The sequence below is a fragment of the Artibeus jamaicensis genome, unplaced genomic scaffold (genome assembly GCF_021234435.1).
Source record: "Artibeus jamaicensis isolate MK-2021 breed Jamaican fruit bat unplaced genomic scaffold, CSHL_Jam_final contig_490, whole genome shotgun sequence".
NCBI lineage: Eukaryota > Metazoa > Chordata > Mammalia > Chiroptera > Phyllostomidae > Artibeus > Artibeus jamaicensis.
In genome coordinates, this window is record NW_026521861.1 from 14,699,664 (window position 1) to 14,981,436 (window position 281,773).

The window sequence follows — 281,773 nt, forward strand, 5'->3', positions numbered from 1 at the left end:
CAGCCAGACTCAGCCCCTCCCCCCCTTGTCAGTCCTAACTGAAACCAGTAGGGAGGTAACTGCAAAATGAGCACGGCTGGACAGGGAAGGATCCGGGGAGGAAGAAGCCAACTCTGTCAGAGCTGGATTTTACTTTGGTAAAGGAAGACAGCAATCTCCTTGGATTAAAAAAGGCCCATGCCCCACTGTGGCCCCCAGAGCTAAAACTCCAGGTATAACGCAAAAGGAAAGCAGGCCAAAGGTTAACTACCAGACAGGGCAGGTGAGCAGGCCCGAGCCAAACTGTGAGCCACAGTATGGGGTCCTCACCTGCTTCCTGGAGGTCAAGTTCCACCCAATCCCTCCTTCACTCAGCGGCCATCAAGGTGCCAGTTCTAAGGAAAGCTTTCGTCCCTCCCAGGAAGGCTGTGTTTGCATGTGGGGCTACTAAAGACAGAAAGCTTCCACGCTCACAAGAATGGAAATCTAACCACAGAATGAAAGAGGACAGTAATGACCTTCTACACAGGCGTCATAACAGGGGTCATAAGTGCTAACAGCCTTAGCCACCTCATCTTGCTTAGTCTTCACAACCAACCTGGGAGGTACATTCTCATTTTAGTTATGAAAAAGTTGGGACTCAAAGAAGTTAAATAACTTGTTCAAAGTTATACTGTTAAGCTATTAAGAAGCCGAGTTTAGCCCTGGCTAGTGTAGCTCAGTGGATTGAGCGCGGGCTATGAACCAAGGGGTCGCAGTTTGATTCCTGGTCAGGGCATATGCCTGGGTTGCGGGCCCAATCCCCAGTGGGGGCCATGTGAGAGGCAACCACACATTGATGTTTCTCTCCCTTTCTCCCTCCCTCCCCTCTCTCTAAAAATAAATAAATAAATAAATAAATAAATAGCTGAGTTTAAAAACACAAACATACTCGCCTGGTTTCATTCCAGGGCCTTATGAGAGCCCACACATTCCAGGGTGCCGACTACCGCCCTGCTGGTCCCCCTTCCCCGACATGCCGGGGATGTGCCCCCCCACCCCCCTGAAGGTGGCTCTCAGACAGGAGAGCACAGCAGCGTGAACACGATGTCCTGCTTCAGACAGAGCCACAGGGTGGTGCGGGGGCCAACGTGTCTAGGCCATTTCTGAGAGACTGCCAAGCCTCACAAGGGGGAATTCACTGGGGCTCACCTTTAAAAAGCTAAAGTTAAGAATTTTTGGTTTTCAGAATGCTTTGCCAAGGTCTCTATAAATTCCCTAAGAAGTGGGATGATGCTAAACACGAAGAGCAGTTTTAAGTTCCCGAGGAACAGGCTCTCACCTCAGTGCGAGGCCAGGGCCTTCCAGCAGTACGCCGTAGTCTCGGGAAATCTGCTTGGTCAAGTCCGACAGCAGCGCGATGTTCATGTGGCCCAGACCGCCGTTCTGATACAAACGCAAACGAGACGGGCTGTTACTCGGGTGCCCTCGCAACATTCGTGGCCAGGTAACACGACACCTGAGACCCACGATGATGGCAACGGGTAGCAGGAACTGGGCACCAACGATGGGCCAAGCACCGCTCTCGGCTCCATTAACTGACTTCCTCTTCCCGACGACCCTGGGGTGGATACTACTGTATTGTCACCACCTTTCCGAAGATCAGGAAACTGAGGCAGACAAGGTTAAGTAACTCGCTTTAGGTCCCAGCTAGAAAGGGACAGGAGCAGGATTTAAACCCAGCTAATACTGCAGAGCTTTCTTTTTCTACTTCTTAACGTATTTACAATCGTTGAAGATTAATTTCTGAAGCATAAAAATGAAAGAGTATTCAAAACAACCTGAATGATTTGTTACTGACAGTCCGGCATCTTAGCTGGAAATTTTGATTCTCCTGAGCATGTTTTTAGGCAAAAATACTGATCATGTGAAACACTGAAGTCAGAGAACCTACCCGCCACCCCACAAGCCCGTGCAGGGTGCAGGGGGTCCGACAGGGCACCAGTGACAGACCCAGCTGCCCACCCTCCCCACCCCCCCTGCTGAGCCAGCTCTCCGTCACTGTCTGTACCTTGGAAAGTGAAAGTGCAGGGGGGAGTAAACACACACACAATGGCAAGGGAGATGCGGGCACAGGCAACAGAACTTGCCAGGAGGTGAGGACCCACAACAGCCCATCTCAGAGGAGGCATGCTTTAAGGACTTCCGGGTGAGTCTTGGGCGGGGTCTTTTCTGTTTTAAGATCCTAAGAGCAAAGGCAAGACGAGCAATGTGCGGACCTTCCTTGGCGTGTTGATCCAGGCGAGGTGGCTGAAGTGGGAATCCACGGAAATGGCCACCACTTCACAGTTCACGTCGTGGAACTCGTTGGCTTTGTCGCTGAAAGCAATAATTTCTGTAGGACACACAAAGGTGCTGGAGAAAAGGGGCAGAAATTCTCATCAGAGAGTTTAAAAACAAGGATTTTAAATATGAACAATAGCGTAAAAACTACTTAAATCTGCCTAAAGGCAAAAGGCAAAGTGGCTGACCATCCCTGGACAAACCTTTCTATTTAAGAACCACGTCCAGAAATTCGGGAAGGGGTGAGGAGGCATATTCTAAGAATGTAGAGCAATTCTGTTTAAATTAAGTCGTTTCATGAGGAAACTCCTTTTATTATCTGTGCTTCCCTTATTTTCTTCCAGACCAGCGAACGCTTCCCGGCAGACTGGCCTGCAGGGGCTGCCGCTCCCGAGTGCGTACAGTGGCCTTGTGAACACCCTACCACGTTAAATCAAATGCCACGTCACCCTCTAAATCTGTCACTTGAAAACTGGCTACAGATGCAAGCTGTACCCACAAGGCCATCAGGCAAGAAAGGCTTGGAAAGGACCCTCCTCGACAAGGAGCCGACCCAGAGACACACAGGGTCACCGTGCAAGCAGGGATCTTGCCTGCGCTCAGAGTGACATTCAGGTATCACAGAAATGACACTCACAAATCCAGAGGATAGAAGAAAAGCACCAAATATTTCCCCTTGAAGTCATCCAGGCTTAGTTCTTTGAACTCGCCCTTGACAACGGCTGTGCCCTTAAAATAGGGTGCATGCTGGGTGACGGCTGGGGCATGGTATGCGGAACCTGAAAAAAACCACAGGTACGTAAGAGTTTATCATCTGCTAAAGCGAGCACCTATGATTTTACGTAAAGCTCTCACAATGATTCATTAGTTGTATAAATTAACTAGATTCAGTTCAACTGTACATCTTATGTAAATCATTTTTCCTCCCATGGTTCTACACTGTACACAAATTCAATTGAAAAGCGCCATGGAAAACTAACCAAAAAGATGACCGGAGATGGTGGGGATGGAATCAAGGAAGACATGAGACTGGATATGGATCCTAAATATGGTTCCGATTTTGCCAAGTCCAGATGGGACAGGGCCGATGGCGTGGAGGAAGGAAGAGGCCAAGTGTGGGGTCTGGCCGCAGAGCAGGGTGATCAGAACAGGGAGAGCAGGTGAGTGGGGGGAGGACACTGAGATGTCAGGGTGAGGAGTGTTCTTAAAATAAGAGATAAAGGAGTTACTGGGGGTTTTCTATAGGAGGTGGAAGCTGGCTGTTCTCAGGAAGATTAGTCTGTGGGGCAGGGCAAGAGGAGCCAAGGAGGGGCACTGAAGTTAGGAGATTTCCTTATCTGAGTGAGAGGTATGGAGGGGAAGAGTGTGTGGCGGGAAGACCAGGAAGAATGAAAAGAATTCAGGAGCTGTGTCAGAACTGGAGAGGACTTGCTTCTGTCTACAATAAGGGACAAAGGAGATCAAGAGACCAGAGAGATTGAGTGTCAAAATGCCTGTGCATTTCTGTGGAAACCGCAGGAGCTGCTGGAAGTGGGAATCTGGTTACAAAGTTAGTTTTAAACGTGTGGCAGCAAATCCCTACTCGGACATTTTTAATGTTCCACAGAGGTAAAACTTTTTAGAGCTGTGGTCCCCAATCTTTCTGGCACCAGGGAAGACAATTTTTCTATGGATGAGGTGAGGGGATGGTTGCGGGACGATTCAAGAACATTACATTCCAGCTCACCTCCTGCTCCGTGGCCTGGTTCCCAACAGGCCCAGCACCAGTCCACGGGCTGGAGGTCGGGGACCCGTTTTAGAACATTTCACCCGTAAACAAAGGCTTTGCTAAAGTATATCCCCCACACCATCACAGGCTTTTTCAAATGTGAGATAAATTTAAAGGAGGCATTTTCAAATACCACTCGTTATCTGAGGCTGATCTTAGCAAAGCCCACATTCTAGAAAATGAAGTGTAATTCTCAAGAAATACGCCCTGGCTGGTGTGGCTCAGTGGATTGGGCGCCAGGCTGCGAACCAAAGGGTCTCTGGTTGACTGCCGGTCAGGGCGCATGCCTGGGTTGTGGGGCAGGTCCCCAGCAGGGGGTGGGGGAGAGGCAACCGCACACTGATGTTTCCCTCTCTTCTTCCCGCCCTTCCCCTCTCTCCAAAAATAAAATCTTAAAAAAAAAAAAAAGCTATGCTTCACTCTGAGATCATAGATGAGTCCGGGGAGTGCACCACGGCCAACTGGAGCCTGCACACAGGTTCGAATCCAAAAGCCTTGTTCCCCACAGGCTGCCTGCCACCCCCGCTTACCGCACATCCCTCCCTGCCACAGAGGCATCTGAGTCATCCCCCCCCCCCCCCGACCCTTACCATGTTCCTGGACCAGGGTTCAAACCTGCAGGAACCAACAAGGAAAAGGACGCAAGTATAGTCAGCCTGCCTCAGTGATTCTCAACCCTGGCTGCACATTAGTATCACTTGGTGAGATTTTACTGATATATTATTCAAAGATTTTATTTATTTTTATTTCTAGAGAGAGAAAGAGGAGGGAGAAAGAGAGGGAGAGAAATATCAATTGGTTGCTTCTCACACACCCCCAACTGGAGACCTAGCCTGCAACCTAGTCCTGTGCCCTGACTGGGAATGGAACCAGTGATCTTTCAGTTCGTAGGCCAGCACTCAATCCACTGAGCTGCACCAGCCAGGTTCCCAACAGGCCCAGCACCAGTCCACGGGCTGGAGTGATTTGTGGAGTCCACCACAAATCACTTGGTGAGACTGAAAACGCACTGATATTCTGGCCTCACTTCAGAGTGACTTAATTTGCCCGGGTGGGCGCGGGGCCAGTGTGTTTCTGAAAGCTCCCCAGGTGAGCCAAATGTACGTACAGCCAGGGTTCAGAGCCCCTGTCCAGAGACGACTCGTGTTTCCACTGCCTGAGTCAACACAATGCATAACACTTACTTGTGCTAAAGGCAAATTTTGCTTGACTGGAAGCCGACCACAACACATTTGTCAAGCCCATTCTTCGAGAAGCAGCAGGCCTCAGGGCTGCAGAGGCAGAGATGGCGCTCACATGTCGGGCAGCCTGGTGAGAGAAACACTTAATATTAGGAAGTTGTCCCAGAAGGGTGGCTACAGGCTGGCCCTGCTGATGGAGCACAGGCCAATGGGGGCCTCAGCTGTCCTTGTTTCTATGAACCACACACCAGACCAAAACTCTAAGAGCACGGATTGGGTCTCCCGGTTCTTAACATTCCCTTCTACTTCCTTCTCCTTCAAGAATGCAAGAGATATTGGTCATGGGTACACACTGCAGTTAGGCAGGGTGAGTATGTCCAGAGAGCTAATGTACAGCATGATGACCATACTGAACACCAGGAATATGCCGGGAGAGCCGATTTCAGGGGCACTCATCACACACACAAACAGGTAACTACAAGAAGAGAGATATTCACTACATGAAGAGAGATATTCATTAGTTTGACTGTAGTAATCATTTAATTAATAAATCAGTTATAATGTACATCTTAAACATATATAATTTTTACTCAAATATATACATTAAAAGAAAAACACTGCATGGGAGGGCATAAAGAAAAACTCCATGCTCTTAAAAGCAACACGGAGGGTTCAAAAACCAAAAGGACTTGGCCAGGCCCCGTGTATTTAAGCCTTCCTGCCAGGACGAAAATGCTGAGACATTCTACCACGTCAAGGTTTTCCTTAGAAAAGACAAGGCCTTTCCAGCCCCACTGACTAGTAAACAAGTAGAACAAAGTTCAGCCTCTAGGAAAGTTTGGATGGGGCTCACGGGAAATGTTTGTTCAATTTTAATGCCTGGCATGGCTCAGGAAGAAGTGCCTGCGTTGAACCCCGTTATGAGAAAGGCGATGGATAGGTAGCACGAGGGTACTGGGGTTTGCCAGGAGAAAAGCGTGGAGGCACATCTGGGGGGGGGGGTGGGAGGAGAAAAGCGCCTTTTGAGTTTCAGCACTTTGGTTACAGTAGCACTCTGATTTCCATCCAGCAGTTAGTGGATGCCCCCAGCCACACCTTGATGCAGGCGTCATTCTTTCCATCTGAAGGTAAGGAAAGTGAACTGAGATTCGGACAGGAGAAGTCACTTTCCAAGGTCACAGAGTCTGTTACAGAACCAGGACCTGAGGCAGGCAGTCCTCCTCCAGGACCACGCCCGTGCGCTCAGGTGGAGAGAGGTCTGGGGGCCTGCAACTCCGAGCCAGAATGCATTAACGAAGGGGACCACAAGGAGAGGGCCGGGGAAGGGAGGTTCTGCGCAGACGCGAGGAGCTTGCCCCAGAGGAGGCTGCTGGGTCCGTTACCCGCTGACACCTTCCAAGAGCGAAATATCCCCCGGACCGCAAAGCAGTGGGACTCAGTCTGGAAGCCACGTTCTCGGAGCCACCACACTGCCTCCGCACTTGTTCCCAGCTGGCAGCCACTCACCGTAGCCCGCAGCAACCTTGCAATCGTGGCCGCCATCTTCAGTGCACACAGGAGCAGCGTGGAGAATCGGGGAGCAGAGGAGGCGGGGCCTGTGGAGAAGAGGGCCGGAAAGGGCGGGCTCTCGTCGTGAGGGGGCGGGGCCAGCGCTGGAGCCTGGGCGGGAAGAGCCACACAGCCTTGCCGCCTTTTGGTTGGGTTCCTCACCCCCCTACTGTGAGGGGACGATGACTGTTATGGCTTCGGAGTAGCTGAATACTTGGGAAACTAAGACTTTGTCTTTAATTTTTGTTCCAACCTAAAAAGGACTAATTCCAGGTGGGGGAGCTAGATACTTATTTCTACATTTGCTACTTGTTAACCTGTATGCTTTACGGCTTATAGTTGTTTCTTTAAAAGATCTCTTTCCTATTTCGGCTTCTGCATAAAATGGAAGTAATTTCAGTGCAATTTTAGTCCGTTATCAAACTAAGTGGGTCAGCCATATCAAGGTTTTGATGTCCCAAGTGTGGGCTTCCATTTTGTCCTCTGTCCCCAAAATTGGGAGAATTGGGACAAATTTAAGTTTTATTTTCTGTCGATTTAGTAAAACTAAGTCCTCTGGTGAGCATGGTACTTCAGAGCAAAGTCACTAAACAGATGTAAAAAACCTCACAGTGGACTTAAATGCGACAAGTTGCAGACTGTACGTGGGTATTTTCCAAACCCCAGTCATTGCGTTACCCACCCAGTTCATGGAGTCTGCACATCACCTGCATGTTATTCACTGTTTACGTCGCTCCCCTTCCACACATTCGTACCTTCTGCTCTTTTGCCTGAACAGTCCTAGCGGGTTCTGGCCCTGCAGTTGAGGTTCACCATCTTGGGGACTTGCCTGGCGTTGCCCACCCTGTTCTCTCTTTTCTTCCCTTCTCCCGTCTTCCTGCCAAGCTTGTGGGAAGAGGGCACCCACTTAGATGCGACAACCAGAAATGTCTCCAGACATCGCCAAATGTCCCCTGGGTGACAAAAATCACCCCTGGTTGGAAAACAAAACAAAACACTGCTCTAATGGTTAGTGGCATGTCTCTGGAGCCACCAGGACCTGGGACCAAATTGCTGGTCTGTCACTTACAGTTTTGGAGGGTAGGGTGAGTGTCTTGGGCATCATGAATCCCTCATGGCTAGACCAGTTGCTTTTCTATGCCTCAGTTTCCACATCTGTCAGTAAAATGAGACTAATCACAGCATCTGCCTCAAAGCATTAGCTGTGAGAAGGCAGAAGACATGTAGAAGACCTCCCGGGGTACTTGGCCCACGGTAGGATTAGATAGATATTCGTTACAATTTTGCACCTTAGCAAACATGCTACATTTTCAAACAACTGACACAGACTTTGAATACATTTGGGTTTTCTTCAAGGGATGAAGTTCTTCTTCCTCCTTCCATTCAGGAGTGAAGGATGAGGCTTTTGCACAGGCACTGATCTCCAACCAGGCTCAAATTATGCTCTTCTGGAAGCTAGAGGGATGTGGAGTCGAGGATGTGAAGCAGAGGGATGCAAAGATGCCAGGTACCTGCCCACCTGCTCTCTGCAGCTCAGTCTTCTCTGCCTTAAAGACCCTGTACTGGGCTCTTACTCGGGGAACCCTTTTTTTTTTTTCTTTTAAAGCTAACCTTGAGTAATAAAGGTGACCACAACAGGAAGACACTTATCAGACCCTCATCTACCTGAAATGAATTTTAGCTGTGATTGGAGAGAAATCTCAACCCTTTCTAAGGTGGGTGCAAATTTCAGTTTTTTAATCACTGGGTGTCCGATAGCTTGGTACAATTTTGAAAAAAAAGTTCTCATCTATTGTATTAACTTCTGTGTACATTCAACAATGTTTTCTTTTAATACATGGTTTAATTTTCATCTTAAGAACATACTGTCTTATAGGTATTGTTTTGCCTTTTCCCTCAATATAAATCACAGTAGGACATTTTGCAAGTTCTATCTCCATAAGTCTCGATCACTCTGCAGTCATTCTTCACCTCGGCAGTTTACGCGCATGCTCAACAAAGCATTGCTGTATCCCTCCCACCAGCCAGGGGCCCAACACAGCAGCCCAGTTCCCAGGTCTTTTGGACCCTGGAGAGGAAGTTTCAATGCTTATTGCTTCTTTTCAAAGTAAGACGGTTAAAGAGCTTTCCTCAAGGCGCGTAGGGATTCATTGGCTCAGGGACAGTGGAACCCAGAACTCTCCCGAGAGCTGACATGTTGGTCTCCTGATCTGCTGGTCTCTGTCTAAAGGTTGATCTCCCTTGCACTAACAGGAGTAAAATACCCTAGAATCTCAGGCCACGAGACCCCAAAGGATTTCATGTGTGAGCCTTCCTGTGGCCTGTTCAGAATTACAAAGAACATGTCCTTTAGCTAACCTCAGGCTATAGCCAGAACTTCTGAAGGACACGGAGAGCCCTCCATTTGTGCATTCCGAGACAGATAAACCATGAGTGGTATTTGATCACCAATACTAGTTCTGTTCTGCCAAGCTGTCCCTGACCACCTCCTCTCTCCGTCCAGGTTGGAGAACCCTCCCACGTGCCTAGAACACATTGCACACGTGCCTTTCACATTCTCATCGTTCTTGTCATGTCACGGTGGAATTTTCTTTTGCCTTGTCTATGCCTTAAGCACACGGTGGACTTCTTGAGGGTAGAGCTCATGTCTTATTCATCTCTGTGGCCCCAGTGGCTAGGCTAGTGCCTGGCTCATATCGACTTGCTCAGAAATAGTTTGGCAAAAGAATGAATAAACAGTGGTTGACATGATAGCCGATGTTCTTTGTGCACTCATTCTTGAAAAAATATCTCTCTATTCAGTTTTCTGTAGCTGTCACAGCAAGGACACAAATTGTTCCCCTAGAGAAAACAAAAAACAAAAAACCCTGACCTTGTCCTCATTACCAAAAGAGTAGAAAATAACTGAAATTCTGCCTTTTTGAGTTTGGGAGAATTTCTGGGCCTAGTTGAGGGAAAGGCAAATGAAAAGATATATGCTGCTTTTTATGATGATTAGGAAAATACCTCCCTGGAACCACAAGTTAACATTCTGGTAGCTGGGGCTGCAATTAGAGATGGCAGACATCACTCTGGGTTCTGCTGAGTCCTTCCACTTTCCAGGGCAGAAAACACGGGGACATGAGAAGCAGCTGCTTCTTGCACATGAACTGGGGCCCCTCACCGAGTTAGCCTTAATGGGACAGGGAAGTGGAGCCCATAAAACGCTTCGAAAATGGTAATGTGTCGGGGTGTCTAACATTGGGTGTCTCTGAGCCACACAGGAAGAAGAAGGGTTGGCTTAGGCCACACATTTAAAATACACAAACACTAATGAAAACTGATGAGCAAAAACAGGTTTTTTTTAAAAAAATTTATGGCTATATCCTTTTTTTAAAAAAAAAGATTTTATTTATTTTTAGTGAGGGGGAAAGGAGGGAGAAAGAGAGGGAGGGAAACATCAGTGTGTGGTTGCCTCTTGTTAGCCTCTGACCTGGGGCCTGGCCCTGCAACCCAGGCATGAGCCCTGACTGGGAATCAAACTGATGACCCCTTTGGTTTGCAGGCCAGCACTCAATCCACTGAGCCACACCAGCCATGGAAAAAAGAAAAAAAAAAAAGGTTTTAAGTAAATTTATGATTTTGTGTTGGGCCTCATTCATAGCCATCCTGGGCCACATTTGGCCAGTGGGCTCCCTGTTGGACACCCCAGGATATGCTCTGTGACCTGGCACCAATGTTTCTGAAATTTGGTGATGAAAAGGAGATGCAGACTATTTAGGCAAGCAGTATTTTCATTGTGGTGGTAGTAGGGATGGAGGAAAAAGTCATCTGAAGGGGAAGAGGCGCTTTTATTTTGGGAAAACACTTTGAGGAGCTTTTAGTTATTTGAAATCAAGCCAAATTCCTACTCTGGAATGGAGAGCTGAGAATAAAAAGGAATTAAACTGTGCTGAACAATACTTGAATGTCTTCATCAGGGAAGGCTGATTGCTGGGGATTAATCTCTCTCAGGGAAAAGCCAGGGGTGGAGGAGGTTGGTTGGAGGAGGAGGACTGGATGGGGATAAGAAAGGCAAGATCAAGGCTGGTCCATATGAGTGCTCTTTCAAGTCAGATGCTGGGGACCACAGAGAGAGATGCAGGGGCCAGAGGGAGAGATGTGGGGGGCCGAGGAAGGGAGGTTGAATAGAGATGGGGTGAGAGGTTGGACTGAAAATAAAGACATGGTTCAGTTTTTGTTTTGTCTTTGGTCCCTTCCAAGTGGGAAAAATGATATCAGAGCAGGGAGGAGGCTGAGGGGACTGTGGGAAGGGAGCCCGGGGAGCAGTCCCTCTGGTCACTGGGGTGACAAAGCTCCTGATTTAGAATTACCTATTGGGGGTGCTTATTGTGGCTCAAAGCCCCTTTCCTTGGGAGTCCCCCTCCATCCCCATACCTGTTTGCCTATTGTCCCCCACTGTCGAGATTTGCTTCATCAGACTAGTGCTGGGGTCCTCTGTCATTGATTTCTTCTTCCTCTTCTCCTCTGCCGTTCCTTCTGTCCATTCAACTTGTTCCTCTGGACTCTAGGCCTCCTGCTAATGTCCTCTCTTTCTGCAAGATCAGTACCATTTGGTGAAAACGCTATGTTTCTATCATGCTGGAAGGCCAGGCAGTAGAGTAGAGTCAGGAACTCATCTTAAAGTCCCAACTCAGCAACTTTCTGGTCATGCACGCTTTTATTTCTCTGACCTGTAATTTCCTTATCTATAATATTGAAATAACAATACCTTCCTATGAGCCCTGGCTGGGTAGCTAAGTCGGTTAGAGTGTTGTCCTGATATGCCATGTTTGGGGGTTTGATCTCCATTCAGGGCATATACAAGGAGCAACAGGTTAATGCGTTAAATGAGTGGAACAACAAATTGATGTTTCTTTCTCTCTCCCTGTTCCTCTCTCTCTGTCTCTAAAATCAGTAAATAAAAAGGGAGCAAAAAATAATAACTACCTACTGATTATGTAGGTGAGTGCAATTTGAAAATTGTACATTGTTAGCACATTAATAATTATTCATCCCTTGGTGTAATTGAAGTATTTCTCAACTGTTACTTGGATTAAAATTTTAATTTTTATTGAGGTAAAATTCACACAACATAAAATGAACCAGTTTAAAGTGAGCAGGTCAGTAACGTTTTGTACATTCACAGTGTTGGGGAATCACCCCATTTGTCTGGCTCCAAAACATTTTCATCACCCCAAATCAACCTACACCCATTGAGCAATTTTCCCCATTCATCCAACACCAGCCCCTGAACAATCACCAGTCTGTGTTTCTGTCTCAATGAATTTTCTGTATATTTCATGGAAGTGGAATCATACATTTGTCCTTTTGTCTCTGGCCTCTTTCACGTAGGAAAATGTTTCTGAGGTTCATCCACCTTATAGCATGAGTCAGCATTTCATTCCTTTTTATGGGTAAATAATATTCCACTGTGTGGATAGAGCACAATCTGCTTATCCATTAATCTACTGATGAACATTAGAATCGTTTCCACCTTCGATTCTTCTGAAAGTGCTGCAGTGAAAGCCTGTGTCTGTGTTTTTGTGTGGACACGTGCTTCTAATTCTTCTGGGTCTATACCCAAGAATGGAATTGCTGAGTTATATGTCAGTTCTGTTTAACGTTTTAGAAACTTACATTTTTTTAAGGAAAAGAAAAATATGAAGACAAAATCAGAAGTTGATGAAACTATTCTATATTTTGGTTGTGTTGGTGGTTACACAAGTATATGCATTTGTCTAAGTTCATACAACTAAACACTAAAAAGAGTAAATTGTATTTTACTCTGTGTAAATTTAAAAGGTAGAAGATGAACAGAAAAAAATGTGCTCATTAACTCTTTAAAAAAATCATTGTCTTGCCCTGGCCAGGTGCTTCAGTTGGTTAGAGCATCACCCTGATACACCAAGGTTGTCAATTCAGTCCCTGCTCAGGGCACATACAAGAAGCAATCAATGAATTCATAAATAAGTGGAACAACAAATCAATGTCTCTCTCTCTCTCAAATCAATAAAGAAAACTTAAGCTAAATTTAAAAATCATTGTCTTGTTGTTCTGGTAAAAGATCGATAATAATAGAAATGTTCATCTATGGATGACTAGTGTGAAATGAATTATGGCCCAGCTCTTCATGGAATGAATATCCTGTGTCCTTAATAAGAACATGCCAACCTGGGCCCCACCTTCCCCACAGCACAGAGAGGGCAAACTCAGCCGGGGGACAGGGAGATTCACTGGGATCCCATTGGGTCCTGGAGCGCAAGAGGGCTGTGGAGCTTGAGCTGTAAGTGATGGAAATGCTCAATAGCCCTGTTCATAACCACTTCATAAGCAGAAACGACTCTGTCACACGTGGGAACTTTTTGCACCGTAAATGAACTGGTCTAGCACACTCAGTGGGCTCATTTTAGACCACAAAATGCGGGGCCTGAGGTTTGCTTTTGTCATCTGGGGGCTGGCTGCCGCTCTCCAGAGCCCGTGCTCAATGGCATCCTCTCTCCATCCAGGAGACTTTGACAGCGTGTGGGTTCTTGCACAAAACTTATATCTAGAGCACAGTACCCCCACCTTTGCTTCTATAGGAGGAAACTAAGCCGCTCCAAATCAGTTGGGTAAATTGGATACCATATTCTATTGTATGTCATTGCCAAAGAGCAACCTGTGTAAAACATTACATTTCTAAAACTCGAAGCATTTGTTAGATTCTATTTAGCATATAAGTGGGTCGCTAGATGAGACTTCAAGAGGGAGCAAGTATGCCTTCCTTTTATGGGATCAGTGAAATTTTCAGATACCTGTAATGTGTCTTAGATGCCTGCATCCTATGGGCGTTATAGGACAGCAAAAGCTTTGTACCGTGGTCTGCAGGGTAATGAAACTTAGAGCCTCTGGAGCCAGAGAAAGTTTGCAGCAGCAGGGTCTAAAGTGCTGGAGCCCGTCTCACCTACGAGTTGAGTCTTCTGGTCTTGAGGGCTTTCCACATTGCATTCAGTTCATCTCCCCTCCTTCTCTTTAAGAAGCATTTCTTTTTTTTTTTTTTTAAGGACAGAGGAGGGGGGAGAGAGAGAGAGAGAGAGAGAAACCTCAATGTGTGGTTGCCTCTCATGCATCCCCTACTGGAGACCTGGCCTGCAACCCAAGCCTGTGCCCTGACTGGGAATCGAACTGGCAACCCTTTGCTTCACAGGCTGGCGCTCAACCCACTGAGCCACACCAGCCAGGTGCGGCTACCATGCTCAAACTAATGAACCTGGCATCAGTGGGGTGATCGCCTGACAGACGCTGGTCATGAAGAGACTGTAAGTGATGGTTTGAAGTCTCTGCTTATCCATAGTAACTGAAAAGCACTGGCTTCTAAGAAGATAATGTGAAAAGAGCCAATTTTTCCTCTTCGCACTCTGAATTAATTTTTCTATTATTGCTGTGTGGATTTCTTGACCACTTTGAACATTTTCCCTCCATCTCAATCTATCTGATTGCTCGGCACTGAACCAAACAAAAAAATGGTGCTTCCTGTGCACTATTTTAGGGGTAAATATTTTCTTTCACTCCGTCTGAAAAGTCACTTGAAATTGGTCTGCCCAGTAGCCTCTAAGATTGTCTGATCAGTTTAACTTCGGGGCTGATTGCAGGAGACAGCTGCATTTGAGGATGGAGGTACAGTCAGAAAGCTGGAAGTTCCAGGCTCTGAGTGATGTTGACCTATGATAACAGGAAGCCAATCTCCCCTACTTTTCCCTTTTCATTTCTGACCTAGCAGGGATGTGGGAATTTTGATAGTTAACTGATATGGAATAACCAGCATCCCAGAGATGTAGGTGGAGTTGAGTGAAGCCATATTTGCTCCGGGTCAGCAAACATGGCCAAATGCTCACTACATGTAAGGCACTGTGTATGTTCAGGCCTTTGAGTAGGACACTTACCTAAGTAAGTAGCCTCATCACCCACTTAGCAGTTGACCTTGGGAAATAGACCTCCTCTAAATATAATGGAGGCAACAACTTTTAAACAACTCAGTGCCCCAGTAAGTCTACTGTGGGGACTCTCCTAACTGAACATGACACCAGAGAAAGAGGTCTCATATTCTCACTGAAGCCCAGAAGCACAGAAACCACACATGGTTGCGACCGTCAGCAAACACGTGTGTTTCACCAGGAATCTCTTTCCTGAATCTGCATTTAGAACCCAGCAGAGCCCTGACTGGCATGGCTCAGTCGGTTGAGTGTTGTCCTGCAGAGTAAAGGGTGGCCGGTTCAACTCCCGGTCAGGGCACACACACGTCTGGGTTTCAGGCCAGTCCTTGGTTGGGGCACATGGGAGGCAACTGATTGATGTTTCTCTTTCACAATGATGTTTCTCTCCTCCTCTCTCTCCCTCCTTTCCACCCTCTCTAAAAGTAAATAAACAAAATACTTAAAAAAAGAAACCTAGCAGATGAGTCTGGAAAGTCTTGTAACCAAGATGGGTGTTCAGATGTCCGTAGGTCATAATCACCCAGCAACACCAGGGTGCGTGCAGCCTCCCAACAGGTTTGGGAAGGTCAGCTGGTTCATCCTGAACCACAGGCTGCTCAGACCCATTGCTCGGAAGAGTTTTTTTCCAGCGTGCTGCTTGGAGGTCAGTTTTCCCCAAAGCGTAGTATTTCTATTACCAGTTACTTCACCAATATGATTGGTTGGGATGAGTAAAAAGTTTAAAGCAACTTGACTTTAAAGAATGATAGGGGATCTACAGCATGGTAACATTTTTAACATTAAATTTGGTAACTACTGGGGCCATCGATGAAGGGACTTCTCAGACAGGAGGGCATGCCACTGGAAACCTTATGACTCCAATTCCACTTTCAGTTCTCATGCCTCCTCCTTAGAATCTTCCCAGGTGCCTGAAATCATTTATTTTTCTCTGTTTCTAAGTCCTTTGTGTACGTGTCCACAATGGCTTACTTCATTTTCGCTTGGTGGGTTGCCTCCCAGTTTGCCTTCCTTCCTAGTGCCAAGCTCTTCTGGAAAATCACCTTTGTATTCCCCACAGTGCTTGGCATATAAAGGTAAACTTTGAAGAATGAGGGACTACATGGGAGAATGAAAGCACTATCTCCAGCTGTTTCCTGATGATTAGAAAACTGTGAGGCAAGGCAAGCCATGAAAACTCCAGTTCCGGCACTATTCAAAGAGCCGGTTTGATTATTCAGGCCCAAGCAATCCATATTTTAGAATGGAGATAGATTTGTGACTATCCAAAAGAATCCATTCCTATTCACAAGAACTCTGACGGAGCAGCTTTATCCATGCAATACAGGAGCTGGCAGAGTAAGACTCTCTGTTTCTTTCGCCTGCCCAGCTCAGCCGATCCTAGTGGACTGGAAGTCTGTTTGTCTTTGGCTTATTTCCATCCCTTTCAAAGTTACCCAGTCCTCCATTTGGATTTCCATTCTTGCTCTCAGCCAGCAAGTTCCTTCCTTACTTATTAATATTTAATGGGCGATTCTCCCTTGAATCAACTCTATCTTTCAAGAGGACTGTGAGTAGTTAATGCAGTTAATTGAAAGGAGTGAAGCTATAATGGTGGAATTATGGAAGGGGGTGGAAAACCCCTTTAAAGACTTCATCATTTAGCCAACTGTCTCCTTTGCCTTGTTACAATACAACTTAAGTTCACTCTGGCAGCCAAACGGAACAATTGTAACCAAGTTCTGCCTGCCAGCCTGAGCTAGCCAGAAATGAAGTGCGCAGACTCTGAGTCAGACTGCTAGGTTCAAATCCCGGGTCGTTTACTTATTATTAGATATGTGACCTTTAAGCAAGTTATAAAACTCCACCTAATGAGGTGGCTTTATCTGTAAAACAGGGCTATGTTTTCTACTTTATCCAGATACTGTGGTCAGTGAAATAATCCACGTGAAGCACTTGGTGCAGGACCTGGCCCACAGCTGGTCTCCGGTAAATCTAGCCATTATTATTTCATTCTTGCCTCAGAATGTCCTAATTTCTTCATAGAGGCACAGATACTTGAAGTACAGCCATGTATTTTGTAGGCAGGACGTGTTACCCTGTGGCACAGAGAGAAACAAATAGGCTTTTGCTGGCTAAGTGATCATGCAGAACCTACTTGTTCCACCTGGTCTGTTTCACACCTGCAAAAGGGGGTTGGGCAGGCAGTGTTACAAACTCAAATGCCTATAGAGGTAAGATAGGTAAAAGCACTGGTGACCTGGGCTGGGTGTTATACATTAGGGGGTGGTGGGGAGTGTGGTTAGCTGTAGAGCTTTGCTGCTCAACATGCGGTGCCCTGACCAGCAGGACTGACAGAGCCTTGGAATTCGTTAGAAACAACAGAATCTCAGACCTAGTGAAATGAAATCAACATTTTAACAAGCTCCTTAAATGATTTGTATGCACATAAAAGTTTGAGAAGGCTGCCATGGAGCACAAGCCATCTGAAAGCATTCAAATGTAGCCCTGGCTAGTGTGGCTCAGGGCTGGGCGCCTGCCCTGGAACTGAAGGGTCAGCAGGTTGGATCCCGGTCACGGCACACGCCTGGGTGGCAGGCAGGCCAGGTCCCAGGCAGCAGTCCACATCGATGTTCCTCTCCTTCTCCCTGTCTTGCCCTTTTCCTAAAAAATACATTAAAAAAATTTTTTTTAGGGCATCTAAATTTAGTTTAGGGTTTTTTTTTGTTTTGTTTTATGTCAGCCAAAATAACAGACTTAGGGCTGCATCAGTTTAACCTCCCAGCAAATGATCATTGCAGTTCGTGGCTCTGAGATGCTGCCAGCCCTAGGCTTCTCTCTTTGAGATCTTTCCCTTGTAAGTTTCTCTCTCTGAGCATGTGGATAGGTAGCAGAGACCAAGCCTGGGTTGCTTAGGACAATAATTCCTGGAGTGGAAGATGCCTAAGAAGTTATCTATCTGCTCAACTCCTTGCCTACTTACTCCCTGCCTTCTAACAGGTAAACTGTTACTGCTCCTACTTTGTAGAGGAGACAAAGGAGGCTCAGGGAGACCCACTGACCCAAATCCAGGCACTAGGAAGTGGTGGTGTTGGTGGGTATACGCCATTAGGAAACAAACAGTCCTGTGTTGTTAGAATCAGCAACCATTAATAGACTTTCCAAGGCCTGGAAAGTCTATTAATTTCTTTATAATCTCCAATGCCTAATAATTGTTCTCAGTTTCTCTCGGCACCTCCCTGTCACTTCCTGGCAGCCCTGGGGACAGAAGGTTTCCTCCTTTTGCAGAGAGGGCCCTTAGCCGGCTTCTGAACGGATATCCGGCCCGCAGGATGCAGAGGAGGCAAAAGCCTCATTGTTCTTGGGGCCAGTCCACCCCACCCCCAGCCCAGTGGACACTCGTCGCAGACCCCCAGGGTGATCGAGGGCCCATTTCCCAGGAGTGGGGCCTTCAAAGGAAGCAAGACAGAATGTTCTGAGTCTGATGTTCTGAGCACACAGTAGAAAGGCTCTAGAGCCCCAACAGAAATGAGCCTGGAGTTTGAAAACGCATTTCCAACACCACCAGCTAGGCGTTGTTACTCATTAACATTCCCCACTGCCTACTCAAGTGATCGCATCTGCGTTTTTATTAATGTGAATGAGTTTGGTAGTAATGGGGTTCGTTGATTTGCGGGCTCCACGTGCTAGAAGGCAGTTTATTAGCCAAATGGGCCGCTTCCCACGCAGGGACCCCTAGAGTCCCGTTCTTGAGGGACCGGGCGGTCCCCAGCTCCGAGAAACGCCGTTCGCTCCGACTTGCTGCGGGACACCCCACTCCGCGTCCGCCGGGGGGCGCTCGGGCTGCGCGACAACCGATGTGGCCGCCAGTGGCGGGTCGCCACCGAGGCGCAGACCCCTTCGCGCCCTTGGAGGAAACAAAGTACACCTTTGTCGGCCTACGGGCCCGTGCGTGTGCGCGACGGCGCAGTTACTGGCCGCTGGGTGCGAGGCCCGCGGGCGCGCCTCGCTGCCTCTGGGCTGCAGTCCACGCGTGGGCCCGGCGTGGCCCAGAGGAAGGGGGTGCGGCTCGCGGCCCGGCCGACCTTCCTCCCATACCGAGTCTGTCCCAAGGTTAAGCCTGATCCGCACTGGCGCCTGCCGGGCCGCGACGCTTCTGGTGGCCTGTGGACTTCGCTTTCTCGGCTCTCGGCAAGGCGGGAAGCGTACGAGCCGGAGCGCGGGGTGTGGGCGTGCGAGTCCGAGCCCGGGATTGAGGGCTCCGGCTCAGCCGGGCTGCCTTCGATCCCCTCAGCGACCCTCGCAGCACCGCGCCCGCCCTCACACTCGGTGCGGGTCCTGGGGCGGGTCTTGGACTCCCGCAGCAGCGTACACCCAAGCCCAGGCGCGGAACGCAGCGAAGACTACAAGTCCCAGCAGGCCCCGCGCCGCGAGCGCCGAGACAGTAGGCGCGGCCCGGTGTGACGCTTGCGCAGTGCGGCCGCCCGAGCCTGCTAGTACCACACCCCCGGGAGGGACGGAGGGGAGGCAGAAGCATCCGAGGCATTAAAGCATCCGAGGGAGCCGGAGGGGAGGAGAATGGAGTGACAGAGAAACGCGGAGGGTGGGGGGTGGGGGGGAGACTGTTGAGGGAGGGGGGAGGGGGGACACAGAGGGAGGAAGACGCGGCGGCGGCGGCTCCTCTTTGCAGAGGGGGAAAACTCTGAAGGATAGGAGCAGGAATAATGCGGTAGGAAAGGCGGGATCCCGGCTCCCGGCTCCGGCAGCAGCGGCGTCAGTCCGAGCAGCGGCAGCAGCAGCGGCAGCACCCCCAGGCGCTGACAGCCCCGCCGGCCGGCTCCCTCGTTGACCGCCGACTGTCAATGGAGCTGGAAAACATCGTGGCCAACACGGTCTTGTTGAAAGCCAGGGAAGGTAAGAGGCAGGGCTGGTGCGTGCCTGGCTCCTTCGCCGCGAGCCAGGGTGCGGGTGTCGGGCGGCGTGTGGGCTGGGGCGTGTGTGTGCAGGATGCCCGCAGTGAGTTGGTCGCGTGCAGGACACCTCTGAGAGCTACTCTGCAAACCCTTCAGGGTTCCTGCCCTTGGGCTCACATAATCTGGACTTGGGTAGAGAAGGAGCAACATCGAGGTCGCAGGGGTTAGTAGGATGCTAAAATATTCCCTGATTTCCTACTTTAACCTCACAGACATCGCGGCAGCTGTTGAAAAGGGCAGTTGGAAAAGCATTCATTCAGGAAGAGAGGGGCAAACATGAAACATGCAAATAACGTAGCTTTTCGAGTCTGCCCGGGATGTTTCTATGAGTATGTGTGTGTGTGTGTGTGTGTGTGTGTGTGTGTGTTGCGGGGGGGGGGTGGAATTGGCAGAAGCCAAGTCTTTGCTTGCGCAGGCTGAGCTGATACAGGCTCTTGCTGGAAACCATCCGCTGGGAATGTTTCTTAGGGAAATCCCGTCGTGTGGAAGGAAGCCTTTTAAAGGCAAAGTAAGATGTTGAGGAATTAGTCTATTCATAGAATAACTAGAGGATGGCTGTACAAATCACCTAGAAAATAATTCAGGATTTCAGAGGTGGCTTTCTTTCTTTCTTTCTTTCTTTTTTTTTTTTGTGGGAGGGGGGCTGGGGGGCTGTAACTGAATTGTTTGATTTTTGGCTCAGTTAAGAAAAGAAATGTAAGTGTGCCGGTGCTTAAATGCGTTTTGGGTGCAAATCAGTACATTTCCTGCATTTAGCTGGCAGGAAGTGTCTAAATGGAGTGGGTAAGACCCTAAAGTCAAAGCTATAAACACATGTTTTGTAGCTTCCTAGAGATGGGTGGAAAAGTGGCCCAGAAACTCAGATGGTTCCTCAAATAATTGTGTGTCGGTAAACATACGTGTTTAAGGAACACCTGGAATTTATGTAACATCTCTTTTGCCAAGACTTGAGCTCTGGCGTGCAGCCTTTTTATTAAACGGGGAAGTGGTTTTTCCATGGGAGGAGGCTTCCTTTGACGCCCAAGGTAAGAAGGCAGCCTAAGCAAGGTCTTGACTTCAGAAGGATACTCGGGGAGCAGCCCACGAAAATGCCATACCTACTTCTTAATATTTTCATTCACCCACTTTGATGAATGGAGGAAGGATTTTTGGCCAGCAATAAAACGACTTATGTTTATCCAGCCGGTTCCATCACCCTGTGGCTCCATACACGCTGTGCGGGGTGGGTGATGCACAGCCCAGCAATTCTACCCGGCGTTCACGTCGTAATTTGGTCGTCACTTGTCTCTCTAAAGCAGCCTGCAGCAGCTGCCTGGAAGGTTTGCTTTGAAAACCCCAGAAGAGTTTAAAATATGCAGCTCTATTCCCCCCCCACCCCCCTCCCCATTGCTCAGCTTTGGTGTGAGAACAGATTTGGAGGAGAGGCTGCTACTTGGCAACTTCAGGTTCTAAGGCCTGATTTTTTTCTTTTTGCCTACTCGAAATTGTAGCGAGAGGGGCAAAGGTGGGGGCCAGTGGGCTCCCCTCTGTGATGGGCAGTTCATCCCGAAGGGGAAGAAGCCGGGCGGGGGGTGGGCTTGCGGGGACAGCCGGCCGGCTCCCCTTCGCGCCCCTGCTCTCGGTCTTTGCAGCCGCCACCTAGTGCTGGGATTTGGTTGTACATCTCAAGGCTCGGGGCTGGGAAAGTTTGTCTCCCTCCCTACATTCTGAAATTAATTCTTGGGAAATCACTGGATGGGATGACGCTGGAGGTTTTGTAAGTTTCCCTGGTTTCTCTCGTTGTCCGGGGACTTCTGCTCCCGCGATTCGCCGTTCCACACGCTCCTTTGCCTGGGGCGCGCTTTTTCCTTTCCTTCGCAATTGGTTGCTTCTTTTAAGATGTTTTGCTTGGAGTGGGCCAAGTGTTACCAATTTTTCTCCCTCAAATTGGTCTCCCTAGATTTTTTTTTTTCACTGAAATGAATTCACCGCCTGATATTTTGATTTGTTGGGTGAACCAAAACAGAAAAAAATCAGAACCTTAGGGAAGGAAGAGCCTGCCGGCTGGAGGTTTATGTGGAATGATGCAATTACAGTGATTAAAAGCACTCAGTAATGTGCCTTACACTTCCTTGTCGTTTTAGAGCCTTTCCAATTTCTCTTTGAGAGTTTGGCGGTCATCTCATGGTGAGAAAGTAGCTCTTGATGGTGCCTTTGACATGGAAAGTGTCTTTGCCTGGAAGGAAATGGAGAGACTGACACATGAATGAGAGAAATTAATCACTTACGCAGAAATTTCATTTTTTAATTTGCATTGCTCTCCTTCTTTCTCTCTTTTGTATAAGCAAAACCCATGATTTTAAGTGCTCCCATTCTCCTCTTGCTGTATCTGTATTTAAAATTTGAGCACATATTCTAATTAGTATGAAAGCTTATAGAAATAAAGGCAATTTATTTTTTCTTCTCAGTTCTCATATATTTAAAGTCATTCTTTTAAATTAAGTAATTCTGCAAATAATTCTACTATCCAGGAATGATAGTTCTAACTAGTTTAGTAAAATAGCCGGTGTATTTATAGTATCTTTTAAAAACCTGTGTTGTTTGAAATATGTAAAAACACTTCTTACTTGAAGATTCTTGTGAATGGTTACAGATAAGAAATATAGTTGGTGAATGTGAAATTTAATTTAGATCACTTAACAAAATATATTGTAAACAATCTGAAATGATGCTTTCAAGTAAAAGTCACATTTATTCCAAACAGTTGGGAAGCAGACCTTGAAGAAAGACAAACACACTTTGCAAATGCTGTGAAGGAATTTGTAGTGGTGTCCATGTTGGTGGATAATTTCGGGGCTTATCTTTTGTTTTTATTATGCATTCTGAAAGGCAGATGACTTTTAAATTCATTGTAAATTCAGATTCTTACCATAATAAAACATGTATAAAGTGGAAAACATGCATAGAGCAGTGAAATAGAAAAATATATAAGCATATTAGCGTAAAAATGATTCATTATTAGTAATGAGAAAACATAGCAAGCAAGTTGCACCTTTGTGATAGTTTTGAAATAAGAAAATGTTAAACCACCCAAATGTATTCTGTTTGTTTATCTTGGTCTCATGAGAAAACATCAATTTGTTCACTCTTAGGAACTTTAGATTACTCTCCTAAAAAGTAGTTAAAGAAAAAAAGAAAGAAGTTGGGGCTGAATTCATGCCAGCTTGTAGAGATGAGCTAAGTGATTAGGCTCAGACCAGCTCTGCCCACTTATTCACATTTCAGAGTCTCAGGAAACTGGCAAGCCAGCTGGTGTTGAAATAATAGTAGTGAGAGAGCATTTGCAGAGTGCCCTTGGTGTGTTTCTTTTGTTGTTGTTGCCGTGGAAGTTTTTGTGTTTTTCTCATAGTTTAGATTTGTGGCCTTGCTCTCGAGGGAACAGAGGTGGGGAGAAATTTTGCAGGGGCCCACCTTTCCTTTCCCCACAGGCCCGCAGTAGTCACAGCTGATCAATAAAGATGACTGAGGGAACATCGATCCCAGTTTCCTGAGCCTGATTCTAGCAGACACCGTGTACAGGGACGGAGCCCTCAGAAGCATAATGACTTTGCCATTGATCACAATTGCTGCAAACCAGAATATGCGAGAACCATTTCCTCAGATAACTGGATGACTTGTCGGCTTGGCTCTTCCTGGTGATTAAGATTGAGGACCTGAGCAGAGGTGGAGCTGAGGCTGGCAGAGGGTGGGGAGGGCTGGAGGAGAGAGGGAACCGCATCCAGCCTCTCTCCAGTGAGGGGCAGGCCTTACTTGGACAGAATTAGCATTCCACAGCAGGGCTGAAAGCCCAGGCCTCCCCCCTCCCTTTCCCTCACACCCCAAGTTCATGATGACGAACACAGCCCAATAACAGCGTTCCTCCCAGCACAGGCAGCTCAGGGTGGGTAGGGACTGCTTGGCCTGTGAAGTGCAGTGCCGTTAAATGCAACTGCCTTGTATTTGTTCTAAGTTTCTTTTCAATACTGACAAGTCAGAGGTAGAGAAAACAGTGTTTTCAGAAGGCCTTGCTCTCTTACAGAAAGATTTCAAGTGATGATTTTAATGAAGCTAGCTGCCTGTTATTACCAGCATCAGTTAAATGCCCACAAGACTCTCATCTTTCAAGAGCTTAACTGCCTCTTGTCAGATTTTTAACTCCAAAAAAGCTAGATTTTTGCAGTGCCAAAACTAATTCTTGTTTAAATTATGACTTCAGAAGCTGTCACTATTGTTGTGGCTTGCTAAATGATACCTTTAGGGTCTAGGCTGTGTACTTTCATAATGTCCAAGTGCATTTCAGGACAGAGTTCCACATGATACCAAATTCACCTTTACCAAGGGTGGCTCAACCCACCCCTGGGGACTTCCAGTGTCCTCAGGAAACCATCCAGGACTGCAGGCAGTATTTAAAGTGAATATTTGTTGCCAATACATTTGTGGCTTAAGGTAAAGTATTATAATATCTAAACATTTTTGAAATAAAAAAGTCCTGTGGTTACAGAAAGCTATCACTGCCATAGCTCATGCAACTCAGAGGTGAAAAGAACAGAAAGGTGACTAATAAGTAGGAGACACATAGAAAAGGAAACTAGGAATTACTTCAGTCTTACTGCTCTGAGCCCCACACCTGACATTGGATTAGAATAGTGGAGATGGGGGCTTTAAGATGTGATTTTTAAATGATTAACATGGGTTATATGGACTTAGATAATAGGAGTGACTTCTACTCTAAAACACATCCTGCTCTATTTCTGTGAAATATTTTAGTTAAGAACATCATAAATATTGAAGAGATTTTAATCAATAAATCAAGCTTGTTTACACTTTATCTTTTTTAGGGTAAAAACAGGTTGTTCCATGTAAAACACAGGGGGCAGGGGGAAGCCCTCCCTTTTGCTAAATCATTCTACTTTTCCAAGAGACTGCAGCTGCTGCCTAGACCCTGTGTCCCCACGCCCCCTCCATTTCTCATTTTGAGAAACCTGTTCTTACATTATCTTCCAAAATTCTTGCGAGGGTAAAATCATTCATTTATTCCACACTGATTATTGAAGTACCCTGTGGGAAGTGACATTTTGGATGTCAGCTTGGGAAGATGCAGCCAGAGGTGGGTCAAGAGCTGACACTGAGCATCGTTATGTGCTTGGGCTTTTAACTGGTAAATCTGATACGAGTAAAACCAGATGTTTTTCGCCCTGAATAGCTGAAGCTGCCTGTGGTTTGACCTGCTCAGCTGGGTACACACAGAGTGACTCTGCTACACCAAGAACTTGGACAGCTACCTGCAGGACCAAAATATGATTTAAGGATAATTCAAGGGTCATATTTGAGGGATAGGCCCAGATCTGGAAGACAACTGCTAATCTTCTGAGACATTGTGTTTTTACAAAAGTCATTGCCTACAAATGGAAACTGAAAAACAGTGGCAAGAAGACCCTTTGGTTGGAACACGATCCAAGAGGAGGCTGGGTTGCAGTGGTACCTGCTAGGCAGAGCTTTGGTGCTTTTTGTGGGGCAGCGTCCTGGATGGGGTCGATGGGCCACAGTGCTGGAGTAAAGGTGGTGGAGGCCACCTTTCTCTGTGGCTTTTTGTTGGGATGGGTTTGGGCATGTCCTCTGATGTAGCCAGTTACTGGCAGTGTCCTGAAAAGGTTAAAGGCCTTTACCTCTCTAAAGGCGTGCCATCTGTCCAACACGGTAGCTTGTAGCTGCATGTGGCTATTTACATGGAAGTTAATTAGAATTGCAAATTCATTCCTTAAGCACTCAAACCACATTTCAAGGGCTCAGTAGTCCCATGGGGCCAGTGGCCACCGTGTTGGATGGTCCAGGTACAGAACGTTCTCAGCACTCCAGAAAGGTCATTTGGACAGGGCTGCTCTGGACTTCGACACATTGAATTAAATAAGTGTGGTAACCCCATAACTTCTGACATGATAACTGGGGGAAGGTTAAGGAGAGGGAGTGAGGTAAATGTTGGGGGAGGGGGAGGGGGTAGGAGGGAGAGATAGCAAGGGCTTGGGCCATGGGGGGGTCAGGGATTAGGACTGGCTCCAGAGAGTAATTCAGCTCGGACAATAGTAGATATTGGTGGAGGTGGTGAGCCACCCTCGTTTCCTTTTCTTTTCTTCATATCTTGTTGAGAAATTTGCCTAGATTGAGCAACTGACTTTACTGATTCAAATTAAGCACATATTACAGATATACACACAGAGCCTCAAGTTCCTTCTTGAAACTCCTGGTATGAGGATATTCTAGATCAATCACTGCATTAAGAAAAAAAATTAAACTGTATGTACAGTAAATATACAGAAAAATGGAAAAAATACCTCTTTCCACGGACTTCAAAAAGGCACTCTAAAATGAGGGTGAAAATAGGTAAAACAATTATAAGGGGTTGCATTTTTTGAACAGGACAGACTGAAATAAGATCACGAGAAAGATGTCAAAAACACACGGTTCTGGTACTCACTTTAAAAACTGTTTCCTGTGAGATTTGCAACATTTTAACATAGCCCATTTAGAGCACTCTTAGAAAGCGACATTAGCATTTGAAACAATGAAACAGTTAGTTACTATTTCCTTGGGGTCTAAAGCAGGGACTCTTTTTGAAATTGTGCCAAAGAGTCAACTGGTAACATCTTTGTGACAGAAGTTAGTAACAAATTAGTCTAATTTCCATAGGGCCTGCCTTGTGTCTAGGAATTTGTAATCTGTGGATTAGCAATATATGTTTTTTGAAGGCCGCAATTAAATGAACCTCAAAGGACAATTTGGGGGGGTCTCTGCGGAAAGCAGAAGAAATTGAGATAAACTGAGGAGAGCACTCCTGCGTCATGAAGAAGCAGGGGCCCAAAGGCCTGCCAGCGTTCCGCGCTCCGAGCCTTCTCAGCCAATCTACCCATCCGTCCTCCACTTTCCAAGTAAGAGGTTTCCCTGATGTAGCAGACAGGGACACTGAGATGAAAGAGAGTCATTTGTTTAAGGTCATGTGAATTGTGGGCTTCTAGGGAGTGCCCTCCAAAGTCCTTTAAATGATCAAAAATAAGTCTTTCCTCTCCCTTGTAATATTGTAAGCCAAAAACCAAGCCCCTATCTCGGGGTGGTATAGTTTCTAAATGTAACCCCCCCTGCGATAGCATCCGTCTAAGATAAAGGTGGTCTCTGCCAGATTTCCTGGAGAAAGGGGCCAGGCAGGAGTATAATTTTCCTTCCAGACCCTGCTTTCAGCTGAGTGCCAATCTGAGAGCAGTCGGATGAAGTGTTCCTGGCAGGTTGTGACTGATTGATGGGCGAGTCCTCCTAGTCTGTGTTTCCACTGTAAAAGCAGCACTGCTAATCAGCTCAAAGGAGTCCGTGACCGAGGGGCGGGGGTGTAGGTGTGTGATACATCCATGCCGGCATGTGCGTGCTCACGTACAGGGCTGTGGTCCTCCCTGGAGCTCCATTTACTTTCTACCCACGTGACCCTGCCCCTCCCAGCACACGCCACAGGAGCAAGGTCAGCCTCTTGGCATTCTTCCCAACAGCATGGCCCACAGGGACTCTTGAGAAGCCAAAGAATGGCCCCTGAGGGACCAGTGTTAAACCAGAGGCTGGTGGTGGGGACAGGTCCTGGCTGTGACCTAACTGCCTATCCTTGTCAGAGCCAACACGTGGGCACTGGGCAGGCCAGATCCTGCTGGCATGGGTTTACCTGTGCAGGTCACCTCTGCCCCAAGGCCTGCTTCCCTGGGGGCTTGCTACCCCTTGGGAAATTCTTGTCCTCAAGCACCTCTTCCTAAGGGTGACACCCTAGGTGTATGCTAATGTCTCTGCAGCTTTCTTTACCTAAAAATGTAGGGGGCCGGGGTGGGAAGGGAGGGGAGAGACCCACCAGAGCGAAGGCTCTGCCAGGTTGTGGGGTGTCCCCTTCGTCTCCTAAAGAGAATGTGTGGATGTGTGGCCTTTCCCCCAGAAAACTGCTCCCTGGGTTAACCCCCTTCTCTTTTTCAGTGATAACCTTATGGATGTTTGCATTTAGAAACCATAGCAGTGTGTGTGTGTGTGTGTGTGTGTGAGAGAGAGAGAGAGAGAGAGGGGAGGCCAGAGAGCCTTAAGGACCATGGATTTCCTTGGGGGTCTCAGTCAAACTTGAGATGCTGGAGAGGAGGCTGTATGATGTCACTGCCTGGTAATGAGGGGACAGGAAGTCACATCTTTGGTCTCCTGCAGAGAAGGCAAAGCTCTGAACCTAACCACTTCTGGAAGGAAGAGGGGCGAAGTGTAGAACTAACCCAACGACAGGCTAGAGAAGCCAGCCAGCGAAATTGGTCTGCATACCCGATAAAAGGTCTTGTGAAACCTCGTTGAGAAATGAAATGCCAACGTGGCGTGGGTCTCCGCCCTTGTGAATGGAAACAGGCTGGAGGAGGGTCAGCAAACGGCGAGGGAAAGACAGCGTTATAATGGCTGATACAGACACGTGCTCTGCTCATGCACTCAGGAGCTCGCCGGGATGCCCAGACAACTCCCCATGAGAAGGAGCTCCGGCTCCAGGAGAAATAGCACGTGGGCCTGTGGACAAAGAGTGGGGGTGCTGACTGGAGTGGCAGAGGGCGTCGCAAGTCCCATTGAGTCACAGATGAGGAAGGGTATCTGTCAGATGAATGGAACATAGTAGGTGTTCAACAAACATTTCCAGAAATGATTGACTAATGCTACCTCTAAGTTACATGGGGGGCAGAGAAAGTATGATTCTCAAGAAATGGTCCTGATGTCACAGAAGATGGTAAATTAGGAGATGATTCAACATGGCTAAGAATGATTAACTAAGGCTATAGGGCGAATTGGAAAATGTTCTCCAAATGTTTATCTTAACTGCGAAAAATGTCTGGCAAACTCTCCCACCTCCACCCCCAATTTGGAAGTGGTTTGTTTTACTTGTTTTGGAAGAAGTAAATATTTGCATTAGACCAAACATTTGGGGCAAACAGTTCTCCCCAACTCTGAGGCTCTGTACGGGTCAGAGGAGATGTTGGATGCTGTAACACTCACCTTCCTTGGCTAAACCGAAGGTAGCTTAGGCCACAGCTTCACGTGCTGTTCGCAGCAATACTAGGACAAGGCTGAGAAAATGGAAAGAAAATAGGAAGCCAAACCAGTGATCCCTCCAGACCTAGGAAGGCCTGATGACCTGGCCTTTGAAGGATGAGATCGTTACAGAAAAATTGCCCTTCTGTTCATGGGCAAAAAGGCTGGATCCAATTAAGACAAAGAAAACGTACGTTAACTCGGAGAAGAAATTTCTAAACAGTCAATTCTGTAATCCTCTCTGAAGAGGAAGAGGCCGACATGACTGGGCTTTATGGATGCTGCCAAGTCCTGTGATATATAATAATTAGTAACCACTGGTTATTTCACCGCACACTCATTTTCCAAACCACTAACCATTGCTTGGGATGGAATGCACCGGGCCTAGATATTTGCCCCAGATGTCTTCCCATCAGTAGTATCCAATTAGAGGGACTTTAAAAATTAAAGCTTAATTCTCTATAACATATAGCAGAATAAAAATTTAAAAAGGACCAACCTGATTTCCTCAATGGTTCATGGGTTACCAAGGTGAGGGTTAGTCTTTGGGTACACACTTCAAGTGCGCTTACTTCTCAGTTTACATTTTTGTAACTATTGGGTGACTAATTGTTTTATATCATGGTGCCTGGTACTCTCGCTAGTCTCTTGGGCAGCTTACAAACATTTCAGGAACGACTGTGAGGGGGTTGAGGATTTGAGAGGCCTATTCAGAGTCAAGTTCTTCCTGGGCAAGCATTAGAAGTGGACTTGTGTCTGCCTATAATTTTACTCACCCAGGGTGGGCCTTTACGCTCTAAATATCTGCCTTAAATATGAGAACTCGGGGGTTTTGTGGAAGCAAAATTCTAGTGGGAATAGCCCCGCACTGGCTCTGTGTCTTCCCCAGCGTCATAAACGTAGCATTTAGTTAGTGCTTACTGTATATTTGGCACCATGCTGGCTTCTGAAAGGAGAATTGAGTAGGCAGTGGAGTCTCCCATCTTTCTTCTAAAAGGATCATTTAAAAAGCATATGTCCTTTGTGTCCATTGTTTTATTTGATCTTGACATTCCTGTGAGGCAAGTTTGACGCTCCCCTATTCTTAGAGATGAAGAATCGGACAGTCGGAGGTTAATGGCGAACCCTAAAGCACCCCGCTGGTTCCAGAGCCTGGGCCCAGGGCCAGGCTTCTGCATGGGACACGGTTTTCTCCTTCATCACAGCAACTTCCCTCGGTCATCTCACCTGCTATCGGGAGTGTCAACACTAGCACAGACGAGACATTTGAAAAAGAATTGAGAGTGCAGCTGTGACTCACAATTAAATAGGAGTCATTCCAATGTCTAAGACTTAAACAAATCTGCACAGACAATGATGTACAACCTCAAGAAGAAAGTCAAAACCCTCTCTCTCCTCCCGTGGACTCTGTAACCAGCTTCGGAGCTCCGAGATCATCGGCGGCGTTTAGGTGGGCGTTCCCCCGATTTCTACGCGTATGTGTGTGTGAGTGTGCAGAGCCCTTTGCACACGTGGGATTGTAGCCTCCGCACTGTCCCGAGGCTGTTTTCAGTCAGCAGTATGTTCTAGAGCCTTCCTGTATCTGTGTTTATAGTTTCCCATGGAACGGATGGATGTCAGGGAAAATTGTGAAAGACTTTGGAAACGCAGCGTCGGTTCAGTGGAATGCTGGGTGCTTTCCAGCAGACCCCGCGGGGTTGTTCTGAAGGGGTCTGTGTTTTCGATGGTCTTACACTAGTTTAACGATACCCTTAACCAAACCCTGTAGAGTGAGCCACTTAGGGTTTCCAGTTTTTAAAGTAAACGGTGTAGGAACATGCTGCCCATTGTGTAACATCTTTATACATTTACTTAGAGACTTTTTGTTTGTTTGTTCTTTTTCCCAGTGGTGGTATCTGTTTAATAGCATTCTCCCCTTTCCCCCGTCTCCTCCCTTTGGGAAAATTAGTGATAATTTCTGCAATGGAGTTGTGACCCTAGAGATGTATAAAGTATATTATCTTATGAGAAAGGCACATGAGCCCTGGCTCGTGTGGCTCAGTGAACTGAGCGCTGGCCTGTAAACCAAAGGGTCGCTGGTTTGATTCCCAGTCAGGGCACATGCCTGGGTTGCGGGCCAGGTCCTCGGTAGGGGGCGAGTGAGAGGCAACCACACATTGATGTTTCTCTTCCTCTCCTTCCTTCCCCTCTCTCTAAAAACAAACAAATATTAATAAAATCTTTTTAAAAAGAGAGAAAGGCACATGATACCCATGAGGACATGTGATGTGACATTTTTGAAACCTTTGGGATTTGACACCCTCCCTCCCTCCTCCTCTGAGTATTCGGCCATCGTTTGTATGATATTCAAAGCTTAGGTTAAGAAAATCAAGTTCAGTCAAAGACTGCATTTGGCAACGACATTGGGATTGCTCCTGGGTTTTGCATGTGTAAGTAGGCAGTGAACACAGCCCAGATCGCAAGCCCACAGCTTTGTAAGGGTGGTCCCATATCCTCCCTTTGGTCGCCACCGCAGCCTAGACTTGGCAGCTGTGTTCATTATTATTTCAGCTTCAGAAAGAAGGAAATCAAGCTCGGAGAGGTGGAGTGCTTCTCCAAGGCCACGCCGCAGGAAACTGCTCCCCACCCTCCCCGAGCGCTGGCCCGTGGTGTCTTTTCTCACGTGGGAGGACTTCTGCGTTCGGTGGAACCGTGCACAGCTGAGGCCCTGTTCGCCTCACGGAAATGGTAGATTTGTACATATGTCTTGGGGGAGGGACCCCCTTTCCTAAATCCCTGGGAGGTGCCGCCTACGCTGCTGGTGGTTTTGTGTCATGTCTTTTGTCCTGTCATTTAAAAAAAAATGTTGACTTAAAATTTTTAAAATTGATTAGAGAGAGAGAGAGAGAAACATGGATGAGAAAGAGAAACACCAGTCGGTTGCCTCCTGTACACGCCCTGACCAGGGCTCAAACCTGGAACGTAGGTATGTGTCCTGACCGGGAATCAGACCTGAATCCTTTTGGTTTATGGACTGATACTCCAACCATCCGAGTCGCCTGGCCAGAGCTTGCTCCCATCTTCTCTCTGGCACATTTTCCTCTGCAATTCTGTGGATTCTTCCTTTGGTGACTGCTTCAAAAAAAAATTATTGATTATAGGGAGAGGAATAGGTGTGGAGGGAGAGAGAGAGAGAGAGAGTTGTTTCATTTATTGATGCATTCATTGGTTGATTCTTGCATGTGCCTTGACTGGGAATTGAGCTCACAACCTTGGTGTATCAGGACGACACTCTAACTTGAGTCACCCGGCCAGGGTGGTAACAGCTTTGACTGAAGGTTTGCACTTGATTTACCTACGTGAGGGTTCTCTGAGTCCCACCTTGAGAATCAACAGTGCAAATAAAAACAGCACAGCACAAAACAAGCCCTGCGGGCCCACTCCGGCTCCCCCTGAGAGAGGCTGGGCAGGAGGACACAGTTCAGAGGCCGGGGTCTTCAGTACTTTTGTAAGCCCTGAAGGAGGGTGTGGCATTTTCTTCCTGGAAGCATTCGTAGCTTGTTGGCTTACGCTCCCGTGGCTCACAGCTGCCTGGAAGCAGCAGAGAATCCAGGCAGAGAAAGGCTGCCCATTAATTGGATGATTAGTCTAAACAGGGCTGTGGGCTCTCTGTCATCTCAGCACGCAGGAAGGAGCTCCACCACCCCAAAGCCAGCTCCTTCCTTCTCCAGAGAAGGACCACAGGAAGCCCACGTGGGCGGCAGAGTTCAGGGCTGGGGCAGAAGCTGCCCTGAAAGCAGGACCTGTCTGTCACAGGCCTGGATTTTCCTCCGGGCACTTCAGCAGCTCTCTCACTGGTCCCCAGGCTGCGTTTGTTTCTAGGGTATGGAGGGCTGCAAAGTGCCACCAGATGGGCAGCTCAGCACCACAGAATTGATCGTCTCCTAGTTCTGGGGGCCAGAACTCCAAAATCAAGTGTGGGCAGGCCACGCTCCCTCCATAGGTGCCGGGAAGTATGTGTCCCAGGCCCCTCTCCTGGCTTCTGGTGGCATCGGGTGTTCTTGGCTCACAGATGACTCTCAACTGTGACGTCTCTTCTCGCAGCCTTCCCCTCTATGTGTCTGTCTCCATGGCCAAACTTTCCCCTTTTAGGACACAGTCGTATTGGATTAGAACACACCCTAATGACCTCATTTTAACTGAATCACCTCTGTAAAGACCCTACTTCCAAATAATGTCCCATTCCTAGGTGCTGGGGGTTAGGGCTTCAATGTAATTGTATTTTGGGGGACACAGTTTAACTCATAACGCAAAGCCCTGGCCATGATGTTCTGAATCGGAAGCTCATGGGTAGCATCCGGAACTCTATTTTATTGTAAACATGCCTCAGGATCGGCCAAGCACGGGAACCCCGCTCTGAAGGGTTTCTGACTCTCTCCCGAGGGTCTTGGAGACGTGGCTCCAGCCTGGCCCCCCAAACAGGACCCTCTGCAGCCTCCCCGGTGGCGGGTTTCTGCCGTCTGCTCAAAGCTTGCTCGTGTAGGGGACTCACGCCCCGTCTCAAGCAGCCCATCTCATTTTGAGCTGCTGGATTGAAAAAAGGAATTATTAGGCTTCCTCCCTCACCCATGAAACCACTCACTGCCCAAGGACTGGGACTGGGACTTTTTTCTTCCCTCGTGTCCCCCAGGGTCTCACCAAATGGCACTGCAGGTCGGGCCCGGATGTGCCTGCTGTTGCCCGTCGATCAGGTGCTGGCTCTGTTCTTTGGAGGCCCCGAGAATGCATGTACCACCCTTTGCTGGGGGGGGGTCCCCCTAATATTAGAATCCCGACAATGGGGACACCCGCTGTAGAATCGAAGCCAGAACCCTGGCCTCTAGATTCCCAGGTCAGGTCAGTGCTTTCACTGCCCATGACATTCGAGTGACAGACACGTTCAGCCTGGGCTTAGCATCTGCCAGCAGGTGAGACCGTGGTGTTGCTAACATCTGGCAAAGCTCAGGGACATAGTTGTTTAATAACTTCACAGAGGTGGAGTCAAAAGACACCCATTTTTCTTTCTTTTCAAGGTAGTACATCTTATCTAGCTGTTCAATGCACCAAGCCAAGATGTTTTGATTCCAGTGAACGCTCTATTAATACCTCTAGGGGAGAGGTTGCAGGGGAAGGGAGAATGTGCCACCAGCATGCTGTGTAAGCTTAGGCACATTGCTTGACCTCTCTGAGCCAAAAATTTTCCTAGCTCTATAAATGTGTACCTTGGCCCAGGTGATTTCTTGAGCTCTTTTCACCTTTTAGATCTTGAGAATTTGCTGGTGCATTTTCCACAGATAGTAAGCAATTCAACTGTGGCTACTTCATAATAAGATCCAATATTAATTTGAAGAGCAGGCATTACATATTAAAATGAAAATTACCCCAAGGAAAGAATTAGAGCGGGAGGGGTTACAAGTGTAACAGAGACAAACAGGAAAAAACCTCACTGCTGCTAATGTAACTGATGTCTGCAATCTAAGAAAGGCAAATGCATGATTCTAGTATTTTCTTTAGTGGATTATAGAACGGAAAATTAAATCAAAAGTCAAAAATAAACAGTTTGATTGTTCTGTACTGTATTATCCTAATAAACAGCCTTCCTGGAAAGTTTAAAAATACACAGTGCTCTGTCTGGCCAAAGAAAACAATGTCAATCTTGTTGAGAAAATGTAAGAATTTTCCATCTAGACATGGGTGAGGGGAAACGTTGTCACGTGGACCCAGAGGCATCCCTCGAGGAGTTAGAGACTGACGAGCATCCCCTACTTTTTCAGGCTTGTGGCTGGGGACGGTGCTACCCACAGGGAAGAGGGTGGAGGCGGGATGGGCAGTGCCAGCCTTCTTGTGGGTTCCTGGCAAATCCCAACCCACTTCTTCATTTGCCTGCAACTTCATTTGTTTGGTCTGCACGTCTGCCTTATCTTGACTGGTGACACGGACTTCACAGTCAAGGATGATGCTAAGAAGACTGGTGATTCTCCCCTGCCTAAGTTTTCTACATCTGGAAGTGGTGACGGACGGGTGGGGACTGGCGATTTGGATTCTGCCCTTGTTTCACTGCTAACTTGTCTGAGATCCCAAAACCAGTAACTTGGTCTCTCTGTATCTTTATCATCACATAGGGATAATGCCCTAATGATTATAGAGACCACATGAAGAATATGAATGAAACAGAATGTCTAGATACAGATACCCACGTGTGTGTGAAAAATTAGTATGTAATAAAGGAAGCATTTCACATCAATGGGAATAGATTTGAATGGTGTTGAGGTAACTGGCTAACTAATCCTTGAGAAAGATATAGTGTTAGATTTATTGCACTAACAAAATTATAGAGTCATTGAAGATTTAGAGTTTTAAAAATTAAACTATAAGCATTCTAGAGGAAAATGCAGGTGGCTATTAACGTTTGGGGATGCAGTCATAAGAAAAAGATTGATGTGTTTGACAGTGCAAAATAAAAAAATTTCTCTGAGCAAAGAGATGGTGAAAAGTCAGTGACAAGAAGGGAAAACAGCCTCAATCTGTAAGATACTCTCATAAAAATCAGTCAGAAAGAAGAAACACCCAGTAGAGAAGGGAGCAAAGAATGTGAAGCGGTGGTTCCCCAAAGAAGAAAGACCAGTAAAGAGGATTTGTTAATTAGGCAGGAGTCTCAGTGGCAAGTGAAAGAAATTCAGTCTGGACAGTGAGAACTTGTCTAGGAAGAGACCAGGGCACCTCGCAAGTTCAAGGGAAGGAGGGGAGTGCAGGGACCAGGATGACCTCGGAAGCCCTGTAACTTGGAACTTGAACCTACCAGCATTCTTCCTCACCCTCATCTGCTTCTCTCCATCTACCAGCTTCCTATTTTCTCACTACTTTCTCCATCTGATGGGGAACTATTCATAGTTTCACATCTTACAGCTTCCACCAGCAAAGAGAAGAGTGCTTTTTCTCTCCCCAGTTCTGATTTGGAAAATCCTAGGTAGTGACCTGCTTTGGTCTGTCTGGTGTCAGCGGATCGCTCTGGATCGATCACCGAAGATTGTAGGCGTGGACTCTTAGATTCTCAGATTGCAGGTCATAGGGGTGAAGTTAGAAGAACACAGTGGCTCCAGTTACAGCCGGGAGGGCTGTGGGTAGTAAGTGGAGAGGTTGTTTCTAGGGGGAAAAAGAGGTTACTGATCAGATAGGCAGTAAACGGGTCACTGCTAGTGAAAAGATGCTCAATCTCACCAGCAAGCATAATCTTACATGCAAAATCTTAGGCTGGCAAAAATTTAAACACTGATAATCCTTGGTTAAGGAAGTGTGGGCAACTAAGTTCTTTCATGCATTCACATTGCTGATAGGAGTGTAAATTGGTAAGTCTTCCTCAACGACAGTTTGACAATAGATATATCAAAAGGCTTAAAATTGTGTAACCCTTGGCCTTAGGAATATGATATCTAAGATTTTACTTTGAGGAAAAATCAGCATCCTAATGATTTGCAGGAGGTTGTTTAGGGCATGTTTATAAGAGAAATTGGAAATAATTCCAGTGGCCACAAGTAGAGGACTGATAAAATGAATTTTGGCGTATTCAAACAATGCATTCATTTATAGCCATTAAGAATTATGACAATCTATTCTTTGACACAGAAATGACCATAACACAGTGAACGGTCGTTAGGAAAGCTTCGGTTTTGTATGGTGAGCATGTGTTGCACTTTGAATTAGTGAAACACAGATACTTTTATTGGGGGCGGGGGGTGCAGATGACAGTCTGCACCGTGTAACTGTAAGGCCACTTGATGGGACCATAAAGAAATAAGACCCTTTAAATAAATAAACATGCCCAGCTCTCTGGATCTTACCAAGCATTATCCCTCTTCAGGTTTCACGGCGGGAAGTCACAAGATTGGCTCAGCCACCTCGCCTAAGTGATTCTTGAAATTTCTCCTTGGACCCTTGATTGACTGACTAGCTCGATCAAGCCTGTGTAATAAATACCTGGATGAGTCTAGCACATTTTCTGGACTCTGCTAGATGGTGACCTACCTTTGTCTTTTGAGTATGGATTTGAGTTTGGGGGAAAGCCTCAATTTCTTTCCGATCAGGTTCGGTGCATAAAGCAGGCAACCCCTCTGGGAGATGGGGAGTGGGGGCCCAGGGCCAAGGATGAGAACGCACCTGGTGCAGTGGGTGTGCAGAGGGTGTGCAGGCGCTGTGTGCAGGAGCCATGTGCGTTGGCTGGAACAGTGACCACCGTCATTCACTTACTTCATCTTTGTCTTCACGTGACGATTGGTGGGAGGTGAGCTGTTTGAAGCTCGTTGGACAAGCAGGGACTTGAGGAGGACAGAGATGCTGACTGTCTGGACTCCCGGAGCCAGGGATGTGCCCAGTGAGGGCTGCATGCCTGTCAGCTCTGTCTGGGGATCCAACGACCAGCTAATCGAGGGAATGCTGTGGGATGCACACAGTCGGAGTCCATTTCCCTGTTAGGGTTTGAGCACTCTGGGAGCAGAAGGCCAGCAGAGGTGTTTCAGGGCTGCAAAGATGAAAGAGACCATTCCTCCCTGTCCAGGAGTGCCATTCTCGTTGTGGGAAGGACAGGTACAGGGCCGACTACATTACAGTGTAGGATATGAGCACATAGTCAGTCTTGATGGGGGCGGTCAGTAAAGGCTTCACAGAGAGGTGTCCTTTGAGCTGGGCCTTGAGGGCTGATGGGTGATAGTGTGAAGCCACTATTAACAGAGCCCTTACCAGCTCCAGGCTCTGTGAAGGGAGCTTTCTGGAGATGTGTTTTTTGTTACCATCTGATGAGTTATGTATTGTCATTTGCACAGGACAAATCTGACAGAGAGGCTAATGCACTTGTCCAAGGTTGTGCAGGGGGTAAGCTTGGAGCTTGGATTTGATCGGAAAGCCAGTGTCATGGGGAAGAATTCCACCGCATGCAGCTCCAGGGCAGAGTGCTGTGGAGACAGAGTCCCCGGCCGTGGGGAGGGCAGAGCCGTGGAGATGGGGTGGACAGAGTGCGAGGCGGTGTTTGCCTGGGGCCTGGGGTGGGAAACAGGGAGCAGGGAGGCTGGAGAAGGGGACTGTCATATGGCGAGGTCTCTGAGCGTCAGGCTGAGAAGTCAGAAGCTAAACTTTTAGGCAAAATCAGGCCACTGAGCATTTTTGAGCAGAGGAGGCTGATACTGGCTGAGTGAGAAGACACTGGATCTGTCAGCAGAGGCCGTGAGGCTGAATGAGCAGCCTTCCTGAGATGTGGGGGGCAGGCCAGTGTCCTGCCAAAACAGGGGGGCTGGGGTGGGTAGTAGCAGCCTGGGGAGGCTGTATCTATAGTTCCTGGTACCTGATGGGACACAGGTGTGTGGAAGGACAAACGTATTGAGTTTGAACCCAGGTGACATGCAGGGCAGCTGGGAGGTGCTGCTGGCTCTGGAAAAAGATGTAGCCGTGGTTTGGGCCTCACTGAGTGGAGGAAGGGCTGGCATTGAGCCTCAGAGGCTGCAGAGAGCCTCCAGGTTGGAGGTGAGGAGCTGGGAGGTGCCGCACAGCAGCAGCTGTGAAGAATGTGAGGGCAGATGGCTTGTTGTTTTTCCCTGCCAGGACCCATTTCTCTTACTCTGGCAGCAGCACCCCTACTTTCTTGGAGGACCACTCTTCCCTCATATTCCATCTATAAGGTTGCCTGGGGATGACTTCTTATTGGCTCCATCAGTGAGCATGTGACCTCACCCTGGCCAATCAGAGCACTGCTTCTCTCTTTGACCTCACAGACCTGGTCAGGGATGGGGATGTGATTTATGGTCCAGAACTGACTGTTCTGCTGCTGGCGTTGCTGGGGAAGGGAAGCCTGAAAATGCTGGTTGCCACTGCCACGATCTGTCTGAGAATAATGGCAACATGGGGGAAAGAGAGAGTCCTCACCACATTATGTGGTTGTGGCCTCCAGCCACCCTGGGAACCAGATGTAGATCCTCCACCTCTTCCTGTTTAGGTAAAGCACAGACTTGACCTTCACAGTCAAAGGGTGCTGACTCACTCGGGGTTACCAGCCATGTCTTTAGGGGACACCTGCCTTAAAGGGCCCAGGAAGGCAGGCCTGGAGGGGTGGGTCATGGATGGAGAGAAGGTGCCCCGAGTCAAGAAAGGCTGAGTAAGCATTTAGCCGAGACTTTGCCTGAACACAGAGGCAGGTGCATTTGATGTTTGGCACAAACAATACAATCCCCAACCTGGCAGCCCTCATGGGACTCCAGTTAGAGCAAGAAAAACATAAAATCAGGAAACAAGTAAACAAACATGCTGGTCACCATGGATATGTGAACCCAAGGTGCTGGAACAATAGCTGTGTGTGAGTCAGGAAGTGGATGCTGCCTGTCTACACAGACCTTAGTTGTAGACTGAATCTATTTCCTTGTGGAAGCCTGGGCATGTCTGTAAGTTCATTATACAGCTCCTCCCGGAGAGGGTAACACCTCCGATAAGCCTTGGTTTCCTCACCATTAAAATAGTTGTGAACTTAGCACGTTGCTTATGCATCATAGGGTTCTCTGTAGACCCTCTTGGAGGTCGGTACTGGGGCATGTTTGTCCCAGTTCTACAGATGAGAGAGTAGGGGCTCAGAGAAATTCCTTAACTTCCTGGAAAATCCTGAATTTGAACCCAGGCCCCGGCACTGGTGCCCTTTCAATCACCATGTTTCACTGTGTCACTTCGGTGTTGAAAAAAATGTCAGAAACATAGCTAGAATTTGCTTTCCATGTCTTATTTCATTGAGTCCCTACTACAAATCAGTGACGTTGGTATACCTGGTTAACCTCATTTTATAAATGAGGAAACTGAGGCACAGAGGAGTTAGGAATTCTGCCCAAGTTCTACAACCAGTAGGAGGCAGAAATATATATGTTGAGGTCATTTTTTCAGATGGATCTGAAATGCTAATGTGCCTAAAATTTCATTGGGGAGCCCAGGATGGGTGATAACTGCAATTTCTAAGTCTGGTTTTCATAGATTATGACATTCTTCATGTGTAGATTTCTATTAAAGAAACAAATGAGGAGAGTGAGCAATGTGGACAGAGAATAATAGCAACTTGATTTGTTTGTTATCATCGGAAAACCAGATCCTGGATTTCACTAAAATGTAAGTAATTGGAAAATGTTAAAGCAAGAGAGTAAGGCCCCCAAACAAAGTCACAGCGTTAGGGTAAATTAGCTCCTCGGTGAAGAAGAACCCCAGGGTGCTGCTGTTTGTGGGCTGGCTGGGCGGTCACAAGTGCTGTGGGGGGGGGGTGCATGACAGTTTTTTTTTAAGATTTTATTTATCTTTTTTAGAGAGAGGAGAAGGGAGGGAGAAAGAGAGGGAGAGAAACATCAATGTGTGGTTGTCTCTCATGTGCCCCCAACTTAGGACCCAGGCATGTGCCCTGAGTGGGCACCAGCCATCCTTTGGTTTGCAGGCCCGTACTCAGTCCACTGAGCCACACCGGCCAGGGTGTGGCAATTTTATTTTAATTGAGAGCCCCTTACAATACACATTTGGGCTGCTCACCCTCCTCCAAATTCATGAATTGGTTCAATAACAAAAAGGATCATTATAACGTGAAGGTGTGGGGACATCTGCTTGAGTAATTTCTGACTTCTTTTTTCTTTTTGAAAATGTGTTATCCTTAGGTTTATTGTTAGGAACAAAAAGTGGATCTGGGGACTGGTAGCCTAGAAACTTCGAGAGGACAGGACATGTGTCTGATGCTTTTTGTTGTGTGACTGTATACATTAGGTGTTCAATAAATACTTAATTGAATGAATGATAAATCCAATATCTAGATTCTGGCCCATGCCAGGCCTACTCCTTTCCAGGAGGTTCCTTGAGGCTGGCAGATGACCAAAGGCTAATGGAAGCCAAGTTCCAGCTCACTGGAGGCCAAAAGTGCGGCTCTGGAGAGCGGAGTAGGTGGCCCAGGCTGGGATCCCAAGGGCCCCCTTCCTCCTCGGGCTCAGCCCCAGTATCACCAGCATCACCTTGCCTGAAAGGCAGAGAGTCCCTCTCTGCTAGGACAGGGGAAGATGGAGCGAGGCAAATGCAGGCAGAAGATCCAGAAGCCTCGGGGCCTGGCTGGAAGTTGGCATGAGCCTTGGCCGGTAGTGGCTCTGGGCCTGGCTGCTCCCAGAGGCTGTGGCGTTGGGCACTGCAGTGACCTGCCTGGGGACAACCCTGCTTCCACCCTCTGGGACCGGTAGATCACTTCTGGCCTCAACCCTGGGGGGCTGTCATAATTAAGAGCTGACTTCTGTGGGTTATTTAAGGTGTGCTGTATACTGTACTAAATACTAAATATGTTCTCACTGGTTTTTTCCGTTAGGACTTTGATTTCCCTTTCTGTTACCAAAAGTGTTAATATCTCCAACCCCATTCCGCAGCTTGGAATGCTTTATGTCTTAGTCCTTACAGGGATCCTAGTAGGAATTAGGTGCCATTATACCCATTTTGCAGTTGAGGAAACTGAGGCTTAAGGAGAATAAGTAACTTGCCCAGCATCATGTCTTTTCTCAGTTATTTACCCTGACTCATAGCTGGGCCCACTCCCCTGCTGTGGGTTTAGGAAATAAGGTACGGGCCTTTGTTTTTTAGGATTATTTATTTGAGTTACTGGGTTTTGCCCCATCACAGGGACCTGTGAGGTAGTTAAGGGCTTTACTGGGAAAAGGCCACCGCCCATCATGTCTTTCATAGATCTGTTTCAGCCAAGCTGGCTGTGAAGTGAATTTCTGTAACATGAACTTGAGTAAAGTGAATTACAGTAAAGTGAATTTTATTTCCTAATGTTTCCTTCCTAAAAAATAAGGTCATTCCCAGAAAGTGTCCCAGAAGGCTACAGCCTGCAGAGAAGCTGTCCTTGGAGTAGTGGGGTCTGGGATCTGCCTCTGGCCACATGTCCATCCCCAGGCCTGGCTCCTCCCCATCCCCTAGGTGACGGTGCTGCTGTGCCCAATAGCGCTGGGGCCCTGGTGGCACCAGGGCCTGTTTATCATCTGGCCCAAGGGTTGCAAACAGTTTGACACACATACTGTTTTAAAAATCAGAAAATTCACATGGCCCTGGCCGGGTAGCCCAGTTGGTTGGAGTGTTGTCACATAGGCCAAGGTTAAGGGCTTGATCCCCAGGTGGGGCACAGACAAGAATCAGTCAATAAATGCATAAATAAGTGGAGCAACAAATCAATGTTTCTCTCTCCCCCCTCCCCTTCCTAGCTCTCTAAAAATCAATAAAAAAATCACACAACACGCCTGACTTAAGACTTCTCTTCGGAAGTTGGAAGTTCTGGCTGTGACAGGTAAGGCTCTTCTCAGGACAGCATTTGTCTGTCACTGGCCGTTGGTTGTCTGTTGGGGGCAAGGTGCTGGGTGCTCCAGGTCGCTGCGGAGCACTCTCTCTTCTCGCCTCACACCTTGGCCCCCTTTACCTGACCAACCTCTGGCTGGGACTCCTGGCCTCTTCCATAGTGTGTTTGCCTTATAAACTTTAAGTTACGCAATTCACAAGTTCTTCTTTAAAAAAAAAAACAAACAACAATTTTGCAGGCACAGAGTTTACTTAAAACGTAGTTTTAGCAGGCACTGATTTGGCTCATGTAATGCCATGAACTGGCAGGGACCTATATGAATTCTTAGCAGTAGGAATATGTTGGAACCAGGGAGACAGCAGGCATTGCCTGGGTCTCCAGCATACTGCATGGAAGGGCTTCCTTCAAAGAAATGAAAAGTTACATGCAGAGCTAAGTGATAGAAGCAACATTAAAGGGGAAGACCCTTGAACTTCAGGGATACTGGAGGAGAGGGGAGGTGGGGAGAGTGCGTGGGGTGGAGGGCGGACACACCCCATATGAACATTCCACAACAAAGGAAAGAGGGGCAAGTGAGCTGGGAAATACCTGCGTTTGAGCGTGAGTGATGCTGTTTACATGTTCGTACAAGAAAGACTGTTACGGGCGAGCCCTTAATGGGCTGTCTGTCAAGGGGGGAGAGGCTGGGAAGGGGGAGGGGCTCGAGTCGGCCTGGTAATGGCTGGAAATGACTATAAGCTTCACTTCTTGCATTTCATGTCTTTCCAGTTACAGTCTGCTTGGGGATTAAAAATTTGTGGGGAGGGCGCAGAGCTAGGGAGGCAGGAGATCTGAGTGTGTGTGCATGTGTATTTCATGTTCTGAGTATTTCTGGGCCCAGAGAGGGTTTTCGGGTCTGCGGGGGAGAAGATACCCCTCACAGCATATGGGGGCTGCCTGGGTGCCTGGCAGGAGGATCTGACAGGACTGGTGTGCTGGGTGGGGGGTGGACTGGAGGAGGGGTGCCTGGCCCTGAAGATTGCAGTTAAACCTTGGACTGGCTCACCCAGGGAGGTGGCAGGATCTCCTGGGGAGGTTTAAAAGAAAGGGCAGAGAGTCGATTCCATTTGGAACGATGGGTGTGGCCCCCCCCTTGCCTGGTGGCTGGGATGGACCCCAGAGATCTCCCCAGCCTTCTTTGTTCTGAGCTAGACACCCCACCCTTCACCCTCCTGGGAAACTTCTGGCTCTAGAAAGCTTTAGTCTCAGCCTTTAGAATTATAGCTAGAAAATAAAGCTCCTTAAAGCTGGACCCTTGGCTTTGGGGAAAGCAAGCAGGAAAATGCCCGCCGTCTGTGGGACACCTGGAACCTGCTCCAGGGACTTGAGCTGCCTCGAGCAGCTGTGTCAGAGCGGAGCCGAGAGACTCTTCCCTCTGCAAAAGGGGACGGGCGGCTCTGGACTCGTCAAGGCTCGACATCAATGTGCCCTGATTCAGTTTGCTGTCTGGAGGTGTTTGCCACATTCTCCTGGGCTTCTGACCTCCACCTCCCCCCAAAGAGGAGTGATTGTATGGCTGGTGTCAGGGTTAATAGTGTCCCCTTTCATTCTCAAAAGGGTCCCTGTTTGGACAATAAATTATTGTCATTCTGCCATGAAAGGGCAGAAAAAGCTCAGTAGAAAACTTTGTTTGGGGAGGGGGTGTTGAGATCAAGCCATTCGAAAAATGTGTTTTTTTTCCCATTTTTTTATATATGTATATACACACACACATATATGTATACACAGACATATATATATATATATATATATATATATATATATATATATATATATATTTGTAATCTCAATGACATTGCAACTTTCAGAGCCTGATTTCCTGCTACAAAGAGAGGAAGTTTTGTTATTGAGAAAGCATATAAAAAAGATAAAAACAAGTAGAACAGAAATGCAAGAACTGGGGAGCTTCCCCTAACCCTGCTGGGGACCAAAGCAGCTGCAAGAGGGCTTGGAGCTGCCTCTGCTGGCCTGGGGCAGGCCCACGAGGAGCATGGTTTTGAAAGGAGAGGGATGCACAGAGGTCTTCAACTTCATGCCATAGGGCTGGAACATGGGGGAATGCAGACGCCTGGGCCAGAGGGCCCCGCGGTCAGAAGAAGCAGGGGGGACCCCGCTGGGGCTCTCCATGCTTTGTGGGGGCTACTTGGTTTGTCCTTGATCATGGCTGATTTCGAGAGTGGGGACTGAGGACTGAAAAAAATCTAGGTTCTAGTCGTTTCTGTTAAAAGATAAACAGTCATATTAAAAATCTTAGGGGTTGCCCTGAGCAGCGTGGCTCAGTGGGTTGGGCATCATCCCACAAAGTGAAAAGGTCATAGGTTCGATTCCCTGTCAGGGCACATGCCTGAGGTGTGGGCCAGGTCCTGGTTGGGGAGTGTGTGAGAGGCAGCCGATTGATGTTTCTCTCTCACATCGATGTTTCTCTCCCTCTCTCTAAAAATAAATAAATAAAATGTTTTCAAAAACATCTTAAGGGTTTATTTCTGCAAAAACATCCATTCAAATCAGGCCTTGCCAAACCAGAAGCGGTTAGGAGGGCTCCCCCAGAAGGAGCTGGGGGGAGCCGTATACAGGGAGAGTGTGGAAGCAAAGGAAGGACGTCACTGGACTGGCCATAGCTTATCGCCTAGTCAGCTGGTTGTGATAGATCATCCTTAGTGTTTTGTTTTCATAACCTTGAGGCCTTTACAGACTTAGGTTTTGGTTTGCTTATGTTGGCTGCCAGGGCATTAGAGCCACCTCAGTCTAGTGGCCTCCTTGTTTAATTAATTTAACACTTCCTAGCTAGAGTGACGCATAGCAAATAGTTTTCTTGAAGCCTCAGTTTCCCTATCTGTAAAATGGGAATGGTACCATCACCTATTTCCAAGGCTTATGGTGAGAACCAACCAGAGGGCAAAGGGCATCCATGAGCTGGGGTGGTCCATGTCAACGTGAGGGGGTGGCCTATGGCCCCTTGTGGTCATGAGGACCGCTGTCTCCTTTGGGAAAAAAGGAGTGGTAACTCTTGAGCTCCTTCATGTTGGAGACACATGCCAGATGGCCTTTCGTAGCCTCTTTTCCCAGCCTTGCCAGCAATGAACAGGTGCAAGAGGCTTTGCCAAAACGCAAGTAGCTTTTCCTAACGTAGGTTTTTCTTCACATTTCATCCCATACTGCTAACCACAAACTTCTCTGGGAGCATCTTTTGCCAAAATGAAGCTGGCGTGGCTGTAGAGAGAGGCTGTGTTATACGTGATTGTGAAAAGTAGCATGCTGGCGGGCACACAGGATACATTCACTTTTTCATTCAGTCGTTCGCTCAGCAAACAGGTACTGAGACCAGCTCTGGTCCCAGGCACTGGGGTGATTGGGGTGGCCAGGCAGATGGTGATATCAGCCTTGACCTGGAAATTGACTCTTTGAGGGGATAACCTGCAAATAACTCAAGTAACTTACAATCTGTTAAAGAAAAAGTAAAAACCAAGAGACCAAAGGTGGAGCACGAAGGAGAAAAGTTGGGGTGCCTCTGGGGAACCTGACGGCCGGGAATCTTGGCTGTGAGGGACCAGGTGCAGGCAGGGGGGAAGTGGAGTGGGTCCTCTGTAGCTGAATGTACACATGCTGCGCCTCATCGAGACCGGGAAGGTACCTGGCTGGCGCTATCTGGGCTTGTGAGTTGGGTGGGCATGTGGCTAACTGGAGGTGGTCTTCTATGTAACCTGGGCTGCCTGTGACATCATGGTGCCCAGGAGTGTCCTCTACACAAAAGGTTTGCTGCGCCAGGATTACGGCACCCAGTGAGGCCTGCACTGATGTCAGTGGGCTGAGTGGCCAGGTGGGGGTTTGCCCCATCTGATGGGTTAGGTACCCATTAAAGATGAAAATCATCAAGATAATGTAGAAAATGTGAACTCTTACATGCAAGGAGTAGAATATGGGAAGACCACAAGCATGGCACTCAGACATCCTTGGCAGTAAATGACAGAAACGTAAATCTAACTGCATTAAACAAAAGTGAGGACTTACGGCCTCATGTGCCCAGGGAGGCAAACGATGTTCCTGGGGTCCTTTCTGTCCCCATCTCTCAGCTCCACTGGTCTCCCCCATTTCATTCTTGGCCGAGTGGGGGTCCCACAGCAGTTCTCTTAGCAATCTCAGTGCAGAGAGAGCATCTCTTCCAAAAAGTCCTGGAAGGGACTCCTTTTGGCATCGCAGGGTCACTTGCCTTTGCTTGCCTCTTCCAGGGCCAGATTTGGAGGGAGGAAAGGGTGGCGGGGGTCAGGTGGACTGGCTCTTAGAGAAGAAGGGGAGGAACAAGTGCCAGGCAAGCATATACCATGACTACCCACCCCAACCACATCAAGAGTAAGGCATCTCCTGGTTGGACCAGAGGCTCATCAGTAACCGATTTGCCTGGGTGGTGGAAGCGTGGATTTTACCGCTGTGTCCAGTGACAATAATCACAGTGTTTAAAAGAGAATGACCTGACCCAGCATTGTTCTTTCTGCCATATTATGATTGCGGCCAAAATAGACATACACTTTTAAGACTTAACCCTATATATCAGGTTTAGCAAACATCTTCTGTAAAGGGCAGATGGTAAATATTTTAGGCTTGTGGGCCATGTGACCTCTGTTGTAGCTATTGAACTCTACCATTGTAGACTGAAAGCAGCTGTAGCCTATACCAAAGTAAATGACAAGGCTGTGTGTCAATAAAAGTTTTTTTTGAATGGGTGTTGGGCCAGATTTGGCCACAGGCATTATCTTGCCAACCCTTGATATAGATATCTGAAAATTTTATATTCAAATAGGCCATAAGGCACTGTTCTAAACTAATCTGTATATTTTAAAACCAGATACCTAATTAATATCTAAAATACATAAGGAATGCCTATGACTCAACAGCAAAAAACCAAATAACCCAATTAAAAGTGGACAATCGACTTGAATAGACATGTTTCCTAAGAAGACTTATAGATGGCCAATAGCTTGGAACCTGAAAAGATGCTTAATATCACTAAGCATCAGGGAAATGCAAATCAAATATCAATTAATATCTGTTCAGATGGCCATTATCAAAAAACAAAAAAATACTAAGTGTTGGTGAGGTTGTGGAGAAATTGAAATCTCTTGTACTGTTGGTGGAAATGTAAAATGTTGTAGTTATAACAGAAAATAGTATGGTGCTTCCTGAAAAAATTAAAAATAGAACTATAGTAAGATCCAGCAATTCCCCTTCTGGGTATGTATTCAAAAGGATTGAAGTCACGTTCTCAGAGAGATACTTGTACTTTCAAGTTCACTACCGCATTATTCACAATGGTCAAGAGATGGAAACGACCTCAATGATCTTCAGTGGATGAATGGATTAAGAAAATGTGTTATACCCAGACAATGGAATATTACTCAGCCTTTAAAAAGAGGGAAATCCTGCCATATGCAAGGACACGGATGAACCTTGAGAACACTATGCTACGTCGAATTAGCCAACTCAAAGGGACAAGTATTGCGTGATTCTTCTTATATGAATTGTCTGGAGTAGTCAAACTCAGAGACAGAATGGAGAACGGTGGTTGTGAGGGCGGTGGTGGGAGGAGGGGGGACATGGGGAGTGTAAAGGTTCATCTGGTGTAAAGGTTCAGTTTGTCACCCTGACCAGGTAGCTCAGTTGCCTGGAGCATCGTCCCTGTTCGACCCCCAGTCAGGGCACATACAACAATCAACCAGTGGACGCATAAATCGGTGGAGCAGCAAATCGATGTTTCTCTGTTTCTCTCTGTCTCTTCCTTTCTCTCAAATTAATAAGTAAAATAAAAATCTTTTTAAAAAGTCTCAGTTATGCAAGATGAGTAAGTTCTAGAGCTCTGCCCTGTAACACTGCACCGATAGTTAACAATACAGTGTTGAATACTTAAAAATTTGTTAAGGGGGCAGATCTCATGGTACATTTTTTTAAAACACACACTCTCTGTCTGTCTGCTAAATTGTGTAACAGTTTATTTTTTGTTCCTCATGTGATGGGAGCATAAAACTGATTGCATCACAAAAGCAAAGCATTAAAATGGACCTGTCCAAAGGGGTAGTAATGCTCCATCACAGATCAATCAGCTGAGGGTGTCAGACGTGGCACGGGGAAGGGATGACATCCCGAGGCCACAATTAGGTGGTTGGGTTCGAACACGGGCCGGGATAGCTTCGCCTTGCTGGTTTGGGCAATGCACACACTTACGTCATGAATTTGAGAGTAGCATAGCATGCCTAGTTAAGAGGCTTAAAGCTCCCTCCTGTACCCTCCAATCCAGATGTTGCCTGGGATTGAAACCATGCATGGCCCAGCCCACAGAGGGCCCTCATGGCCCTGATGGGAATGTCACCAGGAAGGTCCATCTCCTCCCACATGTGCATTGCAGCACCTCCAGACTGCTTCAGCCAGCTGCTGTTTTAGTGGGCACTGAGGAGCTGGCCGAGGACCTTCCCCAGGTCTGAGGATGAGTCTGGGGTCCCGGGGCTGGAGATAGGATCTTGGGCCCTTGTATTTTCTGCAGATGTGATTATGCAGCACAGAGGCAGCCAGGCCAGGGAAAGGCGGAAACTCTGAGAACATTCCATTTCAATAAGATGTGTTTAATAAGAGCCATGGAAAATGGTAAACCTGGCTTGGGGAAAGCGAATGTGCTCTTTCATGTAAAACAAACAAACAAAAAATGTGACTGTGGGAAGCATCCAAAAAAAACGAGATGACCTGGAGGCTGCATGTAAAACTTGGCACGGAGGGAGACCTCACTCCCTGGTCAGCGACTCCCCCTTCAGCGGGGCTCCTGGCAGAGGAGCAAACCAAAATAAATTCATCGATTAAAGTCTGCACAGGCCAATAAGCTATGCCTGGGCCATCACCCTGGACGAAACCCTTGAACGCTTTGCTCCCAGCAGACAACCTTGGTTGGGAGGGTGACGGTGGCAGCGGGAGAAGGTCAGGCTGCACACGAAGGCGATTAAAAGTCCCTGTTGCTGGTCCAAGCCAACCAGCAGTGCTGACTTACTGTAGTTGATGCCGCCTTTGTTTGCTTGTTTGTTTTTCCCTCTGGAAAGAATTTCTTTGTCCTGCCGGAATGAATTGTAACCAGCTTTTGTTTAGATCAGGGTACATGGAAATTGCTCAGAGCTCAAAGTATGTTAGCAAGTGGTGCCTTGTAACTAGGACCTCAAAGCCTCTTTTTCTTTTATTACACGCGTAATAGAAGGACGCATTTGGGATGTAAAAGGTTCAAATTACAGAGCGACATACATGCCTGGGAAAGCTCAGACTTCCCCCCATGGCCACCCACCCCCCTGTCCTCCCTGGCTGCTAATGCTTCCTGTTCTCCTTTCTGGGTATTTTTCTTATGTCCACTGTCCATGTGCCCATGAACAGTGTGCGTGTACATGTGTACACACATGTATGTAATTAGTTTTCTTTTTCATACATAAGTAGTCATGAGGTATGTATTGATGCACAAATTGCTTTTTTTAATTTACTGATTTTGGGGGGAGAGAGAAACATCGATTTGTTGTTCCACTTATTTATGCATTTATTGGTTGATTCTTTTTTTTAAAGAGGGACTATATTTATTTATTTTTAGAGAGAGGGAAAGAGAGGGAGAGAAACATCAACATGTGAAAGAAACATCCATCGGTTGCCTCTCACGGGTGCCCCAGCCAGGGACCGGGCCCACACCCCAAGCATGTGCCCTGACCAGGAATTGAACTGGTGACTTTTCCCTTCGCAGGACCCTGGCCAACCCACTGAGCCACGCCGGTCATTACTCATCAGTTGATTCTTGTGTGTGCCCTGACTAGGGACGGCACTCTAACCAACCGAGGGACCCAGTCAGGGTACAACCTGCTGTTTTTCACTCAGCATGTCCAGGGCTGCCCCTTGTCGGCACACACGTGTATGAGTTTTTATGCTGCAGAGCATGCCGTATATGGATGCAAAATCGCCCTACTCACTCTTTTTGCTGTTAAATGAAGTAATGATCACGGGAGGTTATGAATGTGCCAAATGCACCCTCCTCGGGATTGTGTGTGGTCCGTGAGCCAAGAGCGATTTTCTTGTTTTTAAATGCTTGGAAAAAAGTCAAAATAGAATATTTCCTGATAAATGAAAACTACATGGCGATGAAAATTCAGTGACTATAAAAAATAAGGTTTGTTGGAACGCGGCCACGCACGTTTGTTTACCTGTCGTTGGGTCTGCTTTTTTGCCACAGCAGCGGAACTGGGTGGCTGTGATGCAGGCCGTCTGCCCACCTGGAATATTTACCATCTGGCCTTTTGTAGGAAACATTTGCTGACCCCTGACCTATCGCAAGTTACTAACCACTCCGTGTCTCAGCTTCCTTTTCTGTAAAATGGAGATAATCATAACAATACCTGCCTTGTAGGGTCAAGTTGCTTGCTACATGTATGAGTTAAATATCCCATGTAGAATATACCAGGTATCAAATGTACATGTATACATTACTTGTAAAACACTTCGAACTATAAAAATGCTCAACAAAGCTTAGCTACTATTGTTGCATCAGTATTATTATTAATTACTGTTATTCTTTGTGCACATGTGTGAGGACTTCACGGGCACTCGACAGTGGACTTGATGGTGTTAAGTCCTATCAAACTGCCTTTAGAACAGCTTCCCCGAGTTCACCCCCAGAAGCGGAGTCTCTGCTTTCCCATACTCTTGGCAACACTGGATGGGGACTCATGGAGTAGATAAGAAAACCGAGTCTGAGAAGAGCTGGCTCCCCACGGGCTCCATCCAGGCTCTGCAGAGGAGGCAGAATTGCCCTCTGAGCGCTGTGCCCAGACCTCTGGGTGGACGCTCCCCGGAATGATGTCTCCTTGAGTCAGCGTATGTACACCGTCTGTTGAATGAGGGCCTCTTCTGGGCTGAGCCCTCGACCTGCCCATTCTCATTTTTAGTTTTCACAACCACCTCTATTTACAGATGAGGAAACTGAGGGGCTCCGAGAAGTTGACCTGTGCAAAGTCCCGAGACCAACAGTGCAGAGTGGGATTTGAATCCATTGTGGGGACTCCACCCAACTTTCTACTCCACCTTCCTACTTCCCAGAAGGGATAAGGAGAGCTCAGACACTCTGCATCTTCTGCCCTTGCTTTGCCACATCAGCATCTCGAAACCAGGGGAGGAACCCCTTGAAAAATTTGAAGTGGATTTTGCAGGGAGTGGCTTGGTCCTGGCTGAGTTTGCCTCCCCCTCGTCTAGGAGTGTGTAAGAGTGTAGTTACTCTGTTTTTCCTGCTCCTGTGTCATAGTCTGTGCTGCCCAGTCATGCTGAGAATGATGCGGTTCCAGCAGATAACCCTCCTGTGGGTGAAACGTCTGTTTTTAGGCAGCTCCCCATGCTGCTGTCAAGGGCCTTTGCAGTCACATTTCTCACGTTCCATCAACGCATCTGCAAAACTCGAAGCAAATTTGCCCAGATAGCCTTCAGCCTGTGAGCGAGGGGAAGAATGTTTCTGGGTTCGTGTGTGTTTTCGATGATGAACACTGGCATTCTTCCCTGCCCTCACCTTTTATTCCTCTCACATTAATAAACGACAGCAAATGATAATGGAAAAAATGCAGTAAAAAAAGAAAGAACAGCATAATGCGGCTCGCTCCCTCCCACCCCCCCGCTGCCCCAGTCTAACAGTTGGGATCTCACAGAGACACCAGTTCTCTGTGAGGGATGGGAAGTTTTGGACAGAATTTTCTGCCAGAACCAAGAGCTGTGGTCCCTGACTGAAACCGTGGTCAGACATAAAGTTGGCTTTCTTCAAAAGACTCCGTAAGAGTGCTTCTTACTCAACCAAATTAAAAAGCCAGCTCAAGTCGGATGTTTATGCCATCATCAGGCCTTTCTTTGATGCTTTCACTTCTTAAGATCATGCTCAGAATTTCTTCTTAGGCCTCTTTACTACGAGTTATTTTCCCAAAGGTTAGCTTTCCTTTCTGCAGTCCAGTTACTAATAGTCACTGTAATGGATAAAAAGCCAAAGCTTCTATCTTTTTCCCCATTGGTTTTTAGAGAGAGAGGAAGGGGGAGAGAGAGAGAAACATTGCTGTGAGGGAGAAACATCCATCAGCTGCCTCCCATCCACGCCCCAACTGGGGATCATATGTACCTGGACTGGGGATTGAACCCACAGCCCAGGCACATACCCTGACTGGGAGTGCAACTCACAACCTTTCAGTTAGTTACAGGATGATGCACCAACCAACTGAGCCACACGGGCCAGGGCCAAAGCTTCTATTCTAATAAGCTGTGACATTTATTTGAAGTTGTAGTTGTCATACTCCCATCTTATTTTCTTGGTATCTCATAGAGTGATGATGAAAGGGATCTGAGGAAAAAAAATAAAAGGAAAAAACCTTCCTCCAGAAGGTATGCACCAGCATTGACACTACTGACATTTGGGGCTGGATCATCCTTTGTCATGGGGAGAGTCCTGTGCATTGCAGGATGTTGAACAGCATCTCTGGCCTCTACTCTCTAGATGCCACTAATATTTCTGCAGTCATGACAACCACAGATATCTGCAGACACGGATGGGTGGCCTCTGGGGGCAGCCTCACTGCCCTAGATCTTGGTGATCTTGAACTTGCACTCTGCTCCTTTGCCCTCTCATCTCTCACGAACAGCTCTCCCACGCATAGGAGCTTTGTTTTCTTTTTCACCCCACCCTCATTGCCTTGAGATACTGCTACTTCTGGGCAGGCGTGCCAAGCTCAGCCCAGGCCCAGGTAACTGAAATAAGGCATGTTACTTAGAGTGCCACAGACACTCTTCCTGGTGGTCCCTGTCGCCTCTGGTCTGCACAGGTGTGCTGGTGCTGCTGGGAGCAGGTGTGTGAATAGAGAGACCCTCCATGGGTCCGTGTGGGGTGGAGCCTGGCAGCCCCGGCCTGCGGTGTCCTGGTGTTGTGGTCAGCTAATTGTCACTGTGCTCTGACCCTCCAGCAGCCCACACCTGTGATGGGCAGAGAGCTGCCCTTCTGTTTCTCCTTTTGAACTTGAAGGGCAGAGATGGTGAATTTCCTTGGAGAGTCCCAGTGAGTGGATCACAGTGAGCAGATCACAGTGAGCGGATCACAGTGAGCAGATCACAGTGAGTGGTGTCACAGTGAGCCAGGAGCGCAGCCCTTTCCCAGGGCCAGGGAGCGGGAGGCTGTGGAAGTGCTTCTGGGACTCAGCTCCACTACCCCCGGAACCCAGGGCCCAGTGCAGTGGGCTACACTGGGGAGGTGGGGGAAGGGTGCTGGCCCCGGAGTCTGGAGGCCCATGTCTGGTTTCAGGTCTACCCCAGGTAGAGTGTGACCTTGGTTAAATAGGGCCCTTCTTGTTCTTATGTTTCCCATAAAGCCTCCTTCCAACTAGAACTTTGTACGTTTTCCTGACTTACAGGCAAAGCTGGTATTGCTAAGATTGGAACTGTGGCCTTCTGGAATTTGCTTTTAGTGGTGCGTTTCTGATTGGGGTTGGAGGTTTCAGTGAGGGGCTTAGGGTCATTCAGTGGTTTTTGCCTTATGTGTATGGGGTCTTAGAAGACACCCTAATAAAGCACATTCTTCTCCCTTGAACAAATTTAGAGATGAGGCTATAGTTGAAGGTTTGAACTTGGGAATTTGCCCACATTTATTTATCAAATAAGTCATTCTCCTCCCCTGGGGCCAGTAAATCGAGTATCTGAAAGGCCACAAGTTTTTAGGGAAAGTGACAGACACTGCAGGGCAAGGGTCATGGTCAGCGTGGACTGCCAAGCCCTGTCCCACACTGGGTAGGGGCTGTTGGCCTGGCTGTCCTTGACACCCTCTCTCAGTGCTTCGGGCTTGTTTCAGACCCGGGCTGGCCTAACCTGCTGGTGAGGGGCTGTGACCGCCACGTCCTTCTGAGCCTAGAGACGGCTCAGCAGCGATGGCCCAGGGTGACACAGGGGTGTCCACCCCACCTGGTGCCTCTCTGCACTCAGGTCTCGGGGACTATTGAGAGGACAGTGGCCCTTGCAGTGGCCCTTGATGGAGCCCCCAAATTCCAAGGAAAAGCTCAAGGGATCGGAGCTGCCATGAACTGTCTCAGGCTCAGCTTGGCATCAGAAGACAAGTCACACCAGTGCTGGTGTTTATTTCTCCCGGCCCAGGGGATTCCACAGCCCCTGCACCTGCCTATGGAAGAGACACAAGCTTTGTGCAAATCCCCTTTTAACCCGCAGCTGAACCCCTAGGTGCAGCTGCTCTACTTGAGGTGCCCAGTTAAAGATGTCCAACCCCTGCTGGGACTGTTCCCTGATGAGGCATTTGCATGGAGAGCTCGGCCTCTCCAAGGCTGGACTCGTGGCTGGACTCGCGGCCGGGCCCCACCTCTGCGCACACCCTGCCCGTCTGGAGGTCACAGCGCACCGTGGAAGCGGTGTGAGTAGCCAGCTCTTTCTTCACTGTGGCTCTGGGCAGCCCAAGCCAGCTCTCGGGTGAATGTGAGGCCTGAGAGCAAGCTTCTTTGTGAATAATGACATAATTCTGGAAAAATGCGGCATCTCCCGGATACAGCATCTGGAGCTTTGCTGGCGGGGAGGGGGGCCCAGAGCGTGTTTAGTGTTTGGGCTCTTGGCGATTCTTCGTCCCACTGGTGTGTGTGCATCTCCGTGTGTGCACACCTTTTCCTGGGCACGCTTGTTTGCAGATGCTCACGCAGAACGTTTCTTGAGAGGCCCGTGGGGAAGAGGAGGAAGCGAGGAATGCCGTGACACCTGATGGAAAATATTATGCCTCAGCCCGCAAGGCTGATGTGTCTCCTCTGACTCTTGCCTTTAGATCAAACAAAACCCCGACTGGTGAGCATGAGCCACATGCACATGGGGCCTGCGGGTTGGGGCTCACCCCCCGAAACGGCACTGTGCTGATTCTAATGTCTTCCAAAAGGCTTCCAGAATCATACAGTGTTTGGGATCCTCCAACTCAAGGCCTGAAAGGTCATCCTGGCCAAATGGCCAATTGTAAAGAAAGGAAGTGAAAGGCCAGAGAAGACCCGTGACCAGCCCAGGGCTGCATAGTTAGAACTTGAATTCTGTCTCTTGATTCTCAGAAAAGGGTTTTGTCTCTTCTGTCCTACTTTGGTTGTCAGGCAGTCAGTATATTGTGACAAGTGTCAGGCAGCACTTTCTCCCCCACTCTGGTCTTACTCATTCAGCAACGTCGGGTGTCACGCGCTGTTCCAGGTGCCGCGGATGCAGTGGTGAGTGGGAGACCTGTACCTGCTGCTCGGGGGCCCATGGTGCTGGGGCGAACAGCTGTGAGCAGGAAACTGTGTGGGGTGCGAGCAGAAGTGGAGTTCTGGCTCTGGGGGTCCCCGGTCACTCTCCCCACCACCCCCTCGTCCTCCATCCTCCTGGTCATCATCCCCGCTCTTTGTGGAAAGCTGCCTTGAAGGGTCAGAGAGTTCGGGAAACTCGCCTGGGGTTGCCATGGCCAGGTTGAGGCCTGTGGGGTGGGGGGAGCCACACTGGGCTCAGCACCCCCGACCTTCACCCCTCCCCTCACTTCCGACCTGTTTTCCTTCCACTCTGAGGTAGAGGCTGTGTCTCTGGTAATGAGTGTTTCGCCCTGGAGCACTCCTCTTTCTCTCTTTTTGATTGAGCTATAATTTACATACTATAAAATTTTAAAGTGTACGTTTCAGTGATTTTTAGCCCATTCACAATATTGTGCAAGCATCGCCACTGCCTGGTTCCAGAACACTTGTGTCACCCCGAAAAGAAGCCCTGCGCCTATGAGCAGTCCCCCCCCACTTGTCCCTGCCGCAACACCTGCAGGGCATTCACATCGATGGGTCGTGCGGTATGGGGCCTCTTGAGTCTGGCTTCTTCACCTCACATGGCATTTTCGAGGTTCATCCATGTGCTAGCTATGCCGGTCAGCACTGTGTTCCGTTGCGTGGCCCGGTAAGATCCCATGGCGTGGGTGGAGGTACGGTATTTTCTGTGTCCATTCATCTGTGGATGCCCTTTCATTTTAACCCCAATCACAGCCCCCCACTGTCTCCTCGAGTTCTCCAGGGAGTGTTTGGGAGTTATTTCTGACTTCTCCAGTGCAAACTTTGTTCGGCATTCTCCCCCTGGCAGGCTGGCCCTATTGCACATAATTTCCAGGGGGCCCAAGGAGAAGGTTACGCAGTGGTTCTGAAATGGGAAGGAGAATGTCCTCTGCCCCAGCTCCCCAGATCTGACATGGGGGTACGTCCCCAGTGAGGGCGGCGCTGTTAGTGGTGGGAGGAGGCCCTATCTTGCGGGAACGGCTGAGCCCATCAGTGAAAGGTGGGTGGGTGCACTGCCTGACCAGCGTGCGTGTGAGTCTATCTGCAGCCACATGTGGGACGCAATGAAGACAGGCTATGGCACAGCTTGTCTGAGAGCAGGTTTGAGGCCCGGGCTTTATTGTTTTTCGCTTTTGTTGTCTTTTCATTTTCCCCACTTATTTCAGTAAGTTGTAATTCACATGCGGTAAAATTCACATTTGTAAAATGCATGCTTCTGCACATTTTAACAAATGTGTAGTCAGGTAACTACTACCACCATCAACATTCTGATTGTCACCCCCTGAAAAATCCCCCCAGACTCCATCAGAGTCCCCACCCCTCCTGCCCCAGACCCTGGCAGCCGCTGGCGTGTTTCTGTCCCGATGTCTCGTCTGTGCAAGAATATCATAGAGATGGAAGCACACAGAATGGAGCCCTCTGACTCTCCTTCCACGTAGCACGGTGCGTTCGGATTCATTGTGCTGACGTGTGTATCAGTCCCCTTTCATTTCTGAGTAGTAGTCCATTGTTTATCTGTTCCCCGGTTGAAGGACATTTGGGTTGTTTCCAACTTTGGGTGATTATGAATAAAGCTACTATAAACATTCATGAACGGCTTTTTGTGTGACCATAGGTTTTCATTTCCCTTGGGTAAACATCCAGGAGTGGGGTTGCTGGGTCATATGGTCAGTTTGTGTTTAACTTTATAAGAAACTTCCATGCTGCTTCCCAAAGAACAGGGACACTCTGCATTCCCACCAGCGCTGGACAAGCATTCCTTATCTTTTACTGTGTTCTAGTCCCTAAAATGGGTCGGAGCCTCTCTGCTCTGCACTTAGCCTTCCCCCCCACCAAGGAACAAAGATGCATGCACTGTGTTTACCAGTTTTAGTTTGGGTCCCCCCGAAGTAGACTCTGAGGCAGCGATTTGAGTGTAAGTGGTTTATGGGGAAGGTGATCCTGGGAAACACCAGCAGGGCAGAGGAGAAGTGAGGAAGATGAAGGAAGCCAGTAAGAGACATGCTGTCAAGCAAGGTACCATTTGGGGCAACTCACCTGTGCCCCCCTGGGAACTCTGCAGTGCAGTATGGAGCACGTGCCCGAGTCCTTTCCCGTCCCAGGGCCCAGGGGCTGGTTCTGTGAACCATCTCCCGTCAGTCATTGGCTGAGGGCTGCTGCCCGGGTCTCATTCATTTCCGGGCACTTCCGGCTGTTCTGTGTGCAAGGAGAGCTGGCTTTGGCCAACAGAGTCATAGGTGAAGGGCATTTGGAAGTCAGGCTAATCTGTGACTCGCTCCTCAGGTGACAGATGATTCCTTCCAGCTGCTCCCACGCTCCCTCTTTCAACATGGCCATGATTCATGATTCGGGTCAGTCTGTCTTTTATTTCCCACTACCAACTGACTGACTGTCGAGTCCAGTCAGTTGACAGAGAACTTGGTTGGTGAGTGAATCACTGCCATTCTATTGAGCAAAGCCCTTGATTTAGGTCATTCTACACACACACTGGCCAGCCATTGGCTGCCCTTGAGTCAGGTGGCCAGGGCCAGCCAGCTGTGAGCAGAGAGGTGAGTCCGAGTTTAGAGCAGCGCTTGCTGGCAGGACCTTCTGTGACGGAGGACATGTGCCATGTCCGTGCCGTCCACTGCGATGGCCGCCAGCCACACGTGGCTGTTGAGCACTCGAAACGTGGCTAATGCTACGGAGGAACTGAATTTTTATTTTAGTTTAATGTTAACCAATTCCAATTTAAACTTGTATAGTGGCTAGTGACTACCGTGCTGGACAGCACACGTCTCAAACAGGGGCCTAGAGGGGTCTTGGCCTCCTCTCTCCAGTATAAATACGATAAAACATTCTCTTGAGATCAGTTTTTTAAAAAGCCAGTCATTACCTGGTTTAAAGTCTTTGTGATTCTGAATCTTTGAAACTCTCCAAAACCAACCTGCTTCAAACATTGGAAACACCATCATTTTAGGCAATGAAGTCAAAACTGACCCTGCGACGTGTTGTTACAACTGTTACGAAGCTGCCTCTGACACAGTGACAACTCATTCTCAGAAGCTTTAATTCTGTGACTCCCACTGACATCTGCGGACACTGGTTCGGGGTTGTGAAACGCGTACATGTGAGTTATTGATCACTCAGTAGCCACGTGGGCCCAGCAGGCGGTAGGGCAGAAGTGGTCTCTGGGAATGTGGAGGTGCAGTTGTGTGCTTCACGGGCAGCTCGGGTGCGAATTTCTGAAGTCGGAGACAAGTTAGGCTCTGCACCGCCTGAAGACGACATACGAATGTCTTAAACTTTTGTTTTAAAATTACTTCACCTTGGCTTCAGGAATGGACTAAGAGGCACCTAATCAGAATTCCTTTATAGTCGTAATAATGAGAGGGAGCTTCAAGGAACATCGGACAGGGAGTCAAAGGACTGTGACTCTTGTTCACGCTCTGCCCTGATCTGCTTGCTTTGTGACCTTTAGCAAGTGGCTGTACTTTTCTGAGCGTTGCTTTCTTTATCTGTAAGTGTGGCGTTTTGATTCGATCTGCATTTCACAAGTGTTCTGTAAAATGTCATGGCAGGAAATGTTAATAGATATATCTGAAAAAAGGACTCTATGGTCAAATGTGTTGGAAAGTATTGCTTACCATATTTCCTTTTTGGGTATTCCAGCTCCCACGCATATACCAAAGGTTCTGAGAAGCCCTGCAGAGGAATAAAATAGATATTTTTCACTTTATAAATTCGGTTTCCCCAAGTGATTTGAGCATGGCATCCCGCTTGTGTGTGTATGTGCATGTGTGCGCGCACGCGCACCATCTCTTGGCACTGGGAGAAGACACGCTCCATCGGCACGCACTGGTGTAGGCCAGCTCTAGGACAACACAGTGTGTGGGACCCACCAGGAAGGTTGCCAGGAGACTGGGAGCTGTTATCAGGCCCGTAGCTGGGGTCGTGGAGGGGAAAGATAGAGCAGGACCACGGAGATCACAACAGAAAAACCACATGCATTCAGCAGACAGTCGAACAGTGGAAGCTGGCATCCTCTTTGGATTCAGGTGACCTGGGTTTGAATTTCCAGCCACAGCTTAATAGCAGTCCGAGTAATTCCCTCAGCTACTCTGCTCAGTTTGCTCAACTGCAAAGTGGGGAGAATATTGAGGCCCCATTGAGGATGCATTTGACACAGAGCCTAGCCCCTACCAGGCCTTTAAATACTAACTGTTGCTATTACTAACCGCAAACAATACTTTGTACAGGGTCTTGGGGTGCAAAGAGGAAGGCACACACCATTTGCAGGGAGCTCAGCATCCAGCTGGCAAGAGACTCCGAGATACTGTCCCTCCTTCCATGCCACTCCATGCTGGCTGCCGGGGGCTTGCAGAGGCCTCGCTGGGCAAGCCGCAGCCTCCACCCATCTTGCTGTCCCAGGAGCCTGCCCCTGAGAGTCAAGTGCAGGTGTCTGGTCTCAAAGGGCTCCCCTCGTACCCATAATTTTGGGGGCCCTGCTCATGTGCCAGACTCTGTCCTCTGCTTTCTGTTCCTTAGTGTTTGTTTTTTAAAAAGTCTTGTTAACTCCTCTGAGTTAAGCATCACTAGCCTTGTTTTATAGATGGGGACACTGGGACCCAGGTTCCAGCATGCCTCTGCTGAGGCTCCCAGAAGGGTGAAGAGCGGAGCGAGGATTTTGATTCAGAGTTGGCGCTATGGACTGAATCTTGTGTCCTTCGAAACCCTTATGTGGAGGCCCTGACTTCGGACGGGACGGTGTTAGGAGCTGAGCCTTTGGGAAGTAATTTGTGTTGCATGAGGTCATGGGAGTGGGGCCCCATGACGAAATTGGTGTCCTTACAAGAAGAGGAAGGGAGACCAGGGCTTTCTCATTTTGCCATATGAAGACAACAAGAGGGCCGCCATCTATAAGCCAGGAAGAGAACCCTCCCCAGGGAACCTAATCAGCTGGCACCTTGACCTTGGACTCCCCAGCTTCCAGAACTGTGAGAAATAAATGTCTGTTGTTTAAACCACCCGGTCTGGTACTTTTTATGGTATCCCCAGCTGACCAAGACGGTTGGGGTTCTTCACCCCCACTGAGTGCCACGTTCCACCCAGTGTGAACACACAACAGGCCCTAGTGTGCAGTCGAACCCCAGGCCGCCGAGGCCAGGGCCCTGCTCACTGCAGTCTGAGCCTGGGATCTGCTCTAAACAGTCCTGGCGCCATGGTCTCAGCCACCTTGGTTCCCTCTCCAGGGCTCACAAAGGGAGGAGTTCTATGAGGACCCTCTCCCCCAGCCCCAGCTGAGCCTGGGACCACCTGGAGACAGAGGGCACCCCTGGCTTCTGCCAGGGGGATGTCGTGAGGTGACGCAGTTGTGCCTATTGTCTCGGGGAAGTTTATCTGAGGCTGCTGTGGGCCTGAGCGGCTGTATTCTTAACCTACTTTTAGAAACAATGCTGGTTGTTTACCAAGGAGAGCCCTTCCCAAATGCTGAGCCACCATCCAACGAGCTTTTCCTTCCCTTTCATAACTTGTATGTTTTAAAGGTAAGGAAGTTTAAATGGTAAAGCCATAAGGTGGGCCAAGGGAACACTGTCGGCCCATGCAGCTGGGATAGGACGTGGGGAAGGCAGCTGCACGTGGAGGCTGGGCCGCTGCTCTCACTGGGCGGCTGGTTGAGAAACCCAGGGGCCTTTCCTGCTGCTTTCCTGCAAGGCCTGGATCTGGCCAGTTTGGGGTGTTGGGGTGGGGGGTGGGCTGATGTGTTTTTTTATCTGGCCCTGGTGTAAATGGCCCCTCCTGCCAGTTTACCATCGGGGGGCTGGATTCGTAATCACTGGGTGAGCAGGTACCGGGCTGCAGGCTTTCTCACCTTGACCAGACTAGGGATACCCACCAGGAGCTGGACAACCCTCGCCACTGGAGGCTGAGCTCACTGGGCCCCGAGTTAGGAATTGAGGATGGTGGTTACATTGACCGTCACCTAGGTCAGGGGCCAGGGTCTAGGTGACGGTCTGAGGCCAGGTCACCTAGGGGTGGCTGTTGTGCCCTCTCTCTGTAGTTGTGATATAAAAGAGCAAGGCTTTGCAGGGAACTTCAGGCTGCTGATGGGGAGGGTGGTGCGAGAGGGTGCCCGGTGGGAAAGGAGGGGGCAGGGGGCTGCAGACCAGAGCCAGGGTCTGGGTGCCTCAGCGAAGAGGTAGGGCTTTAGCACTAGGGAGCCACAGAAGGTTTTAATGCAGGAGCAGCTAGCTGCTTAGAAAGCTAACCCTAGGGCCCCAGGTAATCCCATGGATGGCAAGTGGTTGGACCCACACCCTGCAAACTCATGTGAGACACTCTTTTTTCATCCTTTCTGTGGCACCTCCCGCATTTCAGCATTTCTCAGACTTTTCACTCCTCTGTACTCCAGGTCTAGGTCAAGGAAAGTGCCTCTTAGGTCCAAAGTCTGGGTCTGGGCCCTCTTGTTGGCCATTACTCCGGAAGGGCTGCCCTTGGACATGACTCTGGCCCACAGGGATCATGTGTGCTCTTTTTAGCTTGCCCCTCCATTCTGCTCGGCACGGGGAACTCAGCCCAGGGTCTTATGCGCCAATGTGGAATAAGCGAGTTCCACTTAGGCTGGTTTGGTCTTAAGAAGGGAAACTCTGTAAGAGTCAACTCAGTAAGGGGGGTTTATTGCATAGATACAACAGACAGACCCCGTGAGGATGCAAAATGGTCGTGAAACGTAAGGAACAAAGGTCTGCTTTTTTTTGCATATTTCAGGCACCTCTTGCTGACCGAGCCCCAGACCCAATGGCAGCCTTCTCTCCCCAAGCTGTATGATGGATCCTGTGGCTCTCATGTCCCCACAGTGGGTGCCTCGAGCTCTCATCGTCCCCTGGACAAAGAGCTCATCTGTGCCCTCCAGGCTACAGGGTCCAGCCAGCCAAGAGGTGGGAGTCTCTTGGGTCACGTGCCCATCCGTGTCCAAGCAGGCCTGTGGTTGGCCCTTCTCACCAACAGATGCAGAAGGGCAGGAGCTGGGGTGAGGTGAGGGAGGGTGGCTCCGGCCCTGCCCTGCCTGGGAGAGGCTGGCTGCTCATGGTCTGTCAGCTGTTTGGCAGAACCAACCCAAATTCATCCTTGTGCTTAGAAGGGGCCATGGTGGTGTAGGGGAAACAGCCCTTGACCAGTCCTGGGTTCTGGCAAGTAGGTCCGGCATCTACTTGTAGGGGCCTGAGTTTTGTCCTCCACAAAACGAAGGGGTCAGATAAGAACACCACCGGGGATGTTTTTAAAGCTGTGGCTTTGATTGGGACCTTTGCCTTGGCACAGCCACACACAGGGTGACATGGGGCCAGGAAGGCTGCTCGAGTGTCGGAAAAGGTGTCCTCCCCACCCTCTCTGCCCAGCCAGGTCCAAAACCCTGGATGCGGCCTCACGGGAAATGGTGTCCCTTGAGGATATGACATGAACTAAAACCGACTGAGTTTCTGCAGACACAGGGAGAGGAGGACAGGGTGCCCTTGTCTGTGCTGATCCCCAAATGAGCGTCCTCTGTGAAGCCTGCCTGGGTGTGGGACCTGCGGGCTGTGCGTTATTACCAGGTGACAAAGGACATGGTGGAGACAGCCGATGCTGTCTCTGCGTGTCCTGTGCGCTGGCCTCGTGCACACCGCCGATGCGCTCCGAGACAGAGAACTTCTGTGTGTTGGTCATTTATCCTCACCTGCTTCGGAAGCAGCAGATGGGAAGAAAACAGAATTAGCGAAGTCAACTTTCAAACAAGCTTTGTGTTCATCAGGGCGATATAATTAGATTATTTAAAAACAAAACCCAAAAACGCAATTCCGTGTTTTTCTGTGCCAATAAGGGACTCCACTGCCGGGGAGTCCCAACCCGGCTTTCCTCTGCCTCCGGGCGGACCTCGCGTGTGGGTTTTAGCTACGGTCCTGATATCTGAGGACCCTCCTCGGGTAGTGCTGCCCCGTCATGAGCTGGACCCCCTTGGCCACATTCACCGCACAAGGTGGGGTGTGATTCTGTGGTGGGAAGGTCAGTTAGCCTGGGCTTGGATCCGGACTCTCCTGCCAAGTGGAGTGTGACCTCTGGCAATTAATTTGGGTTCTTTATGCCTCTGTGTTTCCATTTGTGAAGAAGGATGATAACAGAGTTGTTGAGATTAAAACATTAACCCGTGACACGTGATAAGTGCCGACTAAGTGTGTGCCTTTGCCATAGGAGCCCTGTGGCAGTGGTTTTCACTGTCCCCATGGACCCCATCCCATCTCGGGACACGGAGGAGTGATGAGGTATGGTTGGGTTGTTCTGCGTCTTTAGTTATTATAGAATCACAGGGCTGGACCCGAGGGCGGGGCTCACGAACAGCCTGCAGAGGCCTGAGCTCCAGCAGATCTCAATCCTGGGGCAATTAGACACTGAGTACCAGAGAAGGTACCTTCACCTGGCCTCTCGGTCCCCATCAGCCTAGGGCCACCCTCCAGAGTGGGGCAGGGGGTGGTATTCTGGCTCCTTCTCAGGGTAGAAGTGGGGCCTCGGTCACAGGCAAATCATAACTTACCTCACTCCGCTCGCTTCCGGGCCAAGTGTCTGTTTTGCTCTGTAATGGAAACATAGAAACAAGCTGGCATGGTTTCTAAACAAAGAGGGACTTTTCCCAGGAAGTTTGTAGACCCGACACCTTCTCCTTGCTTTCTGTGGCATGTGGCTTCTTCTCTGACAATTGGTGTGACTAGCTTGGGAACAATAGACAATGGTCACAGCCTGCTTCCTGTAAGAAGGAAGAATGGGCACAGGTGGGTGTCCTGAGGCCCCAGTCCCCAAGGGGTTTCCTGAGAGCATCCCATAGTCCCTGACCATGTGCTCAGGGTTCCTCCCAGTCCAGACAGCTGCATGTTTGGCCCTGTAATGAGAGCAGTAAGGATTCACATTATCGAGGGTCCCTGTGGGCAGACCCTCTTCTGAGACCTTACACACTTCAATGAAATGATGCTGAGGACGTGTCGGGACTGATAGGAGCTGCTGAATTCTGCTCTCCAGACCTTGTCCTTGGAACCCTCTCGGAAGAGGCTTGCATGCCCCAGGCCTGGACCACTCTGCAGTTGTGAAACTGAGGCCCTAGGTAATGCAGGGACAGGCCAAGGTGATTCAAGGACAGAATCAGACGTTAACCTATCAAAGGGGTGGGAGGCCTTGCTGCCCCCTCCTGCCCTGCCAGCTGCACCTCCTCCACTTTCTCTGCCTTGTCTACTGTGGCCCCCTGGCCTCCTGCAGGTCCTTGAACATGCCTTCCTGCACTGTCCCCGCTGCCCGCCCCTCTGCCCTCTGCCCTGCCTTTCACCCATTCCATTGCTGGCTGATCTTCAGGGTTTGGCATAAACCTCACCTTCTCAGGGGGCCTTCATGTGCTGTCCTGAGTAGCTGGGCTCCTTTGCCGGCCACTGCCAGCCCCTTTATTCCTAATCACAGCCCCCTCCCTGCTCATTTCTTTCCCAGCCCTCACCAGAGTTTGTAACTCCATTTGTTGGTTAACTGGCGTGTTGTCCTCCTTCCTGACTTGCTGGGGGCCCAGTCTGAGCTGCCCACTGCCCACTGCCCACTCCACAATGCAGACTCCACAACAGGGGCCTGGCTCCCAGACCTTCACATGGTTGGGGAATGTGTGAATTGGCTTGGGGGGAGGGGGGAGGAGGTCTCTAGATTTCCAGAGATTTTTTTCTGAGGTGCACTGTTGAGAGTTAAGTATGGTTTTGTTAAATCAAACAACAAGTGTTTTCCTTCCAGCAGCTCAAAACTGCAGTGTGCCTGGCATGTCTAAAAAGATCATTTACTTCTTAAGAAGGCTCTGGAAATTGTATTTGCATTCAGGCTAATTGGGCTGGTAGGTGTTGGGGCTAATACACACGTGGAATTTGAACTCTACCCTACCTCAGAGAGCAAGGCCGCACCGATAGGACAGAATGCGTTTAAATGCCAGGAGTGTTACTATTAGTCGCAATCTTATCTTTGTTAATAATAATAACAGGCCCGCCTAGAAGTTGTTGAACAGAGGAGAGACGCTTTCCAAAGTGAAGTTCTGGTTGTCAGACAGGATGGCGGGCCCTGGGGAGGCGCCCACTGACTCCATCGATACCACCGTGAGGGACAAGAGGATCAGCCGGAGGTCCCACCCTGGTCACACGCGTTCAGTCACATCCTCCACACCCTTTGGGGTGCTGGTCGTTCAGAGAGGCGCCACGGCCTCTCCGACGCTGCCCGCCCAGGCAGAGGCCCGCGGGGCAGCTGCTCCGCACGGAGATCTCTGCGTGGCCTTTCCCTTCCATTGTTTCCTGCACCAGCGACTTGCTGAAACAATGTGTTTCCTACAGATTTTGTTTGCCTGCGTGGATTTCTTTGTTCTGCTCTAGTTAAACAGACAGTTAGCATATACAGATCTGCGTGCCTGACAAAGAGAAATCGGGAGGCTGGGATCCGTGGCTGCACTGAGTCACCGGCTCCGAGAGCCTGCAGACCTCGGATGGTCCAGGACTCCCGGATGACTCATACCGTCCCTGCCACCCACGTGTGCCGAGCTTCAGTTGCTGGAGGGGATGCTGGGCCTCCTACTAGTCCAGGGAGACCCATGTTTGAGAACCAGGTTAGTCCAGGTGGACTCCCTGCCCCAAATCTTTCCTTAGCTGTGGGACTTTGAGGAAGTTGCTTACCCGATTGAGTGTGTTTTCTCTTTGATGAACAGTACTGATGAGGCTGCAGGGCTGAAGGGGTTAATATTTGGCAGTCGTCGAGCACGAGCCTGGTGCTGCTGTGTGGCTGCCCTTGTTGTTCGGCTGTCGGGCTCTGTTGTGTGGACCCCTCTCAGAGACTCTTCCCATTGGGAAAGGCTTCCCTGCAGACCCGCTTGACCCGGAAGTGCAATGGAGGCCATCACTGGAGGCTCATGTGACCCTCCTGGACGCAGTGGTGGCTGCTATTCATCAGAAATGGCTCAGAATGCCCTGAGCTTCTCTGCCTGTGTGGGGTACACAGCCGAACAGGATGGCAGCTGAGAACTCAGATACCAAATGGGACAGATGTGGGCTTGCATCCCCGCTCCTGCTCGCTCCAGCCACCTGCTGCAATACTTACGTCTCTGAGGGCTTCTCTTCCCTGATTCATGGCGGGGGGGAGGCACAAGCATTAACTGCACCTGTGCTTCCTTCCACTCAGGGGGGCCTGGCTCTGAGCCAGCACACAGGATGGGGGGGGGGCTGACTGAGGAGCTGCACCTGCAAAGGAAGGGGGCGGGCACAGAGAAATGATCACCGGTTTTCAACTTCTCAAGTCCTGCCCCTATTCGATGTTCAGGATTGTCCATGTCATGTGTGGTCCTGCTGGTAGAACTGGAGTGGCAGGAGGGGGACTTTGGTGCGGTCCCTTGGAGCTCCATTGTGGGATTGTGCTGCCTGCCTTGGTACAGCAGGTTGGGCATATCAGGAGTGGGTGTCCTCAAGAGAGGGCAGACCCCATGTGTCCCTTTAAAAAGAGTGTTAAATAAATTTGCTCGTGTGAAGTCCATGGTGAGCATTAACGGTGTGGGGGGAGGGGCACCAGACCCAGTGCCCTGGCCCCAGGCTTCCTCCAGCCCGCCCAGGGTGCCCGCGAGGCGTTGGCACTTCAGACCACAGGTGCAGGTGGGCCCCTGCTCTTATTTCCCCAGGCGTGGTCCCCATTGGCCACCTACTTTTTGGCTGTGGTTTAGGGTTTATTTGATGGTGGGGAAGTGGCTGAGCCACACCAATATATTTAGTTTTCTTTTTAAGACCTTATCTCTTTAGAGCAGCTTTAAGTTCACAACAAATTGAGGAGCTGTAGAGAGTTCCCATATACCCCCTACCCTCAAATGTGCACAGCCTCTCCCACTTTCAACCCCCCCCCCCCAGAGTGGTGCACTTCTTACCATTGAAAAGCCCAGGTTAACACACCATCTAGGCGCCACAGTTTACCTTACGGTTCTCTCTTGATGTTGTAAATGCTACTGGTTTGAACACATGTATAAGGAATGACATGTGTCAGTCATTATAGTATCATACATCATCATCTAGTGTCAACATGGAGCAGTTTCACTGCCCCAAACTCCTTTGTGCTCTGCCTGTTTGTCCCTCCCTGTCCCAGAACCCCTGGCATCCACTGATCTTGTTATTGTCCCCATAGCCGAGCCTTTTCCAGAAGGTCATAGGGCTGGACCCATAGAGCACGCGGCCTTTTCAGATTGGCTGTGTTCACTTATGAAGATGCACGAAGTTTCCTCCATGTCTTTCGATGGTTTGACAGCTCATTTCTTTTTAGTGCTAGTATTCCATTGTCTGAATGTGCTATAGTTGATCCATTTGCCACGGAAAGACATCTTGGCTGCTTCCAAGCTTTGGCAATTATGAATAATGCTTCTATAAACATAGAAGGGTGTGCAGGTTTTTGTGTGGACATAAGATTTTAACTTCTTTGAGTAAATACCAGGGAGTGCAATTGCTGAATTGTATGGTTAAGGGTACTCTTAGTTTTGTAAGAAGCCACTAAACCGTCTTGCAAAGTGTTCATACCATTTTGCCTTCCCAGTGCCAATGAACGAGAGTTCCTATTGCTCCACACCCTTGCCAGCATTTGTGTTGTCAGTGTTCTTGACGGTGGCTATTCTCATGGTTGTGTAGTGGTATCTTGTTATAAATTACATATCCCTGATGCTTTATGATATGGGGCATCTTTTCTTGTTATTCTTTACCATCTCTGTCTTCTTTGATAAGGTATATCTTAACATCTTTGGCCCATTTTCTAATCAAATTGTTTTATTGAGCTTTTATTTAAATTTAATTTTTATTTTTTATTTATTTTTAGAGAGAGGGGAAGGGGTAGAGAAAGACAGGGGCCCTGACTAGGATCCACACCCGCCACCCAGGCAGGTACCCTGACTGGGAATCAAACTGGTGACCTTTGGCTTTGTGGGACGCGACGCCCAACCCCCTGAGCCACACCAGTCAGGGCTTTTTAGGGAGTTTCAAGAGTTCTTTGTCTATTTTGAATAATAGTTTCTTATCAGATGTGTCTGTTACAAATATTTTCTCCCCGTCTGTGGGTTGTCTTCCCATCTCTTGCACTGTCTTCTGCAGAGCACAAGTTGTTCACTTTAATCAAGTCCAGCCTGGCGATTATTTCTTTCAGGGATCGTGCCTTTGGTGTGGTATCTAACCTGTCGTCACCAAACCTAGGGTCACCTAGACTTTCTCCTATGTTATCTCATCCCTTGGGTTTTCATGGGCGTCACCGTCATCCTTTGTTGACATAATTGGCCGGCCTTCCTTTGATTACGTGTGCTCTCTCTTTCTTCCGCTTGGTAGAGCTGGCTTTGTGTCAGAAGGGAGAGAGCCCCGAGGAGCCTGGTTTGGAAAGGCACGTGGTCAAGCCGTTGGTGTCCCACCGGGAGCTGGTCCGACCCAGCCGCGCCGCTGAGGAGTGGGATCCAGGTCCTGGCCGACACACAGATCACAACACCTCCTGGCCACCCAGGCGGCCAGCACTTTCCTCCCCGGGCACAGCAACACAGACCACGCTTATCTTTGAGATGTCTGACCCTGACAAGGCTGGGGCCTGTGAGCCAGCGAGCCACACACGGTCCAGGTGGGACCACACACCGGTGTCGGCAGGAAAGCACATTAGCAGGAGCTGTGTAGAGACATCCCAGTGTAATGTTGATTTCAGGGCTTCATCAGGCGCTTGCCCGCTGTGCTTCCTCCCAAAGGTGCTCGGTGCACTGATGCCGAGTGTCCCCCGGCACTGGAAAGAGGCGTCGTGTTGTCGGAAGCCCAGGAAACTCAGGACAGGCGGTTCCTTCCATGGCTCTGCCATGCCTCCCACAGCACAGCGGAGTATTTTTCTCTCCAGACTGTTGCCCACAGCTGGAAGCAGCAGGTGTGCTTTTGCCTGTTGAAGGAGGTTGCAGTTTTAGGTTTCTCTGTCCTCTTGGTAGAGGACACACAGCTAGTGTGTGCCCTCTGGGTGGGCTGAGGTTGCACTACAGCCCAAGAACACTGTCAAGGGTTGTCAGCACTGAGGGATCCCCTTTCGGTTCCAGCTCCCACTAGGTCACCTTGGGCAGATCTCCTGGCTTCTGTGGGCTGCAGGTCTACCTGTTTTTACAAGGAAGTTGCTGTGGAAATGCAAAGACCCTTTAATGTACTTTTTTGGGGAAGGACAGTATTACAAAGTGGTTAAGAACCTGGGATTACGATTTGGCCACATGGTAGCTTCCTAAGGCTCTCAGTTTCCTGACCTGTAAAATGGGCTAATAATGGTCCCTGCTGCTGGATTTGGGGATGCTGGAAGCAAATAGGCACCAATGCACAGTTCCTACCTAGCACATGGGTCAGACTCAGTAGGTGGCATCTCTGCCCATTATCATCTCTCAGTGTGACCGCCACCCAGGGTGCAGGGCGAGGTTCCCGGGGCCAAGGTTGCAGCCAAGATAAGCACCCAGAGTGAAGTTACAGGGCACATAGTTGATCTGTACCTTTGCTTTCTCTTCCCCAAGCGGTGACCTGGACGTTTGTGGCTGTGACCTGTGCCTGACCTGCTGGAACGGATCAGGGCGGCCAGGGCGAGGCTCCTTTCCCGGGGCAGGGAGGGCTCTGTGACGGCCTCTCGTGTTACCACTTCCTGGAGACAGCCAGTCCTTTCAGTTTTGTGTTTCATTTATTTCAACTTTCCTGTGAAGGAGACTTGATACAGAGGAAGAAAAACATATGGTGAACCCTTTATTTCCTGTGATAAACGATGATCTTTGGAACTGGGGTCAAGTCTGAATTCTTCAAGGCAGAATTTATTTTATTTTATTTTTTGCTGCCATGGTTTTAAAGTCACGACATGCTGTGCTTTTGGCTGCTGCTCTGTCTGGCTGATGGTTCCAACGAGATGCCAAGAAATTAGATGGGTGCCTTTGGAAGGCATTCAGAAATTACTCACTGGAGTAAAAATGCTACATTTGTTGGGGGCGAGAGCTGAGCATGTGTAAAATGGGTATTAAGCACTTAGCGCCAACATCAGACAGGAAAAGAAGGCTGCGGGGGTGTGGGGACCGCTTGCTGGCCAGTGCTCCAGATGCAGACAAGCAGCCCAAAATTCCGTGTGTTTCCTCCTTGTCCGCCCACACCTTTAGCTCCAGTGATGGGGTGTGCTGGGCTTGTGCTGGAAGGGAGTGCAGCTCAGATCCTGCAGGAAAGGGTGAGATGTTAAAGTGAAATCAGAGGTGGTTTGGGGATTCCTTGAAGTTGACTTTGACAGTTTATCAATAGAGCTAGCAGGCAAGATAGAAGACTCCAGCAGGAGGTGAGGTGAGGTGAGGTGAGTCCTGGACGGTCAGAGTCAAAGTGAGGAGGGATTTGGGGAGGCGGAAGTTCTCCTTTTACATATGAGAAAACCAAGGCTCAGAGAGGGCGAGTGGAAGGCCTAACGGCACACAGCTTGTTAGGGCCAAGCTGAGACCTAACCCCAGGGCTTAAACTTCTAATCCATGGCTCTTCCCTAAAAGCCTGTGGCTTGTTGCAGTTCACAAAATTTGTCAATGACAGATTATTACTATGCTGTTCAGCACGTCTGTACCAATTTACATTGGCCAAAAAAAGGTTCTACGATGTGATTTTTTGGTGACACATTACAGAGAATTTTTCTCTGAGGAGTGAAGTTCAGCAGCCTTTGGCGTTCAGGCAATGTTTCTTCCCAGTCTTTGCGCCCGGGCATATGAATGATAAGAGAAAGAAAAAGACCCACAAAGTCAATATCTAAGCAGATATAACTGTAATAATGTCAGACTTAGCATTTAGCCTGACTTTGAACTTTATTAGAAATTGAGTTGGAGTTCCCTGATGGCCATATTCCCATCCCTTGTCCTCGTGACCCGGTTTTAGCCTCATCTGGTGAACAATTTTTAACCTAAGTGTCCTCAAGTGAAGAATTAGGCGGTGATGTGTCCAGAGGTGGCTCTGTTGGAATCCCCTCATGGACACTGTCCCTGGGTTGCCGACACCTGGGTCCGTTGAGCCAGACTCTCGAGGGGGCTCATGGACCACCACGCTGTGGCGTAGAGACCCATCGACTGGCCGACTCCGTCGCGTGCCTTCCCAGGAGCGAGGAATGACCGTGTGGGGACGTGAGGACGTGAGGCCCGTGTACGTTCTGTCAGTGACCAGCAGGGACAGCTGGGCTCCCGTGGCTGTCCCTCATCACTCTGCTTTGGGGTGCTGGGGAGGGCCTGCACCCCCACCCTGCTTCTCTTCTCTGTAACACCCCCACCGTGACCGGCCTCCACTCTCTAGGTCTGTACCCAGGAATCTGTATTCTTTTAAAACCACTTTGTTGCACTATAATCAAACAGGCAGTAAACTAGACATATTTATAACAGGCGGTTTGAGAAGTTGGGGGCATCCAGGCTGCTCATGCTGGAAACCACCACCACCAACCAGTTAGTGAACGTGTCGCCCGTAAAAGTTCCCCAACGCTCCTTTATCGTCCTCTCCTCATCCCTGCTTTTTGTCATTATGGGTGAGTTGATGCTTTCTGGAAATTCTATACTTGGAATCATGTAGTACTTAATCTTTTTGTCTGGCTTCTTTCACTCAGCAAAAGCATGTAGAGATTCGTCCATGTTGCTATGTGTTCACGCACCTGTTTGGACATTTAGGTTGTTTCTGGTTTTTTGCTGTAACAAAGCTGCTGAGAACTTCGTTGGGTATGTTTCCTGTTCTCTTGGGAAAACACCAGGATGGCACGTCTGGATCATATGATAGGCATAGGTTTTGTAACTTTTGGGAAATTGACAAACTTTTGCAAAATGATCATGCCACTGTACAAGGAATCTGTGTTTTTAAATAAGCTTCCCCAGGGGCTCTCCTGTAGCTTTTCCTTCCCGAGATCGTGTCCTGGCCCTGTGGTTGGCCCTGAGTGACACATGTGTGAGCCCGCCTCCTCCACCTGTTCTCTCGGAGCCAGCCTGGCCCTGGCCTCTCCCTACAGGCTGCCCCTCTCGTAGGGGTGCTGGAGGAGCGGAGGTGGCAGCTCAGACTCTTGTTTTGCTGTGTGTACCCCCCTTCAATCACCCAAGCCTCTGCACATGCATGGGCCTTCTATAGGGTTGACATGCCATGTGTCAGGGAAGGGCCTTATCTAATGCCACAGCGTCCCACACAGAGGCCTTAAGGAGGCGGACACTCCTGTGGCCCCCTCGTCTAGGCTGCCGGCTGGAATCTGACATTCCTGAAGAGGTGGATCAGACACTCCCTTTCCCCTCCTCCACCCTGCCTCTCCCAGCACTTCTACCCAGCACCCAGCATTTATTGGCCCCTTTAGGTGCCAAGCCCTGAGCTAGGTGCTCATTGTAGGTGCTCACCGCGGTTCTGTCTCTGGTGGAGCTCAGCATCCTGGGGGGGGAGAGCAGGAGGGGCATATTTTCTGATGGAAGGAGGTGCTGAAGGGGGCAGGCTCAGTGCTGCTGGGGTGGAGGGGAGAAGGGCGGGGGGACGGGTAGGCCGGGCTTCTCTTCTCCTGGCGCGCACACTCTATACAACTCTAGAAAAGGAGGCAGTGGGGCCTCGGTCCCCTGACAGTCTGTGGCTCAGGCCAGCCTGAGCCCAGCAGGATCAGGGTCATGTTCCAGGGCCCGTGCCAGCACTGGCACACACATCAATCGCCCCTTGGTGTTTCAGCAAGTGCTCTCCCTGGGGACACTCACACCATTTTCTGGGGGGCAGTGAAGTGGAAGGGAAGCGTGTGAAAAACAGAGCAGCCTCGGGAGAGTGCGAAGTCTCTGTTCTGTTACTAGAGAGGCTGTCGGCTGGTTCGCACACACCTCGGGCTGGCAGTGGTGGAGGGGCTGAGCATCCCATGGCCTGACCGCACCCGCGGTTTTGACCCTGTGGCCTGGCCTCTCTGTTCTCTTGGGTTCCTGCTGTCTCAGACCCATGGCTCCGGTGCCCGAGTGTTGTTCCAGGGCCGGAACGGGAGAAGCCCTGAGTGTGCGAGCCAGCTGCGTTGGGCCTTTACCTGTGGGTCACGGAAGGCCCACGCACTGTCTCCGGGCGTTGGAGGCCTTCGAGCCTTCGGCTCCAGAGGCTTTTCCTGTCTGTGCAGAACAGCTGTAACCGAGGTAAAAAGTGACTTAAAATACTGGTGCAGGGACAGATTACGTTTGGTCAGGAGCTGTCCCCAGCGCGCTTAGTCCGAGTGTTCGCAGGCGATGATCACAGCAGGCGGTGCTGTAACACACGGAGTCAGCTCTCCCAGTCTGCGGGCCGGCGCATCACAGGTGGGCTCTTTCTGGTCGGCTGTGCCCCCTGCAGGATGTGAATGCCAGTTTGGGTGCCCTTCCCCCCCCCCCCCCCACCCCCCCGTCATCGCCCAACAGTGGTTCTCACAGCTCTGGGCTTCCTGATGTGTCTCTGTGGTAAAGTACATATGACATAGCGTTCACTGTCTTAACCATTTTCAGGGGTGCAATTCAGTGGCATTAATTATATTCACACTGCCTGGCTTATTGTACTTAGCATAATCTTTACAAGGCGCATCCATGTTGCAGCATTTTTAGTATCTTATTTTTTTAATGACCGAGTAACGTTCCGTGATGCACAGGCAGCCCGTCTTGTCTACATTCCGCTCGCCCTTTCGCCTGGTGAGGGACATGTGCTGTTTCCGCCCCTTGGCTGTTGTGCGTGGAGCCGCCCTGAGCATCGGTGCAAGGTCTGTGTTCGGGTCCCTGTTCTCGGTTCTTCGGCGTCGACACCTGGAGGGGGAACTGTCGGATGATATTTTGGTTTCTGGAGGAACTGCTAAACTGGCTTCCTCACAGGATGCTTTGGAGGCAGGGCTTCCCCGCTGCCTGTGGGACAGACCCCCAAGGCCTGACTCTTCGGGCCCCTGCTCCAGGCAGGCTAACTTGCCAGCATGGCTGCCTTCACGCTTGGGCTAGCTCCATTTTCTCCCTTGCAACACCCCTTCACCTGCCCAGGACCTAGTGCAAATCGTGTCTTCAGAGAGAACTGCCCCTCCCCTCTGCTCCCAAGGCAGTTCTCGTGGGTCCGACTCCGTGACCCCCGACCCTCACTAACTACATGTGTTAGTAGTAACCTCTGCCCTGAGATGGCTCTTCTGCCCCTTCCTGTTGCTCTTTAGTTCTCATTAGGGTTCAAGCGCACCAGAGGCCCCCGTGGACCCCTCATGGTGGCGGTGCCTCTGTCTGGCTTGCCTCATGCTTGTCTGCCCAGCCCTCGGCTGCCAGCCTGTGTGGGAGCCACGGCCCTGGGATTAGCTTCCCCCTCACCGCATCCTCTGCACAGGGAGGGACCCGGCCGGCCCCCCGCGTGAGCATGCTGAGCCATCCGTGCCGGCAGGCTGCCTCGGGTTCTCAGGGTGGGGAGTGGCTGCCTCCCCTCTTGGGCTTCTGCCAATTTGGAAGTGTGCCCTCGATCACAGCCTGAGATTCAGGCCTGGTTCAGTGCTGCCATCCCTGAACCAGGCCTTCGGGTCATCTGATCCCCACGGTAGCTGAGATGCCTGGCTGAGATGCTTGGCCGAACACTTTTACTGTGGGTCAGTGACAACGAAGCCAGCAGCCCTGACTGGGCCTAGTGGGCAGGTTCAGTGGACACCAAGCCTCTTATTTCTTAGGGGTTGTCTCATGGTACAGAAAACAGCCCGAGTGGCCTGTCATGCAAGCCAGAAACCCAGCGTCATGTCCCAAGCCCGTCCTACATATTGTTAACACTGGTGATTCTCCCTCCGAAATACCTGTCCATGTCTCTGGCTTAGATGACCACCGTGGCTTCCCGTGAGGCGCCTCGACTTGGGTTCCCCCTCCATTCTGCCTATTTACTCAGCACGGTCTTTCTGGAGCTCAGATCCAAGCTGCACCCTCCAAAACAGCGATTCACTGCTTCTCTTCCCCTGCCAATCTCAGGCCGTGAACTACTTCATCCTTTAGCTCTTCACATGCACAGGGCTTTCCCTCTCACTGTCCCATGAGGCAGGTGCCGTTCCCTGGGCCTGGGACATCCTCCCGGATCTTTCCCACTCGGGCTTCAGCTTCAGCTCAGACCTTGCTCCCCAGGAGAACCTCTCTGACCCCAAGCCTGCTGTCCCCACAACTCGTGCACCCATTTTCCTTGGCAGCCCTCACCTGTGGAGACGTGTCTTGTACCACCGTGTCCCAACAGCCAGGCCAGGGCCTGGGTACCACAGGGGCTGGAGCTGTGGGGGTGGGCGGGCAGATGAGTGGGTGAATGGAGGCCTTCTGTGGGTCCCGGCTTCTCGCTGGGGCATGAAGGGTGGGCCCAGATGACCTGTGACAACCTCCTGCTCTCACGTTCAGCGGCTGGGCACGGAGCTAATGGAGTTGTCGGTAGGGGTCAGGGTTGGTAGAGGCCCTGGAGACTTTTAGGAGGCTTTCTAGAAGCATTTGAACCACTTTCTTTTTTACATTATTTATTAATTGATTGATTTTAGAGAGAGAGGAAGGGGGAGAGAGACAAAGAGACAGACATACAACTGATTTGTTCTACCCCTCATTGATGCATTCATTGGTGGGTTCTGGTACGCACCCTGATGAGGATTGACGCCACACCCTCGGCGTATCAGGACGATGCTCCAGCCAACTGAGCTGCCCGGCCAGGGCCTGAGCCACTTTCTCTTGAGCGAACAAGGCTGCGTGTCTAATCTTAAAGACACGTTCTTGTGAGGAGGCAGGTTGATGGGAGGCCAGGAAGAGCAGGCATTTGTTCCAGTTACGGTCTGGTGAGCCAGGCCGCTGACCTGGGTCCAGTCCCTTCTCCAGGGCTGGATGGTCACAAGTGTCCCCTGGAGCCCAGTCCTTCTGTAAAAGGTGGGTGCATCTTGGGGCCTCTCCAAGGTGGCAAGAGGCCTGGCCTGCTTCCAAGTTTTTATTTTGTTCTGAGGCTCCGAGTTCACTGAAAAAATTTAAAATTCCACAAGAAGGTTACAAAAATTCTGGTTTTTAAAATTATTTACTTGTGTTAGGATGGTGTTTTCTGAACAAAAGCTGCATGGCAATTATATTCACAGGGTAGTGAGACAAGCTGTAAGAAATACTGACTGGTCATGTGCTCTGGGCAGAGGGGAGCCGTGATGAGACAGGAGCGTCCCCTGCCGCTGCGCCTGAGCATACTCACATTTGGAGACGCTATACAATATGTGACGTTGGGGTTTCTGTGAAAGTGAGTTCAAGCTCCCCCTTCCATCCCCAGACTCAGGCGGGGAGATGAGGACACAGGGACAGGCCTGGGGAGGGAGCAAGTCACACACATCCTCAGGGCTGGGAGTTGCCACTTCCAGGAATGCCCCAAGCCTGCTCTCCCTGGCCGAGGGCTGATGGAGCCTGAGGCGCAGATGCTTGTCACCCAGGATGGCTTGTCCTCGGGGTGGAGCAAGCGCTGACGCCTGCCCTCTGGAACGTGGCCTGACTGTCACGAGATCTCAGAGTGTCAAGCATCTGTCTGAGCTGGGCATCCCATCCCTCACCCTGCAGATGGGGCCACGAGCCTCGCCCCTCACAATGTGACCTTCTCAAGGTCGTGCAGTTAGTCAAGCTGAGAGGTGACTCTGGTTCCCTGAGGCCTGAGCCGGAGGCCATGTGAGGCTCCTCTTAGTGTCTCCAGGGCTTAGCGTGGAGGCTGGCACGTCAGCGGGAGATCAGTAAGTCTTTGCTGAGTGAATAACAACAGCCAACATTTATCGAGTGCCAGGAACTGTGGTGACTGTGAGTTGAATCCGCACCCCACTCTGGGCAGTAGGGACTCTTACTGCCCTGTGTGCGGGCAGGAAGCTAGAAAACAGCAAAGGAAACCTGCTCAAGGTCAAATGACTAGCAAACGGAGCCGAGGCTGGGCCCAGTGAGTGGACAAGAGCTGTGTGTGGTCCAGCCGCTGTCCGTCCAGTAGAAAGTCACGGGAGCTTCCTGTGAAGCTGCAAAATTTCTAGTCATCACATCAATCTCAGGCAGTAAGAGAAACAGCGGAAACTACTCTAATGATATATTTTACTTCATTCATTATAGGCAAATATTTTAAACATGGAACCAGTATCAAATTATTACAATATTTTACCTTTTATTTCTTGCCAAGGGTTCAAAATACAGTCAGTGTGTATTTGAACTTGAAGCACATCTCAGTTTAGATGAGTCACACATCGAGTGCTCACTAGCTACCTGTGTCCAGGGGCTTCTGCGTGGGGTGGGCAGCTCTGGGCCCCTCTGCCAGTCGGTGAGTGCAGATCAGGAGTTGTCCCATGGAGTGGAGGGAAGCTGGAGGCAGCTGGAGGCAGCCGTGAAAGGGACAAACAGAGGTGAGGCGGCGGGCCTGAGCGGGTGGGGGGTTCCTGGGTCTTTCTCCCCAGGGGTGAGGGCCGGGTGAAAGCTGCCCCTTTGGCAAAGGGTGTCCCACTAGGGGCTGCCCTGAAAATCCAGCATCCTGCCCTCTCTCTGGGAGGGCCCTGGCAGGGACGGGCGGAACACAAACGCCCTAAGCTTCCCCCAGCCCCTGAGCTGCGGGGAGGCCTTGCTAGTCTGCGTGGGGACCTGGCTTTGAGCCGTGTTGCTTTTGGCCAAAGGCAGTTGCAAAATTCCCGGAGCACAGAACAGGTACGATGTGTTCCTGGGGAAAGGTTATGAGGTTTCAGACATAACAGAAGTTCTGAGTATACAAATAGAGGATGTCTCCGGGCTGGTGTCACGAGTGAAGTCATTAGACCTATCCATCATAGGGTCAACGTGGCTGACGCATTTAGGGCACCTCAGGCTTGGAGGTGGCCTGGAGCAGCGGGGACCAGAAATTACAGAGTGGGGGAGGGCAATGACAAACTAGTGTTTTCTCAGATGGGTATCGAATGAAAGGGGGTGAGACTATTGCTTAAAACATGTCCTGGATTGCTTCTGAGATGCCATGGGAGACGGGTGGGTAGTGAGTTTTCCTGGGTGGCCCCTACCCACCATTTCCCACCCCCCCATGTCCCCCCAAGTCCTGGCTTGGGGGCAGAGATCAGAGGACTCTGTGGCCAGACTCTATACACACAAGTTCTCTGAAAAGGCGAGTTGGAGTTGGACCAGACAAGACTGGGCAGGGGAAGTGTTCTGTTATGACTTGATTTATGCCACTGGAAACATTTATAGCGAGGACCGTCCACCAGCCAAACAAGTGTTTGGTAGAAAGATCCCTCAGAGAAGATAAATGTTGGGCCAAGAGTCCTGGGAGTGACCGACGGTCAGGCCAGCATGGCTTGGGTGGCCATGGTGCAGTTCTTAAAACCTGCACAGTGATTTGGGAACTGGGGTGGTGGTAGGCAAGGTAGTTGAGCATTTAAATAAACCCAAGTGTTTGATAACAGCCACTTTCCCCGAGGCGGGAGTGGTGGAGCTGGGGCTCTGGGTGCCGAGGCTGGAGCTGAGCCTGGAGGGATAACATCCGAGGAAGCTTCTGGGATAACCAGGAAGCTTCCTGGTGGAGGGATAACCACCGCACAGCTTCCTGGTGGGAAGTCTTCATGCAAGCCTGAGTCTCCTCGGCCCCATCTGCACAATGGGGCTAGTAACCCCTACTTTCCTTGGAAGTTCAAATTAGGTGCTGTACCTGCGGAAGCACTCTGTAGGGCAAAGCACCACACAATCCAGGGGTTATTTTAACGCAGCCTTCTGCAAATGTTTACCCATTCACTCTATAGCATCAGGGCATCGAGTTGTTGTTTACCCCGGATTTTGAAAACTCTGCATTATGGAAAATCTCCTGCACTCAGAAACGGAGGGTACAGTCTCCTGAGCCCGCTGTGCCCTTCTGCCAGCTTCACTGATTCTTGATATTTCCTTGGGACAGTTTTGAGCTCACGAAATAATAATCCCTGTCATTAATTGAGTTCCTAAAGTGCTTTAAGCCCTTTGAAATAAAATCTGACTAAATAAATTGCTGAAAAATATACTCTCTTGCTTGGGAAAGAAAATGTTGTTTGTACATTAGGTTTTTAGACTCACTTGCTTGTCAAAACTCATGATTGACGTTTTGACAGCATCTGAGTGGTCGGTGGACAGATGGGCCTCTGGGACCCCAGAGCCTTCCTGACCTTCCTTAAGCCATGAGGGCAAGTTACGTTCTCTTAGGAGTGTTCTCTTCAGATTCTGCTTTTCAACTTGCTGTAATTTGCAGGGAAAAGGTTGTTTGTTCTGGAGTTTAAATGATTATTTACGTGGAAACTTGGGACTGGCCGGCTGGGTTAGCGAGGGAGCTGGGAGGTCTGTTGTCCCCGTAGCCTCTCTCAGCTCACTTCAGCCCACCATGCCGGCTCGCCCCCCCAAGTGGACACTTTGGGGGGTGGCCACCCATTCCCTTGCCTGCGTGTCAAGGTTCTGGCAGGAAAGGTGGGCAGGTGCTAACGCTTTTCTTGCTAATGCAAGGGATCTGTGTTCGATTAAACCTTCTTAACTTGTTCATTTTCTCCTCTGTGAACCAGGGTGGATGATGACAGTTGGCCAAACTTACTCTGAGTGGCTGTGAGGGTGAAATATAAGTTTCTTTAGTTCACTAATCTGTCGCCTGTGCCTGGAGCAGCATCTGGCCCATAGTAAATGCTCAATCAATTTACGTTGGATAAGAGGGAGGAAGGGGAGACCTGCGTCCATCTAACTGGTGTTAATAATGCATCACAAACCTTTCATTTTAGGATGTGGAAGTATTAGAAAGTTCCCAAGGGTGGTGGGGAAGATGCCTGTTTATCCCGGGCTTAGAACGCCTTCTCTACTTTCTCTTGTAGAGTTTGTATTCCTATCTCAGGCTCAGTTCAGACGATATTTCATCTTTTAAAATGTTTTGGAATTGCCCTGGCCGGCGTAGCTCATTTGGTTGGGGTGTGGTCCCATGGACCAAAGGGTTGTGGGTTCGATCCCCAGTTGGGGTGCATACATGAAGGTGGCCGGTCAATGTTTCTCTTGCACATCAATGTTTCTCTTTCTCCCCCCCCCCAAAAGCAGTGGAGCAATATCCTTGGGGTGAGGATAAAAAAAAATGTTTTGGACTTCCTTTGGCCAACTGCATGGCCCCCACCCCTGTGCTCAGACCTTGCTGTCCACACCTCTGTAAAGTCCAGATAGGCAGCTGGTCATCGTTCTGCTTTGTCAAATGCCAGTGTTAAGCTGGCCACCCCGTGCCACCCATGAGGTTGGCACTGTCATCTCCACATGACTGTAGGGGACACAGAGGTTCAGAGAGGCGAAGCGAGCCTTAGATCCAAACTGAGCCCCACCTGGCTGCAGAGCCCTGCCCCGCCCTCTGCTCCCAGCTACGTCTTCATCCTTGGCTTTTGGTCCCCCCCTGTCCGGGCCAAGGGGTCCTCCCAAGTGTCCTCTACTCCCAGGGTTAACTCAGAGGGGACACGGGAAGTGTGCTGTAATCAAAGGGGGGTACACCCTGTGTTAGGGGGAGTGGTATGGGGTCTGCTCCCCTCCCCACCCCAACTGCCTGAAAAGCCCCCTGGGAGTTTCTGATCCCTGGGGGGCGGGGACATGGCTTGCTCCAAGCCTCACGACAGCTCAGCATCAATGCCCAGCGGGATTGGCAGAAGGTCTGCTGGGGGTGGGGCAAAGAATACAGGGGCTCTGAGCACCCAAAGGTGAACTGCACGCAGACTGAGGCCTTGTCTGTCTTGCTAGTTGTATCGCAGGGCCTGTTCAGGGTCTAGCACATAGTAGTTGTTTAATAAAATGTACCAGCCTGCTTTCCTGACCTTCCCTAGAGCTGGCTGTGTTGTGGCTCTGTAGCTCCTGTTGAGAGAGAGGCTAGCTAGGCTGAGAAATGACCCACTGTGACCCTGTCTCCTGGGTGGACAGCAGCTCTCCTGCCCCTCACTGACGTCATACTCCTGCCTGGAGTGAGTCCCCATAGCCTTGCTCACTTGGACGTAAGCCTTGTTTAGCACAGACCTGGCCCCTGGGGCCTTCACTGCCCCCTGGGGCTGTTTTCCAGGGCGGTCGAGCTGCCTGCTCTGTGTTCTTGCCCTTCCCGTCTCCTGGACACTCCAGTCATGAGTCGTCAGCAGGCTGGTCATCTGGAGAGGGGGACACAGTGTTCAAACAACTAGTCCTCAGCCTCAAGCGTGCCCTTGAACTTTCCTTTAAACTGCTCTCCAGCCCCCAGCAGCACTCAGGTCACATTCCCAGAGAGCCTGCAGATCAGGGCTGAGTCTGTTTATTTTCTAAGATTTCAAAAAACATGCCTTTCCCCCCCTCTGACCTTAAACAAAACTGTTTTCCCTCCGACACTTATATTTTTAACTCCATGAGAAAATATGGTAAGGGAGCATATTTTCCTTCTTAACTGTCATTTGAAAAAGAATTTTTTCATTAAAAAAAAAGATTTGGTGGATGGGGAGAGTAAGGTGGTTGGGTTTTTTTCTGTCTTTTTTGTTTGTTTTGGGGTGGTTTTTTTTTTTTTTGGTGCTGTGGGGCCACTTGGATCTACTTCCGCCTGGAGCCGTGAGTAGGAGGCTCTTGCTTTGTGAATCCGAGAGGCTCCTTCTGGTTGAGCCCTCAGCTGTTTTGGTCATTACTGTGACCCCTCTTCCTCTCCTTCTGATGACCTAGGACTGAGCTGCTGAGGGCTGTGAACCAGCCTTTCCCTCCCATGTGGGACGTTCTGCTTGTCTTGGCTTCGGGGACTGTATCTGGGCAGGCTAGGGGCAGCGGCCACTCTGCTCTTGCTCTCTTCCTATCGTGGGGTCAAGGATGGTGGGAACATATTTGCGGCCCCTAAATTCTCATCTGGGGAATGTAGGGTCTGAGGCCCAGAGAGGGACGGTGACTTGGCCCCCAGCCACGAGATAGCAATTAGCGGAGGCCAGGAAGAGGCAGCTTCCCTGCTTCTCTAGTCCTTGTGCCAGATGCCACCCCCCATCCTGTTCCTGAGTGTCTTTGAAGCCCAACAGCAGTTTGTTGATCGACTCCTGTGCCTTACAGGCACCCCCTACACCAGCCATTCCTAAGGACACTGACCCCTGAATTCTCTCTATGTGGAATACCCCTGCACCCTCCCCTGCTTGCTGGATGCCTGCCTGCTCTTCCAGGCCGGGATGAGACAGCCCTCTTCCGGGGAGCCTTCTAGTTGCCTTGGGCTCAGCTGTCCCTTCTAGAAGTGTTCCTGCAGGATGTTCACACGGGCGCTGTAGCCCCCAGTGTTGGGCACAGTCATCCGCTTTCTTGTCTGGCTTGTCTTCAGGGCCGGACCCCACCAAAGCGCGGGTTCTCATCCCTGTGTTCCGGCAGCCAGCCGGTGCAGGGCATGGTTACGCAGGAAGTGCACCTGGAAGCGTGGGGCGGGTCATGCAGAAGCGTGTGGGGCAGGTGCCAGTGGCAGGAGCAGCTTTGTGGAGGGTGAGACTTGAATGGGCTCTGAGGGGTGAGTAGGCATTAGGTTGGTACGGGGGTTTGGGGCAGGGGTCTCGGGCAGTGTGAGCAACCTGAAGGAGGCCCCTGAAGCCGGCTCTGGGCAGGTGATAGCCGGCGAGCAGTGCTGGGTGATCCGACGCGGGTGTTCTCTGTGATCTTTATGTTGCCTGTGGATTGATCTCGTCCACTCTCTGCAGGTTGGCCTCAGAGGCAAAGGAGAGCTAGCTCTTCTGGGTTTCCAGAGTGTCACCAAATCAGCAGGAAACTTACTGAATTTGGTGCTGCCCTTTTAGCCACACCCCCAGGTTGGGGGTTCAGCCTGGTGCCCTTGGAAAAACAGGCATCTGGGCGCAGGTTCCCTTTGGGATCCTGTGCTCAGGTGGAGCCTGGGAGAGTGGGTGTGACCAGGCTGCACTGGGTGCTGGTGGGTGCAGCGCTGCTTCCTGGAGCCAGGAAGGAACCGCCGCCTCGGGCCTGGTCCTCAGCCTTCGCAGGCGCTGGTGCCTTCGCTCTGCCTCTCATCCGCTCATTGTTTTGGGGCTGCTGCCTTGGGCGGGTAGCTATTTTGAGGGTCTTTCAGAGAATTCTGAAAAAAATAAATAAGCCCCAAACTTAGTTTTTACCCGCAGGGAATAAGTACACTTGGAGTTCTACCCAAACTTAGGGATGCCATTCGCGAGCCAGCACAGGGTGGGGCCCTCCAATCACACCATGGTTCTGTCCACAGAGCGCCTTTAATAACTTAGCCCCGGGCAACACCCAGCACCGTTGCTGCTGCTGGGCACTGCCCTGAGTGCCTCGGGCATCATCTGTGTGATCTTTCTGGCAGTGTTGTGGGCAAGAATTGTCTCACTTTACAGATGCAGAAACTGAGGCCCAGAGCAGTCCTGCATCGCTTGTTTGAGGTCATGCCGCCAGGAAGTGAGCAAGCAAGGGACTTGCTTTACTCGCCTTTGAATCTTACCTCGATCTTGTGAACACGGCGGGGGCAGTGTTTTTGCCTTTCATTTAACAGAGGAGAATATTGAGGTTGGGAGAGTCATACAGAGGTGCCTGCTGGCTGAACCGGGCTCCCGACTTGTGATCCAGGGCGCTTTCCTCTGGCCGTGCTGCTTGTGGTGTTAGCTGACATACGCTGCTCTCCCGGGACCGTTGCAAAACCTAGAACGCAGGGTTTGCACTTGGCGGAGCAGCAGCGGCCGGTAGACACCCAGCCAGCACCCTCTGACTGGCAGCCCACAGGCTCTCCTCTAGGGACCCTTGACGACGGGCAGCAACGGGTCTGTTCGTGTCACCCTTCCTAGTGCCAGGCACAAGGCGGCAGCCAATGGGCTTCTTCCTGGTCATAGCTGTCACTGCATCTGTCTTCGCACTTCCCGGAGACGCAGACCTGTGCTTCTCCACACGGCCCTGGTGGGGGGGCCCATCCCTCATTTCAGGGCCTGGGCCGAGCGGCTCACAGGTGAGGAGTGGGAACAATACTCTGTTGTTGGGTTAAACCTGAAGCAGACGCCTTCGTCTGGAGGGCGTGATAGGTGTCCATCGTGGTCTCGTAGTGACAGGAGCACTCTGTCTTCAGATGTTCGACAGTCACCTGCTAATCCTCTGGGGTCTGGGAGCAGCAGTATTTTCCCTCCCCTCCAGGCTCCCATTCCCTGAGCCCTGCTTCCTTTGTACAGCTGGGAGAATGCTGAGACCCAGGAGCAGCAGAACCCAGGGGGTGGGGGGCGGGGGCGCTCAGGCTTCAGGGTTGGAGGAGGTGCATTTGTACTTGCTCCTGACCCTCCCTGGAGCCAGGGAAGGGTCCTGGCTCTGGGTGAGATGGCTGTGTGGTGGTGAGAGAAGGTTACCCAGACCCAAGTTCGAATCCCAGCTAACATTATTGAGCTCTCCCTGCGTGCGGACACGCTGCACCGTAGGGCTGACATCTTGGTTGCTCATCCTCGCGGTGCAGCCCTGTGAGCCCAGTAAGGTTTGCTCATCTGTTTGCTCACTCGTTCGTCAAGAGCATCGAGCTCCTCTGTGCACCTGGCCTGATTCCAGGTGCTGCATGAGGCAGACACGCTCCTGCCTTACACCCTAGTGGGACTTGTCCTGGGGGAGCAGGAAGCAGCAGAGCTGGGGTTTCTGAAGCGGGCCACAGCCCTGGTGAGTGGAGGAGCCAGCTGCAGGCCTGTGCTCCCCACGCTCTGTCCCTTGTCCCGCCCTGACCACATCTCTCTCCGCTGCTGCCCAGACCTCCGTCTGCATGTCCCAGGCAGCACGGATGTAAGTGTTCCCGGCAGGCCTCTGGTGTTTTCGCTCCTTCCAAACGTGCTCTTCCTCTGCTCCCTGCTGCCACAAGTGGCCTGTCCAGGCTCCCCTCTGCCTTCGTCCCCAAGGCCTGTTACCAAGAACAGTGAGATGGGCTTCTGCACTGCGCCTCCGCGACCCCCTGCCCCTGCCCCTGCCGTGGGTCAGCCCCACGCCTCCTCCGGCTTCGGGGTGTTCAGCTCTCTCATCACTGTGCCTCTGCACGTGCCGTTCCAGGAACACTGTTTCCCCACAGCCATACGCCCCACTCCTGGCAAACTCCGGTCCTCCCCGCCACGGGGCCTCCCCCGACCCTCCCTGTGCTCCTGGTGGTATAACCTTCTACAGGCCGGCCTGGCTGCCTCCCTCCACCCTGGGAGCTCCTGGGGTACAGGAGCCAGGCCGAGCCTCCTTTTCCATCTCTGGTGCCCGGAGTGGGAGGCGTTTCTCGACCAGCAGGGCGAATGGGTGTGTAAGGAGCAGGTTTCTGACAGAGGTCGGGATGCTGGTCCCAGAGGGAGCTTTCCCAGTGCAGCGGACAGATTGCCTGCTCTTCTTCAGGGAGCCCTAGGCCCCCCTGACTCAGTAGTTTCCACATTTGTTCGCATGTCTTAAAAACCTGCTTGTTAAACAAAATTGTCCCACCTTAATGATTCCTCAGGGGGTCCCTGGGGCACCCAGTGGGGTCCTGGTGAAGTAGTTTGAAAACCTCAGGTCTAGCCAAGCTCGAGTTTTATCAGTGAGGGTGGGAAAGAGAAGGGGTGGGTTGAACGTGCCTCCGCTCTCGTGGTGACACCGTGACAGAGCCCTTTCCAGCAGGCCACCGTGTGCCCTGTGAAGGCAGACCTTGTAAAGTGGCCCTTTGTCCTCACAGTGCGCTCAGCCCCGGTGGCAAGGGCAGCCCGCCACAGGCGCTCCTGGGCCAGAGGGCAGGCACGTTCTCCCAGTTCCCAGCTGCGTTTTCTTTCAGGGACAACGACACTTGACATGTAAAGGTAGCGCTTGCGTTTCAGAGCACTCTCCCTTATAGTCCTGTCTTGACCTGAGGGCTTACAGAAGACTTCCAGCCAATTTGGGGTGAGCTTTTTATTGAGGTGCACCATTCGTGGAAAGGTTCGGAAACCACAGCATCCTGCTGGGTGAGTTTTCAAAGCGCACACATCCTGGCCCCAGCCCCCAGAAGCCCCTAGAGCCCCTCCAGTACCGTCTGCCCCGAGCTGGTTCTGACACCGTGGGTTAACTTTGAACTCTGGATGAGGGGACCCTACAACACTGCTCTTTCGTGTCTGGCTTTTTCACTTGCTCCTGGGTTTGGAAGCCAGCCATGCGGTTGTACGGAGTGGTTGTTGGTTTGTTCTCGCTGCTGCATAGTGCCCCCGTCTCCACACACCGTGATGTCCATGGCAACCCCTTGAGGTTCATGGGGTGGGGGTTGCTCCTCCTGTCACACGGCTCAGCGGAGGTGGGCGGGGGCTCCCCCAGACAGGTCTCCCCCAGAGACCTCCACGCCCCACACTCTGGACGCGGCCCCAAAAGCCGCCTCCTCCAATTTAGCGTGACGCAGTCGGAACTTTCTCCTCCGGTCTCCTGTTAATCCTCTGTGATGCAACAGAAGCGAATTTCTCCATATCCTTTTGTTGGGTGGAAATAGGAGACTCTCCTTCGCTCCTCTGGGAAGCAGCCCGCATTCCCTGGAAGTCACCCTGGGCCCGTGGCTGGCGGATGCCTTGAACTCGCCGTCCTTCCAACCCTGTAATTATCTGGGTTGCTCACCTCTGGGCCCCTCCTTAGTCGGCTGTGAACCCAGCTAGAAAGCCTCCAGGGGACTGGCTCTCCCGGGAAGGCTGCCTCGGGCAGTCGTGCCGGGAGCCTTGTCCTCAGGCTTTGCCTGAGGTGCAGGCACAGAGGCAGAAGGGCCTACTCTGTCCCCAGAAAGTGCTGGTGGCGCTCTGCTGGGCAGGCTTGTTCTTTCCTCCTACACAGCCCTGACTAATGGACGCCTTCTGGTGGAATATTCTGTGTGCCAGCCGCTCCTTTCTTTCTTGCCTTTAAATGGGATGTCTGTCATCAGGGAGACCCCGCAGTGCCACCACCTCCCCCGTGCGGCAGGAAAAGGCGTTCATAACCCTGGGTGTTCATTTCTGGGCCCTAAAGATCAAGGTCCTTTCCCTCTCCTGCAGGATCCGGGACTGTGTCTCTCTGAGGAGCTGAAAGTGGTTCGTGGGTTGAATGACAGCCCAGATGGGGCCTGACTCTGGGACATGTCCCATCTGACAGCTGCTGAGGAAGTGACTTGGTCCTTCTGGGAGTGATTTGACCCTTTGCTCTAGAAATTGCCGATAGCTCTCTCTTTGGTTCTCCAAGGCCCCTGGCTCTCTTTTTGAGTTACTTAGACCATGTTTCCTCACCAGTCGAATCCTGGGCTTTCTGGATTCCCACTGCTGGTTTTGCTTTTTAGCTAAGCCTTAGACAGCAAACATGTGGCACACACAGTCCTGTTTCCCCTGCCTGTGCCAGTAGCAGACATTGCTAATCAATCACAGCACTCATGACCCCCAAGCCTGAACCCTGTCTCAAGTCCCATAACTCCAGCAGCCACTGCCATCTGTTTGGGGCTTACAAGCTTAATGAGATCTTTTTGCCATTGCAGCTCCAGCTTAACCCTATGTGCACTGTGTCTTCTCCTCTTCATTCCTACACGTGATAACATGTACAGCTTCTCCTTGCCATGTCTGAGCTGCCAGGATCACTATTCTTGCACTTTGGAGCCATTATTAAGTAAAATACAGGTGCCTTGAACACAAGCCCTGTGATCCTGGGACAGTTGAGCTGGTAACTGAGAAGGCCACTCAGTGATTGACAGGCCGGCAGGTGTACAGAGTGGACACACTGGGGACAACTTACATCTTAGGTGGGACAAAGTGGGACGTGGTGAGACTTTATCATGCTGCTTAGAATGGGGCACAAGTTATAAATTCTGGAATTTCCCATTTAATATTTTCTTTTTTTTTTAATATATATTTTTTCCTTTAAATTTGAGGGGAAGGGAAGGAGAGAGGGAGAGAAATATCAATGTATGGTTGCCTTTCATGCATCCCCTGCTGGGAACTGGCCTGCAACCCAGGCATGTACCCTGACTGGGAACTGAACCCCAATCATCTGGTTCACAGGCCTGCGCTCAGTCCACTGAGCTACACCAGCCAGGGCCCATTTAATATTTTCAAACTATGGTTGACCAAGGGCGACTGAAACCGTGGACCAAGGGGTCTGCTGTATTTTGAGTTCAGGAGTCCAGTCTTTTAGGGCGTGTTTTGCTGCCTCCAAAATCATGTTGTCAAGGAAACTTGAAGGTGGTAAAATAGCCCCTGGGCTCCCTCCAGGCCTCCTGGGGCCTCCCAGTCATGGGTTGTGAGTAGAGTCCTCGGAATTCGTCCAACAGGAGGAAACTGGGACTGAATGTAAGCTCCCAGGTTGGAAGACGCACGTCTTGCTTCCTGGGTGAGACGCTGCCCGGCAGGAGGGCGCAGCCCAAGGGCCGAGGTCACCCTGCTGGCAGCAGGTTTGGTCGGGTGCTGCGTGTTCCTTGCCCTGCGAAATTATTTCCAAGGCTGAACTCCAGGCTCACTGAGAAGCTTTACCCTCTGTTCATGGGAGCTGACTGCTCTTCTCTAGCAGGTGGCTTAAGGCAGAGGATGGGGTCGGGGGGCACTGGAAATGTGGTTAATTCCTCCCTGGGTCCCAGGGTTGTTACCTGCCCTGCCCCCCCGCCCCCCCTTAACCAGGGCACTTTGTTATTACAGCTGGACTGGCTGGGGTGCATCGGCCTCAGGCCAGACTGCCTGGTGGTTTAAAACCAGACTTAATCAAAATGTAAATACTCCGTGGGGCCAGAAGGCAGCAGTGTCCAGGTGTGTGAGCAGGGGCTGCGTAGCCCGGGAGCCTGCGGAGAGAGTGGGGCCTTTCAGGCTCTTTCCACTCAGAGGTCTGGGGTTCCCCGGCGGCTCTGCCAGGGGCCTTTGCAAGAACCACCTGTCGCCAGGGTGACCAACGCCCTAATGCTGCTTGTGGACCCTGTCCCTGGGGCAAAGGTTGCTCTGGTGGTGACAGCATCTGCTCCTTTCCCCTTCCTTGGTCCCCCCTCCCCCTCCACCCGTACCCCGTCAGGATCAGTGACCAGCGGTCCCATCTCACAGCAGGAGAGCTCAAGGCTCAGCGGGGTTTGTGACCCTTCCAGGATTGCTCAGTGAGCAGGATGGTCTCATGCATTTATGGAGGACCGTGCGCCCGGGCAGACGCTGTCCCTGCCCTCAGGTGGGGCTGACGGGCTGGTAGTGAGCAAGGAATCGACAGAGATTGTGTCACGTAGAAGTAAACAGCCTACAGCTACACACATAGTAATGATTCCTGACGGTGAGGAATACAGTGGCGTTCATGAGATCAGGCAGACTCCGCAGGTGACAGTGCCACTTTAGAGGGGGGCCCAGGAAGCCTCGGGGGGCAGGCATGTGGCTGGAGGCAGAGGTGTCAGAAAGGGGCCAGCATGGGACTAATCTGGATGGGGCACAGCTGGAGCAAAGGCCTGGAGGTGGGATGGGAACAGGAGGAGGACGGGATGTCCAGAGCGGAGTGTGGGCCTGGCGAGCGCGAGCCTCTGGACATTACCCTCAGCTTGTTGGGAAGTCACTGGGGGAGGGAATTCCTGTATTCGATTTGGGTTTGGGTAACTCTGGATGCTGGTGGAGATGGTTTGGAGGGGGGTGAGAACACAGGTGGGAGAGCGAGGAGAAGGCTGGCCAGTCGAGGGGAAGCGCGGGATGGCAGCCAGGGAGACAGAAGGAGGAGACAGGTCTGCTGCGTTCTGCTCTGGGCCCTGCAGACATGGGGGTGGACCCAGTGTGGAATGTAAGGCAGGGGAGAGCAAAGGAAGCATCTAGAATGTCTCCTGCATTCGGGGCTCAGTAGGGCTCCTCTGGTTGATTCACTTCCCAGTGGCTGTGTTCAGGGTGTCCTCCTTGCAGACTCAGGGTCCTTGCTTACCCGACAGTGCCTGTGGGGTGCCTGGCTGCTGCCAGTGCCCAGCGTCCCCCCTGGAGTCAGAGGAGCGATTCACCTGGACTGAGGTGGCCGTGGGCAGCCCTGGCTGATGGGCCCAAGAAGTGGGATGTTGCCGGGTACAGAGGAATGAACATTGAGAGGAAAAGCATGGAGCTCACCGATTGGTCCTCAGTGACGGCAATGACGGAACAGCAGCCACGGTGCTAGTGACCAAGCACTTGCCCCGTTCTGGCCTAAGAGCCATGTGGGAGCTTCTCCGGTATTGACAACCCCGAGCGGCAAAGTACGTGATTGCCGCTCATAGATGTGGAGACGTGCTCAGAGTGTTTGGCTCAAGGTCACCCAGCTACTCAGCAGCTGAGCTCACCAACAGGCCCTTGTCGCCAGGGATTACATCTTAACCAGTGCTCAGCACTGTCCCTGGTGCACCATGCTGTCCCCTCACCAGCCATGTGTCCAAGTGAGGGCCTGCTCCATGCCATCCACGACTAGGCCTGGAGCCTGAGGACCGACCTCACCGCCTGAGGTGCTGCCTCTGTGCACAGGGAAGAGGACTATGGGGAATTTTCCGAAAGATCTTCCCAAAGGCCCCTCCCTCCCTCCCTCTCCCTTCAGCCCCCTTTCTCTCCTTACTTTCCAGGAGGGCTCGCTTGCTCCTGGGGCTCAGGCCCGGTGGGAGCTGCAGGGAGAGGAGGCCTTCGGGCCCTGCCTTTTTGGGCGGCCACCAAAGGTGTCTCAGCCCTGCCCGCCTCCTGCTCTGGCAGCGGCAGGTTACACTGACCGAATTCCACCTTTTCTGCCAATAGCCGGTTCCTGCCAAGGGGGAGTGGTGGGGAGGGGCAGTGAAGCGGCTTCATCCAGTTCGGACGAACCCAAAGGACTCCCTTGGGGTCTGAGGATGAAAATCACACCAAGAGGTTATTGTGCCGACTTTCCTTGAGTGGGGAGTGGGGGCGATCCCTGTTATGATGTCCAGGAGAAGAAGGTGTGACGTGCCCACATTTTCCAGACCTCCGTTCAGGTGTCCTGGCCTGACTGGTGACCGGCTATGTCCTTGCGGCGACAGGACCTGGGAGTCTGGGGCTGAGCCAGTGTGGTGTGGTTTTCTCACTGCTGCCTGCTCCGTGTCTCTGCTCCCCCACCCCCAAGGAGGCTGCTTCTGCCTCATTCCAATTGCATGTCCACCCCTAGCACCCCGCCTGGCCGGCTGTAGACTCACAGAAGGTGTCGGTTGGCAGGCTGAGTGATGGACTGAATGAAGGAGTGAGTGAATGAACGGGGGATGAGTGAATGGATGAATTGCCCCTGGTCTTCAATGCTTTTCTGTTGCTCTAGACGGGTGCTGTCCAAGCCGGCAGCCACTCACCGCCTGTGGTCATGGAGCCCTTGAGACGCAGCCAGTCTGCACTGAGATGCGCCACGGTGTATAATACACACTGGATTTCAAAGACTCAGTGTGAAAAAAGAAAGTAAAACATCTCATTAACAATTTTTTATACTGATTACATGTTCCAATGATAATATTTTCGATGTCTTGAGTTCATTATGTTATTAAAATTAATTTCACGCATTTTTTTCCTCTTTTTACTGCGATTACCAGCTAGTTTTAAATGGCCTGTGTGGTTGCATCAGGTCCCTGTCAGATGGTACTGGCTTTGTCCTCCAGGTTTGTCTTCGAAAGGCTGAGCGCCCCGGCTGGGAGTCCTGAGTCTCCCCTCTCTGTGTTACCAAAGGCAGGGCTCTGAGCCTTATTTTCTTCACCTGTGAAATGGGCAGGACGAGTCCAACCTCACAGGCTAGTGACTGAGCTCACAGGCCGACTAGCCTCACAAGCCAGTGTCAGAATTACACAGGAGATGACCGAAGTGCCCGTGTGTGTGTGTGTGTGTGTGTGTGTGTGTGTGTGTGTGTGTGTGCATGGGCACGGGCACACACCCAGGATGCCCCCTCTTGTCTCTCAGCGAGGCTGTTGGCCAGGCTATGACTGAGCCCTGCTCCTGGCACTTTGAATGTAGGCTATTTAGAGTTGGAGGAGAGTAAGTAAAAGTAAAAGGTCGCTGTGCCCAAGGAAGCACGTATGTCAGAAGGACAGCTTCCTCTCCGATGAGGAGCCAGCCTCAGGGCGGGGAGTGCAGGAAGCAGGGGTAGGCGGGGTGGCTAGGCCATGCCCCACCCTGATCCCCAGGGTGCTCCCCTCCCCAAGGCGGTCACGGCCCGTGACCTCTGTGGTACCGGGGTGCGTGCTGGGTGCCCTTCCACAGCCCCTGTGTTCAGAAAGAGGCCAATTGTGTGTAGGTGGGAGGGGCTGAGTGCCCACTTCCATCTCTGGGCTTCAGTGTCCCGGCCCTTAAAGGGGCCGCTTCAGGAGGAAGGTGGCGTTTTGGAGCCTCTTCTCCTTTGGCGGCTTGGGAAGCTACCAGGATTCTCATAGTGCTTCCCACCCATTTCCTCGGTGGTTCTCCCAGTCCAGCAAGCATTAGCCCATTTCACAGGAAGAAAACAGGCCAGGAAGGGAAGCAGCCTACTAAAGCCACACAGCTAAGAAGCGCTGATAACCAGGGCTTGAACCTGGGTCTGCACTGGGTGCCTGGACTTCTGATGAGTTCCATAATAGGCTGGGCCAAGATGGACCAGAAGGGAGGCTTGTTGCTGCTTGTCTTTTTAGAATACCTTAGTTTACTGCGTCATGGTGTGTGCACATGTCCGTCTGTCCCTCTGTCTCTAGTCTGCATCATGGCCTGGTCCCTGCGCCTGCTTGGCTAAGCCCTGGCACCTCCTTAGCAAGGAGCGAATGGCCCACCATTCCTCGGTGTCCTCATCTGTCAGAGCAGAGCCTCCCTCGCCAAGTTGAGGGGAGGGTGGAGTTGGTCAGAACAGCAGCTAACATGTCTTCTTATTATCAGTTGCTTGGCAGCCCCCCAGTTTTCCACCCAGTGCATTCTCTTGAAGCATTGGAAACAGACCCTAAGTGATTGAGAGCAAGTGAAGACACATTACTGGACCTGCACCTTGGCCTGAGCTCAAGGTCAGTGTGGCCAGCAGGTGGGGGCTGGTGCACTCCAGACACTCAAGGATGTGCCGGATAAGGGGCAGCCCTGGGCTCGGATCTCCAGCTTCCTGGGTCAGCTGTTTCTTAGGGCTGGGCGTGGTGGTGGGAAGTGCGCTTGCTCAACCTGCTGTGTGGAGCAGGGTGTCTGTCTGCGGGGAGGCCCACAGAAGCCAGGATGATGGTCCAAACCACACTTTGTGCTCGGCACTGAGGGCCTGACCTCGAGCCTCTGCCCCTTCAGCTCCCGGGGCTCCGCTGGGCCAGGTTCTGAGTCCTGGGTGGACGGGACCGCAGACCGTCAGCTTCTGGAGCAGCACCTACTCGTTCACTTATAGACACTTGCCAAGGTCTGCTGTGTGTGCCAGGCAGTATCCTAGGCACTGGCCACAAGGCATTGGTGAGCAAAAGGGACACGGTTCCTGTCCTCTTGGAGGGGAACCCAATAAAGACACAGTATGAAATATGCTCTAAAGGAGAGGCTGGGCAGTGGTGGAGACACGTGGGGACCTGACTCCCGGATCGATGAGGAGGGTCCGGAAATGATGTGATACCAACCGATGCCTAAAGGCTCGGCCAGGCAGAGAGGGGGCCGGGAGCGTCAGAGCGCTCAGCGCAGCTTACACATGATGGTAAAAATTGGGAAATAATGACCTACATGTCTCTTCAATAGGAAGTGGATGAATGAAATATTTTCACAAAACCTGCAAGTATACATGTTTTTTTTCCAAATTTTTGTTCTCCTTAAGCTTGAAATATTTTATTTCTTAAAAAGATGATGCTGGAGGTGTGCATCAGGCAGCAAGAGGCGCCCGTGCAAGGGCCCTGCGGCGGGAAGCAAGTGAAGCAAGCAAAGGCCTGGCTTTTGCTCTGGAGGCCACCCCACTTTGGGCTCCTCGCTGTTTGAAAGTCTGCTGTCAGCCGCCTCTGAGACTATGGGAAAGGCCCTTTACTGAGTCTTGGGAAGGCCTTCTAGGCGTCCTGGGTGTCAGCTGGAAGACGGTGTGATTGATGACTGGGGAAGTTGAACCACTGGGGTAGTGCCTGCCTTGGCCAGATCTGTGGGAGGGGAAAGCCTTGTGAGTCAGGCCTCTTTGGCCCGATGCAGCAGAGCCTGGTTGAGCTTCTGCCAGAGACCCGTGGTGATTCCTCTCCTCTTTTGTGGAGGAATTTGCCTGCTAAACAGGCCGTCTTTGGGTGGTGAGTCACTGTTTCCCCCATTTCGTTAATCACGGACACCTCCGAGTGGGTCTGCTGAGCCTCAGCGGCACACTCGACGAGCTTCGATGCCCAGACCCGCCAGCCAGCGCATGTTCCAGCTTTGGGTGGTGTGCAGCTCCTTCAGGGCGCTCTGAGACTCGATCAGGGGTTCCCCACGGGGCCCATAGAGGGGCAGTGTCCAATTTGAGGTCACCAAGAGAGGGAAGGAAGCGAGGGGCCTGGCTCCCATTTGCGGTCTGCAACACTTGCTCTTGGCCCTGAACCTGGGTCTTGGTGTTTCTAGCCAAGCTGAGTCCTGCTGATCTCTCCTGAGGAAGGGTGCTTAATGTCTGACCCTGGCCCCTGAGCCAGTGGGTGGGGTGGGAACACGGGCGTGAGATTCTGGCCGGGGCGGCTGCCCCTGCAGGTGCGTCCTGCAGGCGCTCTGCTAGGGAGTACTTCCTGCCCCCTCTGTGTGACCCGCTGGCCACAGTGTCCCCTGACATGTGGATGCCGAGCAGCGTGTGGGGCCCACTGGACCCTTTTTTGTGCAGGTCTGTGACCGGTCGTGTGACTAGGTACTGGGGATTGCGTGAGAAAGTGCTGCGTGACTCACTTGCCTCTGTGCCCCCAGCTGAGGACACAGTTCAGTGAGGGACAGGCCTGGGTGATCACCAGGGTCCCTCCCAGCTCTGACAGCTGTTAGTTCTGAGCCTGATGGAAGAGAGGATAATTACATCCCCCTCTCACTGTGCTTTCTGCACCGTGCTCAATGCTTTCCATGCCTTAGCTCAGGGCCCCTGTGTCACACAGCTAGTCGGTGACAGCTGGGATTTGAACCCGGGCAGACTGTCCCTGGAACATGTGGTCTTAATCACCACTGTGGTCGGCTGAACAATGCCCCCCGCCGCACCCCAAAGATGCCGACATCCCAATCCCTACAACTGGGGAATGTGTTCCCTACATGGTAAAGGGGCTTTGCAGATAATGGTTCAGTTGAGGATCTGGAGCCGGGGAGGTTATGCTGGAGCATCCAGGTGGACCTAGTGTAACCACCGGGTCCTTACAAGGGGAAGGCGGAGGGAGCTCGGGCTCCAGACAAGGAGGTCGGAGTGAGGTAGCTGGAGGAAGACTCGCTCAGTCGTTGCTGGCTTTGAAGACGGAGGGAAGGGATCACTAGCAGAGAAATGCCGCAGCCTCCAGGAGCTAGAAAGGGTGCGGATTCTTCCCTGGAGGCCCCAGAAGGAACCAGCCCTGCCCACACCTTGATTGTAACACAGTGAGTGAGTCTGATTCCAGACTTCTTACTTCCAGGACGTTAACATAACAAATTCATGTTAGTTTAAGCCATTAAATTTGTGGCTATTTGTTACAGCGTCAGTAGGAAGCCAACACAACTGTGTCCTAGTCACTCATTTCCTTGCAGCCAGCTTTCCTATCAGAATTCAGATTCAATTCTGAATTCCCAGCAGTGGAGATCTAATCTGCCAGACTGAGCCATCCTCAGCCATTCTATGATTAAGGAAGTGTCTCAGAGGCAGATTTTGTCACCCCGACCGCCTTGCTCCTGTTTACTCTGCTGTGTAATAGGAATTAGGAGGGGGAGTACAGAAGGGGGAAAGGTTATGGTGGGGGGAACCCCAGCATAGACCCTGCATCTGTAAGTCCCCAGCTGGACACTCCACCTCTCCAGTGACCATCTCTGGTCCCCTGTGGATGATCACCCAGGGTGGGGTCTGCACTATATTCCCAGCATATCACTGTGGGCCAAACAAGCACAGTCAGGGTCAAGGGTAAGGTAGCAGGTGGTGGGCTGCCCTCTGGGGCCTTGTAGGGAGGTACCTTGGTTCATGCTCAGGTAGCAGGGCTGTGCTCAGTGGTGGAAGTGGCCCAAGGGCTTGACTGGGTCAGGAATTTAAACAGCCCAAAGGAAAACATTTCTTCCCATGGAGATGTGAGAACGAGCTGGCCCTTAAGGACAAAGTGCCAGCTCTGTGGGACCCAAGGCGAGGCCCTCTGGTGCCATCCAGGGACACAAAACACGGGGTTCTTTTAGCTTCCCCAGAATATGGCCTAACTGCTTGTGGGTCCATCACAAGGACCCTTGGGACCTGAGACCTCATCAGCCCAGCTTCTCACCTGGGGAAACTGAGGCCCAGAGAGGAGAAGGGACTCCCAGAGTCACACAGGAAGTTAGTTAATGGGTTCCTTACTAGAGAATCTAAGCTCTGAAATGATTGGGTTCTTTTCTAGGGTCACATTAAGACAGGGGATTCATTCATTCATTCATTCAACAGCCCTTTATTGCACACCTGCTTGGTGCCAGTGTCTGGCACCATCATGATTCCAGCTTTCAAGGAGTAACCTTCTAAGGGGTGGAGAGAGGTGGGATGATAGGTAGTACAGAAGCTAAAAGATTAATGGATAAAATAATTTCAGTCATCACAGTTTGCACAGGGAGTAAGCACAATGTGGTGACCGGGCATGACCCCTAGACGGGGTAGTCGGTGAGGCCTCGCTGCAGAGGTGACTTCTCCACTGGAAACCAGAGGAGTCGTGGGAAGAATGTTTCAGGCAAAAGAAACAGCCAATTCACAGGCTCAGGGCTGGGGAGGCCTGGTGTATTTGAGGTCAGGGAGGGAGGCAGGTGGGCTGCAGCCTGCAGGGCCTTGTAGGTCATGGCAAAGAGCTGAGGTTTTATCCCGAGGGCTCTGGGGAGCCATCGGAGAGACTGGAAGTGGTTTGCCTTGATAGAATGCTGCAAGCAGCAATGGCTAGTGTGTTGCATGGAACCAGAGGAGGCAGGGAGGCCTGTCAGAAGGCTGCTGTGGCCATCCTGTGACAAGCAATGGTGGCCCGAACTGGGACAGTGGCTGTGGAGGGGGAGATGGCAGAGCCCATATGTCATTTGGAAGTAGAACCCACAAGACCCAATGGATGGTTGTAGGTGGAAGACTGTACTAGTTAGCTGTTGCTGCATAACAAGTTACTCAAAACCTAGCAGCTTAGAACAAAAAGAAGCATTTGTTATCTCATGGTTTGTGTGGGCCAGGAATTCGGGAGTGGCCCAGATGGATGGTTCTAGCTCGGGGTCTCTCATGAGGTTGCTGTCAAGGTGTTGGCTGCGGCTGCCATTACCTGAAGTCCCGCGTGGGGCTGAAGGATCCCTGTCTGAAGTGGCTTCCTCCCGTGAGAGACAAGTTAACAAGGGCCGATTGTGGCAGGTCAGCCCCTCCCCACTGGGCTTCTCCGCAGGGCTGCTTGTGTGTCTGCACCAGGTGGCACCAGGCTTCCTTCAGGGCCAGGGACCCACGAGAGAGCAGGGCAGAAGGCACCATGACGTTTGCAACCTGGCCCGGTGGTCGTATGTCCTCATTTCCACACACCCCGGTGGGTACTCAGGGCCAGCGTGGGAGGGGACTACACAGGCTGTGACAGCCAGGAGGCTAGAGTCCCCGGGGCCACCTTGCAGGCTGTTTACCCCAGAGGCTCCGGGGAGGGTGGAATCAGGGTGACACCCCAGTTTTTGGCCCGAGTGGTGCCATTTACTGAGAGGGGAGGAGCATGTTTTGGCTGAAAGTAGGTGGGAGACTTCACCTACTTTCTCTTGCACCCCAGCTTGGGAGACTTCACCTCTGGTTGGAAACTCTTCTCTGTAGGTGCCTGTGTTGTGCTGGTTTGGGGTTTTCGTGGCTTCAGACTCTGGGGGAACTTTGTTAGGGCGCAGTTCTCATCAGTCCCTTGAGCCAACTCCATGTCAGGCTCATGGACTGAGAGATAAGAACCAGATATCCTGCCCTGACCAGTGTGGCTTGGTTGGTTGGGCATTGTCCCACAAAGCAAAAGGTCACCGGTTGATCAGCAGTCAGGGCACATGCCTGGGTTGCAGGTTTGGTCCCTGGTTGGGGCTCATACGAGAAGGAAACAATGGATGTTTCTCTCCTTTTCTTTCTCCCCTCTCCCTTACACCAAAAAAGAACCAGGTATTCTTAGGTTCAAATCCCAACTCAGCCACTTAGTGGCTGTGTGACCCTGGGCCAGACAATCGGCCTCTCTGGCCTCATTTCCTCATCTGCAAAATAAACCAGCTGTGCTGTTGTATCATGAGACTCAAAGAGGAAGGCGCTGAAGCACTTGGGCCAGGGCCTGGTTCTCCCTGACCTGTCCAAGCCTCAGCCCTCCTCGTTTTTCTGTGAGCGGTCATGTCGCCATCAGAACATTCCAGGTCACTGGGTGGGTTCAACTGGGAAGGGTTTCAAAAGAGTCTGTTCAGCTTCTTTTAAGTAGGTGATGCAAAAATTCTAGGGACAGCAGAAGTAATTATTACTCACAGGGCAATGCAAATATTTTTATGAATATCCTATGAAAAATTGGGGCATTTTTTTCATGAGCAAATAACCCTGTTTATTTCTCCAACAAAATAGCCACAGTTGTGCTGTGAGGCCAAGTTACAGCTGCCAGTGGCTTTTCTCAGGGGTCGGCTCACGGCCCCCTCCCCCTCCCCACTTTCTCTTCTTTTTTAACCCAGAGAAAATATTGCAGAGACAAAAGTGGCCAAATTTGGGCTTCGCTTAAAGGAGGGGGTTACTTTGCAGTGAAAAGTTAATTTTTGTGGCCAGACTTTCTCAACTGTGAAAACCGGTATGGGCAAAACGTAAGAAGCCCAAAAATACATTTGAAAAATGGTTTTCCTTGGAAAGGACGTTTTTAAGAAGGTCATTAGTGTTTGCAAGAGGAGAACAGGGGTCTGCTTTCTTATGAAGGAAATGTTCTCTGGACTCCCGAAGAGACACAGGGGAATAGAGGTGAGGAGGAGCCACGGGACAAGGGCCAGGGGAGGCTGGGGGGCCCGGCTGGGCGCGAGAGGGCTCACAGGAGCGTTAGCGTAGTTCCTGCCCAGCGCCTGGCACAGCACTAGGACTCAGGTGCCCTCTGTGTGTGACCTTAATTACAAAGCTAGGTTGTTATGGCTCAGAGAGGCTGGGGAGGTGGCCGGTGGTCACTCAGCTGGTGGACAGAGGAGTCAGAAGTCCAACCTGCCCGTCTCCCTGATGAGAGCTCTTTCTGCGCTGCCCTAGGAGAAGGGGCCCTTGGTGCAGGGTCTGATAACCGCCACGGTGAGGTGGGAGACATCCGAGGGGAAGCAGTGGGAGGTGCTGTGCTGTCCGGGAAGGCGACTCTGTTCCTGTTTTCAGGAAGGAACACAGGGGCTCAGAAAAGACTATGGGGTGTGATGTGGGTGTTTTTGCTTTAAATTTTTGCTCTGGAAACCACCTTCCCCTCTGGTCCTGCCTCTCCATCCACTTATCCGTCTATTTATCAACCCCATATTGACCATTTGCTATGAGCCAAGTGCTGTTCTGAGTCCTCAGGAGACAGCTGGGAAGAAAAAACAAAGAGCCCTGCCCTGAGGAAGCCTGCCCTCTGATGGGGGGGGGGGACAGGGGCAGGCAGTGAGCAACAAACAGCATCCACAGGCCATGTGGAATGTGACAAGGTGATAGGAGCAACAGAAGCTAGACATGAAAGCAGAAGAAAGGCAGAGGGTTGGAGAGGCGGGGCAGCAGGCGGATGCCTATTGCAGGGCTAAGAACTGTAGTCAGCAGGTGTGACTCTGGAGGGACAGAAGTGTTTGGAACCAGGCAGAGGTGGTGGTAGCACATTGGGACTGTACTAAGTGCCACTGAATTGTTCACCTTAAAGTGGTTGATTTTGTGTTCTATGAATTTTACTTCAACAAATGACTTACTAAACTAAAAAGGGTGGTCGGGTCACTTCATAGAGACAGTGGTAAAACCTGATGGTGTTAGCCCCAAGGAGGTGTTCTCCAAACCAGAAAGAAGAGAGTTCCAGGCAGTGAGAAGAGATAAACTCAAGCAAGCTGTGACCTCCTCAGGGAAATCCCTGGAGCCAGCAGCCTGCCGCTTGTTTTGTGATAAAGTTTTATTTGAATACAGCCACCTTCGTTTGTTTACATATTGTCTGTGATCCAGGGACTTCATCTGGCCCTTCACAGAAAAGGTTGCCAACTCGTGAGCTGGAGCAAAGGTCCTCAGGGGGAAGGTGACCAGGGTGTTTGGGGGACGTGGGAGGAGAGTGCTCAGTGGAGGCTGTGGTGGGGGGAGCAAAGGCAGGAGGGGTAGCAGGTGAGGTCAGAGCTGTAATGGGGCACAAATCATGGAGCCCTGGCATGACAGCCCCATGGTTCCCTCTGGTGCATGGTGGGACAGATGCTGATGTCACGCTGATGGGGAAGTAACGCATGTGCACGTGTGTTTGCATACGTGGGCATGCATTTGGGGGGAGTAAAGCTGAACTCTCAGTTCTCTCATCTACAAAGTTGTGATGCCAGTGGTCGTGATGGGGGTGGTGGTGATGGTGATGTTGACAATGAGGGTGGTGGTGGATATGGTTGATGATAGTGATAGTGGTGGGGGGATGATGATGTTGAAGATGATGGTGATGATGATGGTGGTGGTGGTAGTGGGGATGGTGGTGGTGATGTTGATGATGGTGATGATGATGGTGGTGGTGGGGTTGGCAATGTTGATGGTGATAGTGTTGATGATAGTGGTGGGGATTGTGATGCATGGTGATGATGACGCTGGTGACGGTGACAATAGTAATAGTGGTCGTAGTGTCGAGGATGGTGGTAAGTGGGGGTGGTGGTGATAATGGCTACATTTTGTGAGCATTGTACTCAGTGATAGGTACTTGCACACTTGGCTCTAACTCTTAACACAGCAATGTGAGTTGGGTAGCGGCATCTTTGCAGGACAAACCACCGCGTGATTAAGCAAGACCACACAAGCAGTGAGTGGCAGGGCTTGGATAAGTGCAGTGACACCCACTTGCATTGCGGCACAGAGGCTTCCAGGCCATGGACATTAGAACCCTGGTAAACTGAAGCTGTCATTCACAGGCAGCAGCCTCCAGTTGAGGTGGCTCAGTCTTACTGCTGCCCGTAGCAGCAAGGGTTTCCTGGGAAGGATTGTCCCCCAGCCTCCCCCCGTCCCCCCCACAAGCCACATCAGAGGCCCACTCTCTCTCTCAGGCTCTGTGTGTTGGGGAGGGGCTGTGTCTTCCCATCCCCATGGCGACCAACCACCAGGCCTGGTGTTGGTTTGGGTTTCCCTAATTGAGGTGTGGGATCCTTCTGGTGTGGCTGAGGTTTTTCTGCTCTGGAAATCCGACTGTGGTGTGGCCGTGAGGTGGGGCCCGGAGGTGCTGGGACCTGCCCACAGGCCACAGGCTCCCCGCGCCCCGTGCCACCTCCCATGCCTCATACCACTTCAGCACTGCACTTCCTTTGAAGGACATTCTGGAGGTTTCAGGTTCTTGAAGCCGACAGCTACAACACCATGAAATGTTCTGGGGTCAGGGTAGCTGCGAATCTTTGCCTCCCCATGTCTGGTCCCCAGGGTGGAGCCGGCCTCAAGACCTGGAGTGTGTTAATGCCTGTTTCCATGTGCCCACCGTAGTTTTTGCCCCCCAGCGTGGTGGGGTCCCCTGGAACAACAGAAGCCCCTGACTAGCAGCTGAGTGCAGCTCCCAGGCCAGTTAGCAGGTCCTGGAAAGGCCCTAGGCCTCCCGCTGCTCCCCTTCCCCCTGTGGTTCACCGAGACAACATAGGCTGCTCCCTGGCCTGGTCGTGGTAGTGCAGGGTCATCAGCCTTCTGACGGGGCCTGGGGCTTAACCCAGAGTTCTGGGCCCATCCCTAGGTCTCCGAAGTGGTCAGAAGGGCCAGTGCCCACCCTGTGGCCAACTTAGTGGTGCTGTCAGGCTATGGAAAGCACTTCCGGGTCAAGAAGGGGCTCTGTACCCCCCAGACCTGTCTGCTTCCCTCTTCTGCCCACCCCTGTGGCCCTGTGCCCAGCCAGGAACAGGCTGGACACACTCAGACACCAGGGCTACCTGATGCCTCCTGCCCCGAGCAATCATGGGCTCAGGCCACCCTGCATCAATGGCATGACCTCCATCTCAGGAGATCTGGGCCCGAGGAGCCTTTGGCTGCCCCTCATGTTCCGTTTTCTCTAAACATTCAATCGTTGGGTGGCTGTGGGGGTGTCTCTCCACCCAGTGCCGCCAGGGCCTGACCTCTCGCCTCGAGCACTTTGGGACAGTGCAGTGACTGAGGAACCAGGAACAGGGGTAGGGGACAACTGAGGAGGAGTCACCTTGATTCAGGGGGGCGTCCAGGAAACTTCCCAGACGGGGATGCCCAGAGGCAGAGAACCTGCAAGTGCTAGGCATTTCCACAAAGTGAGACCCGTAACAACAGGATGAGGACCCTGGCCCTGTGTCTACAAACTCCACCCCACCCCACCCCTGTCTCCCACCCGCCAATCGGCTCTCTTATTGTCTATTTTACCTGCCAGGGCCTCCAAGGAAAATTCTTTCGAAAAGGTTTCGTTGCCCTGCCCTGGCACACCTGCCTGGATCCCCGATGAGAAAACTGAGGACACAGGGTGCTGCTTTCTCCAGCTCCCCAAGTGGCCTATCTCCCTTTCACAGTGGTTGCCAAGTGCGTTGGGTTGGGCAAAGTCTCCTGCAGGTGGAGGTCACCTCAAGTGCACTTGGCTGGAGTCATGTCCCTTCTGAAAAGGCTTGACTCATTCAGTGACGCAGCCCCCGATCGGCCCTATAATTGGGATCTTGCCTTGTTTTGAGGCTGAATGAAAAGAGACTTGGAACCAGTGAAGTGCCACATACCTCCCTCATCAGCTTCCGCTGGGGGTGCCACTCTGGTGGTGGGAAAGGTGGCAGAGTCCAGGGGGGCTGTGACGGAGGTATCAGTGGTGGGGAGGGCAGGGATGGAGGCAGCAGACACACAGGGGGACCCTCCCTCATCAGGAAAACCGGCCTCCACTGCTGTGCCTGCGGCCTCTGAGAACACCCACGGCCTCCCCACGGTGTTATATTCTGGAAAACCAACCCGGCTGGCAGCGCTCTCGAAACCGAGTCTTGAAAGCTCACCTGGGCAGAAAGGGATTGAACAGATTCTGTAGCTGCACAGACGTCACAGGCAGAATTGTGACACTGTGCTGCCTTGCATCTGACCGCGGAGAGCAGGTGAGTCATCGGCATCTCAAGGCTGGGAGCACAGAGTGATCCTTCCCACCTACATACGGTCACTAGGGCACTTGAGCACCACCCACGTGACTGGGAGGTCGTGGCTCTATCACAACGTGCTGAGAGCAGCTTTGTGGGCCCCCCCCACCTTTCCATGCATATGTACTCTAAAGACCCACCTAGCAACATCATTTGGGTTTCTAACGAAGTTGCTCCCTCACGTTAGCATAAGGCTGACCTTTCCAAGACCCCTGGCCCCTCCACGGACCATTCCATGAGATGACAGAGGGTGGCCCTCCTTGGAATCCTGGGGCCGCTGTAGTCTGTGCCTCGCCCACCCTGTGTCCTTGTGCCTTTAACAGAGGCCGCCCCCTCAACTGTTTTGGAAGGGAGGGTGGCTGTTTCTGGGGTCTCATCTGTGCTGCCTCTGGTTACGCCTGGCTCCATCCAGGGCCGTCGGTCTGAACGTGCGAGCTTGAGGAGGCCCGCTGTCAAGTTCCTGTTGGAGGGAATGGCAAGTTCAACGGCCCTGAGAGCAACTACTGGGAAGGGAATGAAGCCTGGGGAGATGATGAGGGTCAAGGGCTTCCAGCCTGGCCGAGGAGAATGGGCTGGCCTGTGGGTGATGGGCAGGCCTGGAAACTGCTGGGGCCTGGATGTGCCCCGAGTGACTGGGAGGTCATGGCTCTAGCCCTCTGGAGGCCTGACAGCCCTCCCAAGTTGGGAGGTAGGCCTGGGGCAGCTGGGGCCACAGGGCCAGGACGGGAAGGGAATGTCTGCAGATGTGTGGTGGGCTGGCCGCCTCAGGATGCAGAGAAACAATCTAGTCCAACTGAAATAATAAACAGTATCGACACCTCGGTCACGAAATGTGCCACTTACTAACCCGCCAGCATACTCAAGAGCCAAGTATTTGTCTGGAAGTGGCGACCTCCCCGAGGCAGGTTTTGTGTGTTGTTCAGGTGATCCTTGTCCCAGCCCGTCCCAGTTACAGGGAGCTGGGTTTCTTCCTCGGGGCTTGTAGAGGAACTGGGGGCCACTCCGGGCCCCTGTGGCCTTTTAGGGGCACGCCCTTCTGGGAGTGGTTGAGAACCACCGAAAGAAGCTTTTTGTGGCTGTTGTTCCTGCTAGATCGGGTGCCTCAAGAGGGGGGAGTTCCAAGTGGGTGCCGCCCCACCCATCTTGCCATCCCTGCGTCCCCAGCACCTGCGTGGTGCTCAGCGTTTAGGAGATGCTCAGCACGTATTGGCTGCTTGAATTAATGGATCTGTGTTAATTTTCTTAAGTCAATGGGTAGGTTAATTCATTAAAAAATGTGCACACGTGTGCCTGGAGAAAATAGACTCCTGGTTTCCGTAGACTGGCTTCCCGAGAGCTGCCTGGGGAGCCTGGTATGATGTTGCATTCTGGGGTTTGAAGATCACAGAGTTGGGGTGCAGCTCAATGGGGTGTGACCTGGGAGACTGTTGTTGAAAGTACTTCGTTGGTTCCTCAAAAGGGTAAATATAGAATGACCTTATGATCCAGTGTCGGGGTTCAGAGTGAGTCACCCCGACATGTACCTCTGTGATATGTGATTATTTTGAGCTAAAATCAGTCAAGAATGGGCTCACAAGAAACTTCTACCTTTTTCTTAAAGAATTTAGATGAGGGTCTCTGCCCATAATAAGAGTTATTACCAGAACTAACTTTTTGTGCCCTCTCGAGAAGGCAGGGCAAACTTGTAATTACTGTGCACCTGCCCTTCTCGCTACCCTGCTGTGAGCTTCCCCCACTCTGCCCCCCCACGGGCTTTGCCTCACCTGTAGCTCGGGGGGTTGTATAACACCCCGTTTGACCTCTCTGCCTCTGAACCTCGCATGTGTGTGGGGTTCCCACGTGTACCCATTTAATTAAACTTGGTTATTTTGTTCATCTGTCTCGCGTAGATTTAATTGCTAGAATTAAAGAAGAATGAACCAACCTTGACAGGCAGAGGAGAGTTTCTCCCCACCGCCCCACACCAGCAATCCCTCTCCTAGGACACATCCCAAAGAACCGAGAGCAGGGCTCGTGTCCATAGCAACACTATTCCCAACAGCCGAAAGGTGGAAGCAACCAAGTGTCCTTCAGCAGATGAATGGATAAACACAACGTGGTCTCTACACACGGCTGAATGTTGTTGATTGTTCAGTTTTAAAAATGGAATGAAATCTGACACATGCTTGCGACAGAGACGAATCTGGAGGACTTGGTGCAGTAACAGAAGGCCGCGCATTGTATGATTTTACGTCTGTGTGGCGCTGAGAAAGGACTCAAATTTGTGCAGGCAGGAAGCAGAAGGGTGGTCGCCAGGGGCCGGGGTGGAAGGAACGTGGAGTTGCCTGATGGATACAGAGTTCCGTTTCCCTGAGAATGGTCACGGGTCGACTTTATGTTGTGTGCATTTTACCACACACACAAAAGGTGCTTCATCCCAGCCAGGTCTGGGAGCAATGAGTGTGGGATTGGGGGAGTGGAAAGGGACACAGACGAGATGATTCTAATGGCCCTTTGAGGCCTCACAGCTGTGAGTGGCTGAGATGGCAATGCTGGCTTTGTGGCCTCCTGCAGGGGCAGGGGGCATGCAACCTGACCTCTGCTCTCAGGAAGCCAGGCAGGCCCCAGAACGTGGCCTGGGTGCAGGGGCAGCTCCCTGCCTCCAGCCGAATCTTGCCACGTGGGCTGCTTGGGTATGGGAGTGAGGTTGGAAACAGATTTGTGTGCGAAATCTCCTGATGTTTAGATCTTACTGTTGGTTCGTTAAACAGACAAACAACCTACCTGTGGGTCAGACAGAGCAAGTCTGCAATCTCAGGTCTGGGTGTGTCTTTTCTTGGAGAGACATACCATTCCAGGTCCTCTTTCTTTTTGATCCCTGAGGATTCCGCTCGCTTTCAGTGCACCCGGAAGGGGGTCTGGATTCCACTCAGGCTGGGGTCTTGGCTCTGCCTACGTTGAGTCGTGAGGCTTAGGCCACTTGCTTCTTTCTTCCCCCCTGTACTTGTTTCCTTATCTGTCACATGGGAGCAGTAAGAGTTTTGCACCATAGAGTTAGAATGAGGACTCCAGGGCGGTGCTGGTGAGGGGCGTGGCCCAGGGCAGGGCCGGGGGAGGGCTCTGCGGTGTGTGCGCATGTGTGCACACACAGATGCGTATGTGCATGTGTGTGTGCCCCGGCTGAGGGAAGAGCTGGTGTGGGGTCAGACAGGCCATCAGCTGGTGAGTTAGGCGACCTCAGACTCTGTTTCTTCAGTCTGTGAGACTGGCCCAGGGATTTCGTCCCAAAGAGTTGTTTTAATGAAGCTTAAACAAGCGAATGTTAAACATGTGCCACAGCACATGCCCAGTACACCTGCTTTCTGCCTTTCCGAGTCTGAGGCCTTTGCCCTCTACGGAGACTTGGGACCAGGGAGCTGGGGCTGGTTGTCCATGTTGAAGACCAGAAGACCAGACTGCAGAGAAACAGACCGGTGTCCTGTCCTCCCTGTTAGCTCCTTCTCCTACTCCTTAGCTCCAAGGATGGAGGTCCTGGTCCCATCCCCAGAAGCTGACCCACCTGCTGATTGGAGACACGGCCTCAGCTTTCCAGGGCAGTTTGGATGAGCGAGCAGCCCCAGTCACTGAGAGTGGCTCTGCCAGCCTGGGGATGCACACTGGGCAGGGGTAGGCGCTGGGGCCCACTGGGGTCCCTGGGTGTGCTGGCTGGAGAGAGTGGTCCTCGCCCTGCACAGACCCACTCCGGGAGGGTTAGGGACTGTATACCCACCCAGAGCAGGGAGCGGGCCCAGGGCGCTAAGGTCCTGCCCCAGGATCTTACATCCCTTTAACTGGGCCCTAGACCCCATTGGTTCTTTGGGTGCTGATCACACGGAGGATCACATGAAGAAGGGTGATATTCTGAGACTCTGAAGGGCCCTCTGAAGGGCCTACAGGGCTATGTGACCTTTGGAGAGTCACTGACAGATGACAGCTAAGGGCCACTCAGATTGTGGGGGCAGGTGATAGCATCTCAGTCGTTGAAGGGCTGGCCACGGGACGCAGAGGTGCCTCCAGGGCCCAGGCCCCAAGTGCTGCTGGGCTGGGACACATAGGCCAGAGCAGGTCCCCTTGCTGCTTGCACACCTGAGTGCTCTGACAGCCACCTACTGTCACTGGGATACAGAGTGGTGGGGAGGTCAGGAGCACCCCACGTGTGTGCAGCTCACTCAGTCCCACATGTTCAGTGCATGTTTGCATTACGTGTGCCTATTATTGTGTTTTCATCACACGTGTGTTTATTACACACACATCTTTATTAAGTGGGTTCATCATGTATTCATGTGTGCCTAGCCATTGTACATGTGTTCATGTCATACCCATTCATTATGTGTGCATCTTCACTGTGTGTTTATTACATGCCCATTCGTTGAGTGTGTGTTCATCATGTGTGTGCTCTTTGTGTGCATGCCCATTGTGTACACATCCCTAAAGTGTGCATGTCTGTCACGTGTACACACTGCAGAGGACGTGAGTTGTGATAGGGCCCTTTGGGAGTCCTGCCAGCCTTGAGAAATGTCCTCTGAGACCCTGGGGTTTGTGAGGATGGAGGGGAAGGGAATACCTAAGACAAGTGGAAATTGAAGTTCTTGTCTCCAGCTCTGGCCTCCAGTTGGGGAAGGTGACTCTCCAGTAAAACAAGAGGACAAAATGAGGCAACGAGGAGACTCAACACACAGGGTCGAGTCCAGTGGGGGAGGGAGCGTGTGTGCCTGGTGCCTGGAGTGTGTCACTGACGGACCTTGAGCCACCCTCTCCCTGCAGCTGTCTCCCAGTTGGGGTGCGAGGGATAGGCTTACTGGGACAAGGACAACATCACCTGACACCTTCCTCCATCTCTGCAGGAGGCGGAGGAAAACGCAAAGGGAAAAGCAAGAAGTGGAAGGAAATCCTGAAGTTCCCTCACATCAGCCAGTGTGAAGACCTCCGGAGGACCCTAGGTGAGCACCGTGCCCCAGGGAGCTTGGGGGGGCCTGGAAGGGGAGCAGGGAGCCTGTAACTCTGAACCATGAGTCAAATGCGAACCCATGAGCACCAGGGTTCCAGGTAGGGCTCCGGCCTGACATCCTCGCTGATTGACGGAACAATGCGATCAACATTTATTACTTGGTGTGTACTGGGTAGAATGATCTGTTACCCTTTGAGGCAGGTACTGTTATTTTACTCCACCTTTCAGATGGGGAAACCGAGGTACAGAGGGGTTCTGTAACTGGCCCAAAGTCACAGAGCTTTTGGGAGGGTGGCCGAGGGGGCCAGGCCCAGTCCTGAGCCCCTACTCATAGCCTTGCACCTTTCCTTTGGGGCTCATGGGTCCTGCCCTAGGGAAGCTGCCCAGGCTTTGGGACCGAGGGTGGGGTGAGCATCTGGGCTCCCCTTTCCTCTTGTGGGGGATGTCAGTGCTCATCAAGGGGCCCCCCGCTCAGTGGCCCAGCCCAGTCCTCTTGATCCAGCATCCACGTGGCCAAGCGCCTCCTACAGCAGAGGGGGCTTGTCTGCCACGGGGCCAGCATAGCCAAACACCCCTAATGAGGTCCATCCCAGCGGGGCACGCGTGTGGTGAGGAGGCTGAGTGACTGGCGAGGACTCCCGAGGGGTGGGTCGGACCAGGCTCCTCCGCACTGGTGGCCGCGCTGGCCCTCCTCCCTTGTGTGTTCTGGGGAACCCTCCTACCCTACTGCATGAAGGCCTGTTGGCTAAGGGACAGCCCTGAGCTCTGCAGGCCCAGCTGCTCCTGGGACTTCTGCCCGAGGCTTTGGGTGAGCTCCCCTGACTGCCGGGGAATTCGAGGCTGCTCACGGCCAGTTAGCTGTCCATTGATGAATGGCTTCTCCCTGCGGCCTGGCATCCAGCAGTTTCCCAGGCTGGGTGGGACCTTGCCTGGCATCCTAGGCCCACTCGGTTCTGGCCCCAGGGCCCACCATCCAGATTCTTCAGTGGCACTGTGACAGCAGGTGACAACTGTTTCCTCTGTCCGCCCCATGTGCCGGCATGGAGAAGGAGCTTGCTTAATTGGTGTTCATGAAATGAAAGGCCACCACCTGCTGCCCACAAGGCAGATGGGAGCAGGTGACGAAGCTTGGGTGCTAAAGGTGGGGAACGTCCTCAGGACCCACCTCCAGCCCTGAAATCCCAGGTCGGAATCCCTGTGGCGTCCTCAGGGCTTCAAGTGGGGCTGGCCAAGGGGTCAGGGTGTCTGGGTCCAGGCACTTGGATTCAGACGCCAGCCTTTTTGAGAGTCACCTGGCAAACAACAGTCTTGCTGAGCCTCAGTTTCCTCAGCCGAACACAGGACCCCAGGTGCAATCAAACAAGACCATGTGTGAAAAGGGCCTTGCTGGAGCCCCTGAGGGACCTGGCTCTTCCTGGGACGCGTGGCTGCCCCCCACCCCACTGCTCTGCTGGGGCTTGGGCGCCTGCGTTCGCTCTGATGCTGGAGGCGCATGGGCATGTGGGAGGGAAGGCAGTCCATGTCCTGGGGCTGGGACAGGAGGGGAGGGTCTTGCTACTTCAGCTGTGAGTGGCCTTCAGGGAGGCGTGTGGGGAGGGCCCTCTGGAGTCTGGCCATGACCTCCCAGGGGCATTTTGTTCTTCATGCTAATTTAGGCTTAGAGAGAGCGTAGGGGTGGGGATAGACCTCAGTTGCCATGGTCACCGCACACTTCTGGGGCACCAAGCCCTCTTCTCACCCTCCGGGTTCGGAACCACAGGTCCACCAGCTGTCAGTGCATTTCCTGGATGCTGAGCCCAGCCTTTCCTCCAGGGGCCCCAGGGCGTGGCTCCTGCTCACCAGCAGAGCCAGAGGCCTGCTACGAAGCAGTCATCTGGAGAGAGGGCTCGCAATGGGAGGAGAGGGCCCTGCAAAGCGGGGAGCTGCGCTGAGAGGCACGGCCGGCCCCCCAGAGCGGTCCACTTCCGTTACAACATGGAGGCCTCCCGTTCTGCCTTTCCAGATTCAAAGACCAGGCCCCTCTTCCTTTCACGTCTTTCCCCTCTGACGTGTAGATTCTGGTATCTGGAGGTTCCTGAGCCCTGTTGAGGCTTGGGTCCCCCGCCCCCTGAGTGCCAGCACCCTTTCCTCTAGCTCTGCCCCCACGGGGCTCTGGGCATTGCCCCAGAAGCACCACAAATGTCCCTCACCTGCCAGTCAGACTGGCCCTGCCTTCATCACTGCTGGTTTGGGGGACTCGGGAGCATGGAACTCACCTCAGCCTTTCCCTGTCCACGGACCCCACCCCACGGGCCCCAACCCGTGGGTCCTTCTAGGTCCACAGATGGGCCTCCCGGCAGGGCCCACTCCCCTGGGAGGGTGTGAGACATGCGTGTGCTGGCTCGGGAACATGGATTCTTCTGTTCTGGAGGACACTGCAGAGGCTGTGTGTGAGCGAGGCAGGAGGGGAGGCCGGGGAGACAGGAAGGCCGCCATAAACCCGGGGCCGAGCCGTGGCCGCGGGCCCCGGCTCTCGGGCCTTCCCGCCTGGGCCTGTTTACTGTCCGTCGCCCCGGTGTTTGCCCAGCCTCTGCAGGGGTCCCGCTGGAAGGCTTTCTTACATAAAAATCTCCCTGCCTCTCTAGACCAAGACACAAACCAAACAGTGGCAGATGCCGCATTTATTTTTCTTGTGGACTCATGAGCTCACTTTCTGAAGCTCTTTGGGAGGATGCCCCGGGATGGGCCACCAGCCAGGGTGATGGGGCCCCTTGGGCCCCGACGACAGCATGGGGTGATGTGGTGGGAAGGGCAGAGCCCACCAGGACCCAGGGACACTGCCCCCTCTGGATTGGTCAGAACCAGGGTCCGTTAAAGCCACGCCCCCTTTGGCCCTCAGTACAGCCCAGAGCAGCCATGGGACTGCCCCTCCTGGCAGCCTGGTTGACTCTGAAAAGTGACAGCCGAATCTCCTGCTGAAACCGCTGCCCCAGCTCTCTGTCCTACCCAGGATAGAGCCCAAAGCCCTTTCCTTGGCTTCCAGGCACCTTGGCCATTGGGTAAAGCCTCGAGATCCCTTCTCAGAAGAATGCTTCTATGTGTATAAAATGAAATACACGGGGTTACTAAATACAGTTATTAGATACTTTTTAAATGCATGGCATTGAAGTAAGTATATGTGTTCATATTTTCAGTGATAAGGTCAGCAGCTGGTCAAATCACTGCTGCAATTTTGGACTTGTGGTGAGCAGGAAATCTCCAGGTGTCTGTGCTGGCAGTGATGTGAGCGGGCCTGTGTCCCTCGCGCTGGTGAGTCCCTGGCGCTGCTCACATCACTGAGGGTCATTGGCATCGGCGACTGTGGGGGGTGCTCATTCTCAGGTAGAGGTTGGTGGAAAGAAAGATGACATTTTTCTCCACCCAGGTCCAGGGCCCCCCTAATGCCCTTCCTCCTTTGGCTGTCCCCTGTGTCTTGGGTCACTCCCTCCTCCCCAGTCACCAGCTGCATTGGCCCCCTTTTTGTTCTTCGAATACCCAAGTTCGTCCGCAGCCTGGAGCCTTTGCAACTGCTGTTCCTGCTGCCTGGGGTGCTCTCCCCACCAGTTCTGCAGGGCTCTTCAGGTCTCAGCTCGGGCACCACCTCCACGGAGAGGCCTTCCCAGCCAGCCTCTCGGGAGGAGCCGTGTTCTCCCTCTTGCTGCTCTCTCTCACGTGGTGCTGCTTATTGATGTTCTCTGCCCATCACTCCCCCTGAAGTCACCTTATGTCTAGTGGTGGACGTGCGCGTTTCCTGTCTCCCCACTGGACGAGAGGTCCCCTGACAGTAGCGGCTGTTATCTTGTCTGGTTGACCACTAGACCAGTGCCTGGCATGTAAGAGGAGCCCATTAAGTACTGGGTGAATGAAGGAATGAATGAGGCGAAGTGGTGGAAATTGGGGCTCTTTAAAAAAATAATTTGTGACATGCGCTTGTCATGCCCAAATTTAATCTCAGCCAGGGGTTTAAACCTAAAGTCACAAAAGTTCAGACCTAGAAGGCACCTTAGAAAGCATCCACTTGAACCCCCTCACTAGATAAGGGTACTCGGCGCACTCACGAGGCTGGGGCCGCGGTCTCTCCTCCACCAAGTGGGGAAGACACCCTCCGCTCCTGGCCCAGGCCCAGGCCTGTTTCCCCCGGGGCTGCATTGGTCTGATCCCCACAGTGATGTGGGGTTTCCACAGAGCCCTCGGCTCCAGGAACTGGGGAACGGACCACACGGGGAGGAAGGGGTTCTCTAATGTCTGCTGGATGGAACATCAAATAAGGACATTATTGGTTAATAAGCTAATTGTTCACATAAGAAATTTAATTAGGGGACTCAAATCAAAGGAGTTCTCAGAACGGCCAGAACTCCGAAGGCCAGAACGTCATTGTGAAGATAGAAGATTGTTGAGGTCGGTAAATATTCCTCAGTGACGCAGAAAGTTCCGTCGGGGAGAAGTGTGGCCTTTTTATTTATTTAGCTCAGTCTCGTTGCGTGCTTTATTCTTTCATTAAAAAAAAAAAAAAGTAGGAGGCGACTGGAGTGAAAGAGTTGATTATTCCACTGTCTGGCAGTGTTTCTGTAGGAAGTGTCCAAAAGCTATATAATAAATCAAGGCCCCCCCTGGACCCCCTGGCAAGACCGACATTTATGAGGAGGTTGCTCACTGAAACTAGCTGCTGTGGTGCACTGTGCCCTCGCGGGACGACAGGGGCCGGGGAGACGTCCCTCGCCTGGTGGTGGTGCCTCTTACCAAAGCCTTAACTCTTTCCAGGAGCGGCAGCTCTGAGTGGTGGGGGCTTCCTAGAAGAAAGCGTAGAACCTCAGCATTAAAGAAAAACACCGGGATAACGTGAAGCCAGCCTCTCGAGCCAGCCTAGGACCTGACCGTTCATTCCCTCAGCTTTGCGAGCGTTCATTTACGAGAAATGAGCCCACAAATATTTGTCAAGCTCCTACTATGTGCTCAGCATTGTTGCAGGCACAAGAGCTGTACCATTAGCCACAGAAGCTGCACAGTCTCACAGAAGGACCGCGGTCATTGTCATGAAGGTCAGACGGTGGCTCTGCTGCTCCGAGCTGAGTGATGTTGAGCAAGTTGTTTAATTTCTCTGGGCGGCAGTTTCTCTGTCTGTGAAACGGAGACTCTGGTGCGAAGCTGGCAGAGCCGGTGGGAGGGCCGGCGGAGTACCTAGCATATGCCATCTCCATTGTCGTCATTGTCTTCACCATAGTGGTTCTGGTGGCTTGAGGGCAGAGGTAGAAGACCCTTCGGGGGAGCTTTGGAGGGTCCAGAAGCAGCCGAATTGGCTACAAGTGATGACTGGAGCTAGTTGTTTCTCTGCTGACATCACCAGGGTCATTACCTTAGGGCCTTCGGGGCCCCACCCCTTCTTCAGCCCCTGCCTCCCGCCTCCTCTTCCTGGAGGCCCACTCAGCTTGATCACCGTAGCCCTCCCTCCACCTTCCTCCCCTTTGTCCCAAAGCCTGGGGAAGCTGGTAGTGTCGTTCCTGTCCAGACCCCTGGCGTGGCGCACTTCTTCTCGAGGACACGTGGTTGTTTTGGAGGTTGCACCCAGTGTCCTAACGGGGAAAGCATGGAGGTTTGCTTTTTCTGTAGGGTGGTTTTTAAAAAGGGAATGAACTTGGCGTGTTCCTTGTGCAATTAAAAGTTGAATGACTAATGGCTGGGTCTGTTGTCTGACTCTGCAGCGGGGCAGTGGGGACAGCGATCTTATTCCCTTCTTTTCTTGCTGACTTTCTGTCCCCTGATTAGTCTGTGGACTCTGAGGGATGGTCAGAGCCTCACCATCTTTGCGGCCTCCACAGGTCCACGGCTGAGGGGACCCTGCTTGTTTCCTCTGGGACGCTGGCTGGCAGGAATCACCCCGTAGCCTGCAGCAGCTGGGATCCCTGGGCCTCTGCCCCCCAAGGGTTTGGAGGGAAGCCCAGGCCTGGGTCAGCTCAGTCTGGCCCTGGACCCTACCCCTGGGGTCTGCAGCCTCTCTTGGGGCCGCTCCACTCTGTCTGATCAGCAGTGGCCTGTTTATTCAGCCCATGGTGGTCTCTGCCGCCACAGCGTTGGTGTCACTGAGTGGAATGGGGGGGCTTGGGTCCCCCCTGGAGATGTGGCAGGGGCTGGTCTGTGCCTCAGACACCCTCCCTTGCTGCTCACTCCTGCTCACTGGCTACTGTGCCGGGCACACGTCGGGGTCTGGAAAGGATTCCAGGCTCTTGGGACAGGTCCTGCCCCGTCGGGGGCCGGAATGACCCCGGCCTCCTCAGGTTTAGCCAGCTGGCGCGGGAGCTCTTGATTTCATCGTCAGGGAAACGTCATTCTTGTCCTTGGGGTGATAAGGGCTCGCCACGTCTGTCGTTCTGCCACTTGCCGTGCCCTGATAAGGCACAGCATCTGCTTGTCCTTGAAGGGCAAGATAAATTTAGATGTGGCGGATTTAGAACATCAGGTGACCTGTTTGTAGCTGCAGCTCTCAGGAGGGAGAGGGCAGCCTGGCCTGTCTGCCCGCGGTTTTGGGGGTGTTAGTCTCCCCACCGCACCAAGATCAGCAGCCGCCTGAAGTCAAGGGGCCGGGGCCTCAGCGCCTGGCACGAGCTTGGGTGCCCAGGAATTGCTCAGCGATCCTAGTCAGTGGGTCCCACTTTCGAAGATGCGCAGAATGGCACACTGGCAGGGGTTTTACAGATGACCTGGAATTGTGATTTTCAAAGGCTGTAGGGAGGAGGTGGGGGGCATGATCTGGAGAAAGCTTCTACCTCATTAGGGTCGCTTTCTACCTTTCATGTTTGGTCCTCAGCGTAAGATTTTATTCCAGAGTTAGAACCAAGTTTGAAACCCACTGCTCTAGGCCAGGTCTCCCATTTTCCAGACAAGTAAACTGAGTCCCAGAGAGACCAGTGACTCGCTGAGGTCTCCCCATGACCTGACTCCAGACAGGCTTCCCCCTGCTGTCTCCGTTTGTCACAACAAAGTGCCACAATCTGGGGGCTCTAATGTCGGAATTTACTGTCTCACACTCGGGAGGCTTAGAAGTGCGAGATAAAGAGGTTGGAAGGAGGTTCCCTCTGAGGCCAGGAGGAGCAGTCCGCCCCAGGCCTGTCTCCCAGCTTTGTTCTGGGGGCTCGCTGGGGTCTTGGGGTTCCTGTGCTTGTGGAAGCACTGCTGCGGCCCCGCCCTCGTTTTCCTGGGGCGGTCTCCCTGGTGTCTGGGTGCATGGGTCTTTGTCCAACTTTTCTCCTGTTACGAAGACAGGGTCATTTTGGGTTACAGCCCACCCTAATGACCTCATGTTAACTTGATGACCTCTGTAAAGACCCAATTTCCAAATAAGGTCACATTCTGGAGCACTAGGGGTTAGGACTCCAGGGTATCTTTTATTGGGGGGACACAGTTGCACCCCTGCTACCCACCTTCTCCCATGGTCTGTGGGGGTCAGGTTCCAGGAGCCGGGGGATTCTGGTCCCCACCAGCTCTGAGGGCAGACCCTTCCCTCCCTCCCGCCCCCGGCTTGGGGTTCCCCGCTGCGGCCCAGGCTGCTGCTTCCCCACAGGCCACAGGAACGGCTGCGGGAGGGTGAGCTGCTTTCCAAACCCCGTGGCCCGGTGCTTTTCATTCCCCCTTGTCCTCGTCATGGTTGTCGTTGTCATTGTCGTCGCCGTTGTTGTTGCTCTATTGGTAGCAACACCCATTGTCTCCATCGGTAAGCTACTTTGCTAAAAACATGCAGAAAATTTTAAGGAAAGGCCACCCATAACACCTTATCCCTTCTAGCTTCCCCTGTGCCTATACCTACAGTTTCGTTTCTTACTTTTTTTAATCAATAAAATTTCAAAAACCTTCCCTTGTCATTAAAATTCTCGATGAACATGATTAGTGGGTTTCTGTTTGACATGTAATTATGGAGTGTCAGTCACTGAGGCTGCGTCTGTGACTAAAACACAGAATTCCGCTTCTCACACGCTGCCGTCCTCCAGGTACGTGGTTACACCTGTGGGCGGGGGGAACGAGCTGGTTGCCCTCCACCCTGCGTCAGGCCAGGCCCCACCCTGGCCTGACTGCTTATTTATTTTCTGTGGTGCTTCTTCCTTGAAGCAATCTTGAGTATAAGCCCTTGCCCAAGAGTCCAGTGTAAATAAACCGGATTTTTAAAAGCTTCGTATCTATTCTGTGTATATATTGTTCTAGTTGGTGTGTTTCCCCCGCCAGCATTTGTCATTACAATTACCATTCAGATGAGCATCCTTGTACTTCACTGTGGCATTTCCAGGTCTGTCTCTGAGGGTAAGAAAGCCCACACGGTCCTTGTGAAGGCCAGACGCACTTAGCTAAACCCAGGCAGTGTGCACAGCGACCTCTGCCTCCTTCGCTTCCTCTGGAATGTTCCATCTCTAGCTCTGCATCTGCAGACACCATTAACCTGAACTATGCTGCTGATGGACAGAGCAGGCGAGGTTTGGTGAGACCCTGCCAGTCCCAATCCACTGCAGCCGCAGGTGTGAGAAGGGCTCTTCTGTCCGGTTGAAGGCCTGTTGCTGAAGAAAGGGGAAAAACAAGCTGGTTTGTGCAGCAATGGGGACCTCAAACCAGGCCCCAGCACAAGAGGCCCGCCGACCCTCAGCAGCCTGAGCATGACAGCATTGTGCCCCATAAAGAGACGCTGGGACAACACTTTTAACGGCCTCTGCCCAGACTCTGTTTACGGAATTCAGTTCCCAGGCTCCGTCTGTTCAGCCACACCTTGGCAGCATCTCCCCCGCCACCCCCCCTACCAGCGTCTGTCCCAGAGTGTTAAATACTCCTTGTTCCGAGTGCCCGGAGCCAGCACCCAAGACGGGTGAGAAGAAAAAGTGTGGATGGAAGGAGATTTAGGGCCAATGTAAACTTTTCAAATTAAAAAACAAAAAACAACCAAAGAACAACAACACAAATGTATCCCCTCCAAAGCTCCTGTTGAAATGAAGACAGACGCAAAATGAAGCAATGCGTCAATGCTGCTTTTTGCTGGTCTGCTTTTCCTGCTTCACCTGTGTGCCGTCCTTGTGTCGTCTTTTAAAATTATTTTTCAAATGATCTTTCAGCTCTTTTTCTCTTTGCAAAAATAATATACATCCGTCGATAAAATTTCTAAGATATAATCTAAAAAGACAAAAATTAGGAATTGCCAACGAGACAACTGCGGTTGCCATTTTGGTTTCTGGCTCTTTCGTAGTTTCTTCTGCTCATGGAGCGAGAGTCTCACCTGTCATCTGTTTCCCTGCCCGGAAGGCAGACGGCACTTGAAACCGAATCGAGTCGTGGTGGGGTTCCCTCTGGACTGGGAGGCGGAGGGCTGGGGAAAGTCACTGAACCTCGATTTGTTCTTCTTTACAATGGGACCCTGTCATCGCCACCTTAGCGGATGATCAAGCGGCCAGAGGAGTTTCTGGCACAGTGATTCGTAATGCGCTCTGCAAACTGTTGTGCCCATTTCAATGCGGTCATGGGACCCTTGGGTTAGACAAATGGCTGAAGTCATTTTCCTGTCTTCCTGGTGCACTGTGACCCTTTTTTTCTGAAGCTGCCTGTGTCTGATCTTAGTGGAAATCACCACCTCCCTCCAGCTGCCCAGAGACCCGGAGCCTCCCTTCCCCTGTCCCTGCCCAGTGCGCATGGCCAGTCCCTCTCCCTGTCCAGGCAGCTCTGCCTCCACAGCATCTTGAAGGTTGGCCCCTCTCTTCCCAGCCGCCCCGTTCCGCTCGTGCAGGCCACCCTCCTCTCCTGCCTGAACTCCTGTGTCGCTCCCGACTCCCTCCAGGCTCCCCCTTTCCAGTCAAGCTGGAGGTCCTCTCTTAAGTTGCCATCTGATCGCACCACCACCTGCCTCAACAGCTTGCCGTTGTGGTCAGGATGGAGCCACAGGTCCTGCTAAAGCCCACGGGCCTGCTTTACCTGCCCTTGCTTACTGCTCCATCTCCACCCCTCCTACCTCCCCCGACTCAGCCTTTCCTTCACGTTCCTCCTCCGTCATCAGGCTTGGGTGTCACTAACCCAGGAGTGCCCAGCAGCTGTGGACACCGAGCCTCTGCCCCAGGCAGGTCAGCTGGGACAAAACGAGTGAGGGGCTAGCCCAGCTCAGTCACCTTGGGATGGCGACAGTGAAGAGTGTGAGCTCAGGCGCCAGAGGGACCTGGGTGTGAGCCGGGCTGTGCTTCTGACTGACTAGGACTCTGGACAAGCCATCTAACACCTCTAATCCTCAGTCTCCCTGTCTGCAAAATGGGAATGGGAGCGTTGCCGGGAGCAAATGAAGGCGTGCTCGGGGCGGCTCCCCACAGGGCCTGGCACGTGGCGAGGGCTCATGGGCAGCAGCTGCTGCGCCGTCGCCTTCCTCTGCACCGTCACCGTCACTCCCCACCATCGCTGTCGTCACATTCCTGTTTAGATCAGAGCGCTGTTTCTTGGCTCCCCCACAGCGGCGGTTGCCAGGTCCCGCTGGTGCTAAGTTTATCTGCTCATTCATTCGTTCATTCATCTGTTAAGCCCTCACTCTGTGCCAGGGGTCGGGGAGCTGCCAGGTGGTGCGGAGCTGCTTTCACAAGTGGCTCTCGGCGGCGTGGGCCGGGCACATTTACTGCCTTTATGTAACCTGAGTATAACTCTCGGCCCTCAAATCACTATTTACTCACTCTCAGCAGGCTGTAGAGGGTCTGATGGCCCACCCTTCCCCTTCCTCAAAGGCCGTCTCAGCCAGCCATCCACTCCTCTTCCAGCAGGAGGGGCCTCTGAGACACGTGGGGTGATAGACAGTCCCATCCACGGATCCCTGTTCAGTTTTCACTCTGGGCAAGGCCTGCGGAGGGTCTCAAGGGGAGAGGTGAGGCCTGCTCCGTCCCTTACGGACCTGTCCCTGGCCGGGAAGACAGGGCAGAAAGCACACAGATGATGCTGGGAAACAGCCGTGTGAGTGTGGGCAGCTGTCGAATGTCTGTCCTCAGTACCAAGTGCCTGGAGGTTGGTGGGGACCTGGGTGTGAGCCAGGCTCTGCTCCTGACTGACTAGGACTCTGGACAAGCCATCTAACATCTCTAATCCTGTCTCCCTATATCTGCAAGATGGGGACGGGAGTGTCCCAGGGAATAAATGAAGATGTGCGTGCGTGTGGGGCAGGAAGGCTCCAGTCAGCTAGTGGGGGGGAGGGGAGACTTTGGGGTCAACAGGTTCTGCATCATCCGCATCACACAACCAGCAAGCACTTCCCGGGCACTTAGTGTGGCCCAGCATCAGGCCGCTTGCTTTACAGACAGGCTCAGTGAATCATTACAAAACCCTGTGGGCCAGGTGCATTTCCCCCACCCCTGTTTTATGGGTGAAGATGCAGAGATTCAGAGAGATGAGTGAAACTGCTCACTTACAAAGCTCTGGAAGAAGCAGAAACCCAGGTCTGAGTCAAGGCCACGCTGGCCATGGATTTCCACTGCGCAGGCATGCTCTCTCCATGGAGGGGGGCAACATGGGACCTGTTCGAGAGGTGAAGTGTACACCGCTTTCCTGGGCTGGGTGAGGAGAAGCCATGAGGGAGGAGGCCCAAGAGAGGCAGGTCAGGCCAGAGACGGCACCCACACCTCCAGCTGAAGGTTAGGTGTCTGTCCCGTAGGTGGTAGGGAGCCAGTGCACGTTTGTCTGGTAGCCCCGGCAGCCATCCTCAGGGTGAGAGCAGAGAGCAAAGAGAGGCTGGGGACAGGATAGGCTGGGCTCCCAGGGCGGAATGAGATTCCCTCACTGCTCCAGATACTCATTCTTGACCTATGAGATCAGGGAGAAATGAGACCACAGTTCTCAAGTGCCCAGCCCGGGACCTGGAATGAGCCGTAAACGGCCCCCGCTTCTGAAGACAGCACACCGAGGCTCGGGGGTGGGGGGCGGACTGGCTGGGGCTACTGTCACCTGCAGCAGCGTCAGGCTGGGAGCGGGCTTCTCTTTGTGACTGGGTCGTGGGGTGCCTTTCATATCACCTGTGAGGTTTTTGAGCCAGCAGCTGTTCCCGCGGCCCACCTGTCTCTCCCCTCCTCTTTTGGGGGGTGATTTCTCACTCCCCTGCTGTCTGTTTTCTCTCCCTCCTCCCCCTGCAGGGCCTTTTGGAAGGTGGCAGATGGGCATGAATGTCACACAGGCCACTTCTTTGCCCATGCTGTGCCCGGGCCCAGTGGAGAGATCCTCTTGGTCACATTCTGTGTGGGGCTTGCAGACCCGAGCTGACGGGGGGGGTCAGAGCGTGGGCGTGGGGTGCAGAGGGGCCTCTCCGCCCCTGACGCTGCCCTGGCCTCCTCCTCTGGCCAGCCAGCAGTGAGACTCATTCACTCCCTTGGACTTTTGCCACCCTCTGTCCCCACGTGGCTTTAATATGAAAAAAATTGTTTGGAGCTTGTCGACAACGTGTCCACCCCCCCCTGCCCGCAGCCCGCACGCCTCCTGGGTTCCCGTCCTCATCGGCGCCCTTCCCAGCTGCACCGGCAGAAACCTCGGGTTCCTGCCCCATGGGCTGGATCTGCCCCTCTTCTCCGCCCATTGCCTTGTCCCCTGTCACCCTGCTTGGAGTAGGGCAGTGGCCTCTTCATGGTCCTGTTTCTGCACACTTTCTTCTTCTTTTCTGCCCATCCAGTCAGACCTCCTTGTTCCCTGTTCTTAGCCTCAGGAACGCATTGACATTTCTGAAGACGTTGAGGCTCCTCACAGATGTAAATGGCCTCTCTGCTGCCTCTGGGACAAAGTCCAAACCACACAGCCCAGAGGCAGGGCCTCTTACCTGGCCTGTTCTCTGCCTTTCTGAACTTGACCTCTGACTGGCTAACCTAAAGTCACCCAGAGTGGTCCTGTCACCCTAACCCCCCATCCCTGGAAGCCTTCAGGCTTGTCACGCTCTCAGGCAGCCCTCTCCCAACACGGCGGTCGACAGCGTGGCCTTTCAGGTCCCGGTGCCAATTCCTGCCCTCCTGTCAGGGGCTGTGTGACTTGGAGCAGCTTGCTTGACTTCTCTGAGCTGAGGGACAGAACGAAAGTGATAGTGATCCTGGCAGATACCACTGACCAGGGTTTTACTACGTGCCAGACACTGTGCCCAGCACTCAGCATCACCCCCCTACGCCTGTCCAATGCCCTGAAGAGGGGGGCGCTATTCCTAGGCTCACTGGCAAGTGAGGAAATTGGGGTCCGTAGCAGTGAAGCCCCTTGTCCAGAGTCACACACCACACAGAGGCAGAGCCAGACTGGGGTCCCGCCTGAGCCCGGTCTGCGTTCACAGTCACCGGGGCCACACCTTGCACTTTTCCGGGTTGCTGACGGGTGTGAGTGTGGCGGGGCATTGGAAGTCCCTGCCCGGTGCTGGGCACCCAGGGGAGCTCGGTGAAAGGGTGGCTCAGCCGTACCCTCTTTCACTCCACTCGGCAGTGTCCGCCCACCTCCAGCGTCTGGAGCCCCCGCCCTAAATAACTGCTGTCCCGCCGCCCCCGCCACGGGAAGCACGACGTGGCCTCCAGAGTCTGACTGTCTCCTTGGAGGTGGGCGACATGGCTGCCACCTCTGTGCCAGCTTCTGCCCAGTGCCTGGGCCTCTCTTGGAGCTGATGAGGTGTCCACAAAACTCTCGAGGGAGTCCCCAAATGGGGGCTGGAGGGATGGACCAGAGAGGGCCTGGCTGGTGTGATGGGGGGCCACGAGGGGTCCGCTGGAGCGGGCCTCGCCCGGGCAGAGCCACACCTAGCCTGGCAACTCCCCCCCACACACACACACACCTCCACAGTCCACAGGGTCTGGGCACTTATTTCAGTTATTTCCTGGCTGTGACCTCCTGGGTCAGATGCATCATTTCCTGGGCAGGAAGAAAGAAGCCCACGGGGCTGGGTGTATGGCGGGTGAACACGGTCCCACTGGCGCTGGCTTCCTGCGAGTGTGACACTGCAGTCAGCCCTCCGGCCCCCCATGGAGCCTGATGGCTCCCGACAGACCCGAGGCCCCTCTGGGACATGTGGGCTGTGGTGGCCAGGCCACCTGTTAACCTTCCAAGTGCCATCAAAGAAGGGTGGCCCCGGGGCCCTGCCGGGAAAAGCTCCCAGGGGTGGGGGTCCTCCATGCTCACCTGAGCCCCAGGTCCTGGCTGAGGCACTGGGGGAGCTGGTTCACCCCAGAGCTCGCCAGAATGAGCCTGTCTTCCTTGTTGCTCTCTGCCGACAGTGGGCCCTCCTAGGGCGCAGCTGGTGGGGCCCCTCCCCACCTCAGCAAGGGGCGTCCGGTGGTCTATCTCGCCGGAGCGGAGGGGAGGCCGTCCTGGGGAGATCACACTGCTTTGCTGTCTGTTGGGTCATCCACCCACCTCAGCATCAGGGGGCGGTCACCACTCCTGGGCACCGTTGTGTTTCAGCTGACTGCTCAGTCCCCGGGCCTGAGGCACAGCCGGCACCTGGCCGTCCGAGGGGAGACCAGCCGCGTGCTGTCTTGTTGCCCTTGGCTTTCCAGAACAGTATGCAAGGACTCCCTCTTGCCCACGGGACCCAGACCCTCCTCCTCAGCCTGGCTCCCGGGACCCCCTGCTCCACCATGTGGGTGCACATGAGCACGTGCGAGTCCGTCACCTACAGGCGTGCCCGGCTGCGGGCTGTTCTGTGTGCCACCGGGGTCAGGGCAGGTGACTCCACCCTGGGGACAGAATCCACAGGCAAGGCAGCGGAGCCTGTTCTGGGCCAGGGGCCAGGTGTCCCCAGTTCTGCGGGCTCCCTCTTACTCCAGTTCTCTGCCTCAATAAGCCACGCACTCCAGCTCTCCGAGCTTCGGTTTTTGTACTGTTTTGTTTTCAGTGAACGGACTTTCTCTTCTGAGCAGTTTTAGGCTCGTGGAAGCCTTGAGCAGAAGTACAGAGAGCTCCCACATAACCCCGTCCAAGCCTCAGCTCTCTCCCCTCAAATGGGGACAGACACTCACTTTCTTCTTCCTGTGCTGGGGAGCTCACCCTCACCCCCACTTTATGGACGACATAGCTGAGGGACTTGTTCAAGGCCACTGGCCGGTGACTCCAAAGGTCCAAGGAGGCAGGAAATGGGGCAGGGGGCCGGATGAGGTGCCCCTGCTTCTGTCTGCCTCCTGCTGAGAGGGATCTTGGTTGTGAGGCCTTTTCAGGGGTGTGGAGAGTATCCCCAGGAGGGGAGTGAGCTCAGCCCCTCCCAGTGGCCACCAAGCTCCCAGGTCTGTCCTGGCGACTCCTTCCTTCATTTGTGCAGTGAGGCTGACCAGGGGCCACGCCAGTGCCCAGGCTGCAGATCTGAGGTCTGGGCCAGCTTTCTGAGTGACAAGTTTAGATCCTTCCTGGCATGTCAGAGCAGGAAGGCCTCATTCTGGGAGCCCAGTGCCCTCACTTTGCAGGGGGGGAAACTGAGGCACCACAGAGGATGAATGGGGCAGGCTGGAGGCTGAGGACAGCCAGAGACCAAGTGGGACCCCGGGGCTTCTGGCTGAGTGGCCAGGCCCTGCAGTGCCCTCACGGAGGAGCCTGGAAGGCCAGGCAGTGGCATCTTGTGCCGGGGTGGGGGTGGGGAGGAGCAGCTCTGGGCCTGTGCAGCCAAGGGCCTGTTCTTGGTTCTTGGCCTCCTCACATCCTGCCTTAGAGCTAAGTAACCACTCGCTCTAAGTGGTTGCTGTCTGCCAGGCTGAATTAGAGAAGGGCTGTCCTTAACATCCTGAACCTTACCTAGAAGATAGGGGCAGCCTCACCTGTGCCTGTGGGCATGGCCAGGCAGTGCCAGGGGCACTTGTTCTGCTCTGTCCCGGTGTCCCCCCTCCCCTGAGAGGGAGGGCAGTGTAGTGCCTGTGAGCGAGCTGGTCCCACCCAACCCAGCCTGCATGCCCTCCAGGACAGAGGCTGTGTCTCAGTTCCCTGTGCCCCCAGCATGTGCCACCGCCTTGCACACAGTAGGTGTGGTTGTGTGTGTGTTTAACAGGGAGTCCCAAGGCCCGGCTTTAGTTTGTGCCCTGCCAACAACCACCCACCAGCATCTCTCCTTATTCAAACTGCTGGGTAGCCCGCAGCCAAGTTTCGTGCCAAAAGCTTAGTCGGGCTCTCCTTAGTTACATGTCCTGCAGGGAGCTCACTTTATCCTCCCTCCCTCTTGGCTGCTTACTTCCTGTTCTTTGTCTTTCATCAAATAATTGAACATGTGCTTTTATTGGGAAAAGCTGTGGGTCCTTCTGGGCCTCGAATCAGCAGTGCATACAAATTCATACGTTAGAAAGGAAAAGGAGAAAAGGCTCCCTGTTCCACCTGGGACGCAGGTGTCTCTGACCTCTGACACCCTCCCTGGAGAGCGACCAAAGTAGCACCTGTTCTGCAGCCTTCAAGGAACAGATGAGCAGAATGCATTTGACAGGCGGACGTGCTGGGCACGGCCAGGCTGCGCCTGCCCCAGGGCTCCAGAAGACGAGGTTGTCCCTGCGGGGCAGCCAGCCTAGGGGGCGGGCAGAGCTCGCCTGGCTGGGCACAGCTGGCCAGCTTCCCACTTGGGGGAAACTGTCTGGCAGCCTGGCTAGACGGGCCATCGGAAAGTGCCTTGCGGGGGAATAAGACATCACAAGTGACAGCTCCGGTGGTGGGCCAACCACGTGTATTGCGTCACTTTGCTTCTCTGTCTCTGGTGAAAAGATACAGTGACTGAGTAACCACAGGGAATTGAGATGGTGACGTCCAGAACAGAGGAGCGCTCATTGGAAAAGAATAAATAGGCGTGCTGAGGGTGGCCCGGGGACAGGACTGTTCTCTCACCCCCCTACCAAATGGCAGGGTTGCGTGGAGGTCCTGGCCATCAGCAGGAGACACGTTTTGAGATGTTGGCAAGAGATGGCAGTTGAGCAATCTCCCGTCATCCTCTGCTCTCCTCTCTCCCTGCACTTTGGCCATCAAAAGAGAAAATTTGAGAGAAAGCTCTGGGCAGAGAGGTGAAATGTGGTCCGTTGGCCGTGCTTGGAGAAGGGCTCAGGGCTACGGACTGAGGGAGGGTAGGAAGGAGCAGGGAGGGAGCTGAGGGGGCGGGGTTAGCAATGGGCCCTCCAGGCCACAGCTCAGGGAAGAGGCGTGGCTTTGGGAGGTGGTGCAAGGTGATGCTCCGTCTGGCTGTTTCCAAAGGTTCTGGAAGGAAAGCAGTGTCTTTAAACCCAGACTGGGTTGGGTTCTTTGCTGTTCCGCATTCTTGCTGCGTGGTCTTGGGCAAGCCTTCCACCTTCCGGACGCAGTTCCCCTCCTGTACCACGGGGTGAACACATAACACGTCCATATTTCCCTGGATCTTTGTGAGCACCAGCCAAGACTCAGGTGGGCGGCCCTTGCACTCAGGTGTGGATGTTGTGTCGCTGGGGCTGGAGACGGATGTCAGGACCGGGCATTGGGTCTGTCTCTCTGCAGACCTGGTGACAGCCTTCCTGGGGCCACTGGCCAGCAGCCACATTTGTTTCCCTCAGTGAGGCCTGAACGGGGAAAGCCAGCTCGCCCGGCCCGGATGGCTTTGGCTGCCATCACCTCCTAGTTCTCAGAGTTCCTGGGACTCCTAGGATCCTTAAAACCACCACGGGCCTGGGGGCGGGCGACTCCGTCCCATGCCATTGGCTGTCACTCCGGCGGAGGCTGTGCAGCTTGCAGAGCTCTCTTCACTCCCCCAGTTCACGTAATTTTCAGACAGCCCAGTGAGTGAGTGACGTTTTCATTCTCGCTTTACAAACCAGGCTCCTAGAAGTTGCCCAAGTCGCTGCTTTACAGGCAAGGCCTGGCCCACGACTGCTCACTGCCGCCTCTGGGGGCTAAATCAGGCGGTGACCACAGAATGGCTTGCCTGGGGACGGGGTGAGGACACTGTGCCGTGGGCTGGGGCAGGCGCGGGCAAGCCCATTCCTGCCGCGTAGGGTCACTGCCTCTTTCATGGGGAGCCTGCAGCTGCGGCGCCTTCTGCACGGTGCTCTCTGGCTGTCTGGTCCCGAGCAGCCTGCCGCCTCCACCTGTCTCATTTTCTCAGCACACCACTGGGCCGTGGAAAGGTGAGGTGGTTGGGAGAAGGGAGTTACCTTCCCGTCTGAGTTGCCAAATAAAACATTCTATACATGTAACCAAGAAACACTTTACTTGGTTACTTCTTCACAGGACAAGTGTGCTATTTTCCATGGAAACATTTCCATCATTCTGCAAGTGTCTCCAACACGGAAGCAGCTCCCCCCCCCGGGAGCCCTGTCACAGCTCACATTTTTATTTGGGATCCGGTGTTTTCAGAATGTTACCACCGCTCGCTTTGCCCAAGGACCATGCTCCCTGATGGAAATATTTTGCAAGAATGTTTTCACCTGTTATGGCGGTGCAAAACTCCTTCAGAAGGTTTTCTTTGTCCCACTCAGTGAAGCTCCTCCTTACTGTGAAGTCCCTGCCATGTGTCACTAGCCAGTATGGGTATTGCCAGGGTACCATGAAATAATGAATCAAATCCCATTACAGCAAAAGCTACTTAAGGTTCATGGAAATGTTTGTGGACACAATTGAAGACTCCTCTGCTTTCAGCCCCTTCTTATGTATAGTTTTTGATAAGCATGCACCCAACACAGAAGAAGAATTGGGATGCCCTTGGGATGTGCCAGGGTGGAGCCGGCCGGCCGTGCTGTCTGTCTGGGTCTCTGCCATGCTGGGAGGGAACGTCCGCCTGCTCATCGGGCAGATGTCCAACGGCTCCTTCTAGGTCCCAGGTCTGGGTCCATCTGAGATGAATGCACCCTGACCCACCCTCAAGGAGACCAGCTGACAGGGAGTAGAAGGCACACGTGCAAGTCATCCCTCAGTACACCGGAACCATGTCAGGACAGGAGGCGCACAGCTTGTTGTGTGAGACGATTTTAGGTGGCACATGGACGAACAGGGGTCATGGGTTTATTTTAATGAGCATCATTTAAAAAAGCAGTAACCAAAGCAATAACTTCCCATACGACATTGCTTAGAAAGGCTAAGTTGAAAAAAGGTGGGAGAGAGAGTCGATTAAAACCCAAGTTAAAAAAAACCCCAAAACCCAAGTTAAAGAAGAATATCAAGTAAACAGGGAAACTAAGTAAGCAGGGCTAACTATTGTAGGTAGGAGATTATGGTGTAAAAAATCACGACAGTGGCTCATAGATGGTTGATGTCTGGGGAAGTCAAGTTCAAGTTTATTGTGTGCTGATGGGACGTCAGGAGCTGTAGCTTTGTTGTCATGCAAGATTCAGGAAACTCTGGGAGATGTAAGTGTTACTGCCCCAGCCAACCACTGTCGAAAGTGCCACTCAAAGAGGTGAAATGATTTGCCCCATGTCACATGACTAGTAAGTAGAGGAATTTGGATTTGAACCCTGTGCTGTCTGACTCCTGTCTGACTCCTGACCCACTATGCCATATGACAAAGTACTGTAGCCGGTCAGATAAAGAAGTAATGATTTTCTCCCTAGGATATAATCCAGGAAAACTTCCTAGAGGAGGTGGCCTTGACTGAGGGGTGGGATTTAGGAAAGGCAGTTTGGGTGGTAAGGCAGAATGTCCTATGAATCACACGCCTGTGATTTTTGGCTGGATGGTTTACACAACATTTTTTTCCTCACATAAGTGAAGTAGGTTGTGGGTTGGCTTTTCTGCATCAGCAGGGACCCAGGGTTCTTCTATCCGCTCCAGACGTTTCTTGGTCCAGGAGGGCCGATGCTGCTCCAGCCATCACATTCTTCTTCCAGGCAGTGGAACAGGGAAAAGGGGGAAAAGGGTAAATGCACGTTTCTCTCAATGAGTCACCCACCTGTAAGGAGCTGTTCTGGGAGCTGAACCTGACAGCTTGTCCCCCTCTCCTTGGCCAGCCCTGGTTACGGGGAGGCTGCCCACCGTGCACCAGGCTGTTGTGAGTGGAGGACAGGGAACAGCAGCTGAATGGGGAGGGGAAAGCCTGCTCTGCACTGGGACTTGCTTCTGGAGTGGCCCCAGTGAACTTGGTCTGTTTGGGGGCATTGTGGCGCATTGGTTTGGTGTTGAATTGGACAGAAGAGTTGCAGCGGTTAGGACAGCAGTTACGTTGTCCCAGGCAGCCCCGACCCACCGTCCCATCAGCCCCTCTGAAAAGACACTGGCCGCTCTTCTGAGTGCAAAGTGGTCCAGCTCCCCAACCTGCCACGCACTGGTGCAATAGCAGCAGGAGCCACAGAGCCAGCTTTCCCGGCAGCTCAGCACTGAATCCTGAGCTTGACTTTGAACCCTGCGTGGTGCTCATAAGCCCTAGGTGAATCTAGGGATCTGTGAAGCTTACGGCAATGTGAGGCCTGGAAAACACATGTTGCCACCCTCCCTCCTCCCCTCCTGCCTCCAGGCCCCAGGGGCCCGAGGTTGCCTTCCGCTTCTCAGTTCTCGGGCTCTTGGGCATGCAAGCTGGCTGAATGCCAGGAATCGCAGACTTGGAGAGTTCTTTAAAATCAGTGATGCTTTTCTGCAATCAGAGTTGCTGAAGTTGTTCTGAGGATTTGTTCACAAAAGATCAACTGTTATTCGGGTGAAGCCCCCCTCTGCTGAGATTGGGGGTCTTCTGTGTCTGAAATGGACCCTTTTCCTTTGGCAGAATTTTTTGCTTTTTGCAAGACTGTGGAAAGAAGTAGGTGGGATCAACCCCCATCTTCCCATTTTCTTGGTCAGGAAACTTTGCCGCAGGTGGTTCGAGGTAGAAGTGGGGAGCGTTGACCCCAAGCTCCAGTGCTCTGTTGGTTCCGTAATTGCCTTGGATCTAGTCATATTGTGAAGAGACTGGAGAGGGTATCCTGTGGTGATAGAAATCAAACTGCTATTAATATGCTAATTACAACAGTTCGTGTTTACCATTTCAGCAGGTCCTGGAGAGCTTTCTCCTGGGTAACACTATTAGACATTCTGTTCTGGAAATAGAAAGTCCTTATCACTTTCCAGTGAAAACCCTTAAGGCCAGGCTTTCTTTTTATTCAGCAATCCCCTTTCCATGGATTTAGTAGGTCCAGCCCTGGCTTCCCAAAATGAAGGCTGGTGGGGTGGGGTGGGGTGCGGAGGAATTGACGACGCACTTCGGAAAGCAGGCAGCTCCTTAAGAAGCCGGGATGCAGGGGCCCGGGGCCCAGGCCAGTTACCTGCTAATGTCATTATACATCTAAGCATTATTTTTAGCAGTAACATCACTCCCTCCTAGAACCAGTTCTGCTGGCTTTATTTCCAGGTTGGTTGATGCAGGTGCTGTTTGGAAATGTCTTTTTCTCCCCGAATCACTTTTGTCCTGGAAGTACCCAGTGGAGAGCAAAATGGCAGCCACACAGCCAAGGGCAATATAAATATTTGTTGGGGAAACAGAAGGATGGGTGCTTTATTTGCTTTGAGGGTGGGTCCCGGAGGGCAGGAAGCAGGGTTGGCCACACCCCTTAGCCTTCTGAGGAACTGGGTGGGGCAGGAACTCCGTGTGAGCTGAGGGCTTTCATTTACTGGCAGACTGGAGAGGGAACCTCGGTTCCAGTGAGGGATCGGAGATACCCACCGAAGGGAATGGGACTCCTCTGAAGAGTTGGCTCTGGAGTCTAGAAGAAAAGAAGAGTGTGTCAGCTAATGTGTTTTATAAATCTGACAAATATTTAACCACCCTCTATGTGGCCAGATCTAGGTTAGGCGCTGGAGAGACATTGGGGAATGTTCCATGGCTGAGTGATGCAGTGACGTAAAACACCCTATTTGTGATGCTCACAGATTCTTGGGTCTGGAATGCAGAGGGTGAAGCAGGGATGGCTTAGTTTTGGTCAAGACTTGAAGGCTGGGAGCTGGAAGGGTTTTGCTCACATGTCTGACTGTTGTTGGGCCCCTGGTTCCTCTCCATGTGGCTCCACCAGGGGTCCTGGGCTTCCTCATGGCTTGGTGGCTGGTGCCCAGGGTGAGCATCCCAGAGATGGGGAGCTAAGCGGAAGCTGCGTCCTTTTTGTGGCCCAGCCTCAGAAGTCACAGAGTGTCCTTCACCAGGTTCTGTTGGTTGGAGTAGTGACAAGCGCGTGCCCAAATCCAGAGGGAGAGAACACAGACCTGGCTGTCTGTGAAAGGTCAGTCCCAAGAGCACATGGGGTGCTCATGTGTACTTTGCAAAACAAGTGTCAGAGAGACTTGGAAATGTGAACAAGGAAGAAGAGGCGACAAGAATGGGAATTTAATAAATGGAGTAAAAATTCAGTGGATACATGCAAAAGCAGATCAGACTTAGTGGATGAAAAAATTAGACAAGTGAAAGATGCATTCAAATAAATGAACTAGAATGCAGTCCGGAGACACACAGAAATGGAAACAATACAAGACAGGCAAGAGACATGTAGGATGCAGTGGAAGGTCTAATACAATTGTGTTGGCAGAAGGGGAGAACACAATACGGGAACGAGGTAAGGTTTTAAGAGATAATGACTGAGAATTTTGCAATCTTGGACAAGTATGAAACCCAAGATAGAAAACTCAATGAATTGCGAGCATGGTAAATAAAAAGAAGCCACAAAAAATATAAATGAAATAAAATAAGACATAATCAGCATAAGTCTGCAGTGCACCTAAGACAAAGAGACGATGTTAGGAGTGGCCAGAGAGAAAAGCAGGATTTCCTATCTGGGAACAGTGATGGGTCTGTTGGATGGCTTTGCAATAATCGTGGAAGCCCCAGACGGTAAAACAGCTGCAATAGGCCGAGAGAAAGTCACTGCGGGCCTGTAATTTTTTCTCGTGGGAGTCCCTTTCGAGAATAGGAGCAACATTAGAGGTAGAAGGCAGAGAAAGAAGAACAAAGCTTGGGTGATTTTCTACAAATTCATTTCACAATAGGATGTTCTTCGGGCAAAAGAAAACACCAGATGGAAGGTCCAAGGTGCAAGATGGAATGATGGGCAAAAACTCTGGTAAATAGCTGGCTGTATTTAAGCAAATGCTGGTTGTGTAAAATGACATCTCCGTTGAAGGATTCAGTAAAAACAAGACAGAATTAAAATACTGAGCAGCCAGAACACGTGAGCTGGAAAGCCATTATCAGAATTAAAGCACTCGAAGCTCATTATGTCTCTTTCAGAAGGAAAGTGAGATGATGATGACCTTGGGTTTGTTAGTAACGGATGGTATAACTTCGAAACTAGCAGAGTGGCAACTTCCAAATATGGATCAGGACCCCGAGGGGACCTTGAGACCCTTTCAGGGAGGTCAGAACTATTTTCAGAGTAGTGCATACTCATTCAGAATAATGTTACTTTCCCTTTTCACTCTTATTCTCTCACAAGTGTGCGGTAAATGATAACATGGTCACTCTGATGGTTAACGGGGTGTGTGCTCATATATTCTTGTGTTTTAAATGTTTCTGTTTTCTTTTCTAATATGGAAAATGTTAGTAGGCTGTAACCCACATGAACGAAAGCTGCTCGGGGCCCTCGGTCACTTTTAGAGGTGCGAAGATGTTCTCAGTCCTTAAAGTCTGAGAACCACTGTGGGTGACAGTGGGAGGTAGGGAAGGGCAAGAGAAACAATGAGACTTAAAAGACAGTCCATATGAAATGGCATTTTCTGAGCCTTGAGAACAATTAGTGCTATGTAGTTATTTTCATTCTCAAATAACTCCTGGTACAAATGCTTAAATCTAGAAAACTTACAAAGTGAGGTACTAATACAGTATTTAGGCCCGAGAGCCTCCATCTGGAGGAATTCCAAGACTGGGCTGTGTTCCTCCTGTGTTACAGTGACACCTACTGAACAACTGGGATATTACAACCCAGCTCTATGGGACAAAGGGCTGGGAAGAGTAAATGCTGTATTCAGACTAAAAAGGACATAGAAGGGAGCAGAGTGGGACATTTTAATAGGCTCAGACAAAACACACATTATCAGAGTGCAGAGGGCAACTCAGAAAAGACCTAGTGACATTGCCTGTGTGTCCTCGTCCTCAGTTAGATGGAAAACTCATGGTCCATCAGGGAGCCTAGAGGGTCACGTCAGAGTCACCTTGGGGCTTTTAAGAAACAAAGTAGTTACAAAGTCTCATAGAATTAGACTCTCCAGGCCCAGAATTTTATACTTTTAGAAACGTTCTGCAGGGAACATAGTCACATTTGGCAGTATCTGTTCCAGATGGCTCTGGCGAAAGTGGCCTGTGCCCCACAGGAGCTGCATCAGACTCAGACAGCCGAGCTTCGGGTCCCCTCTGTCCCTGCACCGTCTGTCCCCCCCTCCCCCCCCCTCCAGCCACTCTGCCACTGGTTGCCGCCTCATTTCTTCTGCTGCTGCCCTGGTTTAGGGGCTCTGAGCCCCTGCTCTAGACCCTGCTGACTGCTCATCCCTTCTTGATTTCTGGGGTCCTGTCTGGTTTCTGAGGTTGGGCTGGCCAGGGTCCTGTTGGCCTGCCTTCCCGATACCTTGTCAGGCTGGCCCTTTAATTGGGCCTGGACTGATGTCTACTCCCAACACTGTCTAAATCCAACTTCAAACAAGCTTTGAGTTTTTCCTGCTCCTTCTTTTTCCTTGGAGCCCAGGTTGATTCCATTTGTGCCCCAGAACCCTTAACAGGGAAGGCCTAGAACAGAGAAAACTATTAACAATAAAAACCAAATTACAGAACAGAACCGCAGCCCTCTGTATGCTTCAGCACCCAGCAGACGGCCTGGCCACCGCTGGTCCCCGTGCTCACGAGTGTTCACCACAGTCTGCAGGAGGATCTGCCGTCCCGTGTGGGAACCCTTCTCAAATTGACGAAAGAGGAAGGCTTCGCTCTACCGAGATTTGCTCGCCAGCTCTCCCTTTCCCAACCTACCAGTGCTGGGATCTCATGGCCCCTCTAAGGTGCTGTTGAAGAAGACCCAGCCCTGGGACAGGGAGCTTCCCTGCCCACCCAGCAGCAGCATGTAGGCGAGGCCAGGCCAGGGAGGAAAGATTCTTAGCAACCAGTGAGGTGTGAGAGCGGCCAGGCCAAACGGAGCCTGGAGCCCCGGCCGAGTGCGGTGACGCCAGAGGCCTGGCCCTGTCCGCAGTAATGAAAGTGATCCGTAAATGTTTTTCCTTTCCCTTTAAATGATAGAGCAGGACTGAATGAGGAATAGTGACTTAATGGAGGTGACCGTAAGTGCAGGTGAAGCGTGTTTTTGTTCCCAAAATAAAAAGCGACAAATGGGAGACAGGATGGGCTGTGGCCTCCTGCTTACTCTGGTCGGGTTCCTTCGAGCCGAGACAGGCTCAGCACAGTGAGGAGGCGCCTTCAGAGGGACGCGTGTCTTGTCTGCAGATCTGTCCCCTGGGACGGAGACTGAGGCACCAGATGGGAGCACCCTAGTGGGCCAGTTGGTGCCCGGGGCCCGGGAGATGTTGGAGAAGGTCACAGCCACTAATGGGGATGGTGGGGAATGGGCCGTTCTGGAGCAGACCTGGACTGCTGCCTCCTGAGTTCCTGCCCCTCGGGGGGAAAGCGTTAGAGTCTAAATTGTTGTTGGCTTGGCTGCCCTCCAAAGACCTGCGTCCAGGTGCCAGGGAAATTCTGACTGAAGTTTGTTCAACGACAGCAGTAGCAGCTCAAACTCAGCACCCTCACTGGCCCCATCATTCACAGCTCTGCTTGTGCGTTTCTTTCTGTGCAAGTGAGGGTCCCCCCTGCCTCCCACCTCTCATCCCCTGCCTGCCCCTGTGGCCACGTGGTGACCCAGGCTTCCCCTTCGGGTATCAGGGCCGCTCCGTTGCCAGTAGCCACAGGTGGTGGGTGGCGGGGCATGCTCCTTGACTAGGACACCGTGGCCCCGTGGGGACTGGATTTCAGACAAGGTGTTGAGGCAGCTTTCCAGACCGGGCCAGGCAGCATCTGCTGAGCAGATTCCGGGCCTCGCGGTGGCTGCATCGATCACACCCTAAGTGGAGAGGCCTCAGTGTGGAAAGTATGTGAGCCTTGGACGAGGCCGCGGATGGCCTGAAATGGCTTGGCCCCTCCTATCCCAGACCCCGGCTGACTTCCCCATTGTGCAGTGGGGAGGCAGCCAAGGGCCAGCTTGCTGAGTTCCCCGTACACCAGTGAGTGCCCAGGGCCAGGGGCGGTGAGGGCCAAGAGCCAGGGCTCCTGGGTGGCTGCCCCAAGGGCAGGGCTGTCCCTGGCTAAAATGCTGTGCCCACATTAGCCTCTGACTGTCACTCTCATGAGCCACTGAATCCTCACTCCCCTTGCTCACCCAGGAAAGCAGATTGATTATGCTTGGAACAAAGGAAGCGCTCTGCTTATGTAGCTGCTCTGATGGCGTGGTTGGTGTGGGGTCTCCCAGGTGGTGAGTGGTGGGCCAGGGTTGAACTTGTGCCCACCCCGCACCCCAGCCCGGCAGCCCCACTGCCTTTTCCTGGGCCTCCTAGTCCTCTCAGGGAGGCAGGCAGGGCAGAGAGAGTCACAGCCCCATTTTACAGACCAGGAAACTGAGGCCGGATGGTTGTCAGAGATCACGGAGCTCGTAAATGGCAGAACCGAGCCTCAAACCTCACTCTCCTGATCATACAGCCTGTGTTACTCGGCTCAGGCTGCCACAGCAAAGCACCATGGGCTGGGTGGCTGAACCAACAGGCGTTTATTTTCTCAGCCTGGGGGCGAGAAGTCCGAGCTCAGGGGACTGATAGAGTTGGTTTCTGGTAAGGCCTCTCTTCCTGGCTTACAGGAAGGCCTTCTCACTGTGTCTTCACATGGCCTCTCTATGCGCACAGCGAGAGAGAGAGAGAGAGAGAGAGAGAGAGAGAGAGCGTAGTCTTTGGTGTCTCTTCCTCTGCTTATAAGGACACCGGTCCTATTGAATTAGAACTTCATCCCTGTGACTGCATCAATTTTAATTACCTCCCCAAAGGCCCTGTCTCCATATTCAGCCACACCGAGGCGTAAAGCTTCAACATATGAATGGGGGGGGGCACGATTCAGTCTGCAGTGTATCCTGAGCCCCTCCCACTGTTTTGGGCCCCCCCGGGTCACACCAGGAGATGGCAGCTACTGCCCACCAAAGGAATGATTTGGCGGGATTGCGCAGGAGCCCAGAAATAGGGCTGGGCCAGTTCAACTCCAGAAGGCTCCCTGGAGGAGGGGTGTGTGGCTCTGGGGGTGTGTTTGTGCGTGTATAGGCTGGGCTTGGGCAGTTGGCGCATTTGGGACTCTGGGCATTTCAGGGCAACCTCACATGTCGTCCACCCCACTGATCCAATGGGCTGCAGCTGCTTTCCAGAAGACACTTTCTCTCACTTAATGGGCAAGAGGGGACTGTCTGGTCCCTGCCAGCCCACAGAGCAGCTCTAGCTTGATGCAGCCAATCAGGTAGCATTTTCGGGTCTGTAATGTGGAAGGGAATGGAATTCTCGTGGGCAGGGACAGGCAAAGGAGGGCAGAAGAGGAGCCGAGAACCCTGGAGTCCCTCTTCAGCACAGACATTTGTGAGCAGGCGCTGGCCCTGGCTGTGCTTGACGATCACTCGTAGGGAGGCACCGTGCGGGGACAGCGTCGCTGGTGGGAGCCCTGCTGGAAACTCTCTTGCCTCCCTCACCCCGTGTCTGTCTGCCCGTCTTAGACTCATGGGCTGGCTGTGGCCGTGGAGGGAACCCACACCGCCAGGCTTCTGTGCACATTCCTGCCGTGTCTGTTTCTGGAATGTGGGCAGTGTTCCCAAGGCAGAGGATTGGGTTCATAGACCAAGTCCTCTGTGGGGTCCAGAGCAGACACAGGTTCCAGGTGGGGTTGCAGTGCGTGTACAAGCAGGAGGCTGGAAGGAGTGCCGGGGGGCAGCGTGGAAGGCTGGGGAGGCGGGGGGACCCTGCCACTTTGGTAGGACTTCCCGTTTGTCACATTTTCCCCCACGGAGGCCACAGTGCCAGGCGCTACCCCAGAGGAGAGCCCGTGAGCCCACCCACCGTAGGGATGCAGAGCCTGTCTTGGGCTTCACTAGGTCCAGCCCTCCACGAGCGCTCCTGGGCCCCTGGTGGGCTCCAAAGGTGTTCAGTGAGTCGCTTTTCAGAGTTTAAGCCACAGCTCATCTGAAAGGAAAAACGTTAATGTAGTCGGAGCCCTTGCAACCCCCCGTCCACCTTCCCCTTCTCCCATCCCTTATCTTCTTCGTCTGCACCTGGCCCAGGGCCCTTTGCTCTGGGTCACACTCTGTTCCCAGGCCCCACGTCTCCCATTTGGTTGAGCCTGGGCCCCACTGCTTCTGGGTGGGAAATGGCGGCCTCCTCCTGAGGGAGGAGCAAGTTGCTGCCCTCCCTTCCTGGGGTCCCCAAGGGCAGGGCTCATCATCTCTGGGACAGCGGACGGGCTGCAGGGAAGGTCTCCGGGGCAAGTGGCTCCCGCCTCCCCAGTGCTTGCTCGGAACAACAGGGGCTTTGGAGCCGAAAAGAGCTGGACTCAGACCCCAGTTCCTCTGCTGACACCGTGCGACCCAGGGCAAGGCCCGCAGGCTGGCTGTGCCAGGGCAGGGCCCTCCACCCCGCGGGGCGGCACTGAGCAGGAGAATGGAGTCTGAAAGCACCCCGCTCCTAGTCGGTGCTGAGTACGTGTGCAGTCACTACAGTGTGAGTGTGCCTGCCTCCGGTGGGTGGGCGGGGACAGATGGATGCCCCCACACATTTATCAGTTTATGGCCTTTGCTGCTCTCTAACTGCCTAGGTGGAGAGTTCGTCTTTGTCATGATTGACGTCGTTCCCTTATTCAGCAAGTCCTATTCATTCGTTCTGCCATCTCTGAGACCCGCCATGTGCCCGGCCTTGCCCTGGGCTCTAGGGAACACAGTCATGGGTCAGACGGACCGGGGAGGTGGGGACAGAAATGAATCAGGCCATCACCCCGGCAGACTTCAAAGGTCAGCTGTGCCGAGGGCCGCACAGAAGAGGTTAGGGGAGCCCAGACCGGGGCCGTGCTGGGTGCCCAGCCCCGGTGGAGGCTCTCGGGGGGTGCAGAACCGACAGGCCGCTCTCGCCCGGAGGAAGTACGGGCGCCAGCTGCGGGCTGCCTCTCTCTGTGCTCTGACCACCAGAGGCACAACACAGCAAGCATGAAGTCAGTGTTTAAAACGAGACGCGTCAGTTCTTAGGAAGCCCTTAGCAGCCGTGTATACAATCTTATGTTTAGCCATTTAAATGAAGCCGTGGCCCGGGGTCAGAACCCCTGGATGCCTTCCCCGTGCCTGCACGCACACCGCCCACCTTCCCAGCCCCTTGAGTGCAGGCGGTATCATCCCAGGTGCCTGCGTGGCCCCTCAGGGCTGCCTGTTGCCCGTGCCCTTGGGGAATCCCAGAGACACTTGAGTCTGAGGGAGTCGATGTGGCCCGGACAAGGGCAGTTTTGCTCAACCTCTGCATCTTGGGCAAACAAATGTGGTTCTCAGTGCGCTGCCTTGAGTTCCTGGAACCGGAGTGTTTGTCTTTTGTAATATACAGCACACACACTTCTGTTGACTTCAGAACCTCCCAACATCCAAACTATGACTCCTACTAAAATACTCTTTCAATGCAGATCACCCAGGATATCTCTGGGAAGGAAGACAAAATTGGGCTCTGCATTTCAGTTCATCATCTTTGAAACTAAACACGTGCTTTCTGAGACTTGGGTCCTTTAATTCCACCAGGGCAGAGCCCTCTGTTTGCTCAAGTGCAAGGGCGCTCAGCGGGGCCTTTGGGGCCTTGTTGGAGCGCCATGGGTCCTACTGAGGAAGGTCTAGTGGGCATATGGTGTCTGAGGCAACACCTCAGCCTCCCAGTCCGAGGCAGAGGAGCATCCGGAACCCCGCCTGATTTAGGAGATGAGGCTCGGGGTCCGCCGGGCCCGGTTAACCCCTATGTGCGCACAGTGTGTGCTCACACTGTCTCCTCCTGCTTGGGCGTATCGGGGATTTGGACAGGAACACCCAGCGGCCGCTCCTTACAAGAGTAGTGGACGCGTGGTACCTACTGAAGGTCCACCACGTGCCAAACACCTTGATGGAATCATGCCCATGAGGTTGGTCATATTATTTTTATCTTCGTTTTAGGACCATGAAAGCGAATCTCAGAAAAAGATCATACAGTAGTAGGGGGTAGTATCAGGTCCAGCATAAGAGGTTCGGCTTCTGTAACAAAGACCCAGATGGACACAGGTTTAAAGAAGGTAGAAGTTTATTTCTCTTCCATGGAAGTGTTTGGGAAGGGGTCAAGGGCTGCCGTGGATGTTCTATGTGGTTATTCCATCCCACCTGTCTTCACGGTATTACCCTCTTGTGCGTGGTCCAAGATGGAGCCCCGCAACGTCTGCATTCTAGTCTACGGGAAGCGGGGGAGTGAAAGAATGGACCTTTTCCTTTAAGGGCATAATCGGAATGAACCCATTATTTCTGCTTGCATTCCATTGGCCAAAACTTGGTCATCTAGCCACATCTTGCCACAAAGGTGATTGGGAAGTGTAGTCTTTCTTTTGGGTGGCCATGTGCCCTGCTAAAAGCAGGAGTTCTGTTGCAACAGGAAACACGGTGAACAGATGTCGGACAAACTGGGACGTGAGTCCAGGGCACATGTCCCTCCCTTCTCCACTGCCTCGCACCCGGGAGGAATTCTGGGTCAGCTCTAAGAAAAGAAGCCCAGAGCTGGACCGTAAGCTCCTTGGGTGAGTGCGGCAGTAGGAGTTTCTGGTGATCCCTGGGTCCTCTGGGCCAGCTCAGAGCAGGGCACCAAGTAGGTGCTCAGCAAATGAATCTTAAAGGGGGGTTGGGAGAGAGGGACCTGGCCTCTCAGATGCAGCCCCAGCTGAGTAGAGCAAACCTGGATGCAGATACGCAGGAGCTGGAAACCAAGGGGCTAACCGCCAGCAGACAGCTAGGTCTAGGGCTCCCTTCCGGGTGGAGCCCTGCAGCAGCTTCCGTCTGGGCCAGAGGTTCAGGGTGACCTGCTGGCTCCCCCGGCTCAACCCTAGGCGTGAATTGTCTGGGAGCTGTGCTTCCAGGATGGAAGTTTGACCCTGAGCCCCCTTTGGGAAGCGCTGGGTCCTCTCCCGGGGGTGGTCACTTGGCTGTTCCCAACTCCATGCCAGTTCCACGCGGGTCCTGTTCGTCAGCCGCCAGCCTATGCAGAGCCTGTCTGCTGGGGACGGGCTGTGCTCCAGCCGCCCACTTTAACTGGCCCCGACTCTTCTAGAATGAGGTGCAGCCACAGTCTGCCCTCCCAGAGCCCAGGCCCCCAGCTGAGATGCCTTCCGGGGGCTTCCCGAGGCCGTGTGCCAACCCCGAGGGGCCGAGAGTCCGCCTGCCCCGGGTTGGTTCCATTTTCTCAGCAAGGCTGCTCTCCCTGCAGGTGCTCAGAAGGAAAAATAAGTAAGCATCAGGGGTTTCAGTGTGGAATTTTTCAATCATCTGAACATTGTTCTTGGCAAAGAATCACTGAAAACAAACAGGCGTGTGGGTTACATTTTTAGAGCAGCTAGAACCAGGAGTTTCACCACAACGGTATTCTTTGATCACCTCAATCTTTCCTTCTTGTCTTTCTCTCACTTATCTGTCTTGTGCTAAGTCACGGAGGAGCCTGCCTATTCGGTTTAGCATCAGTTCAGTATCTGGTCAAAAGGCCTGATTCCAGCCCGGCAGTTGGAGGGAGGGGCAGAGCTGTGAACCGAGAGCAGTGCTCCCGGCCCAGACGGAGCTTACCAAGTCTAGACAGCTATGAGATCCGTGCCACTCTCCACGCAGAAAGAAAGGGAGAAGGAAAAGCATGTGTTTGGGGTTCTGCAGGCTTCTGTTCGTGTTTGTGTGGCCGAGAAAGCTTTAGTTTAAAGTAAGTGCTGTTTGGCAAGAAGTGGCACTGCCTGCTGACAAATTGACTGCGCTCTTTCACTCCGATAAAAAGGAAAAAGCGCAAGGCCTGTGCTTTTTTCCCTCTTGATGATTAAAAGCGTCTACTTGGCTCCATGCGGAGACGGCCCTTGAAAATTTATTTGAGACACCTGTGTGGCATCGATCACAGGGCTTCAGGCTGACGAAGCAGCTACACTTCACGGTGTTTAAAATGTCAGTTCCAGGGGCAGTTTTGAAAGGCTCAGCGGGCGTCTCCGAGCCAGACCCGGGCGAGGGTCTTTGAATTGGAATAAAGGACTTCTCCTCCCCGTTCACACTGATCCAGGGCCTTCAAGCAGCCGAGGCAGCTAAGTAAGCAAGCTCTGGGTGATGAAGAGGACGAAACCCCTCCCCTCCCCGGGCCTCAGTTTCCCCACCTGACGGATGAGGGGGTCAGACTGGGTTCCCCCTTCAGATTGTCTGCAGGGTTCTGTGACGGCCCTCCCCCCAACACGCCCTTTCTCTGCTCTGCCATTATTGCCCTGGGCAGGAGGAGGAGGGTGTCGCTGGTGGGAAGGGCCCTGCTTCCTGGGTGGCAGGTCCATTCATTAACCTGGCCTGGCACAGAGGAGATTTGGAAACAAGTATGTTAGAATACAGCCAGTGGCTAGCCAACGGATGAGCTAGGTCACTAATCTGTTCATTCATTCACTTGTTAAATGTCAGCGTGTGCCCGCGCTGGGCCAGGCTCTGGAATGGGGGGGAGGGGGCGCAGGAAACACGGCAGCCTGGGCCCTGCCTGCTCCAAGTTGGGTCCAGCCCTGTTTGGACTCCTGTCCTGTTGGCTCAAATACTCATCTCGATGTAGGTCTGAGCCCAGGAATGCGCTGCACAGCGCAGTTCCAACACCCTGTTAAAAGCCAAGCATTGGCTTCTGGACACCAAGGACTTGAAGGTTTGTCCCCTCAAGGAGCAAGGGATTTGTTTTGACAAGTGTAAACAGGATCCCAGTGAATAATTTTTCTCACAGCTGCTCCTGCTTTAATCAGTGGCATGTTTTTTGGTGACCCCAGAAGTATGCAGACCGTCCCAGACTCTACAGGGGTGTGAAGTGGGTGTCAGTGCAGAGAAAGAACTGGTAGCTCAGGTGAGGGGACAAGGCTGATGCTGGGGACAGTGGCCAAAGGAGTGAGATGGCATGCGAGTCGCGTGATCACAAGCGTGGTGCAGGCCTCTGAGCTGGAGGAGCTCAGAGCCGGGGTGGGGGTGGCGAACTCCAGCTTCCGGAGGAGTCGGGGAGAGAAGAGTGTTTTCCAGATCCTTCTCCTGTGCTGGCCCAGCCGTGGCGTGTACGTGCCCAGCTGAGAGCTGGCCTCTGAGCCGCCGTGGCCTTGTCCCTGGGGACAGGAACTTCTGGGCCCAGTGTGTAGAGCAGCCCTGGGCTCGTGGACACGGGTACATCCAGGTCACCAGAGCGCCCCTCTACCTGTGGGCCTCTGGGGGTTGGCAAAATGTCACCCCCACTCGGGGTCCTGAGTGCAGGGGTGCAGCTTATTGTGTGCTGCTGCGGCGGATCCCTAAAAGCTACAAGATGCAGAAAAGTTGTTTTGCTGCCAGGAAGAGCTGAGTTAAAACCCCACCTCTGCCCCTTGCTGGCTCTGGGACCTTGGGCTAATAAATGACTCCTCGGCTCCTCATTCTTTGACATCTAAGAAAGTGGGCTGATAACAGCCCCTGCCTCGGAGGGCCATAAGGAAGATGGCCAGAAGCAAAGCATGGTAGGCGCCTAGCACAATGCCTGCTGGGCCACAAACGTCCCATTTGCTGCTGTCATTTTACTCTTGTCACGTGCAAGGTGGCAGTGGGAAGGCCACCTCCTTCTCTTTCTGAAACTGGCTGTGCCCAGCTCTGCACCCATCCAGGCCTAACATCCCAGCACCTGAGCTGTGACTCAGAGAAGCGGAATCTGAACAGAGACTTCACTTTCCGCGTGTCAGTTCCTACAGAAGCAACGTGCCCCTGCCCTGTTTCTCCCTCGGAGCAAGAGCATTGGTGACCTGTGTGTGCCCACAAATGCGTCCCTCTCCTCCCAGATCGAGCCCCTCTTGGGTCTGGGTCTGAGCTCAGCCAAGATGGCTCGAAGGAAGGAGTTGACGTGGTTCCACATTTAATTACTGAGGGCCCCAGTCGTCTTCCAGCGGTTTGGCCAGGCTTCTAGGAGCCATGATGAGGCAGGTAAGGGAATGAAGGTTTGTCTGAGAGAAAACTCCAGAAGCAGAGAATAACTGCCACTAACACTGGTCCTCTCTATCCCAAGAATGAGGACCAAGGGGCAGGTATGGGAGAAAGACAAGTTTGGTCTCAACAGATTTAACACCGTTCTGATGAAAAGGGCAGGACACTTTGTAGATAGGGTGCTTCTTGTCCCCGAAAATGCACAGGCCAAGGCTGGCTGAGCCTGGGGCGGAGACCATGGATCAGCGTGGCTGAGGTCTTCAGACCCTGGGACACCAGGACTTGCAGGGAGACATCGGTTGCCTTCACCTTCCAGGCACTCCCTCCTCCGGCACTTTAGGCCGGCACAGCTGTGAGCCTCGATAAGCCCTGGCCAGAGGACCAGGAAGAAACAAGCTGCCTCTGCACCAAGGCTGCTGCTTGCCTGGGCTCAACCCCGACCGCAACCCTGACCCCTACGCTTGTCCAGCCACTTCCTGGCATCGCCCCACTGTGGCTTTTGCTTCATGAGCTCATAGTTCCAGGTGAAGCCAGTATCCCAGGGTCCTGGATGGCTTCAGAGCCCCGCCCCCCACCTCTCTGTGTGTCCCCCACCTAGCAGGCCAGGGCAGCTGGCAGTAAGGGGGCGGGGCAGGCATTGTCGCCTAAGGGTAAAATCAGAGAAGCACTGGAGAGAGACTGTGGAGGAATAACCACTGGGCCCCACAGCAAACTGATGGAAGCCGGGGACCTGGCCCCCCAGAACAGCCCCTTCCCAGGCCTTCCAGAAATGTGGTCTGTTGAGCTCATGCTCACTCTCCTGGAGCTGCGGCCAGTGCGGATATAGGAAAGCAGGCAGCCGCCCGGGCTTAAGGCCCCCGATGTTGGAGAAAGGCCTGTGCCCGCGATGTCCCCATCCCCTCCAGGCTCCTCCCTGTGGAACGACCAAGTTGAGAGGCAGGTCATTTAAGCTTCCCTGGTTCATCAGCCTCAGTCTGTACAAGGGGAAGCCGAGGTTCGGAGAGGAGAACGGTGGGTCTGAGGCCACACACGTGTCACGGGAGGAGCCGGAGACAAGTCCAGACCTCTGCCCCTTGCTGAGCTTCCTGGGAGTGGCAAGTCAGGCCAGGCCCTGCGCTCAGGCGCGGCTCACTGTGGGGGCCCCCGAGTCACCATGGCTGCCGTTCCCGGTACAGCACACAGCCTGCCTGGGCCTCGCGCCGGCCGAACACCGGAGCCCTTCTGCTTCCCTTGTTCGGAAGCTCCACTAGGGGCGACTCTCTGTCATCCAGGCACTTTGGAGAGAGCTACGGTTCTGGCTGATTAACTGCGGGGATGGAGGATTGTCGAGCGAGAGAGGGCCTGAGATTTCAACTCCCCGACTGGGAGGCACGTCACCTCCATGTCTCACTGATTTGTTCTTTCATTTGTCCAATCACTCATTCTGCACACACACACTCCTGCTCTGGCGCCAGGCACCCCAGGAGCTGGGGATAAAAAGCTGAACTGGACTTTTTTCAAATCCTCACCTGAGGGTATGTTTATTGATTTTAGAGAGAGGAAGAGAGGGGCGGAGAGAGAGGGAGACATGGATGTGAGAGAGAAACAGATCAGTCACCTCCGTCCACATCCCCACCAGAGATCCAACCTGCAGCCTTTCGCGGTACAGGGTGATGCTCCAACCAGCTGAGCTGCCCAGCCAGGGCTGGACTGGACTCTCCAGGCTTGTTGGAATCCCCAGGGTGCTGTAAAAATGGCTGACCTCACCCCCAGAGGTTTGATGAGTTGGCTGGGTGTGGCCTGGGTATTTTAATTACCGAAGCTACTTGTATCCACATGGAAATGTCTTTCCAAGGAGTGAGAAGCTTGTCGAGAGAACGTGGCTCTAAGAGGATGGGCTCCCCAGGATGGTGTGGGCAGAGTGAGGGGAGGCCTGTGTCACCAGGACGGGGCGCCCATCACCATCGGCCGAGGCTTGCCCAGGCACTGCTTCCGCTGTAGGCAGGGCAAAGCACGGAGTTCTGAGCACCCACCTGTCACCCAGGCTCTGCACTGAAGGGGGACCTGTCCGGCAGTCCCAGCACCTTTGCTTTGCAGCATGCAATGGCAGGTCGCGCGTTTTGTCAGCATTTTCAAGAGCCACCATTGCTGCTGGGGTGTTGGGCTCGGAGCCCTGGGTGAGCCCAGGTGGAAGGCTTGCAGTCACAGAGCAGTGCGTGAGGCGGACAGCCCAGAGCTCACAGAGGTCCGTACCTGCCTTTAGAAATGGCAGGTAGAAGCTCCAGGCCGGGAACCCAGTGCCCAACCCTGTCCCCAAACCTTCCCAGCGTGCCAGGCTCGTTCCAGCCACTACCTGCACAGCCGACCGAGCCCCTCCTGAGTCCGCCTGCACCGAGTGCTTCGTCCCATTCCCACTACCAGAGAACTTCTAAGTTCTTTGCTTTCCGTGGCCTTGAGAATAAGGGACAGGTCCCTGCCTGACTTTGGAGGCTGGTTATTGCCTGGAGGGGCACAGGGGGACGGTGCACATTGCAAGTCCTGTCCAGCTCAGCCCCCAGGCCTGCCCCAGACCCCCAGGTACTTCCTGGGGTTTGACTGCACCCGCTGGGGTCAAACCAGATGGAGACCGGGGCCTTCATTAGAGGGGTGGGGCGGGTAGGGGCTGCTGCCCTGCACCCCACCTCTCCTGTTTCACAGACCCACAGACAAGGCTCTCCTTTCCTCCCTGCCTGCACTCGGCACCCCAGCCTCAAACACCCTACAACTGAGTGCATTTTGCGTGTGGCTCTGTCTGGGTGCCACTAACCTTGGAAGACCCAGACTTAATATTTCTGGTTCTGTAGAGACATGCGACAAGTGTAAGACATTCGGCAAAACTAAAGACCAGAATGAGGGGGACAGAAGGCATCGGGAGCTGGGGCATGATCGGGGTGTGTTTGTGTGATGTGCCATATGTCATTTTTATTCACATAAAAACATCTTTCTTGCAGTAATCGGAACCCACTCAGCTGTTGCTAACCAAATACCAAATGTTTCCCTTTTCCTCTCTTGCTCCTTCCAAGGGGCGGGCTGTGAAGAATTGCCTTTATCCGTGATGCTATCTTGCCTTTCAAACGTCAGAGAGCTTTTTCCTCTGAGCAAACGCCCAATTGTTTTTTCCAGCCTTGGCAGGAATTTTTAAGAGAAAGCTGTTTTCAGAGCACTTTTTTTGTTAATTGCTTTAGACCTGGAGCAGGGCAAAGTAAAGGTCTTCGTCGAAGCTGCTCTGCTTACATCTGTTTTCCTGAATTGCCCTAGGACCTATCAGGAACCCCATCCCCTTAAAAACAAAACAAAACAAAACACAAAACCCCTGGTATTTTGGTAAAGCAATGTTAAGTGAAATGAAACAAAATAGCCCCCCAGAAGGTAGAGATGGCTTCAGGAATCGCTTTTGGATGCCCCCCCGCCATACACCCCACCATGTACAATAAACATGTGGTTTCATTTCCAAGGGCTCGGGTGTTAGCGGTTCCATTTCCTCAGGAAGCTGTGTTTCTTGCTCTTATTTCTGAAATGGAACGTGCATTTTCATTGGCCCAAGTTCAAGGAGTGCCTGGGGCAGCAAAGAAAACAGTCCCAAGCAGGTTTCAGTCATCGACCACCCCCTCCGCCCTCCCAGCCGTGACTTCTGCTCGCTCTTCATCCGCGGGGCACGGAGGGCCACTGCACGCTGGGGAGGGCGGGCGGCCTTGCTCATTTGGGTTCCCGGCCGTCGGAGGGGAGCCGGGCCTGTGTGCTGGCCTCAGCTGGGGAAATCTGGTTGCCCTCCAAGCATCCGCATACCACAGGCTCCTAATTAAGAAAGTATGTTCCCATTTCATGTCACCGGAAAGGAATGAAAACAGTGACAGCATTTATTTATCTTCACTATCGGTATCATTCCTGCCTCTAGTCCCACTGGGGGCTCTGAGTCTTGAAGGAATTGACTGTGGGTTGTGAGACTTTAACCTCGGCCATGTGCCGCAAGGACACGTGGGCTTCTCTCCGAGAGGCAGGCTCAAGGCGAGGGGAGAAAGGCCTGCCGAGCCCCGGCCCCTGCCCTCCTGGGCGGGGAGTCCGCGACAGCTCAGCCACGGGCGCGGCGGCTTTTTCCTTCTTTGGTGCTGATGCAGTCAGGCCCCTTTACCAGCTGCGTCCCCCTCCTTTTTTTCCTGCCTCTTCCGGGGAGGAATGGCCTCCATGCCTTGAGTCTGCTGGAGGAGACGCGATCTCCTCAAATGGCCGCGGTGTACGCAGGGCCGGCTCCGCACTAAGTCCGGGCCTGGCACTCCCGTGCGGTGTATTGCTGATTCTCCGTAGTAGCAGCTCACTCCGGCTGCCCACGTGGTGCGGGAGACAGGATGAAGGGAGTTGCTCGGGACTAGACAGCAAGTTAGCCCACTTGGGCTGCTGTAGTCAAATGCCATAGACTAGATGGTTTATAAACGACAGACATTCATCTCTCCCCAGTTGTAGGGATTGGGATGTCGGCATCTTTGGGGTGCGTCGGGGGGCATTGTTCAGCCGACCACATGTTCCAGGGACAGTCTGCCCGGGTTCAAATCCCAGATGTCACTGACTAGCTGTGTGACACAGGAGCCCTGAGCTAATAAATTTTAAGTGCACAATACATGATTGTAAATTGTAGGCACAAAGTTGCACATCGTGCCTACAGAGCTGAACCCTCTTGCACAACCAAAACGTTATACCCATAGACCAGCCACTCCCCCCGCCCAAGTCCCTGGCAGCCCCATTTTACTGTCTCTGTGAGCCTGATGGTTTCACGTGCCTCGTATAAGCGGAATGAATTGTGTGGCTTTCTGTGATTGGCTTTCTTACTTTTCTGACTCTTACCTGTCGCACTGTCCCGGAGGCTCCTGCGTGTTGTCACAGGTGGCAGGAGTTCCTTCCTTTTTAAGACTGAGCAGCGTCCCACTGCATGTGTGTGCCACCTTCCAGTCCATCCGCTGGGCGACCTGGGTTGTCTCTGCGTCTTGGTGTTGTGAATAGTTCCACCATGAACATGGGAGAGCGCGTATCTCATTTTTTAAGATCCTGATTTCAGTTCTTTGGGGTAAATACCTGAAAGTGGGATTGTTGGATTATATGGCAGTTTTATTTTTAATTTTGTGGGATCCTCCGTGCACTTTCAGCCATCCTTGGAGGCTCCCTGCAGTGGCCTCAGACCTGGCCTTGAATTCTTGCCCGAACACAAGAATTCACCTCCCCACCGTGGCTTCTCCTTGCCACTCACCCCGACCTCTGGCCTCGTGTCTCTGGCTTTGACAGTTTTCTTCTTCCCTGGCCCTCAGCCTCTCCCCTGCTGGCATTGCCTTCAGCAACCCTGTCACTCCCATCCCCACGACCCAACCTGCTGTCCTAGGGGCGCCGCCCCTGAAACCAACCCCAGTCACGAGGGCAGCGCGTGCCCCTCCCCGGACTCGCCAGCAGCTGCCCCGTGTGCGGGTCTGCTCCATGGCCGCCCTTCCCACCCTGTCCTCCCCCTGCAGCTAGTGGGCATGCTCACCGTTCAGGACAAAGACGAGGTCACTTCCAGGGCTTGGAGAGCAGGGCCCAGCAGGGGCTGAGCCAGCGCCTGACGACTCGACGCGTGGAAGGGACTCTTTGGGAGCAAACGCCGCCCTGCCTGAGGGCACGGATGCAGTGCCTGGGCCGCGGGAGGTGTGGCCGTCCTGTCCTCCCAGCCAGCCCTCGGCATGCTGGGGAGGTGTCGAGCCCTTTTGGTCCTTTGGGACCAAAGCAGGGTCCCAACCGCAGGCCCTGTGCCCTCTCTGCCTGGGGGCCGGGCTCCGACCTCAGGCAGCCACGGCTCCCACCACAGTGCCCTTAGCTGTGAACACCTCAGAGCCCTGCTCCACCCCCATCTGGTCCACCTTTCTGTGGACTCCACTTGCATCATTCGTGCTCTAAAGCCATGGACGCCCTGGTGGGACAGGGAACCCCTCCCTGTCCCCTTGGCCCCGGAGCCCAGCCTGCCGTCCCGGGGTGTGTCCCACTGCCCTCCTGTGCGCGCAGCGGGCTCCGGCCCCTGCCCAGGGCACTTCTCCCTGGCCAAGGGCACAGCTTGGTGTCCTGGAGTTTCTAATGGGCTTTTTAGAGCTGCTTTTCAGCCACCTTCCTTCAGACGTGCTAACATTTGCTCCGCCCGGCAGACCTCGCACCGCAGCCAAGGCCACCTGTCACATCACACAGACCACACCCAGCTGCTGAGGCCCAGCCAGCGTATGTGAGGGGCAGCGCTTCCCACCCGCTTTTCCACGCGTCCCCCCAGGTGTTGAATTCCAGAAAAGTCCTAAAGTTGAAGGAACCTTCTAATATCAAAAAGCAAGAGGTCTTGACAGGGAGTTTATTGAAAAATGAAAGACCTAAAAGAATGAGGCTGGAATGATCAGGCGATTGGTGGCCACTGTGGGGGCAGGGGGCCCGATGCCCATCGCATCTCATGTAACAACAGCATCTTTCTGGCTTAGGGGGAAGAGCGAGGAAGCACGTGGCCCAGAGCAGGATTTTCGTGTTGCAGAAGAGCTGGTGTGCGTGTGCACGCACGTGTGTGTGTGTGGGGGGGGCACAGCACACGTGTTTCAGGGTGCAGCGTCCAGTGGTTTTCCCTGCCTGGGGAACCGAGAAGCAGGCAGCGAAGACTCCGTCCGCCCCTCCGCCCCAGGGCGCTCCTCCTCCTTTGCACCAGCCCAGGCAGACTAGGACCGGTGCCTCCTCCTGGCACCTGGATCGACCCCCAGAGCCCTCTTCCTCCTTCTGTGGCTTCTTCGTTTCTAAAGGAAGCACACACATTGCACCTTGGTTTTGTCATTGGTGGCGGCGGCGGCTGGTGGTGCTTCCTCAGAAGATAGGCCCGTTTATCTTCGCTTAAAGCTGAGAAAATAACCTGAATCGTTGATTACAGATCCTTTCATCTCCTCCCGGCCTCCAGCGGGTGACGTTCTTGCCTGGGATCCTCCGGGCGGCAGCGGGAGTGGCCGGGAACCGAGGTGCCGACAGCTTGGGTTGGGTCACGTGGTGTTTACTGTGCTGCGAGTTTATGACAGCCTTGTTTCCACACTGACAGCAAGCGCCATATGGCGAGAAAGTGTGCTGTCAGATGGACCCCCAGGCAGTCACAGCGCAGCACTCGAAGCCTCATAATTGCTTTTGGAAAACGGGGCGGGGGGGCTTGCCTCACGTAAGCAGTGTGGGGCTCCCTGCCATAATGGAATAAAACTGGATTTTGACATAAGGCAATTTGCTTTCCCTCCGTGTTCATGCTGGGGATGCCCAGCGGGTGGGAAGGACAGGGGCGTTTGTTTTCCTCACCTGTGGGCGGCGCCTGGAGGGGGAGCCAGAGAGCGCAGGCTGACTGCAGGAAGGGGCTGGGGGGGGGCGTGCTAACAGGTGCAGGCCGCAGACTGGCCACCCCGGGGCTCCCCGCTCCCGGAGCCCCTGCCACGCTGACGCTAACACTCATCCGACTTCACTCGGCTCTCCTTCCCCTGTGCTGGCCTCAGCCTGCGTGGACTCTCACCGCCTGGTGGGAAAGACGGTTGTGGGAGCTCTGTGGTGACCGGTCCTATGGCCTTGTCACCCCAGAGAGGAGCAAGTGTCTTTCCTGGAAGTGCTAGCAAAAACCTTGGAAGGACTCCAAGACCCATTCAGGTCACATGAACCTATGGATGTGGCCATGGGAAGAGGGCTCTGATTGGCTAGGGCTGAGTCACGGGCCCACCCCTGAGGCTTGGAAGCAATCAGCTCCCTTTGAGCCTCAGGCTGGAGTCTTACAGAGAGAGAAGGCTCCCAGAGGAAGGGAGAGGGCACAGGCAAAAGGTGCACGTCCACGATGATAATAGAGGGTATTTATTAAGCATTGCCTATGTGCCAGGCCCTGGTCTGAGTCCTTTCTCCACATGGTCTTATTTAATCCTCACAATAGTCCTTAAAGCTGGGCACGATCATTGTTCCCAGTTTAGAGGTGAGGAAATTGAGGGATGGGAGTGTCTAGTCCGTTGCCTCAGGTCACACAGACGGTTAGTGGTCAAGCTGGAGTTTGAACCCCGGCGGTTTAGTTCTGTAACCCACACTCACAGCCCCCAACCTCTGTACAGGTAACAGCCTTACCTCCCTGGGCTGAGCTCTTTGGGCGTGGAAATGAGTTGGCATGATGGCTGTGTTCCTATCTGCGCTTGTGTTCCCTGACTTCCGAGAAAAGCCCTCCAGGGGGCGATTGTCCTGGCTCCTCCTCTGCATCTGGCAAGGACAATCCATCCTGCCATCCAGGAAGTTCTCCTAACCCAGGCCTAACTCACCCGCTTCCTGGTCTCCCTGTGTCAGCACCTGACTGTGCCGGGTACAGCTACAAAAGCAAAGGGTGAGCTTGCAGTGCTCGAGAAGGTTCGAGGCAGCGTGTCTCGGTCAGTCCTCTGAGCATCCCCCTGGCCGGAGAGAGCCTCTGGCAGAGCCGTGGCAGGCAGAGCCACGAAGGGACGCCCCTCGCTCCAACTTCCATCTTACTTCCAACACGTGCCTTTATTTTTTCAGAGGAAGACAGGCCCAGAAAGGGCAAGTGAGTTTCTTGAAGTCACAGAGCAAGTCACTGGCTAGGCCTTGGGGCTTGGAGTCTTGCCGTGCACTTTCACTTCAGAACTCTCCTGGCTCCTGAGTGGCTGAGGGCTGGTCACTTTCTGTCTCTGTGCCCCTAGCACCTCAACTGCAAAATGCAAATTTTTCATAATCTGAAGCATCCTAAAACTGGATTTTGCTCCAACTTGGCAAAAGTAAATTTTTTTTACTATAGTTATATTAGGGTGCTTTGAGTTAGAGGTAATGAAAAAAATTTTCAAACTGCCCAAAGCCAAGCTCATTAATAAGTTTTTCAGATTTGTTTGGGCCGCAGGCATGGTTTGATCCAGGGCCTCATGACATCATAGGGCACCGAGTCTGCTTCCTGTCATTCTCCTGTTCTGACCTCCTCGTGTATCAGCGTCAGTCTCCTGGCAGCAGCCTCTGGCCGCAGCCGCGCACCCAGCACCCAGAGGAAGAGAAGCACCGCTGCTCCACAGGCCAGGCAGAGTCTGGGCTGCCCTCTGGCTTTCCTGGCTTGGGTCTCATGCCTGCCACCCTCATCCAGTCACTGTAATCAGGGAGTGTGACGTGCTGGTCGGCCAGCCAGGGGACAGCCATAGTCCCCAGAACTGCTGGCATCTCCAGATAGAAGTGAGGGCATCGGAGTAGGAAGTGGGCTGGGAGTGGAGGCTGGGCCATAACCAGCACCTTCCTCTACCAAGGGTGTCCAACCTGGGGCCCGAGATGGCTGCGAATATGGTACAACACAAAATCGTAAATTTACTTAAAATATTATCAAATTTTTTTGTGATTGTGTTACAGTGTATTTAATGTGTGGCCCAAGATAACTTCTTCCAGTGTGGCCCATAGATGCCAAAAGGTTGAACGTCCCTGTGTCTACACTGACCTTGACCCCTCTGAGGCTGCAGAGATGAATAAGGGCTCCCGAGAGTGTGCCAGTCACCTCCCTCCGTCCATCTGGGGCACGACATCCAGGTCGGGGTGGATGGGATGGCCCTGCCTGGCCCCCGCCTGGGTCTCACCACATTCTTATTTTCTTGTCTCCAGACAGAGATTACTGCAGTTTATGTGACAAGCAGCCGATTGGGAGGTTGCTTTTCCGGCAGTTCTGTGAAACGAGACCTGGGCTGGAGTGTTACATTCAGTTTCTGGACTCAGTGGTAAGTCCCTAGTCTGGGGGGAAGGGAGGGCCCGTGGGCCTCTGTGATCAGCGGTCGTTTTCCTGCAGAGGAGAAGGTGGCCCACTGGTATGAAGAATAAAACTGCGGCTCAAGAAACGTCCAGTGCAGACTCTGAGAACGCAGACTTGTCTCCAGGTGCTGGACGACCGTGGGCGGGCCACCTCCCGCTCTGGCCTCGGTTCCCACTGCTTTAAAGTGAGGCCCTGTCGGCTCTGTGACGCCAGGAGCCCGGGTTACACGAGGCCATGCGTGGGCCAGCTGTGTGGCTTTCCCACCCCCTCAAGGTCGCTCTTGAATTCCACAGCCCCTCCCCCAGCCGAGATTCCACTTTCTAAAACTCCAAAGCTTGTGTTTGTGTACTGGTTTCCTGTCTGCTTACCCGCCAGAAGGCAATCTCCCTGAGGCCAGGCCCCCGGCCTCCAGGGCACCCTGCCCAGCACAGCGCCCGGCACATGCAGGGCTTCAGTACCTGCTGGTGGAATGAACGCAAGTTGGCAGTTTCAGGCCGGTCTGACAGCCTCTGGCACGTGTGGCCGTGAGTCACACCGTGGCGACTTCCCGCAGACATCCTGGTCGCTCGCTCGTTTAACAAATGCGGGTCGAGCCGCGTGGGCTCTGAAGGCCAGACGTGGGGATAGGTGGGGCTCATCAGCGCCTGCTCAGGAAGGCGGGGCTACTCCGCCGGGCCACTGCCTCGTGGGTTTCTGTCCAGGGTGAAGGGTGGAGACCAGTCATGACAGGAAGGGGACTGTCTAGACGCCCGTTTCCAGGGCAGGGGCCCAGGGGCTATCATTTCCTCCCGGCCTTTGTGGCATCATCGGCTGCAGCCCCCCGACCTCTGTCCTGGTTTAGGGGACAGCCCCGTGACACCTAAGTCTCTGGGTCTTCTTTAGGGTCCTAACGTGGATCTTTAGCCCCACAAGCCTAACAGTCCACTGACTGTCTCTTTCAGAAGTCATAGGGGCCCCTCCAACAGTCCACCTGTCCTAAACCATCTCAGAACTTCTCCCCGGGCCCCCAGACTACCAGCCCTGGCACGTTTCCTGTTCCAGAGACCAGCACCCCACAGGCACCCCAGCCTGGTCCTTTGCGTCCTGCCGGCCCCCTCCTTCCTCATCCCTTCCCCCGCTCCATCACGGACTGGGCACGTGGCTCCTTGACCTCTCGGGGACCAGTTCCGTCCCCTGCGTAGCCTTTGTCTCGGTCTTGGTGCAGCTTCTCTACCTGCGCCGTGCGAGCCGTCAGAACATTCTCAGCCTCGGAAAAGCAGCAGGGCTTGGGCCAGAGCCCAGACTCACAAATGTGTGTCTCTGGGAATGGGGCCTAGTGTCTTCGCGACTTTGTATTGTGGGAGACTTCAAACTGTCGAAGTCAAAGTCTGCAGGATAGTATAGTGAACCCCCACGCGTCCCTCACACCACATCAACACTCGGAACTCGAGGCCGGTCTTCTTCCACCCTCCTCCCCTCCTCCGTGGCATTTGCAGCAGGTCTCACGTTCATTGTTTTGTCTCTGAACATTTCACACGTAGCTGCAAACGATAAGGGCTCTTTAACAAACCCCCCCACAAAACCACCACCATAGCTAAAATATTCTTTCCCATCAATGGACACTAGTCCGCGGCTCCATTTCTGAGTTTCTCGTGCTTGTTAAAAATGTGCATCTCAGCAGTGTCTGCCCGCCTCCCCGGTTCATCCAGAGGCGTGGCCCGTGGTCCGGACTCTGCCCTCACCCCCGTGTGCCCTTCAGGGGTCCCCTCTGGATTTCTTGTAAATCGATTTCATTGAACCCGGAAACTGAGGCTCGTTTCGATCTGGGGGTGAGGGCACTGACTTCATAAGTGGTTTCGTGTTCTTCTGTCAGGGGACACACAATGTCTGGTGTCCTTCTCTGAGGTGGCAGCAGCCACTGTACTCAGTACCAACCCTGCTGATTAGTTAGGGGTGCAACAGGATGACATTCTGTGCCTGTCGTTCCTTCTTCATTTGCTAACTCAGAAGCGCTGTCTGTCACTCCTGTCGGGTTACCCAGTGGTACAGCGCATACAAGAAATGCTTAGTTCTTTCTCCACGTGTGTATTTTCAAAGTCCAAGTGGTTCACTAATGGTAACCAGTTAGAGTGTTAAATGTGCGGATTTAAACAAGGTGCGTTTGGATGCGCACTAGTCATCATTTGTGTTGGTGTTCCATCATTGGCCAGCGGGGGCCCTTGAGAGGACCCTGGCGACCTCTGGTGGCCTTCCGGCTGCTCTGGGGTTTCCTGCCCTGCACCTGGAGCTCGTCATTTCTCCGAGGAGTCCCGCTCCCGTGGCTGGGAAGTGGCACCTGCAGACCAGTAGTGTGGCACAGGGGTGCTCATTACCCCTGGGCTGGCCACTCTCTGAAGTAGACAGTGGCATTTTTCAAATTTCCTGCTGTACTGGGTATCCATGGTTGGGAAGCACTCACGTCCAAGGCAGAGTCCAAGTTCTGAGGCTGACTTACCAGCCCTTCTGCCAACAGGCCCCTACGCACCCTTTCATCCTCGAACTTCCCTCAAACTTCCCTCAAACTGGGTCTTTCTTGGGCCCTACGTTCTGGCCCTGGCCCCTGCTGGTGGTGGCTGTGGTTTGCCAGGATGGTTGAAGACTCGGGGGTGGCTGGAGTGGAGGCAGCAGGGCAGAGGGATCTGGCAGAGGGGTCAGTCATGCCAGATCTGTGCCCTTAAAGAACTTTGACTTTGAGTGAAATGGGAGCTCCCGGAGGGCTGTGAACGGGGCAGTGGCACAGTCTCACTCAGGTCTTTAAAGGACCCTCTGACTCCGTGTTGGGAACAGGCTATGGGGGGCAAGGGTGGGAGCGGAGCCTTGATAGGAGGCTCTGTAGCAGTCCAGGTGAGAGCCGACGGCAGCCCAGACCACGCCGGCTTGGTGGCAGAAGTGGCATTGGAGTGCTCTTTGAAAGCAGAGTTAACGGTGTCCCCTGAGGCATCGGGGGTGAGAGAGGAGAGTCACGGGTGACCTCAAAGTGTTGACCAGAGCCAGGGCAAGGGTGGAGTCTGCAGAAGGCTGTGGGAGGCTCGTTTGGGGGGGGAGGGGAGGACAGAAGCTTCATTTTAGGTGCACTCGGCTGGAGGTGACCATCAGACATCCTAGTGGATGTTCCAGGGGAGGAGGGTGTTCAGGTCGGAGCTCTGTGAGAAAGGGCTGGGCTGGAAGTAGAAGATGTTAACATACAACTGCATTTAGAGCCGTGGGTTGGACGAGCTCACCAAGGAGAGGTATGTGGATGGAGAGGAGCTGAAACCCAAGGACAGAGCCCTGGACCAGGGCTGCTCCCCATTCGGAAAAGATGAGGCATCGGCAGCTTTGGGACTTGTCTAGAGTTGATGAGGCAGAGCAGGGCAAGGCTAATCCCAGGAGCCGGTGGAATTTTCCAGCCACGTGTCTTGTTAGACGGTTACGGTCAGTTTGAGAAGAAGAAAAAACCCGGTGGATGCTGTCCTCATTCTGGTCGAGCAGACGTTCTCTGCCGCTGGGCCTGTACCAGGGGCTTTTTTTCTTTTTTTTGGAAAGGAAATGTGGGCGTGGCTCCCTGTGTTGACGTGACGAATGCTCTTTACGTAGGCCTTAATGCAGCCACCACTCAAGAGGCTGGCCCGGTCCCCTGCGTTTTGTCTGCGTCTCTGGGGATTAGCAGGGAATTCTCTTTTCATCACCCATCTTGACGTCAAATGACCGGCCTTTGGAAACACCTCTTTTACGCACGAAGACTTTATTGAGTTTTCCAGAGCTGGCGCAATTCTCGTCTGCAATGCGTTTTTTCCTTCCATCCTGACTGGAACTCAGGGGAGGGAGGAGGCGGTGCTGTCCTAGGCGTCGAGTACCGCCCGATGCTCCTGGCCCGGCCAGCGCCATCCCCACCGTTCCCACCTCTGGGCTGACTTTCTGCCAAGTGCAGCCCGTTGAAAACAACCGTCCCCATTGGGCTCTGACGCAGCCGCAGAAAAGGCTGACCCTCTGCTCAGTCTTCACGTCTGAGCTTCTCCGGTCAGGCGAAGGCTGCGGCCGCTGAACCACGGGGCCTGGTCATTGGGGGTGGGGGGCAGGAGGTGCAGCAGAATGGTCTGTGCAAATGACTCCCACCACAAAAGGGAGTCACTGACCTAAGTCAAGGCGATGACTAGATTTGGCTTGAGGAGGGCAAAGAGGATTTGGCCAGCTGGTCAAGGGTCAGAAGGAGTTCCAGGTCAGCGCAGACCTCCGCGGGCCAATAGGGTCCCGCCAGGGCCTTCTTACAGGCGGATGGACTTCTTCTGTCACCTCTCTCCCGGGAGCCTCGAGGGCATCTCAGCACCTCTGAACCCCTCCCACACTTGGGGGTCTTCTCTTGGGGATGGGGGGGACCTGGCAGACCCTCAGCCAGACTCAGTCCGTGTTTGTCGGCCATCTCCGGTGTGCCACGTGGTGTCCCAGCAGTTAGAGGTGACGCGGTGAGCCGGGGAAGTCCTGCGCTCACGAAGCATGCTTTCGGATTACATGAGACATTAAGAAATGCAGAAACAAAAATCTGACAAAGGCATGAACTCACACTAGCTCTGAGTTCAGATGCCTGTTACTTGTTGCTGCGTAAAAAATTAGCTCAAAACTTAGCAGCTTGAAAACGACCATAAACACTTATTATCGCAGTGTCGTGGGCCAAGATTTGGAAACGGCTCACCGAGGGGAGCTCAGGGACTCTCGGAGGGCATGTCACAGTGCTGGCTGCGGCTGCAGGCAGCTGGAAGCTCGGTCTCTCTCCAAGGTCATGCACGTGGCCAGCGGGTCAGGGCTGGCTGTTGGCAGGAGGCCTCGATTCTTTAAGGGGGGAACCTGTCTGTGGGGCTGCTTGAGTGCACTCCCAGCATGGCTGGCGTTCCCCAGAGTGAGTGGCCCGAGAGCGCACAGTCGAAACTGCAGTGTCTTTCACACGCTGGTCTTGGAGGTTCCTTACTGCCACCCGTCTAACATCGTATGGTTGCCTGGGTTAGTCCTGCTCAGCATGTAAGAAACTTCTGAAGACCATGAGCAGCAGGAGCGAGGAGGAGTCAAGCCTCCGTTTTTAATGATGGAGCCTGGCAACGACACGGAGTTACAATTAGCGAAATCGTGCATCAGGAAATGCCAAAAGGCTCCCCAAGCCATTCATTGGCCCAGAACTACAGAAAAGAACTTGAAATTAGCAAGCCATCGCCTGGATTTAGATGCACCTGATTATCCTGAAATCGTGTTGTGAAATGACTTGGTATGAAATGAAGTCACTAGGGGAACTAAGTACTCTGTTTCTTTTATTGATGAGAAGTGGCAAATACCCAGTATTTGTCTTTCTGCCACTGCTGTGATCTCCCAAAAGAGGGAGGGTGGGGGAGAAGGAGTCAGTTTTGAGACGGACATAGAGCCCCTTGAACAGCTGGTGAAGTCAGACCCTGGGAGCAGGGTGACCTTGGAAAAGTGCCCCTCGTAGTGCTTCCCAGACAAGGGCAAGGTAATACAGGAGCTCATCATCACCAGGCCATTATCACATGAAACGTTCAAGGGACTTGTTTAAGAAAAAGAAGACCAAAACTAGCAACATTAAAAAAGCACAAATTCACAACTATGAAAACTGGATCTGAAAAACAAAAACAAAAGCAAAAAACTAAGAAACCACCAGAACAGGAACAGAATCATAGGTATGGAGATCATTTGGAGGGTTGTCAGCAGGGAGCAGGAGCGGGGAGAATGGAAGAAGATGTGCAGGAGTTAAAAAGCATAAATGGTAGGTGTAAAATAGGGGGATGTTAAAAGCAGTGTAGGAGATGGAGAAGCCAAAGAACTTATATGTAGGGCCCATGGACATGAACTGAGGGGTGGGGTTGCTGGAAGGGACAAAGGGAGCAAAACTGGGACAATGGTAATATCATAATCAATCAAATATATTAAAAACAAAAATAAAAGTGCCCTTATAAAGTGGTCCTTCTGGACGCCCACCCATGCTCCCAGACAGCATAACTGTCCTGAAGCTGCCACGTTCCGAATGACATCACCCCCGAACCTCAGTCGACTGGAGCAGGGAGGAGCCCGGGCTTTACAGATGGGAGGGCAAGTCCTCCTCTGGTGGAGAAGGCTTGACGTGAAAAAACCCGGGAGCCACGGGCCACCCTGTCTTCTGCCACTGGGACGACACGTCTCAGGCAGCACTGAGAGGAGGAGGCCAGCACACGCTTGCACGCACACACACCCGTGCACACACGCACACGGGCAGGTGAGAGCAGGCACCCCCATCCTTGGCGCCCGAGCGAGCCCAGCTGCGCTTCCATTATCACCACGATATGGTCGTCCGACCCGGCCTTGGGTTCCGGGACCCAAGAGAGGACAGTTTTGCCTGCACCAGAGCAGCTTGGGACTCTTCTCTGAGAACCAAAGAGTAACGGGGAGAGTCGAAGACCTTTGTCCGGACAGAGAAATGCTGTGCAGGGCTGGGGGAACAGGGGACGCAGCTGGATGGTGGCCAGTGCGGGGACAGGGGCAGGGGGCCTCTCAGGGCTTCAGCTCTTGGGAGGACGGGAGGACGATGGGGCGGAGGGAGGTGAGAGCGCAGTTCCTCTGGCAGCTGCAGGCGAATTTATTCCCTCCGCCCATGAGAGAGGTGCACCCCTTCCTTCCCTCCTCCTTTTTAGCTCTTGCCCTGGGCTGGACACATCTCGAAAGCTGGTGTCTGTGGTCCTATCAGTGTGGCCCGGGGTCACCCTGGGGCCACTCCCACCGCTCAGTCCATCCCCAGTGTGGCCAGAGGCCCACCCCACCCTCCCTTCTCTCTGTGGTCCTTCCCCGCCTGTTGTCTTGGAGGGGGCAGTGAAGACCCAAGTGGGCTGCTCAGATGGCAGCTGGAGATCAGAGGAGAGCCTGTCCGACTGGTCTTCAAAAGAGGGGTGCAGGGGCCCCTGTGCGCAGCAGGGGAGCCAGCAGATCACTGCCCGCCCCCCACCCCTGCCTGTCCTGCTACAGGGTGGAGAGCAGCTCCACAGGGCAAGGGCCTCCCACGTGGTCAACCCGAGGCCAGTGGGGGCGGAGCCGGGTGTTTCTCCAAAAGCGTCCCTGGCGAAGCAGCGTGGCCAGCCAGGCACGTCACTTGTCCCCACCGTGAGGACACTGGAAAAGCTGACCACATCAGTAATTACAGGGGCCGGAGGTGGCAAGACCTCCTAGCATCTCTGACTTCACTTCCTGTCAGGGCCGAGAGGGTCCCCGGGGAGGGCGGTGGCGTGACGTCTGTAGCCAGTCAGGGGCCCAGAGGAATTCGGCTCAGACTCTGCTCTTCCAACTGGCTTCTCTGAAAACACGGTAGGTCCCTGTCGGCCAGCTTGCAGTCTTCACACTTTAAAAAATCACCCGAGGCAAACGTGTCGTGAGAGAGGGGACACCTTCCCACCAGCCTTGTCTGAGACTGACGGTGTTACTAGGCCAGGCCAAGAGGGTGAAATGGCAGGTTCACAGACCAGGGCGTCCACAGGTGTTTGCACTGCTTGGCAGCTGCAGGGACATAAGTCATTCTCTTTGCCTTAAACTCAGTGTAGTTCTGGTCTTTGTGGGGGGGCAGCATCTCCTCCTCAAAGGTTACCCCTGTGTCTGGCATGAATCGCTTGGCCAAGCACAGACTCACTGAACGGCACCTCCCTCGGGTGCATCTTGGGCAGCAGAGGCCCCTCCGAGTGGACCAGCGTGGGTGCCCTTTGTGCTCTGGCTGCTCAGGCCAAGCTCGGGGCAGCAGACGGTTTCAAATGGACGTTCCGGCATAGGGGGTAGTGTGTGTCCCCTCTGTTGGGGGTGGGGACAAATCCCACCCGCCTCTGGCAGGAGGGAGCCCTCTGACAGATGGAAGCCCCAGAGGCGTGCTTGCACGTAGCTTACCGCTCTGGTCACTGAAGCCATTGGGTGGCCGCCATTTCTCAAGCCGGCTCTAATTGTGATACCTCGGGCTGGTGGCCCAGCCTCTTCTCTGCTGCTTATGTTTTCTGGTTGAAGCCGATCTCAGCAGCTTTTGCACACAACCTGGGCGAGGGTGTCACCCTGGCAGTGGGTTTCCGGGTGGTCCCCTGCCTTGGGCAGTGTGAGCTGCCCACCCCGCTGAGCTGCCCTCTGTGAGGGTGGCCTCTAGAGACATGTCTCCTGTGAGCCCCTCATGACAGGGCGGCGTGGAGACCTGGCCTGTCACTCCAGGTGACTTAATCAGCACAGAAAGGCCGGTTGGAAGCCGCCTGTTGGTTTTCTGCCTCCAACACAAATGTTCTTCAAGTGGCGGTGACCTGATGTGGACTCTCAAAGAAAGGCCTTTTGATCCCCGGCTGGGACGCCTGTCCCCGCGTGCTCCCGGCTGCCTCCCTGCGGAGCTGTGGCTCCCAGCCACCAGCCGAGCCTCTGCTGGGAGGCAGCTGACCTGAAAGTGACGGTATTTTCTTTTAACCTGGGTTTTAATACCTAGAGCAATAATATTTTCAGCTGGTTATTGAGGCTGATGAGTGAGTCTGAGGCCTCCGTTTGGTTAAATAGAGCTGCCTTCACAGGTATATTTTGGGACAGTGCAAATCCAAGGTTCTACATGGGATTGAGTTATCCCAAGAGGTGGTCTTGGCCTTGCAAAGCAGTCTGGGTAAATTCCCAGGGCGCCAGACCACTAGGCGGGTGTCCAGGGCAGCAGACACTGGGTGCTTCTCTCCTCGCTCCGGAAAAAGGGTGGTCAACTGTGCCGTAGCCTCGGCCCCCAGCCCTGTCGCTTGGTAGCTCTGCTGGGTGTGAACTGGTCGCATTTGGGCTTCTGAGAGCTTCCGTTTCTCTCTCTGTAAATTGGGAATCATAATACCTGCCTCGCAGGGTGAGTCTCTGATCTACTCCATATGGTGTGCATCAGTTTTGGGGGTTGCTGGAGAGCACAGAGGGAGAAAACATCAGAAAGAGAGCTACCTTCTCTCCTTAAACAGTCCCAAGGCATCATTAATCAAACCATCAGGAAGTGACCGATCCCACAGGGCTCATCCCACTGGTGAGGAGGCACTGGCCTTTGTAGAGAGAGGTGGGGAGGCGGGGGCCCAGGGGAGGTCAAAAGGCCTGCACTTCCGTGCTGGCTCTGCTATGACCAGCTGTGTGACCCTGGGCCAGTCCTTTGCTTCCCTGAGCCGCGGTGTCCGGCTCTGTTCAGTGAGTCGTTGGGTTCCTTCCTGAACCACCGTCCCATTGTCCTGTGATTCGGGTGGTCGCAGTGGCAGTGTTTCTCCCTTGGAGAACACTGTGGCATCTTGATTCTGCATTAGAAGAGAAATGGTAATAAAAGGAAGCTCACTTGCTGTGGATGGAGACGAGCCTGGCTGCCTCTGTGGCCATTCCAGGTGCCCCCTGCGCTTCCCCTCTTCCAGGAGGGTCTTATAGGGTGGCCTGGGGACAAACCAGTCCCTGGACACCGGGTTGCCGTGAACCAAGCCCTAGGAGCAGGGCGTCTAGCTCCACAGTGAGGCAGAAGAGGAAGGCATTTCGGTCGCTGTGTGCTGACGTCATTTCTTTTGAAATAGCTGTACATGCAGACCGAGACTGACACATCCTTGAGGGGTAGACGAAGTTCCTGGTGGAGATGAGAAAGGCAAACTTGCCCGGGTTTCTTTTTAAGTCCAGGTCTTTCCTGCACTTGGCAAGGGCATCGGGTGTGAGTGAAGGGGCTCCTCTTGGGTCGGGGAAAATGGAAAGGCCCTCCGTCCTGAGGCCTCACTTCTGTAGAGCCAGGTCCTGCTGGCTTCGTCTGCGACCTGGAATCCCAGATTCCTCGGTGTTGCTGAGAAAGAGCTCCACGCTTGGCGGCCCGAGTCCCAGCCCTGCCACTTCCCCTCAGAGAACCCCACCCTGCTCTCCACATGCAGATGAGGGGCTGTACTGGGGGCTCCTTCCTCCCTCCCACATCACCACCTGGGCTCTTTCAAGGTTCAGACCAGAGCGTCTGAAAAATCTCTGTGTGTTCACTTTGTGAGCTAAAAAGCTACAAGAGGTAAGACCCTCATATGGTTGTTTTCGCTTGCAAGGTGTGACAATAACAAGGTCGTCAGTGTGGCAGCTGTTAACTGAGTATTTACTACGTGCCCAGCTCTGGGCTAAGAGCTTTAATGCGTTCTAGCTGCACAGTCACCCTACAAGGCAGCGCTTTCTCCAAGTGCGTTTTGCAGAGGTTGAGGAAACTGTCTAAGGTCAGGCGGCTTGTAACCTGCTTGACCTAAGGCAGCCTCTCGGGGGTGGGCCTTCCAGTTTGGCGGCTTGTTATTTCCCGGTGACTTCCTTTGATTTATCTATGCTGGTGGTTCTCAGCCCCAGCTTCCTGGCATCTCGGCCCCAGCTTCCTGGCATCGCAACCTGGATGCCCAGCCCTCGTCGCCAGAAGGTCTGACCTGGTACGGGGCGGGGTGGGGCCCGAGCACTGGCGTTTGCTCCCTAGGGATTCTGATGGGCAGCTGGAAGGAAGGCCACTGTCCTAAGCACACATCCACAAGGTGCAGAGTGGGCTGGGTGGGGTGTCGGGTCTTCTGCCCCCTCTGGGCCTCAGCACCCTGCCCCGTGGGAGGAGGGGATTGGTCAGGTTACCTCCAGGGTGTCTTCTCCAGGAACCTTGAAAGTTCCGCGACCATAGGGAGCTCATAAGCAAATCTTGTATTGTTCTTTTCCTTCTTCTCTTCTAGGCAGAATATGAAGTTACTCCAGATGAAAAACTGGGAGAAAAAGGGAAGGAAATTATGACCAAGTACCTCACCCCAAAGGTAAGAGACCCACCCCCCAGGCTCCCAGCAGGAGGAGTGAGAAGCCTAACACAGGAATATGGGGTGCATGGCAGTGTGGGCAGCTGGGAAGCCCCGGGCTGGTGGCTGCCATCGGGCTCCAGAGATCCAGACTTCTCGTCCTCCCCAGAGCGCCCATGCCCGGCAGGGCTGAGATGGCTGGTCCAGGCCAGGCCAGCCGGGGTGGTTGTGAGGGGTCAGTGTGGCGCAGAAGGGGTTGGGGGTGTTGGAAGGGAAAGAGGGTGGCAGAGGCGACATCAGTGGAACATGTAACACAGTGCAGAGTGTTCTGAAGTAGGTTCTGGAGTTTACTGAGGGTGAGGGGCCACCCTGACCCCACCTCAAGAGCGCCCCCTTGTGGCTGAAGGAAGAGAGGTAGTGACCCGACTCTTTCCATCCCTGCCCACTCCTGTCTCCAGGGTCCTGGTGGCCTTGCTTCCCTGGAACTTGTGTCTTCTCACCCCACCTTGACAGATAAATGTGTTCTCCATCCATGTCACGGAGCCTGGCCTGGGAGCCTGGGGTTCCAGTCCCAGCTCTTCTACTCATGCCATCATGTCCCTCACTGGGCCTCAGTTCCCCTTTCTTAAAAACGACCCCCCCGCCCGCCCACCCCCTGGAGGCCCCGAAAGCCTGAGATGAGGCCTGAAAACAGCTTTGTGTGTGTCCTGCGCCCCTGTGGGCCAGCGGTGGCTTCGTCCTCACCCAGGACTTGGACCTGGAGGGCTCCAGCCCCCAGGATGGGTGCTCGTCGGGTCCCAAGCTGCTGGTGGATTAATGTCACCACAGCCTGTGTGACGGGGTCCTGACTGTCTGTCCATCCACACACAGTGCGGCCAGGGTGGCCACACACAGGCCTGTAGGTCAGGAGACGGGTCCACCCCCAACTTACCTGAAACCCAGTCTTCCCCCGCCCGGGCCTCCGTGTTCTTGCCGTCAAAGGGTGAGGCTTGACCAGATGATCTCAGAGGTCCCTGCAAGCTGGACGATCAGATTTTGTCCCCGCCAAGCCCACACGAGGGAATGGCAGGTGATTCTCGACAGGAGCCCAGGGAAGGGAAGCATGAGATAGGAGCCGCTTCTCCGCAGGGAGAGACACGTGTTGCCAGTGAGACAGAGGGACTCCCAGGAAGTGACGTTTAGCCCCTGACGAAAGGGAGCTCCCGACCGTCCCAAGAGTATCAATCAGTTGGCCTTTAATTAGCTTGATTCGAAAGGCCCTGCCAGCCCGCCACCCGGAGGGCACCAACCCCGCGGCCCGTGTGCATTGGCGAGTGCGCTGAGGCACGAGGCACGGAAACCGGTGCCGCAGTGACGCAGGCGGACTTCCACTTGGGACGCAGGTGGGCTTGTGGATGGAAGGAATCCAAGTCACGTGCAGTAGCCCCTCCTGGGACAGCTGGGCTTCCGAAAGCCTGCAACCCTTTCTGAAGGCATCCGGGTGACACGGGGGTTTAATCCACAGTAGCCCCTGCACCCCTGGGGGCTAAGAATGACAGCTCACTGGCTGAGCGCCTACAGGGAGCTAGACGCTGCCTAGACGCTCTTGTGATGTTGCTAGCCTCCAGGAGACGAGACACAGGTAGCCCTGCTCACAGACGGCGCCAGTGCGGCCTGGGAGGGAGGAGCCTGCCACAGGGCATGGCCCGTGGGACCTTCCGCCGCCCTTGGCCAAGGCAGTTTTCACAGTGGCTCAGCGTTGCCCACCCAGCTCTGCGTCCCCACCCCTTCGGGACTGCCCACCTGCTTGGGGCCCCTCTGGACAGTGGCCACTATCAGGAATCGAGGGCCCGCTCTGTGCCGGTGCCATCTCACTTAGTCCTTGTGTTACCCCGTGACGAGATTCTGTTGCCTCCACCGTGCAGGTGAGGATGGGGAGGCTCGGGAGGGACTGTCACTGTCCCGGGTCACACAGCTGGGACTTAGCCCTACTTGTGGTGACCCAGGAGCCCTGTGTCCCCTGTGGTCCCTTGCCCCCTTGCTGCCCTCACCGCCTGCTTCCTGTGTATCTGCCAACCCGGCTGATGTCCATTAGGATGAAATGGTTCTTTGCCTGTCCCAGGGCTGTGGTGGGGCTGCGTCCCTCTCTCCCCGCCTCGGCCCACCTCATCCTGAAGCCTCTGCTCACGGGCCCGAGCCCGGCCCTCCAGACCTCTGTGCCCCCACTCGGTGCTCCAGGAGGGAGGGGGGAGGAAAGGGAGGAGGGGGAGGAGGGGCCCAGCCTCCCATCAGCTCAGACAGTTTTACAAGTGCCTCGGAGCCTGCCAACATTTTTTCCTGAAGTGCTCCGCAGTTTTTAAAACTTAAACCGCACCATATGTTCTGGCCCGGGGGCCTGGGGGAGGTGGTCGAAGTGGTCCCGTGGGCTGACTGTTTTCCTACAATCGATCTGGCACCGCCTTCTCAGCCCTTCCTGTGGCTGTGCTCTCAGGAGCCTGCTTTCCTTCTCAGTCCTGTGAACGCCCCAGGTACTGGAGAGCAAGGGGCTGGCAGAGGGGCTGAGCGAGTGGCCGTGGCCCCAGCATTGGCTGAGGCCATGGGACAGCCCTCAAGATGCAGCTCAGGTGCCTTGGCTCCAAGGGCCATTTTCCAAAGGGCAGACTCCAGACACCTGGCCCTTGAGAGGCTCTGAGAAAAATACCCGTGTGGCCAACTACGTGCACGGAACACTGCATGCCACCCCCTCCCTGAAGACGAGCCCGGCACGCCTGCGCCCCCCCCCCCCGTGTGACGACTTCACGGGAGCTCAGTGAAGGCTCTGAGAGGGCCCGCAAGGAAGAGCCCCATTTAGCTGCGAACAAGACAGTTCCTGGACTTGCGTGACCATGAAACCTTTTCTCCCTTTTCAAACTTCGCATCCTGCAGAATACTTCCTGGGCCGAGGCATAAGTCCCAGGGTCTTCTAATGGGCCTCCTTCGGCTCCACATCCTTCCTCCCACGACCTCCCCGAGCCCCACCCTGGGCTCTGCCGTGCCCTTTCCCAGCCTCGCCTTGACATCTGCACCTCGTCGTCTTCATGCAGGCTGTTCCCTGCGAGGCCCTTCCTCTGCAGGTGTGGCCCCTATACCGTCTCTCTCTCTCTGTGTCCCTGCTGGGCCCGACCCCCTCTGGCTGCACAGAGCCTCCTGCCTCTGGTCGGAGACCTTTGCTCCTGCCTGGGTGGTTTCTGGAGTGATGTTCTGATGTGCCTCTTCAGGTCCAGGTGGTCAGCACTTGCACGGTTTGGTGGCAGGTTTTGAGGAGCCCACCTTGGGTGACAGCATATCGACAGATCAGTCCAATGCAGTGCGGCCCAAGCAGCATGGAACTGTGCAAAGGGAGGTGGAAAGCGGGCTCGTGAGAAGCTGTCCCTAGACCAGCCTGGGTGGGCGAGCCCGGGGGGCTTCTGGGAGGTGGGGTGGCTGGACCCAATCTTTAGATGATGAGGAAGAAGAGGAGGAAGCCAAGTACAAATGAAAGAAGGGCCTCTCATGGGTAAAGGTTAGAGTCCTCACCTGGGGACATCCCCCCTCACACCCCACCCCCGCCAGGAGATGTCCCACTTGGCAGTGCCGGGAGATATTTTTGATGGGCACATTTGAGAGGATGTACCCCTGACATCTAGTGGACACAGGCCAGGGACACTGCTGAACACCCTGCAATGCACAGGGTGGTCCCACAGCCAAGAGCGATCCGGCCCCACATGGCAGCAGTTCTGAGGCTGAGAAACCTTGTCCAGAGGAGGGAAAGGTGCACCGTGGTCCGTTGTGTGGGAGACCAAGGTTGGGGGTGGGGCCCTCTGGGCGGCAGAGCCTGGAAAACCACAGCAGGGGCTTTGACACCACCCAAGGGCAGTGGGAGCCGCCAGGGCTCTGCATGCCACCTGCAGTTTAGGAGGAGAAAGGAGACCACCCAGGGACCTGCCGCGGGAGCGTAGGGATGGTCACTGAGTGGGTGCAGGGCCCAGGAAGACCGGTCACACAGGACGGGCCATTGCCACAGGTGTCAGGGTTATTAGCGTCCTGGGTGGGGAGGACGGCAGCTGCCCTCTCTGGGGTCCCTGGCCCCTGCACAGGGTAGGCACGTGGCTCTCAGCCCCCTCGCTGGGGGGTTGCAAGAGGTCAAGGAGGCGTCCGGAGGCCTGCAGCCATGGAGGGCTGGCCAGCAAGGCCGGGCTCCTTAAATGGCAATGCGTTAGTCAGCCCTGGCCAGTGTGGCTCAGTTAGTTGGAGCATTGTTCCGTAACCAAAAGGTTGTGGGTTCGATGCCCGGCCACGGCACATACCTAGGTTGTGGGTTTGAGTCCCAGTCCAGGCGTGTACGGGAGGCAACCAATCAATGCTTTTCTCTCACATCGATGGTTTTTTTCTTTCCCTTCCTCTCTCTCTAAGAGCAATGGAAAAATGTCCTTGGGCGAGGCTTAAAAACAATTAAAAGGCAACACATTAGTCAGGATGATCAGTGCTTAGCAGCCACAACAAACAGACCCAGATCTCAGGGCCTTCCCATGACAGAGATGTCTTTCTTACGCACAGTCTGATTGGGTTGTCAGCTCTCCTGGGCGAAGACCCGGGTCCTGGCTGCCTCTGCGTCTCCACCATGAAGCCGTTGTCCCACGGTCACCGCCAAAGGGGAGGAGAAGGGTGACAGAGTCACACGAGCCTTGGCCTGGAGTGACACGTCACTTCCTCTCCCAGTCCACTGGCCAACGAGGGAGGCTGGGGGACTTGGGGGGGCGCTCAGAGTGTCGCCTCCTCCCTGTGTTCTCACCGCGCCCCCCTAGGCTGAAAGCACCCTCCATGAGACAGGCTGGTCTCGGGGCTGGTGAGTCGGCGGTGAGCGTGGCGTGTCTTCAAGTCCGTCTCAGGCTTATCAGCTCCAAGAGGCTGCCTGCCTGGTGGCCCGTGACAGAAGCAGATGTGTGCTGGGCTCTGTGGAGACCTGGGTGCTCCCCTGCCAGGTACCTGCAGATCAGAAGTGATACCAGCGACAGGTGTGCAGGGGCAAGGTTGCTCTGAGCTGGGAAATTACTGATAATAATAATGAGATCCTGAAAACAGTATTACATGCTGTAATCATCCATCACCGCAGACCTCATTTTTAACACACTAGCTTTGTGGAAAGATAGTTCGTGTACCGTAAAACGCGCCCTTTGCAGTTCGATGGTTTGTGAAATATTCAGCGTGGTGTGACTACCACCGTTATCTGATTCCGGGACATTTTATTGCCCCCAATAGAAACCCTGTGCCTGTTAAGCAGCCACCCTCCGCGCCCCTCTCCCCCCAGCCCCTGGCAACCACTCATCTGCTTCTGCTTCTGTGGGTTTGCCTGTTCTGGGCGTTGCACACAAACAGAACCGTGCAGTGCGTGGGCTTGTGCAGGTCCTTATTCCATTGAGCACGTCTGCAGGGTCCATCCACGCCGTGGCCTGTATCAGTACTTCATCCCTCTGTGTGGCCAAAGAACATTCCCATCGTGTGGATAAACCGCATTTTGTCTGTCTTCTCGTCCACCGACAGACACGCGGCTGTTCCCACTTTTTGGCTGTTGGGGGTAACGCCGCTGTGCAGGTTCACGGACAAGTGTTTGCATGGACATGTTTTCATTTCCGCTGGGGACATGCTCAGGGGTGGGACCGAGGATCAGGTGGCAACGGTGTTTAACCCTTTGGGGACCTGCCGGACTGTGGGAAGTGGCATGGCCGTTGGACACGCCCACCCAGGGTGTGTGAAGGGGCCGATCCCTCCGCAGCCTCCTCAGCACTTGGTGTCTTCGTCTTTTTCACCGTATCCTGCTGGGTGTGAAGCAGTAGTTGGTTGTGGTTTTGATTCCCATTTCTCTAATGACTAATGATGTTAAGCACCTTTTCATGTGCTTATTGGCCATTTATATGTCTTCTTTGGAGAAATGTCTATTTAAAGCCTCTGCCCATTTTGTAATTGGATTTTTATCTTCTTAATGTTGAATTTAAGAATTCTTTGTATGTTCTGCATACAGGTCCGTTATCAGGTATATACAATTTGCAACTATTTTCTTCCTTTCTGTGGGTTTTCTTTTTTTCTTGTTGATGGTATCCTTTGAAGCATAAGGATTTTACATTTTTAAGGAGCTCAGATTCATTTTTGTGACTTGTTTTCACTTGGTCTCACCTGTCCTTGTAAGACGGCCTCATCTGGGAGGGGACAAGGTAAACAAACTGTAGTGCACGGGAGGCCCATGAATCTGTCTTCCTCTGGAGAACCGAAGCCCAGTCACCCGTTGGAAACAGTCGGCACAGACCTGGTCCTTCAGGAATGTTCCAGCCCTTCTCCTCATTGACATGACCATGTTCTCGAGGACCCCTCTCTGTGCAGCACTGCCATGGCGTCTCCCACACCTGCTCTGTCATCTTCCCAGCACCTCCCCAAGATGGGTGTCAGTGTACCCATTTCACAGATAAGGCAGTCGAGGTCAGGGAAGGGAAGAGGCTGGTTTAGCATCGTGGAGGCAGGCTTAAGTGTTTAAGTGGTGCCCCTGGCTATGGTGCTTTGGCTGTTTTGTTGCCATGGTTCATTTTAATCAGGCCCAGGAGCCACTGAGTCTGGTCTCCAGCTTTGCACTGCCTCACCCTGTTCCGGTGGCCTGGCAGGCGGTACCAGTGGAGGCCAGGGCAGCTGAGACCTGGTGGAGGGCTCTGCCGAGAGGCCCCGCATGGGTTTCTCCTGACGGAGACCCGGTCAGGTGTGTGGGAGCAGGCTTCTGACTCGAAGCCGGTGTTCTGTGTGGGGTGCCGGCAGTGCCCCCCACAGAGCGTTTCTCGAGGGAGGTCCACAGGCAGGATGTTATTCTCGGGCCTTCCACAGACGCACGCCTCTTTGTTTCCATAACAGTGATCCGGTACGGCCGGGAAGTCTGTTCTTGTTCAGGGGAAATTACCCATCAGCCCGAGTTCCTGCACAAAAGAAATTTACTCCTAGTGCTTGTTGGCTCTCCGGAAAGCACCCACCTTTTAAAAAGTAAAGCGTTTGAATGAAAGGAAATAATAATCACTCTAAGTCCCTCTTTCTTTGGACTGTGGCGCGCAACATCACTGCACTAGCCCATCCCCGCCCTCACCCAGGTAAGGGGCACAGGGTCTGAGACGGCCCAGGCAGGCCGGCTTCTCAGTGGGGGACAGTCCCTGCGCCTCTGGGGCAGTCCTCCAGTCCTTGTCCTCAGTTTCACATGGCAGCCCAGTTCCACCACTTCCTGGCTGTGCGTCCTTGGAGCCCCCGCCTGCCCCTCTGCGCACAGGGATGGTGACAGCGTCGTTCACCGGGCTCATGGCCTTCAGGCACTCTCGACACCTTCGCGGTGGAGCCTTTGCTGTGACCGCATACACCCTTACGGTAATTCGTGTAGCACTTGTCTTTAGATCAACCCATCTTTTAACTGAAAATACAATGAGTTTGAAAAGGGAACTGGGTATCAGGAACATAGCTGCAAAACTAGTATTGATTTGTCACATGTAAGGGTGACTGGAGAAGTCGATGGTGAATTCTCTTTTGCTAGATACTCTTTTGCCTGCCTAAGGCTCTGAGCCCGAAATCTCCACTCCCTGTTCTAAGGGAGGTTAGTGAGAATTAGAGACACGTCAGCAAGAGGGTAGCTCCACACTGCGGCTGCCTTCTTGAGGGTGGGAGGCTTGAAGAATTCACAAGGGCCTGCCATTTTCACTGAGCGATTCAGTATTATTTAAGTGTACCCCTGTACCCCAAAGACCACCGCATCATCTTTGGAAAGTGCTGGGCTACCTTTCTCCTTCCCAGCCATGGCGCAGTTTAGAAATGGCGGCTTGTTGGAAGACAGTGTGACCTAGAGCCAAGAGCACTGGACTAGGGGTCAGGCTTGTCCCCCGATCTCCCTTTGTGGGGTCTCCGGCCTTGGGGGAGCTGACGTAGAATCTGCCTCACCATCCATCTGACCAAGTTGGTCTCCAGGGCAACCCGGGGCACTGAACATGAGTGGCTCAAGCCAATAAATCCCTCCGTTCCAAGTGCATGGCCCCGGCCTCTGTGGGCTCTGAGCTCCCAGCACCCAGAACAGCTTTTTCGTCTTGTTGTCAATGAAGCTGGCGAGCCTGGAGCCCCCTTCATGAGCAGGGTGGGAAGGGCAGCTGGGCCAGCCCGGCCCTGCACCCTGGCCTTTCCCACTTCCTGCCCCAGCACTGCAAGAAGACTCCAGGGTGGAGGAAGATTGAAAAGAAAACTTCAGAAAGGGACTGAGTTCCTGGAGTGTTCTCAGACCGCTTTGGGGGAGGGGCAGGGGCTGGGCCTCTTTCTCTTCCATTTTTGGGAACAGCAGAGAGAGGAAATCAAGACAAATAAGGCCACATTTGGGCTCACTAGCTGTCCTGGGTAAGACAGAAGAGAGCTAGCATTTACTGAGCAACTACTGTGTGCCCTGAACGTCATGTTTTATATTTAACTGGGTTCTCATAACAGCCAGCTGAAATGAAAAGAAATGGGGGCTCAGAGAGGCTAAGTAATTGCCCAAGAACACCCAGCTGGGGCCAACACGGGGAGCTAAACCCGGGCCTGTCCTCTGCCCATGCCCCTCACAGCCAGGGCCCTCCTCTCCCTGGGTGCTGGGGTGCTAGGCTGGGTGAGGAGGTGAGTGGGCCAGATGCTGTCTGGGAGGCCCCTCCCACTCCAGGCACCTCTGACCTTCGGCCTGGGACCAGCTCATACTCTGTGCCAAACACAGTGCCGTCTTCTCAAACGTTGATCAGATCAGCCTCCCTGGTGCTTCATGGACGGACGGGTAGACCCGGGAGGGCCGCTGGGCCGAACTGAGGACGTACATGCCGGCCGGTTCCTCCTGGCCCCTGTCCAGCTCCTGGCCCTGAACCTGGGCACCAGCGTCCACTTTGTGCCGTGCCCTTAGCATCTGCTCCTGTCACGGTCTCCCCACACAGCTTGTCAAGCGACCATGTAATTGTCCTTCCAGTGACATACTTTATTATCTCCCCAACCTTTCCTGGAAAACAAATTCTCTTTGCCCAAAGCCTGATGTTTTTTTAGCTCCTGATGCTCTTGAGACTGACGCGCCAGCTGGGGCTCCTCACAGCGGGCATGAGCGTGCCCGTCTGGGTCCCCTTTCCGTTCTCGCGACCTTCCAGGTCAGAAACTTGGATGTTCCTTTGATGCTGGCTGAGCCAGCTCTGGCTCTGACCCCTGTTCCTGTGTGTGTGTGTGTGTGTGTGTGTGTGTGTGTGTGTGTGTGTGTGTGTGCTGTTTCCTGCCCAGAGTTCCTCACAGTGGCCGGAGACAGAGGAATTAGCGGTAGGCCTCCTGGGGACGCCCCCGACCCCCAAGCTCTGTCCTGGGTGGGCGGCCTCACCGTGTGGCCTGGCAGGTGGGCCTTGGGCAGAGACTTGACTTCACAGGGGAGGCCAGCGGGTTGAATTCCCTGGATCTCAAGAGGTTCCTGTCCCTCCTTCACTCCCAAGCCCCGTGGACTGAAATCCTCACTGGAGAAAAATCTCCCCAAGGCCAAGATATTTCCAATACAGTTTCCAGGGAAGCCGCTTCGGAAGCCGCAGAAGGAGAGGGTGTCCTAAAAGACAGAAGGGCAGCTTGCTGCGTCCTGCCTCTCACATGCAGGGAATGAGGGGTGCTCCCCACCTTGAGCGCCCTGCACCCCAGCCCTTCAGATCTGAGCTGCACTCGAGTTACCTGCGTGGGGCTGCTCCGACTCAGAGGAGAGCCACATTCAAGCCACTCGCCAGGGAAAAACCCACGTCTCCGGTCCCCGGGAGCAGCCCTGGCCTGTGTACGCGGCGCCATCTCCCCGCCTGCTCCGTGGGCCCACAGGTCGTGACCGGGATCACCGACTGACGAAGCCCGGCTGGCCCCCACTCCAGCCCCAGGCGTGTTTCATTTTGTTAATTATCGCTTTTTGCTTTTGACGTAAAGAGTCAGGGTCCAGGTCAGGGCTGCTCATGTTTTCCTTTCTTTCTCATTAAAGTGGCCCAGCCCTTGGGGCCCCTCGCTAAATTCTGCCAGTGTTTGAAAACATCCTCTCCCTTCTTGACCCCGAAAAATCCTCCATCCTGATCACTGTGAAGCCACTTGAACAGCAAAGGAAATATGGGTCAAGATCCTTGAAGCCACAAACTGCCTTTCCCTTCTCCAAGGGTTTTGGTTATTTCTCAAGGGGCCGTGTTCTCCACCCTGCTGACCCAGGGACTGGATACCTTGTGACCTAGGGTGGCCAGTCAGCAGTGGCACCAGGGGGAATGGCTGGAACCCCCTCACTCAGGTCTTCTGGCTTCACAGCCCCCCACTCTGTTATGTCTGTGAGCCCACAGTGTGTTCGGGGTCCTCAGAGCCATTGTAAGTCCTGCCACCTTGAATTTGCCCAGCGTCCATCTGCCACAGGCCTTCTTGGAGTACTACTTCCCAGTGCACAAATGCCAAGGGCTGGAGGAGGGGGGGGTCCTTCTTGTTACCCAGCCAAATTCTCTGGGTCCAATGCGGACACCCCTCTGTGGTGTCTCTCCCAGGGGGCCACCACACTCAGGCTCTCTCTGTCCCCATCAGCCTTGAACTCCTGCTGTTGGCCGAGTGAGTGGGTCCATGAGGCCCCTGGGGTGGAGCTCATGACCTGGACACGTGGGGGACCTGTGTGGCTGGCAGACTGGACCAGCCCAGCCCCCGCTAGAGAAGCTACGGGCCCCTGGCCTTCTGACTGGCCGCAGCAGAAGCGCCACCTGCAGCCCCATGGGCAGGGACAGCTCCTGTGCTGCCTTGCACCATCTTCCTGGCCTGGCAGAGTCAGCAGCTATCCCCAGGGTCACCCCTAAATTGGCACGTGAGTTCACCACCCGAAGCATTGGAGAGATCGCCCGGTGGTGGCATGCATCTACTTTGTAATGGGACTGTGGGGCTGATAGGGGCCCCGGGACGGCCCCCAACACAGTGCCGGGCGTCGGCCTTACTCACCTTCCCCTGCCCCCACGAGAAGCCCCAGGGAGCCCACTCATGAGCCCCTCGGATTCCGATCTCTGGGCTGTTCATCAAGGAAAGATCAAGGTGCCCATCGGGCTCCTGAAGATTTGACGGCAGCCAGCCAGGAGGGGGACTCCTGGGTGTCCCTCTGGAGAAGGGCCCTTTTGAGACTGAGTGCCATCGGAGACGAGGGAAGATGCCGGTGTTGTGGGGCCAAAGCGTAGGTAATGCGGGAGTGTCCTCTTTAAGAAGAATATTAGGTATGCAAGCGAGTGTTTCCTGAGAATAGGCAAAGAAAGCTGACAGTATCGGGAGCTTGGAGACCCAGGCCCTTTTGCTGGGAGAGCTCACTGCACCGGAAGTGCTTCCCAGTGACACCTGGCTTCCCCCCACTGAGAACTCTGTTGCTCCCAGGGCTGCAGGCCAAGGGCCCTGGAACACCTTAAGCTTCCTCTGCTTCAGGGTGTCACTTCTGTTGGAGTCTGTGCACCCAGCAGAAAGCAAGGGGCAGCACCTTCCCTTAGGACATACAAGGGGCCCGGTGAGTGCCTGAGCAGGGCACTTGTCATTTTTCTCGCTTCTACCCCACCGCTCTCTGGCCACCAGCTACCTGTCCAGCCACATGTCCCTGCCCAATGGGGCTGCGTCAGGCACGGTGCTTGGCCAAGCAGCCCACCCGCCAGGCTGACCATGCAGACACTGGGGAGGAGTTGAGGGGGCTTCAGCCGGGAGCTGCAGGAAACAGACATCAGGCCCCAAAGTGGAGGGGACGGTGACCCCGTGGCACAACCTTTGTGAGCACCTGGCTGGGCTGCTTTGTTTCCCCAGTGAACGGGAATACAAAACCCTGCCTTTCCCTTTGGTCCTGCTTTTGTTCGGGGCCGGTGTCTGCTGCCTGGCCAGGCGCAGACCGAGGAGCTGGCCCAGACGGATGCGGCGCGCAGAGGTGGCTTTGCTACAGGGCACTGAAGGTTCTGATTAAGAAGGTGGAAGACTGGGCTTTTCCTTCCTGTCGGGCAGACCTCAAGTCCGCCCTCGAGTGAGTAAATGTCGCCGTCTGAGACCACTGCTCAGCAACTCTCCTTTGTTTTCAGGCTGTGTATAAGCAGGTCCCTGTTTTGCAGCCAGGATTTAGGGTTGGAATAGCCCCGCCTCCCACCTCCTCTGGGCCCTGCATTCTTCACCCAGTTGCCGCCCCTGGTGCTGGGGGAGCTGGGCTGAGTTAGTTCATGCAACTCGGAACCAGCCAGCTTGAGGGTGGGGAGAGCAAATCAAGGCGAGGAGAAGCCCCTGGTGGCTTGAGTTGTGTTCGGAGCATCCTCCCAGTCACCCGGCCCAACTCCTGATTTTGCAGATGGCGAGTTAGTCTAGATTCTTGGCAGCAAGAGGCAGACTTAATCCAGCCGCTCAAACAAAGGAGGAATTTACTGGAAGGGTGGGGGGTGTGATTAAGTGAAACTGTGAGAGACGCACGCTGCATCTGGCTGGAGGAACCCCAGGCACCGGGACTCTTCTCCAGAGGTCAACTCCAGGTTCTCCCCCAGCTGGCCAACCCCAAGTCTCCAGTGCACAGTTTCTGCCCGAGACGGGCACCCCAACCTGCTGTAACTAAGAAAATCCCCAAGAACTCTGATTGGCCCAGCGGTCACACAGGCAGGGGTAGACCAGATGACCTTATGAAGGTGCTCCTGGTGGACAGGCCTCCTAGCTCACTATTCCCTTCTCTCTTGCCGTGAGTGTGCATGTGAGCACATACTCATTCCGCAAACATACTGAACGCCTACTATGTGTCAGGAACATCATCAGCTCATTCAGCGGAATGGAGCATTTACAGGGTTGGGAGCCAGGCCGGCCTGGATTCAGAGCTTAGGCCCACCGTCCTCTCTTCTGTCCGTGGGGCCCTGTGGGGACCTGAGCCCACGTCCAAGTGCCGTGCTGGGTTCTGATGAGTCAGGAGCGAGCGACGCACCTGCCCTTTGGAGGGCCTGCCGGGGTCACAGTCTCCGAGTCTGTGACCCCAGGACAGGCCCCACCGCGTGACACCGTTCTGGGGGCAGCAGAAGTACAGAGCTGCGAGGAGGCGCGTGTCAAGGGGCTGGTGACTGCCAAGCGCCCACGGCTGGAGCCTGGTTCCCACCCGCACCCGTGGCCAGGCCCTGGTGGCTCTGTGTGCAGAGCCTCCTGCGTCTGGCTCCGGTCCCCTCATGCAGGGTCAGTGGGTGGTGGGGGTGTAGGTGTGGGAGCGCCCCTCCCCTATTCCTGTCCTGGGAGGGAAAAGGGGTGCCCCCCCAAACAGCTGCCTCTACTTCGGTATGAGCAGGATGGCAAGCCCCTCGGCAGCCCCTGGTTTGGAAGGAAGGGGAAACCTGCGCCTCTTTCTTCCAGAGTGTGCTGCCTCTCCCCTGCTCAGCTCTTCCTGAAAGCCCAGTCTGTCCACACTGGGAAATTGCAAATAGCTTACGTGGGAATGTCAGCTGCCCACATATGAAAATATACACATCATTAAGGCCTAAGTGCTTGCGTCTGGAGATAGGGCGGACGTCCCCTGGGCTGACCTTTTGTTCACTGGCAGAACCGCTGCTGATGAGCGCGAGTCCTGGATGGGGTGTTTCCGTGGGTTGAAGCGAAGCGGATGCTGGCCACTGGCCTGTGTGCGCGTGTTTGGAGTGGAGACGCCGACGGTGCTGCACACACAGCAGTTGCCAAAACAGGCGGCGTCCACCGGACCTCACTCTCCAGCCCCCGTGGGCCTCCACGAGGGGCTCGGTCCCCACGGCCAGAGTCACATGCCCCCACACACTCTGAGGAGGACCATGGTGGGCTCGGGCGACATGGTGATGTTTGGGGAGAAGGCTCTCTGACCAGGCTGCCTGGGGCTGAGTCCGGTTCTCGCTCTCATGCTCGCCGTGTGGTCTTGAACAAGTTACGTGACTTTTCCAAGCCTGTTTCTGCATCTGTCAAATGGGAATACTAATAATACGGCCGACCCCGAGAGGATGGAGAAGCATAACCGTTGTCAGGCTCGGAGGGTTTAACACACAGTGGGTGCTGAGGAAGGGCAGGGACCATGATGAGGACAGTCGTCCTGGGGGCGGGGGAAGGTGCCGTCTGCTCAGAGACTCGTCTTGGATGAGGCTGTGTTGGAAGTAGGTCCTGAAGCCTGGGTGGGACTTGGACCTGCCATGACCAGGCAAGCAGGGCTCCTTCCAAGAGAACAAGCAAGGGCCTAGCAGCTGGACAGCCAGGGCTTGTCCAGGGGCAGCGAGTGGGCGGTGTGGGCCTCAGCAAGCAGAGGGCAGAGAGGGGCAGCAGGTGGGGAAGAGAGTTAGGGGCCAGGCCTTTGGCAGTGGAGACCAGCCGTGCTGCACGGGGCCGAGCAGCCCCTCCGGGCCATTGTGTTAGCACAAGAGCAAGTGGTACAGAGACCTGTGGGGGCGGGCTGGCCAGTCCAGCGAGGGAAGAGGATTCTTGAAACCAGGCAGTGAGGTGGGCATGGAGAGGAGGGGCTGGGGGGAGACATACCAGGGCCGGGACTGCTGTGCGTGTGTCCCCATCTGCGAAGTGGGGACAAGCTGGTTTGAGTAGGACCAATGAGGCCAGCTATGTCCTGCCCCGGAGCTGGCTCGGGAGCCTGGATTAGAGCACCTCCTGCTCAGAACCACTGTTCCCTCTGAGGCCCACCCTGGAGCCCCCTGGTGTTGGTCTGGGTCCCTTCCCTCTGTGGCCTTTTCTGTCAGTCCCCCATCTGTGCCGCGAGTCCCCCCAGACGGGCCCAGAGGGGTCTTCCCAGGAGAGCCCCCTGTGACCTCCCCCTGATGCTCCACCGAGGTCCCAAATCTCCGAACAAGCAGAGGCGGCGCGTTTCCAGAAGGCTGTGAGGGGGCTCCCGGGCCGGTGACTTCGGGAGCATGGACGGCTGCTGAGGAGGAGTGGGGGGTGGTCCTGAAGGGCCCGTCGCCCCCAGGCACCTCCAAGGTCACAGCCACCTGCAGTCCCTCCCACTGCCACCCGACGTCTCAAAACGAGGCTTTGGGCCAGGGGAGGCCTTGGGAACCAGGTCCTCAGGCCTGAGGTCTCTCCCTGATGCAGGAAATGGTGTGCCCTCCTCCTGCCAGTCTTCACGGTGCAGAGGGGACAGCAGCAGGGAGAGGAGGCGACAGTGGGGCCCTGGCGATGCTGCCCTCGGGGCTGACTCTCCGCACCCAGTGGGAACCAGCCTCACAAGAGGTGTCAGCGCGTGTCAGCTGGCCCCACTCCGTTAGCTTTGCCTAGAGGAGTCCTCCCTGCTCTGAGCAGCCTCCAGGCCTCTCGGCCCGGGCAGGCCCCTCCACCTGGGTGTGTCCAACCTGGCTCTCGGGGTCCAGCTTCCGTTTTCCCTCTCCAGGACTCCCTCCCAACAGATCTCTCATTTTTTTCCCTCAGTTGTTATTGCAAAGGCTGCACTCTGCAGGTTTGAGATGAGTCACTGGGTCATTATTCCCAGTGTGCCCTGGTCTCAGAGGCCTGGGGAGCTGGTCTACCTGCTGGTGTCTGCGCATGAAGCACAGGAGCAAGGGGCTCAACAGCGCCACCTTGTGGACTGACATACCCAGAGGTGACTTCATGCCCAGATTGGGCCCGGACCTCCCCATCGCCCCCCCACCCCCTCCAGCATGCTCAGCACCTGAGATACCCCAGATTGTCCTTCTTCAAGTTAAGCACAGAGAAGGCCCTTGAGAAGCTGCATTTGGGACCTGGGAGGGGTGACGCCTGGAGCAGTCGCAGCACCAAGGGGTGCTGGGGCCGTGTTAGTCTTCAGCAGGTAATCTCTGTCGGCCCTCAAGTCTCGCCAGGCCACACGCACGGGCTCACCCCAGATCCATCACACGGGAACACGGCCGCAGGACTAGTCCTGAGCTCTTCCTTCCCGCCCGCTGCTGCCCACCCCCCACTCTCTCCTCTTTAGACCTCCCTTGGGCATTGCGTCCTCACGGTCGTCAGGACTGTGTCTGAATATTGTGGAGGTTTCCGACTGATGGAGCAGAGGATGAAGGGTCTGGCCGAGGCCACACGTCCCAGTGTAGGGTCATGGGCAGCGCTGGCAGCCTGAGGACCTGAGAACTTAATGGGAGGGGGGGGGACAAAATGGGGGAGAGCAGTGAAGGTGGAGAGCCCCCCAGGCCCCCTGCATCCACCTCAGGGGCTGCCCGATGTACATGCCAAGTGGCGTGGTGGGTCCCAGGAGAACACCCATGCAGCCTCACCTCTGGCTGCCCAGGTGACTAGAACCCACGCATACGTCTCAGGGAGAGCAGCGTGGGTCTGGGCTGTTGGGGGAGGAGGTAGGAAGGAGCCATGATTCCAAGGGGGTTGCAGCCCGACACACACGTGTCGCTATGTTGTGTCTGTCCCACCAGCAGGACCTGTTGTTGGCCTGGCTCCACCCACATGTGCCCCTAGTTCCTCTGGTGCAGGAAATGGGTTCAAGGTCGATTTCTCCTTCTGGGGGTGGGCGGCAGGGAGCAGGTTCCTCCCCCTCTGGGTGCAGGGGGCTTCTATCCAGAAGCCCAGATTCACAGAGTGAATAAAGCACACCCAGGCCTTAATGCCATCTCTGTCCTACTGTGCCCTCCCCCACCATCTCCAGGGGAGGGAATGGGGAGGAAGGAGACTTAGCCAAAGAGGGGACGAGGTACAGATCCCCTTGTTCCAGGTGTGACTTCAGGGGCGGGACAGGTGTCCCTGCGGCCTCCAGCTCCTCCAGGGAGACAAGCCCTTTCTTCCCACAGGAAAGAGAAGTGGGCGTGCAGAGCTATGTCCCCCAGGTGTGGCTTGCTGTCTTAAGCTGTCCCAAGAGTTGACCACAGAGCCTTCCTCAGGGCAGCTGGGGCTGCTCCTGTCACCAGAGTGGACTTCCTGTCAGAGCTGGGTCCCATCGAGGTCAGCCAGCTGGTTAGCCTGGGCTGTGCGAGACCATTGGGAGGCCAGGCGTTGGTTCTTGTGGGTCCTCTAGCAGAGGGACCCTGTCCTCATCCTCCCTCCAGTCCAGAGGACATGCCACCAAGACCCAGTTCCACACACACTTGACCTGAACTGTCCTGTTCAGGTCAAGGCCTGCAGGCTGGAGCTACTTAAGAAGACATCTGTGACCAAAGAAATCAGTGTCACTTCAAAACCCTGCTGGCCTGAGGGAGTCCCGAGGCCAGGGGACCTTCCAGCTGCTTTTTGCTTTGTAAATATCTAAGGGCCTGAGGCCCTTACCGTTTGGTTAGAACTTTGGTTAGAACTTGGGCGTCTTCGACACTGAGGAGGATGTCACTCATTCATCCTGCCCACCCTGACCCTCAGCTTCATCCTGGAGGGACAGTTCCTGGTACAAAGAGCCACAGTGCTGCCCAGCCAGAGCTCCCTTGCACCCCCGAGCCCTCACTGAGGTGAGGTGACGCTCCACCTCACAGGCCCCGGGGGCCAGAAGGACCGGCTTGCTGGAAAGAGATCTGAAACGGCACGGAATTCTGGAATTCTGTCTTCATTCTCCCAGTGCGGGAGGGCCAGGGAGAGCCTGCCTGTCTCCCTCTGAAACGCACTTCCCGGCCTGGAGGGGAGGACCAGGCACCCCCTGATCCCATTAGCGAGGGGCCCTGAAATGCCCCTTTGGGCAGCTGCCCCCCTCGCCCTCCTGGCAGGGTTCAGTTTCTGACTTAAGCTGCCCAACAGCTTCCTCCTCCCTCCTTTCTGGCAAAGGTGTCCTCCCCTGGAGTCAGTTGAAAGGGGCTCTGGTTGGAATTCCTTAATGTCTTCATGTCGAGCCAAAGACTGAGTTTAAACCCCTGGTGGTTAAACTGAGCACATCATTACCTGCTCACTGACCCCATTAGGGCTTTGACTGGTGGGCAGCGGCCCCCGGGCCGTCTCGCCAGCCGGTGCTGGAGGCTGGCCTGGTGTGGCCGAGCAGGCAGCCAGGTGGCTGTCCTGGCCTGCAGGTGGGAGGGCCCTGACCCCATCCCCCTCAAAGCCTTTCCCAATGACCCCAGCCCAGTGAGACCGCCCACTTATCTGAGCCCAGTGGCTCCTTACCCTGAGCTGCGCCATTTCCCATGCAAGCTCTGCCTGCCTCTGCTGGAGGGCCTCCGGTGTCCTGGTCAGCCACAGGGCCCATGCCACACCTCCCGGGAGGGGGGAGAGGGGGGAGCACAGGTGGCCCGGGCAGCCCACCACCTCCAACCAGACTCATTCTTGACCCACCCAAAGTTGGGTGACCTTTGGAAATGACTTGGGCTTTCTGCACCTCCATCTCCTCATCCATGAAGGCATTTTACACAGTGTCTATCCAGGGTTAGCCTCAACAAAGGCAAACCATTGTTATCCATTACATTATTTCTGTTGGCTTTAAATGTTGGGTCTATAAAAGAATTTCATTTGAACAAGGAGAAAAGAGCCTTGCTGTTAAAAAAAAAAAAGTGTGCGAACTGTGGAGTTCCAAGCAGCCCATTTCACAGGTGGTCACGTATAGCCAAGAAAAGGGAAGGGAGTTTCCTGTTAGCGTCTCACCTGATCTCGAGTGTCTTACGAGAGACAAACTGATTTGCGGTTGAGGACCACATAGGGGTCACCTTTTAATAGGCCCCATACCCTGGTTTCCCTCGCACTGCGCCCAGCACCAGGCTGGGCCTCCTGCAGGTACAGTGTGTCTCTCCTGGTGAGGACCGATGACAAATCAGCGCCCCTGCCCCCCCCCCCACATCTCTGTTTGGTCTTGGCGGACCCACCCCACGCCCATCTCTCCCTAACAAGCACACAGCGGGCGCCAGTTCTGGGCCAGCCGCTGAGCCCCGCACACCAAGGCAGCGCAGCACCTCAGCTCTCTTCCAGAAGCGAGTTTGCCTGTGGCCTCAGGGCTTGTTCTGATACGAGGACGCTGTCCCCACCTTCTGGAGTTCCTGACGCCCGTAGACTCAGCTGCTAGAATTCCCAAACAAAGTTCTCCAAGCTTTAGAAGCAAAAACTAAAACAAAGCCCAACCATCCATCGCTGAGTCTTGAGGACCTGCAGGGCCTCCCCGGAGCAGCTCCTTCCTGTCACAGGGGAAGCGGCAGGGCCCAGAATGGCCCAGGGCAGGGGTTGGACCAGAGCTCAGGGCTCCAGCCGCTTTGTGGAACATCTTCTCTGCAAAAGGAGCGGCAAGTAGCCCCAGAAGCCAACAGTCTGCCGGCTGCTCTTCTGTGTTCTCACTGCACTGTCAGTGTGGGGATGGAGGGGCAGCCCTGGCAGAGTGGGCAGAGAGGGGGGCACTCCCACCCAGGACTATGGCGGCAGCCATCTGGGCGACTCTCTGAGACGTTTGATGTGACAGGCTTTGTCTACACTGCGTGTATGTCTGGGCGGCATTTTCCATCACGGTGGCAACCCCCACACCTGAGGCCTCCCCGACCCAGGGGCTGGGAGGGCCCACGGCAGGGGAGAACTTGCAGAGAAGGCGGGGCCTGGGAGGGGAGGGAAGAAGGGGGATGTGGGCATTCAGAACGGCGGGGAATAGAAAATAAGCCACTGGTTTCACTCACCGGGCTGCTCCGCCTGCACCCTCAGGGTCAGTGCCACGCCCCCCATCAGACACCACCCAGTGGGCTTAGCAGAACAGTCACCCCACGGTCACATGGCAACTGCTGGGAAAAGGAAGCAAGTCTTTCAGATTTTAGCATCTACGCCCCACCTTCCCGAGCCCGCTCCTGGCAACTTTCTCCATTATTCCTGTAATCTATTGAAAACCCACTGGGGGGCGGCTGGTAGAGGGAGCCTGGTTGGGGGAAGGGGTGGGGGGAGGCCTGCCACTCCTGGGGAAGATGCAGAAACTCGGAGCTGCCCTTCCAACTTGAAGTGTTCAGGCCAGGCAGCCTAACCGAGAAGGAGACCAAAATGACAGCGGTGACATTTATTGCACACTTTCTCCTGCGTGCCAGGATCAGGGCCAAAGGCAGGGCCTAAAGCTGTCACGGGTCGTTCTGGGAGAAACTGTTGTTTCTGCTCATCTTCCTGATAACCGAGGCTGAACAGCCAAAACCGAGGTCCCCCAGCCACCGGCAGCAGGTGTGGGACTCGAACCCTGGGGCCAGTGCCCAAAGCACACGTGTCGCACAGCTGCTGAGCCCCCTCCCCTAGCTGCTGTGTCGTCCTGTTCGCTTGCCCTCCTACCCCTTCCAGACCCTTTTGGACATGACCTTGAGGCTGTACAGGGGTTCTTCTCGACTCTGCCCTCTGAGAGGACAGCTCAGAGTGGCTGGGGGTGTCAGCAAGCTCAGGGGGTCGCCGAAGACCTGGACATTGGTGCACAGCTCCTCCTGCCAGGAGTGCTCTCGCACCCCATCCGTTCTGGCCACAGGCCCAAGACACAGGCATCATCCTTGATGCTCTGCATACGATGGCAGTGATGCTCAGAGGAGCCATGTGACCTCCCGGGGGTCACACTGACTGAAAGTGGCAGAGCAGAAATCTGACCTGAAGTCTGGGCTCATCCACCACCTTCCCACCCCGCCACCCCCTGCACAACCCGATGCTGCGCAGGCGGCCCAGGGCCCGGCTCGGGCAGGAGGGGAAGGTGCACCCACACCCAGCAGCTTTGGGTGGCCCCGGACACCCTGCTCCTCCCCCGCACTGACCGCCTCCTCTTCTCTTCTTCCCTCCAGTCCCCAGTTTTCATCGCCCAGGTTGGCCGGGACCTGGTCTCCCAGACGGAGGAGAGGCTCCTTCAGAGGCCCTGCAAAGAACTCTTCTCTGCCTGTGCGCAGTAAGTGCTTCGGCAGCCCGCCCGCCCCGGGCCCCTGCCCACCAGCCTCCCTCGCTCCTGGCCAGGGGGTGTCAGGCCCCTCTGCCCCTCTGGCAGCCACACAGCCCTCCAGACGGGGCTGCCTCCAGCTTATACCTGGAGCTCTGGGCACCAGGGCAGGTCTTCAGTGGCCAAGGGCCCAGCCAAGCCACCCAGATGTCTGTGTGCTCCTTAAGAGGAGAGAGAGATACCAGGGGCTGAGTCCAAGGAAAACATCTGCTTCAAAGGGTGTTGAAAGCGGTGGCTCTCCAGGCTGTTGAGACTGAGGAATGTGCAAAAATTTGACCTGGGCTGGGTGGTTTGGAGATCCCTCCCAGGCCCCCCAACCCCACCACTGCCACCACCCCGAGCGGCGGCGCTGCTGCAGGAGGGGCTGCAGGCTGCCTTCCCGGCCACGCCCCATCACCTCTGCAGGCCTCCTGTGTAGGAGACAAGCCAGTGGCCGTGGTGCCAGCCGTGTGCCCATTACGCCCCCACCCATCTCCTCACACACGCACGTTCATGCACCCACACGCTCTGTACCCCATAAGATGACACGTGTGTGCACGCAGACGTGCCTACATGCCAAGAGGCATCCTGTGTGCCCTGTTCACCCTTGGATCCACAGGCATCAGTTGGGCATCTGCCTTGTGCCTGGCACTGTGCTGGGTGCTGGGGAGACCCTGGTGAGCGGGAGCCCAGTCCCGGCTTTCCCACAGCTTGCCGCCAGGTCGGGAGGACAAGAGAGCCAGCAGCCCTGTGCACTGGGAGTGTGACAATGTGGCTGGACAGTCTGGGGAGCCAGCTGGGGGCCCAACCCTGTTAGGGCCCGAGCAGGGACCCCTGCAGCAGAAAGAGACCTGGTGGCTGCCCTCTCGGAGGTGGCCGAGGGGCAGGCCTGGCACTGGGGCAGGTCCCTGGGTTGTTCCTGAGGGAGGGGTCATCCCGGCCCCCCATGCCAGCCCCGGTTTGCAGGTTTGACAAGACACAGCCCCCAGCTTGCCCCAGCTCAGCATGTCCCCTGCCTCCCTCGGGTCCCCGGTGCCCAGGCCAGATTGGCCAGCATCCCACTTTTCAAAGGGAAGAGGCCCACCCCTGCCTGTAGCCAGACTCAGAACCCCCCAGGTCCAGCCTAGGCCAAGCCCACAGTAGGTGACCCATAAATTCTGCTGCAGGATGAAAATCTGGTGGCTTTGCTGGTCCTGGACCAGACCCAGAACGTGGTGGGCCTCAGGGGCCACATCCCGATCTGCCCCCCACCACCCCCCATCTCGGAGTCCCTGCCCCTCCCCCTCTGTTGTCAAAGTTGCCTCTGTTGTCATTGCATCTCCTATTCCTTCCTCAGAGAGATGGCCCCGACCTCTGACCCCTGACCCCGGGACCCTGGGTCATTTATTTAATGTTGGTTATTTACCATTGTGACGTCCCCATCATAAGGCCACCCACACACTCACTGGTGCAGGCCAGGCCTGGGATGCACCCAGGGCCAGAACTCAGTGCCCAGCGTGGGGTCAGCCAGGCCATCTCAAACCACCCTCTGGAAGGATGGGGCCTCCGGCCCCTGTGTGTGGTCTGCCCGTCTGCCTCGGGACCGGGGTGATGAAATGTCCCTCTCTGCGTTCCCTCCGAGCCAGGTCCGTGCACGACTACCTGAGTGGGGAGCCCTTCCGCCAGTACCTGGACAGCATGTACTTCGATCGCTTCCTCCAGTGGAAGTGGCTGGAAAGGTGAGCGCCCCCCGCCCTTCCGCCCCCCAGTGTGTGCCAGGGTGCGTGTCGGGTGGGGGCCAGGTTTCACCTGCAAAGTCGCATAAAATCCAGCTACCTCCGTGGGCCCGTGGGCCAGATAAAAGTAACCGTCTCCTCCTATGAAGTAGGTTCTGTGTCCTAGACGCTCTCTGTGCTCATGAAAGTGTGCCTGCTCACACCCCTGCCCACTCACACACACAAACGCACAGCCTCTCTGGGCATCCTGTTCTGTCTGTCTGTGCTCGGGGACCCTTCCTCCGCCCGCACACGGCGGGCTGCCGTCCTCCCTGAACGAGCGGTGCGTCCCTTACGTAACCCAAGCCCCACCGGCGGGCAGCCTTTCCTAAGGGATGGAAAGCTTTGCACACATACTTGTACATTTACAAGTACAACTGTAGAAATTCCTAGCAGAGGAATTTTGGGGTCAGAAAGCCCTAGTTTTAAACCGTGAGGAACTGACAAGTCGCCCTCCCGAGCAGCGGCCCCCAGTTTCCAGTCCTGCCCGCGCCCCTGGGCGTCAGCAACACGTTCTCTGTTTCCTGTCCGGCAGCAATCTTTCTTCCCGTTATCCTTTCACCCCATTAGTGGATGGGACTGAGTGCATTTTCATGTTTGCTTTGCTGCCTTGTTCTCTGCAAAGTGATCCCACACGCACTCGGTGAGTGGGCGGGGCCGGTGTGGCTACTGAGGAAGGAGAGACCCAGCGGGGATGTGACGTGTCTGGCCTCGTCACCCAGCGGGCCAGGGGTGCACCGAGGGGCCCTGGCCTCCGGCCCCTGGCTCCATGTTCTGCTCACCACACAGCTCAGGGTGTGTGAGGTGGGGGGTGCCCATGGCACACCCGTGCCAGGCTGAGCTGGGAGGCGTGGGTGGGAGTGTCCCCTTCCTCAGCCCGGAGCGCCCTGTGCCGGAGGCCTGGTGCTCGTGGCCCTCTGGGCACACGGGGGTTCTAGAGCGAGGAGCCCGCCCTACCCTGCGTGTGCGCTCACCCCTGAGCTGGCCAAAAGCTCCCTGCACATGTTCAGGACACCACATGACAGGAACCTTCTAGAAGCTCCGTCCACTCCCTTCCCCACCCACCTGGGAAGCTCAGAGGAGAAGCACCTTGCCCTTCGGCCACTGGATAATGTTTCTTCTCTCTGCCCCGCCCACTGCGGGTAACAGAGTGCAGCGGATGGGCTTCCCTGTTAGTCCCCTTGCCCCCGCACATCACAGCTGCTGCAGGAGACACCGAGGGGCAAAAGGCCAGGCCAGGCACCTGCTGGGGGCAGGGAGCCCACAGCCTGGACCCAAGTCCCATGTCGGCCTCCTCCCGAGGGCCTTGGGAGGGGCTTCTCATCTCTCCACACCACGGTCTCCTCCTGTCATTGGGGTCATTATCGTGCCAGCCTTGTCAGCCGGGCATGAAGACCAGATGAGGTCAGCAGCACGTGCCTGGGGCACGTCAGCCCTGTGGCCCCAGGAGGTACACTGCTGAGTGCGGCTGTGGTCGTCACTGATCGTCAGCGCAGCCATGCTCCTCGTACGCCTGGTGTGGGAAGGAGCAGCTGCCCCTAGGGAGGGGAGGTTCGGTCGCGGTTCCGATGACCGCAGGGCAGCGGTGGGGTGTGCTCATCAAGCCCCGGGGCCCTGGGCTGCATAACACGTGACCCCAATCGGCATGCACTTTGCCTGGTGTTGCCGTGTGGGGTCAGGACGCCAAATGTGGGCCCCATCACAGGCTGCCTGCACTCCAGTTCCAACCCCAGCGCTTACCAGCCATGACCTTGGGCGACTCATTTTACCTCTCAAAGCCTAAGAGTTCCCACCTGCAGAAAGGAGGCGGTAATAGTGTCACCTCTCAAGGCTGGTGTGAGGACGACGTGAGCCCACGTGGAGGGCACTTCGGGCTGTGGGAAGAGAGAGGCCCCAGAGGGGCCCCGTTCCTCAGTCCTAGAGTTCTAATACTGACATCTGACACAGCAGCCTTCAGAAACCCCTTAAATGCAAATGCCATTTCAATAGCTCCATTTCATTGATGATGTCAGGCTCAGAGAGGTTGATGGATGGGCCCTAGGTCACACAGCAAGAGCCTGGCAAGGCTGGAACCCGAACTCCAGGTCTCTCACTCAGGTCTGTCACCCTTGGTTCACCCAGCACTCCTGTTCCAGTACAGTCCTTTAGCTGCCACCCCTGGTGTTCATTTTTCATTTGTCTGCACCAAGCCTGTGAGATGGACTTTTAGAGTCTGAGAAGTGAAGCTCTTTTGCATTGAATTGTGGAAGCCTGCAGGGCAGGACCCTGGCCTAGAAATGTCCTAAATGACACCCTGCCTTCTCCCCCTCCTTTTTTTTTTTGTTCCCCTGCTACCAAGACCGTGGCCCCTTAGTGCTATACTGTTGAAATATTAAAGGGATTTTTTTCCCTCCCAAGGTTAACCAAGAAATTCCTCAGAAATTGTATTACACTCATTTCCCTCAGCAGAGGGGTTCTGCGGTAATGCCGGCCGACTGTTTGTTCTCCATGCGTCGTAAACTGGTCCGCCTGGGCGCCTTCATGTGGTTTCGAGGGCGGTTGTAGGAAACACTCCTGTGGCGCGTGGCAGGCGCGGGCAGGAGGCAGGTTTGTCCAGGGCCCTGGCTGCTCCTCTGTAGGAGAAAAGATGCAGATTGACAGAGTCCTGCCAGGGGGTGGTGTCTGGGCCACCTTTCCCAAAGAAACAAGGGAAGAGAGTCGCTGCACTGTGACCCCAGGCCAAGTGCAGGCCGTGTCCTGGGGTTCGGGGCCGTCCTGGGAGAGCAGTGGTGTGATTTCCGGCAAAGCCCGAGCTCTCCCAGGACCCAGCAGCCAGGAGAGTTTCCCTGGAAGATTCATTCAGGAGCTGCCGGGTGACCAGAGGCTCACTGTCTTTCTAGAGCTGACCTGGTTCGCCAGCCCAATTCAGTCCCACTCCAACCCCGGTCAGGACTCTTGGGGTGGGGTGGGGAGAAGCTCAGAGAGAGTTCTGGAGCTCCGAGAGGCGATTTTCACATGGCAAAGCTGCTCGTTTGTCGTTCGCTCGCCGGTCGGCGGACATTCAGATTGTTTCCATATCTTGGCTCTCGCGGATGATGCTGCAGCGAACCTGGTAGTAAAGTCTGGTGCGTGCACACACGTACCCACAGGCTCTGGAATATTATTGAGCCTTTAAAAAGGAAACCCTGCCGTACGTGACAGTGTGCATAAACTCGGAGGACACTTGCTACGTGAAATAAGCCAGACGCAGACAGACACGCAGCACATGACCTCACTTGTATGAGGAATCTAAGGCAAACTCGAGGGAGCAGTGAGTAGATGCGGTGTGGGGGGTGGAGATGCTGGTCAGGGTGCAGAGTGTCAGTGACGCGGACGGGTGCGCCCCAGGACTCTGGGGACTCTGACCTGCGGCGTGGTGGCGAGAGTCAATGCTGTGTTATGTGCTTGAAAAGTGCTGAGAGGGTAACTCTTCAGTGTTCTCACCAGAAGGAAGAGAGAGAGGAGAGAGACAGAGAGAGACCAAGTGATTACGACTTCCCAAATTCTGCTTTTGGCAGAGGGTTCTCCTAGTGTTGGAGCTCTGGGGAGACATAATGAAGGGGCCCTGGGGGTGGAGAGGCTGGAGGTGTGGCCGTTCTGCTGGGCAGGCTGAGATGGCAGGTGCAGGGAGGGCCCTGTCTCTGGCCTCGGGCATGTCCTCCCTTAGACTCTGAACCTCTCTGGCTCCTGGCCCCTCCCCTCTCCCTGCTGGGGGGGGGGGGGCCGCAGCTTCCTGCTGAGTTTAGCCCCGCCCCTCCGATTTGCATATAGGAGAGAGAGGGGAACCGCAGGGAAAGTCCTGTGAAGCTGCTTCTGCTCACTTTTTTCAAGCTTTCTGCTTTTCTCCCAGACTGAGTAAGCCCTTGAGGGTCCCCTCTGCAGTGGTGATTCCTGGGGTTCCCGGGGCGTGGAGTTGCACCTTGCACCGGCCACTTCAAAGCTGCTTTGTCTATTGCATATGGGTTACACATCTTAACCCCAGGATTTTTGCTTTTTTCCAGGCAACCGGTAACCAAAAACACTTTCAGGCAGTACCGAGTGCTGGGGAAAGGGGGCTTCGGGGAGGTAAGTGAGCGTCCATGTTTTCAGTCGAAAGTTCCCACACTCTGGTCCCCTTTTCTGTCCCTTCTGGCCCTGCGAAAGCTGTTCCTGGCGTTTGCTGGTTGTGGGCCCCTGGTGCAGAGGAGGGTCGGGGGTGTCTGAACTCGAAGGAGGGTGTGGGTCAGCCTCAGGCAGGGTGCGAGTCCGAAGAGGAGAAACAGGGCTCCTGGCTGTCTTTGGAGGGAGAGGGGGCGTTGGGGGCCTGGAGGCACTGCTCCTACGCACTGCCGTGCTCCGTCTGACCCCGCCCCCCATGGGGAGGCAGGCCTGGTGCTTCTCCTTTAGCGAAGAGGAAAGCCGACCTTCGGTGGCCCAGCCCAGGGCCCACAGGTGACAGGACTAAGACTGGCTCCCAAATGCCCTGTGTCCATTCCTCTGCATTACAAACTCAGGGGTCCCGGAGGTCTCCCATCACTGACCCCCAACGAGTGTCTTTTAGCTTCAGCTAGTACTTGAAAATGCCCAGTTGGCACTGGTCGCATCTGGTTGGGAGCCGAGGACAGAGCAGCAAGTTGTCTCTGGGAGAGGGACAGGGTTTAGGCTCCAGCCGATCACCCAGATGGTGCTGCGAATGGCTCACACTGCACCTTCCAGAGCTGGGACCCACCTTGGGGGAAGAGGGGAGAGGGCGCCGAAGCCGGATCTTAGGGAAGGGCCCAGGGCAGCTGCGGCTCCGGCTCCATCAGCTTCCCAATCTCTCGGCCTGGCGACAGGGCTCCGGGCCTCACACGCCCCGCACCCTCGGCTTCTCCCTCGCACCACAGGTCTGTGCCTGCCAGGTTCGGGCCACGGGTAAGATGTACGCCTGCAAGCGCCTGGAGAAGAAGAGGATCAAGAAGAGGAAAGGGGAGTCCATGGCCCTCAATGAGAAACAGATCCTGGAGAAGGTCAACAGTCGCTTCGTGGTGAGCGTCCGGGGCCTGGTGACCGGCGCCTGCTGGGACCGGGGCGTCTGTCCCTCGGGGAGTGGGCGGTGCTCCAGTGTGGCAGCTCTCCGCATGCCCAGCCCAGGAAAATGGGGTGCAGAGGGAGGGACACCTGCAGAAAGGCAGCCACACCCCTAGTCACCACCATCCCAAGGCCCCTCGGGCCAATGGTGGCTGACCTCGTCCTGTCCCTAGGCTAGCCGAGCTCCCCTCTGTGTGGGGGGCCGAGACCTCTGTTCTGCAGGACCACCTTGCAAACTCCTTGGAGGGCAAAGAAGCCCCCCCACCCGAGGTCCACCGAGGGGCTCTGTTCTGACAGCCCCCTGCAGGCTGGCTTCCTTGGGGTAGACACCCCAGTGCTGGTACCCTGACCCTGCACTCTTCGCATTTCTCCGTCCACGCTACGCTCTGTGCAGTGACAGGGTGGCCCCAACTCGTAGTAGCGACTGGCAGCGGCTGCCAACAAGCAAGACTGATCTGTCACTCGCACGGTCCAGTAGGACTGGGCCGCCCTCCTCTCCCTCACAGCCACCCCATCTGGAGTCCTGGGGGTATACGCCCAGGGACACACCCGTCACCACCACCCTCAGCCCGTTGGCCAGACTGGTGCCTGCAAGGGACGAGCCAGCTGTGGGAAAAGTGGAGGAGGACGTGGCCGTTCGGTCAGCCCTCAGTACCTCCGCTGCGGGTCCCTGTAGAATCAGTGTGGGTGTGGGAGAGAGGTTCCCGCGGCCGGGGACGCAGGAGGGACGCAGGAGGGACGCGGAAGGCCCCTCTCTGAGCAACCGCTCCGCTGTGTTCAACTCACGGTTTTTAGCCAACAGCATCTTGCCAGACTTCTTACGCTGCAGTATTTTTCCCCTTAAAAGACAGATTTTTAAAAAAAATACCCAGACCTGCAGCTGCGCCCTTCCCTTCATACACAAGAAAGAGAGAAACTCTCCCCCTTGCAGAAGCCAGTCCCCAAAGATAGAGGCTGCCCCTGGCTTGGATCCACTGCGCAGAGGCGGTCCTCACTCACCACTGGCAGGTTTCTGGGACTGCGTCCATCCGCAGGCTGGACTCCTTGGTGGAGGGGTTGCTGTGGCAGAGGGAGCGTGCGCCTCCCAGTCGGTAGCTGTCCCCAGACGGCTCTCCAGGAAGGTTGCCCCGGTGAAATCCCACCAGCCGTGTGTGAGGACTAGACGTGCCATCAGCCTAGTGCTTCCGTCATTCCCCACGGAGGGGGTGGCTTTCCACAGGGACACTCCAAGGGGACAAAACTGTGCCTCGCTGGGTCTCATCCCAGGCTGACCCCACTGCCAGCCCCACCCAGAGTGACAGTGACATGTGGGAGGCGGTGATCGAGGCCAACACCAGCCCTCACCAGTCCAGAACCTTCCTCTGAGCCGTTGGGCCCCCTCAATAGGGACCACTGGTCACTGCCTCCGGGCCGGCCATGGAGCCCTCAGGGGCGATGCCGCTCTTTTCGGGGCTAGTGATGGTGGGTCCTTCTCGGGGAAGGGTTGGAGCCTGGGCCTTCCTCTACTGAGCCCGTCCTCTGCCTGCAGTGGGGAGTTCCCCTTGGGGTCCTTCCTCGTGGTCACCTGGACAGGTGTAGGGCTGGGGGCAGCAGTGGCTGGCGCCAGAGCACAGTTCCCAGGGCCCTGTCACCTTCGGCGCCATTCTGCCTCCTTTCCTCAGAAGTAACCCTTGTTCCTGGTGTCTGCACACAAGCTGTACGGTGCAGCCCGGCCCCAGCCTGGTCCATGCGGCCAGAGTTCATGTGTACCAACCCGCTGAGTGGGGACCCATGGTCCCATCCAGAGCCTTGGCGGCTGGTCTCCGTCAGCAAGGGATTGGATCCTCTCTGCCGATGGTCCCTCTGACCAGGTGTGTCCCGCGTGTGAGAGTCTTGGCCAAGTTGTGTTCTGCTTGGCGAAGCCCCTCTGGCCACCTGCCCAGCTGGCGGCCAGCGTCCCTGCACTGACGATGCCGGACAAGCACGTGGCCCTGCTGTGCTCGACCAGGCAACACAGTGACGAGGTCTCAACCCGCTGACGCACACACGTGCTTTTGTGGTGTAAACGCAGAGGGGCCTTCCTGGCGGGATCCCTGAAACAGCAGGTGGCCAGCCTGCCCTCCCCCCTTGTCTCCCCACCTGAACCCACCAGACTGGAAAGCGCAAGTCCTTCACCCACTGAGGGGGGCAGCGGGCAGGGCACTCTGAGGCGGTCTGGATTGGAGGCCAGCAGGCGTGAAGCTGCTGCCGCTCCCCTGGCCCAGTGCCCCGCCCCCCAGCTTCAAGGACCCGGAGGAGGGAGGGCGGAAGTGGAGGGTCGTCGCAGAACCTCACCTTGTTGTTATCTTGCACTCCTAGGTCAACCTGGCCTACGCCTACGAGACCAAGGACGCACTGTGTTTGGTCCTGACCATCATGAACGGGGGCGACCTGAAGTTCCACATCTACAACATGGGGAACCCCGGCTTCGAGGAGGAGCGGGCCTTGTTCTATGCGGCCGAAATCCTGTGCGGCTTGGAAGACCTGCACCTGGAAAACACCGTCTACAGGTGAGTGCACGTGGGTGGGGACCCGACTCTCCCCCGGGAACTGAGGCCTGGTTGCTACTCTTGCAGGTGAGGGTGCTGGCGTCGGACAGACTCCGCCCTGAAACTGAGTGAGGGAGGTGGGCTGCACGTCCTGGCGCCCTGTCCCCTCCAGGCCAGTGCCCGGGGTCGCTCAGCGGAGCCTGGTGGCTATGACCTGGACCCAGGAAAACTCCAGGCCTTTGTCCACCCCTCGCTCCCCTCACTGGCATGCAGACTCTAAGTGGCCACCTTCCTGCTTGTATCGCAGCCCTTGGCCAAGACTCTGAAGCACTGCACCATCGTACATGTTCAGAAGACTTCTGAGATGGTCTAACATGTGTTCAAATAGTGGCTGATACTGACACTTTGAAATTGAACAGTTAGTTTGCTTTTTTAAAGGTATCCAGTGGGATGTGATTGCTGTGGCCCATTGATTTCCACCATCATTTATCTTTAAAAAAAATGCCTAAAACTCTTTCATGGTGAGGAATTTCCTATCATTTTCTATTCCATTCCTTCCTCACAAAATGTTATTACAATGGAATATATATTTATGCCTAAAAGTCTTTCATTGAAATATGTGGCTACATATAAGATTTTTTAAAAATTTCCCTTGACCATAAGGCTCCAAGTGTCAGTAATTTCTTCTGTTGAGTTGCCATTATAATTATCACTAGTAGGTCCCACTTCTCATGGTGACCTGGGGTTTTTACACCTGGAACAGGGCACCATCAGAATTAATCTCTGTCTTCGGGGAGCAGAGCTAGTGAGAAGGGGCGGGTGGGAGGGGGAACCCCAGAGGCAGCCAGGGCATCGTGATGTTAAGGATCTAGAGTCCACACTCCTGAAACTGCTGGCAAGTGGGGCTCTCCTGGGAGGCCCCCAGAGACCCCCAGGCACACACAGCCCAGTTTGGAGACCTTTGCCATGGAGATCTTGGTGGAGATTATCCTGGGAGACCAAGAAGGTTTTGAAAACAAGAAGCGAGGCCTTGATGTCATGCCTTTCCCTCTAAACTGTCTCCCCAGTTGTGCTTCTTTCTGTTTGGTCGTCATTCAAGTGACAAGAGAGTCAGAGCAGTTTTCCTAAGCGTTGAAAAAAGCATCCTCCATTTGATTGCCTTTCACTTAAAAGGGGGGGCAGTTTTCCAAGTTCAAGCTTGAGCACTTACCACGGCCTCTTGTGGGCCCTGGTTCTGGCTCGTGCCTACTGGCCAGTTTGATGATTGACACATTGGTTCTTGCTCTTCTGTGGAATTGTCAACACATCAAAAGGATGCATATTAAATAACAACAGCAAAAAAAAAAAGTATTTTGTAACGAATAACTGCGTACAAACCCCAGTGAGCACTGTGTCAGACCACCAGCTGCGTTTGGGCACTGTGACCCCTCCCCAGGGCCAGCTGCCATCAGTTCAATGAACGGAGCCTGTTGGTTGAGAACCAGTCCTCAATCCAGAGGCCAGGTGTCGGTGCCCAGTGCCTTACCTGAGTTGCACACCATCCTACTGGCGGTTCGTTTACCCCAGGGGACCCTTCCCTAGTAAAACCAGACACTTCTGCTGCCTCTTCCCCCTGCTGGGAATGGAAAGGTTCCCTTCTTTAAGAGCATGACTGTGTCATCAGAGAGAAGGCAGACATTAGGGACAGGGAGAGGTGGCCACACCTACAGCTGTGCCATCTTCCAGACTGTAGCTTGGTGCCTGCGGGGCCCACGCTGAGAGGGTCCTTCCACTGGGGGAGGCCATCCTCCTCCCCACAATTTCCTGTCCCAGTTCTGTAGCTGGTGCTTTGTTCTCAGTAACTTCTGTTCCTTTATTCCCAGGCTCTTCTATACCTTCAGGGCATCCTGAGACCTTGGGGGTCTCCCCAGCTCTGGAGGGGTCTGTGACCACCCCAGCCAGAGGTAACCTCTGCCCTGGGGGCTGTGGACAGGAGCCAGCACCAGCCTTCACCTAACCTCCTTCCTAGTCGCTCCCCAGGGTCAAGAAGATGCCGGTGACAAACAGTGGGAGGACAGAAATTAGCCCAATATTGTCTCAGCCTGGAGACCTACAGCCTCAGGACCAGGGGGCTCCACCCAGACTCCAGGGTGCCTTTGAATGCCCACACTCACATGCTTGTGGTCCTTCCCTTTCAGAGATTTGAAACCTGAAAACATCCTGTTAGACGATTACGGTAAGTCGGGGAGTCGTGCGGAAGACCTTTTCCTACTCTGTAGCTGAGGTGAGCATCGCAACCCAAAGCGGAGGGCCTCTCCGAGACTCAGGCACCGACCCTGGGCCCCCGGGAGGGCAGGGGGCAAGTGAGGGAGGGACCTGCTCTTTGTCCTCAGTCCTGGGGACCCAGGGAAGGCAGCAGGTATGGATGCAGCTCCCACCTGGAGAGGAAGCTACGTGGCTGGGCAGAGAGAGAGAGGAGAGAGAGATGAGTGGAAGGGAGTGAGATGAGGGGTCCAGAATTTCAGAACCTCGTTTTTCTTGTTTTTATTTTATATATTTTTAAAGACTTTATTTATTTATTTTTAGGGAGAGGGGAAGGGAGGGGGAAAGAGATGGAGAGAAACATCAGTGTGTGGTTGCCTCTTACTAGGGACCTGACCTGGTGCACAGCCCAGGCATGTGCCTCGACTGGGAATCGAACCAGCGACCCTTTGGTTCACAGGCTGGTACTCAGTCCAGTGAGCCACACCAGCTGGGGCACATTTGTCTTATTTTTAGATGGAAACAATGAGTCCTGCCCTGCCAGCTTCAGAGGGTGGAAGGTGGTGGTGAGGTTCTGACAGGATCGCTTGAGGGCACATCGTCCAGCCAGCCGCAGCCGCCGTGCATGTGCTAGTCATTAGCATTTGTGCATTGCCCTCGCTGTTTTCTCGCACGGGTGACAGGGACGGCCACAGCAGGCCCTCCCAACTGTGCAGCCTCACACAATGAATGGTGGGGAGTGGCTGGGGGGCGGGGTGCCAGGCTGGCATGCTGTGCCCGCTTTACAGACGACAAGATTAAGGCTCAGAGGAGCCAAGCTGCCAAGGTCACCTGGCAATATCAGTGGGGAGCCGAGATCAGAGACCAGGCCCCCTCAGCACGTTGGGGACCTGGCGATGCTGCCACGTGCAGCAGGGGGCCATTACCCCGGAGGTCTCAGTCCCACGCCCACCACTGACCTGCATCCCCAGGGCCGGACTCCACGCGGTCACATCGCCCTTTCTGCCTTCGTCAGGGGTTGCTCAGCTGGGGGACGCAGCTCCAACCTGTCCAGGGTCCCCCTCATTGGGCCTTGCTGAAGGCCAAGCCACGGGGGCTCCGGTATCCACAGATGGGGAGTGTTGCCCCTGCAGGGTCAGATGTGGCATGGCCCCCCCACCCCCGCCCCTGGGTGGGCCACCAGATGAGACGACACCCAGGCTGAGCGCCCAGCAGGGCCTCGTCCCTGCTTTGGGTTCAGTCGGGGGCCAGGAGCACTAACCCAGCACCGTCCCCAGGGCCTGGGCATCTTCCCGCCGTGTTTCTCCAACGGGAGAAAACAACCTCTAAAGACCATCTGGGCAGGACAGGAAGTTGCTTCCCAAATTGCTTTATAATTTTTTCCCCTTAAGCAAATTGTTGCAAAATGTCAGGAGAATCTCACATTTTTTCCATGAAGCAATCCCAGAATCAGGCCAAGGCGTTTTAAACTCCATGACCTCAGCCTTCCAAGAAGCCCATTAGAGCATTTTATGAGGCAGGTCGGCTGCCGTCCAGCCAAATGCAACCATCCCTTTGCATCTGACATCCTTCTCCTGAAGAGTAGTGAGTTCCCCGCAGCCTCCGACACCCGGGCTCTCCTGGGGGCCGCAGTCCCCCTGCAGTGTTAGATCGGGCCCCTCTTCATGGACAGATGAAAACACAGAGTCCCGGGGCCTTGCCTGGCACACACAGCGCATCTGTGCCCCTGCCCAGGATGGGACGACTGTTCTGGGCCCCGCTCACCATCCTGGGCCCTGCTGACCCTCCGCTTCCCCCCACACAGGTCACATCAGGATCTCCGACCTGGGCCTGGCCGTGAAGATCCCCGAGGGGGACCTGATCCGTGGCAGGGTGGGCACCGTCGGCTACATGGGTGAGTGCGGGTGTGCCCCCCCCCAGAGTCCCTGGCCTCTTTGGGTGACCCTCATCTGAAGTAAGGGCTCGGTGAGGGGTGGGAGATCTTAACCAGCAAATCTTAACCAGGGGTGTCACTTGACTACACCGAGCTCTGTCTCTCACCTCTCCTCACCCTCCTCATCTGCCCCCAGCTCCCGAGGTCCTGAACAACCAGAGATACGGCCTGAGCCCTGACTACTGGGGTCTGGGCTGCCTCATCTACGAGATGATTGAGGGCCAGTCACCGTTCCGAGGCCGCAAGGAGAAGGTGAAGCGGGAGGAGGTGGACCGCCGGGTCCTGGAGACCGAGGAGGCGTACTCCCACAAGTTCTCCGAGGAGGCCAAGTCCATCTGCAAAATGGTGAGCTGCTGGTGATCCAGACGCTGTCCTCGGCCCCCCAGCGGTGGCTGCCCTCCCCTTGCCCCCTCCTAGCTCAGCAAACCGGCTGAGGAGGACAGGGCCAGGGTGCACCCGGGCATGGGCATTGAAGCCACCAAGCGGAGGTGCCAGGGTTGCTTGCTGTGCTGGAGGGAGTCTGGGGTGGGGGCCGGGCGGCCCCTGACAAGGGGAAGGGGCTGAGCTGAATGGCGTGGGGCCCTCACATCCAGCTTTGTGGGGGAAGTCAGCACAGGGGAGAAAGAAGTTGATCCCAGCTGATCCCCAAGGTACAAGGGGATCTTGGGCCAAACCCCTACCCTGGCCTTGGGCCTCCTGCTCCTCCCAGCTCTGCACCCTGCACACTGGCTTGAAGCAGTGACATTTTCCGACTTTGAACACCTTCACCAAGTTTTCTGTCCACTAAACAGAATGCTGGGCGCACCGGCATGGTAGCGTCTGTGGGCAGTGAGATTGCCCCGTCCAGGCGGGCGCATGTGGGAGTGACACTCAGGCTGGTGGCAGGGGCGAACCCCTGGACTACGGCCTTGCCCCTCAGCCCAAGCCCGCCCACGCCTGGCCAGGGGCCCTGTGGGAGACGGCCACTCTGCTCCTGCTCTCAGGCTCCTGAGCCCTGCCAGGACCCTTGGGGACAGGAGGGCCTGAGTGTGCAGCTCTGCACACCCACGAGCCCACACACTTCCTCTCCTGATGCTGCTGCACCGGAGCAGCCAACGGTCAGCGGTCAGGCTGGACGTCCACCTCTGAACCGTGTGCCTGAGTGACTAGGCCAGCGCGTAGAGAGGCATGGGCCCCCGGGTCGATGGGAAGCAGCAGCTTCTGTACCGCTGCTGCTAAACCCCCAGGCTGTGCCTCAAGGGGGCCAAGAACCCTCTGGAGTGGCTCCCCCTCCCCAGGAGGCCCCTCTCCTGGGCCCCTCCACACGCTGCTGACCACTCCCTCTCCAGCTTCAGCCTGGCGTCACAGTGCTCTGGGAAGAAAGATTAGGGCTAGGTCTGCCGTGTGACGACCTCCAGAGAAAGAGGACATGGTTCTGTCACTGGCGTGTGCGAGAGGCACAGAGGGAGGGGTGTGTGCCATGGGGCCTGGGGCCAGCTGTGGCTGGGCACTTGCCCACACGCCTGGGGCCTCCAAGAGAACAGGGTGTCACAGCCGTGGACTTGGTCGGGGGGACAGGAGGAGCAAGGCAGCATGAGGCAGCTGTGGACACGTGGGCTCCTAGAGGGGCCTCAGTTACGTCAGGGAGAGGTTCTCTCTCCAGTGAACTGCAGAGGGAGGTCAGAGCAGGGTGCCCCAGGTCAGTCGGGGATTCAGAGAGGCAGGTCTTGAGAGACCCCAACAGGGGCATAGATGTGCTAAGAGAACAGAAAGACACAGGGGGCCCCCTCCTTGCTTGCTTTGCGGCAGCAGGACACTGCTGTTTCTCTGCTGCCCCCTGCTGTTCACTGAGAGAAAGGCAGTGGCCAAGCCGGGCCATTGGGACCCTGGGCTCTTGGGTGCAAAGTGTCAAACTGACACCCCCTCATCTTTGTTAGCTGGAAGAAGAGCCAGGAGTATTGGGACTCTGGTCCTGGGCTTCTTCTGTGTCCTTTGCCACAGTCCATCTGGTCTGGCAGCCAGGCTTGCCCTGTCCCCTCCAGCGGGCACTAGCTCAGGGTGCCGTGGGGTGGAAGGAGACCATGGAGGCCCCGAGCAGCTCCAGCCCCACCTGCCTGCAAAGGCCTCTTCACACACAGCCAGGAAGCTGGCCCCTGGCCCCCAGATTCCGCCCCTCATTCCATCTTGGCAGCCACAAGACCTTTCCCACTGTTCCTGGGGTCCAGAAATGCATGTACCTCACGGCCCTGCCCCTGGCTCCAGGCTCCAGCCCCAAACCTCAGCACCCTCCTCCTCCACCCCCTGCTGAGTCTCGGCTCGGGTCCTTCCCCACCCCCTCCAGCTCCCTCCTTCCGGCCCTTCAGCCTCCCTGACCCCCAGTTTCACAGCCAGCTCGCCTTCCTCCTACCCTGTGGTGTTGCATCTGTGGCCTTGAGGGGCCCCTAACCCTCATTTTACTGAGGCCAGACCCTCACTGTCCTCAGCCTCCCTTGCCCCTTCCCCCCACAGCGGTTTGCACCTGGGTCCAAGACTACGGTGTGCCGTGGGTTGAGTAAACGGACGGAGACCCACAGACAGAGCCCTTGCCCTTTGTAAGCTACCTGTGGCAGAAGGTAACACCGGTTCAGCCGGCCTCCCTGGGTGCCCAGTGGGTGCCCAGCCTGTACTAGGTACCAGGCACATGGCTGCGGGGAGACGCAGACGGAGCTTGCTGCCCCGGGGGCTCCCTGCACACACGTATGCCGTGAACTCGGGGCCACGAAGCCCACAGTGGCTCAGGAGGTAGCCCTGAAACAAGGCCTGTCAGGGCCAGGCAGCGTCTCTCGGAGGCCTGGGCGGGCACGGGCTGGAGAGGGCTGGAGGAGGGACATCTGGGAGTCCCAGGGATGCACCTGTGACGGGGAGACGACCACAGACCCACCATCCCGCAGGAGGAAAGGCCCACCTCATGGGGCACGACCTCATGGGGCTCTGTCTTGTCACAGCTACTCACCAAAGACCCAAAGCAGAGGCTGGGCTGCCAGGAGGCAGGGGCTGCAGAGGTCAAGCGACACCCCTTCTTCAGGAACATGAACTTCAAGCGCTTAGAAGCTGGGATGTTGGACCCTCCCTTTGTTCCAGACGTGAGTAGCCTCCCTCACTGTGGACTGAGCCTGTGCCCAGGGTCTCAGCCTGGACTTTAGCTGAGCGTCCATTCTGGGCCCGGGGCTGGGGGCCCAGGAGACCCGTGGGCAGGAGGCAGCCCTGCAGGAACTGACCTGTCACCAGGGCTGGGGGTCCCCTGCATCCATCCTGGAGTCATCTCCTCTACGAAGTCCTCATCTCCAGAGCCCCTGGGAGGCCCCCCATGCCTTTCAACTCCCAGAGGGCAGGGCCCTGCCGGGCTCACCTCTGTGAGTCCCAGCACAGAGGGCCCCCAGCACGGGTCCAGTGAGCGAGTGAGACCAGAGACGCAGCAGCAGCGCACAACGGCCCCGTGGCCCAGGTGCTGCTGTGTCCCGTTTGGCAGGTGAGGAGACAGGCCTACAGGGGTAGGTGATATTTCCGAAGTCCCTACACACCACGGCTGGGACTCTAGCCAGGGCCCGTCTGGTGGCAGAGCCTGGGTGCCGAGCCCCCCGGTGCCCCATGATGTGAGAGGGGCAGGGGCGGTCCCTCTGGGACATCCTCCCTGGCTGCATGTTCCCGCGGACTCAGAGTCTCTGTCGTCCCCTGGCCGGGCCCTGGGAACCAGCATTTGCTCTCTCTATGGGGGGCTGGGCCGGAGGCCCTGCACTGCCAGCCCTCTTTCAGATATGGATGACTTTAGAAACATCTCCACCATCCCGATCTCGTGGGCTTTAGGGGAGCAGAGACCACCTAAAGGGGGAGTGGGGATCCTTGGAGGTGCCAAGGAGTATGAGCCTGGAGATGGGGTGCCCTGCAGCCTGTGTAAGGGCAGCAGGGGCCCTGGACACCCCGAGCTCACACCCTGGCCGAGGTCCTGGGGCAGATCTGAGAGGACAGTGCGGGTTTTGGGGGGGGCAGCCTCAGGCAGGCCCTCCGCTTCCTGCATCCACACCCCCAGCCCGGCCGGACAGCCATGGCCCCTCTGACCGAGCCCCTGCCCCTCAGCCCCGCGCTGTGTACTGTAAGGACGTGCTGGACATCGAGCAGTTCTCCACCGTGAAGGGCGTCAACCTGGACCACACGGACGACGACTTCTACTCCAAGTTCTCCACCGGCTCCGTGCCCATCCCGTGGCAGAACGAGGTGAGCGAGGTGGGGTGGATGTGTGGGGTCAGGGGTCCCTGTGGCCTGCTGGGGCCGCATGGGGCTGGGTCAGACGAGGGAAGACAAGGCGGGACAGATGTGACCAGTCCGGGTGACTCTGCTGGGAAGTCCGGCAGGGAAAGGAGGGAAATGGAGCTGTGGCTGGAGGCGGGCGGGGTTGTGTCGGAGCCAGAGCCGCATCGATGGGGTGGGCGGGGGCTGCAGCCGGCTTGCGGGGTCCCCGGGCCTGGGTGCGTGAGGAGGGGCTGGCGGTGGGCACAGTGGTGGAGGCTTCTGCCTTTTCGGGCAAGGGCACAGCCAGGCCGCTGGGGAAAGGCGGGCACGGGCAGAGCCGCCTGGGTCTGGGCCCTGGTGAGACCAGGGCACTGGAGGACTTGGTGGGACCCGACTTGGGCCCATGTGGGTGCAGGTCCGGGGGCTGGGACGCCTTTCTGGCCGCGGCCCTCACGGCACCCGGGTGTGCACTCTGCCCCTGCAGATGATCGAAACCGAGTGCTTTAAGGAGCTGAACGTGTTCGGGCCCAACGGAGCCCTCCCGCCAGACCTGAACAGAAGTCACCCCCCGGAACCACCAAAGAAAGGGCTGCTCCAGAGGATCTTCAAGCGTCAGGTGAGACCCCGCCGCCACCGCACCTGCTGTCCTGGCCTCCACTCCGGGGACCGGCCCAGGCACACCCACCTTCGAGACCGGAGCTGCAGCGGTCCACCTCCCTGGGGGGCTCTGAGGGGGGGTCGGCAGCAGCCTGGAGGGGACAGGCAGCCTGTCCGAAGCCCCTGTCCGAGGGGATCCCTGGGGTGGCAGAGGCAGGGCCAGCCCCAAGTGGAGCTTCATCAGGGCCTCCCACCTGGGCATTGCTGACGTTTTGGGTCAATTCTTTCCAATGGGGGGGGTGCTGTGCGCCACATGATACTTAGCTACCTCTCTGGCCTCCACCTGCCAGGAGCACCCCACTCCCTACCTCACCCCTGTGGCAGAATGTCTCCAGACAGTGTCCCCTGGGGGCAGCGCGCCCAGAGAGAGAGGCAGTGCCATGCCACCTGGGTCTGCAGGGGAGGGCGCACAAGGCAGCTCGAGACGCAGAGTCCCTGGCCGGTGGCCCCTGACCCAGGCCCCTGTGTGTGGCCGCCAGCCCCTGGGTTGCCTGAGTCACCAGGCGGGACCCCACATGGACTGACTCGCTTTCTCTCCCCCTCTCTCTCCCTGCACCCTGCCCCCCAGCATCAGAACAATGCCAAGAGTTCGCCCAATTCCAAGACCAGTTTTAACCACCACATAAATTCAAACCATGTCAGTTCTAACTCCACTGGAAGCAGCTAGTGGCAGCTTGGCCTTGAAGTCGACCGTGGGACCAGCCTAGACCCTTGTCCTTAGAAGCAGAACTCGTGACCCATGGAGCGTCCGTTCTGGCTGGGCGGACAGGGGAGCCCTCCAGGAGCTGGGGACGGAAGGAGGCCGCCGCCCCCTCCACGCAGAGCCTCGGGTTCCTCAGAGAGATCTCCACTCAGGTCTGCGTGCGGAGGTGGCCCTCAGGCCGGGTGGACTGGATTTGTCTCTGTCAAATATCGCAATAGAAATCCAATCGGATACAACAACTTGCACGTATTTTAATAGCGTCATAACTAGAACTGAATTTTGTCCTTATTATTTTTAAAGAAAAGTTTTGTAAATTTCTCTATCGTCTCAGTTTACATTTTGTATATTTGTATTTAAATGAAAGTCAGACTCCGAGGGTGTATATTTTCTGTGCAGCCACGCAATGTCTAAGCCATGCGTTTTCAGACATTTTAGAGGGGGTGGGGGACTTACCCCCCAAAAATGTGACCCAAGACTTCCACAGCCTCAAATGAGAAAACGTTTTTATTAAATGTAGAAAATGATTCACGTTTCACCTTTAAAGCACTGGTTGTATCCATCTCTGTAACTTTTCCCTTGCGTTGACTTCGCCCTGTGCTGACCTGCAAGAATCGGAATTAAATGCACAAAGGTACCCTGGGGACCCTGCCTCAGCCAGAGCGCCCCCTGCTGGCCATGGAACTGCTGGGCCCTCTCCATCGGGACGCACCCTCTCCCGGCTGTGCTGCAGCCTCCTCTTCCTTCCCGGAGGTGGCCGTGAGCCACACCGGTGTCCTCAGTCCGGTATTCTCTGTGCCTCTTTCTTTCTAAGCAGGTTCTGACTGCTAAAGCCCATGTGTGTTGGGGTGTTAGTTTTCTTCTGTTTTGAAGAGGCGCCTAGCAGTGATAAGGAGCAGTCCAGTCATAAAGCCCCCGGTGTCCCAACCCTTCATGGCCCATGGGAGCTTTGGAGCAGGGTCAGTGGGTCTCCCTGAATGAGTCTGGGTGGGGAAGGGCTTGCCCGGGGAAGCTGGGCGTGTCCTTTAAGTGTTTACAGGGTCGTAGGGCCACCACAGACTCGTTGTCCCAGGGGGCAGGGGCAGAGCTGGCTCTTCAAGCAGATGGGATGCCCAAGGAGAGGCCAAGCCACCGAAGAAGCTCAAGACAAGCTCCTTGTCATTTCTCGGGAGAGGAAGGGCAGAGGCCCCCTCGCATTGCCATCCCCATCTCTGCGGCCCAGGCAGCCCCAGGGGCACTTGGTGGCTTTGCCAGACCAGGGCCTCTGAATCCAGTCCCTCACCAATGTGGCACGGCCGTCCAGTCCTGGGGAGCCCCTGGCCGCCCCCTGCCATCTCCAGAAGGTGATAGGAGCCAGTCTGCCCTCACCTCTCCTCTGGGACAGGGAGAGCCACCGCCCGACCCCACTGCCCAGACTGGCGGGGTCCCAGAGACCCAGGCGGCCTCAGTCAGACCTGGTCTCGGCCCCCAGGCAGCTGCCGGGGCTGCTCCCGGGCGGGCCCTGCACCAGCACCCCCACCCCAGCCTGGAGAGCTGCACCTTTCACAGGCCCTGCAGGTCCTTCCAATGTAGGGCGCGAGCGCCACTGCCTCGGCCACCAGTGGGCCTGCGGCTGTGCCCACCCGGACCTGCTGCAGGTGGCCCGGGCCACTGCGAGGCGGGAGGAGGCGGCAGGCACGTCAGCCTTGTAACTGTTCCTGAAAGCGGCCTGTGATCCCCGGGCCCTGCTGCTCGGAAGGGGCCTGACCTTGGGGACGGGCCGCGTTGAGGCGATTTGAGAAACAAATGGGAGAGAAGGGACAGTCGGCCTCCCTCAGACCCCGTTAGTGCTCAGTGTTCTTCCCTTCAAGACCAGCTCTTGTCTCCAGGGGCTGCTTCCATGGCCCTTCTTGGGCTGAATACAAGATAAATACAAATGGCTACATTCAGTCTTTGCCAAGAAGTGCGGAGCCCTTTGACCAGTATTTTAAAGTCCCCAAGCTCTTCATGACCGTCCTTTCTTAATGACAAGGTCACTCATCTCCCTGGGACATCACCAGCCCAAGCCACGATGCTCCTGTCCAGAATTTTCCTTTATTTCACCCAATTCTCGGCAGCCCAGCCCGCACTGAACGGACCAGTGTGGACGGACCAGCCTCTCTATACCTCAGGGCCCGGCGCCCTGTCCGCTGAACTAGAAAAGGATCCTGAAGGGGCAGGAAGGAAACGGAAATCTGCGTGCGCCTGCGTCGGGAGAGCTGTGAGCACTGCCGGAGCCCCCCTCACCTTCGCCCACCCCCCGCAAGTGCCCGCAGGACCCGGGGACAGAATCACTGGCCTTTCCAGTCTTCCTCTTCCTTTTGGCCCCTTGCTTCTCCCAAGAGAAGGGAAGTCTTAATTTGGAACACTGCCTGAAAATTGGCCCTCCTCCCACCAAGTCCCAGGGTCCCCACGGGTCCCGCCCCCACCCCTTCTGCCGCCCACCTCCTGCCCCTACTGCTTCTATTCCAACTTGTGTCCTGCAGCTGCATTTTTTAGGAGGTATTTTTTTACTTAAGGAAAAACCCCACCCTCCCACCCATCCACCTGTTCGGGCGAGGCTTGCTTGGACAGAGTGGATTTAAATCTTTTTTACGGCATTGGAGCTCTTCACAGAAGGGCCCGCCTTTCTCCAGGCATGACATTTTCTCACCAGACGTACGCTGACTTAGGTGCCTTTGAGGTGAGACACAGGGTCTTGCAGAGGCATCTGTGCTCTGTCCCTGGTGGGGCAGGGGAGGTCTCTGCCAGGATCACCAGGACTGACCAGTATTGGCCCAGCCCCCTCTGGGGCTCTCCTGGCCTCCCCCATGGCATCACGCAGACCGACCCCCTGCCTTCGCAGAGGAGGGCCCCACATCCCTCATCAGCTCCGTCTCTACTCTGTCCAGGCCGGGAACATCTCCCTCTAAACCGTGCGCTTCAAGCGCCAGGCACTGCACAGCAGCGCCAGGCCGCAGGTCTCGGGCAGCCCGGGCAGGCTGGCCTGTTCCCTGAACGTACTGTCCTAGACACAGGAGCACCGTCCTGGGAGTGAGGGTGGGGGGAGGCCGTCCTGCAGGAGGAGAGCCACGTGGCCTGGTTCCACGCACACACAAGCGGCCCTCCAGGGCACAAGGTGACTTCTGGCACAAGTAGATACAGCTGCCTGCCCGTGAGCCGAGCAAACCCTGATGCAGCTGAGGGTCCGCCCTCCAGGAAGCCAGGCTCTGCTGGCCTCTCCAAGTGGCCCAGCACACCAGGGGGGCTCCATATTCTTCCACACGCCTGTCCTTCCCCAAAGGCTCAGGTCATCGGGCGGTTTCCCACCGACTTTCTCTCGTGGGCTGCTGACCCAGGCAGACCCCAACACAGAGGACGCCTCAGCCACGGGGACAGCTGGGAGTCTGAAGGGGACACACTTGTGGGGTGACCCCGGCCGCCCTGCCAGGCCGCTGTGTGCTCTCAGATCTGTGTGGGCACTTGCACCCTCCTTAGGGGGACCTCTCCAGGTTGTCTCCGGTCCCCACCCTCAGAGGTGGGGCCTCCTCACTTTGTAGCCTTTGTTGTGGAAGGAGAACGAGCGTTTCGAAGCGGCAGCGCCGCGGGTCGTGAGCAGTGGAGAGAGGGCTCGCGTCCTTCTGAGCCCAGCAGCCCAGCTTTCGCAGTCCAGCCACGCGGGGCCGATCCTGCTGCGGCTCCGGGAGTCTCGTCCCGTCTGACTTTCAAGGCCGGTGCTGCAGACAGCGGTTGAAACATGTGACGAGCTGGCTGTCCCTACGAGGGGGAGACACTTCCCCAAAGAAGACTCTAGATGTCTTTTCCGGTCCATTGATAAGTCATTTTTGTAATAGGTCGAAAACAACTGTTCTCCATACAGAAGGGCATAGTGGCTGCTGGTAGTGTTAAAATAAATAATCCTTCTCGTAGCCAAAGGTTTCTTTTTTTCCCCCAGGGAAATTTAACACTGGTGAGTGCAAAGAGCTCCATCCAGGGGGTCACTGCGGAGGGTGACGGCTTTGTTCTGCTGCTCTGTGTCTGTATGTCCGTCTGACCTGTCACCATGCTGCTGTTCCCAGATCCAACCACTGTTGGTTTTTTAAGAGAAATAAATTCCTTAATCAAAATAACTGCATTGCTTTCCTTCTGCCGAGCTGTTGTTCTGTGCCTTCTGCATATGACAGTTGCCCCTGAGACGCCAATACCTGCCTTTGAGTCTACCCGTTCTGCAGGGTCAGCCCCACCCGAAGGTGGCCCAAACACCGGCCACCCCAACCCGCCCCCACATGGCTTATCTCCAGTGGGCAGGGCCTCAGGCCGTCACCCGAGCCCTCTCCAGGTCGGTTGGCTTCTGAGCCCAAACCCAGTGGGGCCCCAGGAGCACTCCAGCCATAGGGCCCCAAGCCAGAGCCAGTGAGAAGGCAGCACTGTCTCCCTGACACCCCGCAGGGCATTTGTACCCCTGCCCAGCATGTCTTACTTGACAGAGATTACGACTCTGAGATGGGCTCTTTGGAGAGGGCTGTTCTGGGTGTCCGGCCTCCATGGAGCCTGTTGCCTGGTGGGACTGGGTCACTAGCTGGGAACCCTGAGGGCCTCGGAACCCCAAGCCCCAGCCTAGGGCCTGAGACCCCTGCAGACACTCCCTCCGGCTTGGCTCAGTGGCCTCGTGGGCGAGGCCCTCGGCTCTGACAGCCCCTTTCTGACTGTACAACCTGAGCAGTCCCTCCATTCGCAGCCTTGGTGTCTCTGAGACGGGGCAGCACCTGCCTAGAGGTGTCTCTGCAGGATGCAGTCGTGCTGGTGGCCTCTGGACCCCTTCGATCCTTGACCTCAGGACAGGGTGGGGTCCTGGGCCCACACTCCTCGCCCACAGCCCAGCCCTGGAGCATGAGGCGTTCCCAGCAGGCCCTGGGTGAGGCAGTGCACAGGCTGGGGGCAAGGCCAGAGGCCTTTTTCCTGCCACCTCCTGGCCCGGGGCGCGGGGACACCTCACAGGATCAGAGGAATTGCACCTGTTTCCTCCCGAGCTCCCAGAAGCAGAGGCCGAATTTCCCAATTAGAGGAAAGGAGTGAGGGGGGGGTTCTGCTTGTCAGGAGACTCTGGAATTGGAGAGAGAGAAAGAGGGGCTGGTTTGGCTAACCAGCCAAAGGCATGCAAAAGAGGCAGGCGTCTCGTGGAACCCCAAATCTGAAACGTAAGGCAGGACCTCTGGAAGCCTGGCCCAGCCTCCAAGACGGCCCTGGAGGCGCCCCTCACACCATCCAGGACCACCCCGAGCTGTGCTGTGTGACGGGTCTGCTACCCTCCGGCTGGACTGTCAGCTTCTCTTCCTGTGCTCACCTGTCTGCTTCTCCCAGGACCTCAGGAGGCTGCTCCTCACTGTCACCTCCTGACCCCTCGCAGCCTCTCTAGTTCTTGGCCTCAGCCTCTGCTCCCGCTGCCAGCAGCCCGGGCTCCCCACGTATCCCTGAACCCTGGAGAGCTCACAGAAGAACGAAAACCGCTGGCACACAGTGGCTCTGTTTGGGCAGAAGTTTGGCCCCAGGACCATCCCACAGTGCTGGCAGCCTGCCCCTGGTGCCCCGTCCTTGGCCTACTCCCTGCTGCCCGCGGAGGCACCAAAGGTTGCTCGGGGCTGTCCCCTCCAGCATCCACCCAGCCCCTGATGACCTGCCCCCTCCCCATAATTCCTCCTTGCAGCCAAAGACTGGAGTCCAGTGGAGTTTCCGAATATGAAGCTCATTTTCATGCATCATTTTTTAAATTATTATTTTAAAATGTTGCTTCAGTGCAACACAGGCCAATATAATACACGTAGGTCCCAGGGTTCTGCAAGTATTTGCTGCACCCCCCCTGCCAGCCCACCCTACGCCCTGCCAGCTCGCTGTAGACTCTCACCCTCCAGAATGTAAGACAAGACATCTGTGTTGATTTAAGCCCCTGTGTTTGTGGTCGCCGTGACAGCAGCCGGAAAAACCGAACGTAGGGACCGACACTGGTCCAGCCATTACGTTAACGGCGTCACGCACTCGTATCACGGTTTACTCTGCACCCAGCACTTTGTGTCCGTGGCTTCCTTAACCAGCCTATAAATTATTTCAGGGTGTGAGCCCCCTTTTATTCTTCTCTTGGACCCCAATGGCGCCTAGCATGCCCTGTGAAGGAAGGAAAAGAAAAAAGAATCAATTTCACAAGTTCAACATTTTCTAAGTCCTCACGTTTTTCTTGTTTAGTTCCCTTCCGGCTTTGTGGGTTGTCAGTCAAGTTTCATTTGAAAACCCCTGCAGGCATTCTTTGTTTGGGGGGTTTGTTTGTTTGTTTTATTTTCATTGTTGTTCAAGTACAGTTTTCTGCCTTTTACCCCCATCCTGTCCTTTACACCAAGAGGAACAAACTCGGGAGCCACTCTGCCCTCCCTGGGCCGGAGAGGAGGAAGCCGGGGCGGCGAGGGGTGGGCCGGGCGCTGAGCCGAGGCAGCCAGCACAAGACCAGGCTCTGCAACCTGCTGACTGTGACCTTGGGCAGGTTACTTCCCCACACGAAATGCCTTCCTCTGGAAGACTCAGCACAGTTCGCTCCACAAATGTTTCCTGAGCTCGCCCTGTGGGCCAGGCACTGTCTCCGAATACAGGGGGACACACGGGGCCGAAGTCCTGCTCTCCTGGGGCTCGCCTCCTGGAAGGGCGTGGAAAGGCACAGAAATAAATACGTCATGCGTTTGTTAAACATGCCAAGGAGAGCAGGATGCAACAGGGAAACACACACCCTTTCACGGTGAGTTCTTAGTAACCTGTGGTGCATCCAGCTCCGGGGACCGCACCTCAGCAGTGAAAAGGAAGGATGACCGCACACGGCGACGTGGATGGGTCTCCATATCGTTCTCAGAATGTCAGAATCGTAGGGACGGCGCCAGGCATGCGGCTGCCCAGGGATCAGGGTGACTCTAAAGGGCAGTGTGAGAGAGATCTTTGTGATGACAGTGCTGTGTCTTGGGCGCCATGGCGATCACACGAATCGGCACAAGTACAAAAATGGCATCGAGGCCTGGCAGGAGCTCAGTTGGTCGGAGCGTCATCCATACACCAAAAGCTTGAGGATTCGAGTTCTAGTCAGAGCGTGTACCTAGATCGCAGGTTCGATCCACAATCTAGGCGCATATGAGAGCCATTGGGCCAATGTTTTTCTCTTACATCAATGTTTCCCTCCCTCTGGCTAAAATCAATAAACATATCCTTGGGTGAAGATTTTTTTTTTAAATGGCATCAATGCCCTGGCTGGTGTGGCTCAGTGGACCGAGTGCCGGCCTTCGGACCAAAGAGTCACTAGTTCAATTCCCAGTCAGGGCACATGCCTGGACTGTGCAGGCCAGGTCCCCAGGAGGGGGCGCACGAGGTGCAGCCACATATTGATGTTTCTCTCCCTCTCTCTCTTTCTCCCTCCCTTCCCCTCTCTCTAAAAATAAATAAATAAAAATAAAGCCTTTAAAAAACGACATCAAGCCATCCACACACTAGGAGCCAGGTCGGTTTGCTGGCTCCGATGCTGTGTTACAGTGACGAAGCAGCAGCCTCAGGGGGAACTGGGTGAAGGGTACATGGGACCTCTCTGTTCAGTCTGTGAATCTATAGTTATCTGACAATTAAAAGTTTCATTTCATATGTAAGAAAGTAGAAACTAAAGTAAGGAGAAAGGGTAGGCGCCATGTGCGGCTGCAATTTTGGCTTGAACATCACCAACTCGGAGGGGCAGCTGGGTGGTCGGAAGGAGGCGTGACGTGAGTCTGGCCGTGAACACTAGGCGAGCGGCCATGAGTTTGCTCATAAACTTGAGGAACTCTCAGCCCTTTCCAGGTGTGCCCCTCTAGAATTCTAAATGCTGACCAATCATTCATTCATCTGTTCGGTCTCTGCTTTGGACGCAGAGAGAGCTGGGATCGAATCCTGACTCTGCCACTCACTAGCTGTGTGACCTCGGGCAGATCACTCAACCTCTCTGAGTCCGTTTCCTCATCTGTTCAGCTGCTCTAACAGCAGCAGCTGCCCCGAGGAGCCCATGTGACATTTGCTGAGGTGAGCCCTGCCTCAGGTGGAGGAAGCGTTTCTGCAGAAGGGGGCCTTCCCAGCTCCCTAAGGATCACGGGAAGGAAAGAGAGGCTGGAGTGGGTGGCCCCCAAGACCGGGAGAGGCAGGGCCACCTCGGCTGCGTTCTCTGCCTCTTTGTCTTTGTCTGGCGGTCCCGAGTCTCCGGCCACTGAGATGGTGGAAGAGCCACCCCCCAGCAGGTGGTGATGGCAGCTGAGTCAGGCGAGTCTCTGATCCTCTGTCCCCCTGTGCTGACGCAGCTGAGGCAGGAACCAGGAGCTGTGGCCCTGTTTGGACTGCTGACCTGGCCCCTGAGCCCCGAGGGAGATCCGCGGTGCCCCCCAGATCTGGAGGGTACACCCAGGGGGAAGGGGGCGTGCTGAGGGGTGTGTGCGCAGCTGGACTGGAGGAGTCTGGGCGTTGCTGAGCCTCTGCAAGCTCTTCACCCTGCCCTGGGAGGAGAGGGGGGCCAGGTCGGTCCTCCAGACTGCCCCGGCCCCAGGGAGACATTGCGAGTCAGTACCCTGGGCCCCCGCTGCCTTTGCGGAGGAGGAGTGGGATCTGGAACACGCCTCCCCTCCACCTCGCTCTCCTTCTCCTCCGCATTCTCTCGCCCGCTCTCTGCATCCGTGTGTGTCTTCCTCTGTCTCCACTCGTTCACTGTCTCATGTCTGTCTCTCCTCTCTGTCCTTCTGCCTGGTCTCCTGGTCTCCCGAGGTCTCAAACTCGCTCCCTCTCACCCCACGTTCCTTTGCTCGCTCTCACCCTTCGGTTTCTCTCTGAAACAAAGCCCATTCCCCGCGGGCCAAGTCCCAGCTCCCTGAGGTTCGGGGGAGGTGGGGTTTGAGGGCTCAGACGCAGGCCCCCAGAAGCTGCACACTGAAGCCATCGGCAGCTCCCCCTGAGGCCATGCCAAGGAGGCTTTGACCACCCATTCATTTGGTCAATTTAACTTGTTTCTAACATGTTCCCACATAGAGTAACCAAGAGCCAGTCCCTCCGCTGCTGTCCCAGGGCCCCTCCCTGTCAAGGAACTTGGTCATCCAAGAGCTTCTGGCTTCAGAGCAGGGAGGGTTAGGAGCAGCATGATGCCAGCCCGCAGGGTCTGAGGGCAGCTCACCATGCTTTCTGGGTTTCCCCGCCACTCAGCCAGCCCTCCCTAGTTTGGCACGGCCATGTTTGGCCCACACTGGGCAAGGATGTCGTGATGTGCACTGAAATGCCCAAGGGCCATGGGAATGGGTGTTGTGTGCGCCAGGAACTCTTTCTTTATCTGCAGAAATGAGTCTGGCACCTGACTTCTGCTGGTCCTGGGAGCAGAGGGTAGCCCCCAGCAGGGCGAGCTGTCTGGCCTGGTGCTGGCGGTGCAGTGGCCTCAAGTTCAGCAGGGTCGGGCCATGTCCACTCCCACTACCACACTACCTGGCACTGTGCACCTGGCGCCACCTGGCACCATGGAGCAACGCCCCGGCACCTCTCAGCAAGCTCACCCCTTGCAATTTCCAGCTCTCCAGCTGTCCAGCCCCACTTCCACTGGAACAAGTTTGGCACAGAGTGAACCAAACCTCCCCGCCAACTTCCTCACTGCCCAGCTTTGGATTCGGAAGCCATCTTTATCCTTGTCCCACAAAAGGGAGCCCAAACTGGCACGATAAGGAGGAGCTGAGGGAGAAAAAGACAACAGAAGTGCGATGCTTTAGTGGACTATCACACCAAGTCCTTGTAGACGCAGAGAGGTCCTTTCCTGGAGGCTGGTCACGGCCCTGACAGGGACCGAGCATCTGGGCTGCCCCGCTGGCCACGCTGCAAAGGCGTCCCTTTCCCAGTGGCCCAGGACTGGCCACGGATTCCAAAAATAACAGGAGGGTTTGAGGTTGGAGAGAGTCGTTGGGGGATTTTGTTCATGTTCTTGTGAATGACACACAAGCACTTATCCGTGTGAGTGGGCAACGCCTGGGCAATGCACACACCCTGTAGCAAGCCAAGCCTGAGGGCCCGATGGCGCTGGCTCCGTCCGCCTGGGGCCCAGGCTGTGGGTCGTGTTTTCGCAGAAGGCCTTGTCTTCCTTTCGGCTGGTCTTGCAGCTGGGTGTTGGGGCCATTTCCAGAGACCTGGGCGTGGTGGGTGCATGACATCACACCTCTCTGAAACATAATTTGGGGACATTCTGAACGGCTGAAGAAGGAAGGAAACTTTTAAAGTGATTTTTTATTCTGTAAAGAAGAATGGATGTGAACTTGATCTCCGTCTATCCTCCAAAACCTGCCGAATAGGGGTTTCCCTATAGTTTTTTACCCCTGCCTTTCACATTGGCACCAAACACGTCTGAGCTCGCCACGTACCATGTTTTTCCTATTGGCCCATCGCCCATTGGAGAACGTGTTTGTAGATTTTTTAATGTGTTCGAATGACTCCTCCCCGCCCTGCCCTATGAATTAAACACATGAGATCGATACAGATTGATAGATGCAAGGACAGACAGATACCCCGCCGTCTGTGAGAGCTACCCCCTCTGCCTGCCTGCACAGGTTCAGTGAGGTGCGGGCAAAGCTTAACAGCAGGCTCCTAGTGGAGGGGCGAAAGCAGTGACCGCAGCACTTGCCGATTTCTGGGGAGTACATGCCCCCCCCCCGAGGCTGATCCACACGTGATCACAGCCACGTGATTGGCTGTCGTACATGCAGTACATCCAAGCCGTACAGGCAGATCCAGCGCGCCACGTGGGAGGTCACTATGGGATGGAGGCAGATGGCCTCTTGGCCGGAAGTCCCCCACCCCCTCCTGTCCCTTACGGTCCCCAGGGGTTTGGAAGCGCTTTCCTCGCAGCCCGCTTTGCTCTTTCCTCCCGATCCCTGCTCTACCTCCTGCCCCTCCGCCTCCTCTACAAGCACAGGCCAGGCCCTCAGTCCGTACCCATCCGCTGCAGCCATCCAGGATAACATCCCTGTATTTGTTTACAACAGAACCACAACCAAACAAAACACATTTGTTCTTTGTTTCTAGACATGTAAAAGGAAAGTATATGCTTAATACTGACCGTGGAGAGCGGGAGAGTGACGGAAAGGCAATGGCTGGTGGCCATGGCCAGAACGGACCAACCTCGCCCCAATGGCAGTTTGGCTGCAGGGCCCAGAAGGAAGGTCATGGCCTGTGACAGTGGAGTCTTTGGGGTTGGGGGTGGGGATGTCCTCGGGAAAGCGGGGAGCATGTCTGAGCTGGGGCAGGTCAGCTCGGTCCCAGGGGAGGATGCAAGGGGAAGGCTGTGCGCGGGGCGGGGGGGGGGTGTTGGATAGGATTGGGGTTCAGGGACAGGGACCCCACACACCATCTGCCAGTCTCTGAGTACAAGAAAGTTAATCAGCTCATTTAACACAGAGACTAAACTCTGTCCCCGAGAGAGAGGAGCACTTTAATAGTTGGGGCGGCTCCGCACACCCACCCGCACCAGAACCCCACTTCCCAGGAGTGACGGGGCCTTTCTGTCTCACTGGGGGAGGGCGCCTCATTGCATGTAATTGTGGTGCTTAAAGATGCCTATTTAGTACCCGCCTGGGCCATCCAGAGAAGCCCACTGCTGGGGATGCATCACTGCCATGCGCAGGGGTAGCCAACCTTCGGCCCGGAGTGGCTAGGAATGCGGCCCAACACAAAACCGTAAATTTACTTAAAACATTATGTGATTTTTTTTCATGATTGTGTGTCACAACGTATTTAATGCGTGGCCCCAAACAACTCTTCCTCTTCCAGTGTGGCCCAGAGACGCCAAAAGGCCGGACAGGCCTGGAAGTCATAAAACAGCCTCTGAAACAAGTGCATCCCAGGTGTGTGTATTGACTCTAAAAAGAACCAACAAAAACCTAGAAACCAACACCCTGTGAGCCCGTCCCAGACAGCTCGAGCACATCTGCACTCTCGCTCTGGGGCCCCAGGGACTGAGCGAACAATGAATGGGTGAGCGGCTCCCCTCCAATAGGGGCGGCCAGTGCTGGGGGGCTGGGCAGGGACACCCTACGGAGCAGCCTGGTTTCTGCTGCTCTGAACCGACCATCAGCCCCGCCCCCTCTAGACCAGTGCGATAGTTAAAGTAAGTGCCGCAGAGTTAGTAGCATCTTGGAACCTGTTTTTCCCACATTAAAGAAAAAAACTGTCAGTGAACGGGTCCCCCCTCTGAAGAGGCTGTGGTTTCTGCAGCCTGAACTTGAGTAGCATCAAAACAGTTTGTCCTTCTGTTGCGTTTCTCAGAATCTTCCGGTGTGACGCCTGTTCTATCCCCGCCACCGTTTCCATGTAGAAAGTCGGGTAAAGAGGTTTTCTTGAAAATGCACTTTATGGTCCCTCTTTCTCCTCCCTCTGCCACTGCCACACCCTCATCTCTCTTTGCTGGAAGGAGCGCTCTGCACACCAGCCCCTCTCTGAGAGGGGCTCCCAAGTAGTTCGTTTGCTTTTCTTTTTCATGCTGCAAGAAGGAGCAGCACCTGCAGTTTTCCCTAACAGGTCCTTTGAACTTGCTGCAAGCGAAGCCACGCACAGTTTCATTCTGAGTGGCAATGCATGTTGCCTCCCCCCACCGCATTTGCTTCCAAGAAACACCCTGTTCCTCCCTTTCGAACCCACCTCCCAGGAACAGCAGCAAAATGGAAACAGGAGCGTCAGCAGCAGCAGCACACTGGCTCAGCTGTCCGTAAACACCGCGAAGACAATAGCGCCCTCCCTCCCTTTCCCATCTCAGCCGGATGCCGTGAGCAGTCCCCGTGCTGAGGGTCACAGGGGCACAGCCAGCCGGGACAGATGTAATTAGCAGCGTGGTGTCTTTGTGTACGAAGAATGGATACCCGAACGCCACCACCTACGTGATGCTGGCCAAGTCCAGTGTCCTGTCATTTCCAGAAACAGTTCAATGGGTTTTTAAAATGTGTCTCCAAGAAGTAAAGAAAGGGCCGGAAAAGAAAAACAGAATGACAATTCAGCCTTCAGTTCCAACGTGACTGGAGAGTTGCTCTGGGGAAGCCAACCAACCCGAGGATTCTCCAAGCCAAGTTCAGGTGGGGAGAGAGCCAGGTGGGCACGAGGCAGGCAGAGGGAAGGGCAGTCAGAAAAAGGACACGTAAAGCCTCCCCGTGTTCCCCAGGCAGCCGTCACACGAGCCTCTGAGCCTCGCTTTTCCCATCTGCCTAATGGGCACGTTGCCCGAGCGTTCTCTCTACACCTGTAGTGAAGCTTGAAGGAGGTCAAGCTCGAAGGAGGTCATTCGGAAGAGCAAGAGCGAGTGCTTTGCCGTCTGCAGGGTGGGGGGTGGCTCTTGTGGGGGAGAAAGGGCACCATTCCTAAGGCAAATCAAGGACTAGAAGCCTCTCTAACCACCCCCTCCCACACTGAGCACCGCCTCCCACAGGGACGACCCTTAGGCAGCCCAAGGGTTAATGACGCAAACTTTATGCAACGCAGAACCACATGGTCCAGCCTCAGGGGACTTGTGTGGTTGAAGACACACAGGCCAATGTGTTTTCCTTTTGTTTCCTCAAAACCCTGAAGGAGATCCAAATATCAAGTTCTGGGACTTGTTAAAATCCCCATTCCCCCCACTCCCCCAGCCCCACCCCTGCAGTGCTCCTGGCACCTCCCCCAGCTGCCCCTCCCTTCTCCTCTGTCTTCCTACTTAAGTAGCTCAGCCTGACCTCTCCGGCCTACAAAGGACCCTTCTTCCTTGGGCACGGGTGGGGGGTGGGGGGAGTAACCCAGCTGGCAGGGATCGGCTCCCCAGTGACAAAGTTGGCTGGGACCAGGGGAAGGCTGCTGAATTAATATTAATTATTCCACTGAAATGGTTTTGTTTGATGCTGTCCTCAAAGCTCTCCAGGGCCTGAACTTCAGAGCTGGCGCAAATGTTGAAACAAACGTGCCTTTGGGGTATTTTTCTCCTCTCCTCCGCCTCTCTTTCAAACTCACTTCCTGCTTTCTCTCTGGGTGAAGATACAAGTTCCCACTCCCCTGAGAAGCATCTTCCAGTACAGAAACCCACGGCCTCTTGCTTCAGGGGTTAGCCAGTCGCAGGTAATGTCTGAACACCCCTGTACCACATGACTGCCCAGCCTCTGCTTGAATGCCTCTAGGGACAGGGGACTCTCCTCCCGCCCTATGATGATGACGATGATGATGATGCAGTTCACAGGTGCAGTTCTTTCCAAGGGGGGGACTTGGAAGGTGCTACAACCAAGAGCTTGAAGGCAGCAGTCAGAACCATGGGTACAGCCGGCCAGCCACTTACTTCCCAGGGACCTTGAACCTGTCATCCCCACTTGTCTATTTGCAAAATGTGGTCAACATTCCCCATTCCTCTGCGGGCCTCACAGGCTGGTTTTAGTTTCAGTGGAGATCATGTATGTGTGAGCTGGAAAGAACACTGTAAACATGCAATTATTCTTCTTATTCTTATTAAGGAATAAAGAAAGAAACTATAGCCCTGGCTGGTGTGGCTCAGTGGATTGAGTGCCGGCCTGCAAACCAAAGGGTCGCTGTTCAATTCCTAGTCAAGGCACATGCCTGGGTTGTGGGCCTGGTCCCCAGCTGGAGGCGTGTGAGAGGCAACTGATCAATGTATCTCTGGCATATTGACGTTTCTCTCCCTCTCTTTCTCCCTCCCTTCTCCTCTCTCTAAAAATAAGTAAAAATCTTTTTTAAAAAGAAAGAAACCATAGAAAGGCCTCCAACACTTCAATTTACAATTTCAACACTACACCAAGAAAATACTGATTGTTAGAGTCGAGGAGGAAATAGGTTGTTTGTGCTAAGCTGTTTGCTCGCTCAAGCCTGAGTAGAAACCGCACCCACGCCCAGGCAGGTGTTCCAGAGAGTTAGGAATTGGTCAAAACGTGCAGAGGGCTTCCATGTGTCAGGAGTTGTTGTTAAGTGCTTCACAGCTGAGCTCGTTTACCGCTAACTGCCACCTTTGCTTCTGGAAGCCCGCTTGCTTGCCCGCTCCTATAAAAACCCGAGCCTGTAAGCGCCAGGCGTGACTCTCATTTGCAGCCATTTTGGCGCCGTGTCTCCGGACACCCCGAGAGTTCGCCCCTGCGCAGATGAAACTTTGAAACTTTGGCCAATAAAACATCTTTGACTGCCTGACCGTCTCCGACCCTTCTTGCTTGTGAGAGCGGAATGTAACACTGATAGTTGCCCAGAAAAAGAGCCCCTTACCGCCCCTGCCTACTGAGATGCAGGAGAAATGGGCTCCTCTGGTGTGGAACGGGGAGGAGAGGACGGAGACGGCCTCGGTCAACAGCCCTGGAACACGGCACCCCGCCCCCGAAATCGCCCTGACGCTGAGTCAGGCCCGAAAGGAAGACCCACCACAGAGACGCCCCTCTTCTCCACCGCAGCCAGGACTCAAGGTCAGGGCTGGGCTTCTTCGTCCCTGGGTCTCTGGGTCGGTCCCGCCCAAGGCTCAAGGGCTGTCAGTGGTGAGGTGCCCAGCCAGCACCTGTCCAAGAGAACAGGCGAGCAAGGGGCCTTTTCGAGAACAGCAGCATCGCCCTAGTGGCTGCACCGAGACCCAGGCTTGGCCTCTGAGACTTCCCTCTTCTGTCTTCTCCCATTTTCTCCTCTGAGAGCAAATACTGTGGCAGAGACGAACCAAAAGGACTTGTCCTCCCACCAGGGTCTTCAGATTAATGAGTCAGGCCACCGGGGGGAGGGGGCTCCCTCCTTCAATAAACACCTGAAGCCTGGGTCCATTTCTCAGCTGTTTCTGAAGTGTCGTAACGTTCGGAAGCAGGGCTCTAGAAAGGAGGTGACGTTCTCTCTTCACTTAGCTGAGCCACGCCTGTCCTCGTTCGCTTTGCCTTCCAACAGCTTGTGACCGTGACAGCTGAAGTTGCCAGATGGACGCCGCCCACGGCAGTTCCCAAACCGCCCACGGAGGCACCTGGGTGTCACAGCAAACTGACGGGAGGATCACAGGCTGTTTTCAGGTTTCAGGGGATGTACGGTGACAGTGACGGGCATGGCAAGTCCTCTCTGACTCGCTCACAGTGCCGACATTAGACCGCACCACGTTCCTTCAGACAGAGTCGTGCCTTTGCAAAGCTGGTTTTGGGTAGTGGCTGGGATTAAAATAATGATGATAATAATAATGTAAAAATAATTGTGGGACAGGATATAAAGGGGGTGGCATCGACCCGATCCCAAGGTTTGCGAAGCTACGTGGTGCTCACAGGGGTGCCTGTTCCATTGGCAGTTAATTTTGGTTATTTCGGAATGAAACAGCACAACTCTCACCATTTTTAATTGTGTGTTTTTTTTCAATCAGCTACTAAGTTGTTAGATGCAAATACCCACCCCACTCCCAGCACCAGCAGAGCCCCTGGTCCCAGGGCCGTGGTCACATGTTCCCTTCGGGTTCAGTTCTCGACACGTTGCCCCTTACGAACTGTGTCCCAGACGTGGGCAGAGCTCTGTGGCTGGCCCTGGTGGTGGTGATGATGTGTGTGCAAACACATGGACAGTCACTGAGCTGTCCACTGAAGATGTGTGCCCTTTCCTGAACATTATTGATACTTCAGTTTCATTTAATCTCTCCCACCCCCAAACAGTAATGCATCCAGAGAGCTGGGCAGGCAAGAGTGAGATTTCAGCCTATTATCCCGGGAGCTTCAGGAACAATAACTACTTTCCAGAACAAACACCAGTGACAAATGAGGACCGGGAGATATACTTTTAAAATCCAATGATGGGAAAGGGAGGAATTTAATATCCTAACCGTTTTGAACTTTAAGCCTCCGTGTACCTGGCCAGTCATTTCTTGCTCTCTGTGCTAATATAACTGTGCTACCAGGCAGTTTCTTGTATGGAGTCCGGTCCTTATTTAAAATGTAACAAACTCCCATCAGAACACTGTGTCCAAGCATTTTTTAAAAATCAGCAGTGATTTTAGAAATGAATGAAACAGCCTCCCACTGATGGCTCGGTGGGATATCTGGGGTCTTTGGGGCCCCGTGGAGGCCGAGGTGGCAGGACAGGTGGGAGGAGTCCAGAACCCCCGCAGGAAGTGAAAGAAAACCTCCGTGCAAGCAGGGGTGCCTCCTGCTGCTCCCCGTGCGGCCTGGGACTGCTGGGTGCCAGGAAGGGTCAGAGCACCTGTCCCCGTCCTTGCTGCCCACCCACAGCACAGGGCCACTGCCGCCTGGAAGCCAGGGCGGTGGCCCCGGTTAGCAGGCAGGGACCTAGCATTCCAGGGCTACCCCATCCCAGGACCTGGGCTCTCAGAAGCTGATTAGCACACAGACCCTTTACATCTGGACCTGGGGAGGGGGCACCTCTCTGGGGAGACCTCTGGGCGTGGGGGTGCCCGGGACTTTGAGGTTCCTCCCGTGCTGCAGGCCTCTCCTGCCCTCCATGGCTCACCAGCGCCCCCATGAGCCCAAGCCGGGAACTTCGGGAAGGGTGCTCCTCCACTCCGAGGAGTGGGGTTCTGGGTAGCGCTAGGCATCCTGGACAGCACAGGACAGCTCCTCCCTGGGAAGCCATCATTCCTGTCTGCCAGGGAAAGTCACTGATGCCACAAGCGACTCCCCAAAGGACATTTACCATATTCCCTGATCCTTCCCTTGGATGCAAAGTGCCTCAAGGAGAGACAACCCTTCTCCCTGCTCTTCCCTTGGCCAGTCCCTCTGCAGGTGACCTGTTCTCAGACATCCTTCCCTTGAACTTGGCCGCTTGGCTGGACTAGGAACCTGGCTCCTGGCTGCCGATGAGCCATGTCCTGGCTGTGTTACCCAACCCCAGGCCCACCAGGTCTTCCCACCCCACCCCCACTTCTCCCACCCCCCCACTCTCCCCTGCCCTGCACCACTCTGAGCCACACCCTCTCCTGCCTGCAGACCCACTTCCAGTCCAGTCATTGGAATGACATTCAGACCCACCCCCTCACTCTGGGGGTCCTCCTCCCACCATGGGGAGGAGCCCTGCCAAGGAGTCGGGACTCAGCCTGAATCTGCAAGCCTTCCCTGCAGAGCTTTGGACACACCACACAGCCTCCCTGAGTCTCTAATATTTACTGATTCCCTGTGGACAGGCCTGTGCTATGCACAGTTATCTCACTGAATCGTGCATGGGGACCCATGTTGTCCCCACCTAACAGGCGAGGAAAGTGAGGCTTGAGAAGAAACGCAACCTGCCCGAGGCAACACAGCTAAAAAGTGGAGGGGCTGGGTGAGCTTCAGGCAGTTGAACTTTGTGATCTTAACCAAAATTCTCACAGTAACCCACAGTCAAGAAGAAGAATAAGAAAAGCGACGGAAAGAAAATCTTTCACTGCTAAGATTATGGGGAAAGATGCAAATTTAGCAAAAAGTGGACCCACATACACCCACCTAGGAAAATTCGGGGATCTACCCCCTCTAGTGTGGGCAGGAACCACCCTCCTGGCAGACCAGGGTCTCACCTCTACAAGCACCAGGAGCTGTATATGCAGGTATTTGCAAGGCAGACTGCTTCTCTTCCCCTTCTTCTCACGGGGGTAAGAGTAGCGGCATGTGGACCAAAAGCCACATACTTGCTCAGTCAGCCTCCCTCTGGAGACTCAGAAGCAGTAAATTCTTTTCCTGGGAACATCTCTATCAAGCAGACATCTGTTACTCTTAGGCGATCCGTATGCCATAACAGTTTAAAAAACAGAGTTTAAATGCCTAAATAAGAAGAAAACAGTTTGCCCGTGTTGCAAAACAGCATATAAACTGTGCTGAAATTAGCACAAGGGAAACATTTATCTTCCCTAGATAATCTTGAAACTGGCCTTTTTTGATGGTGTATAATTATGTTTATTGGCATGGAAAGATGGCCATGATCTATCACTAAAGGAAAAAAAACTGGTTGCAAATACAAAGTCAGACTTTTTCAAAAGAGCATCTGACTCCACCCCGCTGTTGGAGTGAAGCCCCTTCAGCCCCCATCCTGCAGAAGAAAAGGAAGCTGCCTGGTGGCCCTGACCCCAAAAGATGAGAGTCCCATCGTTTTTTAGTTGGAATGGCTAATGTTTCGCCTGAGCCAAAATCTGGCCCAGCCTGGTGGAGTGAAAGATGGTGGGCTATGGGCCCTAAAAGACTGTGGGCTTGGTCCCTGTCCTGGTCCCACCCACCATGAGCCCTGGCGACCTGGTACAGGTTCAGTGTCAATTTGCCACTGATACAGCAGGATCCATGCCCACTGCTCGAGTCTGATACCATCGCAGTGTGTCCGGTGCATGGCAGGCGCTCAGGAAGTGGTGGGTGGCCGCTCCGGCCCTCCCGAGTCTGCATCCGTGTGACAGTCACAGGGCTAGCCATTAGCAAGGCACAGCACTAAGGTGCGGGGCTGTGAATGACAGCAACCGAAATCTGAGATGCTGGCATCGTTCACTCACTCACTCAGCATTATGGGGGCCCTGCCACCTGGCTGCGCAGGGCCAGGCGCACAACGGATCCCGTTCAGTTCTGTCCTTGGGGAGAGAGGTCACAGACTGGTAACAGATAAATAGTCATACATGAGGGCTCCTAAGAGGCTGGGAAGGGGTGTGTGGGTGGGGGGCCGTGTAACAGAGTCCTCAGGAAAGACCCGAGAAGCAGACACAGCCACAGAGGGGCAGTGGGCGAGGCCGGTGGGGCAGGCGAGGCTGTCTTGACCTTGACATCATGAGACCATAGTCATGACCTGAATTTTTATTCTGAGAACAAGCACAGGCCCGGGGGGCGGGGGGAGGGCTGACTTGGGTGAGCAGCACTACCAGGTCTGTGCTTTTAAAAGGTGGGTTCTGGAGGAAGATGGGGAGGGGCTGTGGAGGGGAGAGGACTGACCATGGAATGGAGGCTGTAACAGCCATCGGGACAAGAGAGGAGGGAGGCGGCCCGGTCAGGGCCCAGGGCTGTGGAACCGGGAAGACACAGATCCATTCACGCTGCACCTGGGGGAGGAATCTAGAGGATTACTGATTGATCGGACACAGAGTGCAGGAGAGGAGAGACTCTCTGGCCACCTCCAGATGCCCCTCCGCATGGCTCTGTGGGAAACGGGAAAAGAACCCTCCCTCTGGGTGGGCACAGCACCATCAACGCTCTCTGAGCACCCGGAGAGGGCACGACCTACGGGACCCTCACTCAGAGGAGCAGAGGGCCCCCGGTCCTCTGGGTGAGCAGCTGTGCACTTGCAAAGCCCCCGATGCCTATGGGAATCCTCAGAGGGCCCGTCTGCTCTGCCCAACCAAGGTTTGGGCACCTTTCCACAGGGACACTCCCCCTGACCCTCCGTCTGAGCCGGTGGTTTCTCCCCTTCCCGCCCTTTTGACAGCTCATGGCATTGTTTGCACTAACCTTGAGAAGAAACACAAATTTTAAAGCCCTGGAAGCTAATGGTTCCACAAAAACATTTGGCACTTCAATAAACGCAGGTTCTAGAACATCCGCAGCCCAAGTGAAAGTAAACAGTGACAGCGTGCGAGCCTCGGGGTTTGCAAAGCCTGTAAACAAAGCGTGCTCCCAAAGCCAGAGCCGGAACCTTGGCGGTGGGTCCCAGTCCGTCAGCTCCGGGCTCTACGGCCCCAGCTCACAAAAGCAGCACGGGGAGCTAGTTAACTAAATTCTCCATTCTCCAGAGCTCACCGAGACGGGAATAAAAAGCTGTCTCCACAAGAACAGAGCCACTCGTCCTTGTGTTTGGTTTTGTTTTGTTTTGTTTTGTTCTTAAAGAGATCACTCCAGGCCTGGGAACCAGAGGGACGCAGGTTTGATTCCCAGTGAGGGCACAGGCCAAGTCCCGAGTGGGGGCCATGTGAGAGGCAACCACACACTGATGTTTCTCTCCCTCTCTTTCTCCCTTCCTTCCCCTCTCTCTAAAAATAAATAAATAAATAAATACATAATCTAAAAAAGAGAGAGAGAGATCACTTCACTACCATCGTCAGTATGAAGCTTACCATCCTGATACGTAAGGGAGAGACAAAAACGTCTGAGCTTGTGAACTGAGGAGATGATCAGAACCAGCGGGCCCTGTCCCAGCGGTCCCCTGCCCAGGGGCCAGTCACTTTCTTGTAGCAGTTTTGGTAAAGGCTCCATCTCATCTCCTGACCAGCTGCTCCCTGGAGGCAGGCTCTCCACCTCCCTCCTCCGCCCCCTGCGGTCCTCTCTCTAGTATTTGGCCTGGGCTGTAGTAGGTGCTCATTAAGTATCTGTTCTGAGAGTCAATGAGCATCGTTGCCCAAAGACTCCTTCCACCCCAGCCCCGTGCTTCCCTGGGGCCTAGACCAGGGCTAGACAGAAAAGGGAGCCGGGTCAGGGGTAGGAAGGGTTTGGTTCTGCCTCAGATGCTACCTCTTACCAGCACGTGTCTGTGTGAGCCACAGCCTTAATGGGTTTTGTCTTCCGGGCTCTCAAATGGGGGAAGTAGCTGTTCTCTCACTTTTGGAGGGGTTGTGTATGAGGCAATGAAAAAGAAGCACTTGGAAAGGTGTTCTGCATGTGTGAGGTGACCCCACGCGCCTGCTGCAATGAAGAAGCTGCAAGGATACAGGGCCATGAGGGGGACCTGGACCACAACTCACTCTTAGAAAGCCAGGCAGGTCAGAAGAGTCGATTTGCAGGTATAATTAATGACTACAAAGGCGCAGAAGAACACATCACCCAGCCATGCTCTCTGTATCCGGGAACAGGAGGTCAGGGCACGAACTACAGAGCTAGCAGATAACGTGAATATGCCAGTTCCCTGCTATAAGGCAAGAGGGCATGCTGAGGCCTGCAGCTAACTGGAGAGTACACTCACCCTCTGCCCAAGGCACTTGCACTAAAAGATTTCAAACACATGCCCCATGGAACACATCTGGGGCCTCACCTGCAGGTGGAGAGATTGAGGCCCTGCAGACCGTTGCATTGAGAGTGACTTTTTCCTGATGCTTTGACAGCTGGGGGGCCTTGTTGTCCTCCCCCCCAGGGCCAGCCAGTTCCTAGTGACAGCACACAGCCCAGCTCGAGCACACCGCCCATTACACAATCTAACCTGTGGGGCTCCTGCCCCAGCCACCGTGTTCCCCGGGCCTTCACGCTCCACGCTACCTGCCCTCATCATGCACAGCTAAGTATACCCAGGGCCAGGTACCAGACAGCTAGGGACAGCCCCTATGCCCCAGAGCTCGTGGAAATTATTCGAACCAGCCAATCGGAAGCCTGCTCACCTCCCCGTGGAAACACAACAAAGCCTCCTGCCCACATTTCCCCCTCACTCCCTCTGCCTCCTCATCGGCCTGGGGCTTCCCCAGGTGGCCTGGAGTGGCGTGGCCCACCCCCTCCTCTTAGGAACTGCAACACACCCTCTTTCCAAGGCCCCTCACTCAACCTGAATAAGAATATAACCTGCATTTTCAAACACCTGTACACCCGCTGGAGCAAAGATTCCATGGCTGCTCTAAGGCCATTGAATCTTTATGCCATCGGCACCCAACATCATCCCTAGCACCTGGCAGATGCAATTTAAATACCAGCCAATGGATGGATGGACGGACAGACAGACGGGGTGAGTGTGCAAAGTTGGCGGCATGGATGCCCTATGCCTCAGGCTCTCACTGGCGGGGGCCTCAGGGAGCTGAACTGTGTGTGCACCTGCTGCAGTCCTGATTGGCCGCCAGGCAGGAGGGAGCCGGGGGACGTGGCCGAGCTCGTGCCAGTGGGAGTCAGCTGTGGTTAAACACACACGGCTCACCCTCCTGCTGACACCCAGCTTCTCGGGCAGCACCTCAGCCAGAGGCTTGGCTTTTGGTAGACGATCTTCCGGCTAACTCCGGCTGTTTCCTTCACCTGAGTGCTGATAAAGAGACCGCCACCTCAAAGGCTCTCTTTGAGGTTAAAGGGTGAAAGCCAGAAAAAGGGCCTCAGCCCACCTGTTGGCACAGGCTCTTCTAAGGCAGCACCAGGCAGGCAGCTCTGCTCCGTGGGCCCCCAAATGCCCCAGGTCTGCCCCAGCCCAGCGGGGCGGTCTGCCTCCCTCCCTGCACATTTCTGGCTGGTAAACTCAAAGTTGCGCTAGACAGCCCTTACCCATTGAAACTCACCCATCGGCTCTGCTCGAAGGACTGAATTTCTCAAATGAAGGGCGGCGTTCTCAGCATCACTGTCTTGTCCCAGGCAGAGAGGAGGCCTAGGACATCCTGGGTAAGAAGGAGAAGCCCCCTGCTGAGGGATCCTGCACCTGCAGCTTCTGTCCGATGGACGCTCAGTTGGGTGACCCAGTCCTCAGCAGTGAATGTCTCCCCAAGGCCATCCCTCCCCCAGTGTGGAGAACCCAAGCGACTGCCAGAGAGGTCACTCTAGGGGAGGGTCGTCAGTGGGGCGACCATGCAGACTGGTTCCCCCAGAACAGACCCAGCTTATGCCACTGTCCCAGTGTAATTATTAAACTCACCCCACTCCTCTCTCAAAAGGGCGCTGGCTTGACTGGTAAATCATACAGTCACCCTCGACATCAGGCAATTTATAAATAAATGGAAAAGTTGCAAGACTCACAAGTAACAGAGTCTGGTTGCTTTGTTTTCTCACAGGAGTTTAAGGTTTGGCGAACATGCTGGAGGTCTGGCTGAAGCGGCCGGCAGGAAGAATTAGCAGAAGGGAACTCACTGTGCCTGACCTTGGGCTCTGGTGGACTCAGCTAGCCAGAGGGGGATGGGGTGCCCCGGGCCGGCTGGGTCAGTCTGGGCCAAGCAGAACTCCACTCACAGCCTTTCTACCCAAGAAGAGACTTTAAAAGAGTATTTCTTTCTCCTTGTTGAAGTCTCAGGCCCAGAGTCCAGCAAAGGGTGGGGCAGAGGAGAAAGGATGAGATGTGTCTCCAGATGCATTTATGGGAGACAGGGACGGGACATGCGTTTTGTGCCGCAACCCCAGTCATCACCACCGTGCCATGGGGGCCCTGAGCAACTAACTCCCCATTTGTCTTCCTTTCTTCCTGGCTGAGATCTTATTTCTGTCAGGGTGAACTACTTGTCTGGATTGCATGAAATGTGGGCAAAACCTGGACAAACCCACACAAAAGAAATAAGAAGCCTGTGATGCTCACACTCAGCCCCTCAAAGCAGAGGCTGTCAGGGGTAAGTGTTCTCTTCCCAGCACTGAACTTGCCCGTGAGAAGTGGCCGGAGTTGGTGAGATCCACTCCGTGGTGAGCTGATTCACCAAGTGAATCTAGGGGCACGCAGGCCCCGCCCCTCCCCCCAGAGGCACAGCACAGACTTGAAAGGGAAGAGGTGGCTGTAAGTTTCAAAGTTTCACCCGATGGCCCTACAAGAAGTTTAATCAAGCTATAAAATGCTCAGTGTCCAGTGTGTAAGGACTCGTTTCGCCTTGTACATGTATGTCTGTGAACTTAAACTTCAAAGCTATTTAGGTTTGTTGGTTTTTTTTTATGTAAGATAAGCCATCATGCAAAATGGACTGGTCAAGCAGTTAACGAAATACACATAATCCCACGGGTGGGCTTTGCACATTTTGGTCCTTGCAGGTAACAAAGCAACTAGAAAACCCGCACGATCCTGAGAGTGAGTCCCTTCGCGTCCTGACAGCTGCCAGTCCTGACAGTTCTTTGGGGGCTCAGGTGTTATAAATCCTGGACGCTCTTTTAGCGGCAGTTTGGGCGTCAGGAGGATCTTCTTCCTCCTCCTCGGTGCGCTTGTGCTTTAAAAACAGGTCAGACTTCAGGAAGCGGCTGTAGCTGTCGTACTTCATGAGGTTGAAGATCTAAGGGGAAGAGGAAAGAGAAGGCTGAAGGATGAAGCTAGCCAGGCCAGTGAGTCACTCTATCAAATATTTACTCAACACCTCTCACGTGCCAAAGAATGCAAATACAAGCAAGACACTCAGAGACAGCTAAAGTCAGTCATGTGCTAGACCAGGCGGATTTCCTGGCTGTTTCTGGTCATCATGAAATAATCTGTGTGGAATAGAACAGTCTGGGGAGGCGCATGAACAAATCTCTCTTTATTTTCCATGGGAAGTACGGATTCACACGGTACTGATTCACAGGCTTGTATCAAGAGGTCCTTGGCGCATCTCCACTGTGTTTGGAGAGATGACCAGGGGCTGGGTTTCTCCAGGAACCTGAGAGCCGGACAGAAACTGTTCCCGTAGAGACCGTGGTGGTGGGCAGGCCACTGTCATATCGGAGGATGCCAGCTTTGTCAGACCCCCAGAAGCCTGGCGTCTGAGAGCACAAACCAACCTGTTATCGTGCTGAGAAACAAAATGGGATTTACTCGATGCAGGGCAAGGGAGTAAAGCCCGTCTAAGCAAGGAGAGGCTTTGGGAATAGGCCCTGATGGAAGGAACAGCCCCCACAGAGCCCGGGAGCCGGTGTCCGGGAAGGAAGTGATTCCAGGGCGCGCCTGTCAGGGGCAAGACAACCCCTGACGGGGCCCAGGCCTAAGTCCCCGGGGTCAGAGGACGGCCACGTGCCACACTGCAGGTCCTAAAAGAGTCGTCCCCATTCTTCTTAGCTACGTCCCTATTCCCAGTATCCCCTCTCGCCACCCCCACCCCCCTCCCTTGCCCTTAAAAGGGGGAAGGAGAAGAGAAGCAGAAAGGAAAGCGTTTTCCACTGTTGAGTACAATCTCTTTTGAGAAATCTCTTCATCTCTCTCTTTTCTCTCTCTCTCTCTCTCTCTCTCTCTCTCTCTCAGATCTTGTGACTGAACTTTCAGGACGGTCTGCAAACCAAAAGTCCACACATTGCACCCTGGTGCCTTCACTTATTGTGTGGCCGTGAGTTCAAGTGGAAAGTTCCAGAAGCGTCTAGAAGGGCGCTCCCTGCCAGGTGGAGTTATCAGGCGGGTGGGAAAACCCTGGCATCTTTGAAGTCTGCCCTTTCCCTACAGGCACACAAACTAGGGTGTGAACTAAAGGTCTGATGGGGTCTGAGGACTCAAGAGCATCTGCCTGGGGCGGGGGAGAGGCGTAGGGAGAGCGGAACCTCCAGCCTTTACGTCTCCTTTTTCCCAAGGTGGCTTCAACCACAGAGGATCCATCTCAATCATTTCCACATCACCAAAGTCAACAATCCAGGGAAAGATTTAGGACTTCGGGTTTTCTTTCAACTCTTAAACTACCACCTGCTCTTCCCCAAATCTTTCCAGCCAGTCCATCCAAGACCTCACCCCCCCAACCTTCCCCCACCCCCTGCAGTTACCTATTGTGTAGCAATATTGTAATCCTAGACGGAATTGCAGAGGTTTAGAGAAATTATTCATTAAAAAAAAAACCACCTTTCAGAAAATACAAAAATCATAGCCAGGGTATGAGGAATGACATTATCACGTCATGACCTCCCACGGACATGCCAAGCAAATGTCACCCTCGACACCTGCAAGGTTCAGCCCCTCGGGGCACCGCAGGCCCCCAAGGGCACTGTGAGACGCCCACCTAGTTCCGAGTCTGAACCTCTGAACCAGATGCTCAGAGAGTGACTGAGAAGCCAGCTCTCTGATGCCCCTCCGGGCGCCAGCCCCGTGCCCCCTCCCACCCCAGGGACCCTCCACTGCCAGCAGGATGCGGTTCGACCCAGGCGTCTCTCTGAAGTCTGCGCGTGGGAGTGGAACATCCTGTTTGCCTATAGTGGCTCTGAGACTCACACTTCAAAGAGGAGACGAAAAAAGGCAGGGGCTGGAGGCACCCAGGGCTGGAGGAGGCAGGGGAGGGAGAGTCGGAGGCGGCTTCAGTAGAGCGGCGGGCTCAGGAGCTGCTCAGGGGCTGCCGGGGCTCTTCCAGCCTCCAGCAGATCCCAAGAGACTGCAGGCTCTCTCCTGGTGCCGGAGGAGAGGGCGCTGGGAATGATTGAACAAGAAGAGCATGAGGGCCACACCCTGCCCTGGATGGGTGTGAAATGCCCTCGGAGCCCTTCAACCTGGAGCTACCAGTCTTCAGGACGCATTGCCCACCTCCCAGTGCCAGTCCCGGCACTGCAGGGTCACTGGGGGCGCATCTACAGCTACGATGCTCCCACAGTTTTCATAAAGAAAAGAGATGTCATCCCCAATGGTCTCAATTGTCCAGGCCCGTAAGCTGCCCCGTATCTCTGCAAAGGGCCTTCAGGGCACTGGTCCAGGAGCACAGGGCAACAGGGTGCTCCCAGCTCATGACCCCTCTCAGGTGGTGCTTAGCAAAGGTGGCAATAGGGGGTGTCCAACCTGCAGCCCATGGGCCGCATGCAGCCCAGGATGGCTGTGGATGCGACGCAACACAAAATCATGAATTTACTTAAAACACCGTGAGATTTTTTTGGTGTGATTACATGTCTCAGTGTATTTGATATGTGGCCCAAGACAACTCTTCTTCTCCCAGTGTGGCCCAGAGGTGCCAAAAGGTTGGGACACCCCAGTTAGAGGATAGAAAACACTCCCAAAAAATCTCTCTAAGGATGTGGCTGAAGACTGCACCCAGCTGGGGACCACAGCCTTCTCGATCACGGGGCCAGTGGCCATCTCTGCAATAAATGCCCACCGCACGAGTGAATAAAAACCATGCAACATGCAGCAACAGAGGGCTGGCGAGATGAACCGGGTGGCACCAGAATGCCGGGAGTGCCCCCTAACCATGCACCAGCAGGCACTGAGTCCCCCCCAAACCCCATGAGAGCCCTGGTCACACAGAGGAAGAAACAGGGCCTTAGAGGCTCAGTGCTTTGCCCCACGGGCTGGTGTACCGCTCAGCTCCGGCGCCATAACAGGTACCGCAGAAACCTGATTCCTCACAGTTCTGGAGGCCAGAAGTCCAAGACCAAGGTGTCGGCAGGGTGGGTTTCTTGTGTGCCCTCTCTCCTTAGTTTGCAGACGGCCCTTTCCCCCAGCGGTATCTTCCCACAGTCCCCCCTCTGTGTGTGTCCACGTCCGAATCTCCTCTTCTTGGAAGGACACCGGTCGTACTGATTAGGGCCCACCCCCAATGACCTCATGTAACCTTAAATACCTCTTTGGAGACTTTCCAATCACAGTTGAATTCTGAGGCACCTGGGCTTAGGGCTCCATCACATGACTCGGGGTGGGGGCACACTCTGGCCGTGACGGTGAGCAAGAGAGGCCAGTGGGAGACGAGCGTGGGCGGTCACGCTCCGGAGGCCACAGCCCTAACCAGCAGGCTGCACTGTCACTCACGTGGCAGACCCACGGACAGTCTATAAAAATGAACCCTGTGAAGAGAGTTCAGCACGGAAAAATGTGCATGAATGTAAAGTGACTAAGCAGGAACATTTTTAAAGGCACTAAAAATAAAACAATTTGATCCCAAGTATGCTCTTCAGGAGTTCTGGGAGCGCTTTGTAAAGCTTGTGATCGGCTAACCCCTGTGTTGTATACCTGAAACTAATGCAAAAACAATACTGAATGAAACCATGAGGGAAAAATAAAATAAAATTTAAAAAAGGAGTGTGTTCGTGTGTATGAATGGGGAGTAACTGCCTCCAAAGGTCTCGGTGGAGGGAATTGAACAGTGCCCCCATTTCATTTCCATCAGGAACCTCAGAATACCTACGACCTTACTTGGACACGGGTTGGTGGGGGGCATCGAGATGACATCATCATGGACTTAGGGTGGTGCCCTGATAGGAGGAGGGGACGCAGAAGTTCACAGAGGTAAGAAGGCCTTGTGACGACAGAGGCAGAGGACCGCGGGTGACGCAGGTTCTTGGTCCAAGGAACACCAAGGACCGCCAGCGACCCCCAGAAACTAGGCAGAGGCGAGAAAGGGTGTTTCCCCGGAGCCTTCGGAAGGAGCACAGTCCCCTGACACCTTCACTTCGGGCTCCTGGCCTCCTGAACTTCGAGGGGATGAAGTTCTGTCATTTTAAGCAACTCAGTTTGTGACAAATTGGTGGTAATGACAGCCCTTGGAAACTGAACCAAACTCTTGATTTCACCTCACTCTTAATTAAGTAAGCACAGAAAATGAGATAGCCCTCAGGGTTCCAGAAGGTTCTACAAAACCAGGACTCTTTGATGGCGAGAGCTGGCCTCTCAGGGGCTCGACTGTGACCGCCACCTGACCAACGTGCCTCATGCATCTGCCTGCCTGAAAGAGAAAAACTCGAGCCAAGTCTAGGGTGGCGGCCCAGGCGGGCAGCGGCACCTGAGTGGGCCTTCGAAACGCTCACTCCTTTCCAGAGGCAGCCGCCGAGGCAGAAAACTCAAGTTGGCAGCTAAATTGCATTCTGTACCTTTTCTTTTTTTTTTTTTTTCTGGTCAAGACAGCTGTGGCTCAGCAGGTTCCGGTTTTGGCAGCCCCACATCTGTGAGCTACATGCCCGGACTGTAAACTGTCTAGCGTTGTTGCCTTGGGCTCCAATCCTGCAGGCAGCTGGAGGTGGGAGTCCTTGGGATGCGCCCAAAGACCCGTAGCAAGGGGTCATTCCACGGTCCAGGCGCCCTCCTTCTCGGGGGCCCCAGAGGGTGCTGGGCCCAACTGGGATGTGCCTCTCTGTGGGTGCTCCAACCTGAGAATGCTCCGAATCTGCTGCTCCAGACGAGGTCTCCCTCCCGAACAGACCTCATCCACGGAGAGAACGAGAAGCCTCTCGGGGAACATTTCAACACTGTCTCGATTAAGCACATTTCAAGCCTAATAAATCTTCCAACACTTCTCAGAAGACAAGAACATCGAAAGACCTAAACTAAACACACATCCTTTCTTCTCTTCAAAACGCTCCACCATGTTATTTCAACTGGGTACAAGGAGGGGAAAAATAAATCCTTTCATGCAAGTTTTATTATGGGGATGTCATATTCGCTGCAAGAACTGGGTTTAGTTTTTATGTAAAAATTGCCGAAAGAAGGCGGCAAGAGCTCCGGCCTCTGGATTCTCTCTTCCAACGCCTAGACTACAGATGTGCTTTCATACGCAGACAGACAGACAGAAAGTGCAGAGAGGGCAGGCTCCTTGCGCTCCAGCCCTCCAGCCGTGGAATGACGGCAGAGCCAGCTGGGCGGCAAAGAGGCCCCTGGGTCAGGGCACCCACGGGATGTCCTCACCTTGAAGACCACCTCCCCCTCTTCCAAAGTGGGGATGAGGAGGCCCGAGGGCAGCTGGCAGTGAGCAGTGAGAACACGGAACAGCTCTCAGGTCTGCCCTTGTCCCAAAGCACCAGAGTGGCCGCTGGAAGCTTCGGTCACCCTGGTCAGTGCTCCTGCCCCCTAGACAGGCTTGCCAGAGGTGGCAGACAGGCTGGGTGGGATCAGAAATCCAGAAAGAGGCTGGACAGGGATGGGGACAGAGACCCCTGCTGAGGCAAAACCCCCTCACGGCCATGGGTCCAGTGCTCCGCACCCAGTGGTGGCACTTGGTCCACCTTTTTCTGGAGTTCATAACACTCACATCCAAAGCCCACGTGCATTCTTTCTGCACAGGGAAGAGGTGTTTTGCGTTTGTCCTTTGTCATCAGAGGGAGAGTTGAAGGCCCTTCCGATGCCCGTCCCCTCTCTTCTTCCCCTAAACACCATTTCACAAAAAAAAATCTCCAAGTATCTCAAACACTATCCTTCCCGCCCCACCCCTCATACGGCGAACAGCTGTGGCAGACGAGGGCAGCCAACTTTCCCTCCACTTAAACGAAAGCCCACGACCTGCCCTTTCTGGCTTTGCACGTTGGAAAACGCCGGTTTCTGGCCCAGACTGGATTTTTGGCAGCGAATGTCAGCTGGCACCCACAAGACGGAGGATTCCAGAATCCGCAGCCCTAGCCACCACGGCAGACTTGGAGAAATGGGGGGTTGGAGAGGACCCCCAAACGATCCCCAGAGCCACGGCAGCCCCTCCCCCAGCTCTGGGTCCTCGCCAGCTGGTCCGGCCCTTCCTCCTGAGATCTAAAGAGGAAGCGATTCTCACTTCGTGGGTTCCGGGGAAACTCAGACGCAACGCCACTGAAAAGGGGCCCGATGCACGCTCCTTCCTCTGTCAAGGATGTGGCTGGGGCTGCAGACATCTCTCTGAAGTCTTTCTTCCTTTTTTAAAAAGATTTTATTTGTTTTAGAGAGAGGAGAAGGGAGGGAGGGCGAGAAACTTCAGTGTGAGAGAGAAACATCGATCAGTTGCCTCTCGTGCACACCCCGACCAGGGACCGAACCTACAACCCAGGCCTGTACCCTGCCCAGGAATCGAACCGGAGACCTTTGCTCTGGGGGCCTAGGCCCAGCTGACAGAGCAGGTCAGGGCCGATTTTTTTTTTTTTTTAAGAATCAGAGGTCGAGAGCTTCCTTTTCGGTGGAAAAGGCCACCTCCAATCGGCCTCCCCGAGCAGACTGCGCACCCGCCCCAAAGCCTGGGCGAGAGTATCCTGATGCGCTCAAATTCGCCTTAGGTTAGGCACTGAGGGCCCTACACTGAAGGGGAAAGAATCAACGCCCTGCCCCCCCCAACCTTCAGCCTTCTCTTTCCCGATCCTCAAGTTGCCGTGTGAACTGCCCTTGACCCTCCGCCCCTCCCACCTCCTTCCTGTTCCATTCAAACCAGAGGCATCGGAGCAGGAGACCTGCATGCGCCGGGGCCGAGGGGCTTGTGGCAGCGGAATTTTGTTGTAAATCTTTCATGTGGCACAACACGGGCCACTGAGCAGCCTTCCAACTGTTCCATTTTTAAACATTTGCCAAGTCGCATTCTATCACAGAACCATCACTCCACTCACACCCATTTTCCAAACAACAGAATCGTAAACTGCTCTGGAAATACCATTTTGACAAAAACTCACAGCCACAGGCTGTGTATGGAGGTTTCCAGAGGGAGAAGGGGGGGAGGGGTCACGTACACGGTGACAGGAGACTTGACTTGGGGGGTGGACACACAGTGACACATGCACATGATGTAGAACCACACCCCTGAAACCTACATAATTGTCTTAACCAATGCCACCCCAGTAACTCCATTAAAAATAAAGTAGTTTTGAAAATATATCATTTCGGTGAAATGCTTATTAAAATGTCTCACACATTCCTCACAAGACACGCCGACCACAATTTAAGTTTTGCCTGATGCTTAGGGTCATGGAGATCACTAATCCTGTCACCAGCCCTTGGCACAGGGACACCCCCCGTGTGGCCTGCGGGCTGGGGGCCCCATGCTCGGTGGCTGCGAATCACTGTGCTGTGGTTTGGGTCCGGTATCATTTCTGTCTCCCCCACCAGCTGTCGGTTACCACTTCTTGCCACCCATCTCTCCACAGCCCAGCCAGCATTTCCAGCCGACTGTGGACTGAAACCCCAGCCCCCGCCCGCACCGTGTGTGAACCGAGCATCACCAGGACCTAAAGGAAGGCCGGAGAAGCTGTTTCCATGAGAGACGTGGACATCAGCTGGTCTCCTCTGATGCTCAGGGAGGACGGTGCCATCCTTCCAGGTCCCAGCTGCCCCAAAGTCCACGCTGCCCCACCAGCAGCCTGCAGGGAAGAGGACCCTGCCCTGCTGGGACAGGGGGCTGAGGCCACTGGAAGTCTTCCTGGTGGGGGGCTCCCGAAAACCCCACGCCGCCTGCTCAGACAGCTGCAAGACAGAGCCAGTGGGGCTTGACCAAGCCAAAGAAGCTGAGAAGGGTGTTTGGGGTTTTTTTTTTTTTAAGTTATGTGAAATCTTGTGGTTCCCAGCAGGCTCCCCTCAGCTTCCAACTCCCTCACTTAGAAGCCCCGGGCTCTCGCGGGGGCCTTTGGGGAGCAGAGAACCACAGCCCGCGCTGAGCACCCACGTGGACAGTTACCTTGGGAGGCAGAGTTTTCTGAAGTGAAACAGAACCCAGAGGCCCCTCCTGGGGACTTGCTGGGGGGTCAGCTGAGATCCTGAAAACCTTGTTTCCCCAAACTGTGCCTCAGAAAGATAGTCAGTGCCTCTTCATCCCTCAAATAAATGACTTTCAACAACAGGGTATAAAGGCACTTTCTTTTTTTCTTTTTTTCGGAAGCCCTGGCCTGTATCTTGGCAGGCAGGCAACAAAAGGTAGCATTTATTAACAACTGATAGTGGGTTGGAAGCACTTTCTTTACGCTGAATAGTTTGAATTGCTCTGTGCCGCATTTGGGACGTGTGCTTCTAGGAAAAAGGAGAGATGTCTAGAGATCAAATGTTATTTAGTGGTCATGTCAAGGTACAGAATTCTAATATTTTTCTGCTTCCTATTTTGGTTTCCCAAGTTTCTTTTGTTGAGCAGGTATGACTTTTATAGTGAGGTAGATAAACGTTATTTTTAAAATATTTTTCTTTTGTCACTTGAAGTCTTCCTCTGCCCCCTGCGTTCCTCCTCTCTGTGCCAACAAGCCACCCAACACATGACTCCAGGAGGGTGCAGCCGGGTCCCCTCCCCGCAGGATGGTGGGGTCCCTGGGATCCTGACCCCCACCCTGCCACCTCACAGAGAGTGGTATCGGTCTATCCAACTCCTCATTATGACCTTGGCGTCTGCAGCCTGGGAAGTGGGGACGCCTGGACTCACATGGCCTCTCCGGCCCCTCTGCTCCAGCCGGGCTCACGGGGCTCTGAGGGGCAGTGACAAGCCACCTGCGGATGTGACAGAGTGCGGCCTTTGAAAGCAGGCAGACGAGAGTGAGTCAGCTTCCAGCCCTTCCTATTTATTACCTGGGCGACTTTATGCTATCAAACCACTTCGTGTCCCTGAACCTTGCTTCGCTCACCGTCAGAATGAGCATAATGCTCACTGGTAGTGCAATGAGATCTGTGCCGAGCGGGCATCCGGCACGGAAGGGCACTCCGGACAGTAGGTGTGTTATTACTGGGAATGTGCCTAGAGCCCAGGGGCTTCAGGACAGTTCCTCAGCCCCCTGCACTTTCCAGCACAGCCAGAAACCTGCAGAAGACAGAGGTCCAGGAGGGGCAGACGTCCTCACATGGCTACGGCCACCAAAACTGCCTCTGGACCATATATTCTACCTCCCGTACCAGTCCGGGTCCATAACGTCCCTTCTACGGACTCAGAATCACTGCCTGCCAGTCTCCCAGGCTGAGTTCCTTCAACACCCAAATGTGACTCAGAATTCGGGGGAATTTGCACTGGCCACTGTGTCGATAGGAAGACATTTTCAAACTACTTCTCACGTTTGTATTTTCTACCTGTATATTTGATTCCCGCCGGATGCTGAGCAAAGGCGAGGACTCGGGGATGCTGGGGCGTGCGCTGGGCTCTGCGCATGCTCCAGGCCCTCAACGGGAGGCCCGCCTCTGCTGTGGACCGGCGCCTCTCACGGTGTGCGCTCCCAGGACAGCCGAGTCCGCGTCTCCTGGGACCTCATTTGGAAGGCAAAGTCTCAGCCTGCCCAGGCCCATCATCGAACCTGACTGTTACCTCGGGTGGCGGGGCCACGCGTCAGCTTTAACAAGCCCTCCGGGAGGTGCTGGACTTGCTCAACAGGGAGGACTGCGGAGTTAAGCTGAAGGCCAGTCTCCACCCGTGCACGGAGACTGCCCTTCACTTCCTCCATCGGACCGGGGTCGGCAGCAGTTTGAAACCTGTGTCCCACTGTCTGCAGGGGAGTGAGTAGCACAGACCACACTAGGGACAGTCCCATCTACAAACTCACGTCTCGGAAAATACCTCTGGAGCATCCCTTTGCTTGTTACCATGGGCATTTCTTGTAAAAAAAAAAAAAAAAAAAAAAAAGCTTGCCAGAAAATGAGTTTACCCCTCAGAGGTCTATTTTAAACCTGACTCCCCTGCTTTGGAAATGTGTGCTGCCAGAGGTTAATATTTCATGGGGTCCCGGGGCCTCGTTATGAACTAGCTTACAATGTTGGGCCCCAGACGCAGGCTGGGATGTGTGCATATTTGCACAGAAACAGCCCTAGGTTCCTGTGAGTCCTTGTGCTTGCTTTCTAGAATTTTCCATCTGGTCCCACCATCAGAAGTTTTCAGATGTTGATTCCTCAGTGTGGGCTCCCCAAACAGCCCCAGCCTCCCTCCTGACCTGCACCGAGAAGACAGGTAACCCTCTGGTTCGAACAGTGTGCAGACCACGAGTAAACAGGCACGAGGGAGCCCCCTGTGGGTTACCTTCTGAGCCCGCATCCCGCCCCCTCTCCCTCTCCCAGCACGGCCCCCTCCTCGCTGTGCCAGGCTGGGGACGCAGGTCGGCCTCAAGTCACCGTGCAGGCAAGGAAGTCAGGTTACCTGGTCCTGGAGTTTCTGGAACATCAGGGGGTGCGGCTCTTCCAGGATCTTCTCACTGAGCCGGGACTGCCCCTCGACGTTGACCTGGGACGAGGCCTTGCTGGACAGAAAGGTCATGTAAATCTCCTTGGCCTTCTCCTGCATCTGGGGGAGACACACGGAGCCCGTTATTTGCAAGCTCGGCCCTTCCCGGCCCGAGCCCAGCTCTCTGCTCTGGCCTGGCCTGGGTGGGGGGCTGGCTGCCCCTCCAACCCCCTATCACAAAACTGCTACACTATCTATTTGGAAAGAATGACAGAAAGACTCCTGATGCCCAGTGGGCGACATCTGTACCGTTCAGGGCTACGCTGTGACTCCTCCAAACTAGGGACTCGTGGAACACCATTCAGCCATAACAGGGCACGCAGTCCTGAGACGGGCAGAACATGGGTGACCCTGGAAACCGCTATGCTGAGAGAAACCAGACTCTGGAGGCACATGTGGCACAGCTCCATTCAGCTGAGACACCCCGACCCAGCGCAACCACAGAGACAGAAAACAAGGGGTCGCCCAGGGCTGGGGGCAGGGGAGGGGAGCAGCCGCTTCGTGGGTGAGGGGTTTCCATTTGGGGTAACAACGGGAAATCCTGGCACTAGACAGTGGTGGTGGCCGTGTAACACGGTGAACGCACAGAAAGCCCTGAACCACATGCTTCAACACGGTTAAAATGATAAAAGTGGCGGCCCTAAAAAATAGCTAACGTGGTAAAATTTGTTATGTATATTTTTCCACAATAAAAAACAAATCAAGGGAAATAACACACACACTTCCAGCCCGTTACCAGGCACCTGCTATACTCCAGCACACGCGAGGTGCCCAACCTCAGGGCCCCATTTCCTTAACCCTGGGGGCACCTAGCCAAGTGCCACTGCCCTGTGGGCACCACTTCCCTGCAGGGAGACTCCACTCAGGACTATGTGGCCCCAAAGCCTGGCATTTCTGCCCAGGTCCCTGCCTGCGAGATACACTGCCCACTTCAGGTTGTGCGGTCTGCCAGCCTCCCAGGGCAGGGTTTTTTTTTTTCCTAGTGATGGGATGTGAGCATGAACAAGGGAGAGGGCACTCGCTGGCCGCCCTGAGTCCCAAGGGCAGGCCCGAGGAGCCCCAGCCCTTGAAAGGCTTGTCAGCATCGTAGAAAAGGTGCGCACTTCCAACACTCTGAACAGCCCCTCAGCTGGTGCAGAACTTGCTCTGGCTCTCGTAAGTCTCCGTAAGTGCTCTGAAAACCAGCGGCCTCCTGCCCGGCCCTCCCTGGCGTTGTCCCCTGAGGCTCGTATTTTCACTCAGAGAAAGGAAAGTGACTGTACTCACACCTCCCAGCAGCAAACCTGGGGCTGTATCTTTAAACATTAAAGCCTAAAGCATGACCTCACCCTACGGGGCCAGCCAGGCCATAAATGCCTCTGAAACACATCCCTGGAGCTGTGATTTGTGGGTTGGGTGAGGGGTCTTGGGAGGCCTGAAAAACTGCCCGTTCTCCCTCAAGAGCCCACCTCCCCTCCCCTCCACTCCTGCCCCCCTCCCCCAAGCTGCAGAGCTTGGCTTAGGTTTCCCAGGCTACGAAATCCTTTGGCCCTTATGGAAAATACCAGAGGCCTTTACCACCTGGTGCTTGAAAAGAGAAGAAAAGCAGTCCTTTAACTTATTTAGGTTCCAAGGACCCCCCGAGAAAAGGCCCCATGAGGCCGAGGCCCGACCACCTCCTGTCCTCCAGAAAGACGGCTCCCGGGGGAAGCCAACACCCGGGCCCAGGTGCCCACTGCTCATCCACTCTCACAGTGAGCAGTTCATCAACACCAGGCCCCAGAACACAAGGAGCATCTTCAGCCAATGTGGCTCTTCCAAGGGACCCATTTGGGGACTGTCCTCCAGACCCAGGTGGGACAGTACTTTGTGGCCTTGCCTCTCAAAGACCCACCCCCTCCAGGAAGCCACAAGCCTCCCTCCCACCACCTCCTTTCTGCCAGGAGGGACCATTTTTGGAAAATTCCTGCCTGCTCTCAGACTTCATAAAAATATCAGCCAGTCAGATGAACAAACCCCACTCAAAGCTCTGGGGGCAGAAATCACGTCAGGCCTCCCCTCCCCCTGGAACAATCTCTCTCTCTCTCTCTGCCACACACACACACACACACACACACACACACCACAGAGTTTCCAGGTGAACCCAGGCTGTCTTGGGTAGCTCTGAAAAGAAGGGTAATAAATCAGTAGCTTGAGGTGTAAGGGCAGGAGGGAGGAGGGGCCCAGAGGAGAGGAGGCGGGTTCTGGGGGCCTGTGGGTATGTAAATCTCCAGGCCTCTCAGATGAGAGCCGTCCCCCAGCTGCGGGTCTCCTCTGGAAACAGTGAGGCGCCCCCAGGTCCGACTGAACGGGCTGCAGCAGCAGAGCTTATCGGGGCCAGGATAGGAAGCGTGACTGGAAAGGGAAACCCTGAGACCGCGACCACAAGCTGGTCATGGGGAGGCCTGGTGCCCATGGCGAAAATACTTAACAGAAAAGAAGAACCTGGTGTCTTCAGCTATTCTGGTGGATTTTCCAGAGCTCTGTTAACCCTGCTCTGGCTCCTGCCAGGACAGGAGCAGGTCCGTGCCTCGGGCTGTGACCCGGAGGACGCTCCCTGCGGAGGGCAGATGTGCCCAACCTGCCAGCCCCAGAAGGTGCTGGAAAAGGACCCCGCCTGGGCCCAGGGGAGGACCCCTGGCATCAGCTCGAGGACGGCCTGGGATGACACCCAGAGGAGCTCTTCCCAGACACCCGAGTCTGGGCCTCCCTCCCAGCCTGGCACCAGCTGCGCCAGCGCCCAGGCTCCACTCCCGCAGGCACAGGGACGGGGTGGCAGGTCCCCTCTCCTGGCAGCCTCAGAACCAGGCACCAGCTCCAAGGAGCAGCCAGAGCACCGGTCCCTGAAGCTCAGAAGGGCGCTGTCTCTTCACCCTCGCCCAGCAAGCAAGCTTCAACTTTTCCCACCGGGAAAATAACACAACACCCCCTTTACTCACACCCTCCTATAGCTGATGACCTCCCCACCCGACTTCTTACTGAAACACCACAAAATGTGAGTGTGCACTGAGCCCCTGTTTTCTCCCTGCCCCCACCTGCTCCTCGCCTGCTCCGTGGGGCTTCTGCCCACTGCCGGCTCAGCCCTTCCTCCGCACGGCTCCCCAGGCCCTGGCCCTGCTCAGCACTCTCAGGGATCTCCAGCACCTCCCTGTCTCCCTGGTCAGCTCCCCTGTCTCCGTCCCCCCCATAACTTTTGGGGTTTCCCAGAGGTATGCCATAGGCTGACTGCTTTCCTAATCATACGCTCTCTCGAGATTTCAGTCCAACCCTCCCCCGCAAGCTGCTGACCACTCGGGCAGCTGATTTCTAGACCGCCCCCCCCACAGCCGCAGAAACCAAGGAAAGGAGTGGGCCCCTCCTGGCCAGTGGGTCCTGCCGTCTCTACGCCAGGAAGCTGGGGACTGAGATCCCCCGACACCTCCCTCACCCCATCACCTGGCCTGTCACCAGCCTCTGGTCACGCTGCTTCCTGTGCCCATCTCCATCAGCTGCTCCTCTCCAGCCCGTCACTCTGCCAGAAGTGGACAATGGGGAAGGACGCATACGACATGGGAGCAAGCCACTGCCTTTATTAATGTCAGCCTCAGACAGAGAATGAGGCAAAGAAGATGTCAAGGAAATGATTTGAGAATATTGCCGAGAACTGGCTCAGGAAATGCAAAGCAGGTGGAGGGACAGTGAATGACGCCTTGGAGAGCCTGAGCAACCCTAGGCACCTGCAAGGTGGGGGTGGGGGACAACGAGAAATGTTCAAAAATGGCAGGAACATGGGCATCGGGCAATTCCACTGGAAGGTGGGTGTCACAGAAAGAAGCCATTAGACCCGCAGGTCTCTGACCCCCCCCAACCCTGAACATTCAGGTGATCACCTCCCTCCCCCTCTCTTCTCTCCTTCCTCCTGGCCCCCAAGTTTTCTTCTCTAATGAAATGGACTCAGGGGGGCTGCAGAACAGAAGCAGGAAGGAGGTCAAGGAAGAGATGCCAAACTGAACACAGGGTGAAGTGAAATTCTGCATACGAATTCCCCAGCACATTTTTCTGTCTAGTTGGTCAGAGATGTGTCTACAAACACAATTAGGCTTGTGGCCACCAGCAAGAGACTGGAGGGTCTAGAGAAAACAAACGATCACCAAAAAAAGCCTAAAACTTTCAACAGAAGACTTTAAAGATAAAGCTGAAATCTCCAAAGAAAAGTAGGACCTAAAAGCCAAAGAGATGAAAAAATGATAAAAACAATAACGTAAGAACACTTTCCAGAACCATGCCTTTCCAGATTAAATGGCTCCATAAAATGCCATCCACACTGTGGATGAACCCCAACCCCTCCAAAGCCTCTGACTGTGCAGGTTTAGAACACTGATGATGAAAAGAAGATTCTGTGCTCTTCCAGAGAGAAGACAGCAAAGAAAACAAATTGGCTTCCACGTAAAATACAGGGAGGACAGTGGAAGACGTCCTTAAATTTCTGAGTGAGTTTCAACCTAGAATGCATTCAGTTCTATGCTCTGTCAGATTATCAATGAAGGAGGAGAGTAGGGGGAAAATTACATTTTTCATTCAACAAGATCTTTAAGTGTCTACCTGCCATGTCCTCTTTCTCAAGAGGCTATTGCTGGCCGTGCTCCACTGCAATGAGTGAGTGACTCCGACAGGAGGACCTGGGTCCAGGGAGTAGGAGGGGGGCAAGGGAACGGCCGGCGGTGGTAAAGGCAGACCTAGGGAGCTGCGGCCAGAGGGCCCAGGAGGACTGTCCCGGGTGAACCGCTCTGCAGAGAGGCATGAACCCGTGCAATGTGGTATCAAGCGAGATGCATGGGACAGGGAGCAAAGCAAAACATAGTCCAGGAAGAGAAATGCAACTGCAGCATCCTCTTTGGCTCAGCTGCAAACAACAAACAATAAATATTTTCATAATGAAAATGCAGTGCACAGGGAGGTAAGTGACACCTCGGTTATAGTAAGAGGAAGTCGGCAGATAACATCTAAACACGCAAAGTGAGCAGGGAAGGAACGAGGCACCGGGCGGGCCTGGGACCACACGGAGAACGGCTGAGCTCCGACTGGGCTTGGCCTGGACCCGGCCAAGTCCATGTCGAGGGGCGAAGGTTGGGAAGACAGGGCCCAGACCAGACAGAAAGTGAGCCGAGGGGTGAAGGAAACAGCCCTTTCTCCTGCATCCACTGTTGAATAAATGAATTTCCCCTAAGGAGTACATATGTCACTTTGGGATTTTTAAATACTTTTATTTTTTAAGTGAAGAGGATGGTGTCTCAGCCTTTTAGGAAAATCTTTACTATTACTTTAAATAAGCATATCAATCACTCTAAAATGTTTCAGTGTTAAAACAATAAAAAGAATAAATATGATAAACTCCCCCCATAACTTGGTTACCTCTAAAATGCATCATCACACTTAAATACCAGCACGAGGCGCTCTCAGAGCTACGATTAGAAACCCAGCAGCACCCCACCCGACTCTCAGCTTGGTTCGCACAAAGCTGTACAGGTTGCCATATCCATTTCAGTCCTTGTCACATCGTAAACTGGCCCAAGGGGCAGGTGCCCAGGGAGGAAGGGAGGAAGGAAAGGAGGGAGGAAGGAAGGAAGAAAGGAAGGAAAGAAGGAAGGAAGGAAGGGAGGGAGGGAGGGAGGGAGGGAGGGAGGGAGGGAGGGAGGGAGGGAGGGAGGGAGGGAGGAATTCAGAGGTAGCCAAAGAAGGAACACCTTGGTGGAGTTTTTGCTGAGGTTTTATAAAACATCAACGCTGCCTTGTTTTAGAAGACAGATATCACACATGCTAACTCATGGGGAAAAGGCACTTCATAGAAAAACGTTAAACCATAAAGAAAGTGCAAACAGAGAGAACTGCTTTGAATGCTGATTGCTGAACATGAACGCCTGGAAAGTGCTACTACCCCAGGAACCCCAAGGAGGGAGGGGGCAAGGGGAGGGCACCCTCCCAAGTTCCTGGAGCCCCACCACCCCCACCACAAATGCGGAGTATTGAGACCCTTCGGAACGTGGGGCTGCTTTCCTGCCTGCCAGGAGCCAAGTCAGCCCAGGGAGGACATTGCACCAGCAGGATGGACTCATGTTCACCTCTCAAGTCCAAGGCTGCAACGGCAGCACCAAGTGAGAGACAGGGAGACTAGGCCCCCACCCACAGGGGATCCTCAGGTGTCAGCTGATCTGAGTGGAAAGGACTGGAAGCCCTGTGTGCCTGGCACTGACCCAGGCACTTGGATACACTGGGGGAGAAAAGGACCGCAAACCTCTGGAGACTGCCTGTCAGAGGGAAAAGCCAGCAATGCAGAAAATAAAGAAATTATACAAGAGTCCAGCTAAGTCAGTCAGTGCTCAAGGGGCGATCTGGCTGGATAAACCCTGTAAAAGAATGGGAAACGAACCAGCACAGGCCCTACTTAAAGTAATGGAAGCAAAAACGAGGTGTGCATGGATCCCTCATCTGCCTTAGGTCACTGTACAGACAAACCCTCAACAGACTCCAGACGTGGCAAGTCTGATTGCGAAATTCCACTGGGCTGACTTCTCCCTGTGCAGCTTTCCTCCTCCGCTTCTCCAAGTGAGTGGTTTTGAACTTGCTCCTGGTTTTACTTCCCCTGCAGCAGACCCACTACGGAACTCGAAGGCCCTAGAGTCGGAGACCCGTCTGTGCACTGGCTCCGTCTGCGCACAGCTGGCGGCTTGGGCCAGTTGCTACTGCATCTGTCCCACCACAGCCCCTGGGAGGACGGGCGGAGCCACAAGGCTCCGTGTGGTCACCCAGACAGGCCTGGACACCGCAGGCTCAAGGCTGCCCCCTCCCTTCCAGCACCGTCTGCTTGCTCAGGCACTGGAGCATGCACTGCATTGAAGCCATCACGGGGCACATACCAGGCTTAGGGACACAAACCTCCCAGGAGCCATAGTCTGGGTGTCAGGGTGCAGGGTGCAGAGGGGGGCTGCCAGAATCCGGAAGCTCTGTCTATAGGATGTGGGTGGGCTGATGCAACCTACCACATAGCTTTCCAGTAATCTGCAGGTGCGGCCGCACCTGCCCGCCAGCCGCCAGCACAACACAGCGTGGCCCTGCAGACATCTGGTCTTCCATCAGCTCTCTGTCCAGAAATTTCTCCCCATCTGCTGTCCCCTCTTCCAGTGACACGACCCCACCCCCAAACTCCACTTCAGGTGTCATCCGCTGAAAAGTCACTTCCCCTCGGGGGCTTTCCAGACCGCCCCTGCCTGGGTTCCCACAGAACCTGCACTTCCCATTTCTAGGCTCGTCACACTCACGAGCGGCTTCCCCTCCTGGTGCCTGTTCCCCAAAGTAGCTCATCTGTCCTGTCCCTGTGTGTCTCCCATGCTTTTTGGAAGGCCTGGCCCTGAGCAGAGACTCCACCGAGATCTGGCGAACTCAGCTGACCCAAAAGACCCACTAGCACGGTCTGCAGGGAAAATGGCTGGGTGACCTCGGACTGCAGGTCCAGGCCCCAGGTTGGCCCAGGAGGGGCCTCAGCTTCCCGGTTTGTCCAGTGAGGAGGGGGCTGGCCACCCTGCAGGCTCCTTCCACCTCCAGCACGCAAAGAATAAGGCAGAGGAATGGACATCAGATCTACTGCTTGACTCTGAACTAGGGTTTCGGGTGAGGCTGGATGAATCAACGGCACAGTCCAGCATTTATGGGAGGTTGTCCCTGAGCTCTGTCCTGGGTGCCAACATCCTGGCCTTCCAAAGCCGACCCTTTCTCCTGCTCTCTGAGGCCACGCCCCCCCCCCCCCCCCCAGGAGGCTCAGGCAAAGTCATGGGGGAATCAAAGCCGTGGTGGACAAAAAGAAATGCCTTGGACCATGCTCTAGGCCGACCTAGGAAAGGCAACCTACAGGGCACCTATCTCAGAATCCATCCTTGCCCCTACGGAGAGGAAGACCTCCCCTCCCCACCCCCCGGCTCCACCTCGGAGAGAGTGTGTTTGGGTTTACTAGAGCCTCTGAAGAAACCAATGATGAACATTTTCCAAGCCGTGGTCTGCAGACACGTAGAGACAGGTGCTCAGTAACTGGTAGCCCACATCTGCCTGGGGGTGTGTCCTGTCTGGCCAGCAAGGCTTAACTTCTTCCTTTAAAAATTAGTTTGAACCCTTATAAAATCAGATGGGTTCCCACAAGAATCCAAACGTCCAGCTTCTCTGGATTAGATGTGTCAGGAGGAAAGTCCCCTCAGGGTTCTGGGCCCAGGGGTGGGCAGGTGAAGACCAAGGTGGTCAGAACTCAAAGCAGAGAAAGCCCAGATCGCCACAGACCCCACAGCGTTCACTGCCAAAGTCAGCTCAACAACCAGCTGCAACCGCTGCAGGCAGGGCAGCTGCCCCCTGACAACCCCAGTCTCCACCACTCCCAACAGCCTCACACCAACAGCCTCGCTCACTCACCAGGCCCTTTTTGGCATTTTGCTGGTAGCTTCTTGGAAGTACACAGGCACCGACCTGGTAAACCCTCCCAGTCCCCAGGCCTCCTTCCCCATAATCTCTTCCATCCCACCTTTTACCCAACCTTCTTCAGCGGCAGAAAATGTGGGCTGACACTGGAAGTGAAGGCTACCCCGCCGCAAAGAGCACACATCTACCCAGGAGGATAGTAAGAAACGTTTTACGTGGGATGCCTGCCAACTCCGGGATGTTTCGTAAAGATACACTGAATAATTGACAATCCATCTGAGGCCCCCTGCTTTTATCGCCACATCTGCTTATCATTTCACTACCTCCGTACAAAATGCCTACATGCCCCACTCCCTGGGCCCACGCTCATAACCTATTCACGCAATAATAAATCGTGGATGACGACGAACTCTAAATAACGTACATTGATTGTTCTTTTGGCTTTAAGTGTTTGTCCATTTGCATAGCTCCATTTAAACTTGGATCAGTACCCTCTGTTTAAAATTATGAATGTTTGAGCAACATAGGGTACCTAACCCAAAGCTTAAATCTTCCCCCAAGTCCAAATGGATCAGATTTCTCGAGGCCATTTCAAAATAGATGGGAATGGCAGCTGTAAGTGTGTAAGAAGAGAAAAATAAATTACGAAGAACATAATTATAAAGTGGAAGAAATACCTGTTTCTTATCTTGCATTTTCTTAAAATCTTCACACGCTAACCAAAATAAAACATTTTCTTCACTGAATTCCTTTTTTAAAAATTCCTATAAGTACAGAGAAGAAAAATGTAAAACAGCATTCTACTTTAAAAAACAAACAAATAAATAAGGCATTCCCCTTCAAGGATTTGAATTTGGCAAAATCCCAAAATATGAGCAGGAAAACTCTACCCTGAAAAACCAAGTTCATATTTCATGTTAAAGCCAGAAAGCCACGTGCATCTGAACTTAATGGCTTTGACATTGCAAGGAAGAGTAAAAATGAAGCAAGTGTCCCCTCACAACTCTAAGCTGACAATAAATTACCAAAAAGTAAATTGAAGTGGAAGAAATATTAGTTCCTTCCAGTCAGTGTTTAAACAAAGTACATTCCTCTAAAAGCAGGCCCATTTTTTTTTAAACAAAACCAAAAAAAACATAGTCAGCATGTCCAAAACCATCCCAATGAGAACTATTTTAAGTCGGAGGTGTATATTTTTCTCTTTTGGCGGATGTTGGGGGTAGTGGCACAGAGACGCGTCCTCCAGGAGACCTAGACAGAGCTCACAGCTCTGGCCTGGTGTCCAGGAATGGCAATACTCCGCCTGCCACCCCCTCCCTGGGCACCGAAGGACCCGCAGCCCGAGGGCTTGTCCTGGCCTGACCCCGGACTTAAGGACAGACTCCGGTGGAACTCGAGCAGACTCGGGGCATGCTTCAAACTCGCACGAGCTGCCTCTAACCGACACCTGGGACTGCTGCTGGCCAACAAAGTTATTTCTCGGCAGCACCACCGCTTCCCCATCCATCAGCCTGCTCTTGAAGTTCAACTTCACTTTGCCAGTTGTTGTCTAGCCTGTCTCACTAGGTTAATAATCCCAACACCCAAAAGAACAAAATATGCAAAAGACCCAGACGGCCCCTCCTGGGTATCCCAGAGCTGGACATTCTTTGTAGATCCAGTCAATAAACATGGTGTCTCTTCCCCAGTGCCCGCGCCACCCCGAACCCAGCTACATGACACCCAGAAACAGTCTGCACACTGCCCTGGGTGCTGGGCCCTGGCCACGGGAGAAAGCCTTTCCACCTTGGCATTGACAGGGGAGACGTTCTTGTTCTCGAGTTGGGACAGTGCTAACAACTGGCCTGTGCTTCCCCCACACGCATCGGAACTTCACGTGTCGCCTCAATCCCGTCAACAATGAAAAAGGCGAACCCGAAATCTTTTCACGCCTTCTGGATCTTCGAGCAGATTCTCCAGCGAGGCCGCCCATTTGGCTGTGCTCTTGGGGTGCTGGTGGCCGCTGCTGGAGCTCCCGTCACTGTCGTGGATGTCTGCAAAGCAAAGTTAGACTGTGGGGGTGGCCCAGAGACATACCTGCATGCGATGGTCGTCGTCATCGTCACCACTACTGTGGCTGACTGGTGTTAAGTGAGGCGCCCGAATCTGTCTTAGGTGCTAAACCCAGCGAACTCATGCTCGCCCTGACAGCACACAACCTTATGAAGCGGGTGCTCCCATCTCCCCCATTTTGCAGATGAGGAAAACTGAGGCTCGGAGCGATGAAAGGACGTGTCATTTCCCGACACTCCCCTTACATCCTTTCCGCACCCCTGTGTCCACTGGCCAAGTGCGGGCGGGCAACCCTCAAGTCTGACTCCAGCCCTCCTCCCAGGCTCCTTGGCTGAACAGAGACCCCTTCCCCACTGCACTTCCTGCACCACCGTATAACTATCACACTAAGTCATGACTATTTGCACGGCCGACGCTCACTCGCCTGAAAGCTCCTGTCCACCCCACCCTGTATCTCCAGCATGTAGTTCCTCGCCTGGCACACTCATAAAAGCGGGTGCCAGGGCCGGCACAAGGGTGGGGCAAGGGAGGCACTGACCGCAGGCACAAAACGTGAGGGGGTGGCCAAAACACTCAGGCCTCAAGAAAAATGATATGTTCATGCAATATTTTGAAAAATAGAAACTAATGCAAAACATTCCATTATGAGCAAAAGACCAAGATGTTAAATAAAGACAGGATTATTATTACTGCCGGTTGTTCCTCTTGCCCCAGGCTCCAGCCTGGCTGGGAGCCACACCGTCAGCTACCGGTGCAGCCTGAACGAGTGAATGGCCCCTGTTCCTGCCCCTGTGCTACACTCTCTCAAGGCAGACACCTGCAAAGCCTCTTGACTAAAGCAGAGGGGACAGGGGAGCCAGCCTGGAGGAAAGTGACAACACGAACAGGTCTCCTTCTGTGCAAAATGTGGTCCCTTCCTAAAGTCAAAGGAAAATCAGGAGACGTCACTGGGGATGGGCCCACCTTCCACACCCAGTTTGGCCAGTTCAAACTGTGTGACCGCGGGCAACGTTCGGCAAGTAAAATAAAGACGACCCCCCTGGGTCTCAGGTTGTCCAGAAAACATGGGTTCTTCTCTCCCCTTCCCTACCATGGTGGCCCATCCCGTGAACTACCTTCATCACTAATACTTTTTCACCATTGCCTTTTTTTTCAAAGTAGAGACACATTTCTATTTTTTTTTAAAAAGAAAGGTTTGAATGTAGAAGGAAATAAAATTTTAATTAATAAATCAGCTAAATCAGGGGTGGGGGGTACGTTTTGTAAAGCCTATGATTGTCTAACCACTATGCTGTACACTTGAAACTAATACAGAATAATACTGAATGTCAACTGTAATTTAAAAATAAAAAATAATAAAAGACATCAGCCAAGCAAATCATCTTAAAAGAATAAGTGAAAAAGTCTTATAAACATTAACTGCTGCAAATAACTAAGGGCCATGGGGTTTTACCTGTTCTGGGAGGAGAGTTGTACCAGAATATGTTGGACTTAATAGTAACTCAGCTCCCGGGACCTCTCGTGTTCTGTTGTTGTGTTGGGAGGTCAACACGTTTCTCAAGCAGCTGGGACTCCTTCTCCCAGCACCTGGGAACACGACCTGGATCTTCGTCATTCTCAGGCTGACCCGGGCTGAAAGGCTGGTGCAACAGGCACTGGCGATGGAGCATGCGAGGGAATGATCTGGAACAGCTCCCTCCCTCCAACCGAGGGGCAAACCCACTCGAACACCTCACAGATGGGTCTGACGCTTCTCTAAAGTGAACCTTCGGTCTGTGGATATTAACTTAGTCTTCCGCGCTCTCTGCGAGTGCTAGCTAGAATGGCATGCCCCTGCACCCGGAGTTTCTTCCCAGCGAAGTGTACATCGAATGAGGAGATCGTGATTACGAGACATTTCTGCTGCAGGGTCCGTTCTGCCAAGCATTTCACTCATTTACCCCAAGGACACAGTTTGACAGTTGACCCATTTCCCCAGCAGATCCTCCCTTAAGTAAATAAATGTGGAGACACAAGTTCGCTGTCCGAGAACAATCTTAGGCAGCTGCACGTCTCTCTTGCTGTGGCAGAACCTGAGTCCTCGGTTTTCAACCTTGGCCTCCACGGGTTCCAAAGCTCTTGACATTCTTGTCAGTGATAAAACAAACCACATCGGGGTTTTCACTGACTCGCTATCATGCGAATAAATACACTCGGTGGATTACCGTTCAGCCAGAGTGTTTAACCAGACCTCCTAGTTAAAAAAAAGGTAAGATCACTGTCCCCAGACTTGACAACTGTCACCTCCCTCCACCCTCTATTTCAAACTCTAATCCTTCGGCGTGTTAGGTCTCCACGCCAGCTCTCATTTACACAAAAAGTTTTAAAGTTCGAAATCCACTAAGCTAACCTAGTTGCTTTATTTTAAATAGCCTGAGAAATAAAAGTTCAGAGGGTAAACAGCTTATTTGAGGGGAGCCAGCTAAGGAACAGGTGGGTGGAACCTCACTGTCTTTCAGTTTTGATTAAGGCTTTTGCTTATGTTTCCCCCCCATCATCCTTCTTGATTGGTATTAAGATAAGAGATGGATAGATCTGGATAGATTGCCATTTACAAACTCCATTCACTCAACGGTGTCTCTCTTTCTCAAGCCCTTATCCCCACCTCCAAAGAGACGGAGCAGAGGCCCACTCCATCTGGCACTGCCCTGGAGATTGCTCCTTCACTTGGGGCATTTCCTCTCTCAGAGTCTGTCCCCTGCTTAGCAGAAAGCCGCTATTTTCCGATGTACTGGGTTGGCCAAAAAGTTCATTTGTTTTTTTTCTATAAGATGGTTCTAGTAGCACTTAGCTGTCTTTGATTTCACTCAAAAGGTCTTTGTTAGATTGTATGTGACAGCTGTCATATCAGCGTGCATTTAAAAAAAAACATCAAAATTGGTGAATTTTTGTGTAGCCATTTTAATATTGAACATGGAAGATAATATGCAACATTTTCAGCATACTATGCTTTATTATTTGAAGAAAGGTAAAAATGCAATTGAAATGCAAAAAATATAAATATATTTGTGCAGTGCATGGAGACGGTGCTGTGACTGGTAGAATGTGTCAGAAGTGGTTTGTGAAGTTTCACGCTGGAGATTCCTCACTGGGTGATGCCCCACAGTCGGGTGGACCAGTGGGAGTTGACAGTGATCAAATTGAGACATTGATCCAGAACAGTCAACGTTATACCACATGGGAGGTAGACAACATACTCAAAATATCCAAGTCAATAAAGTTATTGGTGAAAATAAAAACAGGCTTTCCATTTTACGGAAAGAATCATATGCGCTTTTTGGCCAACCCAATATGTAAATGAAGGGCTTCCCTAAGCCACCTCAGTTCACTTTAAATGTTCTAATCAGTTCTAATCAGATAATGTGCAGGAGAAAGAAATAATCTTCCTCCATAGCAAAGCAGGTTTACCATCTGGACTTCAGATTAGAGCAAAACCCAGCTTCCCAACCCCTGGCACTTGGGTGGTCTTTTTTCCTTTTTTCGTTGATAAAGTTTTCACTTTAGATGGATTACACAAGAAGGTAGGTTTGGAATGCACAGGTAGCAGAAAGTTACGTATGTTTATAAGTGCGGCTTTGAGAACTTCAAGCTAGTAAGGAGCTGTTGGTGATGACATTTGTTTCCATTTGGTCCAGCTGTTTACTTTTTGTGTTGTTTAGTGTAATTGTAAAACATTTTTGTAATGAAAAAAATGGTTTTGTACCTCATGGGCTCTTGAAAACACTGTAGATCTTCAGATTTCTGCAGGCACAATAGTTATTTTGCAATAAATTTACTTCAGATTCATCTGCCATTAGCTAATAATAAACACGAATTGTTTACAATGTTCTGAGCACTGTTCAGAGCTACCCCATTCAGTTCTCACGATGACCCCCTGATATGGTTCATAGTATTCCCACTTCACAGATAAGAAAACTGAGGCACAGGGAGCTGCGAGGTCGCCCAGCTAGGAAATGGGAACCATGGTCAGGCGCAGACAGTCCTGCTGCAGAGTGCATGCCCTTTACCCCAAGACCCTACTGTCTTTTTTGTTGTTGTTGTCCGCTGAACTTCACACGCACAGAGGCCAGAACATGACGGCCTTGAAGAGACACTCACACTGTGGGAGAAGACTGGGAAAAACTGGGTGAAAGTCCAATTCCATGCAAAAACTCCTCTAAGACTGTGCCAGAATCATCTAGCACGCAAACGCGTGTGCATATCGTTTCCGTTTACATCCGTGCTGCTCTGTGTGGTTTCTGGCGTCAGCAAAAGCCGTTCTTTCAAAGACCGTGCAACATCCAGTGGCAGACGGCTGTGGCTGGCTGTTCGCAGCACATTGCATCATGCATTATTAATAGAGGCTATGATGTCATATCTACCAGAGACCTTCTCCACACATTAATTCCTTGGCCATGCATACTCAAAAGGCACCTGTAATTGACCGCTTACAACATACACTCTTGCTATTCATCTGCAGCAAGGTCTGGGCAGTACTCCTGGTTGACAGTCTCCCCAAGTTAAATAATATGGAAGCAAAATCTCAATATCCAGCTTCCTCAACAGCACAGTCCACTTCCACCCTCAAAGGGTCTGTCCCAAGTCCCCCTCACACGGACAGTCTATTAAAGAAAATAAACATTCAAGCCCAGCAAAAGGCAGAAGTGTTAACCCTAACTACTTAAGTGGGTTGGTACGTCCAGGCACATCAGGCAAGCCATACACACCGTACCGCTGGAAAACATTCAGGCAAAGTGCACACCCCACAACACTGATTTAAAACCTCAGACCACCTGTACAGACCACGTCACACTTACTACATGGAAAGAAAAAGTCACCCGAACTTAGAAGCTGCAAATCTGTTTGTTTGAACCGGCAATCTCTGTAAGGCTCCCGAGAAACTGGGTCGTGGAAACACTATCTTCTATCTAAACATCACTTAAGTGTTTGTCGGCTCCAGTACCTAACTTCTGAGAATAACTACCCATCAGGCATGCGGTTCTCAGGGAGGGGAGTTTTGTGTGAACTGCAATTAGCAGAAAATAATAAAAGTATAAAAGTGTTAAAGTAACGATAGTAATAGTTAAGCCTCAAAAAGCAGAGCAGGCAGTTTGCTGAGAGAAGAGCTGGCTCAGCTCAGAAACAGCAAGGCCATTTCACTTGGGGTCTGCGGCTGCTCGGGCTGTGACTCCAAAGGGCACCAGCACACCTGGGTCTGTACCCCATGCTCCCCCAGCTCCCACTCCGCCCTGCCCACGCTCTGGTGATGGACAAGCTGAGGACAGCTGCCACAGAGGGTGGGGGCCATTCCTTACGTGCCATCCTCTGGGGTCCACAGGGGACGTTCCGAGCAGCCCCAAGGTCCGCTGCCTTCTCAGAGATGCTTTGTGTGGGACAGGCCCGGGGCTCTGGGGCTCCCCAGCACCCTCGGGTCCGAAGGAAAAACAACCCTCAACATCCTCTTTTGAGTGGACTAAACAACAGATGGCCACTGGTTTCTAGTTTCTACCAGAGGGAAGGAAATAAGAATGCCTGTCTGTTACTTGTAGCCTCCCTAGAATCCTCACTTTCTAAGCAAAGGCTCAGAGACCATAAGACTACCCAGGAGCCCTACCCTGGGGGTGAAACTGAAGACCTTGTCGTTACGCTTTTCACTTTCCAGAAGCCCCTGTGCCTCCTCTGGGACCTCAGCTCTACACATAACATTTCCCTCACTCTCCTGGTCTGTGTCGCTCTCCCCTGACCCTTACCTCGAGGCACATGGCTTTTCCCCTCCAATATCGGTTGCGTAGACTGTGCATTTGTTGAGAGTGAGAGCCGTGTCTCTGACAGATTAGGGGGCAAGGCAGAGGGGCATGACAGCTATAAAAACAGCTGGCGTTTGTTGAGCACTTACTAGCTCCCATTCCAACTTCCCAGCAACCCCTGGAAGTTGAGTACACTGTTGGTCCATTTTACAGATGAGGAAACCGAGGCACAAAGTAGTGAAATCACTGGCTCCAGGGAAGCAGACAAGTTAGGATTCAATCTGAGGTTGTCAGGCTGGAAGGCCTGGGAAGGAAAGGGCCATGAAAGGAGCAAGATATGAAAGGTGGGGCCCCTTTTTCTCACAGAACTTAAAATTAATTGAGAGGAGGCCAAGGGTTCCCACACGACCGGCCACCTGTCCACACAGTGCCACAGGCAAGCCCGAAGAAACAAGAATAAGAATAAGGAAATATTCACCAAGTGAGCTGCGTGGATAGAGGAAGACAGTCTGGGGTTTGGTGGTTTGTTTTTTTTGTTTTTTGCTTTTAAACAGATCACTGTATTCACTTACATGGTGCAAACTTCAAGGGCTGTGGAAGGGAGAACAGGCCTTCCTCTCCCCCTGCCCTGCAAGACGACACTCGTGCGTCAGAATGGTTCTTCAAGTGCGATTACATCTCTCCTACTATCTGGGGTCTTTAAGCAACCTTGAGTCTGTGGAATGGTAAAGATGGTTGATGATGGTGTTGTTTGTTTGCAACGTCCTTTCTGGAGACAGGAGTTAAAAAAAAAAAAAGGAAGCAAGAAGAAAGGGAGGTGGGGAGGCAGGAAGGAAAAACAGAAGTCACCCCCATAGTCGTTCTCTAACTGTATTTTCATGCGGTGACTCCTTGGATGCCGTGTGAGTTCCTGCAGCTCCGGACTTGGGTCAGAGACCTGAGTTCTGGGTTCTGCTCCTTCCTAAAGGGGAGGCTGCAGGCCAGTCCTGCCCTGGACGGCGTCTGCAGCTGTCCGGGGAGACTGACATGGACAGGCTGCTTTTCAGGGGCAGAGAGAGAGGGAGGCGGGGGGCCTGGGAGAGCAGGTTTGCTGGAGTGGGGAGACTGGTTTGGCACAGGGGACGGCAGGCCAGATTACGGGGTCCCTGAGCACCCTACACAGGAGAGAGAAAAGCTGACCCACAGGCAGGGCCCTCGAGAAATGGGAACTTGCGTGGAAGGGAAACTTGTCCCAGGAAGTCTGCAAGGGGCTACTTCACTGCAGTGCCCACCTCCCGGCAGCCTTATCGAGGACCTGCTGCTGTCGCCTGCCAGGGGCCCCACGGCCACCCCCAGTGCCGCTGCCGGGGCGGCTATCTGAGGGAAGCAGAAGAAACTGGTGAGAGTAAATTTAGTATAAAAAACCAGTTCCCAGAGCCCAGCGTCGGGGGCCTAAGGGGATTACTCAACCCCAGGGGGAAGTGACTCAGTTCACCCAGGAAATGGGCACCTGTCTAGGTTTCTTTAACAGTGAGGATCGGGAGACAGCAGTTCAACTACAAAGGCAGTGAAAGTAAAGCACCATGAGGTTCTCCAGCCACCAGTCTGCGGGCCGCCCTCGGTGGTGCTCAGAGCTGGCACCGCGGACTCAGCCGGCTAGGCATGGACCGAACCTAAATACGGTGCCGCCCCTGGGCCCTGCTCGGCCTCTCTGCACCCCTGCTTCCCTCCCCCTAAACACCAAGGCCCCAGCCAGGGGTGTTCTGCAGTGAAAGTTTCCCCAGGGGCCTGTCCTGACCCACTGCTGGATTGTTAAAACAAAGACTTTAAATTGCTATGTCAACTGTCATCTTTAAATAAAAACTTAAGCCCAGCAATAAATCTGAAACTGGCCCCAAAAGTTTAATGGGATAATGCAGAACAGGCCTGGGGGTGGGCCGAGGCCTGGTGGGCAGGTGGGGATTCCTTTGCAGGCCTCAGTCTGGTCGCAGGGCTGTGGCTTCGGCTTTGCTTTTCAACTAAGTAGTGTCACCGTTACTAGCAACAGTGCAGGTGGTTGTGGGGGGAAGGGGGGGCAAAATCCTTCAGTGGGTCTCCACACTTCAGTGACCTGGGAATCACCCACTCGCTCTCTAGCCCTGGTCACCAAGATTGAATCAGTGAGTCTGGGGCGTGGCCCGGAAAGCTGCGTTTCATCAGCTCCTCCCCCATCTCCCCCCACACGGTTGGGGAACACATTTTGAGAAACTTCAGGAAGGAGGATAAGGGGCTGGGAACCCCAAACCCTCAGCTGAAAGACATTGTCCCCAACCGGTAAGGACCAGGGGCGTCCAACCTTTTGGTTGGGCCACGCTGGAAAAAGAGCGGCCTCAGGCCACACATTACATACATTGAGACATGTAATCACAAAGAAATCTCATAAGGTTTTAAGTGAATGTACGGTTTTGTGTTGGGCCGCATTCACGGCCGTACTGGGCCGCAGGTTGGACACTCCCAATGGAATAAAAGGCTGTGGGAGACAGGACCATGGCCGGGGCCAAATCAGGGGTCCTGCAGAGCCTGATCCTGCTTCATGGGGCCACTCGAGAAGCATTAATTCAGAATCACCAAAAAAAGAAAAAAATCAGTACAGGGTCCCGTGGGTCACGTGGCTGGCTTTGTGAGCAGTACCCTGTTTCCGGAGCCCACACTCCCCCTTTTTCACTGGCTCCTTCTTTTCCCCCTGCTGGGTGATGACCCACTGGCAGGACCTAATTTGTCCTTTCTGAGGGGGTGGGCAGGCTTTAAACCTAAAAATTGTACAGAAATCTGGCCCTTGGACACCAGGCATCCAATGCCACATTATGACTGGTAACTCCTGATCTTCCTGTCAGTGACCTAACAACATTTCATCAGTCTTAAAACGTGTTGTCCTGAAAGAGGAATCCTCCACTGGTATCCCTAAAACTGCCCCCATCTTCCTGGGGTGCAACCTGCCAATAGGCAACAGTACCCTAAAAACCGTGCCTGCACCTGTAATTCAGTTGTTCTGTTTGGAGACTTCAAACCCACAATGATCCACAGCAATGCATAACCTGTGCACCACAGCTCCATTATAATAGGGACGGGTGGGGTGGGGAGATAACAACTAGCCATAAGTGATTACTTATTACGTGCCAGGCAGTGTACCAGGGGCTTCATCCATTGTATGTATTTAAGCCTCCACCTCCGTGAACTCACTTTATGGATGGGGAAGTGGACCCAGAGATGTACTAGCAAATCAGCTCTCCTAGGGAGAAAAAAAAAGCTGGATTTTTAGCATTTGCCAATTTCCCTGGTATAAATATCCAACGATAGCCAATTTCAAGCTAGGCATGCTTTAGCAACCAGCACCCAAATTTTCGATAATTTAGCAGTCGGCTCAGAGGTCCAGAAACTTGCCCCAGGTTGCTAAGTGATAGTGAGGCTGGGAAGCAGGAGTCAACTCTGGGATGCAGGCTCTGGCTACTGCTCCCCTGTCCGCGGGCAAGAGCGAAAACAAGCACCCACAAGGGACTGCTTTGACCCACAGCCCGCAAGGCAATGTTTACATGACCACGAACACTCAAATGAGCTCCTTACAGTAGCACTATGAAGTTCTCCTTTATTAGGGTTGTCCTAAATACTAACTGCCATGATTTGCATAACCTGATGGATGGGAAACCAGCTCCAATTAAGTACTCTACAAGGCGTAGCTACGATCAATCCATCTTGTAGATCCTTCTCTGCAACACACACACACACACACACACACACACACACACACACACACACACACACAGGTGCTGCAGCTCCTAAGAGGTGGAGATGGGATTGGGGACCCAGCCAGTCTGGATCCCGGCCCATCCTCTTAAACACAGTGTCCCTCGTGAAAAGACATTAGGGGAAAGAGGGCAGGGACCGGCATGTGCAGACTCTCAGGAAGCAGAAGGCACTCCCAAAGTGGGAGACAGCGGAAAAGCCTCTGACCTCCAGGGTCAGGTGTCTGCTACTGTGCGACCCAGGGGGCAAGTTCCCTGACAGCCCCTGGCTTCAGGGCCTCCCTCTGTGAAGTGGTCACGACCATGTCTATCTCACAGGGCTGTCCTAAGGATGAACACAGTCCTGGACCCACATCAAGCACTCGAAGGGGCGTAGCCTTTATTACGAACAAAAAGGTTGGAATCCAGGGCACGGTTTCCTCTTCACCAGGTTTTCTGTCCTATCGGGTTGCCCCAAATTGTAGCTCAGGGGGGTCCAGAGTGACAGCCAAGCCTATACCTTTGTAATGTCAGGTCTTCCCTGACTCGGACTACCAGAGGAGCCCCTCTCCACCCTGATGTTCACGCTCCCTCACGACCCCACTTTGAGGCTCGGCGGTGCAGGGCTGAAGGCGCCAAAGCCCGCATGCCCAGGCAGATGCCTGGGGTCACGCCGTGCCTCCTCCGGGCGCCGCACAGTCATGCTGCGCTACAGCGCCTGCAGCGCAGAGAACTCCAGGAACCCGGGGACCCGCACGACGCTCAGCTTTGGAAGCCTAAATGCAAAGTTTGGAGGTATTTTGCATCTCCTTTCCTCCCAATCACTAAAAAGAAAACTGCTGCTGTTCCTCCTTGCGGCCAAAATTCCTCCCCCAGAAGCCTCTCGGGTTCTGCGCTCCCACGGCGGTTGGAACCACAGGAACGCTGGACCGCGCGGGAAGAAGTGGCGCGGGCGGCCGGGCTTCTCGTCGGGGCGGCATCGCCCAGCCTCGCCCGAGTCCAGGAGGGAGGGAAGGATGCCCCACGGCTCCTGGAGGCCCCTCGGGGCGCCCCGACCCCCAGCCCGCGGGCCCCGGGAGCAGCTTACCGGACGGCGGTCGCTTCCTGCTCAGGCGGCTCACCGCGCGGTTAAACATCTCCGCGGGTGCCCGGGTTTGGAAGGAGGTGCGACTGGGCGCGCGGCTGCTGAGCCGGAGGAAGGCGAGGAGGACGAGGAGGAGAGGAGGAGCCGGCTCAGCACCGCCCCAGAGCGGCTGGCCCCCGCCCCGCCGCCCTTCTGACTTGACGCCGCGTGGCGCGCTCCTTGCTCCCAGCCCGCCCACCCGGAGGGGGCCTCAGGGTCCCGCCCCGGGGTGCCAGGGCGGGCCAGGGCGGAGCCGGGTGACTCTCCGAAACCCGGGGCCAGGCCCCGGGCCTGAGACGAGCGCACTCGCCCAGAAAGAGCCCACGCCACCGGGGACTTAGGAACCCAGAGGTTCGCGCGCGGCTCCAGGTCCCGAGTCTTTTTGCCGCTCTGGGGCTCGCGGGAGATGCTGCCCCCCGGGCCCCGCCCGCCCGGCTCCCAACTCCAGTGTCTATCTCGGTGCCCTGCTCTCTCCCTGCAGCCGCGAGAAACGGGCACGATGCCGCGGGCGCACCGGCGCACCTGGCAACCTGAGTAACATTTGTGCCTAACTTTTTATCCACTCTGCCCTCCTCCTTATTTTCTGTGTGAGCATTACTTGTATTTTCTGGGGAGGGGTGCTGCACAAATTCCCCGCAGGTGGCAGGCGGGGTCCTCTCCGGGTTCACAGACTGGGAAGCCGAGGCCTCGTGGTTCTGCAAAACCCGGCTGCGACTTATGGCTTTCGCTTCCTCGCTTTCTCGCCCCCACCCTCTATCCAGTATCCAGAGTTCTTGCGCTTGCCCGCCCCGCGACTCCGTGGGCTCTGGGCCTTCCCACGGCAGCGAATGCCTGTGGGGTGTCTCCAGGGTTCGGGCCACGCACGGTGACCTCAAGCGGAGTGAGCCGAGACTCCACGGGTGGGCACCCTCTCCCCGGCCGCGCTGCGTGGAAGCTGAAACTTGGACACCTTCTGCCCTTGGCCTTGAGGCTACAGTGGCGGACCTCGGGGGACTTCTGTAGAAACTCCATGGGTTCCAGCGCAGAGCAATGCCTCTGCCTCGCACACAGGCTGGCAGGGGACACTTCTCTAACTTTGGGGACACGAGGCGTATCTTCCGGTCGGGACACTGCGCTCAATGCTCGACTGCGCTCTGAATCTGATTTTTTTTTTTCTCTCCCGCCGCTAGTCACCTGCTCAGCGCCACGCGCCCCATTCTAATCTATTATCTTGTTTCTTCTGCAAAACATCCCCAAAAGGGATATCATTAGCCCCATTTCCTTGAGCATTTGCTTTACGAAGAATTGCCTTTCTAGCGAGTCTTATTTTTCTCCTTGTGTATTGGGCTTTGTCTCTAAATTGGACTTTATTTTTAGCTGTGCTAATTGCTATTTTTCTAAACCGATCCCCAGTCGTTGGCCCCCCTCCACCCATCCTCTTGCAGTATTTTCACTAGTTGGCACTTTCTTTCATATCTTCTATTCTGAGCTTCCCGTTCGGCTAATTCTTCCACCCGCCCTCTCAGTCCCGATTCACCCCATCTCTGGCCCTCTGGTTGCTTCTCATTTCTCTCCCCAGCCTTCCCCTCTCAAAGCCGTTTTGCTCCGAGTATTTCTAAGCACTTTCCCCCTCTGCTGAGAGAGGCTTTCCTGGTCGTGGAAACCTCCGGGTGTTTTCCACTGCAACTGGAGACCATAATGACTAGGAGGAACAGGGTTAGAAACCAGCTCAGAAGTTAGGGGTTTTTTTCCCCCTTTAAAACATCTTGAATTAAACATTAAATACATCCAGAAACTTGATACCATGTGTAAAGCATAAAACAGTCACAACGTGAACCCTCTGTAAACCTGCCACCCACCCATCTCCGGGGGTAAATCTGTACATAATGAAGGGAACAGACCGAACAGGGGCGGAGGCAGACCCCTGCGGGCCAGGTGGGAGGCCGGGATAGTCTAGAGCAGAGGGACAGAGGGGTCTGGGGCAGAGCGGTACCGGGCGAGTGCAGGGTGGGGTGGGTGGGCTCCAGGGATATTTAGGAGGAAACTGGGCCTTGATGAATTGTCACTCACTAGTTGTGTGACCTAGATCGGTCCTAATCTTTCCAAACTTCAGTTTCTGCATCTGTAAAGTGGGCTGGTGATGACTGCAGTTATTTGAATTCCTAGCACCTAGCACCAAGCTTGGTAGAAGATGACACACCAGAATCATAGAGACTCTTAACACGGTGCTGTGCGAGCTTCATAAATGTCAGCAGAATTAATAGTCCGGTGAACTTGGGGCTGGAACTCTCTACTTCCTTCTAGGGAGGAAAACGGTAAATGATGGTGACCCTTTCAGACCCTGTGCCTCTACTTCCCAGGAAAAGCCGCAGCGCGGTCCTGGGTCAGAGTCGCGGCCAGGGCCAGCCCTGGCCCCGCCCACGTCCCAGCGGGCCCCGCCCACGTCCCAGCGGGCCCCGCCCACGTCCCAGCGAGCCCCGCCCACGTCTCAGCGAGCCCCGCCCCGCGCCTGTTGGTGACGTGCCGCGGCAGAGCCCTGCGCTTCTGCAGAAGTCGTGGTTGCTGGAGCTTCGCACCCGCGCGAGGCGGGGTGGGAGGTCGTTTCAGCTGGAGACCGGGGAAAGAGTGAGTGTTGCGGGAGCCAGAAGCTCGATTTTTTATCCTGTGGGTGAACGCACAATATACAAATGATGTATTCTAAAAGTGTATGCCTTAAGCCTACATAATTTTATTAACCAGTCGCAACCCAATAAATTAAATTAAAAATTATAAAGAAAGTAGTAAAACCGTCTCCCGCTGTTGGCCCACGCGGGGGACCAAGCTGCCACTCCGCTGTGATGCAGTCCAGCAGTGACACCGCGGCTAAAGGCAGCGGGTTCCGCTGCTGTAAGAAGAGGACCGTTCAACTCTGGCCCAGTCCTGGACCCAGATGAGGCCCCCAACACAAATAGACGGTCCCGAAATCGCTACAGTACCTATTTTGTGTCTAAAGATCTAAAAGCCAGTTTTCAACGTGCACTGCATAGAAGACCAGTGTAAAGGTATGGAGCCTCACTGTCCCTTGCCGTAAGAAAACACACACGCACACACAGAGCACATGATTCAGTGCCACCTGTGGTTTGCACGTGGGCGGAAGTGCCTGTCATCCAACCAGCATCACCCAGGTCCAACCCTTCGCAAATGCTGGCAGCCAGTCTGGGCAAAAAGAGAGCAAGCCCTTAAACCCTGTGGTTGGACAGCCTTCCTTTGGACCAGACAAGGAGCAAGAGACCAAGGTGTCTTCTGATGAAGCAGAATCCCAGAGTGATTATGGACTTTAGAGTTTAATAGTTTTTATTCTACTCAGGAACTTTAAGAAAGTGGTAAGCTGTGAATAATATTATAGAGTCTCTTAAAATGTATTTTAGAGTTTCTTACAAAGAATATTCTAAGTCATTGGTGGCAGGTGAGGTATAGTACAATAAGTAAACGAATTGTATTTATTTGAGTCCAGCGATCTGGGTACCAAAATCCTGGCCATATAGCAGACCAGCTGCGTGTCCCTAAACACAGCCTCATGGGATTGGCCAAGGAAAGGTCACCACCCACACTCTAAGAGTGCGGCACTCACTAGCAGTAAACAAGAGGGCATTGTACGTGTGGGTGCACAAAAACTCAAGTCTGAATTCTTCCCCCTACAATGTTGTTTCAACAAATAACAAACTTTAGCCCATATGCAGTTAAAAAAAGTGACATTTTAAAAAGAAACTGTAGAAAGTTGGCAGGGTTTGTAACAGTGATGCAATTGACAAGCGGAGTGAAGAGAGGAAAGTAAATTGTTACTTCTCTGGAAGCTCAGAGACACAGATGCTAAAACGTGCATCTGGCAACACGTGTAAGAGCCTTCAAACTGTTTACACACATTTGGACCAGTGAATAATTCTACAGCTGGTAATTTATGCCAAAGAAAGAATAAGAGAAGCAAAGATTTAGGTGCAAAGTTGAACATCGTAACACTTCTTTTATCAGAGTTATTTACTGCAGCTATAAATTCCCACTAATGGATGACTAAGTTAGAATGGTATATGCCTGTGATGGAATACTGAAGAGTTGTAAGAACTGCATAAAGAATATCTGGTGATGTAGGAACATGCTTATGATGAAGCTTTCACTGAAACAAAAAATCAGGATACATATACAGAGAAAATTTTCCCTCAGAGAGGGGAGAAAAATATAGTAGATTTAGTTACTGAAAACTGTGCCAAAATGTTACTTGTAAAGAACATTTTATTGTGCTTCGCTTTATAGTGCTTCACAGATTTTTCCTTTTAAACAAATTGAAGACAAGACACTTCCTCCACCAGCAAAAAGGTCATGACTCACTTTACTGCAGTTGCCTGGAACTGAACCCTCAGCGTCTCCTCCGAGGTATGCCTGTCTTTTTATCTCTAGAGGATGGGACAGTGGGTGAGTTTAATTTCCATTACTGTGTTTTCCTGCTTGGCAAAATTCCTACAGTGTTTATACTTTTAAATCAAGAGAGGGGGAATCGGCGGTTAGAAACTGGTAAAAATCTCTGCTGGGTTTAACCTATAAATATTGAAGCCCACGTTTTTACATCAGTTCTGCTTTTTTTTTAGAGAAGGTTTATTGAGAAAGTTGCAGAGGTAGTAAAAATGAGCCGTAGAAGAGATGGGCTGAAGAAACTAGTTACAGAAGCAAAAGAAGGGCCCGTGTAGCTCAGGAGAGAGGAAGGCAAAGGTAACACACCTGGCGAGAAGCAGCGGGGGAGAGAAAGGCACGGGCGTGCTCCCAAGAGGGAGAGCAGGCCCAGTTTTGCTTTCTTTAAACTCCTAACTTCCCGTGGAAGGAGCAAGCAGATTTGACTGCCTTTCCCATCTTTGATCTTCCTTTCATTTCAAGTCACACTTTCATGCCATATCACAGCTGACGGGACCTTGAGAGGTCAGCATTCCGGGCCGCAGAGGCCACGGGCGTGGGGCTGGGTCTCCCGGACTGTGGGCCAGGTCCGTGGTCTTCCTGGTACAGCGCGGTGCCTTGGGCCACGCTGCACGGTGGGGATGCACCCACAAAGGAAGACCTCCGTGCATCTTTAGATTATACTGGATTCCTGCTCAGGGGACAGATTAGTTATATCAGTGCGCAGTCCTGCTTGTGTTTATCCGACCTCAAGACGAAAACAAAACCCGTCTGTTGCCCGATTTCAGCGCCGCTCTGTTCAGCTAAGCGCCTCCAATAAGCTGTCTGCACTCACCGTCTCCCACGCCCCTCCTCCCACTCTCCCAACTCTCTCTGGCCTGCCCCCACCCCGCCCCCTCCTCGACCCCACTGAACTGTTCTTGCAAGGTCACAGTGCCTCACCTGGAGCGGTCAGCTCTGTCCCCATCCCAGCTGGCCCACTGTCAGGCAGGGACCTTCCCTCCATCTGGAACCACTTTCTTCCTTCGACTTCTAGAATGCCACGCTCTCCTAGTTTTCCTTGTCCCATTTGCTGTCCTCTCTGCCACCTCCCTCTCCTGTTAAAGGTGGGCACGACACATGCAGTCTGTGGGTCTCATCTCTTGCACGTTTACTCCCTTGACTATTTTACTAAGCCTCGTGGCTTTTTTTAAAAAAAGATTTTATTTCTTTACTTTTAGAGAGAAGGGAAGGGGGGGAGAAAGAGAGAGAGAGAGAAATATCAATGTGTGGTTGCCTCTTGCACGCCCCCTATTGGGGACCTGGCCCGCAACCCAGGCATGTGCCCTGACTGGGAATTGAACCGGCAACCCTTTGGTTCTCAGGCCAACGTTCAATCCCCTGAGCCACACCAGCCAGGGTCTAAGAGCTATTTCAATCCTGATCTCATTTAACAACCCCTCAGAGGGTTGTAATCGCCCTCCTAGAGGGAACACCTACAGCTGCAACGCTGTGGTCTGCGTGGGTTTGTAGATACAGGTAGCGTCTGTTGCCAGGCACTGTCTACGGCCTCAAACAACCGTTCCCGCTGCGGCCGAGTGGGGTCACCAGGGTTTTTTCACTCTTCACATACACAGCAGTAAATTCTCCAAGTGCAAACATGCCATTCTTGACTTCATAGGCTATCATCTGCTTTCACAGGCATGTAGAACCTCCTAGCGTTGCTGAGGCTGGTGATCTACCTTATTTCTCCATGTTTAATACTTGAATGTCATTAGATTAGAAATCCCCAAAGATCAGAGACACCAGGGTTGTGCATGCAGGGGAGACTGTGTGAGGACCTGGTGAGAGGGTGGCCATCTACAAGCCAGAGAGAGAGACCTCATCACAGCCGAGATCTTGAACTTCCAGCCCCGAGAATGGCAAGAAAACAATTTTCGGTTGTTGGAGCCACCCGGTCTGTGGTATACGGTTATGGTAGCTCAAGCCGATTAATATAGACATCATTACTGGCTTTTGCCATTTCTGTCACTAATAAAAAAATAATAAAGGTTAACCTTTATTCCCCCCCATGCTAGATTAAAATCATCTTAAGGCAATTTGAGTCAACTGGAAACACTAGTAGGCTGATGACTAGCTGAGACGTAACACCAGATGTCTTCAATAACTCGGTTTCTTCGTGTAAAGCGGACCCTTGATGAGGCAGAGAGAGGCGTGGGAGAGCGCTGTGTCTCGGGAGGAAAACCAGCTGAGCACAGTGGCCTCACTAAAAGAAAGCCGGGCGCATTTACCCGGAGTCTCTAAGTCTGTCAGAGAGAAAATGAGCATTTGGGGAGCGGTGGCCATGGGAAAGGAACACGGGGTCTCGGTCCAGGCAGTAGTGATTCTCCTGCTCATTTTTCAATGTGATCTATATGATTAAAAAAATGACACACTTTACTGTGCTGAAAGCACACGACGTGAAACTTACCATCTTAGCCACCTCTCAGTGCACGGTTCCGTAGGGCTACGTGCATGCACGTCGTCGTGGAATGTCTCCGGGACATTTTCATCTTGTGGAGCTGAAACTGTACCCCTCCAACACTTCCCTCCCCTCCCCCAGCTCAGGACAGGCCGCCACTCTAGTGTCTTGTGTCTCAGTGAATCTGACTGCGTTGGACACTTCGTGGAAGTGGAATTATATCGGCATTCGTCTTTTTGTGTGATTTGCTTATTTCACTTAGCATAATGTCTTCAAGGGTCATTGAAGTACAGCTGTGTTAGAATTTCTTTCCTTTTAAGGCTGAATGAATAATCTGTTGTTTGCATGTACACTTTGTTTATCTGTCAGTAGACGTTTGAGTTGCTTCCTCCTCTTGGCTACTGTGAATAGTGCTGCTATAACCACAGATCTACAAGTATCTGTTTGAGTATCTGCTTTCAGTTCTTTTGTGTTTACATCCAGGAGGGCAATTGCTGGATCCTATGGTGATTCTGTTTTAGTTGTTTGAAGAACCTCTGTATTGCTTTTCAAAACAGCAGCACCATTTAGCCACCCCACCAACACCACACAAGAGTTCTAATTTCTCCATGTCCTCACCAACACTTATTATTTTCTGGTTTGCTTTTTTCTTTTGGATAAAAATATATACAGGGGTGGGCAAAAGTAGGTTTATATTTGTGAGTAAGCAAAAGTTTATTCTTGTATTATATATTTTTCCATACAACTTTAGACCTACTTTTGCTCACTTTTTATATCCACAGTACAGTTTTCAATTTAAGTTACTAAAAATTGAAAAAAAAAGTAGAAACAATTGTCTAAAATTTTTCAAATAATTAAATATATGTATATGGTTTGACTACATCATTGTTCTCAGAAACTAAAATTTTTTTAACCTGAAGATAGGCTCCCATTCCCAGCAGTGGCCATGTGGCTGCCACAGGAAGCTCTCAGTGGCCCCCCTTGACCTTGGGAGACAGACACCTAAGCAGCAAGGTGGGAAGCACAGCAAATGTGCCTTGGAAAATGGAATGACCTGTACTGCTTCCTTTGTCAATGTGCTGCCCTTACTCTAACAGATGTAACCGGGCCACTGCTCCAATTAGGCACCAATGCCTCTAGTCCCCAGTCCCCCTTTATTATTTGCCATGAAGCCCTTTTTGAAGAACAGTTTGCAGATTGACCTCACAGGAGCTCCCGCAATCAGCAAGTATTCATTAAGCACCTACTGCATACACACTGTGAGTGTGGTATACAGGAGACAAAACCGCCACCCCGGGGAATTTATAAACTGGTAGAACATCATTCATTAAATAAACACACAAGTATTCTATCATTTCAAGGACCATAAAAAAAGAGATAATAAAAGTATAACTGGGGGCCCTTAAATTAGATGTGGGGATGAGGCCGAGTCGGGAAGACTTTTATGGAGAAAATAGCGAGGGAGATGGTGGTGAAGGAGCTTTCTAGCTTACGAAGGCACATGCAAGGGCTCTGAGGCAGGAGAGCTCAATGAGGCAATGTCTGGAGCCTGCTGACAGAGAGAAAGATGGGGAAAAGGCTAGACGTGGGGGCAGGCACCCGGCTGTGCAGGGCTTTACAAAGCCGTAGGGACTTGGGACTTACTAAGTGCAACAGGGAGTCATGGAGGCACCTGGGGCTGTGTGTTACAGAACAGTCTCTAGGATTAAGTGGATAGAAAGGTACAGAACAGTGTACACGACATGCTATCAGTTCTCAGAACAAGGGTGGATGTTCGTATGGAAATGGGCATCTCTGGACATATACAGGCCACCGGTTCACGCTGATTCCTCTTCAGATGGAAATCAAAGGTTAGGAGAGATGAGTGGCAGGAACCATTTTTTTTATTGTCTATCTTTTTTGTTTCTTTTAAATTATGCATCATGCTTAAGAATTACCTACACAAAATTAAAGTCACTCAGGCTATTGTATAGAAAAGACTAGAACTGTAGTTGAAAAATAATTAAATAAAATAACAATAAAAATACATATATATATATAAAAGAAAGTAGGTAAGATATAGATAGCAGAGTTAAGTGATAAAGACTGGTAATATCTAGCTCTGGTTTGTGTGGCTCAGTGGATTGAGCACTGGCCTGTGAACCAAAGAGTCGCTGGTTCGATTCCCTGTCAGGGTACATGCCTGGGTAGCAGGCCAGGTCCCCAGTAGGGGGCATGTGAGAAGCAACCACACATTGATGTTTCTCTCCCTCTCTTTCTTCTTCCCTTCCCCTCTCTCTAGAAATAAAATTTTTTTAATAAAATATTTTTTTAAAAAACACTGATTAATATCTAGTGTTGGCAATGTGGGGAGGAACCGGAGTGTTCGCATGCCTCATTCCAAGTGCAAGCCCAAGCGGCCACTGTGGGAAATTGCTGGGTGACACCTACTCAAACCGATCATCAGGCAGGTATCCCATCCCCTGGAGGTGCATCCCTCGGTGTACACACAACTGAAAAGTGTGTATATGTTCCCCGAAACGTTTATACGAAGTCATTACAGCACTATGCTTGGAACTCCCGAGTGGAAATCCGAGTGTTGAATGAAGAGCAGAACGGATACACGGTGCCGCATCGTAACGCGGCGGCACTGAGAAACTTGGCTGTGTGCGACAGGAAGCCCAGTTATCGGATACAAAAGGAGCTCGCCCTGGCTGGTGTGGCTCAGTGGATCGAGTGCCGGCCCGTGAACCGAAAGGTCGCCAGTTCCATTCCCTGTCAGGTCACGTGCCTAGGTTGTGGGCCAGGTCCCCAGATGGGGGCATGTGAGAGGCAATGGATCGCTGTTTCTCTCCCTTTCTTCCCTTCTCTCTAAAAATAAATAAAATCTTAAAAAAAAAAAACCAACTCCACTTTAAAAAAAAGAATATACAGGGACAAGCAAAAGTAGGTTTATGGGAAACTGTTTATTCGTGTATTACTAATTGTAAACTTCCTTCTGCCCACACCTGGACACTACTGAGTTCCACATTTATGTAGTTGGAAAATATGCAAACTCACCTATGGTCATAGAAGGCTTGCTAGTGAGTGTTTAAGGAGAGAGCGAGGTTAGAGACTAGAAAAGAGCATGAAGGTCTCTGGGGTCCCAGCAGAGGCCTGTTTCCCAACCTTGGTGCCACGGCACGAGTATGTCCACTCTGTGAAAATTCAGAGTTGTGTATATACGTGGTCTGTCCGGAAAGTCCAGCCATTATTGATACGAGAATGGTTTGCATGACATCGATGTAACCTGGCAGCCAAGGGGACTGGAATGCAGATACATGTGTGAACACTGAAGACTTCCCTGTACTAGTCAGCAGGGGCGGGAGATGCCAGTGAGTGAGCATGTGGACTGTGTGGCTGTCGCATTCAAAATGACCGAGTTGAGCAACAAATCTGCATCAAGTTTTGCATGAAGCTTGAACACTCCTCCATGGAAACTCTTGGGATGATTCAGAAGGCCGCAGCTACAGGCAACTGGTGACTGGAAGCTTCATCACATCAGCTCATGCATCATGTCTCATGCAGAGTAGTTTTGCAAAACATCACATCACCGAGGTGACTCAGTCCCAGAGCTGGCATCCTGTGACTTCTGGCTTCTCCCCAAACTAAAACCACCTTTGAAAGGGAAGAGATTTCAGACTGTCATTGAGATTCAGGCAAATAGCACAGGGCAGCTGATGGGAACTGGGAGAACTGTGTGAGGTCCCAAGGTGCCCACTTTAAAAGAGTCCGAGGTGTCCTTGTCCTGTGTACAATATTTCTTGTATCTCCTATCTCCTTCAATAAATGTCTCTGTTTTTTGTATTACATGGCCAGACACCTTCTGGACAGACCTCGTATGTATACTTTTCTGGGTCACATTGTAATTTTTGAAAGTCAGGAGGACAGCTACTGCAGCTGCGTGGCTGGAAGGTGGCGGTTCAGACCAGGCAGGGACAGGGAGCGGGTGGAGACTAGACCTACAAAGTGACGTGGTTTGGGTTTTGTTGTTTCTGCTTTTGCAGTCCAGTGAGTGCGACGAAGTCACCACCAAATTTAATGTCAAAGCAAACCATTTGCTTGAAAGAGACAATAGGTTTGAGTAAGGTTATAAACACCTAAGAGTAAACGCAAGTAATTTCCAGATATATTAGAATTCGAAACCTTTGCATTTCACAATGACAATACAACTAGATTCACGGCACCCTCACGGCCCAAGCAAACGACTGTGGAATATACAGCCTTCAGAAACACTGACCCTTTTTCACAGACAGGCAAAGCACACTTTAAATAATGCACTGTTTTCATCGTGCACTCACGTGGGGAGACCACACTATGAAAGACCCACTGTCCAAATTACTACTTGCGGCTACAAGTCCTTTCTAAGTCGTGTTATTCTCGCTTAAACGATTAAGAAAGTTCCTTCTATTCTAAGCAGTTTCAGTAAATGTGCTGAAGCACAGACTTTCAGTGTCTCTGTGCTATAAATATAAACGCCACTTCAAGAATCTTAACCATCACTTCCCATGGCTATTTCCAAGTTGTCTGTTGTACGCAGATGCTGCCTCGCCGGCAGCTCTTCTCCCTACAGCACATCCCTCCCCACACAAGCCAGCACCACGGTCCAGTCTCACCCACGTTCCTGAAGAGTCTGCCCTGTTGCATTACCATTAGGAATTTGCCCTGTTCCCCTCTGGAAGATGCTTGACAAACTCTACTCGGTAGCAACTGCAGAGATCATGAACTCCCAAACACTCATTTTCTGGGAAATGTGTGACCATGGCCAACAGGTTTGGTTTTTTTTGTTTTTTTTTTTAAATCCCTGACAAGAGCTAGAAGAGGGAAAAAGGAGCCCCTGTCAATTTTATTTCAGATCACCTTCAACCACAACTGTGTAGCTGCAGCCTCACCATCTGCATTTTAACAAGCACCCACTTAGTTGATCCTGGTCAAGTTCTGCTGAAGTAGAACAGTAACTGGTGTTCTGGTTTCCAAGGGAGACTGAAATACACACTGGCCTTTCACTTCCTCAATCACATGTATGCGTTTGACGTTTACCGAACACCTTCAGCACGTGTGCCGAGTACTGGTAATGTGTAATTTACATCCTAAGGTTTATGCAGTTACCAAAAGGAAGTCCCTGCCCCCACAGAGCTTACATTCTGATGGAGGGTGACTGACATGACCAAAGACATAAAACTAGCAAAGCAACCTGGGAATGAGCTCGTCCCTTTAAAAAAAATAAATGAAGTTCTGGTTTTCATAAACTAAAAGTGGATTTTGACAGAAATCTTAATTGCATTCTTTTACTGAAAATGCTCAAAGGTAGCATTTTGAAAGAGCAGCATTTGCCCGGCATTCTAATACACAAGATACGCTAATAAAAACACATCTTAAGAAAACTGAATAAAAATGATCAGGGCCTGTAAGTCAAGCAAAGATGTCTGTAATATTTTATTTTCAGAAACTTGGTGAGTCTCCTAGTCTTCTTGATAAGATGGGCCTGGATCTAACCAGGCCTTACGCTAACATATAACCAAGCCGAAGGAAATATGCTAAAAATCTTTTTGCGACAAGAAGCAAACTCAAATGTATTTAGTGGGCATTTTCAATTTTGTGTAGCTCTGTTAAGACTTATGAATTAACTTTATGTTAGCAAAGTTATTTTTTGTGAGCAAAGGTAATCATTATCAATCACATCCAACTCATGAATTGAACCATTCCACTCCTAACTCAACCAGTTACATAACCGTAAAAATCTGAAATTTATACAATATTAGTATCCATCCTCTGAACAGGCAGAGTTGCATGTGGCTACATATTTCATGTCCATTTTGTCCAGAAGGTCTTCATTGGTATACCAAGACCCAAGGAAAAAAGAAGACACAGAAAACCTAAAACAAACAAATTTTTTTAAAAATCAGCTGGGCAAGTAAGGTGTGTAACAAAACCTGATTTACCTTAACAACGCACTTCTACAGCGCTCCCTGACAACCCAGCTCTCTGCACACCCTTCGTCAGTGCACAAGAATGAAGCCGAGTCCACAGGCAAGCTAAGCCCAGCAGCAAAACCAATGGACGGATTCCTTTCCAACACACAATCATCCTGGCTCTCCTGCAACAGCTACCCGATACACTCCCATTTTGGTCATGTCTGGTAAACTTCCCAAGCTGATGTCAGGATGCTGATAGTGGGTGTGAATCCCTTTTCCAGAGGACAGCTTAGAGATGCAACGGTTAGTCAATTAAATAATAATAATTTAAAAAAAAACCCAACATTTGGAAAAGTTAAAATTTAGTTTGTGTGCTACAACTGAGTTAGAATATTCAGGAAATCATTAGATACACACCTTTAATCAACCGTTACTCTGACATTTTTGTGTAAAAACCAAACTACAAGTGTCGTGTGGATTAATCTCTCCTCTTGAACAAAAGCCTAACTTGACCAAAGGTCAATTACTGTTAGTGCCCCTCCCCTTTCTTTGCCTAAGATAAATATTATTTATTTTCACCCTTCTCTATTTCCTAAATAGAAATTGAACTACCTTCACATTTAGGCAATTCTAAAACCAAGTCATTCTTGTCCCTGGGAGACATTTATACAATGGACCTTGTGAATTAGTTTTTAACCTATCTGCATTAATTTTCAAAACAGACTCAGTTTAAGAAGCCCGTATTTTGTATTAATATAGTATTTAAATACTACACAATTGGGAAGAACACATTTTTTGAAGTCATAATTACTCATACTTCCTTGTTTAAAAATAGCATATAACCATCTAATTCATATTAACCTATTTGAACACAATTAAGTAGGACATTTTATTACTATACAGTAGGAGAATTTATATTTAACAAAACTTGCTCATTTGGACCATTTAAGGCTTACATAAATTATTAGTAAAAACCTAGGTCTTTCTTTTCTTTCTAATGCATACTAAAAATGCAAGTTCAATGTTTAATATATTGCCAAGTAGAAGCCCAAATGCTATTTTTTAGAGGATTTGGTTTTGAGAGAGAAGGAAGGGAGGGGAAAAACACTGATGTGTGAGAAATTCATCTCTGCTGCCTCTGGCAGGCCCTCAGCTGGGGACCTGGCCTGCAACCCAGACACATGGCCTGACTGGAAACTGAACCAGCGACTTTAGGTTTGCAGGCCAGCACACAATCCGCTCACCCACAGCACCCAGGGCCCAACTGCTGACTTTAATAAGTGAGATTTAAATCGGGCATACCTGCCACAAAAAGGTCTAGATAATTTACTGAACTCTTATTTTCTGTCAAATGCAATCTTTACTCACTACCAAGGATCAACCTAGGTAGGGTGAAATAATGTTTTCCGTTTGTGGACTCTAAATTGAGGTTTTTTACTATATTAATATTCAACAGAGCACACATTTCCAGAAGGATATGTTTCTACTCCTCCATATCTAGAAATTTTTACTTCAACAAAGCCAATGCATTTTTAAAGCTTTAAGATTTCACTTTTTTATTATTGATTTTTAGAGGGGGAGGGAGGGAAAGAGCTGTCAGTTGCCTCTTGCAGGGCCCCATCCAGGGACCTGGCCCACAACCCAGGCACCTGCCCGGACCAGAACCAAACCTGTGACCTTTTAGCTTTGCAAGTCGATGCCCAACCCACTGAGCCACGCCGGTCAGGAACCAATAAGCGAATGGACTTTTAATGCTTATATAGAACACAGAAACAAGTCCTGAATATGTGTACTCCACATGCCTTCCTAATAAAATTGCTTATTTCATGGCAGCCTGGAAGGAATAATTACATAATAAATGACAATAAGAAAAGGCCACTTATCATCCAGTCTAGTCTTTATTGAAAGACTTACTTCAACTATGGTTTACAGCTTTGGCTTAAGTTGGCCAGTCATTTTTAGCCTCTCACTGCCAGCAGACACCAAAATCAAGTGCGAATGCCATGTGGAGAAATACTAGTAGAGAGATTTATTAAAGACGGCAGTCAAAGATACATCACCAAACCCATCTCGAAATAGTTACAAAATACGAGACATATCTTGCATGCCAAAGAATCTCTGCTGCTCTAAACGAGCGTGGAAAAGGCAATGATTATTGGGCTCAAATCCGATCGAGCACTGACTTAGAGCACAGACTGTTACCAGTCTGCTAGCTCGCCAGCTGTATTCTAAAATGGGGCATTTCGAAAAGGAGTGGGGACTCACGGACATGGACAAGTGTGCTGACTTCAGGGGAAAAGGGGGTGTAAGGGAATGAGTGGTGATGGAAAAATGCAATAAAAAAATAAATAAATGGCGCATATCACTTGGGTAAAAGTAGCTTCATGTTTTTTTAAAAAACCCATTCACTCTGAGATACTTCTGTTAACTTAATTGATCATGAAATCTGGTTCTCTTTCAGATTAAGACAAAGGACACTTCATATGTTTACTATGGCAATACAATTAGTCCTTATACTTTTATTAACTCACAGAATGTACAACTAGGAAACACTGTAGCTGTATTTAGCTGTTATCGCAATAAGCTACTCAATTTACTGGCAGACCAAAAAAGGCAAACTGAGAATTTAATAGGCTTTTAGCAATATATTAAAAAATGTCTTTAATTGTTCAAGTTTCACATGTATTCAAGAAATTTTTAACTAGGAGGCATAATTGATATGAGTGTTTTCCTTATAAAATATAACTTTCCCACAACACCCCCAAAGACTGAGCACGAAGAGAAGTGGAAAGGGGCAACTCTGTAACAAAAGAGCAGAGGGCCGCTGCAGCTAACACTAGCGAGCCATGGAAAACTGGTCCACAGACGGACTCCCCACTCCGTTCACCCTCAGCTTTAAGAACATTTGGCTGTATTTCTAAGTGGGGAAGAAGGAAAATACCAAAATTATTGTAGTTACCAATTTATACAACCATCATTATTCCAAAGCAAACTGTAAGACATAAGTTTAAGCAGTCATCTGCGGGTATTACTTGCAACTTACTACTTGTCAAAAAAGTTTTCTCATTTCTGTGCACAGGCCTCAAGACACTGCACAGATACTGCCTACACACTTGCACCCCCTAGCTGTCAGAATTCAAATACATAGGATTTTCTCTTTTACATTTCTAGTATGATAAAAATTTGAGGCAGATTTTATGCACATGGCCTGAAAAACACCTCAGCGGCAAACTCCAATCGCACCTCCCCAACGGACTCATTTACAGACTCTGCACGCACACGGCTCCGCCTCTGTTCAGGCTTGTCACCCCATGCACGCCACCCACACAAGGAAAGCCATTTAATTAAAAATAAAAGTCACAGCTCTGCGTACTATTTAAGCTGAAGATCCAATTATAAATTGGTACACTGAATGGTCTAATGTTTTAGCAATCTTATTTAAAAAACTCTTGGGCAAAATATATCTAATTTTAAAAAACACCCCAAGATTTTTAAAAAACACTTGTATTATACAATTTATAGGAACCTTGAAATAGTTTATAAGGTTTTAATCAAGGTATTTACATACCAAATGATGTAAAGCAAAGGAAAAAAATCAAAAGAAAAAATCTAATTTCCAATGACATTTTAAAATACTAATGCATCAAAGATTTGTATGAAATTAAAATTAAGGCTTTTTCTGTAATTTGTATAATTTTAATTTTACATAGTAGCCAACCTTGGAAATGTCAGTCTTAAACATTCTCATCAACCCACTGCCTTCAGCGCAGTGGACTGTGTTAAGTGTTACTTCCAATAAGTACATCGCTACTTCTATGGTGAAGCATGCTTTTTAAACACTGTAGTTAATATTTACAATGTGTATCATTTAAACTTCATGTAAAAGCACAAGTATGAATGTCTGACTTTAATACAAACACCATACTTGAAATTTCCCCCCAAAAATGAAATGTAATTTACTACAGTTTTAATAATGAACACTTCTTAAATTCTTAAAAATATGTCTTAATGTGGACCACCGATATTTGCTCAAGTAACTCAATGCTGTTCCTTATTTAGGCTGCAAAATTTCTTTTATCAGTCTGGCTTCAGTTTCTTTAAGCATAAAGTACTTCCTCCAATGCGACTCCAAGACCACGCATTTCTTCTCAATGGCATTTTTTTCCTGCTGACTTCAAATGTGGTCCACCTCAGGGGAGGGGAGGGGAATACCAAGGCTCAGGATGAACTTATATGTGATTCCCAGTTGTTCACGATCCTCCCTTTTTTCACTCTTTTAAAAACAGTGAGTTAAAATACTGAACAGCAAGATAAAAATGGAATAGTATCTAATAATCAAAATGTAATTACCCATTTTCCTATTATATCAAAATTTGTAGTCAGAATTGTCTTTATTGACTTTATTTTAGTTTTTGTACACAAAGAAAAATCATGTTCATATCCATCATGAACAAAAACTTAAAAAGGCAGAACTAGAAGACATGTGTCCTTCACCAAAGCAAAGCTGTGCTAAAGGTTCCAAACATTTCAATTTTTAAAATAAATATTTCCATTTCCGATGTCTACTTCCGTGTCTTCAGAGTGTCACAGGAAACTGAAGCGATCATGAATCACACCTGTGTCTCGAGTCCCAGCTCACTGTGTTTGGTAACTTGCCATACCATACCCAGCTTGGTTAGGAGGAGGTATTACGGGGGGAGGAGGGGCTTGTCCTTGGGGAGGCTGAGCACCAAATCCACCCATCCAAGCAGCAGAAGGTGATTGACTTGGAAAGGAAAAAAGAAAATCTTAAGCAAACACAAAGGAAAAATTATCTATACGTGTACATAAAAATCAAGCAGAGCAAAATCACAGAATAGACGAGAAATCGACAAACCTGTAATAAAGCGTGAAAAAAAAAGCTGCATAGCCATACATGTAGAATACGTATTGTAATATTGGTCTTAAATTTTTGTTAATAACCACGACACATGACTTCTCTGAAGAGTATCTCAAAACCAATTTTGAAAACTATGACAAATTGATTCAACACATCATCTACCTGCACATGACAATATAAAACTACAAGAAATTTTAAAAATACAATTTCATGTTGAAAAGAGAAGGCAGAGGGAACACGCGGGCTGACCTAGGAGGGTAAAAGTACAAGGGACCAGCCCACTCTAGCAACAAAGAAGAAAAAGTTCTTTTTAAATACGTTTATGTATTTATTTTTAGAGAGTGAGCAAGAGAGAGAAACATCTACTTGTTGCTGCACTTCCTTACGTATTCATTGGTTGATTCTTGTACGCGCCCAGACTGGGTGTCAAATCTGCAACCTTGGCACGTAGGGACCGTGCTCTAACCACCTGCGCGACCCGGCCAGGGAAGCAAGCTTTGTTTTTTTTTAATCAGGTAACTCTCTCAGATTTCTCACACAAGCCAACAGATAAAAATCATTAAATTTCTGAACTTATCAAGACAAAATCTTCTCCATACAAAAATAAGCAAGTAGATAAAATAGTATGTCAGACATTACATCAAATTCTACCAACTGCTTATGGAGGTAGTAGGACACGCCAAATGTTACCCCAATCTCTCTTTTCACCTAGGTAATAAGAAACAAATTTAGCATCATGTGTCATTTCTCATAAGATTTCTAAAATGCTTATAATTCCAAATAGTTCAGTATATTTAACTGAAATAGATCCTCCCTAGGGAAACACCCTTTTTTATTTCTCGTCAGAACCGCATCTGTTTTTATACCAGACAAACCCAAACTTACTCTACTCCAAATCCCTGTTGATTCCACGGCTGCCCATATACCCCATAAGGCGGTACTTGCCACCCGTTCGCCATGTACTGCCCGTACTGTTGTGGGTTTCCATAGACTTGGCTCCACTGGCCCCACTGACTGTAGTCGACCTAGGACAAAGCAAATTGCTGTTTTAGGGAACAGGTAAGAACACAGTATTTGAAGAAAGTGGGAGACAAGGAAGAGAAAAACTAAGCACCCTTATGTGAATAGGACTCTGTTATTTATCATTGTCTAAGTTTATTGGGGTGGTGACACCTGCAAAAAGAAAGTATTAAGATTCAGTTAATACCACAAAATAATCACTTTTGAAATAGCATTAATAAAATCAACTGAAAGCAGATATATGCCTAATTTTTTTGTTTCACAGTTTCTAAAGCACTTATGTAGATATGTAAGATAGAAAATGTAAAAAGTGCTGTGAAAAATCGAATTACCTGTTGGAAGTTTTTAGTCATATCAGGAGATTCTTTACCCCAATAGCATTTAACAACATGTCCTTCAATCGTAGTGCCATTCACCGAGACAATGGCATGGGCCGCACTCTCGTGGGTTGAAAATCTAAGAGAAAAAAAAGTAAGGTTTTTTTGGAGTCTTTTTTTTTTAAAGAACTTAACACAATAAATAATAGACACTCATTAGTTTACAGGCCCCACCTTGGTATCAGCACCCTACAGTACAGCATATAGGTAGTTTGAAGTTCTACAATGCACAGAAATACTATCAAAACAAACTGATACCTGGGGGGGATCAACCAACACCACCAAAAGGAATGGATCACGTGTAATAGTAGTAGTACGGCAAGTAAAATTTTACCTGACAAATGAATAGCCCTTCTCTGGAAAAACTCTTATTTCCATGATTTGTCCAAATGGTGAGAACGTTTGTCTCATAAGTTGATCTGAAAAGCAAAAAACATACAAAAAGATGACCTGAGGTTCATGTTTATCATGAAATTGGTACCGATGGTGATGAAGCTCCAGAGGAGGAGGTTAGAAAACCAAACACTGTACCTGTTAACCCAGAAGCGATTCCTCCACAGTACACAGTACAATTTTTTGGACTTGACTGGTTTACTACATCTTCAAATCTCAGCTGCTTAGTGTTATCTATATACACAGAGAGGACAAGAATGTTGATGGCTGTGCAGTGTTATAAACCCGACCACTATATTTTAGTAAGATATGCCCCATTTGGGGGGGGGGATGGAATTTTTTTCTTGATACTGTGATTTGATCTATAATATTGGCTGGTTCACAGCTCCAAATACACTTATATCAAAGCCCAATAACTTTTAAACAATTATACTCAAGATGAAATGAGTCTTGTCACGCTAGTGAAATTTTTAAGAAATTAAGACTATACTAATACATGTAAAGCAGCCATAATTTCAACATATACAGCAGACATTTCTTACTTTCTTGTGTACTTTTAGGTGCAGGTGGTTTACGTGTGGCCCAGTTGGTTCTGATTTGACGACCACCCAACCACTGACCTCCCATATGCACGATTGCATTTTCTGCATCCTATGGAGAAAGAAAAAGCACTTACAAACAGAAAATAATGGTGCATACACCCAGTCAGATGAAATAAAATGCTGGCACTGTTGGATCCAATAAATTTTATCATAGGTGGAGTTAGTAGGCATCCTAAACAAAACTGAGCCAGTACCGCAAGAAAATTATTTAAATCAAGTGATTCATAAAAACTATTATTATTTACAGATTTCAAAATACCAGGACAGCAGTTAAGCATCAGGGAAATCTATCATAATCCCATTAACTACACAGACACAAAAGGAAAGCAGATTAAGACAGTTTTTTCCTCCCATGTATCTTAATTTTATGGATTATTTGTAATGTAACTTTTACTGAAAGATATATAAAAACTTTTACTGAATAGTATATATTAGACCATAATTTTATGCCCTAAATAACCTACCCCCCCAAATATACATTCTAGTAGCAATGGATTATAACTATAATACAGATTAAAAACTCGTTTTAAAACAGAAGACGTCTCTGCATTGTTGTAGAATACTATAAAATAACTGCCAATAAAAATGAGTTTAGACTCTCAGAATTAATTTGAATTTTCAATAAATCTAAGCAAAGTATATGACTCCTATCCTTTATCTGACTGCTTCAATAAAATGCAGCTAATTTAAGTTTAATTTAGAAATGGTTCTAAAATGCTAATAAAGCCCACTTTAATATCTGATATTATAGTTAATGCAAATGCTGAGGTATCTCGGTACCTCTTTCTTAAAAAAAAAAGCAAGACGAATTGCTTCAATTTTCACTTAGGTGATCTGCCCTCCACACTGCACCTTACCCTCGCCAAAGCGCAAAGGCGGCTCTGATGCTCTCCTTTTTAACCAGCTGTTTATTTCCACGCTTTGTGGAAAGAGAGTGAATTATACTCTATTATTACAACACAAAAAATTACATCAAAGCTGTCTGTAGTTAACATCTCAGAATATTTGAGTTTCAGATTAATTAATGACTAAATTCTGTATTTAATTTAAGTTGAGCTGAAAGAACGTACCAGTTTGTTATAAAAAGACACAAAACCATAGCCTTTGGATTTTCCAGTCGCCATGTCTTTAACTACACGGGCATCCCTGTGAAAAGAAGCACAGCTAAATGAGGGAAGTAAGAGTTATTCTCCAAATAAAAACTAAAAGGAACCACACACACTGTATTGTGAGCATTTTTTTAAATAAAATTTCAGTTAGCCCTATTTAACTACAGCCATTCCTGAACTCTCCCTAACGCTTCTTTACCTGTTAGAAAAAAGCAGTAGGACAAAAACATGTAATAAACATGCAACCTAATCAAATAGCCTGTGCTTTCTAAACTAAATGCTCAAATCTGAAGATTAATAGGAACAATAGTTTCCTTTTCTAATACTCTATTGACTAGTGTCCTCTAAGGTTTACTGATTCTATAAATTACTGTAACAATGCTAACTACGTTACCATGCAATCTCTAAATAGTTAAATGTCTTCTGCCTAGTGATACAAAATATATAAAATATTAAAAAATTGAAAAAGAGGAAAAAATAGGAATTAAAAAGGCATACATGGCCTGTTAACAGATTTCTTTATTTTTCTTGGTCAATTCTCTATCATCATTTTGGAGTTTGGGCAGCTGTAAATTTTGAAAAATTGACATTTTCAGAAATTTAAGAAAGGAGAATAAAAAACTAACAACAATGCTAAGCACACCAGTACGAAAACAACAAATTTACACAGAAATTTTAGTGAGTAAGTTAAAATGATTGGAAATATAGAACTCCACTGAATATAGAATGTTAAAATGTAAATACTAAAATATGTATATATAAATAATGTATAATAAGAATAAATAGAAATGAGAAAAAAATCTACAACTGAGTTCCAGTGTGCACAGTTCCTTGCAGTTAGCCTTCAAGATCCTGTCCATTCTTATGAGCAATTCTGCAAAATAACCAGAATGCTATTACTTTTAATTGTGACTTGGACTTTAGAAAAACTGCAGGTCTCAGGTATTAATAAAGATCGAAAAACAGCAACCTGTATTATTTGTTATACTAATTTTTAAAACAGTACTACTTACCACATTAAAGATTAAAAAGCAAAGCAAATATCAAAACAGAAAATTAACAA

The 281,773-nt window shown here is 53.0% G+C and overlaps 4 protein-coding genes and 1 long non-coding RNA gene across 17 annotated transcripts in view; 1 reads left to right on the top strand and 4 right to left on the bottom strand.

Annotated features, from left to right (window-relative positions):
- PRDX3 (peroxiredoxin 3) overlaps positions 1 to 6,845 on the bottom strand; it is a 9,063-nt gene extending 2,218 nt beyond the window's left edge. The window contains exons 1-5 of the mRNA XM_037132889.2: positions 6,757 to 6,845; positions 5,254 to 5,377; positions 2,939 to 3,080; positions 2,238 to 2,373; positions 1,301 to 1,404 (exon numbers count right to left, since the gene is read on the bottom strand). Of these exons, the coding sequence (XP_036988784.2) occupies positions 1,301 to 1,404; positions 2,238 to 2,373; positions 2,939 to 3,080; positions 5,254 to 5,377; positions 6,757 to 6,792 (542 nt within the window). The 5' untranslated portion in view covers positions 6,793 to 6,845. The remainder of the gene's footprint in view (positions 1 to 1,300; positions 1,405 to 2,237; positions 2,374 to 2,938; positions 3,081 to 5,253; positions 5,378 to 6,756) is intronic.
- Positions 6,846 to 19,403: 12,558 nt separating this feature from the next.
- Positions 19,404 to 207,215, top strand: GRK5 (G protein-coupled receptor kinase 5). 3 transcript variants are annotated; one of them, XM_053668383.1, is made up of 16 exons: positions 19,404 to 19,682; positions 108,544 to 108,639; positions 152,342 to 152,454; positions 163,184 to 163,261; positions 183,889 to 183,989; positions 185,642 to 185,734; positions 189,790 to 189,853; positions 190,654 to 190,794; positions 193,175 to 193,365; positions 195,522 to 195,559; positions 197,390 to 197,479; positions 197,655 to 197,863; positions 200,482 to 200,619; positions 201,611 to 201,748; positions 202,248 to 202,379; positions 207,073 to 207,215. In XM_053668383.1, exons 1-16 carry the CDS (start codon positions 19,631 to 19,633, stop codon positions 207,169 to 207,171), a joined length of 1,773 nt encoding a protein of 590 aa, XP_053524358.1. In that variant the 5' UTR covers positions 19,404 to 19,630; the 3' UTR covers positions 207,172 to 207,215. The 3 variants fall into 3 exon arrangements, with proteins under 3 accessions (XP_053524358.1, XP_053524357.1, XP_037004730.1); XM_053668382.1 differs by lacking the exon at positions 207,073 to 207,215 and adding an exon at positions 202,989 to 203,666; XM_037148835.2 differs by lacking the exons at positions 19,404 to 19,682; positions 108,544 to 108,639; positions 152,342 to 152,454; positions 163,184 to 163,261; positions 207,073 to 207,215 and adding an exon at positions 202,989 to 203,666 and having other exon boundaries at positions 183,893 to 183,989; positions 185,638 to 185,734.
- Positions 58,835 to 66,319, bottom strand: LOC128627931 (uncharacterized). The gene is made up of 4 exons (XR_008392227.1): positions 66,235 to 66,319; positions 64,092 to 64,130; positions 59,173 to 59,230; positions 58,835 to 59,087 (listed from the first exon to the last, which is right to left on the bottom strand). It is a non-coding gene; the product is annotated as an uncharacterized LOC128627931 (long non-coding RNA).
- A 20,290-nt stretch (positions 207,216 to 227,505) lies between the features above and the next one.
- On the bottom strand, positions 227,506 to 259,690 carry RGS10 (regulator of G protein signaling 10). Of its 5 annotated transcripts, none has more exons than XM_037148836.2 (5): positions 259,524 to 259,673; positions 248,797 to 248,915; positions 247,560 to 247,646; positions 238,345 to 238,488; positions 227,506 to 227,943 (listed from the first exon to the last, which is right to left on the bottom strand). In XM_037148836.2, exons 1-5 carry the CDS (start codon positions 259,570 to 259,572, stop codon positions 227,797 to 227,799), a joined length of 546 nt encoding a protein of 181 aa, XP_037004731.1. In that variant the 5' UTR covers positions 259,573 to 259,673; the 3' UTR covers positions 227,506 to 227,796. The 5 variants fall into 5 exon arrangements, with proteins under 5 accessions (XP_037004731.1, XP_053524593.1, XP_053524592.1 ...); XM_053668616.1 differs by lacking the exons at positions 227,506 to 227,943; positions 259,524 to 259,673 and adding exons at positions 227,975 to 228,435; positions 254,268 to 254,384; XM_053668615.1 differs by lacking the exon at positions 227,506 to 227,943 and adding an exon at positions 227,979 to 228,435 and having other exon boundaries at positions 259,524 to 259,690.
- A 17,025-nt stretch (positions 259,691 to 276,715) lies between these two features.
- TIAL1 (TIA1 cytotoxic granule associated RNA binding protein like 1) overlaps positions 276,716 to 281,773 on the bottom strand; it is a 17,623-nt gene continuing 12,565 nt past the window's right edge. For 5 of the 7 annotated variants that reach the window (XM_037148825.2, XM_037148826.2, XM_037148828.2 and 2 more), the window contains 7 exons: positions 280,672 to 280,747; positions 279,542 to 279,650; positions 279,138 to 279,233; positions 278,941 to 279,025; positions 278,562 to 278,685; positions 278,095 to 278,234; positions 276,716 to 277,095 (listed from right to left, as the gene is read on the bottom strand). In XM_037148825.2, coding sequence (XP_037004720.1) covers positions 276,966 to 277,095; positions 278,095 to 278,234; positions 278,562 to 278,685; positions 278,941 to 279,025; positions 279,138 to 279,233; positions 279,542 to 279,650; positions 280,672 to 280,747 — 760 coding nt within the window. In that variant the 3' untranslated portion in view covers positions 276,716 to 276,965. Of the gene's footprint in view, positions 277,096 to 278,094; positions 278,235 to 278,561; positions 278,686 to 278,940; positions 279,026 to 279,137; positions 279,234 to 279,541; positions 279,651 to 280,671; positions 280,748 to 281,208; positions 281,277 to 281,515; positions 281,585 to 281,773 lie in introns of all 7 variants that reach the window. The other 2 variants (XM_037148832.2, XM_037148833.2) reach the window with 2 other exon arrangements.

Excerpts from the sequence above, each read along its gene's own strand:
- GRK5 (XM_053668383.1), top strand. The coding sequence starts at position 19,631 with ATGGAGCTGGAAAACATCGTGGCCAACACGGTCTTGTTGAAAGCCAGG. Across the intron at positions 19,683-108,543 it reads CTTGTTGAAAGCCAGGGAAG|GAGGCGGAGGAAAACGCAAA; the intron begins GTAAGAGGCAGG and ends CCATCTCTGCAG. Across the intron at positions 190,795-193,174 it reads AGGTCAACAGTCGCTTCGTG|GTCAACCTGGCCTACGCCTA; the intron begins GTGAGCGTCCGG and ends TTGCACTCCTAG.
- RGS10 (XM_053668615.1), bottom strand. The coding sequence starts at position 259,572 with ATGTTTAACCGCGCGGTGAGCCGCCTGAGCAGGAAGCGACCGCCGTCC. Across the intron at positions 248,916-259,523 it reads CAGGAAGCGACCGCCGTCCG|ACATCCACGACAGTGACGGG; the intron begins GTAAGCTGCTCC and ends TTTGCTTTGCAG. Across the intron at positions 228,436-238,344 it reads TCCAGAAACTCCAGGACCAG|CACGATAACAGGTTGGTTTG; the intron begins GTAACCTGACTT and ends TTTGTTTCTCAG.